Source organism: Phyllobates terribilis, unplaced genomic scaffold (assembly GCF_046119375.1).
Source record: "Phyllobates terribilis strain yellow unplaced genomic scaffold, ASM4611937v1 Scaffold_2__4_contigs__length_985480577, whole genome shotgun sequence".
Taxonomy (NCBI): domain Eukaryota; kingdom Metazoa; phylum Chordata; class Amphibia; order Anura; family Dendrobatidae; genus Phyllobates; species Phyllobates terribilis.
This window is the reverse complement of record NW_027362762.1, coordinates 538,900,340-539,188,697: the sequence shown is the minus strand read 5'-3', so window position 1 is coordinate 539,188,697 and position 288,358 is coordinate 538,900,340. Positions and strand designations below refer to the sequence as shown.

The 288,358-nt window shown below is 44.2% G+C and overlaps 1 protein-coding gene across 1 annotated transcript; it reads right to left on the bottom strand.

Annotated features, from left to right (window-relative positions):
* Nucleotides 1-86,157: 86,157 nt before the first annotated feature.
* Nucleotides 86,158-261,508, bottom strand: LOC141220302 (peptide methionine sulfoxide reductase MsrA-like). Its single transcript, XM_073666259.1, has 6 exons — nt 261,353-261,508; nt 261,121-261,189; nt 260,394-260,513; nt 88,968-89,072; nt 87,980-88,086; nt 86,158-86,368 (listed from the first exon to the last, which is right to left on the bottom strand). Exons 1-6 carry the CDS (start codon nt 261,423-261,425, stop codon nt 86,216-86,218), a joined length of 627 nt encoding a protein of 208 aa, XP_073522360.1. The 5' UTR covers nt 261,426-261,508; the 3' UTR covers nt 86,158-86,215.
* Between the last annotated feature and the right edge of the window lie 26,850 nt (nt 261,509-288,358).

Here is a 288,358-nt window from a genome sequence, read left to right as displayed (position 1 = left end):
AGTGATCACCAGTGACATTATACACAGGAGCCCGGTACATAGTATATAGTGTAAGTGTACATGTAATACACTGACTCACTGGTGACGTCTCTAGGTGAAGTCCTTCAGCTACGCTTTTCTCCTTCATCCAGCACAGACCGCCATTACGTCTTCCAGCCAGGACTCGTCTCTGCATAAAATAACACAGTTATCTAGAGCACATTCCCCAACTTCTACATTACGCAGCTGAATACAGACGTGTATCCACCATCAATATATGGTTAGTTATTATACAACCTACCATTCCAAATATAAATTGTAATCCACCACGGTGCCCCCATTAACTGTAAATAGGCACTTAATATATAATTTAATTAGAACCTCTACTCTTTCCGCCAATTTGTTACCAGTTACACTCCTGCATCCGCAACGCCCCCTACTCTATACTTCCTGCTCCCCGCATTCATTATTTACATGCACCCCCTGCCCCAATTCATTATATCATGTCCTGCTCTCCCCACCCCATCATCATTTACTGTCCCCCACCCCACATTCATTATGTGCAGCTCATTATCCCCCTACTCCCAATTCCCCCATGTGCAGCTCATTTTCTCCCAATTCCCCCATGTGCAGCTCTCACCCCCCCATGTGCACATCTCTCATCCCCCTCCCCCACATGTGCCCCTCTCTCATCCCCCTCCCCCACATGTGCACCTCTCTCATCCCACTCCCCCACATGTGCACCTCTCTCATCCCCCTCCCCCACATGTGCACCTCTCTCATCCCCCTCCCCCACATGTGCACCTCTCTCATCCCCCCCATGTGCACATCTCTCATCCCCCTCCCCCACATGTGCACCTCTCTCATCCCCCTCCCCCACATGTGCACCTCTCTCATCCCACTCCCCCACATGTGCACCTCTCTCATCCCCCTCCCCCACATGTGCACCTCTCTCATCCCCCTCCCCCACATGTGCACCTCTCTCATCCCCCCCATGTGCACATCTCTCATCCCCCTCCCCCACATGTGCACCTCTCTCATCCCCCTCCCCCACATGTGCACCTCTCTCATCCCCCTCCCCCACATGTGCACACCTCTCATCCCCCTCCCCCACATGTGCACCTCTCTCATCCCCCTCCCCCACATGTGCACCTCTCTCATTCCCCTCCCCCACATGTGCACCTCCCATTCCCCCCACTCCTAGTAAATTGTATTTAAAAAAAAAAAAAAACTTGTTATACTTACCCCCATGCGATCCCTGCAGAATCCTCGTCCAAATCGATGACACCAGGTTCTCCTGACTTCCGGTCATGTGACGGTGCCGTCACATGACCGGAAGTCAGAGAAATCATGACAGAGATGTTCCGGCCCCGGCGCTTAGCATGGGGCCGGGGGCCCCATGAGGAGAGAGACACACAAGAGGGGGGCCCCCAAGGGGGCCCCTACCGGCCGGGCCCCATACTGGAGTCAGGGCAGTCATGCCCTGATGGCGGCCCTGCTGGAGGCTGAAGGGGCCCCCTCTCCCTCGGGGCCCCCGTTCAATGAACCGGCTGCACGGGCGGTAGTTCCGCCCCTGTGTGTGAGGAGGAGAGAGTGCAGCGCGCCCGGGTCCCGGCCGGACATTTCAGAGCAGAGAGGGGGCGCCGGCGCCTGAGCACAGAAGAAACGCTGGGCGCTCCCTCTCTGCTCTTCCATAAGAAAAATACCGACGGGGAGGGAGCCAGCGCAGCGCCCCCCTTCACTCTCAAGTTTGAGGCGCCCTGTGCAGTTGCACAGCTGGCACGCCCCAAAGGCCGGCCCTGTCTATATGATTATATAGCCTACATGGAAAGATTCTGCACAGTGGCTCCGTGGTTAGGACTGGTAAAGTGCAGCACTGGGGGCCTGGGCTCAAATCCCACAAAGGTCAACATCTGCAAGGAGTTTGTATGTTTCTGTGGGTTTCCTCCAGGTTCTCCAGCTTCTTCTCATACTCCAAAGACATACTGATAGGGAATCTAGATTGTGAGTGCTAATAATAACTAACCTTTTAAAAAGCTGTAGGAAAGTAATTAGAATTATCTTTAAAAATAGTGAATGATTCCTCTCTGCTGCCATTTAATATGTAATTATATCCAGATTGGAAATAGATTAAAAAAACACCTTCCAGTTTTTCTTTCATACATTTCCTTTATTAAAGGGGGATGTCTACTTTTAAATTTCATTAGCGTATAGGTTTGTTCTGTCTATAAGGATATGTGCCCACGATGCAGAAATGCTCCGGATTTTTTCCTGAGCGTTTCTGCATCTCCTTGGCAGAAAAAAACGCATGCGGATTGTACATGCAGATTGTACATGCGGATTGTACATGCAGATTGTACATGCGGATTGTACATGCAGATTGTACATGCGGATTGTACATGCAGATTGTACATGCGGATTGTACATGCGGATTGTACATGTGGATTGTACATGCGGATTGTACATGCGGATTGTACATGCGGATTGTACATGCGGATTGTACATGCGTTTTCCTGCCAGGGACATGCAGAAGTGAAGCTTTCTTCACATGCATTTCCGCAAGCGGGTTGACAAGCGCTTTCCAAGCGATTTGAGCATCACTTGGAAAGTGCTTGACAACTTGGTCACACTATATAAATCCATGCAAACGGCATGAATTAATATAGTGTGACCGAGAGAATGTCAAAAAATAAATATTATACTTACCTTCTGATGGCCCCCAGTGTCTTTGTCTTGGCTTGCCGGCAGCTCGCGGTACACTAAAGGACCTGCCCACGTCAGCGGTCGTGTGACCGGTCACATGACTAAATGACGTCACCGCAGGTCCTTGAGTCCACCGCGATCTGCCGGCAAGCCAAGACAAAGACACTGGGGGCCATCAGAAGGTAAGTATAATATTTATTTTTTATTCTTTTTGTTACAGGTACTAATGGTACCCGGGTCCGGAGGAGAGTCTCCTCTTCTCCAGACCCGGGTACCATCCACACATTGAAACGCATGGAATCCGCATGTACAGATGCAGTGATGCGGATTCCATGCGTTCCAATGCAAGTCAATGGCGGCGAAAACGCAGCACAAAATAATTGGTAGTGCAATGATATGTTGGGGAACATGGCAGACCTTCTACCATGCGTTTTTTAAGCGTTTCTGCAGTGGAATTGCCGCTGCAGAAACGCTTAAAAAATGCATAGTGGGCACACAGCCTAAATAACATCATCAGTCTTTACCCCATTCAGCGGGCTTGTGCTTTCCACCTCAGCATGGCCTCTGATCCCTGCTGCAGTCACATACTTTAGAAGGGACATTACTTGCGAATTGACAACCTTTTTAGTGATCCACTCCTGTCTACTTTAACAATTGATTAACAGCTGCCCTATGCAGACCTAGGTTTATAGTACTACTGAGGGTGGCTATTGTGAAAACACTGAAATCCATTCATTCATGTTAAAATGATATGTAGTCAGTCCATACTATTGTTGTGATTGTCCATGTAGTTAGTCGCCCACACACTTAGGCTATGTGCCCACAATGCGCATTTAATGCAGTTCCGCCGCGGAAACGCATTACAAACGCTTGTTAAGTTGTCTGCCATGTTTCCCAATGATAATCCGCATGTGCTGTGCACATGCTGCGGAAATTTCCGTTGCGGATTATCATTGCGGAAAAATCCGCAGTACAACCATTAATTGTGCAGAATCGCGGAGAAATCGACGCCATTGACTTGCATTGGACCATATAACATCCGCATGACTACATGTACACATGTGGATATTATGCGAGTCAAGGCGCGGATGGTACCCGGGTCTGGAGAAGAGGGCCCTCCTCCAGACCCGGGTATCATAGTACCTGTAGTTAAAAAAGAATTAAAATAAAAAAAAACATATACTCACCTTCTGATGGCCTGTGGTCTGATCACGGCGGCCCTGCTGGCTGTTTGGCTGCTCGCGGTGGTGTAAAAGGACCTTTCATGACGTCATTTAGTCATGTGACAGATCACGGGACCGCTGACGTCGGCGGTCGCGTGACCTGTCACATGACTAAATGACATCATGGAAGGTCCTGTTTAGAGCACCGCTAGTTGCCGAAGACACTGGACGCACTGTAAAGACCGGGGGCCATCAGAAGGTGAGTATAATGTTTTTTTGTTTTTTTTTCACCATTTTTATTCTTTTTTTTTTTACTATTGATGCTGCATTTGCAGCATCGTAACTTGGTCACACAACATAAATCCATGCCGGTTGTATGGATTTATATAGTGTGACCAAATTGTCGGGCACTTTTCCAAGCGATGCTAAAATCACTTGGAAAAGCTCTTGACAACCCGCATGCGAAAATTGCATGTTAAAAACGCTTCACATCCGCATGTCCCTGGCAGGAAAACGCATGTACAATCCGCATGCACAATCCGCATGTACAATCCACATGTGTTTTTTCTGCCAGAGAGATGTAGAAACGCTCAGGAAAAATCCTGAGCATTTCTGCATCGTGGGCACATAGGGTTTCCACACATAGCTGTGTTGTATGGAGTTAGATCTGAGTGCCTATATGGTACTTGTACATACACCTCTGATTTCAAATCTCTTCATTCAGAAATGATGGCATTTTGCATTGCATGCTGTACAGGGTGGTCCAAAAGTAGGTGGACAGAAAGTGTAATAAGATTATGAAGGGGGAGATTTATCAAACACTAAATTGCAGCCGCCTGTCTGGATCATCCTCCAATAAACCATGAATTAGAGGTGGGCGATAAGCTTTCCACCCAATAGATTTCAGGATTCGCATGATAGAAGCTCGTGAAATTCCCAATTCCAAAGAGGCTCTGGTGGACTTTTTGGACTCTGAACAAATGTTTCAGCAACAAGTTGTTTATTATCTTCTGTACAGACTGCTTTGGGTCGACCAGTTTTTGGAGCATTAAGGATTGAGCCAGTGGCATTGAATTTGTCACGAATGCGGTAAATGGTTTGTCTCTTTGGGGCTTGAGTACCAAATGTTTCAACCCAATTTGCTCTAACGGTTTCAGCATTTTGAGATTTCCAATACTATGTAAAATCCATTTTCTTTGATCTGTATTTAAATTATTTGCCATTATGTGTTATCTGAATTATCTGAAAAGAAAACAGATTTGGGGGAGATCTATCTGTGAAAACTAGATCTGTGAAACTGGCTCAGTTGCCCTTAGCAACCAATCAGATTCCACCTTTCATTTTCCAAAGAGTCTGTGAGGAATGAAAAGTGGAATCTGATTGGTTGCTAAGGGCAACTGAGCCAGTTTCACTTTACACCATGTTTGATAAATCTCCCCCTTCATAACCTTATTACACTTTCTGTCCACCTACTTTTGGACCACCCTGTATTTGATTTGATTTTCCTGTATGGCCTCTTATCTGCGGCTCCTATCAATGTATCAGAGAATCAGTGGGATTCAATAAAGAATTATTATGAATAAGCACTTGACAGTGGTTATTCATAGTAATTCTGTATTGAATCCCACTGATTCTCTGATACATTGATAGGAGCCGCAGATAAGAGGCCATACAGTCTTTATAATATTCCGATTTTATGTCAGATGTATTTTAATCTGTGCACCAGGCTGTATCCTGCAATATATCTGCTATTTGATTATTATAAAGAAGGTATGATTCCGGAGGTGCCAGACATCTTCCCAGCTGTTGCGCCTCTCAATGACCTCAGGCTTCTATAAGGTATTGCAGGTAATGGTAGTTTCATTTGGAAAACTCTGGGACAAGCCCTGTAAATACATGTATCTGATTGTGTTGCACAGCTCTCATGATACTGTGCTTCTTGGTTCACAGAGGGGCATAGGGTTAACTATTGTGATCTTTGCCCTTGGTGCACTAATATCTTTGAATGCCTTGGACTATGCTCTTTTCTATCTCATCTTGGGAGGGACAGATTTAATTGTGCATACTACTGATACTTATCACATCTGTGTCAACACCATGCAGAGGATTGTACCCTGGGTCCCTTCTGTCACCCGCCTGGAGATGGACAGCCTATTTTGATGGTCCCCTTTTATATAAGTTAACCTACAAGTGGCAGCATTCATTTCCCATAGCTCCTATTCTGTGTGGGTTGCTCTGGAAGCAGCAGAACTCATGAAGCATAGCTCATTCTGCTTATGTCAGTATGTCAGGCTGCTTTGCGGGAAGGGGCAGTGACTGGATTGTCTGCAAAGGAGGTGATAATAGAACAATCTGCATAACAATGCCACCAGTTCACACTCCATTTGTACAAGGGCTCAGGGGGTCCACAGCTGCTGCTGTAGAGTGGCACTACATCACTCTCTTGTTAGAACAACCTTTTCATATGGGGCCCTTATGGATGCTAAGCATTTCAGGTCACTTTCTGACAACCCCTGTTCCCAGATCCAACACTAAAGCCACCAGGCCAGCTGTGCTCCTTTACAATGGTTCAATGAATCAGAGTAAATGGAAGAGATACTGACCATTTCCTTGCACTTACAAAAGATCAGAAACGTTCCTGTTCACATGGTGTAATGCAGACATATACAATGGATAAAGTAACGAAAGAGATGAAATATTAAGGAATCAATCATAACAGATGAAGAAAAATAACAGCTTTCCTCCATGACTCCACTGCACATTGAGCTCCTTTAGGTTACAAGTGTCATCAGTGTTTTGGATCCGTGTATCATCAGTGTTTGGTCAGTGTTTTCGATCCGTGTGTCATCAGTGTTTTGGATCCATGTATCATCAGTGTTTGGTCAGTGTTTTCGATCCGTGTGTCATCAGTGTTTGGTCTGTGTGTCATCAGTGTTTTGAATCTGTGTCATGGTCAGTGTGTCATCAGTGTTTGATCAGTGTGTCATGAGTGTTTGGTCAGTGTGTCATCAGTGTTTTGGATCCATGTGTCATGAGTGTTTGGTCTGTGTGTCATCAGTGTTTTGAATCTGTGTCATGGTCAGTGTGTCATCAGTGTTTGATCAGTGTGTCATGAGTGTTTGGTCAGTGTGTCATCAGTGTTTTGGATCCATGTGTCATGAGTGTTTGGTCAGTGTGTCATCAGTGTTTTGAATCCATGTGTCATCAGTGTTTTGAATCTGTGTCATGGTCAGTGTGTCATCAGTGTTTTGGATCCATGTGTCATGAACGTTTGGTCAGTGTGTCATCAGTGTTTTGGATCCATGTGTCATCAGTGTTTGGTCAGTGTGTCATCAGTGTTTTGAATCCATGTGTCATCAGTGTTTTGAATCCATGTGTCATCAGTGTTTTGAATCTGTGTCATGGTCAGTGTGTCATCAGTGTTTTGGATCCATGTGTCATGAACGTTTGGTCAGTGTGTCATCAGTGTTTTGGATCCATGTGTCATCAGTGTTTTGAATCTGTGTCATGGTCAGTGTGTCATCAGTGTTTTGGATCCATGTGTCATGAACGTTTGGTCAGTGTGTCATCAGTGTTTTGGATCCATGTGTCATCAGTGTTTTGTCAGTGTGTCATCAGTGTTTTTCCCATATGGATAAATAAATGACAAATCCCTCACCTTTGCAATGTTAATCAAAGACAGCACACAGGCTGCACACTGATGCCATCCGTGTGCTGTCCATGATTTTCACAGACCCATGTATTGGTACTTTTCATCCAGTAAAAACAAACATGTGAATGATGCCTTTGGGTGCTTTCACACTGCGTTATAGCACTTGTTCGTTGGCCCAATAAGGGCTTATGTCCGAACCCCCCACATAACGGGATTTTGGGGTATGCGCTGACACAGTGAACGTGCGCTCTGTCGTGCAGCATTTTTGGGTGTGTACGCCTGCTGGAGGCAGGCACTCCGATGTAGTAGACCTCGTCTGGGTGTCCGTCTCCAGTAGGCGTACACTCACGAATATGATGGACGACAGAGCACACGGTCAGAGCCTGGGCCAGACCACTGCACCTCCTATATCTACACTAGTGTATGAAGGCATGTCAGTGGGTGCACTAGTTGCAGGGTCTCCTCCCAGTTTTACCTCTTGGCATACAACAGCCATTTAGGTTTCTTCTCTTTAAAGGAGTCAAATATTTCTGACAACTAAAAGGATGATTTGTGTAAAAGCCATTACCTGCTTTAGACCCTTGCTGTTTGTGTACAAGCTTTGCACATCATGCCACATAGAGACTAGCTCATTGCTATCTGTAGGTGATATATACATGGCACTAGGTAAATACTAGAAAACTATTCTCTCAGCATACAGATTAGAATGAAGAAGCGCAAACATTGACACAAGACGGCAGTAATAATTACCCAATAAGAAAGATCAATGAATAATCTGCACGATTGTAAGCTTATTACTCCATGTTAGATCACGTTATATTCAGGGGCGGACATATCATTGGTGCAACCTGTGCAGCCACACAGGGACCCTGGGGGTAGATGGGCCATTCACACCTCCAAAGCAGGTGCAATTTTGCATTTTAGGAGCTCTCATATTACTCTATGTGTCACTCTGTATTATATTACCAGCAGCTTAGCAAGTTTCCAGGTTATCCATGCAAACATCTTACATTAACTTTATTCCGACTTACTCCAGTAATCAGACTTGTAAAAGCAGGCACTAGGGAAATGTATAAATGCTGGTACACAGCCTCTCATCCAGGGCTCATAGCATGCTGTAGAGGAAAACACTACTAAGTCAGACCTGATGTTTCCCAACAGTTTATTATTCCGTTCTTTAGTAAATAAGTAGCACTTAGCGTGACTTCAAAGCCACATTAACTTTTCCAACACATTTGTGTCAGAAAAAGTGGCACAGTGCTTAAGAAATGGAAAGTTTGGAAGAAATGCTTTGGTACACAACAAAGCTCTATAAGCAGATTTCTCCCTGAAGATCTTCTACTTTTACCAGTAAGTCGCAGTATCATTTGTAGAACTTCTGGTAATCTACCTATGACACACTAGGAGTTAAAGGGGATCTCTCACCAGGTTTTTGCTACTACTTCTGAGAGCATGACTTAGGGGAAGAAACCGTGTTTCCAGCGATGTATCACTTACTAGACTGCTTGCTGCATTTTTGATAAAATCAGAGTTTTATCTGCTGCAGATCTACCACTTCTCTGAATGCTGATCTCTGTATAATCACAACCCCACCACTGATCAACAGCTTTCTGTGTACACTGTGCATAGGCAGAAAGCTGCTTATTAGAGAAGGGGCATAACTATAGAGCGCTCATGACTAAGGAGGACTACATTGCAGCAGGCTTACTAGTCCTCTAGTGATAATCTTCTGCTAATAAAACACTGATTTTATCAAAACTACAGCAAGCAACTTAGAAAAGTGGCACAATTCTGAAATCAGGGTATCTGTCTCTACAAAATGCTGCTCTCAGATTAGGTAGCAGAAAGCTGGTGACCAACTCCCTTTAGGCTATGTGCCCACGATGCAGAAATGCTCCGGATTTTTCCTGAGCGTTTCTGCACCTCCCTGGCAGAAAAAACACATGTGGATTGTACATGCGGATTGTACATGTGTTTTTCCTGCCAGGGACATGCGGAAGTGAAGCGTTCTTCACATGCATTTCCGCATGAGGGTTATCAAGCGCTTTCCAAGTGATTTTAGCATCTCTTGGAAAGTGCTTGACAGCTTGGTCACACTATATAAATCCATGCAAACTGCATGGATTTATATAGTGTGACCGTAAAAGAATGGTAAAAAATAAAAAATAAATCTATACTTACCTTCTGATGGCCCCCGGTGTCTTTATCCGATGCGTCTCGGCTTGCCGGCAGCTCACGGTACACTGAAAGGACCTGCCGTCACATGATTAAATGACATCAGCGCAGGTCCTTCAGTCCACCGCGATCTGCTGGCAAGCGAAGACAAGCACATCGCGGGCCATCAGAAGGTAAATATAATATTTATTTTATTCTTTTTTTTACAGTTTCTATGGTACCTGGGTCTGGAGGAGAGTCTCCTCTCCTCCACACCCGGGTACCATCCGCACATTGAAACGAATGGAATCCGCATCTACAGATGCAGTGATGTGTAATCCATGTTTTCCAATGCAAGTCAATGGCGGCAAAAACGCAGTGCATCCGCAAAATAATTGGTTGTGCTGCAGATTTTTCCGCAATGATAACCCGCAGCGGAAATTTCCGCAGCATGTGCACAGCACATGCTGATTATCATTGGGGAACATGGCAGGCCTTCTACCATGCGTTTTTTAAGCGTTTTTGTCGCTGCGGAAAAGCTTAAAAAACGCATAGTGGGCACAAGCCTTAAACAATTTTACATGTATGTGAGCCTCCCCTGACTGTTCCAGAATAGAAGTTGGGGGGGGGGGGGATTGGGAATGCTGAATTTCTATACTTGATCCTTATACTTGATCCTTTTGCTCTCAATGGAGGTAAACTTTGGCTAGTAGCATTTTTTTCAGCACCTTATTACCTGTTCCCCATTGAGAACACACAAGCTCGCTGAGCCTGGCATGAACTTGTGTGGGGAGATCTAGAGGGTCGTCCGAACAGGCTCTAGTGAACAGCTGTTAAAGGTGTATCGGCACCTTTAAGGCTACTAAAAGTGTCTCTTCTAAATTGAAGTTCCCGAAGGGGATTTATCAAGACTTGCTGCAAATCTCAAACATGAGCAATCAATTCAAAGAGCTCTACTAGGTTACGTTTAGGCCGGGGTTACACTAGCGTATAGCATCTGATGCGATGTGCTACTGACACTTAGCACCAGCTCTGCTGTGAGTGTGAGCCAAGTGTCAGTTCTCTGTGCTCCAATCCTCTCGCATGAAAGAACCACAGCACAGTTGCGGAAGAGACGGAGAAAATAAGTTCTCCTTCTCCATTTCCAGCATCCACAATAATCACACTGCACTCGGAAGACATCTGAGTGCACTCCAATGCTTTGCATGCAGCCATAGACTTGTATGGGTGCGCGCCGTCAGATATACGCTTCCCATCGCAGCATGCAGAAAATAAGCGCTAGTCGGCACTGCCCCGTAGTATAACATTGGAGGGAGTGCTATCCGATGAAACATCACATAGCACTCGTCCGAGTTATACGCTGGCTACTCGCCTGTTTGATCAAGCTCTTACGCTGTTTTTGCCGTACAGTTTAGCCTGTAATGAAAAAGTGATCTTCCTTAGAACAAAGCTTTTAAACTTTGACAATTGGATCTATGTCCCTTGGCAAGTGCCTGATAACTGAGGACGGTTAACCCCTTATCTGGAGCTTCCTTTCTCCTACAGAAGTGACACCACAAACGGATATTTTTAGCTTCCTAAGCACTTTTTATCTGTCTTTGCACATTTTTAGCTTTTAGGTTTGGGGGCGGATGCACAGTTATCGCTTGTCTTAAACTCCAATTCTTCCATTTGCGGATAACGCCACATCCTGAGGTCGTGTACAGTGAGTGATGTACCAGCTGTTTTCCTCTCTCCAATGTCCATCTATAGTTGTAGCAGAGCTGAATTTGTCACTAAACGGCTTCTTTTCCGCAGTATATAACTCACTAAATTAAAGGGATAGTCAGATTTATTTACATACAATGCCAGGGTCATGGGTTGGGTGAAAACGTAGTCCTGTGGCAGAAGAATGGTGGGTGACCTCATCGCTTCCAATGCTGCACAGACCACCAAATCAACCTGCGCTGGATCCACAGGGGTGACAGCAGGTGATGTGGCAGATTTTATTTTTACCCTTGAAAGTGTTTTTCATTTAATTTTTTCATTAATAATTATCAATTATATAAGCATTTATTTTTTAAAACAAAATAAAATTTACTGTGTTAACATTTATCTTTCTTATTACCTTTTTCTTCAGCTACTGGGGGTTGTCATTTTTATTTGCTGGAGTGTAAGTGTCCATGCACAACAAATACCGTAGTCACAGGTCCTAGGAGACTAGAGCCGAATGCCAACCCCATCTCCTATGCTTGTGGCTGCCTCAACTGTGAACTGTGCATTCCCCTGGTCTACCCACTTCACAGCTGTGGGGGGAGCCAGGCGCCATCTTATTGTAGCCCATCGCTATGCGCTAAGCTACAATTTCCCCATCACTGCTCTCCGATACTTGCAATGTTCAGCAGCGAGTGGTGACAGTAGATCTGGACACCAGATCAGTGGCAGTGAGAGCAGGTTGGGTAGCCTGGCATTGTACTACTAATGCCAGGCCACCAACCTGTTCTCACCACTGGAAGAAGTTACCTCTTCAGCACTGCTCTCACCGCTCAGAGTAGGTGACTCTCACCGCTCAGAGTTCCTCTAGTAGTGAGAACAGCTCGGTACCTGGGATTAGTACAATGTCAGGCTGTCTGCTATGTTCTCACTGCTGCTAGCACCACTATAGAGTTCAAAGCACAGTAGTAAAATATGCTGCTGTGCTCTAATAATAATAATAATTTTATTTACAGTACAGACCAAAAGTTTGGACACACCTTCTCATTTAAAGATTTTTCTGTATTTTCATGACTATGAAAATTGTACATTCACACTGAAGGCATCAAAACTATGAATTAACACATGTGGAATTATATACTTAACAAAAAAGTGTGAAACAGCTGAAAATATGTCTTATATTCTAGGTTCTTCAAAGTAGCCACCTTTTGCTTTGATGACTGCTTTGCACACTCTTGGCATTCTCTTGATGAGCTTCAAGAGGTAGTCACCGGAAATGGTCTTCCAACAATCTTGAAGGAGTTCCCAGAGATGCTTAGCACTTGTTGGCCCTTTTGCCTTCACTCTGAGGTCCAGCTCACCCCAAACCATCTCGTTTGATTACAGGTCTGGTGACTGTGGAAGCCAGGTCATCTGGCATAGCACCCCATCACTCTCCTTCTTGTTCAAATAGCCCTTACACAGCCTGGAGGTGTGTTTGGGGTCATTGTCCTGTTGAAAAATAAATGATGGTCGAACTAAACGCAAACCGGATGGAATAGCATGCCGCTGCAAGATGCTGTGGTAGCCATGCTGGTTCAGTATGCCTTCAATTTTGAATAAATCCCCAACAGTGTCATTAGCAAAGCACCCCCACACCATCACACCTCCTCCTCCATGCTTCACGGTGGGAACCAGCCATGTAGAGTCCATCCGTTCACCTTTTCTGCGTCGCACAAAGACACGGTGGTTGGAACCAAAGATCTCAAATTTGGACTCATCAGACCAAAGCACAGATTTCCACTGGTCTAATGTCCATTCCTTGTGTTCTTTAGCCCAAACAAGTCTCTTCTGCTTGTTGCCTGTCCTTAGCAGTGGTTTCCTAGCAAATATTTTACCATGAAGGCCTGCTGCACAAAGTCTCCTCTTAACAGTTGTTGTAGAGATGTATCTGCTGCTAGAACTCTGTGTGGCATTGACCTGGTCTCTAATCTGAGTTGCTATTAACCTGCGATTTCTAAGGCTGGTGACTCGGATAAACTTATCCTCAGAAGCAGAGGTGACTCTTGGTCTTCCTTTCCTGGGGTGGTCCTCATGTGAGCCAGTTTCTTTGTAGCGCTTGATGGTTTTTGCAACTACACTTGGGGACACATTCAAAGTTTTCCCAATTTTTCGGACTGACTGACCTTCATTTCTTAAAGTAATGATGGCCACTCATTTTTATTTACTTAGTTGCTTTTTTTCTTGCCATAATACAAAATCTAACAGTCTATTCAGTAGGACTATCAGCTGTGTATCCACCAGACTTCTGCACAACACAAATGATGGTCCCAACCCCATTTATAAGGCAAGAAATCCCACTTATTAAACCTGACAGGGCACACCTGTGAAATGAAAACCATTTCCGGTGACTACCTCTTGAAGCTCATCAAGAGAATGCCAAGAGTGTGCAAAGCAGTCATCAAAGCAAAAGGTGGCTACTTTGAAGAACCTAGAATATAAGACATATTTTCAGCTGTTTCACGCTTTTTTGTTAAGTATATAATTCCACATGTGTTAATTCATAGTTTTGATGCCTTCAGTGTGAATGTACAATTTTCATAGCCATGAAAATACAGAAAAATCTTTAAATGAGAAGGTGTGTCCAAACTTTTGGTATGTACTGTATATAGCACCAACATATTCCGCAGCACTTTACAATTAAGTGCTCTGCACACAGACTGAGCTCTGCTATCTACTATGTCAGTGTAAAGCCTCATTCAGACGTCCGTGGTTCACAAATGTCTGAATGAGGCATTGCTGGTGCTTTTGCAAAGTGCATCAGAAGAGACGACTTTGCCACTTGCTACAGCACTCTGTACATTCAAATTAAATGTACAGAGCATAGTAACCAGATGCAGAAATAAAATCTAAGGCTGTGTGCCCACAATACGTTTTTTAAGTGTTTCCGTAGCGGCAATTCCACTGCAGAAACACTTAAAAAACGCTTGGTAGAAGGTCTGCAAAGTTCCCAGTGATAATCCGCATGTGCTGTGCACATGCTGCGGAAATTTCCGCTGTGGATTATCATTGCGGAAAAATCCGCAGCACTACCAATAATTTTGCGGAAGCGCTGTGTTTTCGCCGCCATTGACTTGCATTGAATCGCTTAATATCCGCATGACTACATGTACACATGCGGATATTAAGCGATTCAATGTGTGGATGATACCCGGGTTTGGAGAAGAGTAGACTCTCATCCAGAGCTGGGTACCATAGTACCTGTAAGAAAAGAGAATTTAAAATAAAAAAATACATTATACAGTGGTGGCCAAAAGTATTGGCACCCCTGCAATTCTGTCAGATAATACTCAGTTTCTTCCTGAAAATGATTGCAATCACAAATTCTTTGGTATTATTATCTTCATTTAATTTGTCTTCAATGAAAAAACACAAAAAGAATTGTCCTAAAGCCAAATTGGATATAATTCCACACCAAACCTAAAAAAGGGGGTGGACAAAAGTATTGGCACTGTTTGAAAAATCATGTGATGCTTCTCTAATTCGTGTAATTAACAGCACCTGTAACTTACCTGTGGCACCTAACAGGTGTTGGCAATAACTAAATCACACTTGCAGCCAGTTAACATGGATTAAAGTTGACTCAACCTCTGTCCTGTGTTCTTGTGTGTACCACATTGAGCATGGAGAAAAGAAAGAAGACCAAAGAACTGTCTGAGGACTTGAGAACCCAAATTGTGAGGAAGCATGAGCAATCTCAAGGCTACAAGTCCATCTCCAAAGACCTGAATGTTCCTGTGTCTTCCGTGCGCAGTGTCATCAAGAAGTTAAAGCCCATGGCACTGTGGCTAACCTCCCTAGATGTGGACGGAAAAGAAAAATTGATGAGAGATTTCAACGCAAGATTGTGCGGATGGTGGATAAAGAACCTCGACTAACATCCAAACAAGTTCAAGCTGCCCTGCAGTCCGAGGGTACAACAGTGTCAACCTGTACTATCCGTCGGCGTCTGAATGAAAAGGAACTGTATGGTAGGATACCCAGGAAGACCCCACTTCTTACCCCGAGACATAAAAAAGCCAGGCTGGAGTTTGCCAAAACTTACCTGAGAAAGCCTAAAACGTTTTGGAAGAATGTTCTCTGGTCAGATGAGAAAAGTAGAGCTTTTTGGGAAAAAGCATCAACATAGAGTGTACAGGAAAAAAAAAGAGGCATTCAAAGAAAAGAACACGGTCCCTACAGTCAAACATGGCGGAGGTTCCCTGATGTTTTGGGGTTGCTTTGCTGCCTCTGGCACTGGACTGCTTGACCGTGTGCATGGCATTATGAAGTCTGAAGACTACCAACAAATTTTGCAGCATAATGTAGGTCCCAGTGTGAGAAAGCTGGGTCTCCCTCAGAGGTCATGGGTCTTCCAGCAGGACAATGACCCAAAACACACTTCCAAAAGCACTATAAAATGGTTTGAGAGAAAGCACTGGAGACTTCTAAGGTGGCCAGCAATGAGTCCAGACCTGAATCCCATAGAACACCTGTGGAGAGATCTCAAAATGGCAGTTTGGAGAAGGCACCCTTCAAATATCAGGGACCTGGAGCAGTTTGCCAAAGAAGAATGGTCTACAATTCCAGCAGAGCATTGTAAGAAACTCATTGATGGAACCGGAAGCGGTTGTTCGCAGTTATTTTGGCTAAAGGTTGTGCAACCAAGTATTAGGCTGAGGGTGCCAATACTTTGATCTGGCCCATTTTTGGAGTTTTGTGTGAAATGATCAATGATTTGATTTTTTCTTCATTCTCTTTTGTGTTTTTTCCTTGCAAGCAAATTAAATGAAGATAATAATACCAAAGAATTTGTGATTGCAATCATTTTCAAGAAGAAACTGAGTATTATCTGACAGAATTGCAGGGGTGCCAATACTTTTGGCCACCACTGTACATACCTTCCGATGGCCCCCGGTCTCCATAGTGATCCGTCCTGGCTTCCCGGCGACTCGCGATGGTCTAAAAGGACCTTCCATGACATCATTTAGTCATTTGACAGGTCACGCGACTGCTGACGTCGGCAGTCACGTGACCTGTCACATGAATAAATGACGTCATGGAAGGTCCTTTTAGACCACCGCGAGCCGCCCAACACACCGGACGCACTGGAGGAGACCGGGGGCCATCGGAAGGTGAGTATAATGTTTATTTTTTATTTTTTTACCATTCTTTTACTATAACTTGGTCACACTATATAAATCCATGCCGGTTGCATGGATTTATATTGTGTGACCAAGTTGACAAGCACTTTCCAAGTGATGCTAAAATCGCTTGGAAAGCGCTTGTCAACCCGCATGCGGAAATGCTTGTGAAGAACGCTTCACATCCGCTTGTCCCTGGCTGGAAAAACGCATGTACAATCCGCATGTACAATCCGCATGTACAATCCGCATGCGTTTTTTTCTGCCAGGGGAGATGCAGAAACGCTCAGGAAAAATCCGGAGCATTTCTGCATCGTGGGCACATAGCCTAATTCGGACATCCACGCTTCACAGATGTCTGAATGAGGCCTTACAATGACATAGCAGAGCTCAGTGTGCAGATGTTTTGAAAAATAAAGAAAAAAAAATATAAAAACGAAATAACATTTGAATGCTCCTTCCCCCGTTATACTAAATAAAAAATGAAGAAATAAAGAAATAAACATACTTTGGTATCCGTAAAGTGAGCAGAGCAGGTTGTGCAGCCTGGCATTAATAATATAATGCCAGGCTGCCAGACCTGTTCTCAATGCTGGATGAATTCCAGTAAAGTGAATTAAAGTATGATGTTCAAGTCCCCCAAGGTGACAAAAAAATAAAGTAAGAGAAGAAAAAGTAAAAAATGTAAAAATAAAATTTGAATCACTCTTTATCCCACATATAAAAAATAAACATGTGTGGTAAAGCCACATCCGAACAAGTCTGGTGTTGTATAATATATAATTTAACATTATATATTATAACATTAACTCTTACAGTAAATACCAAAAACAGAAAAATAATTAAAATGCCATAATTTTGTTTTTTTCGGTCACCCCACCTCCCTAAAAAAATGGCATCATTAAAAACATCTGCTCACAATGCAACAGCAATCCCTAACAAATCTCTAGAAAAATAAAAATGTAATGTCTCGGAAAATGGTGCCACAAACTTTTTTTTTAAACTTCTAATTTTTTTTTCCCTCAACATTAAATAAAAAATAAATCAATACAAGTTTGGTTTTACCGTAATAATGACAGGTCAGTTTTATCATGCAATGAACGCTGTAAATTATACCCCACAAATATGGAGGAATAGTGTTTCTTCACTGCATGTTTATATTGCACTGTAGGAAGGGGCACCATTTCAATTTTCACCTCCGGTAGTCGAAAAGCCAGCAGTGTTTCTCGGTGACACTGTCCACATGTCAGTATCATTGAAGTCACCAACAAAATCCTCTGCCCTGTGATCCTAAAGAAGATGAGGGGAGGATCTTCATGACAAATATCAGCAGCTGCTCCCCTTAGTGTTTAAAATTTGAAAACATCAAAACTTTTTAAAGAATTTTTCATATTTGAAACTTTTTTTTTTTTTTTTAAATTAAAGCACTACATTTTTTCAGTTGTTGAAAGACACATTCCCTTTAAGATAATGCAGTAGGGTTTCGTGGAGCCCATGGGAAAAGTCCTGTTGACATGTTGCTACTAATGATAAACTCAGCATTACCACATCTGAGGGTGTATAAGACATAGTTCAGCTTAATCTCAGTTTTACGCCTCTAGTACATTCTTCCTTTCTCTACACAGCATCTGCATGGCTGCTGTCAGAGATCTCGCTGTATGATATGTGTAAACTGTTGTAGTAAATGCTGTGGGTCTCCCCCTCCTCTCAGCTGCATGGCTGACTGCTTCTGAATTCTGGGAAATCCTTAATAAGGTTTTTAGTGGGAAGAAGGCAGGGAGACGCCATGGTGTCTGAGCCGGACATAAGAGACGCCAGGGAGAGTGGTCTGTGTCCTGATCCCACCCAGTGTTTCCTGAAAGGAGGGAGAGTGTGATGGAGAGAGAAGGCGGGAAGAATCAGATGCAATGAGATTCTGCTAGTAATGTGAAAAAAAAAAAGGAAAAACTTTCCGCCTTGCTTTATGGGTCGGTGACCCTACATGACAGAGCCTATACATCTCCATCATGTTTTGTCTATAGGAAATGTAACCGTATCATGGGCACACATGTGTTCCTATGTATATCTCCAGTCTCCAGGCAGTCTCTGGGAAACACATTTCCATTACACCGCTCTTAGCAGATCCCACATAACCAAATAATGCTGCCTGAAGTACAGTGCTAGAGAATGACATCGGTAGTGCAGTGATAGGCCTAGGCCATCTATATGGGTCCCACAGTTACATGACAAATACGTGAAAAAGCTTGTCACAATGGAAACATAAATTCCCATACACATTAGATGATTGATGATTATGGGACAGCTATCTTTCCCGACTCCCCCATATCCACAATCAGTCGGCTCAGCTGAGAGCTCCTGTTTCCTCCATGAGAAATCCTCTGCCAGACATTTCTCCAAGGAAAATAAGAGAATCTGCTGTTGAAATTCAACAGTCTGTATTCTTGTCTCACCCAACAATATCTGTTGGGGAAAAGTTGGCCAATCCAGTATTGGAATATTGGTGGGAGGTGGGTGGCCAACTTTAGTCTAGTGCAGGGATGTCAAACTCAAACTCACAGAGGACCAAAATACAAACTTGGACACAGTCGCGGGCCAACCAGTATACAGAATAATGCGCCCCACACAGTCCTCCATACAGAATAATGGGCCCCACACAGTCCTCCATACAGAATAATGGGACCCACACAGTCCTCCATACAGAATAATGGACCACACACAGTCCTCCATACAGTATAATGGGCCCCACACAGTCTTCATAAAGTATAATGGGCCCAACACAGTCCTCCATACAGAATAATAGGCCCCACACAGTCCTTCATACAGGATAATGGGCCCACACAGCCTTCCATACAGTATAATGGGCCCCACATAGTCCTCCATACAGAATAATGGGCACCACATAGTCCTCTATACAGAATAATGGGACCCACATAGTCCTCTATACAGAATAATGGGACCCACACAGTCCTCCATACAGAATAATGGACCACACACAGTCCTCCATACAGTATAATGGGCCCCACACAGTCTTCATAAAGTATAATGGGCCCAACACAGTCCTCCATACAGAATAATAGGCCCCACACAGTCCTCCATACAGTATAATGGGCCCACACAGCCTTCCATACAGTATAATGGGCCCCACATAGTCCTCCATACAGAATAATGGGACCCACATAGTCCTCTATACAGAATAATGGGACCCACACAGTCCTCCATATAGTATAATGGGCCCTACACAGTCCTCCATACAGTATAATGGGCCCCACATAGTCCTCCATATAGTATAATGGGCCCCACACAGTCCTCCAAACAGAATAATGGGCCCACACAGCCTTCCATACAGTATAATGGGCCCCACACAGTCCTCCATACAGTATAATGGGCCCCACACAGTCCTCCATACAGTATAATGGGCCCCATACAGTCCTCCATACAGAATAATGGCCCCACATAATCCTCCATACAGAATAATGGGCTCCACACAGTCCTCCATACAGAATAATGGCCCCACATAGTCCTCCATACAGAATAATGGGCCCCACACAGTCCTCCATACAGAATAATGGCCCCACATAGTCCTCCATACAGAATAATGGGCCCCACATAGTCCTCCATACAGAATAATGGGCCCCACACAGCCTTCCATACAGTATAATGGGCCCCACATAGTCCTTCATACAATATAATGGGCCCCACACAGTCCTCCATACAGAATAATGGGACCCACACAGTCCTCCATACAGTATAATGGGACCCACACAGTCCTCCATACAGTATAATGGGCCCCACACAGTCCTCCATACAGTATAATGGGCCCCACACAGTCCTCCATACAGTATAATGGGCCCCACACAGTCCTCCATACAGTATAATGGGCCCCACACAGTCCTCCATATAGTATAATGGGCCCTACACAGTCCTCCATACAGAATAATGGGCCCCACACAGTCCTCCAACAGTATAATAGGCCCCACAAGTCCTCCATACAGAATAATGGGCCCCACACAGCCTTCCATACAGTATAATGGGCCCCACATAGTCCTTCATACAATATAATGGGCCCCACACAGTCCTCCATACAGGATAATGGGACCCACACAGTCCTCCATACAGTATAATGGGAACCACACAGTCCTCCATACAGTATAATGGGCCCCACACAGTCCTCCATACAGTATAATGGGCCCCACACAGTCCTCCATACAGTATAATGGGCCCCACATAGTCCTCCATATAGTATAATGGGCCCCACACAGTCCTCCATACAGAATAATGGGCCCCACACAGTCCTCCATACAGTATAATGGGCCCCACATAGTCCTCCATACAGTATAATGGGCCCCACATAGTCCTCCATACAGTATAATAGGCCCCACAAGTCCTCCATACAGAATAATGGCCCCACATAGTCCTCTATACAGAATAATGGGCCCCACGCAGCTTTCCATAGAGTATAATGGGCCCCACATAGTCCTCCAACAGTATAATGGCCCCACATAGTCCTCCATACAGTATAATGGGCCCCACATAGTCCTTCATACAGAATAATGGCCCAACATAGGGGTGTCTGTTCTGGTGTCGTGGGCCAAATGTAACCACCCTGTGGGCCAGATTTGGCCTGCTGGCCAGAGTTTGATACGTGTGGTCTAGTGTGTATGGTGTACTTTACATTACACTTTCCTGTACAATTGTATGGAAAAGGTTTTCAAATGGTAATAGAATAGTCTAAAATTATAACATAAATGTTAAAGGGGTGATCTTAAACAGATGTCACCACCCTGAAATAAGATGTCATCAGTGAAGTTTGTTTCAGGGGTTTTCCCTGCTCTATCTGCTTGCTCTCTTCTTTTACTGACAGTGCACTCACTTGCTATTTCATTGCTGGTCTTTAGAGATGGCGAGGGAGCGCAATGTCAGGGAGCATTCAAAGGAGTATTGCACAGGGAGCACATACTGAGCATGCATCAGAATTAACAACCGACGCATGTTCATTAGAAGAAAGGCTAGCCCAACTCCTGAAATGGATGTCACTGGAAAAAGAAAAGCATAAGGAAGTTAGACTAGAGAGGGAATGGTAGTGAATTTTTAATTGAAGTACAGTATGTGGAAGTGGAGTCAGACCCCACAGATGTCTTTGATGGCTGTGTCATAGATATCTATGGCTCAGACCCTGTACATAGCAAAAATACTGCCTTGTGCATAAGCCAAAAAGCAAAGCTGTCAGTCAAAGTACCGGGGTGTGCTTACAACCGGTGACTGTATCTGCGCAAACATGGCTGTATGACTGAAAACTGGTGGCTTCCGGATAAAATGTAATTATTTTTCTTACGGGTGCCAAACTTTCAGTACTGTGGCAGTGCACCTTCATAAGCGCTATTAATTTGCAGATTAACCCATTTTCTGCTGGTTAATAGTGTTGTTCGACTTTACAGGTTCCCCAAAGTTACTTAGCGCTTCAGTAGGACCCATACTACTATTAATGTTCGTCTATTAGGCCTTATTCAGACGTCCGTGTTTCACGTAGTGTTCTATACGTATTTCTCATGGATAGGGCATGTACCCATTATAATCTATGCTGTAATTCACATGTGCATGTCTTTTCACGGACCATGTGTCTGTACAAAAATCAAAGAGTTGTTTTTTTCTAGAAGCACGGATGGATAGTGCCAACACAAGTCTATGGGTCTGTGAAAAACACGGACAGCACACAGATGGCATCTGTGCTGTCTAGGTTTAACATCGCAAAGGAAGCTTTGTAATTAACTAATGTATTTATCTATATGTGAAAAACACTGATGACACATTGACCAAGCACTGATGGCACATGGATCCAAAATACCGATGATACTGGCACCATTTTTTTGCCTACGTGAAAAACTTTGGCCTAACATGGATGAGTGCTTGATTTTACTCCCCTACTTTCGCATTGACAGTGTTTTTTTTTGTCTTTTTTATAGTCCATTTGGGTAGTACCTTCTTAAAATTGTACAGATTAGGACAGGTCATGAAGATATTTATTATTACCCAATATTTATCCAGCAGCACCAAATTAGTCCTTATCCTTAATGGGGTTCATAATCTATTTTAACTATTATGCCAAAACAAGCAGAAAATAGATCAATGTCAATTAGAGAGAGATTATATCTGCATTATACATTATAAATCAATAGTTTATACAAACACCCACATAACATGGATTTGTAAAGTAAGTACAGATCTAAGGCTCAGTTCACACACATACAGTGCTCTCTACTGAGTACTACTTTTGTAATTTCCAAAAAAACGGATTCCGACAGAAACCCTGACATCGTCTCAACGAAGTCATTAACTTCAATGAAGCAAACTAGACAGCGTCCAGATTGACTTCACTGAAGTTTATGGCTCTGTTCGGGTTTTCATAGGAATCCTGTTTTTCGACGAGGAGCAATGTATACATCTGAACTCTGAACCTAGCCGAAAAAATCTATGTACACATGTCAGCAGTTTGTATTGTGAAATCTGGTGGCAGATACAACATTGTGTCGCTTTACTGTTAACACAACGATTTCAATATCTCCACGTTATGACATTTCCACTACATGCACAGCCCGACCCCTTTTGTTTCTCTATCTTTCGCTAACCCCATCAGTCCAATATACAGAAAAGAAGTTATGCTTTTTTTTAAATACATCTTTTTTTGTGTAATCATTGGTACTACATCCATTTTTCATCCTACCATGTGACCTTAAAGGGTTTTTTCATTTTTATTTATTTCTTTGTTTTTTTAATCTGTGGCCACAGTAGTGACCAATGTATTAACAACAGTGCCCAGTGATTGGCTGCAGCAGCCACGCAGCATCCTCTCGGGAAGAAGAAGCAAGGCAACAAGCAGGGGACTTGGACAGCGGTATGGAAGAGTCGTGGGAAATCAAACGCTAAATATATAAATATTTTTCTCACTTTAAATCAGACTGGGCCTATATTTTAAAAAGAGAAAAAGAAGTGCTGCAACCCCTTTTAAAATCTCCAGTCATCTATCTTACGCCACAGCCCCACTATCAGTATTTGGTCAGTATCCGGTCAGTATTATTTCTCAGGAATGGGAGCCAAAACCAGGTGAGGAACAATCAGAGAAAAGGTTCAATAGAAACAAATCACCAATTCTGCATTTATCACCCACTCCTGGTTTTGTATTCCACTCCACAGAAAAAATACTGACCGAATAATGATAGTGGGGCCATGGCCTTAGGCTGGTTTCACACATCCGTCATTCACTGTCCAAATATTTAGAGAGATATCCAGAGGAGCATGGGTCTACTGACCCGAAATCAACATCCTTCTAGGCTTATATGAGGGTGCTGAGTTGGGATCAAGTCACCAGCAACTGGTCCAGACATCGAGGTCCAAACTTGAACCGTGAATGTCGGACAGGTGAAACCGGTCTGAGGGGCTTGTTCAGACGAATGAGGACCAATGCGTGTTAATTGGTTCGTTCACATGAACGTTTTAACACACGGATCAATGGTCAGTATGTAAAAAAATCACATCATGCACTGCTTTACTCCATATTTGGGATCAGACTTGCCCATTTTAAGATAATGGGTGTGTAAAAAGCTAATCACATATGAGTTACCATTGGTATGTCACGCGCTTTTCATTACAATTGTGAACATAAAAAAATGTACTCAACATTTATTAAATTGCTCATGTAAAAACCAAGTGCCAATACGGATGGCCAAAGCGGACATACAGATTGCATAGCAACTTAAAAAAAAAACGGACACACTCATGGTATACAGATTACAATAGAGATGAAAAGTTATTTTTTTCTGGATGTAAAACAGGTGATTTTGCATACACTCTGGTGAATGAAGCAAATTGTATTATTACGACACATCTTCTTATTCAAGACATTCATGAGCGATTTCTGCATATGCTTTATGTTCTCTGCCGGCTGAACTCTTGGTTTGCATTGTATGGAGATAAGATTGATTGCAGGATAGAAGACTCCCACACATTGCAGCCTGGAGACACCTGCAGAGCAGTATACAGGTGTGTAACAGGAAACGTGTGGGTGTCACCGCTCCTTCCTCACTCAGCATCTGTGCTTCCTGGAAGCAGGACTCCACTGACAATCTGCACGACTAATCAGCTCGGTGTACCTGGCTTCTATCATCTCACGGCACAATCTCACTACCCCGTTCCATCACCTAATCAGCAGCGGGTGTGGATCTTTCCATTAAGGCCTCGCTCACATCAGTGTATTAAAAATCGCTCCGATGTTCATCCTGAAAAGTTGGACGAGTAGAATCCGTATGGGAGTGTGCAATTTTTCTTCTCACCTAGCATCTGTATGACATGCGTATGCAATCTGTATACAATGTGTTTTTAACACCATCTTTTACATACTATAATACTCTATGTAAACGTAAAAGCTAGTAGCCAAAAAAATAAAACAATCTTACATAAAGATATAAATAGATGATAGAAAGATATTAGATATATAATACATAGATAATAAATAGAAAGATAGATAAAAGAGATAGAAAATACTGATGTGAATCTCATTGATTCATCACATGTGACCATGTTAACCCCTAATCCCCAGTATTACCCCAAAAAATCTTGGGTTCCTGCCTTAGATGCATTTCAATCTTGTTGAAAGAGACTTGAGTAGATTGTTTTCAGACACTGCCAAATCCAAACCGCTATGCGGCAAGCTGAACAATTCTGAAACATTTGCCATAAAAAAACTTGTTGAAAATTCTAATCTAATCATCAACAATTCCGATAAAGGTGGCTGTGTGGCGGTTATGGATGCCTCACCCAGGGTAATTGGGAAGAGCGAAGGTAAAGCGCCAGAATTGGTGCATCTGATGTCATGCACCACTTCTAGGATGGCTGAGGGCTGGTATTGGCCCAATAACCATGGACCTTCCCAGCCTGATAATATCAGCTCACAGCTATGTGCTTTACCTTTGCTGGTTTCATAAAATAGGGGGATCCATCCTCCGTTTTTTTTTAACTAATTTATATATTATGTTAAACAAGCCTAAAAAGCTGTGTAATAAACTCCACATGAAAGGCACTAAAGTCTCCAAGTTTATAATATGTAGGGGACTTGTGACTTTAGATATCTGCAGGATATCTATCTATCGATCTATTCTCGGGGTTCTGGCTGTGAACTTCCTGTGCTTGGCTTATGCAATATCCTGGTTCCTTTGAGATGTGTGCATAAAAATCAGATGGCATAAACATGGTCCGTATGCCATCCTTTTTTGTTCCTCGCACCCACTGACTTGCATTGGTGAGTCTTGTCTGATATATGCGGCATGCTGCAAATTTTTCCTCAGCCCGATTAAGCTAAGCAAAAACTCGCAAATCTGCACTGACTCATTGAATTACATTGGTCAGAGTGCAATGTGATTTTTTTTCTCGCATTATACTCATCCAATTTATACGGTAATGTGAGGGAACCCTTATAGTCGTCCTCTGTATGTTCCACTTCTGATTGTGGCTTACAAATACTGATGAAATATTGACCAAATACTGATATCTAAATGAGGCCTTGGGCCTTATTCAGGCCAGGTTCACACAAGCATATTTCACGGTCTGTATACGGACCACACTGCCTGGACTGACTGCAGATCTCTCTACCCGAATTTACTGTTTTAGGCCATGTGTACACTATAAGGAGATGGACAAGTAAGGCGACATACTCAGTAATGCCTAAACCGAGTGTCTGCAAGTGAACATCGCCATCTGCTGACCAAAGATAATAAAAAAGAGAAAGCGGAGAGAATTACACTAGTAGGAACTGAAGAGCGAAGTACACGTCCCTTAAGGGAAAAGATTAGATGAGACACCGGGTTAGGTTACACCTGTGGTGCACTTAATAGTTACCAAAAGCTTGGGAAGGCAGGGAAAGTGAGAAGTTCATGCCTGGACCTTTAGCAGGATGATATGTAAGCAGTGTAGTTGGCTTATAGCCGCCATTACGAGAGACTGGACCCAAGTGAAGACCCAAGAGAGCAGACCTGAGTGAAGACCCCAGTGAAGACCCGCGAGACAAGTCCCGAGTGAAGACCCGGAGAAGAGAGACCTGAGTTGGGAGATCTGAGTTGTGTGAGCAGGGCCAAAAGTGGGAGAGGCGATTGCCTTCAGAAGGACATTCGTGTGAGCTGCAACCTTCGATGCAAACGTACAGTACAGAGCGGGCAGTTGGGGCCATGCTTTAGGAAACGGGGGCGGTCAGCATGTTGGGTGTGCCAAGTGATTCATAGCTAAAGGACCTGTAGCCTAAAGCCACGGCCCCACTATCACTATTTGGTCAATATTCGGTCAGTATTTTTTCTCAGGAGTGGGAGACAAAACCAGGAGGGGTGATAAATGGAGAATTGGTGACTTGTTTCTATTATACCTTTTCTCTGATTGTTCCTCACTTGGTTTTGGCTCTCACTCCTGAGAAAAAATACTGACTGAATACTGATAGTGGGGCCGTGGCCTAACAGGAAGTAACTTAGACTCCTGTTGGGGTCTTCATATTGCTTAGGAAGTGACGACGGGATCGTTGGTGACAGTGACGCACCCTAGATCAAAGTATTTAGACCAAGACGTTATTGACGGCAATAGTTGCTTAATGGTGATTATAGAACAATAGTGTGTAAATAACATTGTGTGAATACCCTGTTCTAACCGTATTACCGTATTCTTATTGTGCCATAATTTACTGTATTGCCTCTGTTCGCTTCTACCCTTGATATTGTGCCATAGGCACTAAATATATATATTCATTTATGTTAATTAAATAAATAGTTGTTGGTTTAGTACCACTGTCTTCTCATTCGCTGCACTGCTGCATCCACGGACCTTTTAACAACACATTGAGTATTTGGTGAGTGTTTTTTACCTCAGTATTTGTAAGCCAAAACCAGGAGTGGAAAAGTCAGAAGGAAAGTGTAATAGAAACTCGTCACCACTTCTGTATTTATCACCCACTCCTGGTTTTGGCTTACACATACTGATGTAAAAAACTCACCAAATATTCAACGTGTGCACGTGGTCGTGGCCTCATTCAGATGTCCAGTTTTCACGTAGAAGTGCTATCCGTGGTTTTTACAGATAGTCTATGAGGAAATTCACATTCTGTGATTTTTATGAGGACCAATCTGTCTGCGGAAAAGCGTGGCGAAATGTCCGATATGTCCGATATTGATCCAATGGTTGGATCAAAATCAGCAATGCAAGTCTATGGGTCTGTGAAAAAATTGGATCGCACTCTGATGCTATAGGAGGTGGAGAAACTTTTTTTTTTTCTCCACGTACAAGAAAAACAGATGACACTCAGACCTCACTCTGATCAAACTGTAATCAGAGTCAGATCAAAATAATAGGTCCGCTTTTCTGTTACATGAGAAAAACGGATGTCTGAATAAGGTGTGTGTTTTTCTCAAGTTTTACTGTCTTAGAAAAGTGAATGAGATTTCTGCTGCTAATTTTTTCCTTGCAGATTTGAAGCAGTTTCAAATCAGCAACTAGTGTTGAGCGATACCTTCCGATATCGGGAAATATCGGATCGGATTGGATCGGACCGATACCGAAAAAGTATCGGATATCGCCGATTCCGATACCGGAAACCAATGCAAGTCAATGGGACATAAATATCGGAATTAAAATAAACCCTTTCTTTCCTTGTAGGTTATTTCTACATGAAGGAAAACAACTAAGAATAATGTAGAATGTATTGGGGGAGGTGGGGGAGACAATAAAGGCATAGAGGTTTAGCCCAGTCAAATGGAATAGCAGGAATTAATATTTTTTTATTATGTTCTGAGTTACGGAAATATTAACTATGTTAAGTATTTTTATATTTTGTCAGATATTTATGTTTCACTACTTCCATGCTCTTCACCTTCTTTTTTACTTCTCCCACACTTTCTCCTTCATCATCCTCAGCATCTTTTTCATCCACTTCTTCTTCACCTTCTTCTTCTTCACCTTCTTCGTATTATTCTTTTTTTTACATTCTTCATATTCTACTTCTTCATCTTCTTCATATTCTTCTTCTTCATCATATTCTTATTTGTGACAGGCATTCCTGTAGTTGTTATCTATAAAAGGTTGGACATTACACCTTTCGTTCTGCCCGTCACAAAAGATTTACAACAGGATTTGTCCGCGTTCAGTTTGGCCTGCAGCAGCAGGTCTTTTCCAGGGGCACCACGAGGAGGAACGGACTCACCCCCATACACTGCTTAGTCATCTTCTGCTTATAATTTAGATATTATCTTTTGCTCTGATTTTTAGTCTTATGCTTAATGTTCTTCCGCTTTTTGTTCTGCAGCTTCTTGTATTTCTGCTTCTTGGTTTTCTGTCTCTTGTTTTTCTGTATCTTGGTGCTTGTCTTCTCTTCTTTGTCTTCTTGGTCAACTTCTTCAGGGTCATCTTCTTGGTCTTCTTCGGGGTGGTCTTCAGGGTCGTCGTCTTCGGGGGTCCTCGTCTTCGGGGTCCTCGTCTTCTTCGGGTTGGTCTTCTGGGTCCTCGTCTTCGGGGTCCTCGTCTTCTTCGGGGTGGTCTTCAGGGTCCTCGTCTTCTTCGGGGTGGTCTTCAGGGTCCTCGTCTTCAGGGTCATTGTCTTCGGGGTCCTCGTCTTCTTAGGGTTGGTCTTCAGGGTCCTCGTCTTCAGGGTCCTCGTCAGGGAGATCCAGAGTGATTACCAAGAACCATTTCAAAAAGCTTGAACTTGGAAATGTAGCAGAAGGTACAAGAAAGCTGAGGAACTACCGAGGACCAGCTGACGGTACTGGAACCCGGATGGATAGCAGAAGGTACAAGAGCCAATGGAACTACCGAGGACCAGCTGATGTTACTGGAACTCGGTTACTAAGCAGGAGGTACCTGTGCCAGAAAGCACTACCAAGGACCAGCAGACGTTGGTGGAACTTGGATACCGAGAAGGAGGCACCTAATCCAAAGGCACTGCCGAGAACCAGCTGACGGTACTGGAACCCGGATGGGTAGCAGAAGGTACAAGAGCCAATGGAACTACCGAGGACCAGCTGATGTTACTGGAACCCGGATGGGTAGCAGAAGGTACAAGAGCCAATGGAACTACCGAGGACCAGCTGATGTTACTGGAACTCGGTTACTAAGCAGGAGGTACCTGTGCCAGAAAGCACTACCAAGGACCAGCAGACGTTGGTGGAACTTGGATACCGAGAAGGAGGCACCTAATCCAAAGGCACTGCCGAGAACCAGCTGACGGTACTGGAACCCGGATGGGTAGCAGAAGGTACCCATGTAAAAAAAAAGTTCAAGGCCGCGAGCCGGCCGCAGTTACCAAAACCCACAGTCCTACAGAGGGTGCTTGTCCTATTGGCACTATGGAACCAGCCTTCATTGCCAGATCCCGCAGCCCACATAGGAGTCACCTAAACTGCAGGCACCATAGAGTCGGCTAACCCGACCGCAACACGACAGGACAACGCATTGGAGGCAAAGTGACGTTGACACTACCCGGAAACAGCTGGCGTGCTGGAACCAGGCTGGGCAGGAGGGAGTACCCGTGCCAAAGACACTGCCGAGAACCAGCTGACGGTACTGGAACCCGGATGGGTAGCAGAAGATACAAGAGCAAATGGAACTACCGAGGACCAGCTGATGTTACTGGAACCCGGATGGGTAGCAGAAGGTACAAGAGCCAATGGAACTACCGAGGACCAGCTGATGTTACTGGAACTCGGTTACTAAGCAGGAGGTACCTGTGCCAGAAAGCACTACCAAGGACCAGCAGACGTTGGTGGAACTTGGATACCGAGAAGGAGGCACCTAATCCAAAGGCACTGCCGAGAACCAGCTGACGGTACTGGAACCCGGATGGGTAGCAGAAGATACAAGAGCAAATGGAACTACCGAGGACCAGCTGACGGTACTGGAACCCGGATGGGTAGCAGAAGATACAAGAGCAAATGGAACTACCGAGGACCAGCTGACGGTACTGGAACCCGGATGGGTAGCAGAAGGTACAAGAGCCAATGGAACTACCGAGGACCAGCTGATGTTACTGGAACTCGGTTACTAAGCAGGAGGTACCTGTGCCAGAAAGCACTACCAAGGACCAGCAGACGTTGGTGGAACTTGGATACCGAGAAGGAGGCACCTAATCCAAAGGCACTGCCGAGAACCAGCTGACGGTACTGGAACCCGGATGGGTAGCAGAAGGTACCCATGTAAAAAAAAAGTTCAAGGCCGCGAGCCGGCCGCAGTTACCAAAACCCACAGTCCTACAGAGGGTGCTTGTCCTATTGGCACTATGGAACCAGCCTTCATTGCCAGATCCCGCAGCCCACATAGGAGTCACCTAAACTGCAGGCACCATAGAGTCGGCTAACCCGACCGCAACACGACAGGACAACGCATTGGAGGCAAAGTGACGTTGACACTACCCGGAAACAGCTGGCGTGCTGGAACCAGGCTGGGCAGGAGGGAGTACCCGTGCCAAAGACACTGCCGAGAACCAGCTGACGGTACTGGAACCCGGATGGGTAGCAGAAGATACAAGAGCAAATGGAACTACCGAGGACCAGCTGATGTTACTGGAACCCGGATGGGTAGCAGAAGGTACAAGAGCCAATGGAACTACCGAGGACCAGCTGATGTTACTGGAACTCGGTTACTAAGCAGGAGGTACCTGTGCCAGAAAGCACTACCAAGGACCAGCAGACGTTGGTGGAACTTGGATACCGAGAAGGAGGCACCTAATCCAAAGGCACTGCCGAGAACCAGCTGACGGTACTGGAACCCGGATGGGTAGCAGAAGATACAAGAGCAAATGGAACTACCGAGGACCAGCTGACGGTACTGGAACCCGGATGGGTAGCAGAAGATACAAGAGCAAATGGAACTACCGAGGACCAGCTGACGGTACTGGAACCCGGATGGGTAGCAGAAGGTACAAGAGCCAATGGAACTACCGAGGACCAGCTGATGTTACTGGAACTCGGTTACTAAGCAGGAGGTACCTGTGCCAGAAAGCACTACCAAGGACCAGCAGACGTTGGTGGAACTTGGATACCGAGAAGGAGGCACCTAATCCAAAGGCACTGCCGAGAACCAGCTGACGGTACTGGAACCCGGATGGGTAGCAGAAGGTACCCATGTAAAAAAAAAGTTCAAGGCCGCGAGCCGGCCGCAGTTACCAAAACCCACAGTCCTACAGAGGGTGCTTGTCCTATTGGCACTATGGAACCAGCCTTCATTGCCAGATCCCGCAGCCCACATAGGAGTCACCTAAACTGCAGGCACCATAGAGTCGGCTAACCCGACCGCAACACGACAGGACAACGCATTGGAGGCAAAGTGACGTTGACACTACCCGGAAACAGCTGGCGTGCTGGAACCAGGCTGGGCAGGAGGGAGTACCCGTGCCAAAGACACTGCCGAGAACCAGCTGACGGTACTGGAACCCGGATGGGTAGCAGAAGGTACAAGAGCCAATGGAACTGCCGAGAACCAGCTGGCGGTGCTGGAGCCCAGGGTAAATACTAAAAACAGAAGAGCCAGAGGTGTATTTGGAGGAGGTTTTAAATCCGTACTACAGTGGATGTGGACAAAGCAGGAGAATTTGCCGGACACACAGCTGGGGATCAGCTGACGTTACTGAATCCCAATAACACTGGAGCAAGCGTTGACTGTGCAGACGGCACTTCTGAGCAGCAACTAGCGGTATTGGAGCCCAGGGTAAATACTAAAAACGGAGGAGCCAGAGGTGTAATTGGAGCAAGTTTTAAATAAGTAGCACAGTGAATATGGACAGAGCAGGAGAAATTGCCGTGAACACAGCAGGGGAACAGCTGACGTTACCGAACCCCAATAACACCGCAGCAAGTGTTGACTGTGCAGACGGCACTTCCGAGCGCCAACTGGCGGTGCTGGAGCCCAGGGATAAGAATGAAAACAGAGGAGCCAGAGGTGTAATTCGAGCAACTTTAAAATGTGTAGTACAGTGGATGTGGACAAAGCAGGAGAAATTGCCGTCCGCACAGCAGGAGAACAGCTGACGTTACTGAACCCCAATAACACGGCAGCAAGTGTTGACTGTGCAGACAGCACTTCCGAGCGCCAACTGGCGGTGTTGGAGCCCAGGGTAAATACTAAAAACGGAGGAGCCAGAGGTGTAATTGGAGCAAGTTTTAAATAAGTAGCACAGTGAATATGGACAGAGCAGGAGAAATTGCCGTGAACACAGCAGGGGAACAGCTGACGTTACCGAACCCCAATAACACCGCAGCAAGTGTTGACTGTGCAGACGGCACTTCCGAGCGCCAACTGGCGGTGCTGGAGCCCAGGGATAAGAATGAAAACAGAGGAGCCAGAGGTGTAATTGGAGCAACTTTAAAATCTGTAGTAGTGAGAATGTGGACAGAGCAGGAGAAATTGCCGTCCGCACAGCAGGGGAACAGCTGACGTTACTGAACCCCAATAACACGGCAGCAAGTGTTGACTGTGCAGACAGCACTTCCGAGCGCCAACTGGCGGTGTTGGAGCCCAGGGTAAATACTAAAAACGGAGGAGCCAGAGGTGTAATTGGAGCAAGTTTTAAATAAGTAGCACAGTGAATATGGACAGAGCAGGAGAAATTGCCGTGAACACAGCAGGGGAACAGCTGACGTTACCGAACCCCAATAACACCGCAGCAAGTGTTGACTGTGCAGACGGCACTTCCGAGCGCCAACTGGCGGTGCTGGAGCCCAGGGATAAGAATGAAAACGGAGGAGCCAGAGGAGTAATTGGAGCAACTTTAAAATGTGTAGTACAGTGGATGTGGACAAATCAGGAGAAATTGCCGTCCGCACAGCAGGAGAACAGCTGACGTTACTGAACCCCAATAACACGGCAGCAAGTGTTGACTGTGCAGACGGCACTTCCGAGCGCCAACTGGCGGTGTTGGAGCTCAGGGATTACAGTTCAGGTGGTAGAAACATGAACAGAACAGGAGACCTGGATACTGTTGCCAACCAATTATTTATTCTGGAAGAGGACTGGCAAATTCATGAGAGATCCAGGCCTTGTTCATTTTGAGAAAAGTAAGCCGGTCAACGTTATCGGAGGATAGTCGCATGCGACGGTCTGTTAGTACACCACCTGCGGCACTAAAGACGCGTTCCGATAATACACTAGCAGCAGGGCAAGCTAGCACCTCCAGTGCATACTGACTAAGCTCTGGCCATGTATCCAGCTTACAGACCCAAAACTTGAAGGGAGAAGAGCCGTCTGGGAGTACACTAAGAGGGCAAGACATGTAGTCTGTCACCATCTGACGGAAACGTTGCCTCCTGCTGACTGGAGCTGTCTGTGATGGTGTAGACATTTGTGGCGGCGGGGACACAAAACTTTGCCACATTTCGGCCATACTGGTCTTGCCTTGTGCTGAGGCGCTGCTTCTGCTCCCTCTTTGTGCAGAGCTTCCTCCACTGCCTCGACGCACTGAGCTGCTTTGTAAAGCACTAGCAGCACTGCTCTCGGTTGGAATGGAGAACATGATGGAATGCACCAGTGCGTCTTGGTACTCCCGCATTTTACGCTCCCGGTTCAATGGTGTTATGAGGCTTTGTAAGTTGTCCCGGTAGCGAGGATCTAGGAGGGTGGACACCCAATAATCAGCCGTGTTGAGAATGTGGGCGATGCGGCGGTCGTTTCTGAGGCACTGCAGCATGAAATCAACCATGTGCTGCAGACTGCCAACTGGCCAAGAAACGCTGTCCCCTGCTTGAGGCGTGATCTCTGCCTGCTCTGCATCACCCCACCCTCGCTCTAGATACTGACTACTAGAGCATTGTGTACCTCCCTCCTCTGGACAGATGTCTTCCTCATCCATTGACTCCTCCTCATCCTCCTCACAAAGTGTCCCCTGCCTAGGCCTTTGTGAGGAACCACGTTGCGCAGACTGTAGAGAAGCAGATGGCATTTGTGACTCCTCATCCTCCACCTCTTCCAAAACCTCGTCCCTTAGTGCTTGCAGTGTTTTTTCAAGCAGGCAGATAAGGGGGATAGTCATGCTGACTAGTGCATCATCTGCACTCGCCATCCGCGTGGAATAATCGAAGGCACGCAAAACGTGGCAAATGTCCTTCATAGAGGCCCACTCAGTGGTGGTGAAGTGTGAACGGCGCGCACTGCGACTTGTTTGCGCCTGCTGCAGCTGGTACTCCATTACTGCTGCCTGCTGCTCACACAACCTCTCCAACATATGTAACGTTGAATTCCACCTGGTGGGTAGGTCACATATGATGCGATGTTCCGGAAGACATAATCGGCGCTGCAGAGCTGCAATGCGTGATCTTGCATTGCTGGAACGCCGCAAGTGAGCGCACTCTATGCGGACCTTGTGAAGCAGTGCATCAAGATCCGGATAGTCCCTCAAAAAACTCTGCACGACCAAGTTGAGCACATGTGCCAGACATGGGATGTGAGTGAGGTTGCCTAGGCCCAGAGCTGCCACCAGATTTCGGCCATTGTCACACACTACCATGCCTGGCTGGAGATTCGCTGGCACAAACCACACGTCACTCTGCTGCTTGATGGCATTCCAGAGCTCCTGCGCTGTGTGGCTTCGATTCCCCAAAGAAATTAATTTTAATACGGCCTGTTGACGTTTGGCCACGGCTGTGCTCATATCGGTCATCATAACAGGTAACCGTTCACGGGTCGATGTGGAGGTAGACCGTGACGGCTCCTGCAGCGCTGATTCAGAGGAACTGGAGTATGAGGAGGAGTCAATGTGTACAGACTGGATTCCTGCAATCCTTGGAGTTGGCAGAACACGTACAGCGCCACTCTCAAGATCTGTACCCGGCTCCACAACATTTACCCAATGGGCAGTGAGGGAAAGGTATCGTCCCTGTCCATGCTTACTGGTCCACGCATCAGTGGTCAGGTGGACCTTGCTACTGACGGCGTTTTGTAGCGCATGTTTAATTTTTCCCTCCACATGATGTTGCAGGGCAGGGACGGCTTGCCTGCTGAAATAAAAGCGGCTGGGCACGTTGTATTGTGGGACTGCCAATGCCATAAAGTTACGGAATGTGTCAGTCTCCACCAGCCTGAATGATAGCATTTCAAGGGCCAGTAGTTTAGCAATGCCAGCATTCAGAGCCTGTGCTCGGGGGTGGTTTGCCGAGTATGGGCGCCTTTTCTCCCATGCCTGTGCTAACGATGGCTGTAGACTGGCCTGGGAGTGTGAGGATGACTGGGAAAGTGGTGCTGTGGGTGGAATTACACTGTGTCTCTGTACAACAGTGCCAGAGATTCTTCCATGGCGATCCTGTGAGGAAGCCGAACCAGCTGTGTGTGAGCTGGAGGAAGAGGCTACAACACGAGCTGAAGAGGTGGTAGGTGGCGCTGTAGGTTGGCCTAGGTCTTCAGTGTGTTTGTGTAACTCCACCACGTGCTTGGTCCGCACATGTTTCCACATATTTGTGGTATTGAGGTTGCTGACACTTTTCCCTCTTTTCACCTTCTGATTACACAGCTTGCATTTGACAAAGCAAATGTCATCTGCAACTGTGTCAAAAAAGGACCAGGCACTGCAAGTCTTGGGAGCGCCCGCTTTGGATTTTGGAAGAGCCATGCTCCTAATGGGTGCCGAAGTGGAGGCTACAGGCAACCAAGTCTGCCCCCTCCCTCTCCCTCCTTTTTGGGCCGTTCGGGGAATCTCTTCCTCAGAGCTGCTCCCACCACCTTCCTGTCCCTCACGCCATGATGGGTCAAGGACCTCATCATCTACACCACCCTCTTCAAACAACTGCTTCTCCTGGGTAGTCTCGACAGCACAGTACGCACCAGAAAGTGGCACCTGAGTCTCATCATCAGATGCGTACTGAGGTGTGCTGCTGACCATAGGCACTGGCCCACCCGCCTCTTCAGATTCAGAGAGACAAAACGGTTGCGCATCACTGCATACTACCTCTTCTTCAAATTCTCGAATTCTGCTTGGCTGGCCCCCTCTTTCCAAGCCAAGAGATTCAGAGAACAGAAGTAGAGATGGCTCCTGTCCAGGGCTCTCTGACTGCCTGGGCAATTTGGCAGGTGGTGAAGAGACAGATGGGTGCTCTTCAGTGCTCAGGACCTGAGAGGATCTGGAACTAATTGAAGTCGATGCGTTAGCTGCCATCCATCCGACAACGGCTTCAATTTGGTCCTCGCGCAGCAGTGGGGTACGGCTAGCTCCTACAAAGCTGCGCATAAAGGACTGTTCCCTGGTAAAACTGGGGGATGCTGAGTCACTGGTGCCCGCAGCAGGCACAGAATCCCCACGTCCTCTCCCTGCAGGCACAGAATCCTCACGTCCTCTCCCTGCAGAAACTCCACGCCCACGCCCACGACCACGACCACATGCCTTACTCCCTGCCTTCTTCATCTTGGTAGACTGATAAAGATAGGCAGAAAAGTACTAAGGGCTTAGTGTGCTTATTCCTGAACAGCTGCTAACAGGTATAAGAAACACTAATTTTATAAAGTGTGGACTAGACTTTAATATGAGCTAATGTGGCCTACACAACTGTAAAGTGGAGTGTTTGGTGAACTTTATTTAGGTTTTTTTTGTCACAAAAAGACACTGGATGTGCCTAAAGATGTAATAACGATAGTATCACAAACTTTTTGTAGCTATTACAATGTAGGAAGGTAACCTACAATGCAATAGATGAGGCTGCAAAAAATAGGCTAATACTAATCTGGCTGGGGCTGCAGGGCCCAATGCTGCAGAAAGGCTCCTCTATCTACTCCTATATAGTGTGTTTGGAATCAATTTAGCTGAATATGGATGGAACCACCACACTAATAGGAGAAATCAGGAAAAATTATGAATTGGCAATAAAGGACAATGTATGAGGCAGTGACACACACTGAGTGCACTACAACCAGACGGGGTTGAAGCACACACTACAGGGTGAGCTGCACTCACACACCAGACCTTGCAGACAGCGGTGAACAGTACAGATGCAGAGCACTGTGCACTAGTGCTGCAAGACGGAAAAAAATTCTCTATCTACTCCTATATAGTGTGTTTGGAACCAATTTAGCTGAATACAGATGGAACCACCACACTAATAGGAGATATCAGGAAAAATTATGAATTGGCAATAAAGGACAATGTATGAGGCAGTGACACACACTGAGTGCACTACAACCAGACGGGGTTGAAGCACACACTACAGGGTGAGCTGCACTCACACACCAGACCTTGCAGACAGCGGTGAACAGTACAGATGCAGAGCACTGTTCACTAGTGCTGCAAGACGGAAAAAAATTTCTCTATCTACTCCTATATAGTGTGTTTGGAACCAATTTAGCTGAATACAGATGGAACCACCACACTAATAGGAGATATCAGGAAAAATTATGAATTGGCAAAAAAGGACAATGTATGAGGCAGTGACACACACTGAGTGCACTACAACCAGACTTGGCTGAAGCACACACTACAGGGTGAGCTGCACTCACACACACAGACCTTGCAGATAGCGGTGAACAGCACAGGGAACTGTGCACTAGCACTGCAAGGCACAGTGATTTAGAAAGTAGCTTGGGTAAAGCAGTATAGAGCAAATAGGTAGCTAAAACTGTCCCTCAGAACAACAGCGTCCTATCCCTAACTGAATTCACAGCAGAGTGAGCTCAAAATGGCGGCGGTGGCTTTTATAGTGCATCATGACATCATTTCAGCAGCCAATCACAGCCATGCCATTAGTTAAGATGCCTACATGCCTAACAGGATGTGCCCACACTTCTTAGGATCCTCATTGGCTGAATAAAATGAAAATGGCTCATTGCATTATGGGAACTTCCGATTCCGGTATACGATATTGCAATAGTATCGGAATTAAGTATCGGAATTCCGATACCGCGAATATCGGCCGATACCCGATATTTCAGTATCGGAATGCTCAACACTATCAGCAACACATCAATTTTATTAGCATGTTTGCAGCGTTCATTTCAAAGGAATGGGAAAAAAAACGCATCAATGACGTGCTTATTTTACGCAGCATTTTTCCTACTGCAAATAATGAATGTGTACACATACCCTAATAGACACATTAAGCAGTACGTTTTGACCAGAAGGGACATTGTACTCCATATACAGACCATGAAATACGCCTGTTTAATCCCCGTCTCAGACGTCCATTTTTCACAAACATGTTCTATCCGTGTTTTCACCAAATAAAACATCTACCCATTATAATATATGGTGCTGTTCACATGTCCATGTTTATTTATTTTTGCAGTCCACAGAAATGATGGATCAAAATTACCCAAACAAGTCTATGGGTCCATGAAAATCATGGACAGCACACGGATGGCATCAGTGTACAATTTGTGTGTTGTCCATGATTAACATTGTAATGTATAGGAGAAGCTTTGTAATATATTTAGTCACACCAAAAAAATCACTGATGAGACACTGATTGTTAAAAACTGATATACTGACCAAACATTGATGAAAATCGGACTGTTTTCTGCGTACCAGAAAAATTATTGTATTGTGATTGAGGCTTTACATATAATTCTAGCAAATGCTAACAAGTATAGACAATTTTATGTGAGCTAAAGAAACCTGGACTCCAGAATATACATTTCACCTACACAGATACATTGTAGCAAACTATCAGGCCAGCTGACATGCTGAGCTGTCAGACGATTGAATATACTAAATATTGTATATACAGCAGGGGTGGGCAATGAATTTTCCTGAGGGGCCACATGAGAGGCAGTGACTGTTGTGGAGGGCTGAATCAGTAGGCTGAAATTTAATTCTGCTCAATATTAATATCAATATATTAACCCCTTCACGCAGTGGCCCTGTTCCGTTTTTGCGCTTTCGTTTTTTGCTCCTCTTCTTCCCAGAGCCATAACTATTTTATTTTTAAGTCAATATGGCCATGTGAGGCCTTGTTTTTTTGTGGGACGAGTTGTACTTTTGAATGACGCCATTTGTTTTACGATATCTTGTACAGGAAAACGGGAAAGAAATTCCAAGTGCGGTGAAATTGCAAAAAAAAAGTGCAAGTCCACAGTTTTTTGTTTTTCATGATGCTCACTAAACGCTAAAACTGACCTTCCATTATGATTCTCCAGGACATTACAAGTTCGTAGATACAAAACATGTATAGGTTCTTTTTTATTTAAGTGTATGTAAGTGGTAAAAAAAAAAAAAAAGTTGCCATTTTCCGAGACCTGTAGCGTCTCCATTTTTCGTGATCTGGGGCTGGGTGAGGGCTTCGTTTTTGCGTGCCGGGCTGACGTTTTTATTGATACCATTTTGGGGTAGATACGATGTTTTGATCGTTCATTATTGCATTTTATTGTAGACCAAAGAAACGTATTTCTGGCGTTTCGATTTTTTTTCTCGTTACGCCGTTTACCGATTGGATTAATTCTTTTTATATATTGATAGATTGGACAATTCTGAATGCGGAGATACCAAACGTGTATTTTTTATTTGTTTATTTTGAAAGGGGGGTGATTTGAACTTTTATATTTTTTAAAACTTTTAAAAAATAGTCTCCATGGGAGACTTGAAGCTGCGATCATCTGTTCACTTGTGTTACACACAACAGGGCTTCAGCTGTGTGTAGGAAAAATACTCATCTGCTGTGAATGCCGACCGCTGGGCGGCGCTCATAGCAAATCGACTATGACAACCACAGGGGTCTCCTGTAGACCCAGGGTTGTCATGACAACCCATCAGCAGCGCATGATTGTGTGACGTGTGCGTTGATGGGCGTGGCTTGTGACCATGTTCAATGCTGCTGTCGGAGATTGACAGCAGCAATTAACATGTTAACAGCCGCGGCTGGATCGCAGTTCCACCCACAGCTGTTAGTGGCACATGACAGCTGATCAGATGAGCTGTTTTGTGCCTAGAAATAAGCGGGCTCAGCGCCAGAGCCCGCATCAAAGGAGGAGACACGCCTTATTAATAATTATATTAATTGCATCACTTAATATTGAATTAAGTTTGCTGACATCTCCCTATATACTGTTTGAAACTGTATACAGCCCCTTCTACAACCCCTGGCAAAAATTATGGAATCACCGGGCTCGGAGGAGGTTCATTCAGTTGTTTAATGTTGTTGAAAAAGACATCACAGACATGGCAGAAAACTAAAGTAATTTCAAATGGCAACTTTAGGGCTTTAAGAAACACTAAAAGAAATCAAGATTAAAAATGTGGTACTCAGTAAGGGTAATTTTTTTCAGACCAAGCAGAGGGAAAAAATTATGGAATCACTCAATTCTGAGGAAAAAATTATGGAATCATGAAAAACAAACAATCAAAAGAACACTCCAATACATCACTAGTATTTTGTTGCACCACCTCTGGCTTTAATAACAGCTTGCAGTCTTTGAGGCATGGACTTAATGAGTGACAAAGAGTACTCTTCATCAATCTGGCTCCAACTTTCTCTGATTGCTGTTGCCAGATCAGCTTTGCAGGTTGGAGCCTTGTCATGGACCATTTTCTTCAACTTCCACCAAAGATTTTCAATTGGATTGAGATCCGGACTATTTGCAGGCCATGATATTGACCTTATGTGTCTTCTTTCAAGGAATGTTTTCACAGTTTTTGCTCTATGGCAGGATGCATTATTATCTTGAAAAATGATGTCATCATCCCCAAACATCCTTTCAATTGATGGGATAAGAAAACTGTCCAAAATATCAATGTAAACTTGGGCATTTATTGAAGATGTAATGACAGCCATCTCCCCAGTGCCTTTACCTGACATGCAGCCCCATATCATCAATGACTGTGGAAATTTGCATGTTCTCTTCATGCAGTCATCTTTATAAATTTCATTGGAACAGCACCAAACAAAAGTTCCAGCATCATCACCTTGCCCAATGCAGATTCGTGATTCATCACTGAATATGACTTTCATCCAGTCATCCACAGTCCACGATTGCTTTTCCTTAGCCCATTGTAACCTTGTTTTTTTCTGTTTAGGTGTTAATAATGGCTTATGTTTAGCTTTTCTGTATGTAAATCCCATTTCCTTTAGGCAGTTTCTTACAGATTGGTCACAGACATTGACTCCAGTTTCCTCCCATTCGTTCCTCATTTGTTTTGTTGTGCATTTCCTGTTTTGGAGACACATTGCTTTAAGTTTCCGGTCTTGACGCTTTGATGTCTTCCTTGGTCTACCAGTATGTTTGCCTTTAACAACCTTCCCATGTTGTTTGTATTTGGTCCAGATTTTAGACACAGCTGACTGTGAACAACCAACATCTTTTGCAACATTGCATGATGATTTACCTTCTTTTAAGAGTTTGATAATCCTCTCCTTTGTTTCAATTGACATCTCTCGTGTTGGAGCCATGATTCATGTCAGTCCACTTGGTGCAACAGCTCTCCAAGGTGTGATCACTCCTTTTTAGATGCAGACTAACGAGCAGATCTAATTTGATGCAGGTGTTAGTTTTGGAAATGAAAATTTACAGGGTGATTCCATAATTTTTTCCTCAAAATTGAGTGATTCCATAATTTTTTCCCTCTGCTTGGTCTGAAAAAAATTACCCTTACTGAGTACCGCATTTTTAATCTTGAGTTCTTTTAGTGTTTCTTAAAGCCCTAAAGTTGCCATTTGAAATGACTTTAGTTTTGTGCCATGTCTGTGATCTGCTTTTTTTCAACAACATTAAACAACTGAAAGAACATCCTCCGAGCCCGATGATTCCATAATTTTTGCCAGGGGTTGTATATCCTATATACAGCAAGAGCCCCACGCAGCCTCTCCGTGTTCAGCACACGTCCCACGCAGCCTCTCCGTGACCAACTCGGTCGCCCCTGTTGTGCATGGCAGAGCGCGACGAGTCAACAAGGAACCATGGCACAACAAGTTCACTAAACAGCTTCGGGATGCATCCAGGGTTGCGGAGTGGCGTTGGAAGAAAACACATTCGTAAGATGACTTCACTGCATTCAAACAAGCAACACTCGCATTCAAATCAGCCCTCACCTCTGTTAAACAGGCCTATTTCACAACCTTCATATCTTCCTTATCCTAAAACCCCAAACAATTATTCAACACTTTTAACTCTCTCCTCTGCCCTCCGCTGCCCCCTCTGACCTCCGTCATCTGTGCTGAGGAGTTTGCCACACACTTCAAAAACACGATTGACCATACACGGCAAGTCTTTACTGTTCGACCACCACAACCCCTTTGTTTCCCAGACCATTGCCCTTCCCCCGTAACCTCCCTTTCCAACATCACAGAAGGAGACCTCACTCGTCTCCTCTCCAAATCACACCTCACCACTTGTGCACTCGACCCTATCCAATCCCACCTCCTCCCCAACCTCACCCCCACACTCATCCCATCCCTAACCCATCTTTTCAACTTATCACTAACTTCTGGTACCTTTCCCGCTGCCTTCAAATATGCCACAATCACACCCATCCTCAAAAAGCCATCCCTCAACCAAACCGCCTTGTCCAGCTACCTCCCTATATCGCTGCTCCCATTTGCCTCCAAACTCCTTGAGCAACACATTCACGCTGAACTTTCCTCTCTCTTCGACAACCGACAATCTGGCTTCCCCCACCATTCCACCAAAACTGCCCTTACCAATTACTAATGACTTACTTACAGCCAAAGCTAACAGGCAATTCTCTGTACTCCTCCTTCTTGACCTGTCCTCCGCCTTCGACACAGTTGACCACTGCCTCCTACTACAGATCCTCTCTTCCGTTGTCGTCAAAGACCTTGCCTTATCTTGGATCTCCTCATACCTTTCTAACCACACATTTAGCGTCTCCCACTCCCACACTACCTCCTCACCCTGTCCCCTCTCTGTTGGAGCCCCTCAAGGCTCTGTCCTAGGACCCCTACTCTTCTCAATCTACACCCTTGGCCTGGGACAGCTAATAAAATCCGATGGCTGCCAGTACCATCTGTACGCGGATGACACCCAGATCTACCTCTCTGGCCCAGATGTCACCTCTCCCAGCATATCTATCAGCCATTACCTCCTTCTTCTCCTCTTGCCTCCTCAAGCTCAATGTGGACAAAACTGAACTCATCTTTCCCCCATCTCACATATCCTCCCCCATGTTCAGCATGAGAGCCCCACAGCCTCCCCCATGTTCAGCATGAGAGCCCCACAGCCTCCCCCATGTTCAACATGAGAGTCCACTGCCTCCGCCGTGTCCAGCATGAGAGCCCCACAGCCTCCGCCGTGTCCAGCATGAGAGCCCCACAGCCTCCGCCGTGTCCAGCATGAGAGCCCCACAGCCTCCGCCGTGTCCAGCATGAGAGCCCCACAGCCTCCCCCGTGTCCAGCATGAGAGCCCCACAGCCTCCCCCGTGTCCAGCATGAGAGCCCCATAGCCTCCCCCTTGTCCAGCATGAGAGCCCCACAGCCTCCCCCTTGTCCAGCATGAGAGCCCCACAGCCTCCCCCTGGTCCAGCATGAGAGCCCCACAGCCTCCCTCATATCCAGCATAAGAGCCCCACAGCCTCCCCCATGTCCAGCATGAGAGCCCCACAGCCTTTATCATGTCCAGCAGTAGAGCCCCACAGCCTCCCCCATATCCAGCATGAGAGCCCCACAGCTTCCCTCATATCCAGTATAAGAGCCCCACAGCCTCCCCCGTGTCTAGCATGAGAGCCCCACAGCCTCCCCTGTGCCTAGCATGAGAGCCCCACAGCCTCCCCCATATCCAGCATGAGAGCCCCACAGCTTCCCTCATATCCAGTATAAGAGCCCCACAGCCTCCCCCGTGTCTAGCATGAGAGCCCCACAGCCTCCCCTGTGCCTAGCATGAGAGCCCCACAGCCTCCCCCGTGTCCAGCATGAGAGCCCCATAGCCCCCCTCGTGTCCAGCATGAGAGGCCCACAGCCTCCCCATGTGTCCAGCATGAGAGGCTAACAGCCTCCCCCGTGTCCAGCATGAGAGCCCCACAGCCTCCCCCGTGTCCAGCATGAGATCCCCACAGCCTCCCCCTTGTCCAGCATGAGAGCCCCACAGCCTCCCCCTTGTCCAGCATGAGAGCCCCACAGCCTCCCCGGTGTCCAGCATGAGAGCTCCACAGCCTCCCCCATGTCCAGCATGAGAGTCCCACAGCCTCCCCCATGTCCAGCATGAGAGCCCCACAGCCTTCATCTTGTCCAGCAGTAGAGCCCCACAGCCTCCCCCATATCCAGCATGAGAGCCCCACAGCCTCCCTCATATCCAGTATAAGAGCCCCACAGCCTCCCCCATGTCCAGAATGAGAGCTCCATAGCCTCCCCCATGTCCAGCATGACTGCCTCATAGTCTCCCCCATGCACAGCCAAACATCCCATACACATGAAAAAAAAGACCACCACATACTCACCTTGCTTTCCCCGGTGCTTTGCCTCTGCTCCTGTCTCTGGTGCGTTGAATCTCCGCAGTACACCGCTGACGAAATGAAATGACGTCATCGCGTCAGCAGTTTCACATGCTGATTAGCGGAGGAAGGAGCCGGAGGCCCCTCCTCCATCAATACAGTCAGCGTGGATGGAGACAGCAGACGGGGTGGCGGAGGGAGGGCATGGGCCGCACTTTGCCGAGGTCTGACATACAGTATGAATAAAATTTTAAGGTCCTAAGACCGCAAACTTTGACAATGTGTTTGGAAAATCGCAGCAAAGAAAAAAAATCACATCATGTGAATATGGCCTCAAGGTAAGGCCAGCTGCCACAGTTATGACTTGGTAAATGCAGTCAAAAGATGTGCAGTAAAATGCATGCAACTTTTGCATAAACAAACATGCTCATGCCTCCTTCATACATCCGTAGTTCACGTACAAGTTTTATCCATATTTCTCACGGATAGAATATGTATCCATTATAGGCTATGCTGCTATTCACATGTCCCTTTTTTATCTGGCAGCATTGATGAAAAGTACCAATACAAGTCAATGGGTCCTTGTGCCATCCATGTGTTGTCCATGTTTAACATTGCAAAGGATAACAGAAGCTTTGTAATTTTATTTATCTATATGTGAAAAATGATCACTTATAACACACGGATCCAAAACACTGATGAAACCAGTATCATTTCTTTATGTACGTAAAAAACACTTACATCTGAATGAGGCCTTAGACTGTGCAGTTTTGACTGCATGTTATTTAGCAGGGTCACTACTACAGATGTTCAATGTTGGCTAAACTGACTTTATAGAATTTGGGTTATATAGTCAAAAACTACACTGTCTAAGGGCTCATTCAGACTTACGTAATTTTTTTTGCACATAAAAACACGGTCAGGGCCGGCTCCAGGGTTTCATGGGCCCCTTTAACAAATACGACGATTCATGATGCACAGATACCGCAGAGAAATATTATTATTTATTATTATAGCGCCATTTATTCCATGGCGCTTTACATGTGATAGGGATATACATAGCAAAAACATTTACATAATCTTAACAAAACGAGTCAGCGACTGGTACAGGAGGAGAGAGGACCCTGCCCGCGAGGGCTCACAGTCTACAAGGGATGGGTGAGGATACAGTAGGTGGGGGTAGAGGAGGTCATGCAGTAATGTGGTGGGGCGGTGGTTACTGCAGGTTGTAGGCTTGTCAGAAGAGGTAGGTCTTCAGGTTTCTTTTGAAGGCTTCCACGGTAGGCAAGAGTCTGATGTGTTGGGGTAGAGAGTTCCAGAGTAGGGGGGATGCGTAGGAGAAATCTTGTATGCGATTGTGGGAAGAGGAGATAAGAGGGGAGTAGAGAAGGAGATCTTGTGAGGATCGGAGGTTGCGTGCAGGTAAGTACTGGGAGACTAGATCACAGATGTATGGAGGAGACAGGTGGTGGATGGCTTTGTATGCCATGGTTAAGGTTTTGAACTTGAGTCTCTGGGCAATGGGGAGCCAGTGAAGGGATTGACATAGGGGAGAGGCCAGGGAATAGCGGGGAGACAGATGGATTAGTCGAGCAGCAGAGTTTAGGATAGATTGGAGGGGCGCAAGAGTGTTGGAAGGGAGGCCACAGAGCAGGAGTTTGCAGTAGTCAAGGCGGGAGATGATGAGAGCATGCACTAGTGTTTTTGCAGAGTCTTTGCCAGGAATGCACGGATCCGGGAAATATTTTTGAGTTGGAGTCGGCAGGAAGTGGAAAGGGCTTGGATACGTGGTTTAAAGGAGAGATCAGAGTCCAGGGTTACCCCAAGGCAGCAAGCTTGTGGGACTGGGTAGAGTAAACAGCCATTGACGTTGATAGATAGGTCAGATGGGGGATATGAATGTGAGGGTGGAAAGATGATGAACTCTGTTTTATCCATGTTAAGTTTTAGAAATATGGCAGAGAAGAAGGATGAGATGGCGGATAGACATTGTGGGATTTTGGTTAGTAGGGAGGAGATATCGGGTCTAGAGAGGTAGATCTGTGTGTCATCAGCATAGAGGTGGTACTGAAACCCGTGAGACTCTATGAGCTGTCCCAGGCCAAAGGTGTAGATGGAGAAGAGCAGAGGTCCTAGAACTGAACCTTGGGGGACACCAACAGATAGGAGGCGAGATGAGGAGGTGGTGCATGAGTGGGAGATGCTGAATGTCCTGTTAGGTATGAGGAGATCCAAGATAGGGCCAAGTCCGTGATGCCAAGAGATGAGAGAATCTGTAGTAAGAGGGAATGGTCGACTGTGTCGAAGGCAGATGACAGGTCCAGAAGGAGGAGGATGGAGTAGTGTCGCTTTGATTTTTCGGTTAGTAGGTCGTTGGTGACTTTGGTCAGGGCAGTTTCAGTCGAGTGATGCGGTCGGAAGCCAGATTGTAGGCGGTCGAAGAGGGAGCAGGAGGAGAGGTGGGAGGACAGTTCAAGGTGGACATGTTGTTCTAGTAGTTTTGAGGCATAGGGGAGAAGTGATATGGGGCGGTAGCTAGTCAGAGAGGATGGGTCAAGGGAGGGATTTTTGAAGATGGGTGTGATTGAGGCATGTTTGAAACATGAGGGGAAGACACCGGTTGTTAGTGACAGGTTGAAGAGGTGCGTTAGGGTTGGGATGAAGACTGTGGTAAGGTTAGGGATGAGGTGGGATGGGATTGGGTCAAGTTCGCAGGTGGTTAGGTGTGATTTGGAGAGTAAAGCGGAGACTTGACCTTCTGTAATGGTGGAGAAGTGGGGTTTGGAGGAGGAAGGTTGAGTAGATATGAGGAGGGGTTGTGCGGACTTTAGGCAAAAGCTTTGTCTGATGGTGTCAATCTTCTGCTTGAAGAATGAGGCAAAGTCTTCGGCTGAGATGAGAGAAGAGGGAGGAGGCGCTGGGGGATGAAGGAGAGAATTGAAAGTGTTAAATAGCTGTTTAGGGTTGTGGGACAGGGAAGATATGAGAGATGAGAAGTATGTTTGTTTTGCTGCAGTGAGTGTAGACTTAAATAGTGAGGGATTGTTTGAATGCGATGAAGTGCTCGATGGAGTGAGACCTTTTCCATCTCCGCTCCGCAACCCTGGAGGCCTGTCGCAGGTCTTTAGTAAGGTTGGTGTGCCAGGGTTGCCTGTTGATTGTGCGAGCTTTGGTATGTGTGAGAGGGGCGATCGAGTCGAGAGCTGCAGCTATTGTGGTGTTATATAAAGTGGCAGCAACATCTGCATTGTGTAAGGAACTTATGTTTGTAAGAGGGAGGAGGGATTCAGAGAGTGAGTGTAGGTCAAGGTGTTTGAGGTTTCTGTGAGCGTGTATAAGTTTGTGGAATGGGGATTGTGGACCTGGAGATGAGAGGGTAGAGAATGTGAGGAGGTTATAGTCAGAGAGAGGGAGAGGTGAGTTAGAGAGATTAGATAGGGAACAGAGGTGGGTGAAGATGAGGTCCAGTGTGTGGCCATCTTTATGGGTAGCTTCAGAAGACCATTGAGCAAGGTCGAAGGAGGAAGTGAGGGATAGGAACTTAGAGACAGATGAGTGGGAAGTGTCAATGGGGACGTTGAAGTCACCCATTATGATAGTGGGGATGTCAGCGGAAAGGAAGTGAAGCAGCCAGGTGGTGAAGTGGTCTAAGAAAGTGGTGGCTAGCCCTGGGGGTCTGTAAATGACGGTCAGTTGGAGGTCAGATGGGAAATAGATGCGCACACAGTGCACCTCAAAAGAGGGGAGTGTAACGGAGGGTGGCAGTGGGATTTGGGTGAAAGTGCAGGTATCTGACAGGAGAAAACCTACGCCTCCACCATGTTTGCCATTGGGGCAGGGGGATGGGGGAAAGGTGGAATCCGCCATACGAAAGTGCAGCTGGGGAGGCTGTGTCAGAGGGGGTGAGCCAGGTTTCGGTGATGGCGAGGAAGGAAAGTTTGTTAGTAATCAAAAGGTCGTGGATGTAGGAAAGTTTGTTGCAGATGGAGCGAGCGTTCCATAGAGCTCCTGTTAGTGCAACTGAGGAAGTGGGGATTAGTTGGATGAGTATGAGGTTAGAAGGGTTGCGACAGTTTGTGGAAGGTCATGGATAGGAGGTAGAAGTAACTGTGGGGATATGGCGAGGACGACCAGGATTTGGAGAGATATCTCCAGCAGTGAGGAGGAGCAGAGAAAGTGTTAGCAGGTGGGAGCAGGAGAGAGCATGAGATGGCTGTCTGTGTTTGGAGACCCAGGATTGAATGTTGAGGAATAATTCTGAGGAGGAGGTGAGATGAATGGGGAGGATGGAGGGAGAGATGAACAGTTCCTTACTAGGTGTAGGGATTTGAGGGGTTACTAGAAAGTGGAGGACTATAGGGGAAAAAGTGAGAGCTAACAGAAACATAGTTAATAGAGAGTAAGTGGTCAAAGTGTGGGTTATCTGACTCCTGCTCTGACTAACTGCCTCTGAAATAACTGCCACTTATCTCCAAAGCCACTTTGCACAAGAAGACGCGTGTACAACCCAGCATGCGTGCACCCCTTAAGGAGCTTCTAAATATATAGGGCACACTAAACCATCAGGTGAGGGGCATTGTGGGAGCTGCTTGTGGCTTAATTAGCAGCTGCTCACCTCACCAGGAGAAGGCTGGGTGATCAAAGACAGAGCTAGGACTCTGTAGGCTCTGTAGTATATATGTAGTACAAGGACAAAGACTTCACTTCTTACATTACATGAGTGATATCTATTGTAAGTTCTACAAAAGCTCAGAAACCGGCGAATTCACGCAGCGTACCGTGCAGATCGGACAGTATAGTCCTCCATACAGTATTATGGGCCCCATATATTGCTCCATACAGAATAATGACCCCACATAGTCCTCTGTACAGTATAATGGGCACCACATAGTCCTCCATACAGTATTATGGGCTCCATATATTGCTCCATACAGAATACTGGCCCCCATATAACGCTCCATACAGAATACTGGCCCCCACATAATGCCGCCCCATGCAGGATGTCACTCCCCCCCATATAATGCCCCATGCAGGATGTCACCCCCCCATATAATGCCCCATGCAGGATGTCACCTCTCCCCCCCCATATAATGCCCCATGCAGGATGTCACCTCTCCCCCCCATATAATGCCCCATGCAGGATGTCACCTCTCCCCCTCATATAATGCCCCATGCAGGATGTCACTCCCCCCCATATAATGCCCCATGCAGGATGTCACTTCCCCTCATATAATTCCCCAGGCAGGATGTCACCCCCCCCCCGATATAATGCCCCATGCAGGATGTCACCTCCCCCCATATAATGCCCCATGCAGGAGGTCACCTCTCCCCCCCATATAATGCCCCATGTAGGATGTCACCTCCCCCCCGAATAATGCCCCATGCAAGATGTCACCTCTCTCCCCCCCATATAATGCCCCATGCAGGATGTCACCTCTCCCTCTCATACACTGCTCAAAAAAATAAAGGGAACACTCAAATAACACATCCTAGATCTGAATGAATGAAATATTCTCATTGAATACTTTGTTCTGTACAAAGTTGAATGTGCTGACAACAAAATCACACAACAATCATCAATGGAAATCAAATTTATTAACCAATGGAGGCCTGGATTTGGAGTCACCCCCAAAATTAAAGTGGAAAAACACACTACAGCCTGATCCAACTTTGATGTAATGTCCTTAAAACAAGTCAAAATGAGGCTCAGTATTGTGTGTGGCCTCCACGTGCCTGTATGACCTCCTCACAATGCCTGGGCAGATGGTCTCCTGTGGGATCTCCTCCCAGACCTGGACTAAAGCATCGGCCAACTCCTGGACACTCTGTGGTGCTGCAAGTGTTGGTGGATGGAGCGAGACATGATGTCCCAGATGTGCTCAATCGGATTCAAGCCTGGGGAACGGGCAGGCCAGTCCATAGCTTCAATGCCTTCATCTTGCAGCAACTGCTGACACACTCCAGCCACATGAGGTTCGGCATTGTCCTTCATTAGGATGAACCCAGGGCCAACCGCACCAGCATATGGTCTCACAAGGGGCCTGAGGATCTCATCCCGGTACTTAATGGCAGTCAGGCTACCTATGGCGAGCACATGGAGGGCTGTGCGCCCTCCAAAGAAATGCCACCCCACACCATTACTGACCCACTGCCAAACCAGTCATGCTGAAGGATGTTGCAGGCAGCAGATTGCTCTCCACGACGTCTCCAGACTCTGTCACGTCTGACACGTGCTCAGTGTGAGCCTGCTTTCATCTGTGAAGAGCACAGGGCGCCAGTGGCGACTTTTCCAATCTTGGTGTTCGGTGACAAATGGCAAGTGTCCTGCATGGGGTTTGGACTGTGAGCACAACCCCCATCTGTGGACGTCGGGCCCTCATACCACCCTCATGGAGTCGGTTTCTAACAGTTTGTGCAGACACATGCACATTTGTGGCCTGCTGGAGGTCATTTTGCAGGGCTCTGGCAGTCCTCCTCCTGTTCCTCCTTGCACAAAGGAGGAGGTAACGGAACCCTTTGCTTGGTTGTTGCCCTCCTATGGCTCCCTCCACATCTCCTGGTATCTGCTCCATGCTCTGGACACTGTGCTGACAGACACAGCTACCCTTCTTGCCACAGCTCGCACTGATGTGCCATCCAGGATGAACTGCACTACCTGAGCAACTTCTGTGGGTTGTACTGTAGCCACCGCCTCATGCTACTGTACCTTTAGGGGTGAGAGCAATGGCAAAATGAAAAAGTGACCAAAACAACAGCCAAAAAGGATGAGAACAGAGAAATGGTCTGTGGTCACCACCTGCAGAACCCCTCCTTTATAGGGGGTATCTTGCTAATTGCCTATCATTTCTACCAGTTGTCTGTTCCATTTGCATAACAGCAGGAGAAATTGATTCACAATCAGTGTTGCTTAATAACTGGACAGGTAGATTTCACAGAAGTGTTATTGACTTGGAGTTACATTGTGTTGTTTAAGTGTTCCCTTTATTTTTTTGAGCAGTGTATAATGCCCCATGCAGGATGTCACCTCTCGCCCCATATAATGCCCCATGCAGGATGTCACCTCTCCCCCTCATATAATGCCCCATGCAGGATGTCACCCCCCCGATATAATGCCCTATGCAGGATCTCACCTCTCCCCCTCATATAATGCTCCATGCAGGATGTCACCTCTCCCCCCCATATAATGCCCCATGCAGGATGTCACCTCTCCCCCCCATATAATGCCCCATGTAGGATGTCACCTCTCCCCCCCCATATAATGCCCCATGCAGGATGTCACCTCTCCCCCCCATATAATGCCCCATGCAGGATGTCATCTACCCCACCCCCATATAATGCCCCATGCAGGATGTCACCTCTCCCCCCCATATAATGCCCCATGCAGGATGTCACCTCTCCTCCCCATACAATGTCCCATGCAGGATGTCCCTTCCCCCCCCATATAATGCCCTATGCAGGATATCACTTCCCCCCATATAATGCCCCATGCATGATGTCACTCCCCCCCCATATAATGCCCCATGCAGGATGTCACCTCTCCCCCCCATATAATGCCCCATGCAGGATGTCAACTCTCTCCCCCATATAATGCTCCATGCAGGATGTCACCTCTCCCCCCCATATAATGCCCCATGCAGGTTGTCACCCCCTCATATAATGCCCCATGCAGGATGCCACCGCCCATATAATGACCCATGCAGGATGTCACCCCCCTCCCCATATAATGTCCCATGCCTCCATACATATATAAAAAAAGAAAAATCAAATACTCACCTCACTTCTCACATGCTGCCGCTGCTCGGGACTTCAGCGTCGCCGGCGTCTTCCCATTCTGCGCTGTGACGGCTCAGGAGAGAGCGTTGTGTAAAGATGTCACTGTGCCCTCTGACCTGAGACGTCACAGTGCAGCAGCCGCCAAAGAGACTGGACCTGCTGCGGAGGATCGGGGAGAGGTATGTATTGTACCGCCGGCTGCCGGGGCCCTGAGTAAGCGTGTGTGTGTGGGGGGGGGGGTGGCGGGCACTGGCACCGCACCGCTCACGGGTCCTATATCGCGCCGGGGTGGCAGACTGTGAGTGAGCCCCCCCTGCCTGCTCAGCGCCCCGGCACTTGCCCGGGTGCTGACGCCTGGCCTGATCAGTGTGTCAGTTTTTACAATCAGTGTTTCATTAGTGATTTTCACATATGGATAAATAAATGAATAAATTGCAAAGCTTCTTTGTCCATTAAGCTAACTTCAAGTGATTGTATAAAAAATCATCAGTTTCATTCAGAGAACTTGGGCAATTTTTTCTCACTTGTCATCTGTATGCAATCCATTTTTTACAGCAGCTCTTGTTAATAGTTTACAAGCCCATTTACAGTAACCTAGGGTAATGTATTGCAATGTATCTATAAAAAAAATCGGATGCCATACTCTATATGGCGTCTGATTTTTTTTCAAGCACCCATAGACTTAAATGGGTGAGTCTCATCCGATTTACAGAAGAAACTAGTGCATACTGCGATTTTTCTTTTTTCTTTTCACATGCAGACTCAGTTACTGAAAAAAATCGCTCATCTGTACTGCCCCATTGAAGAACATTGATCCGTGTACTGTCCGTTTTTTTCACAGACAGCTTTAGAACTGAAAATACGCTCGTGTGAACCTACCATAAGGGCGCATTCAGACGTCCGTACAAAGCAGTCCGAGATTGGTCTGCAATGCATGGACCAGTGTCCTGACCTGAGCTTGACAGCGTCATAGAAATATATGAAGTTGTCACACTCGGGTCAGAAGACCTGCGACCAGCCTGTGCATTGCGATATGATCTCGGACCAATTTGTACGGACGTCTGAATGTGCCCTTACAATATTAACCATGGACAACACACAGATTAGACACTGATGCCACCAGTGTGCTGTTTGTGATTTTCAATGGCCCATAGACTTATTTTGGTAATTTTACTCTATGCTGTGGATCAAAAACAGATATGTGGATTTTTTTGCGCCATAAAAGACGAACATGTGAACAGCTCCATAGAATAAATACCCATTCTAATAGGTGAAAACCACAAATAGAACACATACGTAAAAAAAGAGGCCTGATGTTTTTATATGCAAAATCTTCATGCAGTCAACCGCATGTTTGTTTTTTTTCCCACATCACCACTCACAATCATGTCTTTTAGCATTACCCTCAGAAGGCTTCCTTCATACAGAGTTTTTGCAGGTTTTTTTTTTTGCTCATAAAAAAACGCATGAATTATATGCATTTTTCACACTTATTTTTGTAGCATATCTTTTTATTCACACATATAATATTTATTCCTATAAAGAGGTCTATGGAAAAATTAATAGTAATAAAAAAAATACCTAGAGCATGCTGCATTTGGACAAAAAAATTCCAAGGTCCAAAAATGGTGAAAAACACCACAAAAGAAATATGCTGTTTGTAGTGCTTAGTAGTGTTGAGCCACCCCCGTAGTGTTCGAGTTCGGTTCGGTTCGTCGAACACCCGTGTGTTCGCGAACTGTTCGTCAAACTGTTCGTCGAACACCTTCGAACACAGTTAAAACCAATGGCAGGCAAACAAAAACACATAGAAACACATAGAAAACACCTTCAAAGGTGTCCAAAAGCTGACAAACTGCTCAGAAGACATAACTAACACATGGAAAAGTGACAAGTACATATAGTCATGCGAAAAGAAAAGAGGTGGAGGAGTAAAAGGAGGGGGAGACACAGATATAGGCATGTCATGCCCTTCTAAAATCCAAAAAGTGCGAAGCCGACACGGCCAGTCCGTTCCTGCCCGTGCCACCTCCGTGTCGCCGGGTTTGTGCCAGAGCCGCGGTGAACCCTGACGGCCAGCCCCCCTCTCCCAATACTGGTGCCTGTCCGCTGGTGGGTCGAGCGAGCCCCCCTGTGGTGGAGGCAGCTCTAAGCTTTTTAATTTAAATTGTCTCTCTAATTTGAATGAATACACTTTAAATCCATTTACAAGGATCTATTGGAGGGCAAGTCTCATGCCAGCAGCCGCGTAATTCCAGCTCCAGTAGCGTCCACTAAAGCTGCTGCAGTTAAAAAGCTTTTATAAGGATCGAGCTCGGCTGTCCACCGCAAGGCATCCTACCGCCAGTCCCAGCCCCTATGCCTTGGGGTGCCTCCTGATGCTCTTCACTGAGTATCCCGTGGTCCCGAAGCATTTCCTTTGAAAAAATTAAGTGTCCAAACTACAGGTGGTGCAGCTTGCTTAACAGCCGGGATAATCCGCTGACTATCAGACACTGCTACTAGGAACAAAGTATTTCCAGGGCTAGATGCAGTTAAAAATTTGTAATTAGATACTCTCGTTGGATGCTGAGAAAGCATTCCATAGAGTCTCCTGGCACGCCATATATTATTCTCTTAAAAAGCTTGGGGTAGGGGTCTAGGGGACCCTTTTATAGCCAAAATCACGGCCCTGTATCGCAATACGTCACCTAGGCTGAAGATAAATGGAACTATAGCACCCTGAGGGCTCGGTTGCTACAGAGGTATTGCACCTCACCCAGAGGTGTGATATCTCACTCTCAGGTAAGGATGGAGTGTGGATCAGGACCCGACACCTGCATGCATTACACCACATTGCCGTGGGGCAGGGCGACCAATATGCCCCTGAGATGGGCATGACAGTCCCTGTCCCTGGCTGGAGTGGGGGGAGGGAACACTGAGGAAGGGGAACCCTGTAGTGCAGGAGCAGGGAGGAAGCAGTTCCTGGGTGCATTGAGAAGGGAGTATAAAAGGTGGGTACCATCTTAGTTCAGTGCAGAGAAGTCTGAGCAGAAGTGACAGGGAGCAGGGGCTCTGCATCAGCTCTGCTCCGGAGGCGGGCCTAGTAACAGAGGCCCAGGCCTGGAAGAGGGAGAAGGAAGGAAGAGGAGAAGAGAAGGCTCCAGGAACGAGGAACTAAGGGATCCTAGGGGTGCGGACGGGCGAGTCGCCACCGCACGCCCGAATCCACCTGCGTGGAGGGGTCAGGCCAAAGGGGGAGACCGGTCCCCAAAACTAGTGGAGGCGGGAAACGACCCTCAGCTAGAAACCGGAGGCTGTGACATTTTATGTGGCGCAGCCCCTCGCTACACCCGCTAGGAAGGCACCACATAGGGTCAGGGAAACTGGCGCCAAGGTTACCAAGAGGAGGCCCGAGGCAGCCGGACAGAAGGGTTGGTAAGAAAGGCCAGACAAAGGACACACAAAGGGGGTCCTGTGAAGCGCTCCAAAGTTATCTGGGAGTTGTCTGAGCCCCTCACCTGGTGAGCACAGTACGACGTGGGCAGCCGTTACCTGCAGAAGTGGTCTGGATAATAAGAACTGTGAGTAAAGGCCCTGGACTGCATCACTTACTCCGTGTCGTTACTGCTGCTGCCCTGCACCATCACCCCCATCCTCCGCATACACTGCCCTGAGGCTATACTCCTCCCGTGGGGAGATATGCTACGCTCTGCTGCACCCACAACACCAGCCTCAGCGGTCTGCCCTGCAGCGGCGGTTCAATCTGACCGCAATCCACGGGTGGCGTAGTCGGACGTTTAAACATCAAAACCACATAAATAGTTCCGCCACTGGTTTGACCGCCCTGAGCCACGGAACCGGGTCGCCGCCACGGAGACTACAACCACCAGCATCCACCAAAAAGGGTCCGGCTCCGGGTGTCCCAAGGCCCAGGGGGCGCGTCAGAACATTTTCATCACCTTTCATAATCACCAATGGGACAAGGCAGGGATGTCCTCTGTCCCCTCTCTTATACATCCTAGTGACGGAGCACCTGCTCTCATCAATTCGCCATAACCCCAATATTAGGTGGATTGAGGTGGGAGGCACAGAGTACAAGTGCTCTCTATTTGCTGATGATGTCCTAGTATATATCACTCAATCACATATATCCATCCCTGCTGTTATGGCTGAAATAGATCACTTTGTTACATGGTCAAATTTTAAAATCAATGCAGCGAAGTCTGAGACCCTCGATGTCTCCCTCCCCAAATCCATACAGGATTCCATCCAGTCCAACTTTCCCTTTGCCTGGCCCTCACAGGGTATCAAATACTTAGGAATTCCTATTCATAGAGACCTCTCCCGTCTATGTTATCTTAATTTTGGGCCCTTTATTGAACTACTCCATACAGACCACGGTTGGTAAATTAGAACTGTAAGATTCACTACGTGAACCACTGGTGTTTTGTGGAAAAGCACATGTACACTGTGTTCCAAATTATTATGCAAAAGTGTTTAGGAGTGATAAGGGAAGAATTTGTTTGTTTGTCAGTTAAACTCATTGATGGTGATGTGTGTCAGCGCTCTTTATATCACTGTAAGCAATTGCAGACACCTGTGCTAATTAGTTTGGCAGGTGTGTCCAATGAAAGGCAAGACTACTTAAGAAGGCTGTCCCACATTATTAAGCAGCCTACATTTTCTGCCAAAATGGGAAAGAAAAAGGATGTGTCGGCTGCTGAGAAGCAACAAATTGTGGAGTGTTTAGGTCAAGGCATGACTACAATCAACATTGTGCGATAATCAGGATGAAGTTTCTTGGCAATCAAGAAGTATGTAGCTGATTCATAGTACACACGTGTGCGTGCTGATAAGGGCAAATTGAAGACTCTTTCCTACAGGCAATTACGTCAGGTTAAAAGAGCAGCGGCAAAAAAGCCTTGTCATAGCAGCAGACAAGTTTTTGAAGCTGCTGGTGCCTCCAACGTCCCCCGAACAACAAGATGCAGGGTCCTTCAGAGGTTTGCAGCTGTGCGTATGCCATCCTGTCGACCTCCTCTATCCACTGCACACAAGCAGAAACGGCTCCAGTGGGCCAAACAATACATGAAGACTGATTTCAAAACTGTTTTGTTCACGGATGAGTGCCGTGCAACGCTCGATGGTCCAGATGGATGGAGTGGAGGATGGCTGGTTGATGGACACCCCACGCAAACACGGCTACAGCGCCAACAAGGAGGAGGTGGAGTAATGTTTTGGGCTGGAATCATGGGGAGAGAGATTGTCAGCCCCTTTAGGATCCCTGAAGGGGTAAAGATGAACTCCATAATGTATGTGGAGTTTCTCAAACAGCACTTCCTGCCATGGTTCAAGAAGAAGAACCGTGTATTCCACAGCAAGATCATTTTCATGCATGATAATGCACCGTCTCATGCTGCACATAACACATCTGCATCTCTGGCTGATATGGGCATAAAAGGGGACAAACTTATGGTGTGACCCCCATGCTCCCCTGACCTCTACCCCATTCAGAACCTCTGGAGCATCATCAAAAGGAGTGTCTATGATGGCGGGAGGCAGTTCACATCTAAGCAACAGCTCTGGGAGGGTATTCTGTCCTCATGCAAAACAATTGAAGCAGAAACTATCCAAAACCTGACAAATTCAATGGACGAGAGAGTTCAGAAGCTCCTTTCGAACAAGGGGTCCTATGTGCAAATGTAACATCACCTAGAATAAAGTTTTGAGTTGAAAACTGTTTGATTTCAGTTTCTAATAACCTGCTAATGCTTATAATTTCAAAAATGACCATTTTTTTGGTCTTTATTAAAATGAAAAGGTTGATCGAAGAGTGTGGGGGATCTAAGAGTGTGGCAACCCAGTAGTCAGGATTACTTCGAATTCTGACAATCTGAGGGTCATGTTGCAGGTAGTGCAGCAAGAAGGCACTTATGTGTCTTGCGCATCTCGGAGCCCCAAAATTATTTTCCGGGCTAGATGCAGCTAAAAATTATTATTAATTTTAAATCTGGTGGAGCTTAGTATAGATGGCCTAATAGGATCAGTGCTGCACACTGCTACAAAGCCCAAATTATTTTCCAGCCAAGATACAGATAAACATGATTAGTAACTTGAAAGCTTACAACGGTTGGTGAGGTGATTTTAACCAATCATCAAGCTTTTACTCTCCCCAGGATGACACAGTGGTAGAAAAGTCGTTTCGGATCCATGATTTGTTCATCTTTATGAACGTGAGTCTGTCTACATTATCAGTGGAAAGCCGCGTGCGCTTATCTGTCAGCACACCACCAGCAGCGCTGAACACACGTTCAGACAGAACGCTGGCTGCGGGGCATGACAAGATCTCCAAGGCGTAAGTGGCTAGCTCCGGCCATTTATCCAGATTGGAAGCCCAAAAAGAGCAAGGGTCCAGTGACACAGTCGTGGCTTCAATGTTTACTTGGAGATACTCCTGTACCATCGTCTCTAGGCGTTGACTATGTGTCAGACTTCTTGTCTCCTGTGGCCTTGCAAAGGATGGGCTAAAAAAGTGGTGAAATGATTCCGCAAAATTGATGTTACCAGCAGATACTGTGTTTCTGTTACGGATTGAGTGCTGAACACTCGACGGTCCCACGGTTGGCAAGTTGGAACTGTGAGATTCACTACGTGCACCACTGGTGTTTTGTGGAAAAGCACGTGTAAGATTCTGCAACAGTCTCTGCTGATACTCCTGCATGCGTGCATCCCTTTCTATGGCAGGAATAATTTCTGCAAATTTACTTTTGTACCGGGGATCTAACAGTGTGGCAACCCAGTAGTCAGGATTATTTCTAATTCTCACAATTCGAGGGTCATGTTGCAGGTAGTGCAGCAAGAAGGCACTCATGTGTCTTGCGCATCCAGGAGCACCAAGTCCCTGTTGTGTTGGTGGCGAGGTAACAATCATGCTTCCTTCCTCTGTCCTCTCCCCCCAACCTCGCTCAACAGAAATGTGATCAAGGTCTCCCTCATTTGATGAATCTTCCATCAGTTCGTCCTCCACTTCTTCCTGGGCTCCTGCACCTTCCTCACTAGTTTGGCTGCTACCATGCGCCCTGGTAAAACCATCTCCCCCACCCTCACATGCCTGCCGCCTTGGTGCTGCCGACCGTCTGGACCTTGCAGATGTTAGCCCTTCCGCATACAACTCCTCCTCCTCTACTTCCTCCACCTCCTCTTGTGCCACCACCTGACTCCGAATTCTGTTTAACATGTGCTCCAGCATGTAAATCACCGGAATAGTCATGCTGATAATGGAATCGTCAGCATTAAACATCTTCGTCGCCATTTCAAAACTGTGCAGAAGGGTGCATAGGTCCCTGATCTGAGACCACTCCTCCAGCGTGATTTGCCCCACCTCTGGATCTCGTTGGCCCAGGCTATACATCAGAACGTATTGCACCAGGGCTTGTCGGTGCTGCCACAGTCGCTGCAACATGTGCAGAGTTGAATTCCACCGGGTAGGCACATCGCATTTTAGCCGGTGAAGTGGCAGGCCCAATGACTTCTGTAGAGATGTAAGTCGCTGAGCTGCGGGATGCGAACAGCGGAAGTGAGCACACAGCGACTGTGCCCTCTGCAGAAGGCCATCTAGTCCGGGATAGTGGGCTAAAAATTGCTGGACAACCAGGTTCAACACGTGAGCCATACAAGGCACGTGTGTGACATTGCCCCGGCGAAGGGCCGCACCCAGGTTTGCAGCATTGTCGCACACAGCCTTCCCTGGTTTCAGGTCCAGTGGAGACAACCATTCATGAAATTGGTTCTCCAGAGCTGACCACAACTCCTCAGCTGTGTGACTCATATTTCCCAGACATTTCAAAGTAAAAACCGCCTGATGACGTTGAGCCCTACTGCCAGCATAGTAAGGAGGTGTGCAGGATCCCTTCTGCGCAGTTAGAAAGCTTGTGGCATGAGGTTGAGGAGGCAGAAGCAGTGGAGGAACTTTGAGATAAAGAGGATTGACGCACAACTCGTGGGGACGGCAAGACTTGGACAGCAGCCCCTTGTCCTGCTGTCACCATAGTTACCCAGTGCCCAGTCAGCGACATGTTACCTTGTCCATGCCTACCTGTCCATGCCTACTCGTCCAAGTGTCTGTGGTGAAATGCACCCTGTCACACACAGAGTTTCTCAAAGAAGCGGTGATGTTGTGTGCGACATGCTGGTGGAGCGCAGGCACACCTTTCTTTGAGAAGTAGTGCCGACTGGGCATCTGGTACTGGGGCACTGCGACGGACATAAGGTCTCGAAAATCCTCTGTGTCCACCAGGCGGAAAGGCAGCATTTCTGTAGCCAAGAGCTTGCAGATGGTGAAATTCAACCTCTTAGCTTTCTCATGGCTAGGAGGAAATGGTCTTTTACTTGTCCACATCTGAGGGACCGAGGGCTGGCTGTTGTGCTTAGATGGGGTTGATAAGGGTGTCCCCGGCAAACTGCCGGTCTGTGAGGAAGATGCAGGCGGACATGTTAGGTTGCCTTGATCCAAAGGTGGTGCTATCGATGTCGGACAGCGCTCAACACCAGCTGGTGTTACCACCTCCAAAGAAAATGATGACCTGCCAATCACGCTGGCTGTTGCGGGTAAAGAGGTGGCAGGTCTGCGTCCCAAAACAGGTGTGACTGCTGTCCCCCCAGTCACAGAGGATGAAGAGGCCGCGGATGCACAAGATGTGGCAGACGGTGGTTGGCCCGGCCGGCTAGGCCGCATTGTAGCACAGTGAGCTTCCCACTGCAACTTATGCTTCATGTCCATGTGCCGGTACATGCATGAAGTACTCAAACTATGTATTTTTTGACCTCTACTTAGCTTTTACTGACAAATGTTACAGATAACACGAGCTGGGTCATCTTTATCGATCTGAAAAAATGCCCAGGCTATGCAAGGCTTAGCACCAATGCGACCTGAAGAGCCACCACGAATTGTGGTGAGAGGCAGAGTTGTGTTTGAGGATGCAGTTGTTGACGTGCTTCCAGTACTACGTCTCTGTCCAGGAAGGCGCAACCTGACCTCGTCGTCACTAGCATTCTCCTCCACCTCCTCTGCTGACCTCATCTCTTGGCTGACTGTGGGTTGACAGTAAGTGGGATCTCCAACCTCATCGTCATCACCCTGTGTGTTATCACACCCGTCGTCCTCAGAGCCAACCTGTTCCTGCCCTGACAAAAAACTAAAGTTGTCGCTCCAATCAGGTATTTGAGTCTCATCATCGTCTTCCTCATTGTCTCCACCAACAGGAGTTACAGTTTGGGAATGAGGGTCTACATTATGGTCAGAACCTTCTGCGTCTGGTCCTGGATCCGACTCATAAGGATTCTGGGCATCAGTGCAGATCATTTCCTCGTCTGGATTCACAGAAGCGCTGGAGCCGACCTCTGATTCCCAGGCTATAGTATGAGTAAACAGCTCTGCAGACTCAACCATCTGTTCTACCTCATACTCAGACGGGCAGCTGGAGATTTGGGAGCTGTGAGGAAGCAAGTGCGATTGGGGTGAGACCTCTGAGGACTGGAGTATTTGTGATGTTGAAGTTGATGTGGAGGAGAGCCCACTTAAAGGAGCACTTGATATCCGTTGAAGCACCTGCTGTTTTTGTGCTTCATCTGGAATTTGTAGCGATTGGCGTGGCCGTAAGAAAGGGATCTTATCACATTGTCCGCTAAAAGAAGTAGACATTTTAGTTTGGCTGGAAGATGGTCTTTCTTCTGCAGATGTTACTGTTGCTTTAACACTTACCCCACGGACACAACCTTTTTTCCCCTTCCCAACACGCCTATTCCCCTTACCACCAGCAGCAGGCCTTTTTCCACTCATTTTGGTGGTTAACTAATTCACAAGTCTGTAGTTGTTTGCACTAAAAAACAATGGATGGGAACCGAGCAGAGCTGAGTGGCCAAACTTTGGTATTAGGCCAAAACTATTGGCTGGGTTAGATGCAGAAAAAAATTATATTCAATTTGCAACCTGATGGAGGTCAGTATAGATGGACTAATAGAACAAGTCCCACACACTGCTAGAAGCCCAAATATTTTTTCAGAGCTAGATGCAGAAAAAAATTATATTCAATTTGCAACCTGATGGAGGTCAGTATAGATGGACTAATAGAATGATGCTATGCCCAAAAGGTTTTACTTCACTAGGTGCAGTAAAAAAATTGGTATTCTATACACAGGTGGTGTAGCTTGCAACACAGATAGGCTACTCCACTGACTAACACACTCTGCAATAGGCCAAAAAGGATTAGCTTTGCTAGATTTAGCCAAATGCTGTGAAAAAAACTTGCACAGCACTGGCACAGACCTGCCTGGCAAAAACTGATAGGGAACTGATGTAACTTAGTCCTGAAAAGGACTGCAATTACAATTAGTCTTTACTCCCAACCTATCTATTTAAGAGCACAGACCTGCCTGATAAAAGTCGTAGGAAATGCTGTAACCTAGTCCTTAAAAGGACTGCAATCACAACTATTCCCTACTCCCAAGCTATCTGTAGATTTGTGCGAAAATTGGCTTGAAATTAACAAGGTAGAGCGCACACAGCAACAGCGGTGCCGTCTAACACGCAGCTGCAGCAGTGAGAAAATGGTGGCGACGGGGAAAATGGCTGGGTCTTATAGGGCAAGGACATGTGACATACACTGCCAATGACACATGCCCTTGCTTGTGTGAAAAAAAGCACTTCGCTCCGTGTGTGCGCTGCTGATAGGCTGACAGATTGCACCTCCCCACTGTAAATGCGGGAAAGAGAAAAAAAAATGGAGATCTTCATTATTCCTGCAGAGATCCATCCCCTGCCCCTCCCCCCGCCCCGCTGTACACTCAAACTGCGTATTAACATTAATTTTCAGCATTACTGAGAAAAAATCCAGTTATGATTTTGGTGCACGAACAGTTATCGAACATAACCTCGAACAGCCGAATTTTTTCAAATCGTTCGTGTTCGCCGAACGGCTCGAACACCGCCCAAAATAGCTTGAATTTGAGATTGGCGAACAGTTCGAGTCGAACAACGCTCATCTCTAGTGCTTAGATGCAAAATGTGTGGTCTTTTTCATCAAACAATTTGTGCCAGAATGCTAGCATAAGACTGTTGCAAATATCCCAAAATGATTACACAACACGCAATTGCGCAGAAATGTTGTGACTTTTGGCATTTTTTCACCAACTATGTCAATTTTTGACAACTGGGCATGGCTTAGCAAGAGTTGGCTTGGAATAACACAGTGTCACAAATTCATTATTAGGGATGAGCGAGCACTAAAATGTTCAGATGCTCTTTACTTGAACCGAGCAATTCCTAATGCTTGGATGCTTGTTTCGAGTAACGAGTATAATGGGAGTCAATGGGAAATCCGAGCATTTTTCCGGCAGACCCTACAAGGAGATCTGGGGGGGCAGTGAAAATGTTGAAATGGATGCAAAAATTGCTGAATGGAAGAAGAACAGCATGGGGGAGACCCATGGAAGCATCTCTGACTCCCACATCTCTGTTGAGAACAATTGTGTCACACTTTTACTCAACTTTAAAGACTGACAATAAAACATTCAAAATCAACGAGAACTTGGAGTTTACAGGGAAAAAAATGTTAAGAAGCACTCTTTCCTGTATAATGACTTGTATATAAGGCAAAATTTAAAAAGGATTTAAAATTTAAGTAAACCAAAAATGTTAATTTATTACATTTTTATTATTTTTTTTATTAAACATATGGAAATTTCAGTGTCATTTATGAAGGAATCAAGAACTGCCAAAAATTAGATGGAAGAGGGACTCAGATACACCCTGTCTTAGACATAAAGGTGGGCACCATACACATTATGTTCAAATAGTCATGTAATTGTACTCCTACACTCATAAAAGCTCTGCACACAGTTCAAAGCCTGCCAAAAATTACAAGCAGGGTCATCCATACACCTTTGAAGGCACCAACGGTGGTGCCTCATTCAAATATTGTGAACAAATTGTAGTTGTGGTACTCCTACACTTATAAAAGCTCTGCACACAGTGTGAAGCTTGCCAAAACTTACAAGCAGGATCATCCATACACCATTAAAGGCACCAACTGTAGTGTCTCATTCAAATATTAAGAACGTGTAGTTGTGGCACTCCTACACTCATAAAGGCTCTGCACACAGTGCAAAGCCAAAAAAAAATGATAAGGAGAGTCATTCATACACCCTTGAAGGAACTAAGTGGATTGCCTCATAAAAAAATTAGTGTAGTTGATGCACTTGTACACTCATAAAGGCTTTGCACATAGTGCAAAGCCAGGAAAAAATAAGGATGGTCATCCATACACCCTTGAAGGCAACAACTAGAGGGCCTCATTCAAATATTGAACTTTTAAAACACTATGTGCTGCTATCATTTGGTGGTGTGGAAAAATGGGGGCTAATCCAGGCTTTGTTCATTTTTATCAGAGTGAGCCTGTCAGCACTGTCTGTTGACAGACGAAAGCGCCTGTCTGTTATGACCCCCGGTGGCACTAAAAACCCGCACAGCCAAGGCGCTTGTGACACGCCCCCTGGGCCGTGTGTGTAGGGGAATACCCGGAGCCGGGTCTCTGTATAATGCTGGGGGTTGTAGTCTCCATGGCGGCGACCCGGTCCCATGGCTCAGGGTGGTCAAACCAGTGGCAGTCTATTTCTGTGGTTTTTATGATTAAATGTCCGACTACGCCACCCGTGGATTGCGGTCACTGAGAACCGCCGCTGCATGGCAGACCGCTGAGGCTGATGTTGTGTGCGCAGCAGAGGGTAGTATAACTCCCCACGGGAGGAGTATAGCCTCAGGGCAGCGTCTGTAGATGGTGAGGGTTGTGGTGCGTGGGTGCAGCAGAAATGACTCAGAGTCCGTGCAGTGCAGTTCAGGGTCTTTACTGTTGGTGATAAAGAAGGCCCTGCCGGGAGTACTGGCTAACATTAGAGGCCTGGTCAGTCTGTGAGCGAACAAGAATCCCCCTGGCCAGGTGGAGGTATAGGCCTTCCCGTCTGACTGCACTCTTCCTGGCTACCCTGTTGTAGTCGTGTAGTAGCCCACGTGCCTGAGTGTACCGTGTGGTGCTCACCCGTATGGCTGGTGACTTGGGGCCTTTGGTGCCTTCCACTCCTCGATGGCGGTGCCGGTCCCTTGCGTGTGACTGAGCCTCCGGGCTTTCTATGGCCAGAGGACCTGAAATCCCCTGACAGGTGGTTTCTGCTGCTGGATGTGAATATCCTCACAGCCTCGGACTCCGTTGTCCGGTTCTCTGCGTCTTTCTGCCAGGACGAGCTCCGCTCCAGTCCCTGGTCTTCAGCTCCTGGCTCCTACAGAGCGCCTTCCTGCTGCTCTGTCCCTTTCTCTGGACTAGACTGGACTCTCTAACCCCACCCCAGATCCAGTTTATAAAGGGCAGGTTCCTCCCCTCCCTGGACTGGGGCAGGAGGTGTGGCATGCAATAATGCTCCTGACCAGGAAAACCCTTGCTCGCTCTCAGACATGGTAATTCTACCACTGTGGCAACCAGACCCCTGGGGTGCCACATTCCCCCCTAGTAAATTTTAGTACTCCGGGACTAAACACATTTTGCAAAAATACAACATAACAGGGTATAAACAATAACACAACAACATATGTACAAGGAGTTCAGTCTTTAGAGGTCACGGCTCTTCCGTGACCAGGTGTCCATGTCACCCAAGATGCAATTTGAGGGACCCGTCCCAAACCCTCCACGTAGGCCCTGGGGTGGCTACAGGGCATTGATGATCCGGCGTTGGACCACGTCTTCAGCCACCTCCACGGGTTTTTGTTCTGTGGTCTGGGACAAAAAGGGGCACTTTACAGGTGCAACTATATACACGGTACAGTTCCGGTTATTCATTATCCATAACCTGTTAGTCCATGAACCCGGTCGGCTAACTAGAAAAACATAATTAGTATGCAGGCAATAAACATTTTAACGTTTCAACAGTTGCAATATACAGGTATATATATTACATTTTAAATTCTCCAGCGAGCGGGCATCTGACCCCTAGTGCTCCTGGTGGACCTTCGTAACACACTATCTGGTGGTGTTCTTTCTGGGTCCCCTGTTTCTACCCCTTGTGTAGTGGGCTCACTAGTATCTGCACTACAGGTATTTGGAGCTGTTACAGGTAGGTTGGGCAGCTTTCTGCGCACTCTTTGGCTTACTACGGGCATGGCAGGCTCACTACTAGCAGAGGGTTGATTCTCCTGGGCTGCTGGTACGGAATCTTCTGCCTCCGTGGCCGGTTGCTCTCCCAACTCTACTTGCTCTTCTGTAGGCCCTTGAGGGGCTGGCTGGAGAAAGGTAAGGACGGGTACCACAATAGCGTTGTTAATTTGTGTCCAGGACCGGGGAAATTCTCAGAGTACTGTACTGACCATTTCTTCCCCTTCCTCTGCGGGTTGAGGGCTATCTTGGTCTTCATCTGCGCTTTTCTGCTGCTCAGGACACTTCTTCAGGTGGTCTCTGGAGACAGTTGCTGTGGTCTCTCCTCCATCCTTGCTGATAATACATACTTTTGGATTTTCATGGCTTGATGGCAGTACTGTGTATGGTTCCTTCTCCCACTGGTCATCCAACTTATGGAGCCGCCTCTTCCTCTTCAAGACCTGCTCTCCAGGTGCCAGGGGAGCAGCGGGAGCATGCTGGTTATAAGTCCTCTCTTGCCTTTCTCTTGCTTGAGACAGACTTCTCTCAACACTCTCCTGAACTTTCCGGTACTGCTGCTGCCGTTCTGTATCCCAGTCTGCCTCTGGTGAGGTGTCCTCAGGTGTCAGGACTCCCATATCCAGGTCAATAGGCAGCTTACCAGGTCTTGCTCTCATTAGGTAAGCCGGGGTGCAGTTGGTGGAATTTACTGGGATGTGGTTATACAAGTCCACCAGATCAGGCAGTTTCTCAGGCCACAGACTGCGTTCTTCCAGGGGCAACGTTTTCAGCAAATCTATCACCACCTGGTTCATCTTCTCGCATAATCAGTCGGTTTGGGGGTGATAGGACGTTGTCCTTATCTTCTTGCAGCCATAGAGATTGCAGAACTCCTGGAAGACCTCCGCTTCGAAGGCTGGACCTTGGTCAGTCAACACTTGCTCCGGATACCCGTGTGGGCGGCAGAAGTGCTGCTGGAAGGCTCTAGCTGCTGTCTGAGCTGTTAAGTCCTTGACAGGGACCACCACCAGGAACCAGGAGTAATGGTCTACGATGGTGAGGGCGTAGACATACCTGGACCTACTTGGAGCCAGCTTCACATGGTCCAAGGCTACCAGTTCTAGTGGCTGCTTGGTGATAATGGACTGCAGGGGAGTCTTCTGGCTGGCACGGTCCTTTCTTCTCAGGTTGCACGGGCAGCAGTCTCTGCACCATCTCTCAATGGCCCCTCTCATGCCTACCCAGAAGAACCGTTCACGCAACAGGAACTCCAACTTCTTCCATCCAAAGTGCCCTGCTCCGTCGTGGTATGCCTCCAGAACCATAGCCGCGTCTCGTCTCGGGACCACTACCTGCCAGGTCAGCTCATGTGTCCGGGAGTTGACAATTCTCCGGCACAGCTTCCCCTTGTAGAGAAATAATTTACTCTTCTCCTTCCAGAGCTGTTTAGTTTCTTCCGGAGCGTCTGGGTCAAGGTGGGCATCAGCCTGTGTCAGCATCTCTTTCACCAGTTGGACGGCTGGGTCACTGTCTTGCGTCTCCGCCCAGCTGTGGTGGGGTAAGGGATTGAACGTGGCAGAGTGCCTGTCCCTTACACGGTGGGAACACTGGGTAATCCCACGACGGTGCAACGCAGGGAGTTCAATCTCTTCCAGTTCTTCTGGATCTTCCCCTCTGTCCGGCAAGTTCGGCATCCTGGACAGGGCGTCTGCGTTGGCATTTGTGCGTCCCGCCCGGTATCTGATGGTGAACTCATAGTTGGATAGGCTCCAGAGCACCAAGTTTTGCAGTGTCCAGGTGTGTCAACGGGTTGTTGTCCGTGTACATGGTGAACTTGGAAGAGGCAAGGTAATGTTTAAAGCGCTCGGTCACTGCCCATACCACCGCGAGGAACTCTAGCTTGAAGGAGCTGTAATTTTCAGGATTCCTTTCTGTGGGCCGGAGCTTCCTGCTGGCATAAGCGATTACCCGTTCTCTGCCCTGTTGGATCTAGGACAGCACCGTCCCTAGCCCGACGTTGCTCGCGTCTGTGTGGAGAATAAAAGGCTGGCCGTAATCAGGGTACGCCAGGATTGCATCCCCTGTGAGGGCCATCTTCAGCCGGCGGAAAGACTCATCCTCCAGCTTGTCCCATTTGAAGGGCGGCTTCTGGTTTTTGGCCTTCCTGGACTGGCCTATCAGGAGGTCCTGCATAGGAGCTGCCATTTTGGTGAAACCGGGAATGAATCTTCAGTAGTAGCCTACCAACTCGAGGAACTGCCGCACTTCCTTTATGCAGGAGGGTCTTGGCCAGTCCTTAATCACTGTGATCTTATCAGGGTCTGGAGCTACTCTGTCAGCACTCACCACGTGTCCCAGGTACTGTACCTTTGGTTTCAGTAGATGACACTTGGAGGGTTTCACCTTTAGGCCGTAGCCTGCCAGGGCGTCAAACACCTCTGCCAGGTGTTTCAGATGGTCCTCGTATGTTTTGGAATACATGATGACATCGTCCAGGTATAGCAGGACCGTCTCGAAATTCCTGTGCCCCAGACAGCACTCCATCAACCGTTGGAAGGTTCCTGGCGCATTGCAGAGCCCGAACGGCATACAGTTGAATTCGCTGAGGCCCATCGGGGTGGTGAACGCGGTCTTCTCCTTGTCGGCCTCCGCTACAGGAACCTGCCAGTACCCACTAGTAAGATCCAAAGTAGAAAAGAAGTTAGCAGTTTTTAATGCAGCTAAGGACTCTTCTATCCTAGGTAATGGGTACGCATCTTTGTGTGTGATACGGTTGACCTTCCTATAGTCTACACACATTCTCATGGAGCCATCTTTCTTTTTCACAAGAACTAGTGGAGCTGCCCAGGGGCTACAGCTGTCCCTGATTACCCCAGCCTCCTTCATTTCTCGTAACATTCCCTTGGCATTCTGATAGTGTGCAGGGGGTACAGGTCGGTATCTTTCCTTTATGGGTGGATGGTCTCCTGTGGGGATGTGGTGTTCTACCCCCTTTACTTGCCCAAAGTCTAGCGGGTGTTTGGTAAAAACTCTTTCGTACTCCTGCACAACCCGGTAGACTCCCTGTTTTTGGTGTGAGGGAGTGGAGTCGGTGCCCACATGCAGTTTCTGACACCAGTCCTCCATTTGTTTCTTGGAGCCGTTACCCTCCTCTGGTTGAGATGGAGGCAAGAGTTCCACGGCCTTTACAGAGTTTTGGTTAACGGTGAACAATCTGGCTAGTGTGGCATACCGGGGCAAGTATACTCCTCTTTCCCCAATGTTTAGGATGCGGACGGGTACCCTCCCATGGCATACATCGACCACCCCCCGTGCTGTCAAAATGGTGGGCCTACTGTCTGAGTAGACGGGTTCTACCATGGCTTGGTAGTCCCTCCCTCTTAACCCGATTGCAGTCCGGCACCAGATCATCATCTCACTTTTTGGGGGCATCGCAATAGGGAACGGGTCACTCATCCTAACGCTACCAATCTCACCACCAGACAGTTCTACCTGTTGCCTTTTCATCAGGGCTCGGATCTCTTTTTGTAGGACATGCTGCTGGCTGGTGCTGGCGTTCATCGCAACCTGCTGTAATATAACAATTATTTCTGCAAGACTATTTTCAATAACATTAGTACCAAAGGTTATTTTAGGGTGGCTTTCACGACGGTCAATGTCCACAATAATCAGTCCTTGCGCTGGCAGTTCAACTTTACCAATTTTTATGGTCACCTCCTTGAATGCCACCTGCGGTACGGGCTGACCATTGCTGGCAATGATGCTCAGATAGTCATCTGGGTAGCGGGTAATATCTGAGTCATTCCAGTACGCTTAAAAAGCACATAGGGGATGGTGGTTACCTGTGACCCGGTGTCCAGTAGTGTACTCATAGGAATGCCATCCAGCACCACAGGCAAGACCGGTCGTCCCCCTACGTACTTATCACACCAGCTCGATGGGCCTGATGATCTTATGCCTGGGGGTCGGCCCTTTGCCCCAGGTTCGGCCCGTTTAAATGACAGTACCTTGCCATATGTCCTGGTTAATTGCAGCGGCGGCAGATGGGTTGTCCGTCCTGGTTGTAGCGGTTGCTGGGTATTCCTCTGGACGATGGGATCCTCCTCTGTCGACTCCAAGGGACGTCCTCCGGACTGGAAGCCAGCTGGATCTTTCCTGGGGAAGACACCTGTAAAGACTGCACAGTTCTGGTTAGCGCGGCAACGCTTTTAGTCAGCTCTTGGACCTGATGGTGGAGGTCTGCAGCCGGGTCTTTGTCCAAAGCCTGTGCATCAGCTCCCACAGGCTCTGCAGACAAGGGCACCACCTCCTGGTGATAGGTGATAGCAGGGCGCCTGTGGGTTACAGCGCCACCTGGTGCCGGTTCTCGGAGCACCCGGATGGCCCTGTCTTTGTACTGCGCAAAGTCCAAATCAGGGTTCTGCAGGGCCATTACACGTAGCTGGGTTCGGTGGGCGCTGGACTGTAGACCCTCAATGAACTATTCAGTCAACAGCTTATCCTCATTCCGCACGCTGTCAGGGTCTGCCTGCTTAATGGCTCTCAGGGCCTCCTGCAAGTTCAAAGCATAGTCCCGTATACTGTCTTGTGCCCGCTGTTTACATCCATAGAATTTTAGTTTGATCTCTGCTGAGGTGCGGGTATCAAAAGTGTGCTTTAGACGGGCCAGTATTTCCTTTACAGTCCCTTTTTCCCTGGCTGACTACGACTTCACTTCTCTTTGGGCTGCCCCGATTAACTGGCCTGTCAGGATGCTCACTTTTTGTTCCTCGGACAGGGGGTATACTTTGAAGAGGCTATACAGTCTTTCTTTAAAGTCGCTCAGGGTATGGGACTCCCCTGAGTACTGGGGTAACTATGCCGCTCCGAGGATATACGGCATCACTGCGGCAGCAGCCGCGCTGGCGGTGGGAGCTCCCTCCATTCCTGGTGTCTTCCTCCCCCCTCGTTAACCGTGGCCTACCTTCCGTTGCTTCTTCTCCGTAGGCCATGGCTCCGCAGTCGATCGTCGGGGTCGAGGACCTTGCGTCGCACGCTGGTGATGTCGGCGTCCGCTCGGCTCCTTCCAGGACCTTGCGCAGCGTCAGTGCATAAGGCGGGGCTTCAGCTCTCGCGCGCTTTTGGCGTCCATGCCCCTCTTCTTCCCGCGCGGTGTCCCAGAAATGGCGCCCAATGGCGGGAAAATGGCGGCGGAAGGCGGGAAAACGGCTGCGGATGGCGGGAAACTTCACCACGGTAATAGCACAGTCTTTCTTTCAGGCACGCAGTACCCGGTGGTTACGGGCACGAAATCCTGCCGACTACGCCAAAGTTGACGCGCCCCCTGGACCGTGTGTGTAGGGGAATACCCGGAGCCGGGTCTCTGTATAATGCTGGGGGTTGTAGTCTCCGTGGCGGCTACCCGGTCCCGTGGCTCAGGGTGGTCAAACCAGTGGCAGTCTATTTCTGTGGTTTTTATGATTAAATGTCCGACTACGCCACCCGTGGATTGCGGTCACTGAGAACCGCCGCTGCGTGGCAGACCGCTGAGGCTGATGTTGTGTGCGCAGCAGAGGGTAGTATAACTCCCCACGGGAGGAGTATAGCCTCAGGGCAGCGTCTGTAGATGGTGAGGGTTGTGGTGCGTGGGTGCAGCAGAAATGACTCAGAGTCCGTGCAGTGCAGTTCATGGTCTTTACTGTTGGTGATAAAGAAGGCCCTGCCCGGAGTACTGGCTAACATTAGAGGCCTGGTCAGTCTGTGAGCGAACAAGAATCCCCCTGGCCAGGTGGAGGTATAGGCCTTCCCGTCTGACTGCACTCTTCCTGGCTACCCTGCTGTAGTCGTGTAGTAGCCCACGTCCCTGAGTGTACCGTGTGGTGCTCACCCGTATGGCTGGTGACTTGGAGCCTTTGGTGCCTTCCGCTCCTCGATGGCTGTGCCGGTCCCTTGTATGTGACTGAGCCTCCGGGCTTTCCATGGCCAGAGGACCTGAAATCCCCTGACAGGTGGTTTCTGCTGCTGGATGTGAATATCCTCACAGCCTCGGACTCCGTTGTCCGGTTCTCTGCGTCTTTCTGCCAGGACGAGCTCCGCTCCAGTCCCTGGTCTTCAGCTCCTGGCTCCTACAGAGCGCCTTGCTGCTGCTCTGTCCCTTTCTCTGGACTAGACTGGACTCTCTAACCCCGCCCCAGATCCAGTTTATAAAGGGCAGGTTCCTCCCCTCCCTGGACTGGGGCAGGAGGTGTGGCATGCAATAATGCTCCTGACCAGGAAAACCCATGCTCGCTCTCAGACATGGTAATTCTACCACTGTGGCAACCAGACCCCTGGGGTGCCACACTTGCGGCAGGGCAGCACAACACCTCCAAGGCATAGAGGGACAGATCATGCCAGGTGTCCAGCCTTGAGACCCAATAGTTGAAGGTCGCAGAGGAATTAGGGAGTGTGCTAGTTTGGTCAGCCAGGTATTGCTTGAACATCTTTAAAAACTTTTCTCTCCTTGTCAAAAATACCCGGTCATCAGGCCCAGGAAGCCGGGATGGTGTCATGAAGTTGGCCCAGGCCTTTGACAGTGTCCCCTGCCTCTGCTGTGTGTCTCCCTCTTCTCTCCTCTTGGTTGGCCAAGGAAGCTTCCCCTTGCCGCAAGCATTGTCTGATGGGAATTTTTTCAACATATTTTCCACAATGGCCTTCTGGTATAGCAACATTTTAGAAGACTTCTCCGCCTCAGGAAGGTGAGGTTCAAAGTTCTCCTTGTAGTGTGGGCATAGCCGGGTGAACAACCAGTACTCTTTTTCGCCCAAGATAAATATAATGCGAGGGTCACGGGAAAGGCAGTGGTACATAAAGTCGACCTTATGTGCCAAGCTCACTACAGCTAATACTTCCCTGTCTCCACCATGATGACGACTCTCCAACTCCTCATCATTCCTCTCCTTAGCCAATTGACGTAGGAGAGATAGGACTACGATTGTGTGGGTACTAATCTCTGTTGCGCTAGCAACTAGCTCCTGCTCGTCCTCCTCATTGTTACCCAATCCACGCTGAGCAGATGAGATGAGGCTGAGCTGGATAATATCTCCATCTCATGTCTTCCTTCATCTCCACCTGGTCCACATGCATAGCTTCATGTTTAATTGTGAGCAGCGACTGTTTAAGTATGCACAGAAGCGGCATCGTTGGGCTGACTATGGCGTCATCATCGCACACCATCTTTGTGGAGACCTCAAAGTCTTGAAGGACCGCACAAATGTCAGACATCCATGCCCACTCTTCAGTTGTTATGTGCAGAGGCTGATCAGAATACCGACGGGCGTGTTGGAGCTGATATTTCACAACTGGCCTCTGCTGCTCACAAAGCCTTGCCAGCATGTGCAGTGTGGAGTTCCAGCGCGTGGTGACATCGCACACCAGTCGGTGAGCTGGCACTTGCTTGCGCTGCTACAGCACTGCCAGAGCGGCGGCAGCTGTAGCAGACTTGCGAATATGGGCCCCGATGTGGCTTACCTTTAACAGAAGCTATGGCAAATCTGGGTATGTTTTCAGAAACTGCTGTACTACCAAGTTGAGCATGTGTGCCAAGCATGGTATATGTGTGAGCTTGCCAAGCTTCACAGCCGCCACCAGGTTACGCCCATTATCACACATGACCATGCCTGGTTGGAGGTTCAGCGGCAAAAAGCACAGATCTGTTTGGTCTGTTATTTCTTTAAGAAACTCTGCTGCGGTGTGTGTTTTGTCTCCTAGACAAATAAGCTTCAGCAGAGCTTGTTGCTGCTTTGCTGAGGCAGTGCTGCAGAGCTTCCAGCTTCCTGCTGAAGTTCACGACATGCTCTGAGATGACACATCGGAGACGGAGGATGAGTAGGAGGGAGGCAGGAACTGATGTAGGAGGTGGAAGAAACTCTCATAGAAGTAGGGCCAACAATCCTTGGTGTTGGGAGCACATGTGCCGTGCTGGAGTGGGACTCAGCCCCAGCCTCCACAAACGTTCACCCAGTGTGCAAATGGGAAATGCAGCGTCCCTGGCCACAAGCGCTTGTCCACGTGTCGGTCGTTAAGTGGACAATCCCAGTAACTGTGTTGGTAAGGGCCCGGGTGATGCTCCTGGACACATGCTGGTACAAGACGGGGACGCCACACAGGGAGAAAAAGTGGCAGCTGGAGACCGAGTACCGAGGAACGGCTGCCACAATGAGATGGCAGAAATCCTCTGTGTCAAGTCAACAAGCCTAAATGGCAACATTTCCACGACAAGCCACCTGGAAATGTGCCTGTTTAGAGTTTGGGCCTGTGGATGGCTGGCTGGACACTTTCTTTCATTCCAAGGCCTGGGGTAGGGACAGCTGAACACTGTGCTGTGACGATTTGGTAGTGCCTGATGATGGTGCATCAGAATGTGTAAGGACAGGTGCAGAGCAGGAGGCATCTGTGCCAGTGTCATGGACAGGGGATTTGGAAGCACCTTGCACAGGGGAAGAGGCAGTGGTGTCACCCACTGGCACCAATCGTGGACCCAGGCGTTCGGCTCACCACGTCGAGTGCTTAGATGACATGCGCCTGATCATGCTGGTGGTGGTCAGGCCCCTGCTAATCTTGGCATGGCACAGGTTGCAAATGCCCATTTTTTTTGTCTCAGAACTCTCTTTAAAAAAGTCTCTGTCTGCAAAACAGTTGCCCGCCTTCTCCCTCTGGTCACTCCACTGCCTTTTCCGATGCTGCTGATCCCTCCTCCTCAGCACTACTGGCCTCGCTCTGCATGCCAGCTTCCTAGGTTGGGTCGGTGACTGTCATCCACCACCTCGTATTCCACCGCCACACCCTAGTCCTCCTGACTTGGTGACTTAACAACTACCTGACTTATCGGCAACTGTGTCTCATCATCACCTTCCTCCTTAGACAAAATTGGCCTTTACGCACCGTCATCTTCTTGTGGCCGTGGCTGAACTAAGTTTTGTGTATCTATAAACAGCATCTCCTCCTTTCCCTCTTGGACCATGCTGGGTGAGAGGCCACAATCAAGAAATTATGTTGTAAAGAGCTCTTCGGAGTGTCCTAGTGTGGGATCACTAGTCTCCTGAGACTCAACATGGTGGGAGAAAGGAGGATCAGGGTGGGGATTAAGTGATCCAGACTCTAGGCTGGTGAGACTGGACCGTGTGGAAGACTGGGTGGTGCTGACAAGCATGCTCGAGGCATTATCGGCTATCCAAGCGACCACCTGTTTGCACTGGTGTGGCTTCAGAAGTGGTATCCCATACCTTGCTGCAAAGTGGGACAGGACCCTATGTGTCATGGATGGGCGTGTTTCTTGTGCTCCAGAAACAGGCGTAGTCGCACCTGCCACACGTTCTCGGCGTCCGCGTGCACCATCATCAGCACTTCCGCTTACCTGTCTCTTGTTGCACGCCTTACGCTTTTTCTAATTGCTACGTGGTTTGAAACAAAGTTTATTTTTAATAAAAAAAAATAAAAAAAGGTCACCTGCAGCAGTCAAAGTGTTTTTTGGAGTGTTATTTATCACCATAATGTAACACAATACACGTAATACTCTATGGATGACAATATAGTCAATTTTTGCACCCCTAAAAAAAAAAAGAAGAATGTGGTCATGTGCAGCAGATATATATTTAGCAACAGACTGCAAAGCCCTAAGCCCTGCATAGAGGCTGCATTCTGCCACTCTCCCTGCTTCTGCAACTGTCCCTCCCTAGGCTAAATGCAGAATGTATCTGATACAAACAACAAAGGACAAGATTAGTCGTTAGAAGGATTGTTAGTATGATGGTTCAGTATCAGCACCAGTATCAACACTAGAGGACTCTGATTTGTTAAACTGTCCACAAAACAGGCCTGGACAACCACGCACTCCCTCCAATAAGAACTGTCCCTGAGCTATGCAATGTGTGCTGACATTTTCCTTTAGAATTCACTGGTATAATTCAGAATTCATTGTTCCATCAATGATAGTAAGTAGTCTTGGCCTAGATGCAGCAAAACAGGCCCAAACTATCATACTACCACCAACAGGTTTCACAGAAGTATGATATTTTTATTTTGTAATGCAATGTTTTTCTTTCTCCAAACAGAACACTTTGGGTTTAAACCAAAAAGCCCTATTTTGATCTCATCCGTCTACAAAATATTGCCCCAATAGACTTCTGGTTTTCCTGGTGCTCTTTAGCAAATGGCAGATGGACAGTAATCTTATTTTTGGAGAGCAGTGGCTTTCACCTTTCATGCACACTATTATTGTTTAGTGTTCATCTGATGGTGGACTCAGGAACATTAACACTAGCAAATGTGAGGCTTTTAGTTGCTTAGAGCTACCTTGGGTTCTTTTGTGACCTAGCGGACTATTATACACCTTGTCGGTTGACCACTCCTTAGGAGGGTAATAATGGTCTTACTGTGGTTTGGTGGCGTTCAAATTCTTTACAGATGGTTTTACAACCTTGTGCAGTCTGATGAGCATCAACAACTCCTTTTCTGTGGTCCCCAGAAATCTCCTTTGTTCGTGCCATGATACACGTTGACCCTGATTCATCAAGAGTGGCATTTTCTATGCTGGTCTTGATGAGGGGGGTGAGGCGCACGATTCATTAAGATGCGCACACCTCTTTATGAATCAGGAGAGGTGTGAAGTGCCATGCTCCTTGGCAAAAAATCTTACTCCAATAGAATTGTAGCATAAAGTATGCCACGACTTGTCATGAATTTGATGAGTGGGGATTACAAAGCACCGTTACGCCCTAGCTCTTCTTACTTTGTTGGATCTGGACAAAAATGACGTGAAAATGCCAAAAGTTGCAAAAATTCTTGTGCAACCTCATGTGGTGCAAACATTTGCAACTTTTCAAAGCTTTCTATACCAGTTTCTGACAAAAAAGTTTTGATGAATCAGGGCCTTAATATATAAACATGAGTTGTGAAGATCACACTTTGATAGAGCTATATTCTTTAAATGTCCAATTTTTGAATACGAGTGCGATCTGTGGTTTTCAAGGATAACACTTCATACCCATGATATTCTATGGGACCATTCACATGTCCTATTTTTTCCTCTGATTAAGTGGTCCACGGGAAATATTGGAGACATGTCCGATTTTGATCCAAGGGTCGGATCAAAAATCGGCATTTCTAGTCAATATGTCCTTGAAAAAAAAAAGGACCATATTCAGATGGCATCTGAGTGCGGTATGATTTTCACTGACTCACAGAATGGAGTATGTGAGGAGAAATTTAGAAACATTTTTTTTTCATTTCTCCACATATAAGAAAATCGTATGACACTCGTACCACACTCTGATCAAACCTTGATCAGAATATAAGGTCCGATATTTTTTGTACCTGAAAAATCCAGACGTGTGAATGAGGCCTAAAACAAGTTGTCCTGTTTGTCATGCCACTGATTGAAAACACTAGACTTTAATTTCACCTTCAAATTATCTGCTAATCTTAAAGGTTCACATACTTCATCTGACAATCTGTTCTGCTTCACCCACAGGTACGACATCTGACCCCATCTGCTAACCCCATGCTGCATATCTGACCGTCTTTTCCAAACTGTATCTATGCAAACCCCATGCTGCATATCTGACTGTCTTTTCCAAACTGTACCCGTCTCCTGGTACGTCATCTGACCCCATCTGCAAACCTGACCGTCTTTTCCAAATTGTATCTGTCTCCCGGTACGTCATCTGACCCCATCTGCAAACCTCATGTTGCATATCTGACCGTCTTTTCCAAACTGTATTTATCTGTCTCCCGGTACGTGATCTGATCCCATCTGTGTTCCTGCGGCTCCTCCCCTCCTGCACACCTGACCCACCTCATGTGCTGGCCAGAGCTCCATAAATCAAGCGAGCCAAGTCTGGCACAGACGGGTCTGGCTTTTAAAGGGTTGCTTTTTAGGGGGCTAAAAATGAAATATGCCAGAAATGGGCCAGAAGTGACCAGAAGGTATGGATAACTATCTACTATTTGTTCTCTTTCTCATTCACACTTAACATTCATTATGCTTACATATGCCCTTACTGTGCTTGCCCCACTAATCCTCACTCTCCTTCGCTATCCCCAAACCCCAGCTTCCTCTAACCAAATCATCTTCTCTCCTTCCCTCTTACATCCGCATCTGACGTCATCTACAGACCTGCTCGTCAACCTCAGATCTATCTTACCAAAACATAACACAAGCCGGACAGTATTCTTCTCCCACCTGCTCTCCCTGCTTCTCCTCACTGCTGGCGACATATCTCCCAATCCTGGACCCCCACAGCTTGCACCTTCCACCAATTCCCCCACCTATCGCATCAAACCAACTGCAAACTACCGCAACCTCTCTTACGCAAAACCGGTCTCCCTGACGCCCACCCCACTGCTCCCTCTCTCTGGAGCACTCTGGAATGCCCACTCTGTCTGCAACAAACTCCATTTTGTCCACGACCTCTTTACCTTTCGTCATCTTTTCTTCCTGGGCATCACAGAGACATGGCTGACACCCTCCGACACTGCGCTGTGTTACGGTGGCTTGCACTTCACCCACACTCCTCGCCCTGGTAACAAACATGGTGGAGGAGTGGGTCTTCTCCTTTCTAACAACTGCACTTTTAGCCCTACTCCTCCTCTACCCTCTCTTATTCTCCCTTCTTTTGAAGTCCAGTCTGTCCGCATCTACTCTCCCTTCAACCTCCAAGTGGCTGTCATATACTGACCTCCAGGCTCGGTCACTGCCTTTATTGACCAATTCTCCACCTGGCTTCTTTACTTTCTCTCTGCTGACATTCCCACAATCATCATGGGCGATTTCAACATCCCCACTGACACTCGCCAGTCAACAGCATCCATACTCCTGTCGCTTACTTCATCCTTTGGACTTACTTAGTGGTCCTCCTCAGCCACCCACACAGACGGACACACACTAGACCTCACCTTCACCCGACTCTGCTCCCTATCTAACCTCACAACCTCCCCCTACCCCTATTTGACCACCATCTCCTCACTTTCTCATCCCTGTTCTCCTCACCTGTCAGCCATGTCCAGCAACTAGCACACCCCCACAGAAACCTTGCACATCTAGACACCCACACACTCTTTGACTCTATCCTACCACCGACATCCATATCTTCACTTCATGACACAGACGGCGCCACTGCTTTCTACAGTGCCACTCTCGCATCAGCTATTGACTCGGTCGCCCCTCTTATGCATGACAGAGCGTGACGAGTCAACAGGAAACCCTGGCACAACAACCTCACTAAACAGCTTCGACAAGTGTCCAGGGTTGCGGAGTGGCGTTGGAAGAAAACACATTGTCAAGATGACTTCACTACATTCAAACAAGCAACACTCGCATTCAAATCAGAACTCACCTCTGCTAAACAGGCCTACTTCACAACCCTCATATCTTCCCTATACTACAACCCAAAGCAGCTGTTCAACACCTAACTCTCTCCTCCGCTCTCCACTGCCACCTCCAACCGCCGTCATCTCTGTTGAGGAGTTTGCCACACACTTCAAAAACAAGATTGACCAAACACGGCAAGTCTTTACTGTCCGACCACCACAACCCATTTGTTTTCCACACCATTGCCCTACCCCCATAACCTTCCTTCCCAACATCACGGAAAGAGACCTTACTCGTCTCCTCTCCAAATCACACTTCACCACTTGTGCACTCGACCCCACCTCCTCCCCAACCTCACCCCCACACTCATCCCATCCCTAACCCATCTCTTCAATTCCATCATTATCTTCTGCTACCTTCCCCGCTGCCTTCAAACATGCCACAATCACGCCCATCCTCAAAAAGCCATCCCTCGATCCAACCGCCTTGTCCAGCTATCGCCCCATATCGCTGCTCCCATTTGCCTCCAAACTCCTTGAGTAACACGTTCACGCTGAACTTTCCTCCCACTTCTCATCATCCCGTCCCCTCTCTGTTGGAGCCCATCAATGCGCTATCCTAGGACCCCTACTCTTCTCAATTTATACCCTTCGCCTGGGTCATAAAATCCCATGGCTTCCACTACCATCTGTATGCTGATGATGACACCCAGATCTACCTCTCTGGCCCAGATGTCACCTCTCTGCTGTCCAGAATCCCAGCATGTCTAGCAGCCATATCTTCCTTCTTCTCCTCCCGCTTCCTCAAGCTCAACGTGGACAAAACTGAACTCATCATCTTTCCCACCTGATCTTTCTATCACAATAAATGACATCACTCTTTCCCCTGTACCGACAATCCGCTGCCTCAGAGTAACCCTTGACTCTACCCTGTCCTTCAAACCCCATACCCAAGCTCTCGGCACCTCCTGTCGCCTGCAGCTCAAAGATATTTCCAGAATCCATCCTTTCCTCAACCCTCAATCTACTAAACTGCTTGTGCATACCCTCATCATCTCCCGTCTCGACTACGGCAATATCCTCCTCTGTGGCCTACCTGCTAACACTTTTGCACCCCTCCAGTCCATCCTTAACGCTGCTGCGCGACTGGTCTATCTCTTGCCTTGCTACTCCTCTGCTACCCCCCTTTGCAAATCCCTTCACTGGCTCCGAATTGCCCAGCGTATCCAGTTCAAACTACTAACACTGACCTAGAAAGCCATCCACAACCTCTCTCCTCCGTACATCTCTGAACTAATCTCCCAATATATTCCCTCACGTAATCTCCGGTCCTCCCAAGACCTCCTTCTCTCCTCCACACTTATTCATTTCTCCCGAATATCCCCTGTCCTATGAAATTCTGTACCTCAACACGTCCGATTATCCGCCACACTTGGATCCTTCAGATGGAACCTGAAAGCTCATCTCTTCAAACAAGCTTACAGCCTGCCAAGACCTTGCTTGCAGCCACCTCAACAACACCGGAACTACTGCAACCCCTCAACTTACTGTCTCCTTCCCCATTCCTGTAGAATGTAAGCCCGCAAGGGCAGGTTCCTCTTCCCTCCGCACCAGTCTATCATTGTTAGTTTGTTTACTGTAAGTGATATCTGTATTTGGTATGTAACCCCTTCTTATGTACAGCACCATGGAATCAATGGCGCTATATAAATAATAATAATAAAATACTTTTGGCACTCACAGAAATGTGATATTGGACCATTTTTCTCTTTATCTAGATCTGATGTAATTTTAGGTCAAATTTATGCAGAAATAGTGGTTAGCACTGCAGCCTTGCAGCCCTGGGTTCAAAGCTCACCAAGGACAACATCTGCAAGGAGTTTGTATGTTCTCCCTGTGTTTGCGTGGGTTTCCTCAGAGTTCTCCGGTTTCCTCCCACACTCTGAAGACATACTGATAGAAAATGTAGATTGTGAGCTCCAATGGGGACAGTGCCCATAATATCTAAAGCGCTGTGGAATTAATGGTGCTATATAAGTGAGTTAAATAAATAAATATAGAAAATTTTGAACCAAAAAAAAAAAAATTGCAAAGCTTTTCCTACCCATTATAATGTTAGAAATGAACACCACACAGGTTGTACACAGATGGTGTCTGTGTTCTGTCCGTGATTGTAACAGAACCAACGATTTGTATGGGTGATTTTGATCTGTACCTTCGATCAAAAATGGACTCGTGTTTGTGATTTTTCTTTTCCGCAGACACGGGCAGCCAAAAAAAAACCCAACACTGTCATGTAAGCAATACCATAAACTAGAATGGGTACATGTTTTATCTGTGAAAAATACACATAGAATACATATGTAAAAAATGGACGTCTTAATGAGGCATTAAGAGCATATACCCTAAAATAAAGAAAAACACACAACGTTTTTCTTATTGTTCATGTATTTCTATGCCTTTTCACTTCCGTAGGCTGCTTTTAGCATTTCCCATTATATACCTACGACAGACGCCACTGTATAGGCTTGCATTGTAAAACATACTTTTTTTCTGGAGGCCCTTGTATGGAATAGCATAGCAAACTGCACTTTTTTTTTCCAATGTAAAACTAGCCTGGGAAAGGCCAAGAGGACACTAATCAGGTGAATGGAGACATATAAATACATTTAAAGGGGTTGCCCACTTATATACCTTTGCCACAGACTCAGTGATGTGTAAAATAAACTGAGGTTTACTTACCTTCATTGGGTCCAGCACAACAGAGGTCAGAAAGTGGCAGATAGACAGCTCTGGACCCCAGGAAGGTAGGTAAAGCTCACTTTGCTATTTAACAGGTCACTGAATCTGCGGGCAAACAATGAGGAGAGAGGCGACAACCCCTTGAAACAGCCAGGTGCTTATGACAAATGGAGTGTGAAAGTGCCCACGTTCTCCCTTGAAGAACAAGTGTATTATTGTATTGTGTAATGTGAATTGTGACATGAGTTAATGGTGTTACGCTGTGTTCTGCCCAACAGTAGGGAGAGTTAGAGTTAATGGTTGGGACTAGCCCAGAGTGGGAGGGTCTAAGTTGAAGAGACAGAGACAGTTTCCTGCCAGGAGGTCAGATAGGGCCCAGTGTGTGTCTGAAGTAGACCTAAGGTATGAACAGTAAGCAGTGCCACATGATGTTGGTGTCCTGAATTGAGGGGATACTAACACGGTGTTTAGCGTGAAACAAAGCAAAGACGAAAGGAGAACTGACAGAAGGACAGAGTGGTTAATCGGGGACAGGTCCCAAGAGAGAACGCCTATTAGTACGGCCCAGAGTTTACAACTCAGAGAAGTAACGGGCCAAGAAGGGACAGTGAAAAAGAGAAGAAGAGAGTGCCCCAGGTGGGAGTTCCAGAGCATTAGTAGCAGAGGAGCTGGAGCTACTTAGCTCCTCTGCTACTAAGAGAGTTCCCTTGAGGGGAAAGAAGACATAGAACCATGAATTGAGAATAGGACTCTTGCTAACTGGACTGTAGTACTGACCTGGGCTGTGGTGAAGTAGAGAGGAACAGTGAAGATTGAGAAAAAGCGAGGAAAGAGGAAGGAATTGGAACTACATGTGAAAAATGCTCCATATTGGGAAGGAAACGTTCATGAGGTGTGTACCTGCTGCCTACTGTATATAATCCCCACGAAGTTATCGTTCAGTAAAAAGTTTATCTTTGACTCGTGGTCTTCCTCGTTGAACTGATTAACATCTGGTCCTGGCCATTCAAAGTCATCGGTAACATGTGGCCTGCAAGGGCGTAGCACCCCCCATAGTACAAGTCCACACACACAGACAGGACCCCTACCTTCATGTAACATGCTGGGGTGTAAAAGACAAGTACCTCGCCCACGGCTACTGCGCCGCACCACGTTACAAAAGGAGCCATATTGGAGGTGGATTACATGGCTCAACTGTGCCAATCTAATCACTACATTTCACAACATATTCTGCAAACATTATTATTAAACAGATCTCTTAGATCTGATGATGATGATGTACTTACTTTTAAAATCTATGTAAGAATGGCTGTATAATCCTTTTTGAAGAGTCTAAACTCTGGGTCTCCGCCCAACTACCCTGATTGCCCACTTCTCAGTGCCCCCGATCAGTATTTGGTGAGTTTTTGATGTTGCAGAGTTTCCGCACCATTTCTGCACCTATTACGTAAATTAGGTTACTTGTGTTTTTTCATTGTGTTATTTAACATGCGTTTTTATCATGTTTTTGACACTGTGTTTTTTGTCTCTGGTGTGCCATTCTTTAAATAAAGCTGCTTTGTTTTTGAAAGTTTCTGGTATTTGACATCTTTAGGTCTGTATTACATGAGTTTCGGATGGTTTCCCCCACAGAAATGCACTGAAAACACAGGTGTGTTTTTTACCTGCTAATTTTCAGCATCTAATGCAAGTCTATGGGAAAATCCTCACATAAAACTCAGCCTTCTCGCAAGAGAAATTGACATGCTGCGAATTGGAAAAACGCACCGCAGGTCAGTTTACACAGCATAAAAAAGAAGCACCGTGTACGTGAGATTTCTATAAATCCCATCCACTTTGCTGGCACTCTAAGACGCTGCGTTTTTGCTGCAGTGGAAATACGCACAGTCAAAAACACAATAAAAGCTCATTGTTGGCACAGCCTTTTTAGTATATAGGTGTAGTACATTAAAGGGAATGTGTCAGCTGCCCTAGCCCCCTATACTGCCACTATCTCTACTCTACCCTTTTTCTACATTAAAAAAAAACTTCTTTTGGCTTTGCAATATCTACACACTTCTAAAATCAAGCATTACATAAATGACTCAGGACGAGTCCGGCAGGATGTGCTTCCCGCAAACTAGTCCTGCCTCCCATCGTGTAAGAATGTCCCTCTGTGTAGGGTTGACATTATTTGCAATAGCAACATCCACATGTTCCTTATAAATCCCCTTCAATGCACAATGGAACCAGGGGTACGCTCTGCAACTTCACCAGTACACTGCGCATGCCAGGGTTGCCTGGACTGTCCATAAAAATAGGGAACCTTTTGCCCGGTCCCTAGAAAAACAATGTAACAGTTGTTTTGAAGCTCCTATACAGAATATTTTGACTGTAGTTATCATCACTTTACAGTGAATGCAGCTAATGTCTTCTTGTCAGAATTATGGGCTGTAGACATATATCACTGATAATCATAATGATCTATTATAGTGTTCCAATGTGTCTTAAAAGATATTGTCCGTCCGTGATTTTTTGGTAAGCCAGCCAGTAAAAATAATAATTGAAGTTGGCAATCATGGCCCATGCCCAGGGAGGCAGAACAGGAGCCAACAGTGACATTGTTCTTACAGGTCATGTCTGCTGCAAAAAGAGGGGCATGCTTGCAAGATGGGGTGGCAGTACTAGTTTGAGGGAATCAACGCCCTGTCAGACATTTATGTAATAATAGTGCAGACTAAAACTTGATTTTAAAAGAGTAAAGATATTACAAAGCCACAAGTAGAGGCATGGTGGCAGTTTAGGGGGCTGACACAGGTTCCCACTTTTCTCTCCCATTGTTTTCACAACTCCTAAATTATTAGGTCAGTGCGCGAACATCACTTAAATGTTGGATGACTGAAACACTGGAGGAAAAAATGAAAAACCTGGAAATGACTGAGACACAGATGTTGCATAGCCTTACAACAAATCCAATTCACACAAGGCAGCAGAGAACCGCACAAGCTGTTATCCTTGCCCATTGTCTTGTGGCGGTTTTACCAGGTTTACTTTACCTGAGAATTATTTAGGCGTGTACATTTTCAGCTAAATATCACGATATGTTAACGCCCAGTTCAGTCGTGCTGAAAATATTGGACCAGTAAGGTGCATGCACCATTAATCCGCTCAGACATTGACACTTTATATACACATGTACGGACGTTCTGTCTATTGGATTTAGCCACGTGATGTGGAATGGACAGTGGTGTTAGATCCATACATGTCACAGTTTAAAGGGAATTAATGTGAAAATTCACAATGTACAGACCTATCTGCAAATGTGTATGAGCTTTATTAACCTCACATGCCTAAAAGAATAGCATCCAGGCGATCACTGCACGCAGGACACTCCAGTTCCCTTCAGCCCACAATAGCCATCTGGGATTTTATGCAGATATTGCTGGTGGTAATCCTCCGCATAATAAAACTCTGGAACGGGGTGGATCTCAGTAGTGATGGCTCCCAAGTTAAAATGTTTAAGCTCCTGTGGACAGAAGATAGGAATCATTGTATGTATATATCTGCACCTGGCTTTCTGTTCCATCATTTGCCCCAATGACTGATATTCCTCACAATTACAACTGCTTGGTCACAATAGTCAGCGACATGCGGCTGAAACCATACCTTCATCTTATGGGCAAGGTTTTCACGTTCATTTGCTGGGCATTTTTACCAGTAAAACCACCATTTTACCTGAAAATATGATTATTAATGACCACACAGTTTTGTGAGGAAAACTACTCTTTGGGACCAATTCACCATCAATCTCATACAGGAATGGTTATGGCTGCATGCAGCTATTGCAATGTGGTAACATAGCCTTAGGGCTCCTTTAGAGTACCTGACCCCGTGAGGGTCATTTCATGGCCTGTTCAGACAGGCAGAGTGCATCTCTTTTGTGCACTGAACGATTAGTAATAGATTATTTTGTGCACATAAACTGGCATTATTCTCGGTAGCACATGTACTGTTTGCACAGGACAATGTGCTGCCGACCACGATTATTTTTTTTAATAACCAAGCTTCAACATAATTTAATCTGACAAACAAGCGTTTAGCTTGTTAGTCGGGGGATTAGCAGCATGCTTACACTGAACGATTATCTATATACAAGCAATCCAAGGAACGATCGCATTGTACCTTTTCATGTGTAAGTTATCATCCTTTATCTGAATGCACCTATTTATTACAATGTGTTAGAAAATCTCAATGAAGAGTCTTTCTTATATTATTTCTGTCTCCTGGATCCTCAAATAATGCACCAAAAATACATTCATGAATCAAGCCTTGGGTTTCTTTTAGACAGTCGTCATTTTTGTGCCTTTATTACAATTGCAACACCTGCACCCCTCCATGTCTCCTCAGAAACAGTAGAAGCGCTCCGGTTTAGATAAAGTATGAGATTTTCAGATTTTGCATACAGTGGGGGAAATAATTATTTGATCCCTTGCTGTTTTGTAAATTTGCCCACGGACTAAGACATGAAGAGTCTATAATTTTAAAGGCAGGTTAATTTTAACATTGAGAGATAGAATATCCCAAAGAAAATCAAGCATGACGTGAACTACAGTATATGCAGCTATAATTTATCATGGTGCCAACATATTCCATAGAGCTGTACACGGTTTGCCTCTGAACCCATTGGGCTTACAATTTAATTTTCCTTTGTAAACTAGAGTGTCAATTTTGCAAAAGATAATGAAGTTCGTAAACTCGAGCATGCCTTCTGAATTAGTGACAACTTTTCTGAGGGTTTTCACAACTAGTGAGTGTGCTGACATCATGAAAATAAAACTGGTTCGGGTGATAGGGTTGAGCACTTCAGGGGGTATTAACGAGACCTTTGTTTGTGGTTTTGTTGCTTTTTTGTGGTAGCCTGTTAAGCATTATTTGACTTATTTACTAAGTAGGGAATTGCCAAGTGTGTAGAGAAATATTGTAAAGTACAAACTAGTTTGACTTCTTTCTTAGGATAATCCTATTCATGGGTGCCCTCTGCTGGTGGCAGGCCAATATGACAATGAAGCAATCCACTGGCATTCTAATTTATGGAATGTTACTTGGGCATTGGAATTTAATTATGTTGAAGGTTTACCTTTTGGTAGCTGTCTATTGACTGAAGAGCTGCTTCCCTCTGTTGATCGCTGTAGGTGAATATCACAGAGCGGTACTGAGTACCCAGATCCTTTCCTTGCTTCATTCCTGCATGAACAGATGGAGTGATACTTTTATGGGAAAGGATTATATTGTCATGGTTATTCTTACTCCTTATCACAGTCTAGTAAGAAATATCTAACCGTAAAATTACGATCACAACATGCTCTTCCAGACAGTAGTGTCAAAACGCTTTAGGATCTATAAATTGCTCTCTTGCTGTCGTCTATATATAGTAAGACAAGGGTCTGTCTAAATCCGATGTTTAATTAAGTATCTCTTTTATATTTCACCTTTATGTTTTTAAACTTCTTCCATGTGATTAGCTATGACATTTTCTGGTAAAATTCAGTTTCACATGGTTAGAATAGATGGTACAGAATCATTAATGTTAATTGGATTGGGTTCAATAGTATGTTCACCATTGAGCAAGCTTTTATATTCAGACATAGGTTATATAAAAATGTGTGAATATGTTGCAATACTTATTTGGTAATTAACCTGTATTGTACTTCAGAGCTGTATTCACAATTCTGCTGGTGTTTATTGGATACGATAAACAAGCTTTTAGGATGAGCACATCCCCGACAGTTTAGCTGAGGAAGGTGAGAGACATTTACTATTTCCTAAATCAGCAGAATTGTGGACACAACACTGAATTTTAACACAGGCTGTAACTCATAGTATAAGTATAGGCATAATACTCTATGTACAATGCTACTCGATTTCTTATGTAGGTTAATTCTTTATGTTTATTAGAAATCGGGGTTTAAGATGATCATCAACTTTGTCAAAATTATATTTGAGATAAAAGCTGCTCCCCAGCTTTAAGGCTCCCACATATTCCAAGTAATTAAAATATAAAATATCTATTTTGTGTAAAATGTTCATCTATGTTTTAGCAAACCACTTATTAATAGGTATCATACCCTCTGTTGGATTGTGATTTTCCCAGAACAATTTCAGCAATGATTTATAACTGATCACTTTTGGGTCATATACAACACGGACGACTTCAATGTGTGCAGTAAGACCTAGAAAAGAGAATACAAATAAAATAAAAAATACAGCTAGCAGTGAAATGGTCTTTTTTGTAGGAAATATTAGGCTAAAATTATATTTGAATTGGAGGCTGCATTGCAAATAACGGTATTTTGCAGAAAAAAAAAAAGGCAGCTTGCTGCGCTTTTCTTCCAGTAAAATAATGGCTTCCCGAATGGAAACTAAACGGGCCCCATAATGGCGGTTGGGGTTTATCTGGCACCATTATTATTTGTCATAGGATGGATGTGTTTTTTACAGGTGTTCCGAATGCTAGTGTGAACCTAGCCTTAGGTTGTTTTTTTTTTTTTAATATATGTGTCGTAATAGATTGGACCTGCAGCCATCTCTGGAAGGAAGGTTACCACTAATCTCTTCTCGCAAACACTTTTACAAGAGTTCCTAAAACTGTTGAGCAAGCCATGAAGAAACATTTACAGTTTTATGATTTGCAGCCATAAAACAAGTCATAAACTTTAGGGAACCTTTAGAAACTGTGGACATTATTTGTAACATGCCACTGTTAAATTTCATGAAAATGTGATTTTATTTGTAGTGTACACCTGCATGGTGGAGAAAGCCTTTGTGAAGGTCCAGTCACAAGGGTATGAATAAATCAAATCCTTCAGAGAGAGCAATGGAAAAGGTGACCTCTCACTGTAATTGAAATCTCATTTAAATATTGTGCCCTTAAAGATGACCTGTCACCAAATTTTTCATGTTGAACTGGTCACACAATATAATAATGGCTGCAGAGCAGAATAATATGTTTTGGCTTTTCATTTATTTGTTTAATTTCGCCTCTTCATTGCGGCGATATGAGCAAGCAAAGTATTTGACACCTAATTAGATAACTTTTTTTTTAAGTCCAAGTGGGGGTTATGATATAGTTTTCACATAGGTGTGTACTTTTTCTACCTCTGTGATACTGACCAATCATAAGCAGGCAGCAACAGAATGAAGAACATGTCACCGTAGCTCACACATTATATCTCACACACTGAGAAACAGGGCTGTGGAGTTGGTAAGCCAAACCTCCGACTCCTCAATTTCCATGACACCGACTCCAACTCCGACTCCACGACTCCCTCATACATGGCTCATGTTTAAGTGATAAATTTACTGTAGCACAGATTCATCTCAGCTAAAAGTCTAGACCCTTAGATCAGGAATAGGACAGACATTTATGGGACATTTCATAACTTTCCCAAATTCTTATGAAAAAATATTCCCCACAAACTGCATTTAACTACTGTACCCAATTTATTATATATTTTAGGAGTTGGAGTCGGTCCATTTTATACAGACTCCGATTCCACAGCCCTGCTGAGAAACATGCTGAGACAGCCTTGCTGTCCTTGTCTCACCTCCTGCATGATTAGAAAGCACAGATGACTAACACCTCTCAGATAAGAGAGCTGAGTTTAGCTGTGTCACATTACAAATCCTTCCATCAGCTCTCGACCTCTCCTAGTTCAGTCACTTCTGCTGTACTGCCCTTCCCTCACACTGTCTGTACGGAGATGTGTCAGTATCACACTTATGTCTGTTATGCTCAACTTGTACTTGCTCTGCAGCGGGATCAGAGCAATCAGAGCAGGATGTCATTCTATCTTACACAGAAGTAAGCCAGAACAGGCAGGTTACTCCTGCGTGAGACATAGTGGCACATTGTCCCGATCTCACTGCAGAGCAATTACAAGTTGGCTGAGCACAACAGATATACACACGTGGTCAAAATTGTTGGTACCCCTCGTTTAATGAAAGAAAAACCGAAAATGGTCACAGAAATAACTTGAATCTGACAAAAGTAATAATAAATTAAAAATCTATGAAAATGAACAAATGAAAGTCAGACATTGCTTTTCCACCCTGCTTCCACTGAATTTTTAAAAAAATGAAACTCATGAAATAGGCCTGGACAGAAATGATGGTTCTTCTTAACTTAATATTTTGTTGAACAACCTTTTGAAGCAATCACTGCAATCAAACGATTCCTGTAACTGTCAATGAGACTTCTGCACCTCTCGACAGGTATTTTGGCCCACTCCTCATGAGCAAACTGCTCCAGTTGTCTCTCGTTTGAAGGTTGCCTTTTCCAGACGGCATGTTTCAGCTCTTTCCAAAGATGCGCAATAGGATTTAGGTCAGGGCTCATAGAAGGCCACTTCAGAATAGTCCAATGTTTTCCTCTTAGCCATTCTTGGGTATTTTTAGCTGTGTGTTTTGGGTCATTATCCTGTTGCAAAACCCATGACCTGCGACTGAGACCAAGCTTTCTGACACTGGGCAGCACATTTCTCTCTAGAATCCCTTCATAGTCTTGAGATTTCATTGTACCCTGCACAGATTCAAGACACCCTGTGCCAGATGCAGCAAAGCAGCCCCAGAACATAACAGAGCCTCCTCCATGTTTCACAGTAGGGAAAGTGTTCTTTTCTTGATATGCTTCATTTTTCCATCTGTGAACATAGAACTGTTGTGCCTTGCCAAAAACTTCCATTTTTGTCTCATCTGTCCATAGGATATTCTCCCAGAAGCTTTGTGGCTTGTCAACATGAAGTTTGGCAAATTCCAGTCTGGCTTTTTTATGATTTTTTTTCAACAATGGTGTTCTCCTTGGTCGTCTCCGATGAAGTCCACTTTGGATCAAACAACGACGGATCTGACACTGCTGTTCCTTGAGCTTGAAGTTCACCTTTAATCTCTTTAGAAGTTATCCTGGGCTCTTTTGTTACCATTCGTATTGTCCGTCTCTGATTTGTCATCAATTTTCCTCCTGCGGCCAAGTCCAGGGAGGTTGGCTACAGTCCCATGGATCTTAAATTTCTGAATAATATGTGCAACTGTAGTCACAGGAACATCAAGCTGCTTGGAGATGGTCTTATAACCTTTACCTTTAACATGCTTGTCTATAATTTTCTTTCTAATCTCCTCAGACAACTCTTTGCTTCCTCTGGCCCATGTTGAGTGTGGTACACAGCATGTCACCAAACATCACAGTGAGTATCTGTAGTCCTATATACAGGCCTACTGACTGATCACAAGATTGTAGACACCTGTGATGCTAATTAGTGGACATAGCTTGATTAAACATGTCCCTTTTGTCACATTATTTTCAGGGGTACCATCATTTCTGTCCAGGCCGATTTCATGAGTTTAATTTGTTTTTAAATTCTGTTGAAGCAGGGTTGAAAAGCAATGTCTGACTTTCATTTGTTTAATTTCATAGATTTTTAATTTATTATTACTTTTGTCAGGTTCAAGTTATTTCTGTGATCATTGTGGGTTTTTCTTTCATTAAAAACTTTTTGTTTTTTAAAAAGTTAACTCCTTAGGTGGCAAATATTTTGCCAATATCTCTGCAAAGGAGAGGCAAAAAAACGATTTTTTCTGTTCTGCAGCCACTATTACATTGTGTGCCTAGTTCAACATAAATCATTTGGTCCTCTTTAATAAACTTACATCAGCCAATGAGAAGACACATAGCTGTCGTTACCCTCTACATTCCATGAACACATTCGCTACCATGTAGCTTCATAACATTACAAAACATAATTTCTTCCCCACATTATTAATTTGTGTTAATGGGCTATAAAGGATAACTTGATCTGATATCTCAAAACACAAAACATTTTCACCATAAAGTATTTGGTGCTTAGCATAAGAAAAAAAGTATAAGATCATTTTCTATGAGGGCTTTGGACATCCCAGAGAGTCCGTCGAGCTGAGTCTGGTATTGCAGACACATTTAAGTTTCTGTGAAAAAAAGAAAAGCAGACTCTTTTTAATAATCGTAGGATGAGTTCACATCTTACTTTTTGTTAATGTTTAGCTTCTGCAAACGTTTTAATATCCAAAATGGTGATATCTAAGCTCTGGCCAAGCAATGTTCCCAAAATTGTCCTGAAAAAAGGGGGCTGCTGGCAAGTACACACCTGTTATCGGCCTGTGTTAAACTTATGTGCTATGAGCTTTACAATTTTCAACAAAGCTTTCTGCCTCTCAGGGCCAGACATTCATCCCTGCCTAGTTGGGCGGACACAGCCTACTTAATGAGCTTCTTCGCTCCTGGTAGGCTGAGCGCAGAGCCGAAACACACAACCTACCCCAGGCTCAGCATAGAGTCAAGACATCCACCCACCTTCCTACCCAGCAGACTGAGAACAGGGCTGTATTTCCCCTCTCCTCTCCATCAGACTGAGTGCAGAGCCAGCATCTGGCTGTACATAGTGACTACATATATGGGTAGTTACATCATTAGAGCTTCCGGGGGAAACCTAATCATGCTGCTCCACACTTCTTACCCTTCTCTCATACCCGTTCTGCTAATCCTGGGAGGGAAGCATGACTTCATCTGCCAGTGGGATGAGTCAGTGGCATAGAGTGGGTTGCTAGCAGTACTGTGCATCCTCCCCGATTGCACCCTTAAAATCCCCTAAGTGACCCTTTAAAAAAATAATGCCCCCTGAATGTTCTTTGAAATGTATTAATGCCAACTTAGTTCTCTGTTAAAAAGTAATGATGCCCCCCTAGTTCCACCCCCCACAAATATATTAAATTTATAGTCACCTAATCCATTCCATTGAGTCCTATTGTCCCTTGCACACAGAGTAAGCTGGCACAGGCGGTGCACCATTGCTCCGCCTGCACCGATTGGGAGAGTGGTTGGGAAGTGAGCCATCTAATGGCGCGAGCCAGTAGTTTTGTGTGAAACATAAAAAAGTCTGTGCACTGCGCACTAGCAGCACCACTTTTTAGGGATGCCATTTTTAAAAAGGAAAAGGTCTTAAATATTTTTTGTCTTTTGAAATTTTGCGCCCATGGCAACTGCCCCAGTGGCCCTCACACACGACACAACTGGGATGTGAGAAGACTGCTGCTTGGTGTTCAAGGATCAGGAGTCCTCATAAATATTGTGAACAGCGCCGTATACTAATACACAGTCAGAACTTGAATAACCTAGAAGTAGTAGAAGTAGTACAGTTTACATAATATGGGACCCATTGAAATCTCTAGTCATATGTAATACCTTTGATTTCATATTCAGATTGCATGTTCAATCAGATGTTGTATTCCCAAAGTATTCTGCCATAGAAATAATACTTTTAAGAGAGTACATCCAATCAGCAGAGAGACCCCTGAAGTGCCTAAGGATTGTGTGTCATCATATACAGTCTTTGCACACAGTTCACAGGAGATTGCCTACAGGGCCAAAGCTTTAGAATGTGACCTGCTAGAATAAATATGCAGATGCAATGACTAACATCAAATGTATGGAAGAGAGGGAGAGAGAGGGAGCTTTTACTTCACCGTGTCCTTCAGAAATGGAACAGTTGCCATAGATTTCTGTTCTGAATCATTGTCATGTTGTAAAAATGCACATCTACCAAGGGCACAGTGATGGTAGCATCTTCTCTTTCAATATAGAGCAGTACATCTGTAAATTCATGATACCATCAATGAAATGTAACTCCCCGACATCAGCAGCACTCATGCAGCCCCACATAAGGACACGGCCACCATCATGTTTCACTGTAGGTAACATGCATTTAAGGCCATGGCGGTCATACAAAATACTAGATGCAGTAGTGTTTGACGTGGGTAGTATTCAATTTTGCATCAACTAATTTGAGTAAAACTGAAGATTTGGTACTGAAAGTTTCATTATTAAGCCCTTTCTGACGTAAGGCATAATAATACGTACCTGTGCTTTAATGACCAGGTACTTATTATTACGCCTCACCAATCGCACCCGCACAGAGGCTGTGCGGGCACGATCACTGGCAGGTGTCAGCTGATTCTAACACTGTTAGAATCAGCTGACACCTGGTACTTTGTGCCAGGAGCGGTCCCTCACCGCTCCCAGCACATTAACCCCCAAAATTCTGTGATCGAAGTCAATCGCAGCATTGTGGGAGCAGGCAGAGGAAAGAGCGCCCCTCTTACCCTGGATCGGAGACCCCACGCTGTGTGCGCGGGGTCCCGATCATTGCCATGGTGACCTGATGTCGCCATGACGACATCCGGGTCACCAGGCATCAGGAAGTTAGATAGATCGTGCGCAGTACACGATCTATCTAACTTGTGCCTGTAAGGCTGACAGCCTGCATAGCACAAGGATGCTGCTGAATCAAGCGATTAGCCTGCAAAAAATGAAAGTCCTATAGTGGGACAAAGTGTAAAAATGAAAAACAGTATCAGAAAGTGAAAAAATAAAAAAATATATATATATTATTATGAAAAAAACAAACAAGAAACAATAAAAGTATGCATATTTGGTATCGCCACGTCCGGAACGAACTGACCTATAAAACAGTTGCGCTAGTTAACCCTTTAGTTAACATGGTAAAAAAGAAAATACAAAACGAAGCAAAAAACAATGCTTTATCATCATACCACCAAACAAAAAATGGAATAAAACGCGATAAAAAAGACGAATGTAAGTAAAAAATGGTACTGCTGAAAACGTCATCTTGTCCTGCAAAAAACAAGCCGCCATACAGCTCCATCAGCCGAAAAATAAAAAAGTTATAGCTCTCAGATTAAAACGATGAAAACAATTTTTATTTTTTCTCTAAAATAGTTTTTATTGTGTAAAATCGCCAAAACATAAAAAAACGAATAAATGTGGTACCAAAGAATAACGCTGCCTTATCAATTTTACCACATGCGGAACGGCATAAAAAAAAATAAATAAATAAAATTCCTGAATGGTTGGTTTTTGTTTATTCTGCCTCCCAAAAATCGGAATAGAAAGCGATCCAAAAATGTCACGTGCCTGAAAATGGTACCAAGAAAAAACGTATGATGGCTGCCAAACATGAAAAGCCCATATGAATCTGGTATCGCTGGAATCGCACCGACCCGAAGAATAAAGTCGTCTAATCACTTATACCGCACGAGGAATGGCGTAAAAGATAAACTCTAGGATTAGATTTACGGTGAGGGGTAGGGTTAGGGTTGTGTTAGCGTTAGGATTGTGTTAGCGTTAGGGTTGTGTTAGCGTTAGGGTTGGGTTATAGCGTTAGGGTTGGGTTATAGCGTTAGGGTTGGGTTAGCGTTAGGGTTGGGTTAGCGTTAGGGTTGCGTTAGCGTTAGGGTTGCGTTAGCGTTAGGGTTGGGATTTTTTTCAAAAGTAAAGAAAAAAAATGATGACGATACGGTGATTAGTGTTGAGAGCAAGTGCTCGCTACTTGAGTTTGCATCAGGTGCTCGGGTATGCACCAAGTATCGTGGGTGCTCGAGTGACATGTTCGAGTCTCCGCCCCATATGTTTTGCGGCTGTTATACAGCCAAAAAAAACACGTGGGGATTGCCTGGCATGCAGAGACAATCCCTGCATGTTTTTTTTTGGGTGTCTAACAACCGTGAAGGGGCGAGGACTCACTCGAGCACCCGTGATACTTGGTGCCAGAGTACCCAATGCAAACTCAAGTAACGAACATTTGCGCTCAAGACAAATGACAACATATTCAATATGATGAACTAATGTTATAAAATTCTGTGTCGTACTACTGGGTTCAAAACTTTCACTATACCCATTGATAAAATCCTTGAGGGGTCTAGTTTACAAAGGGGTCACTTGTGGGGGGGTTTCCACTATTTAGGAGCATCAGGGGCTCACCAAACGTGACATGGCGCCCGCTAATTATTCAAGCAAATTTTACATTCAAAAAGTGAAATGGCGCGCCTTCCTTTCCGGACCCTACTGTGCGCCAAAACAGTCGTGTTCCCCAAATATGGGGTATCGGCTTACTTGGGAGAAATTGCACAACAAATGGTATCGTGCAATTTCTCCTGTTGAATATGCAAAATTGGGGGCTGAAAAACATTTTTGTGGGAAAAATGTGAAAATTTTACTTTTACAGCTCAATGTTATAAACTTCTGTGAAGCACCTGGGGGTTCAAGTTGCTCACCACACATCTAGATAAGTTACCTGAGGGGTCTAGTTTCCAAAATGGGGTCACTTGTGGGCGGTTTCCACTGTTTAGGCACATCAGGGGCTCCCCAAACTCGACACGGTGTCCGCTAATCATTCAAGCAAATTTTACATTCAAAAAGTCAAATGGCGCTCCTTCCCTTCCGAACCCTGCCGTGTGCCCAAACAGTGGTTTTTTCCCCCACATATGGGGTATTGGCGTGCTCAGGAGAAATGGCACAACAAATTTTGGGGTCCATTTTTTCCTGTTACCCTTGCAAAAATAAAAAAAATTGGATTTAAAGTAATTTTTTTGTGAAAAAAAGTTTGTTCATTGTTTTCTTCCACATTCCAAAAATCCTGTGAAGGTGAAGCACCTGAAAGGTTAATAAACTTCTCGAATTTTTCTTGTGTACAGTGAGATATTGATTAAAATCTTAATTTTCAGAGGGGGTGTACTTATTTCTGCAAGTATATATATTTATCTAGACTACATGAAGGTATGATTTACTAACACACATACAGATTGTATCATGGAATTGTACTTCAGCTGCAATGACCTGAACTCAGGTAAGGAGACCGGGGAGTCAGGCCAGGTGTTGCTTTTAATTTTCTAGGGATATGTGAAACCGGCCTAACCTAAGATATATAACTAAATTAATTCATATGAGAAAGATTTTAAATATTTACAAATCTGTGTGTGAAACATTCACTATGGCCTCTTTACAATGGGGAAGCTATGTTGTCTACATCAGAGGTTGCACTATTCATTGCTCTGAAAACTGATGAACATAACAAAGTGCAGGTTTACGTTTAATAAACCTAAACAACTGAACTACATTTCAATTCCTTCTGTAATAGAATCAGAATTATAATTAGGAAATTCCCATTATATTGACGAACCATTGATGAATCTCAGCAGACCAGGTATGTTCCTAGGGTGCCCTCTAGTGGCAGAAGCTATCCATTTGTCATTAATAGAATAGTTTTACTATTTTTCCTTTGTTTTTAATTCATTAGAATATTTTTGTATTTCATGTAATACAACAGCACATTGATATAGTATAAGTATACACATAATAAATGCAAAAATATCTGTTAAACTTGCTGTTGGTAGACCATGTGACAGTATTATCCACCATGACTAAGATCTTGTGTTTCACTCAAAGGCTGGAGTCACACTAGCGTATAGAATCTGATGCGATATGCTAATGACACTCGGCTCCTGCGAGTATGAGCCGAGTGTCAGTGCTCTGTGCTCCGATCCCCTCACATGAGAGAATCGCAGCACAGGTGCAGAGGGGACAGAGAAAATAATTTCCCCATCTCCTCCATTGCCTGTCTCGGCATATATTGGACTGCATTGGGATGACATCCGAGTGCAGTTCGAGGTTTCACACACACCCATAGACTTGTATGGGTGCGTGTGAGCAGAGTCTTGCAGCCACTCGCAGCATGCTGCGATTGTTCGCTCATGCCGGATCGGCATGAGAACATACTTGCAGATCTGCAGTATCCCCATTAGGCTGCGTGCCCACGATGCGTTTTTCATGCGTTTCCACTGCGGAATTTCCGCAGCGGAAACGCATAAAAAACGCTTGGTAATCCGCTCCCCATGGTCCCCAATGGCATTCCGCAATGTCAATGAACAAGCTGCGGATTTTTCCGCAGCGTTTCTGCAGCGTTCATAAATCCGCAGCATGTTCATTAATTTTGCGGAAGCGCAGCAGAAGCGCCGCCATTGACTTGCATTGAGACGCATAGAATCCGCGTCTGTACATTTGTACAAGTGGATTATATGCGATTCAATGTGCGGATGGTACCCAGTTCTGGAGGAGAGAAGACTCTCATCCAGACCTGGGTACCATTGTACCTGTAAAAAAAAGAATAAAAGAATAAATAAAGTTTATATTCACCTGTCCGGCGGCCCCTGCAGCACTTACCTTCCAGGACCTGAGATGACGTCGCGGTCATGTGACCGCAGGCTGTCTTGCGAGATGCCGGCAACCCAGAAGAAGCCAGGACGAGCGCGACAGCACACGCGGCGGGGGATCGGGGGTAAGTATAGCTTTATTTTTACGGTCACACTATATAAATCCATACCGGTTGCATGGATTTATATAGTGTGACCTAGTTGTCAAGCACTTTCCAAGTGATGCTATCGCCTGGAAAGTGCTTGTCAGTCCGCATGCGGAAACACATGCGTTAACGCATGTGGGTACGCATGTGAAGCCGCATGTATTCCGCATGTATTCTGCAGGAAAAACGCATGCACAATCTGCATGTACAATCTGCATGCGTTTTTTCTGCCAGGGAGATGCAGAAATGCTGCAGAAATTTTCTGCTTCATTTCTGCATCGTGGGCACATAGCCTTATGGTGCATCGTGGGCACATAGCCTAATAGAACACTGGGCCAAGTGCTCTCTGATAAAACATCACATAGCACTCAGAGGCCTGTTATACGATGTGAGGGAGGCCTAATACCTTTAGTGTCAGATAATGAAAGCTAGATAACTCCGTTTACCAGTATATAAATTTGTAGATACAATCTCTTGTCTATTTATAAAGGACTTTAGGTCAATGCCCGCCTTTTAAAAGACTTCAGGCTCATTTCATTATTGCATTTATGCCTTTTTTGTTGCTTGTTTTTGCTGTTTTTCACTTGTGCCTCTTTAACCCCTTCTCGACATTTGTCGTACCAGTATGTCCTATTTTGCAGTGAGTTCCCGCAAATGGACATATTGGTACATACTGGCGATCGTACGGGCACTGCTCATGATCGCTGCCAGGACCTCGGCTTAAGTGATAGCCAAGCCCCAGTTGTCACATCCAGGAGCGGTGCCCGCACTTCCTCTGGCTGCTCAACCCACTACATGCAGCGATAGCAATTGCAGCATTTAGAAGGCAAGGAGAGGGAGGGCGCTCCCTCTCCTTTCCGATCAGCATCCCCGCAATGTAACCACAAGCTGCCGATGGTAGTTACGCCAACTGTAGGCCAAATGACGACCTTCTGGTCTGCCAGCTATGGTGGCCTGTTGGAATATCCCAGGGGCATGGTATAAGAGGCTTCTGTCAGGGTAGTACTGACAGGTAAAACATGATCAAAAAGTTGAATGTAAATAAAAATGGTTTAGCTGAAAACATCATCTTATCCTGCAAAAAACAAGCTCTGTCTGTGGAGAAATAAAAAGTTATAGCTCTCAGAATATAGCGATGCAAAAAACAATTATTTTCCCTAAAACGTTATTTTTATTGTGTAAAAGTGACAAAGTATAAAAAATACAATATAAATGTATTATCACTGGTTTTTGTTCACTCTGCCTCACAAAAATCTAAATAGAAAGTGATCAAAAAATGGTACATGCCCGAAAATGGTACCAATAAAAACATCAACTCGTCCTGCAAAAAATATAATGATATAAATCTGGTATCGCTGTAATCTCACCAACCTGAAGAATAAAGTTGTCTAATCACTTATACTGCATGAGGAGCAGAGAAAAAATAAAGACAATTCTTCACCTGATGCTGATTTGCTCATTCTGTTTCCCAAAGATCACAGTAAGGCTCGGCTCACATTTATCCTGTGCTCTGCGCTGAGTGCTTACACCGGGTTTTCTATGTAAATCTCTGAAATACGTGATTCAGACGGAATCCCCGGCAAATGATTACATATAATGAGGCAGATGGAGACACTGTGGATGCCGTTTGACCTATGATACGGCACTGTCCGTCTTTTTAGGCGTGCATAAAAGTGGCACCAGCCACAGTTTTGTAAACCTCTGCAAAGAAGGACACTGCTGAATAGAGGCCAGACGGAGTCCAGAGTAACTCTGCTGCCTCATAGTGATTGGATCCGTTGGGTTTTCATCTGAATCACGTTCTTTGGAGATTTAGATGGAAACCCTGACGTAGACAGTTATAAAATACATTTTGGTGCTGGACGACCCCTTTAAGGATGAAATAAAATTAAAGTTTTTTCCACAAAGAAAATTATCCCGGTGCCACCGCTTTTTTGGAGACTATATGTCTCTATGTCATGTCAAAAGCATTCTAAAATTGAAGTTACTCTTTAACTTGAAATTCTTGTTCTTCTATCAATAAAGAAATAAATGTGTATTTTCAACAGATGCCACCATTGTTTTAGTGCATTTGATAGCTAAAAGCAAAAATTGGCGAAAGTTCATGTAAATGGTGTGTACAGATTTCTGTGTATAAAGATTGCTAAAGTAGGTAACAGGTAGCATGATGAAATTAATTCAAAGCCTCATTCACATGTCAGTGTATAAACATGTACGTGAAAAAATGGTACTGGTGTCATCAGTGTTGCGCATCAGTGAATCATCTGCGTGTCCATTTTTACCATCAGTGAGTTATCTGCGTGTCCATTTTTACCATCAGTGAGTCATCTGCGTGTCCATTTTTACCATCAGTGAGTCATCTGCATGTCCATTTTTACCAACAGTGAGTCATCTGCGTGTCCATTTTTACCATCAGTGTGTCATCTGCATGTCCATTTTTACCATCAGTGAGTCATCTGCGTGTCCATTTTTACCATCAGTGTGTCATCTGCGTGTCCATTTTTACCATCAGTGTGTCATCTGCATGTCCATTTTTACCATCAGTGAGTTATCTGCGTGTCCATTTTTACCATCAGTGAGTCATCTGCGTGTCCATTTTTACCATCAGTGTGTCATCTGCATGTCCATTTTTACCAACAGTGAGTCATCTGCGTGTCCATTTTTACCATCAGTGTGTCATCTGCATGTCCATTTTTACCATCAGTGAGTCATCTGCGTGTCCATTTTTACCATCAGTGTGTCATCTGCGTGTCCATTTTTACCATCAGTGTGTCATCTGCATGTCCATTTTTACCATCAGTGTGTCATCTGCGTGTCCATTTTTACCATCAGTGTGTCATCTGCGTGTCCATTTTTACCAACAGTGAGTCATCTGCGTGTCCATTTTTACCATCAGTGTGTCATCTGCATGTCCATTTTTACCATCAGTGTGTCATCTGCGTGTCCATTTTTACCATCAGTGTGTCATCTGCATGTCCATTTTTACCAACAGTGAGTCATCTGCGTGTCCATTTTTACCATCAGTGTGTCATCTGCATGTCCATTTTTACCATCAGTGTGTCATCTGCGTGTCCATTTTTACCATCAGTGTGTCATCTGCATGTCCATTTTTACCAACAGTGAGTCATCTGCGTGTCCATTTTTACCATCAGTGTGTCATCTGCGTGTCCATTTTTACCATCAGTGTGTCATCTGCATGTCCATTTTTACCATCAGTGTGTGATCAGCGTGTCCATTTTTACCATCAGTGTGTCATCTGCATGTCCATTTTTACCATCAGTGTGTCATCTGCGTGTCCATTTTTACCATCAGTGTGTGATCAGCGTGTCCATTTTTACCATCAGTGTGTGATCAGCGTGTCCATTTTTACCATCAGTGTGTCATCTGCATGTCCATTTTTACCATCAGTGTGTCATCTGCATGTCCATTTTTACCATCAGTGTGTGATCAGCGTGTCCATTTTAGTATAGCCAGGGGATCTGCGTGCCCTGGCTATACTATGTGACTATGGAATCTGTTTTTAAAGAGCTTTTTTCACAATAAAGAAACCTATTTTTTGAACTATTCATGAAGCTGGTAATCCTTTCTCCTTATGCTGTGTCCATTTTTACCATCAGTGTGTCATCTGCATGTCCATTTTTACCATCAGTGAGTCATCTGCGTGTCCATTTTTACCATCAGTGTGTCATCTGCATGTCCGTTTTTACCATCAGTGTGTTGTCCATGTGTCCGTTTTTACCATCAGTGTGTTGTCCATGTGTCCGTTTTTACCATCAGTGTGATGTCCATGTGTCCGTTTTTACCATCAGTGTGATGTCCATGTGTCCGTTTTTACCATCAGTGTGTTGTCCATGTGTCCATTTTTACCATCAGTGTGTCATCTGCATGTCCATTTTTACCATCAGTGTGTGATCAGCGTGTCCATTTTTACCATCAGTGAGTCATCTGCGTGTCCATTTTTACCATCAGTGTGTCATCTGTGTGTCCATTTTTACCATCAGTGTGTCATCTGCGTGTCCATTTTTACCATCAGTGAGTCATCTGCGTGTCCATTTTTACCCTCAGTGTGTCATCTGCGTGTCCATTTTTACCATCAGTGTGTCATCTGCGTGTCCGTTTTTACCATCAGTGTGTTGTCCATGTGTCCGTTTTTACCATCAGTGTGATGTCCATGTGTCCATTTTTACCATCAGTGAGTCATCTGCGTGTCCATTTTTACCATCAGTGTGTCATCTGCGTGTCCGTTTTTACCATCAGTGTGTTGTCCATGTGTCCGTTTTTACCATCAGTGTGATGTCCATGTGTCCATTTTTACCATCAGTGAGTCATCTGCATGTCCATTTTTACCATCAGTGTGTCATCTGCATGTCCATTTTTACCATCAGTGAGTCATCTGCGTGTCCATTTTAACCATCAGTGAGTCATCTGTGTGTCCATTTTTACCATCAGTGTGTCATCTGCGTGTCCATTTTTACCATCAGTGAGTCATCTGCGTGTCCATTTTTACCATCAGTGTGTCATCTGCATGTCCATTTTTACCATCAGTGAGTCATCTGCGTGTCCATTTTTACCATCAGTGTGTCATCTGCATGTCCATTTTTACCATCAGTGAGTCATCTGCATGTCCATTTTTACCATCAGTGAGTCATCTGCGTGTCCATTTTTACCATCAGTGTGTCCTCTGCATGTCCATTTTTACCATCAGTGAGTCATCTGCGTGTCCATTTTTACCATCAGTGTGTCATCTGCGTGTCCATTTTTACCATCAGTGTGTCATCTGCGTGTCCATTTTTACCATCAGTGAGTCATCTGCGTGTCCATTTTTACCATCAGTGAGTCATCTGCGTGTCCATTTTTACCATCAGTATGTCATCTGCGTGTCCATTTTTACCATCAGTGTGTCATCTGCGTGTCCATTTTTACCATCAGTGAGTCATCTGCGTGTCCATTTTTACCATCAGTATGTCATCTGCGTGTCCATTTTTACCATCAGTGAGTCATCTGCATGTCCATTTTTACCATCAGTGTGTCATCTGCGTGTCCATTTTTACCATCAGTGTGTCATCTGCGTGTCCGTTTTTACCAGTGTGTTGTCCATGTGTCCGTTTTTACCATCAGTGAGTCATCTGCATGTCCATTTTTACCATCAGTGTGTCATCTGCGTGTCCATTTTTACCATCAGTGTGTCATCTGCGTGTCCGTTTTTACCAGTGTGTTGTCCATGTGTCCGTTTTTACCATCAGTGTGTCATCTGCATGTCCATTTTTACCATCAGTGTGTCATCTGCGTGTCCATTTTTACCATCAGTGTGTCATCTGCGTGTCCGTTTTTACCATCAGTGTGTGATCAGCGTGTCCATTTTTACCATCAGTGTGTCATCTGCGTTTCCATTTTTACCATCAGTGTGTGATCAGCGTGTCCATTTTTACCATCAGTGTGTCATCTGCGTTTCCATTTTTACCATCAGTGTGTCATCTGCATGTCCATTTTTACCATCAGTGAGTCATATGTGTGTCCATTTTTACCATCAGTGTGTCATCTGCGTGTCCATTTTTACCATCAGTGTGTCATCTGCGTGTCCATTTTTACCATCAGTGTGTCATCTGCGTGTCCATTTTTACCATCAGTGTGTCATCTGCGTGTCCATTTTTACCATCAGTGTGTCATCTGCGTGTCCGTTTTTACCATCAGTGTGTTGTATATGTGTCCGTTTTTACCATCAGTGTGTCGTCCATGTGTCGTTTTTACCATCAGTGAGTCATCTGCATGTCCATTTTTACCATCAGTGAGTCATCTGCATGTCCATTTTTACCATCAGTGAGTCATCTGCATGTCCATTTTTACCATCAGTGTGTCATCTGCATGTCCATTTTTACCATCAGTGTGTCATCTGCGTGTCCATTTTTACCATCAGTGAGTCATCTGCGTGTCCATTTTTACCATCAGTGTGTCATCTGCATGTCCATTTTTACCATCAGTGTGTCATCTGCGTGTCCATTTTTACCATCAGTGTGTCATCTGCATGTCCATTTTTACCATCAGTGTGTCATCTGCATGTCCATTTTTACCATCAGTGTGTCATCTGCATGTCCATTTTTACCATCAGTGTGTCATCTGCATGTCCATTTTTACCATCAGTGTGTCATCTGCATGTCCATTTTTACCATCAGTGTGTCATCTGCATGTCCATTTTTACCATCAGTGAGTCATCTGCATGTCCATTTTTACCATCAGTGTGTCATCTGCGTGTCCATTTTTACCATCAGTGTGTCATCTGCGTGTCCATTTTTACCATCAGTGAGTCATCTGCGTGTCCATTTTTACCATCAGTGAGTCATCTGCGTGTCCATTTTTACCATCAGTGTGTGATCAGCGTGTCCATTTTTACCATCAGTGTGTCATCTGCGTGTCCATTTTTACCATCAGTGAGTCATCTGCATGTCCATTTTTACCATCAGTGTGTCCTCTGCATGTCCATTTTTACCATCAGTGAGTCATCTGCGTGTCCATTTTTACCATCAGTGAGTCATCTGCGTGTCCATTTTTACCATCAGTGTGTCATCTGCATGTCCGTTTTTACCATCAGTGTGTTGTCCATGTGTCCGTTTTTACCATCAGTGTGTTGTCCATGTGTCCGTTTTTACCATCAGTGTGTTGTCCATGTGTCCGTTTTTACCATCAGTGAGTCATCTGCATGTCCATTTTTACCATCAGTGTGTCATCTGCATGTCCATTTTTACCATCAGTGTGTGATCAGCGTGTCCATTTTTACCATCAGTGAGTCATCTGCGTGTCCATTTTTACCATCAGTGTGTCATCTGTGTGTCCATTTTTACCATCAGTGTGTCATCTGCGTGTCCATTTTTACCATCAGTGAGTCATCTGCGTGTCCATTTTTACCCTCAGTGTGTCATCTGCGTGTCCATTTTTACCATCAGTGTGTCATCTGCGTGTCCGTTTTTACCATCAGTGTGTTGTCCATGTGTCCGTTTTTACCATCAGTGTGATGTCCATGTGTCCATTTTTACCATCAGTGAGTCATCTGCATGTCCATTTTTACCATCAGTGTGTCATCTGCATGTCCATTTTTACCATCAGTGAGTCATCTGCGTGTCCATTTTTACCCTCAGTGTGTCATCTGCGTGTCCATTTTTACCATCAGTGTGTCATCTGCGTGTCCGTTTTTACCATCAGTGTGTTGTCCATGTGTCCGTTTTTACCATCAGTGTGATGTCCATGTGTCCATTTTTACCATCAGTGAGTCATCTGCATGTCCATTTTTACCATCAGTGTGTCATCTGCGTGTCCATTTTTACCATCAGTGTGTCATCTGCGTGTCCGTTTTTACCATCAGTGTGTTGTCCATGTGTCCATTTTTACCATCAGTGAGTCATCTGCATGTCCATTTTTACCATCAGTGTGTCATCTGCATGTCCATTTTTACCATCAGTGAGTCATCTGCGTGTCCATTTTAACCATCAGTGAGTCATCTGTGTGTCCATTTTTACCATCAGTGTGTCATCTGCGTGTCCATTTTTACCATCAGTGAGTCATCTGCATGTCCATTTTTACCATCAGTGTGTCATCTGCATGTCCATTTTTACCATCAGTGAGTCATCTGCATGTCCATTTTTACCATCAGTGAGTCATCTGCGTGTCCATTTTTACCATCAGTGTGTCCTCTGCATGTCCATTTTTACCATCAGTGAGTCATCTGCGTGTCCATTTTTACCATCAGTGTGTCATCTGCGTGTCCATTTTTACCATCAGTGTGTCATCTGCGTGTCCATTTTTACCATCAGTGAGTCATCTGCGTGTCCATTTTTACCATCAGTGAGTCATCTGCGTGTCCATTTTTACCATCAGTGTGTCATCTGCGTGTCCATTTTTACCATCAGTGTGTCATCTGCATGTCCATTTTTACCATCAGTGTGTCATCTGCGTGTCCATTTTTACCATCAGTGTGTCATCTGCGTGTCCGTTTTTACCAGTGTGTTGTCCATGTGTCCGTTTTTACCATCAGTGAGTCATCTGCATGTCCATTTTTACCATCAGTGTGTCATCTGCGTGTCCATTTTTACCATCAGTGTGTCATCTGCGTGTCCGTTTTTACCAGTGTGTTGTCCATGTGTCCGTTTTTACCATCAGTGTGTCATCTGCATGTCCATTTTTACCATCAGTGTGTCATCTGCGTGTCCATTTTTACCATCAGTGTGTCATCTGCGTGTCCGTTTTTACCATCAGTGTGTGATCAGCGTGTCCATTTTTACCATCAGTGTGTCATCTGCGTTTCCATTTTTACCATCAGTGTGTGATCAGCGTGTCCATTTTTACCATCAGTGTGTCATCTGCGTTTCCATTTTTACCATCAGTGTGTCATCTGCATGTCCATTTTTACCATCAGTGAGTCATCTGCATGTCCATTTTTACCATCAGTGAGTCATCTGCATGTCCATTTTTACCATCAGTGTGTCATCTGCGTGTCCATTTTTACCATCAGTGTGTGATCAGCGTGTCCATTTTTACCATCAGTGTGTCATCTGCGTGTCCATTTTTACCATCAGTGTGTCATCTGCGTGTCCATTTTTGCCATCAATGTGTGATCAGCGTGTCCATTTTTACCATCAGTGTGTCATCTGCGTGTCCATTTTTACCATCAGTGTGTCATCTGCGTGTCCATTTTTGCCATCAGTGTGTCATCTGCGTGTCCGTTTTTACCATCAGTGAGTCATCTGCGTGTCCATTTTTACCATTAGTGAGTCATCTGCATGTCCATTTTTACCATCAGTGAGTCATCTGCATGTCCATTTTTACCATCAGTGAGTCATCTGCATGTCCATTTTTACCATCAGTGTGTCATCTGCGTGTCCATTTTTACCATCAGTGTGTCATCTGCGTGTCCATTTTTACCATCAGTGAGTCATCTGCATGTCCATTTTTACCATCAGTGAGTCATCTGCATGTCCATTTTTACCATCAGTGAGTCATCTGCGTGTCCATTTTTACCATCAGTGTGTCCTCTGCATGTCCATTTTTACCATCAGTGAGTCATCTGCGTGTCCGTTTTTACCATCAATGTGTCATCTGCGTTTCCATTTTTACCATCAGTGTGTCATCTGCGTGTCCGTTTTTACCATCAGTGAGTCATCTGCGTGTCCGTTTTTACCATCAATGTGTCATCTGCGTTTCCATTTTTACCATCAATGTGTCATCTGCGTTTCCATTTTTACCATCAGTGTGTCATCTGCATGTCCATTTTTACCATCAGTGTGTCATCTGCATGTCCATTTTTACCATCAGTGTGTCATCTGCATGTCCATTTTTACCATCAGTGTGTCATCTGCATGTCCATTTTTACCATCAGTGAGTCATCTGCGTGTCCATTTTTACCATCAGTGTGTCATCTGCATGTCCATTTTTACCATCAGTGTGTCATCTGCGTGTCCATTTTTACCATCAGTGTGTGATCAGCGTGTCCATTTTTACCATCAGTGTGTCATCTGCGTGTCCATTTTTGCCATCAATGTGTGATCAGCGTGTCCATTTTACTATAGCCAGGGGATCTGCGTGCCCTGGCTATACTATGTGACTATGGAATCTGTTTTTAAAGAGCTTTTTTCACAATAAAGAAACCTATTTTTTGAACTATTCATGAAGCTGGTAATCCTTTCTCCTTATGCTGTGTCCATTTTTACCATCAGTGTGTCATCTGCATGTCCGTTTTTACCATCAGTGTGTTGTCCATGTGTCCGTTTTTACCATCAGTGTGTTGTCCATGTGTCCGTTTTTACCATCAGTGTGATGTCCATGTGTCCGTTTTTACCATCAGTGTGTTGTCCATGTGTCCGTTTTTACCATCAGTGAGTCATCGGCATGTCCATTTTTACCATCAGTGTGTCATCTGCATGTCCATTTTTACCATCAGTGTGTGATCAGCGTGTCCATTTTTACCATCAGTGAGTCATCAGCGTGTCCATTTTTACCATCAGTGTGTCATCTGCATGTCCATTTTTACCATCAGTGTGTCATCTGCATGTCCATTTTTACCATCAGTGTGTGATCAGCGTGTCCATTTTTACCATCAGTGAGTCATCAGCGTGTCCATTTTTACCATCAGTGTGTCATCTGCATGTCCATTTTTACCATCAGTGTGTCATCTGCATGTCCATTTTTACCATCAGTGTGTGATCAGCGTGTCCATTTTTACCATCAGTGAGTCATCAGCGTGTCCATTTTTACCATCAGTGTGTCATCTGCATGTCCATTTTTACCATCAGTGAGTCATCTGCATGTCCATTTTTACCATCAGTGTGTCATCTGCATGTCCATTTTTACCATCAGTGTGTGATCAGCGTGTCCATTTTTACCATCAGTGAGTCATCAGCGTGTCCATTTTTACCATCAGTGTGTCATCTGCATGTCCATTTTTACCATCAGTGTGTCATCTGCATGTCCGTTTTTACCATCAGTGTGTTGTCCATGTGTCCGTTTTTACCATCAGTGTGTTGTCCATGTGTCCGTTTTTACCATCAGTGTGATGTCCATGTGTCCGTTTTTACCATCAGTGTGTTGTCCATGTGTCCGTTTTTACCATCAGTGAGTCATCTGCATGTCCATTTTTACCATCAGTGTGTCATCTGCATGTCCATTTTTACCATCAGTGTGTGATCAGCGTGTCCATTTTTACCATCAGTGAGTCATCAGCATGTCCATTTTTACCATCAGTGAGTCATCTGCGTGTCCATTTTTACCATCAGTGTGTCATCTGCATGTCCATTTTTACCATCAGTGTGTCATCTGCGTGTCCATTTTTACCATCAGTGTGTCATCTGCGTGTCCATTTTTACCAACAGTGAGTCATCTGCGTGTCCATTTTTACCATCAGTGTGTCATCTGCATGTCCATTTTTACCATCAGTGTGTCATCTGCGTGTCCATTTTTACCATCAGTGTGTCATCTGCATGTCCATTTTTACCAACAGTGAGTCATCTGCGTGTCCATTTTTACCATCAGTGTGTCATCTGCATGTCCATTTTTACCATCAGTGTGTCATCTGCGTGTCCATTTTTACCATCAGTGTGTCATCTGCATGTCCATTTTTACCAACAGTGAGTCATCTGCGTGTCCATTTTTACCATCAGTGTGTCATCTGCGTGTCCATTTTTACCATCAGTGTGTCATCTGCATGTCCATTTTTACCATCAGTGTGTGATCAGCGTGTCCATTTTTACCATCAGTGTGTCATCTGCATGTCCATTTTTACCATCAGTGTGTCATCTGCGTGTCCATTTTTACCATCAGTGTGTGATCAGCGTGTCCATTTTTACCATCAGTGTGTGATCAGCGTGTCCATTTTTACCATCAGTGTGTCATCTGCATGTCCATTTTTACCATCAGTGTGTCATCTGCATGTCCATTTTTACCATCAGTGTGTGATCAGCGTGTCCATTTTAGTATAGCCAGGGGATCTGCGTGCCCTGGCTATACTATGTGACTATGGAATCTGTTTTTAAAGAGCTTTTTTCACAATAAAGAAACCTATTTTTTGAACTATTCATGAAGCTGGTAATCCTTTCTCCTTATGCTGTGTCCATTTTTACCATCAGTGTGTCATCTGCATGTCCATTTTTACCATCAGTGAGTCATCTGCGTGTCCATTTTTACCATCAGTGTGTCATCTGCATGTCCGTTTTTACCATCAGTGTGTTGTCCATGTGTCCGTTTTTACCATCAGTGTGTTGTCCATGTGTCCGTTTTTACCATCAGTGTGATGTCCATGTGTCCGTTTTTACCATCAGTGTGATGTCCATGTGTCCGTTTTTACCATCAGTGTGTTGTCCATGTGTCCATTTTTACCATCAGTGTGTCATCTGCATGTCCATTTTTACCATCAGTGTGTGATCAGCGTGTCCATTTTTACCATCAGTGAGTCATCTGCGTGTCCATTTTTACCATCAGTGTGTCATCTGTGTGTCCATTTTTACCATCAGTGTGTCATCTGCGTGTCCATTTTTACCATCAGTGAGTCATCTGCGTGTCCATTTTTACCCTCAGTGTGTCATCTGCGTGTCCATTTTTACCATCAGTGTGTCATCTGCGTGTCCGTTTTTACCATCAGTGTGTTGTCCATGTGTCCGTTTTTACCATCAGTGTGATGTCCATGTGTCCGTTTTTACCATCAGTGTGATGTCCATGTGTCCATTTTTACCATCAGTGAGTCATCTGCATGTCCATTTTTACCATCAGTGTGTCATCTGCATGTCCATTTTTACCATCAGTGAGTCATCTGCGTGTCCATTTTAACCATCAGTGAGTCATCTGTGTGTCCATTTTTACCATCAGTGTGTCATCTGCGTGTCCATTTTTACCATCAGTGAGTCATCTGCGTGTCCATTTTTACCATCAGTGTGTCATCTGCATGTCCATTTTTACCATCAGTGAGTCATCTGCGTGTCCATTTTTACCATCAGTGTGTCATCTGCATGTCCATTTTTACCATCAGTGAGTCATCTGCATGTCCATTTTTACCATCAGTGAGTCATCTGCGTGTCCATTTTTACCATCAGTGTGTCCTCTGCATGTCCATTTTTACCATCAGTGAGTCATCTGCGTGTCCATTTTTACCATCAGTGTGTCATCTGCGTGTCCATTTTTACCATCAGTGTGTCATCTGCGTGTCCATTTTTACCATCAGTGAGTCATCTGCGTGTCCATTTTTACCATCAGTGAGTCATCTGCGTGTCCATTTTTACCATCAGTATGTCATCTGCGTGTCCATTTTTACCATCAGTGTGTCATCTGCGTGTCCATTTTTACCATCAGTGAGTCATCTGCGTGTCCATTTTTACCATCAGTATGTCATCTGCGTGTCCATTTTTACCATCAGTGAGTCATCTGCATGTCCATTTTTACCATCAGTGTGTCATCTGCGTGTCCATTTTTACCATCAGTGTGTCATCTGCGTGTCCGTTTTTACCAGTGTGTTGTCCATGTGTCCGTTTTTACCATCAGTGAGTCATCTGCATGTCCATTTTTACCATCAGTGTGTCATCTGCGTGTCCATTTTTACCATCAGTGTGTCATCTGCGTGTCCGTTTTTACCAGTGTGTTGTCCATGTGTCCGTTTTTACCATCAGTGTGTCATCTGCATGTCCATTTTTACCATCAGTGTGTCATCTGCGTGTCCATTTTTACCATCAGTGTGTCATCTGCGTGTCCGTTTTTACCATCAGTGTGTGATCAGCGTGTCCATTTTTACCATCAGTGTGTCATCTGCGTTTCCATTTTTACCATCAGTGTGTGATCAGCGTGTCCATTTTTACCATCAGTGTGTCATCTGCGTTTCCATTTTTACCATCAGTGTGTCATCTGCATGTCCATTTTTACCATCAGTGAGTCATATGTGTGTCCATTTTTACCATCAGTGTGTCATCTGCGTGTCCATTTTTACCATCAGTGTGTCATCTGCGTGTCCATTTTTACCATCAGTGTGTCATCTGCGTGTCCATTTTTACCATCAGTGTGTCATCTGCGTGTCCATTTTTACCATCAGTGTGTCATCTGCGTGTCCGTTTTTACCATCAGTGTGTTGTATATGTGTCCGTTTTTACCATCAGTGTGTCGTCCATGTGTCGTTTTTACCATCAGTGAGTCATCTGCATGTCCATTTTTACCATCAGTGAGTCATCTGCATGTCCATTTTTACCATCAGTGAGTCATCTGCATGTCCATTTTTACCATCAGTGTGTCATCTGCATGTCCATTTTTACCATCAGTGTGTCATCTGCGTGTCCATTTTTACCATCAGTGAGTCATCTGCGTGTCCATTTTTACCATCAGTGTGTCATCTGCATGTCCATTTTTACCATCAGTGTGTCATCTGCGTGTCCATTTTTACCATCAGTGTGTGATCAGCGTGTCCATTTTTACCATCAGTGTGTCATCTGCATGTCCATTTTTACCATCAGTGTGTCATCTGCATGTCCATTTTTACCATCAGTGTGTCATCTGCATGTCCATTTTTACCATCAGTGTGTCATCTGCATGTCCATTTTTACCATCAGTGTGTCATCTGCATGTCCATTTTTACCATCAGTGAGTCATCTGCATGTCCATTTTTACCATCAGTGTGTCATCTGCGTGTCCATTTTTACCATCAGTGTGTCATCTGCGTGTCCATTTTTACCATCAGTGAGTCATCTGCGTGTCCATTTTTACCATCAGTGAGTCATCTGCGTGTCCATTTTTACCATCAGTGTGTGATCAGCGTGTCCATTTTTACCATCAGTGTGTCATCTGCGTGTCCATTTTTACCATCAGTGAGTCATCTGCATGTCCATTTTTACCATCAGTGTGTCCTCTGCATGTCCATTTTTACCATCAGTGAGTCATCTGCGTGTCCATTTTTACCATCAGTGAGTCATCTGCGTGTCCATTTTTACCATCAGTGTGTCATCTGCATGTCCGTTTTTACCATCAGTGTGTTGTCCATGTGTCCGTTTTTACCATCAGTGTGTTGTCCATGTGTCCGTTTTTACCATCAGTGTGTTGTCCATGTGTCCGTTTTTACCATCAGTGAGTCATCTGCATGTCCATTTTTACCATCAGTGTGTCATCTGCATGTCCATTTTTACCATCAGTGTGTGATCAGCGTGTCCATTTTTACCATCAGTGAGTCATCTGCGTGTCCATTTTTACCATCAGTGTGTCATCTGTGTGTCCATTTTTACCATCAGTGTGTCATCTGCGTGTCCATTTTTACCATCAGTGAGTCATCTGCGTGTCCATTTTTACCCTCAGTGTGTCATCTGCGTGTCCATTTTTACCATCAGTGTGTCATCTGCGTGTCCGTTTTTACCATCAGTGTGTTGTCCATGTGTCCGTTTTTACCATCAGTGTGATGTCCATGTGTCCATTTTTACCATCAGTGAGTCATCTGCATGTCCATTTTTACCATCAGTGTGTCATCTGCATGTCCATTTTTACCATCAGTGAGTCATCTGCGTGTCCATTTTTACCCTCAGTGTGTCATCTGCGTGTCCATTTTTACCATCAGTGTGTCATCTGCGTGTCCGTTTTTACCATCAGTGTGTTGTCCATGTGTCCGTTTTTACCATCAGTGTGATGTCCATGTGTCCATTTTTACCATCAGTGAGTCATCTGCATGTCCATTTTTACCATCAGTGTGTCATCTGCGTGTCCATTTTTACCATCAGTGTGTCATCTGCGTGTCCGTTTTTACCATCAGTGTGTTGTCCATGTGTCCATTTTTACCATCAGTGAGTCATCTGCATGTCCATTTTTACCATCAGTGTGTCATCTGCATGTCCATTTTTACCATCAGTGAGTCATCTGCGTGTCCATTTTAACCATCAGTGAGTCATCTGTGTGTCCATTTTTACCATCAGTGTGTCATCTGCGTGTCCATTTTTACCATCAGTGAGTCATCTGCATGTCCATTTTTACCATCAGTGTGTCATCTGCATGTCCATTTTTACCATCAGTGAGTCATCTGCATGTCCATTTTTACCATCAGTGAGTCATCTGCGTGTCCATTTTTACCATCAGTGTGTCCTCTGCATGTCCATTTTTACCATCAGTGAGTCATCTGCGTGTCCATTTTTACCATCAGTGTGTCATCTGCGTGTCCATTTTTACCATCAGTGTGTCATCTGCGTGTCCATTTTTACCATCAGTGAGTCATCTGCGTGTCCATTTTTACCATCAGTGAGTCATCTGCGTGTCCATTTTTACCATCAGTGTGTCATCTGCGTGTCCATTTTTACCATCAGTGTGTCATCTGCATGTCCATTTTTACCATCAGTGTGTCATCTGCGTGTCCATTTTTACCATCAGTGTGTCATCTGCGTGTCCGTTTTTACCAGTGTGTTGTCCATGTGTCCGTTTTTACCATCAGTGAGTCATCTGCATGTCCATTTTTACCATCAGTGTGTCATCTGCGTGTCCATTTTTACCATCAGTGTGTCATCTGCGTGTCCGTTTTTACCAGTGTGTTGTCCATGTGTCCGTTTTTACCATCAGTGTGTCATCTGCATGTCCATTTTTACCATCAGTGTGTCATCTGCGTGTCCATTTTTACCATCAGTGTGTCATCTGCGTGTCCGTTTTTACCATCAGTGTGTGATCAGCGTGTCCATTTTTACCATCAGTGTGTCATCTGCGTTTCCATTTTTACCATCAGTGTGTGATCAGCGTGTCCATTTTTACCATCAGTGTGTCATCTGCGTTTCCATTTTTACCATCAGTGTGTCATCTGCATGTCCATTTTTACCATCAGTGAGTCATCTGCATGTCCATTTTTACCATCAGTGAGTCATCTGCATGTCCATTTTTACCATCAGTGTGTCATCTGCGTGTCCATTTTTACCATCAGTGTGTGATCAGCGTGTCCATTTTTACCATCAGTGTGTCATCTGCGTGTCCATTTTTACCATCAGTGTGTCATCTGCGTGTCCATTTTTGCCATCAATGTGTGATCAGCGTGTCCATTTTTACCATCAGTGTGTCATCTGCGTGTCCATTTTTACCATCAGTGTGTCATCTGCGTGTCCATTTTTGCCATCAGTGTGTCATCTGCGTGTCCGTTTTTACCATCAGTGAGTCATCTGCGTGTCCATTTTTACCATTAGTGAGTCATCTGCATGTCCATTTTTACCATCAGTGAGTCATCTGCATGTCCATTTTTACCATCAGTGAGTCATCTGCATGTCCATTTTTACCATCAGTGTGTCATCTGCGTGTCCATTTTTACCATCAGTGTGTCATCTGCGTGTCCATTTTTACCATCAGTGAGTCATCTGCATGTCCATTTTTACCATCAGTGAGTCATCTGCATGTCCATTTTTACCATCAGTGAGTCATCTGCGTGTCCATTTTTACCATCAGTGTGTCCTCTGCATGTCCATTTTTACCATCAGTGAGTCATCTGCGTGTCCGTTTTTACCATCAATGTGTCATCTGCGTTTCCATTTTTACCATCAGTGTGTCATCTGCGTGTCCGTTTTTACCATCAGTGAGTCATCTGCGTGTCCGTTTTTACCATCAATGTGTCATCTGCGTTTCCATTTTTACCATCAATGTGTCATCTGCGTTTCCATTTTTACCATCAGTGTGTCATCTGCATGTCCATTTTTACCATCAGTGTGTCATCTGCATGTCCATTTTTACCATCAGTGTGTCATCTGCATGTCCATTTTTACCATCAGTGTGTCATCTGCATGTCCATTTTTACCATCAGTGAGTCATCTGCGTGTCCATTTTTACCATCAGTGTGTCATCTGCATGTCCATTTTTACCATCAGTGTGTCATCTGCGTGTCCATTTTTACCATCAGTGTGTGATCAGCGTGTCCATTTTTACCATCAGTGTGTCATCTGCGTGTCCATTTTTGCCATCAATGTGTGATCAGCGTGTCCATTTTACTATAGCCAGGGGATCTGCGTGCCCTGGCTATACTATGTGACTATGGAATCTGTTTTTAAAGAGCTTTTTTCACAATAAAGAAACCTATTTTTTGAACTATTCATGAAGCTGGTAATCCTTTCTCCTTATGCTGTGTCCATTTTTACCATCAGTGTGTCATCTGCATGTCCGTTTTTACCATCAGTGTGTTGTCCATGTGTCCGTTTTTACCATCAGTGTGTTGTCCATGTGTCCGTTTTTACCATCAGTGTGATGTCCATGTGTCCGTTTTTACCATCAGTGTGTTGTCCATGTGTCCGTTTTTACCATCAGTGAGTCATCGGCATGTCCATTTTTACCATCAGTGTGTCATCTGCATGTCCATTTTTACCATCAGTGTGTGATCAGCGTGTCCATTTTTACCATCAGTGAGTCATCAGCGTGTCCATTTTTACCATCAGTGTGTCATCTGCATGTCCATTTTTACCATCAGTGTGTCATCTGCATGTCCATTTTTACCATCAGTGTGTGATCAGCGTGTCCATTTTTACCATCAGTGAGTCATCAGCGTGTCCATTTTTACCATCAGTGTGTCATCTGCATGTCCATTTTTACCATCAGTGTGTCATCTGCATGTCCATTTTTACCATCAGTGTGTGATCAGCGTGTCCATTTTTACCATCAGTGAGTCATCAGCGTGTCCATTTTTACCATCAGTGTGTCATCTGCATGTCCATTTTTACCATCAGTGAGTCATCTGCATGTCCATTTTTACCATCAGTGTGTCATCTGCATGTCCATTTTTACCATCAGTGTGTGATCAGCGTGTCCATTTTTACCATCAGTGAGTCATCAGCGTGTCCATTTTTACCATCAGTGTGTCATCTGCATGTCCATTTTTACCATCAGTGTGTCATCTGCATGTCCGTTTTTACCATCAGTGTGTTGTCCATGTGTCCGTTTTTACCATCAGTGTGTTGTCCATGTGTCCGTTTTTACCATCAGTGTGATGTCCATGTGTCCGTTTTTACCATCAGTGTGTTGTCCATGTGTCCGTTTTTACCATCAGTGAGTCATCTGCATGTCCATTTTTACCATCAGTGTGTCATCTGCATGTCCATTTTTACCATCAGTGTGTGATCAGCGTGTCCATTTTTACCATCAGTGAGTCATCAGCATGTCCATTTTTACCATCAGTGAGTCATCTGCGTGTCCATTTTTACCATCAGTGTGTCATCTGCATGTCCATTTTTACCATCAGTGTGTCATCTGCGTGTCCATTTTTACCATCAGTGTGTCATCTGCGTGTCCATTTTTACCAACAGTGAGTCATCTGCGTGTCCATTTTTACCATCAGTGTGTCATCTGCATGTCCATTTTTACCATCAGTGTGTCATCTGCGTGTCCATTTTTACCATCAGTGTGTCATCTGCATGTCCATTTTTACCAACAGTGAGTCATCTGCGTGTCCATTTTTACCATCAGTGTGTCATCTGCATGTCCATTTTTACCATCAGTGTGTCATCTGCGTGTCCATTTTTACCATCAGTGTGTCATCTGCATGTCCATTTTTACCAACAGTGAGTCATCTGCGTGTCCATTTTTACCATCAGTGTGTCATCTGCGTGTCCATTTTTACCATCAGTGTGTCATCTGCATGTCCATTTTTACCATCAGTGTGTGATCAGCGTGTCCATTTTTACCATCAGTGTGTCATCTGCATGTCCATTTTTACCATCAGTGTGTCATCTGCGTGTCCATTTTTACCATCAGTGTGTGATCAGCGTGTCCATTTTTACCATCAGTGTGTGATCAGCGTGTCCATTTTTACCATCAGTGTGTCATCTGCATGTCCATTTTTACCATCAGTGTGTCATCTGCATGTCCATTTTTACCATCAGTGTGTGATCAGCGTGTCCATTTTAGTATAGCCAGGGGATCTGCGTGCCCTGGCTATACTATGTGACTATGGAATCTGTTTTTAAAGAGCTTTTTTCACAATAAAGAAACCTATTTTTTGAACTATTCATGAAGCTGGTAATCCTTTCTCCTTATGCTGTGTCCATTTTTACCATCAGTGTGTCATCTGCATGTCCATTTTTACCATCAGTGAGTCATCTGCGTGTCCATTTTTACCATCAGTGTGTCATCTGCATGTCCGTTTTTACCATCAGTGTGTTGTCCATGTGTCCGTTTTTACCATCAGTGTGTTGTCCATGTGTCCGTTTTTACCATCAGTGTGATGTCCATGTGTCCGTTTTTACCATCAGTGTGATGTCCATGTGTCCGTTTTTACCATCAGTGTGTTGTCCATGTGTCCATTTTTACCATCAGTGTGTCATCTGCATGTCCATTTTTACCATCAGTGTGTGATCAGCGTGTCCATTTTTACCATCAGTGAGTCATCTGCGTGTCCATTTTTACCATCAGTGTGTCATCTGTGTGTCCATTTTTACCATCAGTGTGTCATCTGCGTGTCCATTTTTACCATCAGTGAGTCATCTGCGTGTCCATTTTTACCCTCAGTGTGTCATCTGCGTGTCCATTTTTACCATCAGTGTGTCATCTGCGTGTCCGTTTTTACCATCAGTGTGTTGTCCATGTGTCCGTTTTTACCATCAGTGTGATGTCCATGTGTCCATTTTTACCATCAGTGAGTCATCTGCGTGTCCATTTTTACCATCAGTGTGTCATCTGCGTGTCCGTTTTTACCATCAGTGTGTTGTCCATGTGTCCGTTTTTACCATCAGTGTGATGTCCATGTGTCCATTTTTACCATCAGTGAGTCATCTGCATGTCCATTTTTACCATCAGTGTGTCATCTGCATGTCCATTTTTACCATCAGTGAGTCATCTGCGTGTCCATTTTAACCATCAGTGAGTCATCTGTGTGTCCATTTTTACCATCAGTGTGTCATCTGCGTGTCCATTTTTACCATCAGTGAGTCATCTGCGTGTCCATTTTTACCATCAGTGTGTCATCTGCATGTCCATTTTTACCATCAGTGAGTCATCTGCGTGTCCATTTTTACCATCAGTGTGTCATCTGCATGTCCATTTTTACCATCAGTGAGTCATCTGCATGTCCATTTTTACCATCAGTGAGTCATCTGCGTGTCCATTTTTACCATCAGTGTGTCCTCTGCATGTCCATTTTTACCATCAGTGAGTCATCTGCGTGTCCATTTTTACCATCAGTGTGTCATCTGCGTGTCCATTTTTACCATCAGTGTGTCATCTGCGTGTCCATTTTTACCATCAGTGAGTCATCTGCGTGTCCATTTTTACCATCAGTGAGTCATCTGCGTGTCCATTTTTACCATCAGTATGTCATCTGCGTGTCCATTTTTACCATCAGTGTGTCATCTGCGTGTCCATTTTTACCATCAGTGAGTCATCTGCGTGTCCATTTTTACCATCAGTATGTCATCTGCGTGTCCATTTTTACCATCAGTGAGTCATCTGCATGTCCATTTTTACCATCAGTGTGTCATCTGCGTGTCCATTTTTACCATCAGTGTGTCATCTGCGTGTCCGTTTTTACCAGTGTGTTGTCCATGTGTCCGTTTTTACCATCAGTGAGTCATCTGCATGTCCATTTTTACCATCAGTGTGTCATCTGCGTGTCCATTTTTACCATCAGTGTGTCATCTGCGTGTCCGTTTTTACCAGTGTGTTGTCCATGTGTCCGTTTTTACCATCAGTGTGTCATCTGCATGTCCATTTTTACCATCAGTGTGTCATCTGCGTGTCCATTTTTACCATCAGTGTGTCATCTGCGTGTCCGTTTTTACCATCAGTGTGTGATCAGCGTGTCCATTTTTACCATCAGTGTGTCATCTGCGTTTCCATTTTTACCATCAGTGTGTGATCAGCGTGTCCATTTTTACCATCAGTGTGTCATCTGCGTTTCCATTTTTACCATCAGTGTGTCATCTGCATGTCCATTTTTACCATCAGTGAGTCATATGTGTGTCCATTTTTACCATCAGTGTGTCATCTGCGTGTCCATTTTTACCATCAGTGTGTCATCTGCGTGTCCATTTTTACCATCAGTGTGTCATCTGCGTGTCCATTTTTACCATCAGTGTGTCATCTGCGTGTCCATTTTTACCATCAGTGTGTCATCTGCGTGTCCGTTTTTACCATCAGTGTGTTGTATATGTGTCCGTTTTTACCATCAGTGTGTCGTCCATGTGTCGTTTTTACCATCAGTGAGTCATCTGCATGTCCATTTTTACCATCAGTGAGTCATCTGCATGTCCATTTTTACCATCAGTGAGTCATCTGCATGTCCATTTTTACCATCAGTGTGTCATCTGCATGTCCATTTTTACCATCAGTGTGTCATCTGCGTGTCCATTTTTACCATCAGTGAGTCATCTGCGTGTCCATTTTTACCATCAGTGTGTCATCTGCATGTCCATTTTTACCATCAGTGTGTCATCTGCGTGTCCATTTTTACCATCAGTGTGTGATCAGCGTGTCCATTTTTACCATCAGTGTGTCATCTGCATGTCCATTTTTACCATCAGTGTGTCATCTGCATGTCCATTTTTACCATCAGTGTGTCATCTGCATGTCCATTTTTACCATCAGTGTGTCATCTGCATGTCCATTTTTACCATCAGTGTGTCATCTGCATGTCCATTTTTACCATCAGTGAGTCATCTGCATGTCCATTTTTACCATCAGTGTGTCATCTGCGTGTCCATTTTTACCATCAGTGTGTCATCTGCGTGTCCATTTTTACCATCAGTGAGTCATCTGCGTGTCCATTTTTACCATCAGTGAGTCATCTGCGTGTCCATTTTTACCATCAGTGTGTGATCAGCGTGTCCATTTTTACCATCAGTGTGTCATCTGCGTGTCCATTTTTACCATCAGTGAGTCATCTGCATGTCCATTTTTACCATCAGTGTGTCCTCTGCATGTCCATTTTTACCATCAGTGAGTCATCTGCGTGTCCATTTTTACCATCAGTGAGTCATCTGCGTGTCCATTTTTACCATCAGTGTGTCATCTGCATTTCCGTTTTTACCATCAGTGTGTTGTCCATGTGTCCGTTTTTACCATCAGTGTGTTGTCCATGTGTCCGTTTTTACCATCAGTGTGTTGTCCATGTGTCCGTTTTTACCATCAGTGAGTCATCTGCATGTCCATTTTTACCATCAGTGTGTCATCTGCATGTCCATTTTTACCATCAGTGTGTGATCAGCGTGTCCATTTTTACCATCAGTGAGTCATCTGCGTGTCCATTTTTACCATCAGTGTGTCATCTGTGTGTCCATTTTTACCATCAGTGTGTCATCTGCGTGTCCATTTTTACCATCAGTGAGTCATCTGCGTGTCCATTTTTACCCTCAGTGTGTCATCTGCGTGTCCATTTTTACCATCAGTGTGTCATCTGCGTGTCCGTTTTTACCATCAGTGTGTTGTCCATGTGTCCGTTTTTACCATCAGTGTGATGTCCATGTGTCCATTTTTACCATCAGTGAGTCATCTGCGTGTCCATTTTTACCATCAGTGTGTCATCTGCGTGTCCGTTTTTACCATCAGTGTGTTGTCCATGTGTCCATTTTTACCATCAGTGAGTCATCTGCATGTCCATTTTTACCATCAGTGTGTCATCTGCATGTCCATTTTTACCATCAGTGAGTCATCTGCGTGTCCATTTTAACCATCAGTGAGTCATCTGTGTGTCCATTTTTACCATCAGTGTGTCATCTGCGTGTCCATTTTTACCATCAGTGAGTCATCTGCATGTCCATTTTTACCATCAGTGTGTCATCTGCATGTCCATTTTTACCATCAGTGAGTCATCTGCATGTCCATTTTTACCATCAGTGAGTCATCTGCGTGTCCATTTTTACCATCAGTGTGTCCTCTGCATGTCCATTTTTACCATCAGTGAGTCATCTGCGTGTCCATTTTTACCATCAGTGTGTCATCTGCGTGTCCATTTTTACCATCAGTGTGTCATCTGCGTGTCCATTTTTACCATCAGTGAGTCATCTGCGTGTCCATTTTTACCATCAGTGAGTCATCTGCGTGTCCATTTTTACCATCAGTGTGTCATCTGCGTGTCCATTTTTACCATCAGTGTGTCATCTGCATGTCCATTTTTACCATCAGTGTGTCATCTGCGTGTCCATTTTTACCATCAGTGTGTCATCTGCGTGTCCGTTTTTACCAGTGTGTTGTCCATGTGTCCGTTTTTACCATCAGTGAGTCATCTGCATGTCCATTTTTACCATCAGTGTGTCATCTGCGTGTCCATTTTTACCATCAGTGTGTCATCTGCGTGTCCGTTTTTACCAGTGTGTTGTCCATGTGTCCGTTTTTACCATCAGTGTGTCATCTGCATGTCCATTTTTACCATCAGTGTGTCATCTGCGTGTCCATTTTTACCATCAGTGTGTCATCTGCGTGTCCGTTTTTACCATCAGTGTGTGATCAGCGTGTCCATTTTTACCATCAGTGTGTCATCTGCGTTTCCATTTTTACCATCAGTGTGTGATCAGCGTGTCCATTTTTACCATCAGTGTGTCATCTGCGTTTCCATTTTTACCATCAGTGTGTCATCTGCATGTCCATTTTTACCATCAGTGAGTCATCTGCATGTCCATTTTTACCATCAGTGAGTCATCTGCATGTCCATTTTTACCATCAGTGTGTCATCTGCGTGTCCATTTTTACCATCAGTGTGTGATCAGCGTGTCCATTTTTACCATCAGTGTGTCATCTGCGTGTCCATTTTTACCATCAGTGTGTCATCTGCGTGTCCATTTTTGCCATCAATGTGTGATCAGCGTGTCCATTTTTACCATCAGTGTGTCATCTGCGTGTCCATTTTTACCATCAGTGTGTCATCTGCGTGTCCATTTTTACCATCAGTGAGTCATCTGCATGTCCATTTTTACCATCAGTGAGTCATCTGCGTGTCCATTTTTACCATCAGTGTGTCATCTGCATGTCCATTTTTACCATCAGTGTGTCATCTGCATGTCCATTTTTACCATCAGTGTGTCATCTGCATGTCCATTTTTACCATCAGTGTGTCATCTGCGTGTCCATTTTTACCATCAGTGTGTCATCTGCATGTCCATTTTTACCATCAGTGTGTCATCTGCGTGTCCATTTTTACCATCAGTGTGTGATCAGCGTGTCCATTTTTACCATCAGTGTGTCATCTGCGTGTCCATTTTTGCCATCAATGTGTGATCAGCGTGTCCATTTTACTATAGCCAGGGGATCTGCGTGCCCTGGCTATACTATGTGACTATGGAATCTGTTTTTAAAGAGCTTTTTTCACAATAAAGAAACCTATTTTTTGAACTATTCATGAAGCTGGTAATCCTTTCTCCTTATGCTGTGTCCATTTTTACCATCAGTGTGTCATCTGCATGTCCGTTTTTACCATCAGTGTGTTGTCCATGTGTCCGTTTTTACCATCAGTGTGTTGTCCATGTGTCCGTTTTTACCATCAGTGTGATGTCCATGTGTCCGTTTTTACCATCAGTGTGTTGTCCATGTGTCCGTTTTTACCATCAGTGAGTCATCGGCATGTCCATTTTTACCATCAGTGTGTCATCTGCATGTCCATTTTTACCATCAGTGTGTGATCAGCGTGTCCATTTTTACCATCAGTGAGTCATCAGCGTGTCCATTTTTACCATCAGTGTGTCATCTGCATGTCCATTTTTACCATCAGTGTGTCATCTGCATGTCCATTTTTACCATCAGTGTGTGATCAGCGTGTCCATTTTTACCATCAGTGAGTCATCAGCGTGTCCATTTTTACCATCAGTGTGTCATCTGCATGTCCATTTTTACCATCAGTGTGTCATCTGCATGTCCATTTTTACCATCAGTGTGTGATCAGCGTGTCCATTTTTACCATCAGTGAGTCATCAGCGTGTCCATTTTTACCATCAGTGTGTCATCTGCATGTCCATTTTTACCATCAGTGAGTCATCTGCATGTCCATTTTTACCATCAGTGTGTCATCTGCATGTCCATTTTTACCATCAGTGTGTGATCAGCGTGTCCATTTTTACCATCAGTGAGTCATCAGCGTGTCCATTTTTACCATCAGTGTGTCATCTGCATGTCCATTTTTACCATCAGTGTGTCATCTGCATGTCCGTTTTTACCATCAGTGTGTTGTCCATGTGTCCGTTTTTACCATCAGTGTGTTGTCCATGTGTCCGTTTTTACCATCAGTGTGATGTCCATGTGTCCGTTTTTACCATCAGTGTGTTGTCCATGTGTCCGTTTTTACCATCAGTGAGTCATCTGCATGTCCATTTTTACCATCAGTGTGTCATCTGCATGTCCATTTTTACCATCAGTGTGTGATCAGCGTGTCCATTTTTACCATCAGTGAGTCATCAGCATGTCCATTTTTACCATCAGTGAGTCATCTGCGTGTCCATTTTTACCATCAGTGTGTCATCTGCATGTCCATTTTTACCATCAGTGTGTCATCTGCATGTCCATTTTTACCATCAGTGTGTCATCTGCATGTCCATTTTTACCATCAGTGTGTCATCTGCGTGTCCATTTTTACCATCAGTGAGTCATCTGCGTGTCCATTTTTACCCTCAGTGTGTCATCTGCGTGTCCATTTTTACCATCAGTGTGTCATCTTTGTGTCCGTTTTTACCATCAGTGTGTTGTCCATGTGTCCGTTTTTACCATCAGTGTGATGTCCATGTGTCCATTTTTACCATCAGTGTGTCATCTGCGTGTCCATTTTTACCATCAGTGAGTCATCTGCGTGTCCATTTTTACCCTCAGTGTGTCATCTGCGTGTCCATTTTTACCATCAGTGTGTCATCTGCGTGTCCGTTTTTACCATCAGTGTGTTGTCCATGTGTCCGTTTTTACCATCAGTGTGATGTCCATGTGTCCATTTTTACCATCAGTGAGTCATCTGCATGTCCATTTTTACCATCAGTGTGTCATCTGCATGTCCATTTTTACCATCAGTGAGTCATCTGCGTGTCCATTTTAACCATCAGTGAGTCATCTGTGTGTCCATTTTTACCATCAGTGTGTCATCTGCGTGTCCATTTTTACCATCAGTGAGTCATCTGCGTGTCCATTTTTACCATCAGTGTGTCATCTGCATGTCCATTTTTACCATCAGTGAGTCATCTGCGTGTCCATTTTTACCATCAGTGTGTCATCTGCATGTCCATTTTTACCATCAGTGAGTCATCTGCATGTCCATTTTTACCATCAGTGAGTCATCTGCGTGTCCATTTTTACCATCAGTGTGTCCTCTGCATGTCCATTTTTACCATCAGTGAGTCATCTGCGTGTCCATTTTTACCATCAGTGTGTCATCTGCGTGTCCATTTTTACCATCAGTGTGTCATCTGCGTGTCCATTTTTACCATCAGTGAGTCATCTGCGTGTCCATTTTTACCATCAGTATGTCATCTGCGTGTCCATTTTTACCATCAGTGTGTCATCTGCATGTCCATTTTTACCATCAGTGTGTCATCTGCGTGTCCATTTTTACCATCAGTGTGTCATCTGCGTGTCCGTTTTTACCAGTGTGTTGTCCATGTGTCCGTTTTTACCATCAGTGAGTCATCTGCATGTCCATTTTTACCATCAGTGTGTCATCTGCGTGTCCATTTTTACCATCAGTGTGTCATCTGCGTGTCCGTTTTTACCAGTGTGTTGTCCATGTGTCCGTTTTTACCATCAGTGTGTCATCTGCATGTCCATTTTTACCATCAGTGTGTCATCTGCGTGTCCATTTTTACCATCAGTGTGTCATCTGCGTGTCCGTTTTTACCATCAGTGTGTGATCAGCGTGTCCATTTTTACCATCAGTGTGTCATCTGCGTTTCCATTTTTACCATCAGTGTGTGATCAGCGTGTCCATTTTTACCATCAGTGTGTCATCTGCGTTTCCATTTTTACCATCAGTGTGTCATCTGCATGTCCATTTTTACCATCAGTGAGTCATATGTGTGTCCATTTTTACCATCAGTGTGTCATCTGCGTGTCCATTTTTACCATCAGTGTGTCATCTGCGTGTCCATTTTTACCATCAGTGTGTCATCTGCGTGTCCATTTTTACCATCAGTGTGTCATCTGCGTGTCCATTTTTACCATCAGTGTGTCATCTGCGTGTCCATTTTTACCATCAGTGTGTCATCTGCGTGTCCGTTTTTACCATCAGTGTGTTGTATATGTGTCCGTTTTTACCATCAGTGTGTCGTCCATGTGTCGTTTTTACCATCAGTGAGTCATCTGCGTGTCCATTTTTACCATCAGTGAGTTATCTGCGTGTCCATTTTTACCATCAGTGAGTCATCTGCGTGTCCATTTTTACCATCAGTGTGTCATCTGCATGTCCATTTTTACCAACAGTGAGTCATCTGCGTGTCCATTTTTACCATCAGTGTGTCATCTGCATGTCCATTTTTACCATCAGTGAGTCATCTGCGTGTCCATTTTTACCATCAGTGTGTCATCTGCGTGTCCATTTTTACCATCAGTGTGTCATCTGCATGTCCATTTTTACCATCAGTGAGTTATCTGCGTGTCCATTTTTACCATCAGTGAGTCATCTGCGTGTCCATTTTTACCATCAGTGTGTCATCTGCATGTCCATTTTTACCAACAGTGAGTCATCTGCGTGTCCATTTTTACCATCAGTGTGTCATCTGCATGTCCATTTTTACCATCAGTGAGTCATCTGCGTGTCCATTTTTACCATCAGTGTGTCATCTGCGTGTCCATTTTTACCATCAGTGTGTCATCTGCATGTCCATTTTTACCAACAGTGAGTCATCTGCGTGTCCATTTTTACCATCAGTGTGTCATCTGCATGTCCATTTTTACCATCAGTGTGTCATCTGCGTGTCCATTTTTACCATCAGTGTGTCATCTGCGTGTCCATTTTTACCAACAGTGAGTCATCTGCGTGTCCATTTTTACCATCAGTGTGTCATCTGCATGTCCATTTTTACCATCAGTGTGTCATCTGCGTGTCCATTTTTACCATCAGTGTGTCATCTGCATGTCCATTTTTACCAACAGTGAGTCATCTGCGTGTCCATTTTTACCATCAGTGTGTCATCTGCATGTCCATTTTTACCATCAGTGTGTCATCTGCGTGTCCATTTTTACCATCAGTGTGTCATCTGCATGTCCATTTTTACCATCAGTGTGTCATCTGCGTGTCCATTTTTACCAACAGTGAGTCATCTGCGTGTCCATTTTTACCATCAGTGTGTCATCTGCGTGTCCATTTTTACCATCAGTGAGTCATCTGCGTGTCCATTTTTACCATCAGTGTGTCATCTGCATGTCCATTTTTACCATCAGTGAGTCATCTGCATGTCCATTTTTACCATCAGTGTGTCATCTGCATGTCCATTTTTACCATCAGTGTGTCATCTGCGTGTCCATTTTTACCATCAGTGTGTCATCTGCATGTCCGTTTTTACCATCAGTGTGTTGTCCATGTGTCCGTTTTTACCATCAGTGTGTTGTCCATGTGTCCGTTTTTACCATCAGTGTGTTGTCCATGTGTCCGTTTTTACCATCAGTGTGATGTCCATGTGTCCGTTTTTACCATCAGTGTGTTGTCCATGTGTCCGTTTTTACCATCAGTGTGATGTCCATGTGTCCGTTTTTACCATCAGTGTGTTGTCCATGTGTCCATTTTTACCATCAGTGTGTCATCTGCATGTCCATTTTTACCATCAGTGAGTCATCTGCGTGTCCATTTTTACCATCAGTGTGTCATCTGCGTGTCCATTTTTACCATCAGTGTGTCATCTGCGTGTCCATTTTTACCATCAGTGTGTGATCAGCGTGTCCATTTTTACCATCAGTGTGTCATCTGCGTGTCCATTTTTACCATCAGTGTGTCATCTGCGTGTCCATTTTTGCCATCAATGTGTGATCAGCGTGTCCATTTTAGTATAGCCAGGGGATCTGCGTGCCCTGGCTATACTATGTGACTATGGAATCTGTTTTTAAAGAGCTTTTTTCACAATAAAGAAACCTATTTTTTGAACTATTCATGAAGCTGGTAATCCTTTCTCCTTATGCTGTGTCCATTTTTACCATCAATGTGTCATCTGCATTTCCATTTTTACCATCAGTGAGTCATCTGCGTGTCCATTTTTACCATCAGTGTGTCATCTGCATGTCCATTTTTACCATCAGTGAGTCATCTGCGTGTCCATTTTTACCATCAGTGTGTCATCTGCATGTCCGTTTTTACCATCAGTGTGTTGTCCATGTGTCCGTTTTTACCATCAGTGTGTTGTCCATGTGTCCGTTTTTACCATCAGTGTGATGTCCATGTGTCCGTTTTTACCATCAGTGTGTTGTCCATGTGTCCGTTTTTACCATCAGTGAGTCATCTGCATGTCCATTTTTACCATCAGTGTGTCATCTGCATGTCCATTTTTACCATCAGTGTGTGATCAGCGTGTCCATTTTTACCATCAGTGAGTCATCTGCGTGTCCATTTTTACCATCAGTGTGTCATCTGTGTGTCCATTTTTACCATCAGTGTGTCATCTGCGTGTCCATTTTTACCATCAGTGAGTCATCTGCGTGTCCATTTTTACCCTCAGTGTGTCATCTGCGTGTCCATTTTTACCATCAGTGTGTCATCTGCGTGTCCGTTTTTACCATCAGTGTGTTGTCCATGTGTCCGTTTTTACCATCAGTGTGATGTCCATGTGTCCATTTTTACCATCAGTGAGTCATCTGCGTGTCCATTTTTACCATCAGTGTGTCATCTGCGTGTCCGTTTTTACCATCAGTGTGTTGTCCATGTGTCCATTTTTACCATCAGTGTGTCATCTGCGTGTCCGTTTTTACCATCAGTGTGTTGTCCATGTGTCCATTTTTACCATCAGTGAGTCATCTACATGTCCATTTTTACCATCAGTGTGTGATCAGCGTGTCCATTTTTACCATCAGTGTGTCATCTGCGTGTCCATTTTTACCATCAGTGTGTCATCTGCATGTCCATTTTTACCATCAGTGAGTCATCTGCGTGTCCATTTTAACCATCAGTGAGTCATCTGTGTGTCCATTTTTACCATCAGTGTGTCATCTGCGTGTCCATTTTTACCATCAGTGAGTCATCTGCGTGTCCATTTTTACCATCAGTGTGTCATCTGCATGTCCATTTTTACCATCAGTGAGTCATCTGCGTGTCCATTTTTACCATCAGTGTGTCATCTGCATGTCCATTTTTACCATCAGTGAGTCATCTGCATGTCCATTTTTACCATCAGTGAGTCATCTGCGTGTCCATTTTTACCATCAGTGTGTCCTCTGCATGTCCATTTTTACCATCAGTGAGTCATCTGCGTGTCCATTTTTACCATCAGTGTGTCATCTGCGTGTCCATTTTTACCATCAGTGTGTCATCTGCGTGTCCATTTTTACCATCAGTGAGTCATCTGCGTGTCCATTTTTACCATCAGTGAGTCATCTGCGTGTCCATTTTTACCATCAGTATGTCATCTGCGTGTCCATTTTTACCATCAGTGTGTCATCTGCATGTCCATTTTTACCATCAGTGTGTCATCTGCGTGTCCATTTTTACCATCAGTGTGTCATCTGCGTGTCCGTTTTTACCAGTGTGTTGTCCATGTGTCCGTTTTTACCATCAGTGAGTCATCTGCATGTCCATTTTTACCATCAGTGTGTCATCTGCGTGTCCATTTTTACCATCAGTGTGTCATCTGCGTGTCCGTTTTTACCAGTGTGTTGTCCATGTGTCCGTTTTTACCATCAGTGTGTCATCTGCATGTCCATTTTTACCATCAGTGTGTCATCTGCGTGTCCATTTTTACCATCAGTGTGTCATCTGCGTGTCCGTTTTTACCATCAGTGTGTGATCAGCGTGTCCATTTTTACCATCAGTGTGTCATCTGCGTTTCCATTTTTACCATCAGTGTGTGATCAGCGTGTCCATTTTTACCATCAGTGTGTCATCTGCGTTTCCATTTTTACCATCAGTGTGTCATCTGCATGTCCATTTTTACCATCAGTGAGTCATATGTGTGTCCATTTTTACCATCAGTGTGTCATCTGCGTGTCCATTTTTACCATCAGTGTGTCATCTGCGTGTCCATTTTTACCATCAGTGTGTCATCTGCGTGTCCATTTTTACCATCAGTGTGTCATCTGCGTGTCCATTTTTACCATCAGTGTGTCATCTGCGTGTCCGTTTTTACCATCAGTGTGTTGTATATGTGTCCGTTTTTACCATCAGTGTGTCGTCCATGTGTCGTTTTTACCATCAGTGAGTCATCTGCATGTCCATTTTTACCATCAGTGAGTCATCTGCATGTCCATTTTTACCATCAGTGAGTCATCTGCATGTCCATTTTTACCATCAGTGTGTCATCTGCATGTCCATTTTTACCATCAGTGTGTCATCTGCGTGTCCATTTTTACCATCAGTGAGTCATCTGCGTGTCCATTTTTACCATCAGTGTGTCATCTGCATGTCCATTTTTACCATCAGTGTGTCATCTGCGTGTCCATTTTTACCATCAGTGTGTGATCAGCGTGTCCATTTTTACCATCAGTGTGTCATCTGCATGTCCATTTTTACCATCAGTGTGTCATCTGCATGTCCATTTTTACCATCAGTGTGTCATCTGCATGTCCATTTTTACCATCAGTGTGTCATCTGCATGTCCATTTTTACCATCAGTGTGTCATCTGCATGTCCATTTTTACCATCAGTGAGTCATCTGCATGTCCATTTTTACCATCAGTGTGTCATCTGCGTGTCCATTTTTACCATCAGTGTGTCATCTGCGTGTCCATTTTTACCATCAGTGAGTCATCTGCGTGTCCATTTTTACCATCAGTGAGTCATCTGCGTGTCCATTTTTACCATCAGTGTGTGATCAGCGTGTCCATTTTTACCATCAGTGTGTCATCTGCGTGTCCATTTTTACCATCAGTGAGTCATCTGCATGTCCATTTTTACCATCAGTGTGTCCTCTGCATGTCCATTTTTACCATCAGTGAGTCATCTGCGTGTCCATTTTTACCATCAGTGAGTCATCTGCGTGTCCATTTTTACCATCAGTGTGTCATCTGCATGTCCGTTTTTACCATCAGTGTGTTGTCCATGTGTCCGTTTTTACCATCAGTGTGTTGTCCATGTGTCCGTTTTTACCATCAGTGTGATGTCCATGTGTCCGTTTTTACCATCAGTGTGTTGTCCATGTGTCCATTTTTACCATCAGTGTGTCATCTGCGTGTCCATTTTTACCATCAGTGAGTCATCTGCGTGTCCATTTTTACCATCAGTGTGTCATCTGTGTGTCCATTTTTACCATCAGTGTGTCATCTGCGTGTCCATTTTTACCATCAGTGAGTCATCTGCGTGTCCATTTTTACCCTCAGTGTGTCATCTGCGTGTCCATTTTTACCATCAGTGTGTCATCTGCGTGTCCGTTTTTACCATCAGTGTGTTGTCCATGTGTCCGTTTTTACCATCAGTGTGATGTCCATGTGTCCATTTTTACCATCAGTGAGTCATCTGCGTGTCCATTTTTACCATCAGTGTGTCATCTGCGTGTCCGTTTTTACCATCAGTGTGTTGTCCATGTGTCCATTTTTACCATCAGTGAGTCATCTGCATGTCCATTTTTACCATCAGTGTGTCATCTGCATGTCCATTTTTACCATCAGTGAGTCATCTGCGTGTCCATTTTTACCATCAGTGTGTCATCTGCGTGTCCGTTTTTACCATCAGTGTGTTGTCCATGTGTCCATTTTTACCATCAGTGAGTCATCTGCATGTCCATTTTTACCATCAGTGAGTCATCTGCATGTCCATTTTTACCATCAGTGTGTCATCTGCGTGTCCGTTTTTACCATCAGTGTGATGTCCATGTGTCCATTTTTACCATCAGTGAGTCATCTGCGTGTCCATTTTTACCATCAGTGTGTCATCTGCGTGTCCGTTTTTACCATCAGTGTGTTGTCCATGTGTCCATTTTTACCATCAGTGAGTCATCTGCATGTCCATTTTTACCATCAGTGTGTCATCTGCATGTCCATTTTTACCATCAGTGTGTCATCTGCATGTCCATTTTAACCATCAGTGAGTCATCTGTGTGTCCATTTTTACCATCAGTGTGTCATCTGCGTGTCCATTTTTACCATCAGTGAGTCATCTGCATGTCCATTTTTACCATCAGTGTGTCATCTGCATGTCCATTTTTACCATCAGTGAGTCATCTGCATGTCCATTTTTACCATCAGTGAGTCATCTGCGTGTCCATTTTTACCATCAGTGTGTCCTCTGCATGTCCATTTTTACCATCAGTGAGTCATCTGCGTGTCCATTTTTACCATCAGTGTGTCATCTGCGTGTCCATTTTTACCATCAGTGTGTCATCTGCGTGTCCATTTTTACCATCAGTGAGTCATCTGCGTGTCCATTTTTACCATCAGTGAGTCATCTGCGTGTCCATTTTTACCATCAGTGTGTCATCTGCGTGTCCATTTTTACCATCAGTGTGTCATCTGCATGTCCATTTTTACCATCAGTGTGTCATCTGCGTGTCCATTTTTACCATCAGTGTGTCATCTGCGTGTCCGTTTTTACCAGTGTGTTGTCCATGTGTCCGTTTTTACCATCAGTGAGTCATCTGCATGTCCATTTTTACCATCAGTGTGTCATCTGCGTGTCCATTTTTACCATCAGTGTGTCATCTGCGTGTCCGTTTTTACCAGTGTGTTGTCCATGTGTCCGTTTTTACCATCAGTGTGTCATCTGCATGTCCATTTTTACCATCAGTGTGTCATCTGCGTGTCCATTTTTACCATCAGTGTGTCATCTGCGTGTCCGTTTTTACCATCAGTGTGTGATCAGCGTGTCCATTTTTACTATCAGTGTGTCATCTGCATGTCCATTTTTACCATCAGTGAGTCATCTGCGTGTCCATTTTTACCATCAGTGAGTCATCTGCATGTCCATTTTTACTATCAGTGTGTCATCTGCATGTCCATTTTTACCATCAGTGAGTCATCTGCGTGTCCATTTTTACCATCAGTGTGTCATCTGCATGTCCATTTTTACTATCAGTGTGTCATCTGCATGTCCATTTTTACCATCAGTGTGTCATCTGCGTGTCCATTTTTACCATCAGTGTGTCATCTGCATTTCCATTTTTACCATCAGTGTGTCATCTGCGTGTCCGTTTTTACCATCAATGTGTCATCTGCATGTCCGTTTTTACCATCAATGTGTCATCTGCGTTTCCATTTTTACCATCAGTGTGTCATCTGCGTGTCCGTTTTTACCATCAGTGAGTCATCTGCGTGTCCGTTTTTACCATCAATGTGTCATCTGCGTTTCCATTTTTACCATCAGTGTGTCATCTGCGTGTCCGTTTTTACCATCAGTGAGTCATCTGCGTGTCCGTTTTTACCATCAATGTGTCATCTGCGTTTCCATTTTTACCATCAATGTGTCATCTGCGTTTTCATTTTTACCATCAGTGTGTCATCTGCATGTCCATTTTTACCATCAGTGTGTCATCTGCATGTCCATTTTTACCATCAGTGTGTCATCTGCATGTCCATTTTTACCATCAGTGTGTCATCTGCATGTCCATTTTTACCATCAGTGAGTCATCTGCGTGTCCATTTTTACCATCAGTGTGTGATCAGCGTGTCCATTTTTACCATCAGTGTGTCATCTGCGTGTCCATTTTTGCCATCAATGTGTGATCAGCGTGTCCATTTTACTATAGCCAGGGGATCTGCGTGCCCTGGCTATACTATGTGACTATGGAATCTGTTTTTAAAGAGCTTTTTTCACAATAAAGAAACCTATTTTTTGAACTATTCATGAAGCTGGTAATCCTTTCTCCTTATGCTGTGTCCATTTTTACCATCAATGTGTCATCTGCATTTCCATTTTTACCATCAGTGTGTCATCTGCATGTCCGTTTTTACCATCAGTGTGTTGTCCATGTGTCCGTTTTTACCATCAGTGTGATGTCCATGTGTCCGTTTTTACCATCAGTGTGTTGTCCATGTGTCCGTTTTTACCATCAGTGAGTCATCTGCATGTCCATTTTTACCATCAGTGTGTCATCTGCATGTCCATTTTTACCATCAGTGTGTGATCAGCGTGTCCATTTTACTATAGCCAGGGGATCTGCGTGCCCTGGCTATACTATGTGACTATGGAATCTGTTTTTAAAGAGCTTTTTTCACAATAAAGAAACCTATTTTTTGAACTATTCATGAAGCTGGTAATCCTTTCTCCTTATGCTGTGTCCATTTTTACCATCAGTGTGTCATCTGCATGTCCATTTTTACCATCAGTGAGTCATCTGCGTGTCCATTTTTACCATCAGTGTGTCATCTGCATGTCCGTTTTTACCATCAGTGTGTTGTCCATGTGTCCGTTTTTACCATCAGTGTGATGTCCATGTGTCCGTTTTTACCATCAGTGTGTTGTCCATGTGTCCGTTTTTACCATCAGTGAGTCATCTGCGTGTCCATTTTTACCATCAGTGTGTCATCTGCGTGTCCATTTTTACCATCAGTGTGTCATCTGCATGTCCATTTTTACCATCAGTGAGTCATCTGCGTGTCCATTTTTACCATCAGTGTGTCATCTGCATGTCCGTTTTTACCATCAGTGTGTTGTCCATGTGTCCGTTTTTACCATCAGTGTGTTGTCCATGTGTCCGTTTTTACCATCAGTGTGATGTCCATGTGTCCGTTTTTACCATCAGTGTGTTGTCCATGTGTCCGTTTTTACCATCAGTGTGATGTCCATGTGTCCGTTTTTACCATCAGTGTGTTGTCCATGTGTCCGTTTTTACCATCAGTGAGTCATCTGCATGTCCATTTTTACCATCAGTGAGTCATCTGCATGTCCATTTTTACCATCAGTGTGTCATCTGCGTGTCCATTTTTACCATCAGTGTGTGATCAGCGTGTCCATTTTTACCATCAGTGTGTCATCTGCGTGTCCATTTTTACCATCAGTGTGTCATCTGCGTGTCCATTTTTGCCATCAATGTGTGATCAGCGTGTCCATTTTTACCATCAGTGTGTCATCTGCGTGTCCATTTTTACCATCAGTGTGTCATCTGCGTGTCCATTTTTGCCATCAGTGTGTCATCTGCGTGTCCGTTTTTACCATCAGTGAGTCATCTGCGTGTCCATTTTTACCATTAGTGAGTCATCTGCATGTCCATTTTTACCATCAGTGAGTCATCTGCATGTCCATTTTTACCATCAGTGAGTCATCTGCATGTCCATTTTTACCATCAGTGTGTCATCTGCGTGTCCATTTTTACCATCAGTGTGTCATCTGCGTGTCCATTTTTACCATCAGTGAGTCATCTGCATGTCCATTTTTACCATCAGTGAGTCATCTGCATGTCCATTTTTACCATCAGTGAGTCATCTGCGTGTCCATTTTTACCATCAGTGTGTCCTCTGCATGTCCATTTTTACCATCAGTGAGTCATCTGCGTGTCCGTTTTTACCATCAATGTGTCATCTGCGTTTCCATTTTTACCATCAGTGAGTCATCTGCGTGTCCGTTTTTACCATCAATGTGTCATCTGCGTTTCCATTTTTACCATCAGTGTGTCATCTGCGTGTCCGTTTTTACCATCAGTGAGTCATCTGCGTGTCCGTTTTTACCATCAATGTGTCATCTGCGTTTCCATTTTTACCATCAATGTGTCATCTGCGTTTCCATTTTTACCATCAGTGTGTCATCTGCATGTCCATTTTTACCATCAGTGTGTCATCTGCATGTCCATTTTTACCATCAGTGAGTCATCTGCGTGTCCATTTTTACCATCAGTGTGTCATCTGCATGTCCATTTTTACCATCAGTGTGTCATCTGCGTGTCCATTTTTACCATCAGTGTGTGATCAGCGTGTCCATTTTTACCATCAGTGTGTCATCTGCGTGTCCATTTTTGCCATCAATGTGTGATCAGCGTGTCCATTTTACTATAGCCAGGGGATCTGCGTGCCCTGGCTATACTATGTGACTATGGAATCTGTTTTTAAAGAGCTTTTTTCACAATAAAGAAACCTATTTTTTGAACTATTCATGAAGCTGGTAATCCTTTCTCCTTATGCTGTGTCCATTTTTACCATCAGTGTGTCATCTGCATGTCCGTTTTTACCATCAGTGTGTTGTCCATGTGTCCGTTTTTACCATCAGTGTGTTGTCCATGTGTCCGTTTTTACCATCAGTGTGATGTCCATGTGTCCGTTTTTACCATCAGTGTGTTGTCCATGTGTCCGTTTTTACCATCAGTGAGTCATCGGCATGTCCATTTTTACCATCAGTGTGTCATCTGCATGTCCATTTTTACCATCAGTGTGTGATCAGCGTGTCCATTTTTACCATCAGTGAGTCATCAGCGTGTCCATTTTTACCATCAGTGTGTCATCTGCATGTCCATTTTTACCATCAGTGAGTCATCTGCGTGTCCATTTTTACCATCAGTGTGTCATCTGCATGTCCGTTTTTACCATCAGTGTGTTGTCCATGTGTCCGTTTTTACCATCAGTGTGTTGTCCATGTGTCCGTTTTTACCATCAGTGTGATGTCCATGTGTCCGTTTTTACCATCAGTGTGTTGTCCATGTGTCCGTTTTTACCATCAGTGAGTCATCTGCGTGTCCATTTTTACCATCAGTGTGTCATCTGCATGTCCATTTTTACCATCAGTGTGTGATCAGCGTGTCCATTTTTACCATCAGTGAGTCATCAGCATGTCCATTTTTACCATCAGTGAGTCATCTGCGTGTCCATTTTTACCATCAGTGTGTCATCTGCATGTCCATTTTTACCATCAGTGTGTCATCTGCATGTCCATTTTTACCATCAGTGTGTCATCTGCATGTCCATTTTTACCATCAGTGTGTCATCTGCGTGTCCATTTTTACCATCAGTGAGTCATCTGCGTGTCCATTTTTACCCTCAGTGTGTCATCTGCGTGTCCATTTTTACCATCAGTGTGTCATCTGCGTGTCCGTTTTTACCATCAGTGTGTTGTCCATGTGTCCGTTTTTACCATCAGTGTGATGTCCATGTGTCCATTTTTACCATCAGTGAGTCATCTGCGTGTCCATTTTTACCATCAGTGTGTCATCTGCGTGTCCGTTTTTACCATCAGTGTGTTGTCCATGTGTCCGTTTTTACCATCAGTGTGATGTCCATGTGTCCATTTTTACCATCAGTGAGTCATCTGCATGTCCATTTTTACCATCAGTGTGTCATCTGCATGTCCATTTTTACCATCAGTGAGTCATCTGCGTGTCCATTTTAACCATCAGTGAGTCATCTGTGTGTCCATTTTTACCATCAGTGTGTCATCTGCGTGTCCATTTTTACCATCAGTGAGTCATCTGCGTGTCCATTTTTACCATCAGTGTGTCATCTGCATGTCCATTTTTACCATCAGTGAGTCATCTGCGTGTCCATTTTTACCATCAGTGTGTCATCTGCATGTCCATTTTTACCATCAGTGAGTCATCTGCATGTCCATTTTTACCATCAGTGAGTCATCTGCGTGTCCATTTTTACCATCAGTGTGTCCTCTGCATGTCCATTTTTACCATCAGTGAGTCATCTGCGTGTCCATTTTTACCATCAGTGTGTCATCTGCGTGTCCATTTTTACCATCAGTGTGTCATCTGCGTGTCCATTTTTACCATCAGTGAGTCATCTGCGTGTCCATTTTTACCATCAGTATGTCATCTGCGTGTCCATTTTTACCATCAGTGTGTCATCTGCATGTCCATTTTTACCATCAGTGTGTCATCTGCGTGTCCATTTTTACCATCAGTGTGTCATCTGCGTGTCCGTTTTTACCAGTGTGTTGTCCATGTGTCCGTTTTTACCATCAGTGAGTCATCTGCATGTCCATTTTTACCATCAGTGTGTCATCTGCGTGTCCATTTTTACCATCAGTGTGTCATCTGCGTGTCCGTTTTTACCAGTGTGTTGTCCATGTGTCCGTTTTTACCATCAGTGTGTCATCTGCATGTCCATTTTTACCATCAGTGTGTCATCTGCGTGTCCATTTTTACCATCAGTGTGTCATCTGCGTGTCCGTTTTTACCATCAGTGTGTGATCAGCGTGTCCATTTTTACCATCAGTGTGTCATCTGCGTTTCCATTTTTACCATCAGTGTGTGATCAGCGTGTCCATTTTTACCATCAGTGTGTCATCTGCGTTTCCATTTTTACCATCAGTGTGTCATCTGCATGTCCATTTTTACCATCAGTGAGTCATATGTGTGTCCATTTTTACCATCAGTGTGTCATCTGCGTGTCCATTTTTACCATCAGTGTGTCATCTGCGTGTCCATTTTTACCATCAGTGTGTCATCTGCGTGTCCGTTTTTACCATCAGTGTGTTGTATATGTGTCCGTTTTTACCATCAGTGTGTCGTCCATGTGTCGTTTTTACCATCAGTGAGTCATCTGCATGTCCATTTTTACCATCAGTGAGTCATCTGCATGTCCATTTTTACCATCAGTGAGTCATCTGCATGTCCATTTTTACCATCAGTGTGTCATCTGCATGTCCATTTTTACCATCAGTGTGTCATCTGCGTGTCCATTTTTACCATCAGTGAGTCATCTGCGTGTCCATTTTTACCATCAGTGTGTCATCTGCATGTCCATTTTTACCATCAGTGTGTCATCTGCGTGTCCATTTTTACCATCAGTGTGTGATCAGCGTGTCCATTTTTACCATCAGTGTGTCATCTGCATGTCCATTTTTACCATCAGTGTGTCATCTGCATGTCCATTTTTACCATCAGTGTGTCATCTGCATGTCCATTTTTACCATCAGTGTGTCATCTGCATGTCCATTTTTACCATCAGTGTGTCATCTGCATGTCCATTTTTACCATCAGTGAGTCATCTGCATGTCCATTTTTACCATCAGTGTGTCATCTGCGTGTCCATTTTTACCATCAGTGTGTCATCTGCGTGTCCATTTTTACCATCAGTGAGTCATCTGCGTGTCCATTTTTACCATCAGTGAGTCATCTGCGTGTCCATTTTTACCATCAGTGTGTGATCAGCGTGTCCATTTTTACCATCAGTGTGTCATCTGCGTGTCCATTTTTACCATCAGTGAGTCATCTGCATGTCCATTTTTACCATCAGTGTGTCCTCTGCATGTCCATTTTTACCATCAGTGAGTCATCTGCGTGTCCATTTTTACCATCAGTGAGTCATCTGCGTGTCCATTTTTACCATCAGTGTGTCATCTGCATGTCCGTTTTTACCATCAGTGTGTTGTCCATGTGTCCGTTTTTACCATCAGTGTGTTGTCCATGTGTCCGTTTTTACCATCAGTGTGTTGTCCATGTGTCCGTTTTTACCATCAGTGAGTCATCTGCATGTCCATTTTTACCATCAGTGTGTCATCTGCATGTCCATTTTTACCATCAGTGTGTGATCAGCGTGTCCATTTTTACCATCAGTGAGTCATCTGCGTGTCCATTTTTACCATCAGTGTGTCATCTGTGTGTCCATTTTTACCATCAGTGTGTCATCTGCGTGTCCATTTTTACCATCAGTGAGTCATCTGCGTGTCCATTTTTACCCTCAGTGTGTCATCTGCGTGTCCATTTTTACCATCAGTGTGTCATCTGCGTGTCCGTTTTTACCATCAGTGTGTTGTCCATGTGTCCGTTTTTACCATCAGTGTGATGTCCATGTGTCCATTTTTACCATCAGTGAGTCATCTGCGTGTCCATTTTTACCATCAGTGTGTCATCTGCGTGTCCGTTTTTACCATCAGTGTGTTGTCCATGTGTCCATTTTTACCATCAGTGAGTCATCTGCATGTCCATTTTTACCATCAGTGTGTCATCTGCATGTCCATTTTTACCATCAGTGAGTCATCTGCGTGTCCATTTTAACCATCAGTGAGTCATCTGTGTGTCCATTTTTACCATCAGTGTGTCATCTGCGTGTCCATTTTTACCATCAGTGAGTCATCTGCATGTCCATTTTTACCATCAGTGTGTCATCTGCATGTCCATTTTTACCATCAGTGAGTCATCTGCATGTCCATTTTTACCATCAGTGAGTCATCTGCGTGTCCATTTTTACCATCAGTGTGTCCTCTGCATGTCCATTTTTACCATCAGTGAGTCATCTGCGTGTCCATTTTTACCATCAGTGTGTCATCTGCGTGTCCATTTTTACCATCAGTGTGTCATCTGCGTGTCCATTTTTACCATCAGTGAGTCATCTGCGTGTCCATTTTTACCATCAGTGAGTCATCTGCGTGTCCATTTTTACCATCAGTGTGTCATCTGCGTGTCCATTTTTACCATCAGTGTGTCATCTGCATGTCCATTTTTACCATCAGTGTGTCATCTGCGTGTCCATTTTTACCATCAGTGTGTCATCTGCGTGTCCGTTTTTACCAGTGTGTTGTCCATGTGTCCGTTTTTACCATCAGTGAGTCATCTGCATGTCCATTTTTACCATCAGTGTGTCATCTGCGTGTCCATTTTTACCATCAGTGTGTCATCTGCGTGTCCGTTTTTACCAGTGTGTTGTCCATGTGTCCGTTTTTACCATCAGTGTGTCATCTGCATGTCCATTTTTACCATCAGTGTGTCATCTGCGTGTCCATTTTTACCATCAGTGTGTCATCTGCGTGTCCGTTTTTACCATCAGTGTGTGATCAGCGTGTCCATTTTTACCATCAGTGTGTCATCTGCGTTTCCATTTTTACCATCAGTGTGTGATCAGCGTGTCCATTTTTACCATCAGTGTGTCATCTGCGTTTCCATTTTTACCATCAGTGTGTCATCTGCATGTCCATTTTTACCATCAGTGAGTCATATGTGTGTCCATTTTTACCATCAGTGTGTCATCTGCGTGTCCATTTTTACCATCAGTGTGTCATCTGCGTGTCCATTTTTACCATCAGTGAGTCATCTGCGTGTCCATTTTTACCATCAGTGTGTCATCTGCGTGTCCATTTTTACCATCAGTGTGTCATCTGCGTGTCCATTTTTACCATCAGTGTGTCATCTGCGTGTCCATTTTTACCATCAGTGTGTCATCTGCGTGTCCGTTTTTACCATCAGTGTGTTGTATATGTGTCCGTTTTTACCATCAGTGTGTCGTCCATGTGTCGTTTTTACCATCAGTGAGTCATCTGCGTGTCCATTTTTACCATCAGTGAGTCATCTGCGTGTCCATTTTTACCATCAGTGTGTCATCTGCATGTCCATTTTTACCATCAGTGTGTCATCTGCGTGTCCATTTTTACCATCAGTGTGTGATCAGCGTGTCCATTTTTACCATCAGTGTGTCATCTGCGTGTCCATTTTTACCATCAGTGTGTCATCTGCGTGTCCATTTTTACCATCAGTGTGTCATCTGCGTGTCCATTTTTGCCATCAATGTGTGATCAGCGTGTCCATTTTAGTATAGCCAGGGGATCTGCGTGCCCTGGCTATACTATGTGACTATGGAATCTGTTTTTAAAGAGCTTTTTTCACAATAAAGAAACCTATTTTTTGAACTATTCATGAAGCTGGTAATCCTTTCTCCTTATGCTGTGTCCATTTTTACCATCAATGTGTCATCTGCATTTCCATTTTTACCATCAGTGTGTCATCTGCGTGTCCGTTTTTACCATCAATGTGTCATCTGCATGTCCGTTTTTACCATCAATGTGTCATCTGCGTTTCCATTTTTACCATCAGTGTGTCATCTGCGTGTCCGTTTTTACCATCAGTGAGTCATCTGCGTGTCCGTTTTTACCATCAATGTGTCATCTGCGTTTCCATTTTTACCATCAGTGTGTCATCTGCGTGTCCGTTTTTACCATCAATGTGTCATCTGCGTTTCCATTTTTACCATCAGTGAGTCATCTGCATGTCCATTTTTACCATCAGTGTGTCATCTGCATGTCCATTTTTACTATCAGTGTGTCATCTGCATGTCCATTTTTACCATCAGTGAGTCATCTGCGTGTCCATTTTTACCATCAGTGTGTGATCTGCATTTCCATTTTTACCATCAGTGTGTCATCTGCATGTCCATTTTTACCATCAGTGTGTCATCTGCGTGTCCATTTTTACCATCAGTGTGTCATCTGCATTTCCATTTTTACCATCAGTGAGTCATCTGCATGTCCATTTTTACCATCAGTGTGTCATCTGCATGTCCATTTTTACTATCAGTGTGTCATCTGCATGTCCATTTTTACCATCAGTGTGTCATCTGCGTGTCCATTTTTACCATCAGTGTGTCATCTGCATGTCCATTTTTACTATCAGTGTGTCATCTGCGTGTCCATTTTTACCATCAGTGTGTCATCTGCATGTCCATTTTTACTATCAGTGTGTCATCTGCATGTCCATTTTTACCATCAGTGTGTCATCTGCATGTTCATTTTTACTATCAGTGTGTCATCTGCATGTCCATTTTTACCATCAGTGAGTCATCTGCGTGTCCATTTTTACCATCAGTGTGTGATCTGCATTTCCATTTTTACCATCAGTGTGTCATCTGCATGTCCATTTTTACCATCAGTGTGTCATCTGCGTGTCCATTTTTACCATCAGTGTGTCATCTGCATTTCCATTTTTACCATCAGTGAGTCATCTGCATGTCCATTTTTACCATCAGTGTGTCATCTGCATGTCCATTTTTACTATCAGTGTGTCATCTGCATGTCCATTTTTACCATCAGTGAGTCATCTGCATGTCCATTTTTACCATCAGTGTGTCATCTGCATGTCCATTTTTACTATCAGTGTGTCATCTGCGTGTCCATTTTTACCATCAGTGTGTCATCTGCATGTCCATTTTTACTATCAGTGTGTCATCTGCATGTCCATTTTTACCATCAGTGTGTCATCTGCGTGTCCATTTTTACCATCAGTGTGTCATCTGCATTTCCATTTTTACCATCAGTGTGTCATCTGCGTGTCCGTTTTTACCATCAATGTGTCATCTGCATGTCCGTTTTTACCATCAATGTGTCATCTGCGTTTCCATTTTTACCATCAGTGTGTCATCTGCGTGTCCGTTTTTACCATCAGTGAGTCATCTGCGTGTCCGTTTTTACCATCAATGTGTCATCTGCGTTTCCATTTTTACCATCAGTGTGTCATCTGCGTGTCCGTTTTTACCATCAGTGAGTCATCTGCGTGTCCGTTTTTACCATCAATGTGTCATCTGCGTTTCCATTTTTACCATCAATGTGTCATCTGCGTTTCCATTTTTACCATCAGTGTGTCATCTGCATGTCCATTTTTACCATCAGTGTGTCATCTGCATGTCCATTTTTACCATCAGTGTGTCATCTGCATGTCCATTTTTACCATCAGTGTGTCATCTGCATGTCCATTTTTACCATCAGTGTGTCATCTGCATGTCCATTTTTACCATCAGTGTGTCATCTGCATGTCCATTTTTACCATCAGTGTGTCATCTGCATGTCCATTTTTACCATCAGTGAGTCATCTGCGTGTCCATTTTTACCATCAGTGTGTGATCAGCGTGTCCATTTTTACCATCAGTGTGTGATCAGCGTGTCCATTTTACTATAGCCAGGGGATCTGCGTGCCCTGGCTATACTATGTGACTATGGAATCTGTTTTTAAAGAGCTTTTTTCACAATAAAGAAACCTATTTTTTGAACTATTCATGAAGCTGGTAATCCTTTCTCCTTATGCTGTGTCCATTTTTACCATCAGTGTGTCATCTGCATGTCCATTTTTACCATCAGTGAGTCATCTGCGTGTCCATTTTTACCATCAGTGTGTCATCTGCATGTCCGTTTTTACCATCAGTGTGTTGTCCATGTGTCCGTTTTTACCATCAGTGTGATGTCCATGTGTCCGTTTTTACCATCAGTGTGTTGTCCATGTGTCCGTTTTTACCATCAGTGAGTCATCTGCATGTCCATTTTTACCATCAGTGTGTCATCTGCATGTCCATTTTTACCATCAGTGTGTCATCTGCGTGTCCATTTTTACCATCAGTGTGTCATCTGCATGTCCATTTTTACCATCAGTGAGTCATCTGCGTGTCCATTTTTACCATCAGTGTGTCATCTGCATGTCCGTTTTTACCATCAGTGTGTTGTCCATGTGTCCGTTTTTACCATCAGTGTGTTGTCCATGTGTCCGTTTTTACCATCAGTGTGATGTCCATGTGTCCGTTTTTACCATCAGTGTGTTGTCCATGTGTCCGTTTTTACCATCAGTGTGATGTCCATGTGTCCGTTTTTACCATCAGTGTGTTGTCCATGTGTCCGTTTTTACCATCAGTGAGTCATCTGCATGTCCATTTTTACCATCAGTGAGTCATCTGCATGTCCATTTTTACCATCAGTGTGTCATCTGCGTGTCCATTTTTACCATCAGTGTGTGATCAGCGTGTCCATTTTTACCATCAGTGTGTCATCTGCGTGTCCATTTTTACCATCAGTGTGTCATCTGCGTGTCCATTTTTGCCATCAATGTGTGATCAGCGTGTCCATTTTTACCATCAGTGTGTCATCTGCGTGTCCGTTTTTACCATCAGTGAGTCATCTGCGTGTCCATTTTTACCATTAGTGAGTCATCTGCATGTCCATTTTTACCATCAGTGAGTCATCTGCATGTCCATTTTTACCATCAGTGAGTCATCTGCATGTCCATTTTTACCATCAGTGTGTCATCTGCATGTCCATTTTTACCATCAGTGAGTCATCTGCGTGTCCATTTTTACCATCAGTGTGTCATCTGCGTGTCCATTTTTACCATCAGTGAGTCATCTGCATGTCCATTTTTACCATCAGTGAGTCATCTGCATGTCCATTTTTACCATCAGTGAGTCATCTGCGTGTCCATTTTTACCATCAGTGAGTCATCTGCGTGTCCGTTTTTACCATCAATGTGTCATCTGCGTTTCCATTTTTACCATCAGTGTGTCATCTGCGTGTCCGTTTTTACCATCAGTGAGTCATCTGCGTGTCCGTTTTTACCATCAATGTGTCATCTGCGTTTCCATTTTTACCATCAATGTGTCATCTGCGTTTCCATTTTTACCATCAGTGTGTCATCTGCATGTCCGTTTTTACCATCAGTGAGTCATCTGCGTGTCCATTTTTACCATCAGTGAGTCATCTGCATGTCCATTTTTACCATCAGTGTGTCATCTGCATGTCCATTTTTACCATCAGTGTGTCATCTGCATGTCCATTTTTACCATCAGTGAGTCATCTGCGTGTCCATTTTTACCATCAGTGTGTCATCTGCATGTCCATTTTTACCATCAGTGTGTCATCTGCGTGTCCATTTTTACCATCAGTGTGTGATCAGCGTGTCCATTTTTACCATCAGTGTGTCATCTGCGTGTCCATTTTTGCCATCAATGTGTGATCAGCGTGTCCATTTTACTATAGCCAGGGGATCTGCGTGCCCTGGCTATACTATGTGACTATGGAATCTGTTTTTAAAGAGCTTTTTTCACAATAAAGAAACCTATTTTTTGAACTATTCATGAAGCTGGTAATCCTTTCTCCTTATGCTGTGTCCATTTTTACCATCAGTGTGTCATCTGCATGTCCGTTTTTACCATCAGTGTGTTGTCCATGTGTCCGTTTTTACCATCAGTGTGTTGTCCATGTGTCCGTTTTTACCATCAGTGTGATGTCCATGTGTCCGTTTTTACCATCAGTGTGTTGTCCATGTGTCCGTTTTTACCATCAGTGAGTCATCGGCATGTCCATTTTTACCATCAGTGTGTCATCTGCATGTCCATTTTTACCATCAGTGTGTGTTCAGCGTGTCCATTTTTACCATCAGTGAGTCATCAGCGTGTCCATTTTTACCATCAGTGTGTCATCTGCATGTCCATTTTTACCATCAGTGAGTCATCTGCGTGTCCATTTTTACCATCAGTGTGTCATCTGCATGTCCGTTTTTACCATCAGTGTGTTGTCCATGTGTCCGTTTTTACCATCAGTGTGTTGTCCATGTGTCCGTTTTTACCATCAGTGTGATGTCCATGTGTCCGTTTTTACCATCAGTGTGTTGTCCATGTGTCCGTTTTTACCATCAGTGAGTCATCTGCATGTCCATTTTTACCATCAGTGTGTCATCTGCATGTCCATTTTTACCATCAGTGTGTGATCAGCGTGTCCATTTTTACCATCAGTGAGTCATCAGCATGTCCATTTTTACCATCAGTGAGTCATCTGCGTGTCCATTTTTACCATCAGTGTGTCATCTGCATGTCCATTTTTACCATCAGTGTGTCATCTGCATGTCCATTTTTACCATCAGTGTGTCATCTGCATGTCCATTTTTACCATCAGTGTGTCATCTGCGTGTCCATTTTTACCATCAGTGAGTCATCTGCGTGTCCATTTTTACCCTCAGTGTGTCATCTGCGTGTCCATTTTTACCATCAGTGTGTCATCTGCGTGTCCGTTTTTACCATCAGTGTGTTGTCCATGTGTCCGTTTTTACCATCAGTGTGATGTCCATGTGTCCATTTTTACCATCAGTGAGTCATCTGCGTGTCCATTTTTACCATCAGTGTGTCATCTGCGTGTCCGTTTTTACCATCAGTGTGTTGTCCATGTGTCCGTTTTTACCATCAGTGTGATGTCCATGTGTCCATTTTTACCATCAGTGAGTCATCTGCGTGTCCATTTTTACCATCAGTGTGTCATCTGCATGTCCATTTTTACCATCAGTGAGTCATCTGCGTGTCCATTTTAACCATCAGTGAGTCATCTGTGTGTCCATTTTTACCATCAGTGTGTCATCTGCGTGTCCATTTTTACCATCAGTGTGTGATCAGCGTGTCCATTTTTACCATCAGTGTGTCATCTGCGTGTCCATTTTTACCATCAGTGTGTCATCTGCATGTCCATTTTTACCATCAGTGAGTCATCTGCGTGTCCATTTTTACCATCAGTGTGTCATCTGCATGTCCATTTTTACCATCAGTGAGTCATCTGCATGTCCATTTTTACCATCAGTGAGTCATCTGCGTGTCCATTTTTACCATCAGTGTGTCCTCTGCATGTCCATTTTTACCATCAGTGAGTCATCTGCGTGTCCATTTTTACCATCAGTGTGTCATCTGCGTGTCCATTTTTACCATCAGTGTGTCATCTGCGTGTCCATTTTTACCATCAGTGAGTCATCTGCGTGTCCATTTTTACCATCAGTATGTCATCTGCGTGTCCATTTTTACCATCAGTGTGTCATCTGCATGTCCATTTTTACCATCAGTGTGTCATCTGCGTGTCCATTTTTACCATCAGTGTGTCATCTGCGTGTCCGTTTTTACCAGTGTGTTGTCCATGTGTCCGTTTTTACCATCAGTGTGTCATCTGCATGTCCATTTTTACCATCAGTGTGTCATCTGCGTGTCCATTTTTACCATCAGTGTGTCATCTGCGTGTCCGTTTTTACCATCAGTGTGTGATCAGCGTGTCCATTTTTACCATCAGTGTGTCATCTGCGTTTCCATTTTTACCATCAGTGTGTGATCAGCGTGTCCATTTTTACCATCAGTGTGTCATCTGCGTTTCCATTTTTACCATCAGTGTGTCATCTGCATGTCCATTTTTACCATCAGTGTGTCATCTGCATGTCCATTTTTACCATCAGTGTGTCATCTGCGTGTCCATTTTTACCATCAGTGTGTGATCAGCGTGTCCATTTTTACCATCAGTGAGTCATCTGCGTGTCCATTTTTACCATCAGTGTGTCATCTGTGTGTCCATTTTTACCATCAGTGTGTCATCTGCGTGTCCATTTTTACCATCAGTGAGTCATCTGCGTGTCCATTTTTACCATCAGTGTGTCATCTGCGTGTCCATTTTTACCATCAGTGAGTCATCTGCGTGTCCATTTTAACCATCAGTGAGTCATCTGTGTGTCCATTTTTACCATCAGTGTGTCATCTGCGTGTCCATTTTTACCATCAGTGAGTCATCTGCGTGTCCATTTTTACCATCAGTGTGTCATCTGCATGTCCATTTTTACCATCAGTGAGTCATCTGCGTGTCCATTTTTACCATCAGTGTGTCATCTGCATGTCCATTTTTACCATCAGTGAGTCATCTGCATGTCCATTTTTACCATCAGTGAGTCATCTGCGTGTCCATTTTTACCATCAGTGTGTCCTCTGCATGTCCATTTTTACCATCAGTGAGTCATCTGCGTGTCCATTTTTACCATCAGTGTGTCATCTGCGTGTCCATTTTTACCATCAGTGTGTCATCTGCGTGTCCATTTTTACCATCAGTGAGTCATCTGCGTGTCCATTTTTACCATCAGTGAGTCATCTGCGTGTCCATTTTTACCATCAGTGTGTCATCTGCATGTCCATTTTTACCATCAGTGTGTCATCTGCGTGTCCATTTTTACCATCAGTGTGTCATCTGCGTGTCCGTTTTTACCAGTGTGTTGTCCATGTGTCCGTTTTTACCATCAGTGAGTCATCTGCATGTCCATTTTTACCATCAGTGTGTCATCTGCGTGTCCATTTTTACCATCAGTGTGTCATCTGCGTGTCCGTTTTTACCAGTGTGTTGTCCATGTGTCCGTTTTTACCATCAGTGTGTCATCTGCATGTCCATTTTTACCATCAGTGTGTCATCTGCGTGTCCATTTTTACCATCAGTGTGTCATCTGCGTGTCCGTTTTTACCATCAGTGTGTGATCAGCGTGTCCATTTTTACCATCAGTGTGTCATCTGCGTTTCCATTTTTACCATCAGTGTGTGATCAGCGTGTCCATTTTTACCATCAGTGTGTCATCTGCGTTTCCATTTTTACCATCAGTGTGTCATCTGCATGTCCATTTTTACCATCAGTGAGTCATATGTGTGTCCATTTTTACCATCAGTGTGTCATCTGCGTGTCCATTTTTACCATCAGTGTGTCATCTGCGTGTCCATTTTTACCATCAGTGTGTCATCTGCGTGTCCATTTTTACCATCAGTGTGTCATCTGCGTGTCCATTTTTACCATCAGTGTGTCATCTGCGTGTCCGTTTTTACCATCAGTGTGTTGTATATGTGTCCGTTTTTACCATCAGTGTGTCGTCCATGTGTCGTTTTTACCATCAGTGAGTCATCTGCATGTCCATTTTTACCATCAGTGAGTCATCTGCATGTCCATTTTTACCATCAGTGAGTCATCTGCATGTCCATTTTTACCATCAGTGTGTCATCTGCATGTCCATTTTTACCATCAGTGTGTCATCTGCGTGTCCATTTTTACCATCAGTGAGTCATCTGCGTGTCCATTTTTACCATCAGTGTGTCATCTGCATGTCCATTTTTACCATCAGTGTGTCATCTGCGTGTCCATTTTTACCATCAGTGTGTGATCAGCGTGTCCATTTTTACCATCAGTGTGTCATCTGCATGTCCATTTTTACCATCAGTGTGTCATCTGCATGTCCATTTTTACCATCAGTGTGTCATCTGCATGTCCATTTTTACCATCAGTGTGTCATCTGCATGTCCATTTTTACCATCAGTGAGTCATCTGCATGTCCATTTTTACCATCAGTGTGTCATCTGCGTGTCCATTTTTACCATCAGTGTGTCATCTGCGTGTCCATTTTTACCATCAGTGAGTCATCTGCGTGTCCATTTTTACCATCAGTGAGTCATCTGCGTGTCCATTTTTACCATCAGTGTGTGATCAGCGTGTCCATTTTTACCATCAGTGTGTCATCTGCGTGTCCATTTTTACCATCAGTGAGTCATCTGCATGTCCATTTTTACCATCAGTGTGTCCTCTGCATGTCCATTTTTACCATCAGTGAGTCATCTGCGTGTCCATTTTTACCATCAGTGAGTCATCTGCGTGTCCATTTTTACCATCAGTGTGTCATCTGCATGTCCGTTTTTACCATCAGTGTGTTGTCCATGTGTCCGTTTTTACCATCAGTGTGTTGTCCATGTGTCCGTTTTTACCATCAGTGTGATGTCCATGTGTCCGTTTTTACCATCAGTGTGTTGTCCATGTGTCCGTTTTTACCATCAGTGAGTCATCTGCATGTCCATTTTTACCATCAGTGTGTCATCTGCATGTCCATTTTTACCATCAGTGTGTGATCAGCGTGTCCATTTTTACCATCAGTGAGTCATCTGCGTGTCCATTTTTACCATCAGTGTGTCATCTGCGTGTCCATTTTTGCCATCAATGTGTGATCAGCGTGTCCATTTTAGTATAGCCAGGGGATCTGCGTGCCCTGGCTATACTATGTGACTATGGAATCTGTTTTTAAAGAGCTTTTTTCACAATAAAGAAACCTATTTTTTGAACTATTCATGAAGCTGGTAATCCTTTCTCCTTATGCTGTGTCCATTTTTACCATCAATGTGTCATCTGCATGTCCATTTTTACCATCAGTGTGTCATCTGCATTTCCATTTTTACCATCAGTGTGTCATCTGCATGTCCGTTTTTACCATCAATGTGTCATCTGCATGTCCGTTTTTACCATCAATGTGTCATCTGCGTTTCCATTTTTACCATCAGTGTGTCATCTGCGTGTCCGTTTTTACCATCAGTGAGTCATCTGCGTGTCCGTTTTTACCATCAATGTGTCATCTGCGTTTCCATTTTTACCATCAGTGTGTCATCTGCGTGTCCGTTTTTACCATCAATGTGTCATCTGCGTTTCCATTTTTACCATCAGTGAGTCATCTGCATGTCCATTTTTACCATCAGTGTGTCATCTGCATGTCCATTTTTACTATCAGTGTGTCATCTGCATGTCCATTTTTACCATCAGTGAGTCATCTGCGTGTCCATTTTTACCATCAGTGTGTGATCTGCATTTCCATTTTTACCATCAGTGTGTCATCTGCGTGTCCATTTTTACCATCAGTGTGTCATCTGCATTTCCATTTTTACCATCAGTGAGTCATCTGCATGTCCATTTTTACCATCAGTGTGTCATCTGCATGTCCATTTTTACTATCAGTGTGTCATCTGCATGTCCATTTTTACCATCAGTGAGTCATCTGCGTGTCCATTTTTACCATCAGTGTGTCATCTGCATGTCCATTTTTACTATCAGTGTGTCATCTGCATGTCCATTTTTACCATCAGTGTGTCATCTGCGTGTCCATTTTTACCATCAGTGTGTCATCTGCATTTCCATTTTTACCATCAGTGTGTCATCTGCGTGTCCGTTTTTACCATCAATGTGTCATCTGCATGTCCGTTTTTACCATCAATGTGTCATCTGCGTTTCCATTTTTACCATCAGTGTGTCATCTGCGTGTCCGTTTTTACCATCAGTGAGTCATCTGCGTGTCCGTTTTTACCATCAATGTGTCATCTGCGTTTCCATTTTTACCATCAGTGTGTCATCTGCGTGTCCGTTTTTACCATCAGTGAGTCATCTGCGTGTCCGTTTTTACCATCAATGTGTCATCTGCGTTTCCATTTTTACCATCAGTGTGTCATCTGCATGTCCATTTTTACCATCAGTGTGTCATCTGCATGTCCATTTTTACCATCAGTGTGTCATCTGCATGTCCATTTTTACCATCAGTGTGTCATCTGCATGTCCATTTTTACCATCAGTGAGTCATCTGCGTGTCCATTTTTACCATCAGTGTGTGATCAGCGTGTCCATTTTTACCATCAGTGTGTTGTCCATGTGTCCGTTTTTACCATCAGTGTGATGTCCATGTGTCCGTTTTTACCATCAGTGTGTTGTCCATGTGTCCGTTTTTACCATCAGTGAGTCATCTGCATGTCCATTTTTACCATCAGTGAGTCATCTGCGTGTCCATTTTTACCATCAGTGTGTCATCTGCATGTCCGTTTTTACCATCAGTGTGTTGTCCATGTGTCCGTTTTTACCATCAGTGTGATGTCCATGTGTCCGTTTTTACCATCAGTGTGTTGTCCATGTGTCCGTTTTTACCATCAGTGAGTCATCTGCATGTCCATTTTTACCATCAGTGTGTCATCTGCATGTCCATTTTTACCATCAGTGTGTCATCTGCGTGTCCATTTTTACCATCAGTGTGTCATCTGCATGTCCATTTTTACCATCAGTGTGTCATCTGCGTGTCCATTTTTACCATCAGTGTGTCATCTGCATGTCCATTTTTACCATCAGTGTGTGATCAGCGTGTCCATTTTTACCATCAGTGTGTCATCTGCATGTCCATTTTTACCATCAGTGTGTCATCTGCGTGTCCATTTTTACCATCAGTGTGTCATCTGCATGTCCATTTTTACCATCAGTGTGTGATCAGCGTGTCCATTTTTACCATCAGTGTGTCATCTGCATGTCCATTTTTACCATCAGTGTGTGATCAGCGTGTCCATTTTAGTATAGCCAGGGGATCTGCGTGCCCTGGCTATACTATGTGACTATGGAATCTGTTTTTAAAGAGCTTTTTTCACAATAAAGAAACCTATTTTTTGAACTATTCATGAAGCTGGTAATCCTTTCTCCTTATGCTGTGTCCATTTTTACCATCAGTGTGTCATCTGCATGTCCATTTTTACCATCAGTGAGTCATCTGCGTGTCCATTTTTACCATCAGTGTGTCATCTGCATGTCCGTTTTTACCATCAGTGTGTTGTCCATGTGTCCGTTTTTACCATCAGTGTGATGTCCATGTGTCCGTTTTTACCATCAGTGTGTTGTCCATGTGTCCGTTTTTACCATCAGTGAGTCATCTGCATGTCCATTTTTACCATCAGTGTGTCATCTGCATGTCCATTTTTACCATCAGTGTGTCATCTGCGTGTCCATTTTTACCATCAGTGTGTCATCTGCATGTCCATTTTTACCATCAGTGAGTCATCTGCGTGTCCATTTTTACCATCAGTGTGTCATCTGCATGTCCGTTTTTACCATCAGTGTGTTGTCCATGTGTCCGTTTTTACCATCAGTGTGTTGTCCATGTGTCCGTTTTTACCATCAGTGTGATGTCCATGTGTCCGTTTTTACCATCAGTGTGTTGTCCATGTGTCCGTTTTTACCATCAGTGTGATGTCCATGTGTCCGTTTTTACCATCAGTGTGTTGTCCATGTGTCCGTTTTTACCATCAGTGAGTCATCTGCGTGTCCATTTTTACCATCAGTGAGTCATCTGCATGTCCATTTTTACCATCAGTGTGTCATCTGCGTGTCCATTTTTACCATCAGTGTGTGATCAGCGTGTCCATTTTTACCATCAGTGTGTCATCTGCGTGTCCATTTTTACCATCAGTGTGTCATCTGCGTGTCCATTTTTGCCATCAATGTGTGATCAGCGTGTCCATTTTTACCATCAGTGTGTCATCTGCGTGTCCATTTTTACCATCAGTGTGTCATCTGCGTGTCCATTTTTACCATCAGTGTGTCATCTGCGTGTCCATTTTTACCATCAGTGAGTCATCTGCATGTCCATTTTTACCATCAGTGAGTCATCTGCATGTCCATTTTTACCATCAGTGTGTCATCTGCGTGTCCATTTTTACCATCAGTGAGTCATCTGCGTGTCCATTTTTACCATCAGTGTGTCCTCTGCATGTCCATTTTTACCATCAGTGAGTCATCTGCGTGTCCGTTTTTACCATCAATGTGTCATCTGCGTTTCCATTTTTACCATCAGTGTGTCATCTGCGTGTCCGTTTTTACCATCAGTGAGTCATCTGCGTGTCCGTTTTTACCATCAATGTGTCATCTGCGTTTCCATTTTTACCATCAATGTGTCATCTGCGTTTCCATTTTTACCATCAGTGTGTCATCTGCATGTCCATTTTTACCATCAGTGTGTCATCTGCATGTCCATTTTTACCATCAGTGTGTCATCTGCATGTCCATTTTTACCATCAGTGTGTCATCTGCATGTCCATTTTTACCATCAGTGAGTCATCTGCGTGTCCATTTTTACCATCAGTGTGTCATCTGCATGTCCATTTTTACCATCAGTGTGTCATCTGCGTGTCCATTTTTACCATCAGTGTGTGATCAGCGTGTCCATTTTTACCATCAGTGAGTCATCAGCGTGTCCATTTTTACCATCAGTGTGTCATCTGCGTGTCCATTTTTACCATCAGTGTGTCATCTGCATGTCCGTTTTTACCATCAGTGTGTTGTCCATGTGTCCGTTTTTACCATCAGTGTGTTGTCCATGTGTCCGTTTTTACCATCAGTGTGATGTCCATGTGTCCGTTTTTACCATCAGTGTGTTGTCCATGTGTCCGTTTTTACCATCAGTGAGTCATCTGCATGTCCATTTTTACCATCAGTGTGTCATCTGCATGTCCATTTTTACCATCAGTGTGTGATCAGCGTGTCCATTTTTACCATCAGTGAGTCATCAGCATGTCCATTTTTACCATCAGTGAGTCATCTGCATGTCCATTTTTACCATCAGTGTGTCATCTGCATGTCCATTTTTACCATCAGTGTGTCATCTGCATGTCCATTTTTACCATCAGTGTGTCATCTGCATGTCCATTTTTACCATCAGTGTGTCATCTGCGTGTCCATTTTTACCATCAGTGAGTCATCTGCGTGTCCATTTTTACCCTCAGTGTGTCATCTGCGTGTCCATTTTTACCATCAGTGTGTCATCTGCGTGTCCGTTTTTACCATCAGTGTGTTGTCCATGTGTCCGTTTTTACCATCAGTGTGATGTCCATGTGTCCATTTTTACCATCAGTGAGTCATCTGCGTGTCCATTTTTACCATCAGTGTGTCATCTGCGTGTCCGTTTTTACCATCAGTGTGTTGTCCATGTGTCCGTTTTTACCATCAGTGTGATGTCCATGTGTCCATTTTTACCATCAGTGAGTCATCTGCATGTCCATTTTTACCATCAGTGTGTCATCTGCATGTCCATTTTTACCATCAGTGAGTCATCTGCGTGTCCATTTTAACCATCAGTGAGTCATCTGTGTGTCCATTTTTACCATCAGTGTGTCATCTGCCTGTCCATTTTTACCATCAGTGAGTCATCTGCGTGTCCATTTTTACCATCAGTGTGTCATCTGCATGTCCATTTTTACCATCAGTGAGTCATCTGCGTGTCCATTTTTACCATCAGTGTGTCATCTGCATGTCCATTTTTACCATCAGTGAGTCATCTGCATGTCCATTTTTACCATCAGTGAGTCATCTGCGTGTCCATTTTTACCATCAGTGTGTCCTCTGCATGTCCATTTTTACCATCAGTGAGTCATCTGCGTGTCCATTTTTACCATCAGTGTGTCATCTGCGTGTCCATTTTTACCATCAGTGTGTCATCTGCGTGTCCATTTTTACCATCAGTGAGTCATCTGCGTGTCCATTTTTACCATCAGTATGTCATCTGCGTGTCCATTTTTACCATCAGTGTGTCATCTGCATGTCCATTTTTACCATCAGTGTGTCATCTGCGTGTCCATTTTTACCATCAGTGTGTCATCTGCGTGTCCGTTTTTACCAGTGTGTTGTCCATGTGTCCGTTTTTACCATCAGTGAGTCATCTGCATGTCCATTTTTACCATCAGTGTGTCATCTGCGTGTCCATTTTTACCATCAGTGTGTCATCTGCGTGTCCGTTTTTACCAGTGTGTTGTCCATGTGTCCGTTTTTACCATCAGTGTGTCATCTGCATGTCCATTTTTACCATCAGTGTGTCATCTGCGTGTCCATTTTTACCATCAGTGTGTCATCTGCGTGTCCGTTTTTACCATCAGTGTGTGATCAGCGTGTCCATTTTTACCATCAGTGTGTCATCTGCGTTTCCATTTTTACCATCAGTGTGTGATCAGCGTGTCCATTTTTACCATCAGTGTGTCATCTGCGTTTCCATTTTTACCATCAGTGTGTCATCTGCATGTCCATTTTTACCATCAGTGAGTCATATGTGTGTCCATTTTTACCATCAGTGTGTCATCTGCGTGTCCATTTTTACCATCAGTGTGTCATCTGCGTGTCCATTTTTACCATCAGTGTGTCATCTGCGTGTCCATTTTTACCATCAGTGTGTCATCTGCGTGTCCATTTTTACCATCAGTGTGTCATCTGCGTGTCCATTTTTACCATCAGTGTGTCATCTGCGTGTCCGTTTTTACCATCAGTGTGTTGTATATGTGTCCGTTTTTACCATCAGTGTGTCGTCCATGTGTCGTTTTTACCATCAGTGAGTCATCTGCGTGTCCATTTTTACCATCAGTGAGTCATCTGCATGTCCATTTTTACCATCAGTGAGTCATCTGCATGTCCATTTTTACCATCAGTGTGTCATCTGCATGTCCATTTTTACCATCAGTGAGTCATCTGCGTGTCCATTTTTACCATCAGTGTGTCATCTGCATGTCCATTTTTACCATCAGTGTGTCATCTGCGTGTCCATTTTTACCATCAGTGTGTGATCAGCGTGTCCATTTTTACCATCAGTGTGTGATCAGCGTGTCCATTTTTACCATCAGTGTGTGATCAGCGTGTCCATTTTTACCATCAGTGTGTCATCTGCATGTCCATTTTTACCATCAGTGAGTCATCTGCGTGTCCATTTTTACCATCAGTGTGTGATCAGCGTGTCCATTTTTACCATCAGTGTGTGATCAGCGTGTCCATTTTTACCATCAGTGTGTCATCTGCATGTCCATTTTTACCATCAGTGTGTCATCTGCGTGTCCATTTTTACCATCAGTGTGTGATCAGCGTGTCCATTTTTACCATCAGTGTGTCATCTGCATGTCCATTTTTACCATCAATGAGTCATCTGCGTGTCCGTTTTAACCATCAGTGTGTCATCTGCGTGTCCATTTTTACCATCAGTGTGTCATCTGCATGTCCATTTTTACTATCAGTGTGTCATCTGCATGTCCATTTTTACCATCAGTGTGTCATCTGCATGTCCATTTTTACCATCAGTGTGTCATCTGCATGTCCATTTTTACCATCAGTGTGTCATCTGCATGTCCATTTTTACCATCAGTGAGTCATCTGCGTGTCCATTTTTACCATCAGTGTGTCATCTGCATGTCCATTTTTACCATCAGTGTGTCATCTGCATGTCCATTTTTACCATCAGTGTGTCATCTGCATGTCCATTTTTACCATCAGTGAGTCATCTGCATGTCCATTTTTACCATCAGTGAGTCATCTGCGTGTCCATTTTTACCATCAGTGTGTCATCTGCGTGTCCATTTTTACCATCAGTGTGTGATCAGCGTGTCCATTTTTACCATCAGTGTGTCATCTGCGTGTCCATTTTTACCATCAGTGTGTCATCTGCATGTCCATTTTTACCATCAGTGAGTCATCTGCGTGTCCATTTTTACCATCAGTGTGTCATCTGCATGTCCATTTTTACCAACAGTGAGTCATCTGCGTGTCCATTTTTACCATCAGTGAGTCATCAGCGTGTCCATTTTTACCATCAGTGAGTCATCTGCGTGTCCGTTTTAACCATCAGTGTGTCATCTGCGTGTCCATTTTTACCATCAGTGAGTCATCTGCATGTCCATTTTTACCATCAGTGAGTCATCTGCGTGTCCATTTTTACCATCAGTGTGTCATCTGCGTGTCCATTTTTACCATCAGTGTGTCATCTGCATGTCCATTTTTACCAACAGTGAGTCATCTGCGTGTCCATTTTTACCATCAGTGTGTCATCTGCATGTCCATTTTTACCATCAGTGTGTCATCTGCATGTCCATTTTTACCATCAGTGTGTCATCTGCATGTCCATTTTTACCATCAGTGTGTCATCTGCGTGTCCATTTTTACCATCAGTGTGTCATCTGCGTGTCCATTTTTACCATCAGTGTGTCATCTGCGTGTCCATTTTTACCATCAGTGTGTCATCTGCGTGTCCATTTTTACCATCAGTGTGTCATCTGCATGTCCATTTTTACCATCAGTGTGTCATCTGCGTGTCCATTTTTACCATCAGTGTGTCATCTGCGTGTCCATTTTTACCATCAGTGTGTCATCTGCATGTCCATTTTTACCATCAGTGTGTCATCTGCGTGTCCATTTTTACCATCAGTGTGTGATCAGCGTGTCCATTTTTACCATCAGTGTGTGATCAGCGTGTCCATTTTTACCATCAGTGTGTGATCAGCGTGTCCATTTTTACCATCAGTGTGTCATCTGCATGTCCATTTTTACCATCAGTGTGTCATCTGCGTGTCCATTTTTACCATCAGTGTGTGATCAGCGTGTCCATTTTTACCATCAGTGTGTCATCTGCATGTCCATTTTTACCATCAATGAGTCATCTGCGTGTCCGTTTTAACCATCAGTGTGTCATCTGCGTGTCCATTTTTACCATCAGTGTGTCATCTGCATGTCCATTTTTACCATCAGTGTGTCATCTGCATGTCCATTTTTACTATCAGTGTGTCATCTGCATGTCCATTTTTACCATCAGTGTGTCATCTGCATGTCCATTTTTACCATCAGTGTGTCATCTGCATGTCCATTTTTACCATCAGTGTGTCATCTGCATGTCCATTTTTACCATCAGTGAGTCATCTGCGTGTCCATTTTTACCATCAGTGTGTCATCTGCATGTCCATTTTTACTATCAGTGTGTCATCTGCATGTCCATTTTTACCATCAGTGTGTCATCTGCATGTCCATTTTTACCATCAGTGTGTCATCTGCATGTCCATTTTTACCATCAGTGTGTCATCTGCATGTCCATTTTTACCATCAGTGAGTCATCTGCGTGTCCATTTTTACCATCAGTGTGTCATCTGCGTGTCCATTTTTACCATCAGTGTGTGATCAGCGTGTCCATTTTTACCATCAGTGTGTCATCTGCGTGTCCATTTTTACCATCAGTGTGTCATCTGCATGTCCATTTTTACCAACAGTGAGTCATCTGCGTGTCCATTTTTACCATCAGTGAGTCATCAGCGTGTCCATTTTTACCATCAGTGAGTCATCTGCGTGTCCGTTTTAACCATCAGTGTGTCATCTGCGTGTCCATTTTTACCATCAGTGAGTCATCTGCATGTCCATTTTTACCATCAGTGAGTCATCTGCGTGTCCATTTTTACCATCAGTGTGTCATCTGCGTGTCCATTTTTACCATCAGTGTGTCATCTGCATGTCCATTTTTACCAACAGTGAGTCATCTGCGTGTCCATTTTTACCATCAGTGTGTCATCTGCATGTCCATTTTTACCATCAGTGTGTCATCTGCGTGTCCATTTTTACCATCAGTGTGTCATCTGCGTGTCCATTTTTACCAACAGTGAGTCATCTGCGTGTCCATTTTTACCATCAGTGTGTCATCTGCATGTCCATTTTTACCATCAGTGTGTCATCTGCGTGTCCATTTTTACCATCAGTGTGTCATCTGCGTGTCCATTTTTACCATCAGTGTGTCATCTGCGTGTCCATTTTTACCATCAGTGAGTCATCTGCGTGTCCATTTTTACCATCAGTGTGTCATCTGCGTGTCCATTTTTACCATCAGTGTGTCATCTGCATGTCCATTTTTACCATCAGTGTGTGATCAGCGTGTCCATTTTTACCATCAGTGTGTCATCTGCATGTCCATTTTTACCATCAGTGTGTCATCTGCGTGTCCATTTTTACCATCAGTGTGTCATCTGCATGTCCATTTTTACCATCAGTGTGTGATCAGCGTGTCCATTTTTACCATCAGTGTGTCATCTGCATGTCCATTTTTACCATCAGTGTGTGATCAGCGTGTCCATTTTAGTATAGCCAGGGGATCTGCGTGCCCTGGCTATACTATGTGACTATGGAATCTGTTTTTAAAGAGCTTTTTTCACAATAAAGAAACCTATTTTTTGAACTATTCATGAAGCTGGTAATCCTTTCTCCTTATGCTGTGTCCATTTTTACCATCAGTGTGTCATCTGCATGTCCATTTTTACCATCAGTGAGTCATCTGCGTGTCCATTTTTACCATCAGTGTGTCATCTGCATGTCCGTTTTTACCATCAGTGTGTTGTCCATGTGTCCGTTTTTACCATCAGTGTGATGTCCATGTGTCCGTTTTTACCATCAGTGTGTTGTCCATGTGTCCGTTTTTACCATCAGTGAGTCATCTGCATGTCCATTTTTACCATCAGTGTGTCATCTGCATGTCCATTTTTACCATCAGTGTGTCATCTGCGTGTCCATTTTTACCATCAGTGTGTCATCTGCATGTCCATTTTTACCATCAGTGAGTCATCTGCGTGTCCATTTTTACCATCAGTGTGTCATCTGCATGTCCGTTTTTACCATCAGTGTGTTGTCCATGTGTCCGTTTTTACCATCAGTGTGTTGTCCATGTGTCCGTTTTTACCATCAGTGTGATGTCCATGTGTCCGTTTTTACCATCAGTGTGTTGTCCATGTGTCCGTTTTTACCATCAGTGAGTCATCTGCATGTCCATTTTTACCATCAGTGTGTCATCTGCATGTCCATTTTTACCATCAGTGTGTGATCAGCGTGTCCATTTTTACCATCAGTGAGTCATCTGCGTGTCCATTTTTACCATCAGTGTGTCATCTGTGTGTCCATTTTTACCATCAGTGTGTCATCTGCGTGTCCATTTTTACCATCAGTGAGTCATCTGCGTGTCCATTTTTACCCTCAGTGTGTCATCTGCGTGTCCATTTTTACCATCAGTGTGTCATCTGCGTGTCCGTTTTTACCATCAGTGTGTTGTCCATGTGTCCGTTTTTACCATCAGTGTGATGTCCATGTGTCCATTTTTACCATCAGTGAGTCATCTGCGTGTCCATTTTTACCATCAGTGTGTCATCTGCGTGTCCGTTTTTACCATCAGTGTGTTGTCCATGTGTCCGTTTTTACCATCAGTGTGATGTCCATGTGTCCGTTTTTACCATCAGTGTGTTGTCCATGTGTCCGTTTTTACCATCAGTGAGTCATCTGCATGTCCATTTTTACCATCAGTGTGTCATCTGCATGTCCATTTTTACCATCAGTGTGTGATCAGCGTGTCCATTTTTACCATCAGTGAGTCATCTGCGTGTCCATTTTTACCATCAGTGTGTCATCTGTGTGTCCATTTTTACCATCAGTGTGTCATCTGCGTGTCCATTTTTACCATCAGTGAGTCATCTGCGTGTCCATTTTTACCCTCAGTGTGTCATCTGCGTGTCCATTTTTACCATCAGTGTGTCATCTGCGTGTCCGTTTTTACCATCAGTGTGTTGTCCATGTGTCCGTTTTTACCATCAGTGTGATGTCCATGTGTCCATTTTTACCATCAGTGAGTCATCTGCGTGTCCATTTTTACCATCAGTGTGTCATCTGCGTGTCCGTTTTTACCATCAGTGTGTTGTCCATGTGTCCGTTTTTACCATCAGTGTGATGTCCATGTGTCCATTTTTACCATCAGTGTGTCATCTGCATGTCCATTTTTACCATCAGTGAGTCATCTGCGTGTCCATTTTAACCATCAGTGAGTCATCTGTGTGTCCATTTTTACCATCAGTGTGTCATCTGCGTGTCCATTTTTACCATCAGTGAGTCATCTGCGTGTCCATTTTTACCATCAGTGTGTCATCTGCATGTCCATTTTTACCATCAGTGAGTCATCTGCGTGTCCATTTTTACCATCAGTGTGTCATCTGCATGTCCATTTTTACCATCAGTGAGTCATCTGCATGTCCATTTTTACCATCAGTGAGTCATCTGCGTGTCCATTTTTACCATCAGTGTGTCCTCTGCATGTCCATTTTTACCATCAGTGAGTCATCTGCGTGTCCATTTTTACCATCAGTGTGTCCTCTGCATGTCCATTTTTACCATCAGTGAGTCATCTGCGTGTCCATTTTTACCATCAGTGTGTCATCTGCGTGTCCATTTTTACCATCAGTGTGTCATCTGCGTGTCCATTTTTACCATCAGTGAGTCATCTGCGTGTCCATTTTTACCATCAGTGAGTCATCTGCGTGTCCATTTTTACCATCAGTATGTCATCTGCGTGTCCATTTTTACCATCAGTGTGTCATCTGCATGTCCATTTTTACCATCAGTGTGTCATCTGCGTGTCCATTTTTACCATCAGTGAGTCATCTGCGTGTCCATTTTTACCATCAGTGTGTCATCTGCGTGTCCGTTTTTACCAGTGTGTTGTCCATGTGTCCGTTTTTACCATCAGTGAGTCATCTGCATGTCCATTTTTACCATCAGTGAGTCATCTGCGTGTCCATTTTTACCATCAGTGTGTCATCTGCGTGTCCATTTTTACCATCAGTGTGTCATCTGCGTGTCCATTTTTACCATCAGTGAGTCATCTGCGTGTCCATTTTTACCATCAGTGAGTCATCTGCGTGTCCATTTTTACCATCAGTATGTCATCTGCGTGTCCATTTTTACCATCAGTGTGTCATCTGCATGTCCATTTTTACCATCAGTGTGTCATCTGCGTGTCCATTTTTACCATCAGTGAGTCATCTGCGTGTCCATTTTTACCATCAGTGTGTCATCTGCGTGTCCGTTTTTACCAGTGTGTTGTCCATGTGTCCGTTTTTACCATCAGTGAGTCATCTGCGTGTCCATTTTTACCATCAGTGTGTCATCTGCGTGTCCGTTTTTACCAGTGTGTTGTCCATGTGTCCGTTTTTACCATCAGTGTGTCATCTGCGTGTCCATTTTTACCATCAGTGTGTCATCTGCGTGTCCGTTTTTACCAGTGTGTTGTCCATGTGTCCGTTTTTACCATCAGTGTGTCATCTGCATGTCCATTTTTACCATCAGTGTGTCATCTGCGTGTCCATTTTTACCATCAGTGTGTCATCTGCGTGTCCGTTTTTACCATCAGTGTGTGATCAGCGTGTCCATTTTTACCATCAGTGTGTCATCTGCGTTTCCATTTTTACCATCAGTGTGTGATCAGCGTGTCCATTTTTACCATCAGTGTGTCATCTGCGTTTCCATTTTTACCATCAGTGTGTCATCTGCATGTCCATTTTTACCATCAGTGAGTCATATGTGTGTCCATTTTTACCATCAGTGTGTCATCTGCGTGTCCATTTTTACCATCAGTGTGTCATCTGCGTGTCCATTTTTACCATCAGTGTGTCATCTGCGTGTCCATTTTTACCATCAGTGTGTCATCTGCGTGTCCATTTTTACCATCAGTGTGTCATCTGCGTGTCCATTTTTACCATCAGTGTGTCATCTGCGTGTCCGTTTTTACCATCAGTGTGTTGTATATGTGTCCGTTTTTACCATCAGTGTGTCGTCCATGTGTCGTTTTTACCATCAGTGAGTCATCTGCGTGTCCATTTTTACCATCAGTGTGTCATCTGCATGTCCATTTTTACCATCAGTGTGTCATCTGCATGTCCATTTTTACCATCAGTGAGTCATCTGCATGTCCATTTTTACCATCAGTGTGTCATCTGCATGTCCATTTTTACCATCAGTGTGTCATCTGCGTGTCCATTTTTACCATCAGTGAGTCATCTGCGTGTCCATTTTTACCATCAGTGTGTCATCTGCATGTCCATTTTTACCATCAGTGTGTCATCTGCGTGTCCATTTTTACCATCAGTGTGTCATCTGCATGTCCATTTTTACCATCAGTGAGTCATCTGCATGTCCATTTTTACCATCAGTGTGTCATCTGCATGTCCATTTTTACCATCAGTGTGTCATCTGCGTGTCCATTTTTACCATCAGTGTGTCATCTGCATGTCCATTTTTACCATCAGTGAGTCATCTGCATGTCCATTTTTACCATCAGTGAGTCATCTGCATGTCCATTTTTACCATCAGTGTGTCATCTGCATGTCCATTTTTACCATCAGTGTGTCATCTGCGTGTCCATTTTTACCATCAGTGAGTCATCTGCATGTCCATTTTTACCATCAGTGTGTCATCTGCGTGTCCATTTTTACCATCAGTGTGTGATCAGCGTGTCCATTTTTACCATCAGTGTGTGATCAGCGTGTCCATTTTTACCATCAGTGTGTGATCAGCGTGTCCATTTTTACCATCAGTGTGTCATCTGCATGTCCATTTTTACCATCAGTGTGTCATCTGCGTGTCCATTTTTACCATCAGTGTGTGATCAGCGTGTCCATTTTTACCATCAATGAGTCATCTGCGTGTCCGTTTTAACCATCAGTGTGTCATCTGCGTGTCCATTTTTACCATCAGTGTGTCATCTGCATGTCCATTTTTACTATCAGTGTGTCATCTGCATGTCCATTTTTACCATCAGTGTGTCATCTGCATGTCCATTTTTACCATCAGTGTGTCATCTGCATGTCCATTTTTACCATCAGTGTGTCATCTGCATGTCCATTTTTACCATCAGTGAGTCATCTGCATGTCCATTTTTACCATCAGTGTGTCATCTGCATGTCCATTTTTACCATCAGTGTGTGATCAGCGTGTCCATTTTTACCATCAGTGTGTCATCTGCATGTCCATTTTTACCATCAGTGTGTGATCAGCGTGTCCATTTTTACCATCAGTGTGTCATCTGCGTGTCCATTTTTACCATCAGTGTGTCATCTGCATGTCCATTTTTACCATCAGTGAGTCATCTGCGTGTCCATTTTTACCATCAGTGTGTCATCTGCATGTCCGTTTTTACCATCAGTGTGTTGTCCATGTGTCCGTTTTTACCATCAGTGTGTTGTCCATGTGTCCGTTTTTACCATCAGTGTGATGTCCATGTGTCCGTTTTTACCATCAGTGTGTTGTCCATGTGTCCGTTTTTACCATCAGTGAGTCATCTGCATGTCCATTTTTACCATCAGTGTGTCATCTGCATGTCCATTTTTACCATCAGTGTGTGATCAGCGTGTCCATTTTTACCATCAGTGAGTCATCTGCGTGTCCATTTTTACCATCAGTGTGTCATCTGTGTGTCCATTTTTACCATCAGTGAGTCATCTGCGTGTCCATTTTTACCCTCAGTGTGTCATCTGCGTGTCCATTTTTACCATCAGTGTGTCATCTGCGTGTCCGTTTTTACCATCAGTGTGTTGTCCATGTGTCCGTTTTTACCATCAGTGTGATGTCCATGTGTCCATTTTTACCATCAGTGAGTCATCTGCGTGTCCATTTTTACCATCAGTGTGTCATCTGCGTGTCCGTTTTTACCATCAGTGTGTTGTCCATGTGTCCGTTTTTACCATCAGTGTGATGTCCATGTGTCCATTTTTACCATCAGTGAGTCATCTGCGTGTCCATTTTTACCATCAGTGTGTCATCTGCGTGTCCGTTTTTACCATCAGTGTGTTGTCCATGTGTCCGTTTTTACCATCAGTGTGATGTCCATGTGTCCATTTTTACCATCAGTGAGTCATCTGCATGTCCATTTTTACCATCAGTGTGTCATCTGCATGTCCATTTTTACCATCAGTGTGTCATCTGCATGTCCATTTTTACCATCAGTGAGTCATCTGCGTTTCCATTTTTACCATCAGTGTGTCATCTGCGTGTCCATTTTTACCATCAGTGAGTCATCTGCGTGTCCATTTTTACCATCAGTGTGTCATCTGCATGTCCATTTTTACCATCAGTGAGTCATCTGCGTTTCCATTTTTACCATCAGTGTGTCATTTGCGTGTCCATTTTTACCATCAGTGTGTCATCTGCGTGTCCGTTTTTACCATCAGTGTGTTGTCCATGTGTCCGTTTTTACCATCAGTGTGTCATCTGCATGTCCATTTTTACCATCAGTGAGTCATCTGCGTTTCCATTTTTACCATCAGTGTGTCATCTGCGTGTCCATTTTTACCATCAGTGTGTCATCTGCATGTCCATTTTTACCATCAGTGAGTCATCTGCGTTTCCATTTTTACCATCAGTGTGTCATCTGCGTGTCCATTTTTACCATCAGTGTGTCATCTGCGTGTCCGTTTTTACCATCAGTGTGTTGTCCATGTGTCCGTAGTTTTACCATCAGTGTGTTGTCCATGTGTCCGTTTTTACCATCAGTGAGTCATCTGCGTGTCCATTTTTACCATCAGTGAGTCATCTGCGTGTCCATTTTTACCATCAGTGTGTCATCTGCATGTCCATTTTTACCATCAGTGAGTCATCAGCATGTCCATTTTTACCATCAGTGAGTCATCTGCGTGTCCATTTTTACCATCAGTGAGTCATCTGCATGTCCATTTTTACCATCAGTGAGTCATCAGCATGTCCATTTTTACCATCAGTGAGTCATCTGCATGTCCATTTTTACCATCAGTGAGTCATCTACATGTCCATTTTTACCATCAGTGTGTCATCTGCATGTCCATTTTTACCATCAGTGTGTCATCTGCATGTCCATTTTTACCATCAGTGTGTCATCTGCGTGTCCATTTTTACCATCAGTGTGTCATCTGCATGTCCATTTTTACCATCAGTGAGTCATCTGCGTTTCCATTTTTACCATCAGTGAGTCATCTGCGTGTCCATTTTTACCATCAGTATGTCATCTGCGTGTCCATTTTTACCATCAGTGTGTCATCTGCATGTCCATTTTTACCATCAGTGAGTCATCTGCGTGTCCATTTTTACCATCAGTGTGTCATCTGCGTGTCCGTTTTTACCATCAGTGTGTCATCCATGTATCTGTTTTTACCATCAGTGTGTCATCTGTGTGTCCATTTTTACCATCAGTGTGTCATCTGCATGTCCATTTTTACCATCAGTGAGTCATCTGCGTGTCCATTTTTACCATCAGTGAGTCATCTGCGTGTCCGTTTTTACCATCAGTGTGTTGTATATGTGTCCGTTTTTACCATCAGTGTGTCGTCCATGTGTCGTTTTTACCATCAGTGAGTCATCTGCGTGTCCATTTTTACCATCAGTGAGTCATCTGCATGTCCATTTTTACCATCAGTGAGTCATCTGCGTGTCCATTTTTACCATCAGTGTGTCATCTGCATGTCCATTTTTACCATCAGTGTGTGATCAGCGTGTCCATTTTTACCATCAGAGTGTCATCTGCGTGTCCATTTTTGCCATCAATGTGTGATCAGCGTGTCCATTTTTACCATCAGTGTGTCATCTGCGTGTCCATTTTTACCATCAGTGAGTCATCTGCATGTCCATTTTTACCATCAATGTGTCATCTGCATGTCCATTTTTACCATCAGTGTGTCATCTGCGTGTCCGTTTTTACCATCAATGTGTCATCTGCATGTCCGTTTTTACCATCAATGTGTCATCTGCGTTTCCATTTTTACCATCAGTGTGTCATCTGCGTGTCCGTTTTTACCATCAGTGAGTCATCTGCATGTCCATTTTTACCATCAGTGTGTGATCAGCGTGTCCATTTTTACCATCAGTGAGTCATCTGCGTGTCCGTTTTTACCATCAATGTGTCATCTGCGTTTCCATTTTTACCATCAGTGTGTCATCTGCGTGTCCGTTTTTACCATCAATGTGTCATCTGCATGTCCATTTTTACCATCAGTGTGTCATCTGCATGTCCATTTTTACTATCAGTGTGTCATCTGCATGTCCATTTTTACCATCAGTGAGTCATCTGCGTGTCCATTTTTACCATCAGTGTGTGATCTGCGTGTCCATTTTTACCATCAGTGTGTCATCTGCGTGTCCATTTTTACCATCAGTGTGTCATCTGCATTTCCATTTTTACCATCAGTGTGTCATCTGCGTGTCCGTTTTTACCATCAATGTGTCATCTGCATGTCCGTTTTTACCATCAATGTGTCATCTGCGTTTCCATTTTTACCATCAGTGTGTCATCTGCGTGTCCGTTTTTACCATCAGTGAGTCATCTGCGTGTCCGTTTTTACCATCAATGTGTCATCTGCGTTTCCATTTTTACCATCAGTGTGTCATCTGCGTGTCCGTTTTTACCATCAATGTGTCATCTGCGTTTCCATTTTTACCATCAGTGAGTCATCTGCGTGTCCATTTTTACCATCAGTGTGTCATCTGCGTGTCCATTTTTACCATCAGTGTGTCATCTGCATGTCCGTTTTTACCATCAGTGAGTCATATGCGTGTCCATTTTTACCATCAGTGTGTCATCTGCGTGTCCATTTTTACCATCAGTGAGTCATCTGCGTGTCCATTTTTACCATCAGTGTGTCATCTGCATGTCCATTTTTACCATCAGTGTGTCATCTGCGTGTCCATTTTTACCATCAGTGTGTCATCTGCATGTCCATTTTTACCATCAGTGAGTCATCTGCGTGTCCATTTTTACCATCAGTGTGTCATCTGCATGTCCATTTTTACCATCAGTGAGTCATATGCGTGTCCATTTTTACCATCAGTGTGTCATCTGCATGTCCATTTTTACCATCAGTGAGTCATATGCGTGTCCATTTTTACCATCAGTGTGTCATCTGCGTGTCCATTTTTACCATCAGTGAGTCATCTGCATGTCCATTTTTACCATCAGTGTGTCATCTGCATGTCCATTTTTACCATCAGTGAGTCATCTGCATGTCCATTTTTACCATCAGTGTGTCATCTGCATGTCCATTTTTACCATCAGTGAGTCATCTGCGTGTCCATTTTTACCATCAGTGTGTGATCTGCGTTTCCATTTTTACCATCAGTGAGTCATCTGCATGTCAATTTTTACCATCAGTGTGTCATCTGCATGTCCATTTTTACCATCAGTGTGTCATCTGCGTGTCCATTTTTACCATCAGTGTGTGATCTGCGTGTCCATTTTTACCATCAGTGTGTGATCTGCGTTTCCATTTTTACCATCAGTGAGTCATCTGCATGTCCATTTTTACCATCAGTGAGTCATCTGCATGTCCATTTTTACCATCAGTGTGTCATCTGCATGTCCATTTTTACCATCAGTGTGTCATCTGCGTGTCCATTTTTACCATCAGTGAGTCATCTGCGTGTCCGTTTTTACCATCAATGTGTCATCTGCGTTTCCATTTTTACCATCAGTGAGTCATCTGCGTGTCCATTTTTACCATCAGTGTGTCATCTGCATGTCCATTTTTACCATCAGTGAGTCATCTGCGTGTCCATTTTTACCAACAGTGTGTGATCAGCGTGTCCATTTTTACCATCAGTGTGTCATCTGCGTGTCCATTTTTACCATCAGTGTGTCATCTGCGTGTCCATTTTTACCATCAGTGAGTCATCTGCGTGTCCATTTTTACCATCAGCGAGTCATCTGCATGTCCATTTTTACCATCAGTGACTCATCTGCGTGTCCATTTTTACCATCAGTGTGTCATCTGCGTGTCCATTTTTACCATCAGTGTGTCATCTGCGTGTCCATTTTTACCATCAGTGAGTCATCTGCGTGTCCATTTTTACCATCAGTGAGTCATCTGCATGTCCATTTTTACCATCAGTGTGTCATCTGCGTGTCCATTTTTACCATCAGTGTGTCATCTGCATGTCCATTTTTACCATCAGTGTGTCATCTGCATGTCCATTTTTACCATCAGTGTGTCATCTGCGTGTCCATTTTTACCATCAGTGTGTCATCTGCATGTCCATTTTTACCATCAGTGTGTCATCTGCATGTCCATTTTTACCATCAGTGTGTCATCTGCGTGTCCATTTTTACCATCAGTGTGTCATCTGCATGTCCATTTTTACCATCAGTGTGTCATCTGCGTGTCCATTTTTACCATCAGTGTGTCATCTGCATGTCCATTTTTACCATCAGTGAGTCATCTGCGTGTCCATTTTTACCATCAGTGTGTCATCTGCATGTCCATTTTTACCATCAGTGTGTCATCTGCATGTCCATTTTTACCATCAGTGTGTCATCTGCATGTCCATTTTTACCATCAGTGAGTCATCTGCGTGTCCATTTTTACCATCAGTGTGTCATCTGCATGTCCGTTTTTACCATCAGTGTGTTGTCTATGTGTCCGTTTTTACCATCAGTGTGTTGTCCATGTGTCCGTTTTTACCATCAGTGTGATGTCCATGTGTCCGTTTTTACCATCAGTGTGTTGTCCATGTGTCCGTTTTTACCATCAGTGAGTCATCTGCATGTCCATTTTTACCATCAGTGTGTCATCTGCATGTCCATTTTTACCATCAGTGAGTCATCTGCGTGTCCATTTTTACCATCAGTGTGTCATCTGCATGTCCATTTTTACCATCAGTGAGTCATCTGCGTGTCCATTTTTACCATCAGTGTGTCATCTGCATGTCCGTTTTTACCATCAGTGTGTTGTCCATGTGTCCGTTTTTACCATCAGTGTGTTGTCCATGTGTCCGTTTTTACCATCAGTGTGATGTCCATGTGTCCGTTTTTACCATCAGTGTGTTGTCCATGTGTCCGTTTTTACCATCAGTGAGTCATCTGCATGTCCATTTTTACCATCAGTGTGTCATCTGCATGTCCATTTTTACCATCAGTGTGTGATCAGCGTGTCCATTTTTACCATCAGTGAGTCATCTGCGTGTCCATTTTTACCATCAGTGTGTCATCTGTGTGTCCATTTTTACCATCAGTGTGTCATCTGCGTGTCCATTTTTACCATCTGTGAGTCATCTGCGTGTCCATTTTTACCCTCAGTGTGTCATCTGCATGTCCATTTTTACCATCAGTGTGTCATCTGCGTGTCCGTTTTTACCATCAGTGTGTTGTCCATGTGTCCGTTTTTACCATCAGTGTGATGTCCATGTGTCCATTTTTACCATCAGTGAGTCATCTGCGTGTCCATTTTTACCATCAGTGTGTCATCTGCGTGTCCGTTTTTACCATCAGTGTGTTGTCCATGTGTCCGTTTTTACCATCAGTGTGATGTCCATGTGTCCATTTTTACCATCAGTGAGTCATCTGCATGTCCATTTTTACCATCAGTGTGTCATCTGCATGTCCATTTTTACCATCAGTGAGTCATCTGCGTGTCCATTTTTACCATCAGTGAGTCATCTGTGTGTCCATTTTTACCATCAGTGAGTCATCTGTGTGTCCATTTTTACCATCAGTGAGTCATCTGCGTGTCCATTTTTACCATCAGTGAGTCATCTGCATGTCCATTTTTACCATCAGTGTGTCATCTGCATGTCCATTTTTACCATCAGTGAGTCATCTGCATGTCCATTTTTACCATCAGTGAGTCATCTGCGTGTCCATTTTTACCATCAGTGTGTCCTCTGCATGTCCATTTTTACCATCAGTGAGTCATCTGCGTGTCCATTTTTACCATCAGTGTGTCATCTGCGTGTCCATTTTTACCATCAGTGAGTCATCTGCGTGTCCATTTTTACCATCAGTGTGTCATCTGCGTGTCCATTTTTACCATCAGTGAGTCATCAGCGTGTCCATTTTTACCATCAGTGAGTCATCTGCGTGTCCATTTTTACCATCAGTGAGTCATCTGCGTGTCCATTTTTACCATCAGTGTGTCATCTGCGTGTCCATTTTTACCATCAGTGAGTCATCTGCGTGTCCATTTTTACCATCAGTGTGTCATCTGCGTGTCCATTTTTACCATCAGTGTGTCATCTGCGTGTCCATTTTTACCATCAGTGTGTCATCTGCGTGTCCATTTTTACCATCAGTGAGTCATCTGCGTGTCCATTTTTACCATCAGTGAGTCATCTGCGTGTCCATTTTTACCATCAGTATGTCATCTGCGTGTCCATTTTTACCATCAGTGTGTCATCTGCGTGTCCATTTTTACCATCAGTGTGTCATCTGCGTGTCCATTTTTACCATCAGTGTGTCATCTGCGTGTCCATTTTTACCATCAGTGAGTCATATGCGTGTCCATTTTTACCATCAGTGAGTCATCTGCATGTCCATTTTTACCATCAGTGAGTCATATGCGTGTCCATTTTTACCATCAGTGTGTCATCTGCGTGTCCATTTTTACCATCAGTGAGTCATCTGCATGTCCATTTTTACCATCAGTGTGTCATCTGCATGTCCATTTTTACCATCAGTGAGTCATCTGCATGTCCATTTTTACCATCAGTGAGTCATCTGCATGTCCATTTTTACCATCAGTGTGTCATCTGCATGTCCATTTTTACCATCAGTGAGTCATCTGCATGTCCATTTTTACCATCAGTGAGTCATCTGCGTGTCCATTTTTACCATCAGTGTGTGATCTGCGTTTCCATTTTTACCATCAGTGAGTCATCTGCATGTCCATTTTTACCATCAGTGAGTCATCTGCATGTCCATTTTTACCATCAGTGTGTCATCTGCATGTCCATTTTTACCATCAGTGAGTCATCTGCATGTCCATTTTTACCATCAGTGAGTCATCTGCGTGTCCATTTTTACCATCAGTGTGTGATCTGCGTTTCCATTTTTACCATCAGTGAGTCATCTGCATGTCAATTTTTACCATCAGTGTGTCATCTGCATGTCCATTTTTACCATCAGTGTGTCATCTGCGTGTCCATTTTTACCATCAGTGTGTGATCTGCGTGTCCATTTTTACCATCAGTGTGTGATCTGCGTTTCCATTTTTACCATCAGTGAGTCATCTGCATGTCCATTTTTACCATCAGTGTGTCATCTGCGTGTCCATTTTTACCATCAGTGTGTCATCTGCATGTCCATTTTTACCATCAGTGTGTCATCTGCGTGTCCATTTTTACCATCAGTGAGTCATCTGCGTGTCCGTTTTTACCATCAATGTGTCATCTGCGTTTCCATTTTTACCATCAGTGAGTCATCTGCGTGTCCATTTTTACCATCAGTGTGTCATCTGCATGTCCATTTTTACCATCAGTGAGTCATCTGCGTGTCCATTTTTACCATCAGTGTGTCATCTGCATGTCCATTTTTACCATCAGTGAGTCATCTGCATGTCCATTTTTACCATCAGTGAGTCATCTGTGTGTCCATTTTTACCATCAGTGAGTCATCTGCATGTCTATTTTTACCATCAGTGTGTCATCTGCGTGTCCATTTTTACCATCAGTGTGTCATCTGCGTGTCCATTTTTACCATCAGTGAGTCATCTGCGTGTCCATTTTTACCATCAGCGAGTCATCTGCATGTCCATTTTTACCATCAGTGAGTCATCTGCGTGTCCATTTTTACCATCAGTGTGTCATCTGCGTGTCCATTTTTACCATCAGTGAGTCATCTGCATGTCCATTTTTACCATCAGTGTGTCATCTGCGTGTCCATTTTTACCATCAGTGTGTCATCTGCATGTCCATTTTTACCATCAGTGTGTCATCTGCATGTCCATTTTTACCATCAGTGTGTCGTCTGCGTGTCCATTTTTACCATCAGTGTGTCATCTGCGTGTCCATTTTTACCATCAGTGTGTCATCTGCATGTCCATTTTTACCATCAGTGTGTCATCTGCATGTCCATTTTTACCATCAGTGTGTCATCTGCATGTCCATTTTTACCATCAGTGTGTCATCTGCGTGTCCATTTTTACCATCAGTGTGTCATCTGCATGTCCATTTTTACCATCAGTGTGTCATCTGCATGTCCATTTTTACCATCAGTGTGTCATCTGCATGTCCATATTTACCATCAGTGTGTCATCTGCATGTCCATTTTTACCATCAGTGTGTCATCTGCATGTCCATTTTTACCATCAGTGTGTCATCTGCATGTCCATTTTTACCATCAGTGTGTCATCTGCATGTCCATTTTTACCATCAGTGTGTCATCTGCATGTCCATTTTTACCATCAGTGTGTCATCTGCATGTCCATTTTTACCATCAGTGTGTCATCTGCGTGTCCATTTTTACCATCAGTGAGTCATCTGCGTGTCCATTTTTACCATCAGTGAGTCATCTGCATGTCCATTTTTACCATCAGTGTGTCATCTGCGTGTCCATTTTTACCATCAGTATGTCATCTGCGTGTCCATTTTTACCATCAGTGTGTCATCTGCATGTCCATTTTTACCATCAGTGAGTCATCTGCGTGTCCATTTTTACCATCAGTGAGTCATCTGCGTGTCCATTTTTACCATCAGTATGTCATCTGCGTGTCCATTTTTACCATCAGTGTGTCATCTGCGTGTCCATTTTTACCATCAGTGTGTCATCTGCGTGTCCATTTTTACCATCAATGTGTCATCTGCGTGTCCATTTTTACCATCAGTGAGTCATCTGCGTGTCCATTTTTACCATCAGTGAGTCATCTGCATGTCCATTTTTACCATCAGTGAGTCATCTGCATGTCCATTTTTACCATCAGTGAGTCATCTGCATGTCCATTTTTACCATCAGTGTGTCATCTGCATGTCCATTTTTACCATCAGTGAGTCATCTGCGTGTCCATTTTTACCATCAGTGTGTCATCTGCATGTCCGTTTTTACCATCAGTGTGTTGTCCATGTGTCCGTTTTTACCATCAGTGTGTTGTCCATGTGTCCGTTTTTACCATCAGTGTGATGTCCATGTGTCCGTTTTTACCATCAGTGTGTTGTCCATGTGTCCGTTTTTACCATCAGTGAGTCATCTGCATGTCCATTTTTACCATCAGTGAGTCATCTGCGTGTCCATTTTTACCATCAGTGAGTCATCTGCGTGTCCATTTTTACCATCAGTGAGTCATCTGCGTGTCCATTTTTACCATCAGTATGTCATCTGCGTGTCCATTTTTACCATCAGTGTGTCATCTACATGTCCATTTTTACCATCAGTGTGTCATCTGCGTGTCCATTTTTACCATCAGTGTGTCATCTGCGTGTCCGTTTTTACCAGTGTGTTGTCCATGTGTCCGTTTTTACCATCAGTGTGTCATCTGCATGTCCATTTTTACCATCAGTGAGTCATCTGCGTGTCCATTTTTACCATCAGTGTGTCATCTGCGTTTCCATTTTTACCATCAGTGTGTCATCTGCATGTCCATTTTTACCATCAGTGAGTCATATGTGTGTCCATTTTTACCATCAGTGTGTCATCTGCGTGTCCATTTTTACCATCAGTGTGTCATCTGCGTGTCCATTTTTACCATCAGTGAGTCATCTGCGTGTCCATTTTTACCATCAGTGAGTCATCTGCGTGTCCATTTTTACCATCAGTGAGTCATCTGCGTGTCCATTTTTACCATCAGTATGTCATCTGCGTGTCCATTTTTACCATCAGTGTGTCATCTACATGTCCATTTTTACCATCAGTGTGTCATCTGCGTGTCCATTTTTACCATCAGTGTGTCATCTGCGTGTCCGTTTTTACCAGTGTGTTGTCCATGTGTCCGTTTTTACCATCAGTGTGTCATCTGCATGTCCATTTTTACCATCAGTGAGTCATCTGCGTGTCCATTTTTACCATCAGTGTGTCATCTGCGTTTCCATTTTTACCATCAGTGTGTCATCTGCATGTCCATTTTTACCATCAGTGAGTCATATGTGTGTCCATTTTTACCATCAGTGTGTCATCTGCGTGTCCATTTTTACCATCAGTGTGTCATCTGCGTGTCCATTTTTACCATCAGTGTGTCATCTGCGTGTCCATTTTTACCATCAGTGTGTCATCTGCGTGTCCATTTTTACCATCAGTGAGTCATCTGCGTGTCCATTTTTACCATCAGTGAGTCATCTGCGTGTCCATTTTTACCATCAGTGTGTCATCTGCGTGTCCATTTTTACCATCAGTGTGTCATCTGCGTGTCCATTTTTACCATCAGTGTGTCATCTGCGTGTCCGTTTTTACCATCAGTGTGTTGTATATGTGTCCGTTTTTACCATCAGTGTGTCGTCCATGTGTCGTTTTTACCATCAGTGAGTCATCTGCGTGTCCATTTTTACCATCAGTGAGTCATCTGCATGTCCATTTTTACCATCAGTGAGTCATCTGCGTGTCCATTTTTACCATCAGTGTGTCATCTGCGTGTCCATTTTTACCATCAGTGTGTGATCAGCGTGTCCATTTTTACCATCAGTGTGTCATCTGCGTGTCCATTTTTACCATCAGTGTGTCATCTGCGTGTCCATTTTTACCATCAGTGTGTCATCTGCGTGTCCATTTTTACCATCAGTGTGTCATCTGCGTGTCCATTTTTACCATCAGTGAGTCATCTGCGTGTCCATTTTTACCATCAGTGTGTCATCTGCATGTCCATTTTTACCATCAGTGTGTCATCTGCGTGTCCATTTTTACCATCAGTGTGTCATCTGCGTGTCCATTTTTACCATCAGTGTGTCATCTGCATGTCCATTTTTACCATCAGTGTGTGATCAGCGTGTCCATTTTAGTATAGCCAGGGGATCTGCGTGCCCTGGCTATACTATGTGACTATGGAATCTGTTTTTAAAGAGCTTTTTTCACAATAAAGAAACCTATTTTTTGAACTATTCATGAAGCTGGTAATCCTTTCTCCTTATGCTGTGTCCATTTTTACCATCAATGTGTCATCTGCATTTCCATTTTTACCATCAGTGTGTCATCTGCGTGTCCGTTTTTACCATCAATGTGTCATCTGCATGTCCATTTTTACCATCAGTGTGTCATCTGCGTGTCCGTTTTTACCATCAGTGAGTCATCTGCGTGTCCGTTTTTACCATCAATGTGTCATCTGCGTTTCCATTTTTACCATCAGTGTGTCATCTGCGTGTCCGTTTTTACCATCAATGTGTCATCTGCGTTTCCATTTTTACCATCAGTGAGTCATCTGCATGTCCATTTTTACCATCAGTGTGTCATCTGCATGTCCATTTTTACTATCAGTGTGTCATCTGCATGTCCATTTTTACCATCAGTGAGTCATCTGCGTGTCCATTTTTACCATCAGTGTGTGATCTGCGTGTCCATTTTTACCATCAGTGTGTCATCTGCGTGTCCATTTTTACCATCAGTGTGTCATCTGCATTTCCATTTTTACCATCAGTGTGTCATCTGCGTGTCCGTTTTTACCATCAATGTGTCATCTGCATGTCCGTTTTTACCATCAATGTGTCATCTGCGTTTCCATTTTTACCATCAGTGTGTCATCTGCGTGTCCGTTTTTACCATCAGTGAGTCATCTGCGTGTCCGTTTTTACCATCAATGTGTCATCTGCGTTTCCATTTTTACCATCAGTGTGTCATCTGCGTGTCCGTTTTTACCATCAATGTGTCATCTGCGTTTCCATTTTTACCATCAGTGAGTCATCTGCATGTCCATTTTTACCATCAGTGTGTCATCTGCATGTCCATTTTTACCATCAGTGTGTCATCTGCATGTCCATTTTTACCATCAGTGTGTCATCTGCGTGTCCATTTTTACCATCAGTGAGTCATCTGCATGTCCATTTTTACCATCAGTGTGTCATCTGCATGTCCATTTTTACCATCAGTGAGTCATCTGCGTGTCCATTTTTACCATCAGTGTGTGATCTGCGTTTCCATTTTTACCATCAGTGAGTCATCTGCATGTCCATTTTTACCATCAGTGTGTCATCTGCATGTCCATTTTTACCATCAGTGTGTCATCTGCGTGTCCATTTTTACCATCAGTGAGTCATCTGCGTGTCCATTTTTACCATCAGTGTGTCATCTGCATGTCCATTTTTACCATCAGTGAGTCATCTGCGTGTCCATTTTTACCATCAGTGTGTGATCTGCGTTTCCATTTTTACCATCAGTGAGTCATGTGCATGTCCATTTTTACCATCAGTGTGTCATCTGCATGTCCATTTTTACCATCAGTGTGTCATCTGCGTGTCCATTTTTACCATCAGTGAGTCATCTGCATGTCCATTTTTACCATCAGTGTGTCATCTGCGTGTCCGTTTTTACCATCAATGTGTCATCTGCGTTTCCATTTTTACCATCAGTGAGTCATCTGCGTGTCCATTTTTACCATCAGTGAGTCATCTGCGTGTCCATTTTTACCAACAGTGTGTGATCAGCGTGTCCATTTTTACCATCAGTGTGTCATCTGCGTGTCCATTTTTACCATCAGTGTGTCATCTGCGTGTCCATTTTTACCATCAGTGAGTCATCTGCGTGTCCATTTTTACCATCAGCGAGTCATCTGCATGTCCATTTTTACCATCAGTGAGTCATCTGCGTGTCCATTTTTACCATCAGTGTGTCATCTGCGTGTCCATTTTTACCATCAGTGTGTCATCTGCATGTCCATTTTTACCATCAGTGTGTCATCTGCGTGTCCATTTTTACCATCAGTGTGTCATCTGCATGTCCATTTTTACCATCAGTGTGTCATCTGCATGTCCATTTTTACCATCAGTGTGTCATCTGCATGTCCATTTTTACCATCAGTGTGTCATCTGCATGTCCATTTTTACCATCAGTGTGTCATCTGCGTGTCCATTTTTACCATCAGTGAGTCATCTGCGTGTCCATTTTTACCATCAGTGTGTCATCTGCATGTCCATTTTTACCATCAGTGTGTCATCTGCGTGTCCATTTTTACCATCAGTGAGTCATCTGCGTGTCCATTTTTACCATCAGTATGTCATCTGCGTGTCCATTTTTACCATCAGTGTGTCATCTGCATGTCCATTTTTACCATCAGTGTGTCATCTGCGTGTCCATTTTTACCATCAGTGTGTCATCTGCGTGTCCGTTTTTACCATCAGTGTGTTGTCCATGTGTCCGTTTTTACCATCAGTGTGATGTCCATGTGTCCGTAGTTTTACCATCAGTGTGTTGTCCATGTGTCCGTTTTTACCATCAGTGTGTCATCTGCATGTCCATTTTTACCATCAGTGTGTCATCTGCATGTCCATTTTTACCATCAGTGAGTCATCTGCGTTTCCATTTTTACCATCAGTGTGTCATCTGCGTGTCCATTTTTACCATCAGTGAGTCATCTGCGTGTCCATTTTTACCATCAGTGTGTCATCTGCATGTCCATTTTTACCATCAGTGAGTCATCTGCGTGTCCATTTTTACCATCAGTGTGTCATCTGCGTGTCCATTTTTACCATCAGTGTGTCATCTGCGTGTCCATTTTTACCATCAGTGAGTCATCTGCGTGTCCATTTTTACCATCAGTGAGTCATCTGCGTGTCCATTTTTACCATCAGTGTGTCATCTGCATGTCCATTTTTACCATCAGTGAGTCATCTGCGTGTCCATTTTTACCATCAGTGTGCCATCTGCGTGTCCATTTTTACCATCAGTGTGTCATCTGCATGTCCATTTTTACCATCAGTGAGTCATCTGCGTTTCCATTTTTACCATCAGTGAGTCATCTGCGTGTCCATTTTTACCATCAGTATGTCATCTGCGTGTCCATTTTTACCATCAGTGTGTCATCTGCATGTCCATTTTTACCATCAGTATGTCATCTGCGTGTCCATTTTTACCATCAGTGAGTCATCTGCGTGTCCATTTTTACCATCAGTGTGTCATCTGCATGTCCATTTTTACCATCAGTGTGTCATCTGCGTGTCCATTTTTACCATCAGTGAGTCATCTGCGTGTCCATTTTTACCATCAGTGTGTCATCTGCATGTCCATTTTTACCATCAGTGAGTCATCTGCGTGTCCATTTTTACCATCAGTGTGTCATCTGCGTGTCCATTTTTACCATCAGTGTGTCATCTGCATGTCCATTTTTACCATCAGTGAGTCATCTGCGTTTCCATTTTTACCATCAGTGAGTCATCTGCGTGTCCATTTTTACCATCAGTATGTCATCTGCGTGTCCATTTTTACCATCAGTGTGTCATCTGCGTGTCCATTTTTACCATCAGTATGTCATCTGCGTGTCCATTTTTACCATCAGTGAGTCATCTGCGTGTCCATTTTTACCATCAGTGTGTCATCTGCGTGTCCATTTTTACCATCAGTGTGTCATCTGCGTGTCCATTTTTACCATCAGTGTGTCATCTGCGTGTCCGTTTTTACCATCAGTGTGTTGTATATGTGTCCATTTTTACCATCAGTGTGTCATCTGCGTGTCCATTTTTACCATCAGTGTGTGATCAGCGTGTCCATTTTTACCATCAGTGTGTCATCTGCGTGTCCATTTTTGCCATCAATGTGTGATCAGCGTGTCCATTTTACTATAGCCAGGGGATCTGCGTGCCCTGGCTATACTATGTGACTATGGAATCTGTTTTTAAAGAGCTTTTTTCACAATAAAGAAACCTATTTTTTGAACTATTCATGAAGCTGGTAATCCTTTCTCCTTATGCTGTGTCCATTTTTACCATCAATGTGTCATCTGCATTTCCATTTTTACCATCAGTGTGTCATCTGCGTGTCCGTTTTTACCATCAATGTGTCATCTGCATGTCCGTTTTTACCATCAATGTGTCATCTGCGTTTCCATTTTTACCATCAGTGAGTCATCTGCGTGTCCGTTTTTACCATCAGTGAGTCATCTGCGTGTCCGTTTTTACCATCAATGTGTCATCTGCGTTTCCATTTTTACCATCAGTGTGTCATCTGCGTGTCCGTTTTTACCATCAGTGAGTCATCTGCGTGTCCGTTTTTACCATCAATGTGTCATCTGCGTTTCCATTTTTACCATCAGTGTGTCATCTGCGTGTCCGTTTTTACCATCAATGTGTCATCTGCGTTTCCATTTTTACCATCAGTGAGTCATCTGCATGTCCATTTTTACCATCAGTGTGTCATCTGCATGTCCATTTTTACTATCAGTGTGTCATCTGCATGTCCATTTTTACCATCAGTGAGTCATCTGCGTGTCCATTTTTACCATCAGTGTGTGATCTGCGTGTCCATTTTTACCATCAGTGTGTCATCTGCGTGTCCATTTTTACCATCAGTGAGTCATCTGCGTGTCCGTTTTTACCATCAGTGAGTCATCTGCGTGTCCATTTTTACCATCAGTGAGTCATCTGCGTGTCCATTTTTACCATCAGTGAGTCATCTGCGTGTCCGTTTTTACCATCAGTGAGTCATCTGCGTGTCCGTTTTTACCATCAATGTGTCATCTGCGTTTCCATTTTTACCATCAGTGTGTCATCTGCGTGTCCGTTTTTACCATCAATGTGTCATCTGCGTTTCCATTTTTACCATCAGTGAGTCATCTGCATGTCCATTTTTACCATCAGTGTGTCATCTGCATGTCCATTTTTACCATCAGTGTGTCATCTGCATGTCCATTTTTACCATCAGTGTGTCATCTGCATGTCCATTTTTACCATCAGTGAGTCATCTGCATGTCCATTTTTACCATCAGTGAGTCATCTGCATGTCCATTTTTACCATCAGTGTGTCATCTGCATGTCCATTTTTACCATCAGTGAGTCATCTGCGTGTCCATTTTTACCATCAGTGTGTGATCTGCGTGTCCATTTTTACCATCAGTGTGTGATCTGCGTTTCCATTTTTACCATCAGTGAGTCATCTGCATGTCCATTTTTACCATCAGTGTGTCATCTGCATGTCCATTTTTACCATCAGTGTGTCATCTGCATGTCCATTTTTACCATCAGTGTGTCATCTGCGTGTCCATTTTTACCATCAGTGTGTGATCTGCGTGTCCATTTTTACCATCAGTGTGTGATCTGCGTTTCCATTTTTACCATCAGTGAGTCATCTGCATGTCCATTTTTACCATCAGTGTGTCATCTGCATGTCCATTTTTACCATCAGTGTGTCATCTGCGTGTCCATTTTTACCATCAGTGAGTCATCTGCGTGTCCGTTTTTACCATCAATGTGTCATCTGCGTTTCCATTTTTACCATCAGTGTGTCATCTGCATGTCCATTTTTACCATCAGTGAGTCATCTGCGTGTCCATTTTTACCAACAGTGTGTGATCAGCGTGTCCATTTTTACCATCAGTGTGACATCTGCGTGTCCATTTTTACCATCAGTGTGTCATCTGCGTGTCCATTTTTACCATCAGTGAGTCATCTGCGTGTCCATTTTTACCATCAGCGAGTCATCTGCGTGTCCATTTTTACCATCAGTGTGTCATCTGCATGTCCATTTTTACCATCAGTGTGTCATCTGCGTGTCCATTTTTACCATCAGTGAGTCATCTGCGTGTCCGTTTTTACCATCAATGTGTCATCTGCGTTTCCATTTTTACCATCAGTGAGTCATCTGCGTGTCCATTTTTACCATCAGTGTGTCATCTGCATGTCCATTTTTACCATCAGTGAGTCATCTGCATGTCCATTTTTACCATCAGTGTGTCATCTGCGTGTCCGTTTTTACCATCAGTGAGTCATCTGCGTGTCCATTTTTACCATCAGTGTGTCATCTGCATGTCCATTTTTACCATCAGTGAGTCATCTGCGTGTCCATTTTTACCATCAGTGTGTCATCTGCGTGTCCATTTTTACCATCAGTGTGTCATCTGCGTGTCCGTTTTTACCATCAATGTGTCATCTGCGTTTCCATTTTTACCATCAGTGTGTCATCTGCGTGTCCATTTTTACCATCAGTGTGTCATCTGCGTGTCCATTTTTACCATCAGTGAGTCATCTGCGTGTCCATTTTTACCATCAGTGTGTCATCTGCGTGTCCATTTTTACCATCAGTGTGTCATCTGCGTGTCCATTTTTACCATCAGTGAGTCATCTGCATGTCCATTTTTACCATCAGTGAGTCATCTGCGTGTCCATTTTTACCATCAGTGTGTCATCTGCGTGTCCATTTTTACCATCAGTGTGTCATCTGCATGTCCATTTTTACCATCAGTGTGTCATCTGCATGTCCATTTTTACCATCAGTGTGTCATCTGCATGTCCATTTTTACCATCAGTGTGTCATCTGCGTGTCCATTTTTACCATCAGTGAGTCATCTGCGTGTCCATTTTTACCATCAGTATGTCATCTGCGTGTCCATTTTTACCATCAGTGTGTCATCTGCATGTCCATTTTTACCATCAGTGTGTGATCAGCGTGTCCATTTTTACCATCAGTGTGTCATCTGCGTGTCCATTTTTACCATCAGTGTGTCATCTGCGTGTCCATTTTTACCATCAGTGAGTCATCTGCGTTTCCACTTTTACCATCAGTGTGTCATCTGCATGTCCATTTTTACCATCAGTGAGTCATCTGCGTTTCCATTTTTACCATCAGTGAGTCATCTGCGTGTCCATTTTTACCATCAGTGTGTCATCTGCGTGTCCATTTTTACCATCAGTGAGTCATCTGCATGTCCATTTTTACCATCAGTGAGTCATCTGCATGTCCATTTTTACCATCAGTGTGTCATCTGCGTGTCCATTTTTACCATCAGTGTGTCATCTGCATGTCCATTTTTACCATCAGTGTGTCATCTGCGTGTCCATTTTTACCATCAGTGTGTGATCTGCGTGTCCATTTTTACCATCAGTGAGTCATCTGCATGTCCATTTTTACCATCAGTGAGTCATATGCCTGTCCATTTTTACCATCAGTGAGTCATCTGCGTGTCAATTTTTACCATAAGTGTGTCATCTGCATGTCCATTTTTACCATCAGTGTGTGATCAGCGTGTCCGTTTTTACCATCAGTGTGTCATCTGCGTGTCCATTTTTACCATCAGTGTGTCATCTGCGTGTCCATTTTTACCATCAGTGTGTGATCAGCGTGTCCATTTTTACCATCAGTGAGTCATCTGCGTGTCCATTTTTACCATCAGTGAGTCATCAGCGTGTCCATTTTTACCATCAGTGTGTCATCTGCGTGTCCATTTTTACCATCAGTGAGTCATCTGCATGTCCATTTTTACCATCAGTGTGTCATCTGCGTGTCCATTTTTACCATCAGTGTGTCATCTGCGTGTCCATTTTTACCATCAATGTGTCATCTGCGTGTCCATTTTTACCATCAGTGTGTCATCTGCATGTCCATTTTTACCATCAGTGTGTCATCTGCATGTCCATTTTTACCATCAGTGAGTCATCTGCGTGTCCATTTTTACCATCAGTGAGTCATCAGCGTGTCCATTTTTACCATCAGTGTGTCATCTGCGTGTCCATTTTTACCATCAGTCTGTCATCTGCGTGTCCATTTTTACCATCAGTGTGTCATCTGCATGTCCATTTTTACCATCAGTGTGTCATCTGCATGTCCATTTTTACCATCAGTGTGTCATGTGCATGTCCATTTTTACCATCAGTGAGTCATCTGCGTGTCCATTTTTACCATCAGTGAGTCATCAGCGTGTCCATTTTTACCATCAGTGAGTCATCTGCATGTCCATTTTTACCATCAGTGTGTCATCTGCATGTCCATTTTTACCATCAGTGTGTCATCTGCGTGTCCATTTTTACCATCAGTGAGTCATCTGCATGTCTATTTTTACCATCAGTGAGTCATCTGCGTGTCCATTTTTACCATCAGTGAGTCATCTGCGTGTCCATTTTTACCATCAGTGTGTCATCTGCGTGTCCATTTTTACCATCAGTGAGTCATCTGCATGTCCATTTTTACCATCAGTGAGTCATCTGCGTGTCCATTTTTACCATCAGTGAGTCATCAGCGTGTCCATTTTTACCATCAGTGTGTCATCTGCGTGTCCATTTTTACCATCAGTGAGTCATCTGCATGTCCATTTTTACCATCAGTGAGTCATCTGCATGTCCATTTTTACCATCAGTGTGTCATCTGCATGTCTATTTTTACCATCAGTGTGTCATCTGCATGTCCGTTTTTACCATCAGTGAGTCATCTGCGTGTCCATTTTTACCATCAGTGAGTCATCTGCGTGTCCATTTTTACCATCAGTGAGTCATCTGCGTGTCCATTTTTACCATCAGTGTGTCATCTGCATGTCCATTTTTACCATCAGTGTGTCATCTGCATGTCCATTTTTACCATCAGTGAGTCATCTGCGTGTCCATTTTTACCATCAGTGTGTCATCTGCGTGTCCATTTTTACCATCAGTGAGTCATCTGCGTGTCCATTTTTACCATCAGTGAGTCATCTGCGTGTCCATTTTTACCATCAGTGAGTCATCTGCATGTCCATTTTTACCATCAGTGTGTCATCTGCATGTCCATTTTTACCATCAGTGAGTCATCTGCGTGTCCATTTTTACCATCAGTGAGTCATCTGCGTGTCCATTTTTACCATCAGTGTGTCCTCTGCATGTCCATTTTTACCATCAGTGTGTCATCTGCATGTCCATTTTTACCATCAGTGTGTCATCTGCGTGTCCATTTTTACCATCAGTGTGTCATCTGCGTGTCCATTTTTACCATCAGTGTGTCATCTGCGTGTCCATTTTTACCATCAGTGAGTCATCTGCATGTCCATTTTTACCATCAGTGAGTCATCTGCGTGTCCATTTTTACCATCAGTGAGTCATCAGCGTGTCCATTTTTACCATCAGTGTGTCATCTGCGTGTCCATTTTTACCATCAGTGAGTCATCTGCATGTCCATTTTTACCATCAGTGAGTCATCTGCATGTCCATTTTTACCATCAGTGTGTCATCTGCATGTCTATTTTTACCATCAGTGTGTCATCTGCATGTCCGTTTTTACCATCAGTGAGTCATCTGCGTGTCCATTTTTACCATCAGTGAGTCATCTGCGTGTCCATTTTTACCATCAGTGAGTCATCTGCGTGTCCATTTTTACCATCAGTGTGTCATCTGCATGTCCATTTTTACCATCAGTGTGTCATCTGCATGTCCATTTTTACCATCAGTGAGTCATCTGCGTGTCCATTTTTACCATCAGTGTGTCATCTGCGTGTCCATTTTTACCATCAGTGAGTCATCTGCGTGTCCATTTTTACCATCAGTGAGTCATCTGCGTGTCCATTTTTACCATCAGTGAGTCATCTGCATGTCCATTTTTACCATCAGTGTGTCATCTGCATGTCCATTTTTACCATCAGTGAGTCATCTGCGTGTCCATTTTTACCATCAGTGAGTCATCTGCGTGTCCATTTTTACCATCAGTGTGTCCTCTGCATGTCCATTTTTACCATCAGTGTGTCATCTGCATGTCCATTTTTACCATCAGTGTGTCATCTGCGTGTCCATTTTTACCATCAGTGTGTCATCTGCGTGTCCATTTTTACCATCAGTGTGTCATCTGCGTGTCCATTTTTACCATCAGTGAGTCATCTGCGTGTCCATTTTTACCATCAGTGTGTCATCTGCATGTCCATTTTTACCATCAGTGTGTCATCTGCGTGTCCATTTTTACCATCAGTGAGTCATCTGCGTGTCCATTTTTACCATCAGTGTGTCATCTGCATGTCCATTTTTACCATCAGTGTGTCATCTGCGTGTCCATTTTTACCATCAGTGAGTCATCTGCATGTCCATTTTTACCATCAGTGTGTCATCTGCATGTCTATTTTTACCATCAGTGTGTCATCTGCATGTCCATTTTTACCATCTGTGAGTCATCTGCGTGTCAATTTTTACCATAAGTGTGTCATCTGCATGTCCGTTTTTACCATCAGTGAGTCATCTGCATGTCCATTTTTACCATCAGTGAGTCATCTGCATGTCCATTTTTACCATCAGTGAGTCATCTGCATGTCCATTTTTACCATCAGTGTGTCATCTGCATGTCCATTTTTACCATCAGTGTGTCATCTGCGTGTCCATTTTTACCATCAGTGAGTCATCTGCATGTCCATTTTTACCATCAGTGAGTCATCTGCGTGTCCATTTTTACCATCAGTGTGTCATCTGCGTGTCCATTTTTACCATCAGTGAGTCATCTGCGTGTCCATTTTTACCATCAGTGTGTGATCAGCGTGTCCATTTTTACCATCAGTGAGTCATCTGCATGTCCATTTTTACCATCAGTGAGTCATCAGCGTGTCCATTTTTACCATCAGTGTGTGATCAGCGTGTCCATTTTTACCATCAGTGAGTCATCAGCGTGTCCATTTTTACCATCAGTGTGTCATCTGCGTGTCCATTTTTACCATCAGTGAGTCATCTGCATGTCCATTTTTACCATCAGTGAGTCATCTGCATGTCCATTTTTACCATCAGTGTGTCATCTGCATGTCTATTTTTACCATCAGTGTGTCATCTGCATGTCCATTTTTACCATCAGTGTGTCATCTGCGTGTCCATTTTTACCATCAGTGTGTCATCTGCATGTCCATTTTTACCATCAGTGAGTCATCAGCGTGTCCATTTTTACCATCAGTGTGTCATCTGCGTGTCCATTTTTACCATCAGTGTGTCATCTGCGTGTCCATTTTTACCATCAGTGAGTCATCTGCGTTTCCATTTTTACCATCAGTGAGTCATCTGCATGTCCATTTTTACCATCAGTGTGTCATCTGCATGTCCATTTTTACCATCAGTGAGTCATCTGCATGTCCATTTTTACCATCAGTGTGTCATCTGCATGTCCATTTTTACCATCAGTGAGTCATCAGCATGTCCATTTTTACCATCAGTGTGTCATCTGCATGTCCATTTTTACCATCAGTGAGTCATCTGCATGTCCATTTTTACCATCAGTGTGTCATCTGCATGTCTATTTTTACCATCAGTGTGTCATCTGCGTGTCCATTTTTACCATCAGTGTGTCATCTGCATGTCTATTTTTACCATCAGTGTGTCATCTGCATGTCCATTTTTACCATCAGTGTGTCATCTGCATGTCCATTTTTACCATCAGTGTGTCATCTGCGTGTCCATTTTTACCATCAGTGTGTCATCTGCATGTCCATTTTTACCATCAGTGTGTCATCTGCATGTCCATTTTTACCATCAGTGTGTCATCTGCATGTCCATTTTTACCATCAGTGTGTCATCTGCATGTCCATTTTTACCATCAGTGTGTCATCTGCATGTCCATTTTTACCATCAGTGAGTCATCTGCGTGTCCATTTTTACCATCAGTGTGTCATCTGCGTGTCCATTTTTACCATCAGTGTGTCATCTGCGTGTCCATTTTTACCATCAGTGTGTCATCTGCATGTCTATTTTTACCATCAGTGAGTCATCTGCATGTCCATTTTTACCATCAGTGTGTCATCTGCATGTCCATTTTTACCATCAGTGAGTCATCTGCGTGTCCATTTTTACCATCAGTGTGTCATCTGCATGTCCATTTTTACCATCAGTGTGTCATCTGCATGTCCATTTTTACCATCAGTGTGTCATCTGCGTGTCCATTTTTACCATCAGTGTGTGATCAGCGTGTCCATTTTTACCATCAGTGAGTCATCTGCATGTCCATTTTTACCATCAGTGAGTCATCAGCGTGTCCATTTTTACCATCAGTGTGTCATCTGCGTGTCCATTTTTACCATCAGTGAGTCATCTGCATGTCCATTTTTACCATCAGTGAGTCATCAGCGTGTCCATTTTTACCATCAGTGTGTCATCTGCGTGTCCATTTTTACCATCAGTGTGTCATCTGCATGTCCATTTTTACCATCAGTGTGTCATCTGCATGTCCATTTTTACCATCAGTGTGTCATCTGCGTGTCCATTTTTACCATCAGTGTGTGATCAGCGTGTCCATTTTTACCATCAGTGTGTCATCTGCATGTCCATTTTTACCATCAGTGTGTCATCTGCGTGTCCATTTTTACCATCAGTGTGTCATCTGCATGTCCATTTTTACCATCAGTGAGTCATCTGCGTGTCCATTTTTACCATAAGTGTGTCATCTGCATGTCCGTTTTTACCATCAGTGAGTCATCTGCGTGTCCATTTTTACCATCAGTGTGTGATCAGCGTGTCCATTTTTACCATCAGTGAGTCATCTGCGTTTCCATTTTTACCATCAGTGTGTCATCTGCATGTCCATTTTTACCATCAGTGTGTCATCTGCGTGTCCATTTTTACCATCAGTGTGTCATCTGCGTGTCTATTTTTATCATCAGTGTGTCATCTGCGTGTCCATTTTTACCATCAGTGTGTCGTCCATGTGTCGTTTTTACCATCAGTGTGTCGTCCATGTGTCCGTTTTTACCATCAGTGTGTCGTCCATGTGTCGTTTTTACCATCAGTGTGTCGTCCATGTGTCCGTTTTTACCATCAGTGTGTCGTCCATGTGTCGTTTTTACCATCAGTGTGTCGTTCATGTGTCGTTTTTACCATCAGTGTGTCGTCCATGTGTCGTTTTTACCATCAGTGTGTCGTTCATGTGTCGTTTTTACCATCAGTGTGATGTCCATGTGTCGTTTTTACCATCAGTGAGTCATCTGCGTGTCCATTTTTGCCATCAGTGTGTCATCTGCGTGTCCATTTTTACCATCAATGTGTCATCTGCGTTTCCATTTTTACCATCAGTGTGTCATCTGCATGTCCTTTTTTACCATCAGTGAGTCATCTGCATGTCCATTTTTACCATCAGTGTGTCATCTGCATGTCCATTTTTACCATCAGTGTGTCATCTGCATGTCCATTTTTACCATCAGTGAGTCATCTGCGTGTCCATTTTTACCATCAGTGTGTCATCTGCATGTCCATTTTTACCATCAGTGAGTCATCTGCGTGTCCATTTTTACCATCAGTGTGTCATCTGCATGTCCATTTTTACCATCAGTGTGTCATCTGCATGTCCATTTTTACCATCAGTGTGTCGTCCATGTGTCCGTTTTTACCATCAGTGTGTTGTCCATGTGTCCGTTTTTACCATCAGTGTGTTGTCCATGTGTCCGTTTTTACCATCAGTGTGTGATCAGCGTGTCCATTTTTACCATCAGTGTGTCATCTGCATGTCCATTTTTACCATCAGTGTGTCATCTGCATGTCCATTTTTACCATCAGTGTGTCATCTGCGTGTCCATTTTTACCATCAGTGTGTGATCAGCGTGTCCATTTTTACCATCAGTGTGTCATCTGCATGTCCATTTTTACCATCAGTGTGTCATCTGCGTGTCCATTTTTACCATCAGTGTGTCATCTGCATGTCCATTTTTACCATCAGTGAGTCATCTGCGTGTCCATTTTTACCATAAGTGTGTCATCTGCATGTCCGTTTTTACCATCAGTGAGTCATCTGCGTGTCCATTTTTACCATCAGTGTGTGATCAGCGTGTCCATTTTTACCATCAGTGAGTCATCTGCGTTTCCATTTTTACCATCAGTGTGTCATCTGCATGTCCATTTTTACCATCAGTGTGTCATCTGCGTGTCCATTTTTACCATCAGTGTGTCATCTGCGTGTCTATTTTTACCATCAGTGTGTCATCTGCATGTCCATTTTTACCATCAGTGTGTCATCTGCGTGTCCATTTTTACCATCAGTGTGTCATCTGCGTGTCCATTTTTACCATCAGTGTGTGATCTGCGTGTCCATTTTTACCATCAGTGAGTCATCTGCGTGTCCATTTTTACCATCAGTGTGTCATCTGCGTGTCCATTTTTACCATCAGTGAGTCATCTGCGTGTCCATTTTTACCATCAGTGAGTCATCTGCGTGTCCATTTTTACCATCAGTGTGTCATCTGCGTGTCCATTTTTACCATCAGTGTGTCATCTGCATGTCCATTTTTACCATCAGTGAGTCATCTGCATGTCCATTTTTACCATCAGTGTGTCATCTGCATGTCCATTTTTACCATCAGTGTGTCATCTGCATGTCCATTTTTACCATCAGTGTGTCATCTGCATGTCCATTTTTACCATCAGTGTGTCATCTGCATGTCCATTTTTACCATCAGTGTGTCATCTGCATGTCCATTTTTACCATCAGTGAGTCATCTGCGTGTCCATTTTTACCATCAGTGTGTCATCTGCGTGTCCATTTTTACCATCAGTGAGTCATCTGCATGTCCATTTTTACCATCAGTGTGTCATCTGCGTGTCCATTTTTACCATCAGTGTGTCATCTGCATGTCCATTTTTACCATCAGTGAGTCATCTGCATGTCCATTTTTACCATCAGTGTGTCATCTGCATGTCCATTTTTACCATCAGTGTGTCATCTGCATGTCCATTTTTACCATCAGTGTGTCATCTGCGTGTCCATTTTTACCATCAGTGAGTCATCTGCATGTCCATTTTTACCATCAGTGAGTCATCTGCGTGTCCATTTTTACCATCAGTGAGTCATCTGCGTGTCCATTTTTACCATCAGTGAGTCATCTGCGTGTCCATTTTTACCATCAGTGAGTCATCTGCATGTCCATTTTTACCATCAGTGAGTCATCTGCGTGTCCATTTTTACCATCAGTGAGTCATCTGCGTGTCCATTTTTACCATCAGTGAGTCATCTGCGTGTCCATTTTTACCATCAGTGAGTCATCTGCGTGTCCATTTTTACCATCAGTGTGTCATCTGCATGTCCATTTTTACCATCAGTGAGTCATCTGCGTGTCCATTTTTACCATCAGTGAGTCATCTGCATGTCCATTTTTACCATCAGTGAGTCATCTGCGTGTCCATTTTTACCATCAGTGAGTCATCTGCGTGTCCATTTTTACCATCAGTGAGTCATCTGCGTGTCCATTTTTACCATCAGTGAGTCATCTGCATGTCCATTTTTACCATCAGTGAGTCATCTGCGTGTCCATTTTTACCATCAGTGAGTCATCTGCGTGTCCATTTTTACCATCAGTGTGTCATCTGCGTGTCCATTTTTACCATCAGTGAGTCATCTGCGTGTCCATTTTTACCATCAGTGAGTCATCTGCGTGTCCATTTTTACCATCAGTGAGTCATCTGCGTGTCCATTTTTACCATCAGTGTGTCATCTGCGTGTCCATTTTTACCATCAGTGTGTCATCTGCGTGTCCATTTTTACCATCAGTGAGTCATCTGCGTGTCCATTTTTACCATCAGTGTGTCATCTGCGTGTCCATTTTTACCATCAGTGAGTCATCTGCGTGTCCATTTTTACCATCAGTGTGTCATCTGCGTGTCCATTTTTACCATCAGTGAGTCATCTGCATGTCCATTTTTACCATCAGTGAGTCATCTGCGTGTCCATTTTTACCATCAGTGTGTCATCTGCGTGTCCATTTTTACCATCAGTGTGTCATCTGCATGTCCATTTTTACCATCAGTGAGTCATCTGCGTGTCCATTTTTACCATCAGTGTGTCATCTGCGTGTCCATTTTTACCATCAGTGTGTCATCTGCATGTCCATTTTTACCATCAGTGAGTCATCTGCGTGTCCATTTTTACCATCAGTGAGTCATCTGCATGTCCATTTTTACCATCAGTGAGTCATCTGCGTGTCCATTTTTACCATCAGTGAGTCATCTGCGTGTCCATTTTTACCATCAGTGTGTCATCTGCGTGTCCATTTTTACCATCAGTGTGTCATCTGCATGTCCATTTTTACCATCAGTGTGTCATCTGCGTGTCCATTTTTACCATCAGTGTGTCATCTGCATGTCCATTTTTACCATCAGTGAGTCATCTGCATGTCCATTTTTACCATCAGTGTGTCATCTGCGTGTCCATTTTTACCATCAGTGAGTCATCTGCGTGTCCATTTTTACCATCAGTGTGTCATCTGCATGTCCATTTTTACCATCAGTGTGTCATCTGCGTGTCCATTTTTACCATCAGTGAGTCATCTGCGTGTCCATTTTTACCATCAGTGAGTCATCTGCGTGTCCATTTTTACCATCAGTGTGTCATCTGCGTGTCCATTTTTACCATCAGTGAGTCATCTGCGTGTCCATTTTTACCATCAGTGAGTCATCTGCGTGTCCATTTTTACCATCAGTGAGTCATCTGCGTGTCCATTTTTACCATCAGTGAGTCATCTGCGTGTCCGTTTTTACCATCAGTGTGTCATCTGCGTGTCCATTTTTACCATCAGTGAGTCATCTGCGTGTCCATTTTTACCATCAGTGTGTGATCAGCGTGTCCATTTTTACCATCAGTGTGTGATCAGCATGTCCATTTTTACCATCAGTGAGTCATCTACATGTCCATTTTTACCATCAGTGTGTGATCAGCGTGTCCATTTTTACCATCAGTGTGTCATCTGCGTGTCCATTTTTACCATCAGTGTGTCATCTGCGTGTCCATTTTTACCATCAGTGAGTCATCTACATGTCCATTTTTACCATCAGTGAGTCATCTGCATGTCCATTTTTACCATCAGTGAGTCATCTGCATGTCCATTTTTACCATCAGTGAGTCATCTACATGTCCATTTTTACCATCAGTGTGTCATCTGCGTGTCCATTTTTACCATCAGTGAGTCATCTGCGTGTCCATTTTTACCATCAGTGAGTCATCTACATGTCCATTTTTACCATCAGTGTGTGATCAGCGTGTCCATTTTTACCATCAGTGTGTCATCTGCGTGTCCATTTTTACCATCAGTGAGTCATCTGCATGTCCATTTTTACCATCAGTGTGTCATCTGCGTGTCCATTTTTACCATCAGTGAGTCATCTACATGTCCATTTTTACCATCAGTGAGTCATCTGCATGTCCATTTTTACCATCAGTGAGTCATCTACATGTCCATTTTTACCATCAGTGTGTCATCTGCATGTCCATTTTTACCATCAGTGTGTCATCTGCATGTCCATTTTTACCATCAGTGAGTCATCTGCATGTCCATTTTTACCATCAGTGTGTCATCTGCGTGTCCATTTTTACCATCAGTGAGTCATCTGCATGTCCATTTTTACCATCAGTGTGTGATCAGCGTGTCCATTTTTACCATCAGTGAGTCATCTGCATGTCCATTTTTACCATCAGTGAGTCATCTGCATGTCCATTTTTACCATCAGTGTGTCATCTGCGTGTCCATTTTTACCATCAGTGTGTGATCAGCGTGTCCATTTTTACCATCAGTGTGTCATCTGCATGTCCATTTTTACCATCAGTGAGTCATCTGCATGTCCATTTTTACCATCAATGAGTCATCTACATGTCCATTTTTACCATCAGTGTGTCATCTGCATGTCCATTTTTACCATCAGTGTGTCATCTGCATGTCCATTTTTACCATCAGTGTGTCATCAGCATGTCCATTTTTAACATCAGTGTGTCATCTGCGTGTCCATTTTTACCATCAGTGTGTCATCTGCGTGTCCATTTTTACCATCAGTGTGTCATCTGCATGTCCATTTTTACCATCAGTGAGTCATCTGCATGTCCATTTTTACCATCAGTGTGTCATCTGCATGTCCATTTTTACCATCAGTGTGTCATCTGCATGTCCATTTTTACCATCAGTGTGTCATCTGCGTGTCAATTTTTACCATCAGTGTGTGATCAGCGTGTCCATTTTTACCATCAGTGAGTCATCTGCGTGTCAATTTTTACCATCAGTGTGTGATCAGCGTGTCCATTTTTACCATCAGTGAGTCATCTGCATGTCCATTTTTACCATCAGTGTGTGATCAGCGTGTCCATTTTTAACATCAGTGTGTCATCTGCGTGTCCATTTTTACCATCAGTGTGTCATCAGCATGTCCATTTTTACCATCAGTGTGTCATCTGCATGTCCATTTTTACCATCAGTGAGTCATCTGCGTGTCCATTTTTACCATCAGTGAGTCATCAGCGTGTCCATTTTTACCAACAGTGTGTCATCTGCATGTCTATTTTTACCATCAGTGTGTCATCTGCGTGTCCATTTTAACCATCAGTGAGTCATCTGCGTGTCCATTTTTACCATCAGTGTGTCATCTGCATGTCCATTTTTACCATCAGTGTGTGATCTGCGTGTCCATTTTTACCATCAGTGAGTCATCTGCGTGTCCATTTTTACCATCAGTGTGTCATCTGCGTGTCCATTTTTACCATCAGTGAGTCATCTGCGTGTCCATTTTTACCATCAGTGAGTCATCTGCGTGTCCATTTTTACCATCAGTGTGTCATCTGCGTGTCCATTTTTACCATCAGTGTGTCATCTGCGTGTCCATTTTTACCATCAGTGTGTCATCTGCATGTCCATTTTTACCATCAGTGAGTCATCTGCATGTCCATTTTTACCATCAGTGTGTCATCTGCATGTCCATTTTTACCATCAGTGTGTCATCTGCATGTCCATTTTTACCATCAGTGTGTCATCTGCGTGTCCATTTTTACCATCAGTGAGTCATCTGCATGTCCATTTTTACCATCAGTGAGTCATCTGCGTGTCCATTTTTACCATCAGTGAGTCATCTGCGTGTCCATTTTTACCATCAGTGAGTCATCTGCGTGTCCATTTTTACCATCAGTGAGTCATCTGCATGTCCATTTTTACCATCAGTGAGTCATCTGCGTGTCCATTTTTACCATCAGTGAGTCATCTGCGTGTCCATTTTTACCATCAGTGAGTCATCTGCGTGTCCATTTTTACCATCAGTGAGTCATCTGCGTGTCCATTTTTACCATCAGTGTGTCATCTGCGTGTCCATTTTTACCATCAGTGAGTCATCTGCGTGTCCATTTTTACCATCAGTGAGTCATCTGCATGTCCATTTTTACCATCAGTGAGTCATCTGCGTGTCCATTTTTACCATCAGTGAGTCATCTGCGTGTCCATTTTTACCATCAGTGAGTCATCTGCGTGTCCATTTTTACCATCAGTGAGTCATCTGCGTGTCCATTTTTACCATCAGTGAGTCATCTGCGTGTCCATTTTTACCATCAGTGAGTCATCTGCGTGTCCATTTTTACCATCAGTGTGTCATCTGCGTGTCCATTTTTACCATCAGTGAGTCATCTGCGTGTCCATTTTTACCATCAGTGAGTCATCTGCGTGTCCATTTTTACCATCAGTGAGTCATCTGCGTGTCCATTTTTACCATCAGTGTGTCATCTGCGTGTCCATTTTTACCATCAGTGTGTCATCTGCGTGTCCATTTTTACCATCAGTGAGTCATCTGCGTGTCCATTTTTACCATCAGTGTGTCATCTGCGTGTCCATTTTTACCATCAGTGAGTCATCTGCGTGTCCATTTTTACCATCAGTGTGTCATCTGCGTGTCCATTTTTACCATCAGTGAGTCATCTGCATGTCCATTTTTACCATCAGTGAGTCATCTGCGTGTCCATTTTTACCATCAGTGTGTCATCTGCGTGTCCATTTTTACCATCAGTGTGTCATCTGCATGTCCATTTTTACCATCAGTGAGTCATCTGCGTGTCCATTTTTACCATCAGTGTGTCATCTGCGTGTCCATTTTTACCATCAGTGTGTCATCTGCATGTCCATTTTTACCATCAGTGAGTCATCTGCGTGTCCATTTTTACCATCAGTGAGTCATCTGCATGTCCATTTTTACCATCAGTGAGTCATCTGCGTGTCCATTTTTACCATCAGTGAGTCATCTGCGTGTCCATTTTTACCATCAGTGTGTCATCTGCGTGTCCATTTTTACCATCAGTGTGTCATCTGCGTGTCCATTTTTACCATCAGTGTGTCATCTGCATGTCCATTTTTACCATCAGTGTGTCATCTGCATGTCCATTTTTACCATCAGTGTGTCATCTGCGTGTCCATTTTTACCATCAGTGAGTCATCTGCGTGTCCATTTTTACCATCAGTGTGTCATCTGCATGTCCATTTTTACCATCAGTGTGTCATCTGCGTGTCCATTTTTACCATCAGTGAGTCATCTGCGTGTCCATTTTTACCATCAGTGAGTCATCTGCGTGTCCATTTTTACCATCAGTGTGTCATCTGCGTGTCCATTTTTACCATCAGTGAGTCATCTGCGTGTCCATTTTTACCATCAGTGTGTCATCTGCGTGTCCATTTTTACCATCAGTGTGTCATCTGCGTGTCCATTTTTACCATCAGTGAGTCATCTACATGTCCATTTTTACCATCAGTGAGTCATCTGCATGTCCATTTTTACCATCAGTGAGTCATCTGCATGTCCATTTTTACCATCAGTGAGTCATCTACATGTCCATTTTTACCATCAGTGTGTCATCTGCGTGTCCATTTTTACCATCAGTGAGTCATCTGCGTGTCCATTTTTACCATCAGTGAGTCATCTACATGTCCATTTTTACCATCAGTGTGTGATCAGCGTGTCCATTTTTACCATCAGTGTGTCATCTGCGTGTCCATTTTTACCATCAGTGAGTCATCTGCATGTCCATTTTTACCATCAGTGTGTCATCTGCGTGTCCATTTTTACCATCAGTGAGTCATCTACATGTCCATTTTTACCATCAGTGAGTCATCTGCATGTCCATTTTTACCATCAGTGAGTCATCTACATGTCCATTTTTACCATCAGTGTGTCATCTGCATGTCCATTTTTACCATCAGTGTGTCATCTGCATGTCCATTTTTACCATCAGTGAGTCATCTGCATGTCCATTTTTACCATCAGTGAGTCATCTGCATGTCCATTTTTACCATCAGTGTGTCATCTGCGTGTCCATTTTTACCATCAGTGTGTGATCAGCGTGTCCATTTTTACCATCAGTGTGTCATCTGCATGTCCATTTTTACCATCAATGAGTCATCTACATGTCCATTTTTACCATCAGTGTGTCATCTGCATGTCCATTTTTACCATCAGTGTGTCATCTGCATGTCCATTTTTACCATCAGTGAGTCATCTGCGTGTCAATTTTTACCATCAGTGTGTGATCAGCGTGTCCATTTTTACCATCAGTGAGTCATCTGCATGTCCATTTTTACCATCAGTGTGTCATCTGCGTGTCCATTTTTACCATCAGTGTGTCATCAGCATGTCCATTTTTACCATCAGTGTGTCATCTGCATGTCCATTTTTACCATCAGTGAGTCATCTGCGTGTCCATTTTTACCATCAGTGAGTCATCAGCGTGTCCATTTTTACCAACAGTGTGTCATCTGCATGTCTATTTTTACCATCAGTGTGTCATCTGCGTGTCCATTTTTACCATCAGTGAGTCATCTGCGTGTCCATTTTTACCATCAGTGTGTCATCTGCGTGTCCGTTTTTACCATCAGTGTGTCATCTGCGTGTCCATTTTTACCATCAATGTGTCATCTGCGTGTCCATTTTTACCATCAGTGTGTCATCTGCGTGTCCGTTTTTACCATCAGTGTGTCATCTGCGTGTCCATTTTTACCATCAATGTGTCATCTGCGTGTCCATTTTTACCATCAGTGTGTCATCTGCATGTCCATTTTTACCATCAGTGAGTCATCTGCGTGTCCGTTTTTACCATCAGTGTGTCATCTGCATGTCCATTTTTACCATCAGTGTGTCATCTGCGTGTCCGTTTTTACCATCAGTGTGTCATCTGCGTGTCCATTTTTACCATCAATGTGTCATCTGCGTGTCCATTTTTACCATCAGTGAGTCATCTGCGTGTCCATTTTTACCATCAGTGAGTCATCTGCATGTCCATTTTTACCATCAGTGAGTCATCTGCATGTCCATTTTTACCATCAGTGTGTGATCAGCGTGTCCATTTTTACCATCAGTGTGTGATCAGCGTGTCCATTTTTACCATCAGTGTGTCATCTGCGTGTCCATTTTTACCATCAGTGTGTCATCTGCATGTCCATTTTTACCATCAGTGAGTCATCTGCATGTCCATTTTTACCATCAGTGTGTGATCAGCGTGTCCATTTTTACCATCAGTGTGTCATCTGCGTGTCCGTTTTTACCATCAGTGTGTGATCAGCGTGTCCATTTTTACCATCAGTGTGTGATCAGCGTGTCCATTTTTACCATCAGTGAGTCATCTGCGTGTCCATTTTTACCATCAGTGAGTCATCTGCGTGTCCATTTTTACCATCAGTGTGTGATCAGCGTGTCCATTTTTACCATCAGTGTGTTGTCCATGTGTCCGTTTTAACCATCAGTGTGTCATCTGCGTGTCCATTTTTACCATCAGTGAGTCATCTGCGTGTCTATTTTTACCATCAGTGAGTCATCTGCGTGTCCATTTTTACCATCAGTGAGTCATCTGCGTGTCCGTTTTTACCATCAGTGTGTCATCTGCATGTCTATTTTTACCATCAGTGAGTCATCTGCGTGTCCATTTTTACCATCAGTGAGTCATCTGCGTGTCCATTTTTACCATCAGTGTGTGATCAGCGTGTCCATTTTTACCATCAGTGTGTGATCAGCGTGTCCATTTTTACCATCAGTGAGTCATCTGCATGTCCATTTTTACCATCAGTGAGTCATCTGCGTGTCCATTTTTACCATCAGTGTGTGATCAGCGTGTCCATTTTTACCATCAGTGTGTGATCAGCGTGTCCATTTTTACCATCAGTGTGTGATCAGCGTGTCCATTTTTACCATCAGTGTGTCATCTGCGTGTCCATTTTTACCATCAGTGTGTCATCTGCATGTCCATTTTTACCATCAGTGAGTCATCTGCGTGTCCATTTTTACCATCAGTGAGTCATCTGCGTGTCCATTTTTACCAACAGTGAGTCATCTGCGTGTCCATTTTTACCATCAGTGAGTCATCTGCTTGTCCGTTTTTACCATCAGTGAGTCATCTGCGTGTCCATTTTTACCATCACTGAGTCATCTGCGTGTCCATTTTTACCATCAGTGAGTCATCTGCATGTCCATTTTTACCATCAGTGAGTCATCTGCATGTCCATTTTTACCATCAGTGTGTGATCAGCGTGTCCATTTTTACCATCAGTGTGTGATCAGCGTGTCCATTTTTACCATCAGTGTGTCATCTGCGTGTCCATTTTTACCATCAGTGTGTCATCTGCATGTCCATTTTTACCATCAGTGAGTCATCTGCATGTCCATTTTTACCATCAGTGTGTGATCAGCGTGTCCATTTTTACCATCAGTGTGTCATCTGCGTGTCCGTTTTTACCATCAGTGTGTGATCAGCGTGTCCATTTTTACCATCAGTGTGTGATCAGCGTGTCCATTTTTACCATCAGTGAGTCATCTGCGTGTCCATTTTTACCATCAGTGAGTCATCTGCGTGTCCATTTTTACCATCAGTGTGTGATCAGCGTGTCCATTTTTACCATCAGTGTGTTGTCCATGTGTCCGTTTTTACCATCAGTGTGTCATCTGCGTGTCTATTTTTATCATCAGTGAGTCATCTGCGTGTCCATTTTTACCATCAGTGAGTCATATGCGTGTCTATTTTTACCATCAGTGAGTCATCTGCGTGTCCATTTTTACCATCAGTGAGTCATCTGCGTGTCCGTTTTTACCATCAGTGTGTCATCTGCATGTCTATTTTTACCATCAGTGAGTCATCTGCGTGTCCATTTTTACCATCAGTGAGTCATCTGCGTGTCCATTTTTACCATCAGTGTGTGATCAGCGTGTCCATTTTTACCATCAGTGTGTGATCAGCGTGTCCATTTTTACCATCAGTGAGTCATCTGCATGTCCATTTTTACCATCAGTGAGTCATCTGCGTGTCCATTTTTACCATCAGTGTGTGATCAGCGTGTCCATTTTTACCATCAGTGTGTGATCAGCGTGTCCATTTTTACCATCAGTGTGTGATCAGCGTGTCCATTTTTACCATCAGTGTGTCATCTGCGTGTCCATTTTTACCATCAGTGTGTCATCTGCATGTCCATTTTTACCATCAGTGAGTCATCTGCGTGTCCATTTTTACCATCAGTGAGTCATCTGCGTGTCCATTTTTACCAACAGTGAGTCATCTGCGTGTCCATTTTTACCATCAGTGAGTCATCTGCTTGTCCGTTTTTACCATCAGTGAGTCATCTGCGTGTCCATTTTTACCATCACTGAGTCATCTGCGTGTCCATTTTTACCATCACTGAGTCATCTGCGTGTCCATTTTTACCATCACTGAGTCATCTGCGTGTCCATTTTTACCATCAGTGTGTCATCTGCATGTCCATTTTTACCATCAGTGAGTCATCTGCGTGTCCGTTTTTACCATCAGTGTGTCATCTGCGTGTCCATTTTTACCATCAGTGAGTCATCTGCGTGTCCGTTTTTACCATCAGTGTGTCATCTGCGTGTCCATTTTTACCATCACTGAGTCATCTGCGTGTCCATTTTTACCATCAGAGTCATCTGCGTGTCCATTTTTACCATCAGTGTGTCATCTGCGTGTCCATTTTTACCATCAGTGAGTCATCTGCGTGTCCGTTTTTACCATCAGTGTGTCATCTGCGTGTCCATTTTTACCATCAATGTGTCATCTGCATGTCCATTTTTACCATCAGTGAGTCATCTGCGTGTCCATTTTTACCATCAGTGTGTCATCTGCGTGTCTATTTTTATCATCAGTGAGTCATCTGCGTGTCCTTTTTTACCATCAGTGAGTCATCTGCGTGTCCATTTTTACCATCAGTGTGTCATCTGCGTGTCTATTTTTATCATCAGTGAGTCATCTGCGTGTCCTTTTTTACCATCAGTGAGTCATCTGCGTGTCCATTTTTACCATCAGTGTGTCATCTGCGTGTCCATTTTTACCATCAGTGTGTGATCTGCGTGTCCGTTTTTACCATCAGTGTGTTGTCCATGTGTCCGTAGTTTTACCATCAGTGTGTCATCTGCGTGTCCATTTTTACCATCAGTGTGTCATCTGCGTGTCCATTTTTACCATCAGTGAGTCATCTGCATGTCCATTTTTACCATCAGTGTGTGATCAGCGTGTCCATTTTTACCATCAGTGTGTCATCTGCATGTCCATTTTTACCATCAGTGTGTGATCAGCGTGTCCATTTTTACCATCAGTGTGTCATCTGCGTGTCCATTTTTACCATCAGTGTGTCATCAGCATGTCCATTTTTACCATCAGTGTGTGATCAGCGTGTCCATTTTTACCATCAGTGAGTCATCTGCGTGTCCGTTTTTACCATCAGTGTGTCATCTGCATGTCCATTTTTACCATCAGTGAGTCATCTGCGTGTCCGTTTTTACCATCAGTGTGTCATCTGCATGTCCATTTTTACCATCAGTGAGTCATCTGCATGTCCATTTTTACCATCAGTGAGTCATCTGCGTGTCCGTTTTTACCATCAGTGTGTCATCTGCATGTCCATTTTTACCATCAGTGTGTCATCTGCATGTCCATTTTTACCATCAGTGTGTCATCTGCATGTCCATTTTTACCATCAGTGTGTCATCTGCGTGTCCGTTTTTACCATCAGTGTGTCATCTGCATGTCCATTTTTACCATCAGTGTGTCATCTGCGTGTCCGTTTTTACCATCAGTGTGTCATCTGCATGTCCATTTTTACCATCAGTGTGTCATCTGCGTGTCCATTTTTACCATCAGTGTGTCATCTGCGTGTCCGTTTTTACCATCAGTGTGTCATCTGCGTGTCCATTTTTACCATCAATGTGTCATCTGCGTGTCCATTTTTACCATCAGTGAGTCATCTGCATGTCCATTTTTACCATCAGTGTGTGATCAGCGTGTCCATTTTTACCATCAGTGTGTCATCTGCGTGTCCATTTTTACCATCAATGTGTCATCTGCGTGTCCATTTTTACCATCAGTGAGTCATCTGCATGTCCATTTTTACCATCAGTGTGTGATCAGCGTGTCCATTTTTACCATCAGTGTGTCATCTGCGTGTCCATTTTTACCATCAGTGTGTCATCTGCATGTCCATTTGTACCATCAGTGAGTCATCTGCATGTCCATTTTTACCATCAGTGTGTGATCAGCGTGTCCATTTTTACCATCAGTGTGTCATCTGCGTGTCCGTTTTTACCATCAGTGTGTGATCAGCGTGTCCATTTTTACCATCAGTGTGTGATCAGCGTGTCCATTTTTACCATCAGTGTGTCATCTGCATGTCCATTTTTACCATCAGTGTGTGATCAGCGTGTCCATTTTTACCATCAGTGTGTCATCTGCGTGTCCATTTTTACCATCAGTGTGTTGTCCATGTGTCCGTTTTTACCATCAGTGTGTCATCTGCGTGTCTATTTTTATCATCAGTGAGTCATCTGCGTGTCCATTTTTACCATCAGTGAGTCATCTGCGTGTCTATTTTTACCATCAGTGAGTCATCTGCGTGTCTATTTTTACCATCAGTGAGTCATCTGCGTGTCCATTTTTACCATCAGTGAGTCATCTGCGTGTCTATTTTTACCATCAGTGTGTGATCAGCGTGTCCATTTTTACCATCAGTGTGTGATCAGCGTGTCCATTTTTACCATCAGTGAGTCATCTGCATGTCCATTTTTACCATCAGTGAGTCATCTGCGTGTCTATTTTTACCATCAGTGAGTCATCTGCGTGTCTATTTTTACCATCAGTGAGTCATCTGCGTGTCCATTTTTACCATCAGTGAGTCATCTGCGTGTCCATTTTTACCATCAGTGTGTGATCAGCGTGTCCATTTTTACCATCAGTGTGTGATCAGCGTGTCCATTTTTACCATCAGTGAGTCATCTGCATGTCCATTTTTACCATCAGTGAGTCATCTGCGTGTCCATTTTTACCATCAGTGTGTGATCAGCGTGTCCATTTTTACCATCAGTGTGTCATCTGCGTGTCCATTTTTACCATCAGTGTGTCATCTGCATGTCCATTTTTACCATCAGTGAGTCATCTGCGTGTCCATTTTTACCATCAGTGAGTCATCTGCGTGTCCATTTTTACCATCAGTGAGTCATCTGCGTGTCCATTTTTACCATCAGTGAGTCATCTGCGTGTCCATTTTTACCATCAGTGTGTCATCTGCTTGTCCGTTTTTACCATCAGTGAGTCACCTGCGTGTCCATTTTTACCATCACTGAGTCATCTGCGTGTCCATTTTTACCATCACTGAGTCATCTGCGTGTCCATTTTTACCATCAGTGTGTCATCTGCGTGTCCATTTTTACCATCAGTGAGTCATCTGCGTGTCCGTTTTTACCATCAGTGTGTCATCTGCGTGTCCATTTTTACCATCAATGTGTCATCTGCGTGTCCATTTTTACCATCAGTGTGTCATCTGCGTGTCTATTTTTATCATCAGTGAGTCATCTGCGTGTCCTTTTTTACCATCAGTGAGTCATCTGCGTGTCCATTTTTACCATCAGTGTGTCATCTGCGTGTCCATTTTTACCATCAGTGAGTCATCTGCTTGTCCATTTTTACCATCAGTGAGTCATCTGCGTGTCCATTTTTACCATCAGTGAGTCATCTGCGTGTCCATTTTTACCATCACTGAGTCATCTGCGTGTCCATTTTTACCATCAGTGTGTCATCTGCGTGTCCATTTTTACCATCAGTGAGTCATCTGCGTGTCCGTTTTTACCATCAGTGTGTCATCTGCGTGTCCATTTTTACCATCAATGTGTCATCTGCATGTCCATTTTTACCATCACTGAGTCATCTGCGTGTCCATTTTTACCATCAGTGTGTCATCTGCGTGTCTATTTTTATCATCAGTGAGTCATCTGCGTGTCCTTTTTTACCATCAGTGAGTCATCTGCGTGTCCATTTTTACCATCAGTGTGTCATCTGCGTGTCTATTTTTATCATCAGTGAGTCATCTGCGTGTCCTTTTTTACCATCAGTGAGTCATCTGCGTGTCCATTTTTACCATCAGTGTGTCATCTGCGTGTCTATTTTTATCATCAGTGAGTCATCTGCGTGTCCTTTTTTACCATCAGTGTGTCATCTGCGTGTCCATTTTTACCATCAGTGTGTCATCTGCGTGTCCATTTTTACCATCAGTGAGTCATCTGCATGTCCATTTTTACCATCAGTGTGTGATCAGCGTGTCCATTTTTACCATCAGTGTGTCATCTGCATGTCCATTTTTACCATCAGTGTGTGATCAGCGTGTCCATTTTTACCATCAGTGTGTCATCTGCGTGTCCATTTTTACCATCAGTGTGTCATCTGCGTGTCCATTTTTACCATCAGTGTGTCATCTGCGTGTCCATTTTTACCATCAGTGTGTCATCTGCATGTCCATTTTTACCATCAGTGAGTCATCTGCATGTCCATTTTTACCATCAGTGAGTCATCTGCATGTCCATTTTTACCATCAGTGAGTCATCTGCGTGTCCATTTTTACCATCAGTGTGTCATCTGCATGTCCATTTTTACCATCAGTGTGTCGTCCATGTGTCCGTTTTTACCATCAGTGTGTTGTCCATGTGTCCGTTTTTACCATCAGTGTGTCATCAGCATGTCCATTTTTACCATCAGTGTGTGATCAGCGTGTCCATTTTTACCATCAGTGAGTCATCTGCGTGTCCATTTTTACCATCAGTGTGTCATCTGCGTGTCCATTTTTACCATCAGTGTGTCATCTGCGTGTCCATTTTTACCATCAGTGAGTCATCTGCATGTCCATTTTTACCATCAATGTGTCATCTGCGTGTCCATTTATACCATCAGTGTGTCATCTGCGTGTTCATTTTTACCATCAATGTGTCATCTGCGTGTCCATTTATACCATCAGTGTGTCATCTGCGTGTCCATTTATACCATCAGTGTGTCATCTGCGTGTCCATTTTTACCATCAGTGAGTCATCTGCATGTCCATTTTTACCATCAATGTGTCATCTGCGTGTCCATTTATACCATCAGTGTGTCATCAGCGTGTCCATTTTTACCATCAGTGAGTCATCTGCGTGTCCATTTTTACCATCAGTGTGTGATCAGCGTGTCCATTTATACCATCAGTGAGTCATCTGCGTGTCCATTTATACCATCAGTGTGTCATCTGCGTGTCCATTTTTACCATCAGTGAGTCATCTGCATGTCCATTTTTACCATCAGTGTGTGATCAGCGTGTCCATTTTTACCAACAGTGAGTCATCTGCGTGTCCATTTTTACCATCAGTGTGTCATCTGCATGTCCATTTTTACCATCAGTGTGTCATCTGCATGTCCATTTTTACCATCAGTGAGTCATCTGCGTGTCCATTTTTACCATCAGTGAGTCATCTGCGTGTCCGTTTTTACCATCAGTGTGTCATCTGCGTGTCCATTTTTACCATCAGTGAGTCATCTGCGTGTCCATTTTTACCATCAGTGAGTCATCTGCGTGTCCATTTTTACCATCAGTGAGTCATCTGCGTGTCCATTTATACCATCAGTGTGTCATCTGCGTGTCCATTTTTACCATCAGTGAGTCATCTGCGTGTCCATTTTTACCATCAGTGAGTCATCTGCGTGTTCATTTTTACCATCAGTGTGTGATCAGCGTGTCCATTTTTACCATCAGTGTGTCATCTGCGTGTCCATTTTTACCATCAGTGTGTCATCTGCGTGTCCATTTTTACCATCAGTGTGTCATCTGCATGTCCATTTTTACCAACAGTGAGTCATCTGCGTGTCCATTTTTACCATCAGTGTGTCATCTGCGTGTCCATTTTTACCATCAGTGAGTCATCTGCGTGTCCATTTTTACCATCAGTGAGTCATCTGCATGTCCATTTTTACCATCAGTGAGTCATCTGCATGTCCATTTTTACCATCAGTGAGTCATCTGCATGTCCATTTTTACCATCAGTGTGTCATCTGCGTGTCCATTTTTACCATCAGTGTGTCATCTGCGTGTCCATTTTTACCATCAGTGAGTCATCTGCATGTCCATTTTTACCATCAGTGTGTCATCTGCGTGTCCATTTTTACCATCAGTGTGTCATCTGCGTGTCCATTTTTACCATCAGTGAGTCATCTGCATGTCCATTTTTACCATTAGTGAGTCATCTGCATGTCCATTTTTACCATCAGTGAGTCATCTGCATGTCCATTTTTACCATCAGTGAGTCATCTGCATGTCCATTTTTACCATCAGTGTGTCATCTGCGTGTCCATTTTTACCATCAGTGTGTCATCTGCGTGTCCATTTTTACCATCAGTGAGTCATCTGCATGTCCATTTTTACCATCAGTGTGTCATCTGCATGTCCATTTTTACCATCAGTGAGTCATCTGCATGTCCATTTTTACCATCAGTGAGTCATCTGCTTGTCCATTTTTACCATCAGTGAGTCATCTGCGTGTTCATTTTTACCATCAGTGTGTCATCTGCATGTCCATTTTTACCATCAGTGTGTCATCTGCATGTCCATTTTTACCATCAGTGTGTGATCAGCGTGTCCATTTTTACCATCAGTGAGTCATCTGCATGTCCATTTTTACCATCAGTGTGTGATCAGCGTGTCCATTTTTACCATCAGTGAGTCATCTGCATGTCCATTTTTACCATCAGTGTGTGATCAGCGTGTCCATTTTTACCATCAGTGTGTCATCTGCGTGTCCATTTTTACCATCAGTGTGTCATCAGCATGTCCATTTTTACCATCAGTGTGTCATCTGCGTGTCCATTTTTACCATCAGTGAGTCATCTGCGTGTCCATTTTTACCATCAGTGTGTCATCTGCGTGTCCATTTTTACCATCAGTGAGTCATCTGCATGTCCATTTTTACCATCAGTGTGTCATCTGCATGTCCATTTTTACCATCAGTGAGTCATCTGCGTGTCCATTTTTACCATCAGTGTGTCATCTGCGTGTCCATTTTAACCATCAGTGTGTGATCTGCGTGTCCATTTTTATCATCAGTGTGTGATCAGCGTGTCCATTTTTACCATCAGTGTGTCATCTGCGTGTCCATTTTTATCATCAGTGAGTCATCTGCGTGTCCATTTTTACCATCAGTGTGTGATCAGCGTCTCCATTTTTACCATCAGTGTGTCATCTGCGTGTCCATTTTTACCATCAGTGTGTCATCTGCGTGTCCATTTTTACCATCAGTGAGTCATCTGCGTGTCCGTTTTTACCATCAGTGTGTCATCTGCGTGTCCATTTTTACCATCAGTGTGTGATCAGCGTGTCCATTTTTACCATCAATGTGTCATCTGCGTGTCCATTTTTACCATCAGTGTGTCATCTGCATGTCCATTTTTACCATCAGTGAGTCATCTGCGTGTCCGTTTTTACCATCAGTGTGTCATCTGCGTGTCCATTTTTACCATCAGTGTGTCATCTGCATGTCCATTTTTACCATCAGTGAGTCATCTGCGTGTCCGTTTTTACCATCAGTGTGTGATCAGCGTGTCCATTTTTACCATCAGTGAGTCATCTGCGTGTCCATTTTTACCATCAGTGTGTGATCAGCGTGTCCATTTTTACCATCAGTGTGTCATCTGCATGTCCATTTTTACCATCAGTGAGTCATCTGCGTGTCCATTTTTACCATCAGTGAGTCATCTGCGTGTCCATTTTTACCATCAATATGTCATCTGCGTGTCCATTTTTACCATCAGTGAGTCATCTGCATGTCCATTTTTACCATCAGTGAGTCATCTGCGTGTCCATTTTTACCATCAGTGAGTCATCTGCGTGTCCATTTTTACCATCAGTGTGTTGTCCATGTGTCCATTTTTACCATCAGTGAGTCATCTGCATGTCCATTTTTACCATCAGTGTGTCATCTGCGTGTCTATTTTTACCATCAGTGTGTCATCTGCGTGTCTATTTTTACCATCAGTGTGTTGTCCATGTGTCCATTTTTACCATCAGTGAGTCATCTGCATGTCCATTTTTACCATCAGTGAGTCATCTGCATGTCCATTTTTACCATCAGTGTGTGATCAGCGTGTCCATTTTTACCATCAGTGAGTCATCTGCATGTCCATTTTTACCATCAGTGTGTCATCTGCATGTCCATTTTTACCATCAGTGTGTCGTCCATGTGTCGTTTTTACCATCAGTGTGATGTCCATGTGTCGTTTTTACCATCAGTGAGTCATCTGCATGTCCATTTTTGCCATCAGTGTGTCATCTGCGTGTCCGTTTTTACCATCAATGTGTCATCTGCGTTTCCATTTTTACCATCAGTGTGTCATCTGCATGTCCATTTTTACCATCAGTGAGTCATCTGCATGTCCATTTTTACCATCAGTGTGTGATCAGCGTGTCCATTTTTACCATCAGTGAGTCATCTGCATGTCCATTTTTACCATCAGTGTGTCATCTGCATGTCCATTTTTACCATCAGTGTGTCATCTGCGTGTCCATTTTTACCATCAGTGAGTCATCTGCATGTCCATTTTTACCATCAGTGAGTCATCTGAATGTCCATTTTTACCATCAGTGAGTCATATGCGTGTCCATTTTTACCATCAGTGTGTGATCAGCGTGTCCATTTTTACCATCAGTGTGTCATCTGCATGTCCATTTTTACCATCAGTGAGTCATATGCGTGTCCATTTTTACCATCAGTGAGTCATCTGCATGTCCATTTTTACCATCAGTGAGTCATATGCGTGTCCATTTTTACCATCAGTGAGTCATCTGCATGTCCATTTTTACCATCAGTGAGTCATCTGCATGTCCATTTTTACCATCAGTGAGTCATCTGCGTGTCCATTTTTACCATCAGTGAGTCATCTGCATGTCCATTTTTACCATCAGTGAGTCATATGCGTGTCCATTTTTACCATCAGTGTGTGATCAGCGTGTCCATTTTTACCATCAGTGAGTCATCTGCATGTCCATTTTTACCATCAGTGAGTCATCTGCGTGTCCATTTTTACCATCAGTGAGTCATCTGCATGTCCATTTTTACCATCAGTGTGTGATCAGCGTGTCCATTTTTACCATCAGTGTGTCATCTGCATGTCCATTTTTACCATCAGTGAGTCATCTGCGTGTCCATTTTTACCATCAGTGAGTCATCTGCATGTTCATTTTTACCATCAGTGTGTGATCAGCGTGTCCATTTTTACCATCAGTGTGTCATCTGCATGTCCATTTTTACCATCAGTGTGTCATCTGCATGTCCATTTTTACCATCAGTGAGTCATCTGCGTGTCCATTTTTACCATCAGTGAGTCATCTGCATGTCCATTTTTACCATCAGTGTGTCATCTGCATGTTCATTTTTACCATCAGTGTGTGATCAGCGTGTCCATTTTTACCATCAGTGTGTCATCTGCATGTCCATTTTTACCATCAGTGTGTCATCTGCATGTCCATTTTTACCATCAGTGTGTCATCTGCATGTCCATTTTTACCATCAGTGTGTCATCTGCATGTCCATTTTTACCATCAGTGTGTCATCTGCGTGTCCATTTTTACCATCAGTGTGTCATCTGCATGTCCATTTTTACCATCAGTGAGTCATCTGCATGTCCATTTTTACCATCAGTGTGTCATCTGCATGTCCATTTTTACCATCAGTGAGTCATCTGCGTGTCAATTTTTACCATAAGTGTGTCATCTGCGTGTCCATTTTTACCATCAGTGTGTGATCAGCGTGTCCGTTTTTACCATCAGTGAGTCATCTGCGTGTCCATTTTTACCATCAGTGTGTGATCAGCGTGTCCATTTTTACCATCAGTGAGTCATCTGCGTTTCCATTTTTACCATCAGTGTGTCATCTGCATGTCCATTTTTACCATCAGTGTGTCATCTGCGTGTCCATTTTTACCATCAGTGAGTCATCTGCGTGTCCGTTTTTACCATCAGTGTGTCATCTGCATGTCCATTTTTACCATCAGTGTGTCATCTGCGTGTCCATTTTTACCATCAGTGAGTCATCTGCGTGTCCATTTTTACCATCAGTGTGTGATCAGCGTGTCCATTTTTACCATCAGTGAGTCATCTGCGTGTCCATTTTTACCATCAGTGAGTCATCTGCGTGTCCGTTTTTACCATCAGTGTATCATCTGCATGTCCATTTTTACCATCAGTGTGTCATCTGCGTGTCCATTTTTACCATCAGTGAGTCATCTGCGTGTCCATTTTTACCATCAGTGTGTGATCAGCGTGTCCGTTTTTACCATCAGTGAGTCATCTGCGTGTCCGTTTTTACCATCAGTGAGTTATCTGCGTGTCCATTTTTACCATCAGTGAGTCATCTGCGTGTCCATTTTTACCATCAGTGTGTCATCTGCATGTCCATTTTTACCATCAGTGTGTCATCTGCATGTCCATTTTTACCATCAGTGTGTCATCTGCATGTCCATTTTTACCATCAGTGTGTCATCTGCATGTCCATTTTTACCATCAGTGTGTCATCTGCGTGTCCATTTTTACCATCAGTGTGTGATCAGCGTGTCCATTTTTACCATCAGTGAGTTATCTGCGTGTCCATTTTTACCATCAGTGAGTCATCTGCATGTCCATTTTTACCATCAGTGAGTCATCTGCATGTCCATTTTTACCATCAGTGTGTCATCTGCATGTCCATTTTTACCATCAGTGAGTCATCTGCGTGTCCATTTTTACCATCAGTGTGTCATCTGCATGTCCATTTTTACCATCAGTGAGTCATCTGCGTGTCCATTTTTACCATCAGTGTGTCATCTGCATGTCCATTTTTACCATCAGTGTGTCATCTGCATGTCCATTTTTACCATCAGTGAGTCATCTGCGTGTCCATTTTTACCATCAGTGAGTCATCTGCGTGTCCATTTTTACCATCAGTGAGTCATCTGCGTGTCCATTTTTACCATCAGTGTGTCATCTGCGTGTCCATTTTTACCATCAGTGAGTCATCTGCATGTCCATTTTTACCATCAGTGTGTGATCAGCGTGTCCATTTTTACCATCAGTGTGTCATCTGCGTGTCCATTTTTACCATCAGTGAGTCATCTGCGTGTCCATTTTTACCATCAGTGTGTCATCTGCGTGTCCATTTTTACCATCAGTGTGTGATCAGCGTGTCCATTTTTACCATCAGTGTGTCATCTGCGTGTCCATTTTTACCATCAGTGTGTGATCAGCGTGTCCATTTTTACCATCAGTGTGTCATCTGCGTGTCCATTTTTACCATCAGTGAGTCATCTGCGTGTCCATTTTTACCATCAGTGAGTCATCTGCGTGTCCATTTTTACCATCAGTGTGTCACCTGCGTGTCCATTTTTACCATCAGTGTGTCATCTGCGTGTCCATTTTTACCATCAGTGTGTCATCTGCATGTCCATTTTTACCATCAGTGTGTCATCTGCGTGTCCATTTTTACCATCAGTGTGTCATCTGCGTGTCCGTTTTTACCATCAGTGTGTGATCAGCGTGTCCATTTTTACCATCAGTGAGTCATCTGCATGTCCATTTTTACCATCAGTGTGTCATCTGCGTGTCCATTTTTACCATCAGTGTGTCATCTGCGTGTCCATTTTTACCATCAGTGAGTCATCTGCATGTCCATTTTTACCATCAGTGAGTCATCTGCATGTCCATTTTTACCATCAGTGAGTCATCTGCGTGTTCATTTTTACCATCAGTGTGTCATCTGCATGTCCATTTTTACCATCAGTGAGTCATCTGCGTGTCCATTTTTACCATCAGTGAGTCATCTGCATGTCCATTTTTACCATCAGTGTGTCATCTGCATGTCCATTTTTACCATCAGTGTGTCATCTGCATGTCCATTTTTACCATCAGTGTGTCATCTGCGTGTCCATTTTTACCATCAGTGAGTCATCTGCATGTCCATTTTTACCATCAGTGAGTCATCTGCGTGTCCATTTTTACCATCAGTGAGTCATCTGCATGTCCATTTTTACCATCAATGTGTCATCTGCGTGTCCATTTTTACCATCAATGTGTCATCTGCGTGTCCATTTTTACCATCAGTGTGTCATCTGCATGTCCATTTTTACCATCAGTGTGTCATCTGCATGTCCATTTTTACCATCAGTGAGTCATCTGTGTGTCCATTTTTACCATCAGTGTGTCATCTGCATGTCCATTTTTACCATCAGTGTGTCATCTGCATGTCCATTTTTACCATCAGTGTGTCATCTGCATGTCCATTTTTACCATCAGTGAGTCATCTGTGTGTCCATTTTTACCATCAGTGTGTCATCTGCATGTCCATTTTTACCATCAGTGTGTCATCTGCATGTCCATTTTTACCATCAGTGTGTCATCTGCATGTCCATTTTTACCATCAGTGTGTCATCTGCATGTCCATTTTTACCATCAGTGAGTCATCTGCATGTCCATTTTTACCATCAGTGTGTCATCTGCATGTCCATTTTTACCATCAGTGTGTCATCTGCATGTCCATTTTTACCATCAGTGAGTCATCTGTGTGTCCATTTTTACCATCAGTGTGTCATCTGCATGTCCATTTTTACCATCAGTGAGTCATCTGCGTGTCCATTTTTACCATCAGTGAGTCATCTGCATGTCCATTTTTACCATCAATGTGTCATCTGCGTGTCCATTTTTACCATCAGTGAGTCATCTGCATGTCCATTTTTACCATCAGTGTGTCATCTGCATGTCCTTATTTACCATCAGTGAGTCATCTGCATGTCCATTTTTACCATCAGTGTGTCATCTGCATGTCCATTTTTACCATCAGTGTGTCATCTGCATGTCCATTTTTACCATCAGTGTGTCATCTGCATGTCCATTTTTACCATCAGTGAGTCATCTGTGTGTCCATTTTTACCATCAGTGTGTCATCTGTGTGTCCATTTTTACCATCAGTGAGTCATCTGCATGTCCATTTTTACCATCAGTGTGTCATCTGCATGTCCATTTTTACCATCAGTGTGTCATCTGTGTGTCCATTTTTACCATCAGTGAGTCATCTGCATGTCCATTTTTACCATCAGTGTGTCATCTGCATGTCCATTTTTACCATCAGTGTGTCATCTGTGTGTCCATTTTTACCATCAGTGAGTCATCTGCATGTCCATTTTTACCATCAGTGAGTCATCTGCGTGTCCATTTTTACCATCAGTGAGTCATCTGCATGTCCATTTTTACCATCAGTGAGTCATCTGCGTGTCCATTTTTACCATCAGTGAGTCATCTGTGTGTCCATTTTTACCATCAGTGAGTCATCTGCATGTCCATTTTTACCATCAGTGAGTCATCTGCGTGTCCATTTTTACCATCAGTGAGTCATCTGCATGTCCATTTTTACCATCAGTGTGTCATCTGTGTGTCCATTTTTACCATCAGTGAGTCATCTGCATGTCCATTTTTACCATCAGTGTGTCATCTGTGTGTCCATTTTTACCATCAGTGAGTCATCTGCATGTCCATTTTTACCATCAGTGAGTCATCTGCATGTCCATTTTTACCATCAGTGTGTCATCTGTGTGTCCATTTTTACCATCAGTGAGTCATCTGCATGTCCATTTTTACCATCAGTGTGTCATCTGCGTGTCTATTTTTATCATCAGTGTGTCATCTGCGTGTTTATTTTTACCATCAGTGTGTCGTCCATGTGTCGTTTTTACCATCAGTGTGTCGTCCATGTGTCGTTTTTACCATCAGTGTGTCGTCCATGTGTCCGTTTTTACCATCAGTGTGTCGTCCATGTGTCGTTTTTACCATCAGTGTGTCGTTCATGTGTCGTTTTTACCATCAGTGTGTCGTTCATGTGTCCGTTTTTACCATCAGTGTGATGTCCATGTGTCGTTTTTACCATCAGTGTGTCATCCATGTGTCGTTTTTACCATCAGTGTGTCGTCCATGTGTCCGTTTTTACCATCAGTGTGTCGTCCATGTGTCGTTTTTACCATCAGTGTGTCGTCCATGTGTCGTTTTTACCATCAGTGAGTCATCTGCGTGTCCATTTTTACCATCAGTGTGTCGTTCATGTGTCCGTTTTTACCATCAGTGTGATGTCCATGTGTCGTTTTTACCATCAGTGTGTCGTCCATGTGTCGTTTTTACCATCAGTGTGTCGTCCATGTGTCCGTTTTTACCATCAGTGTGTCGTTCATGTGTCCGTTTTTACCATCAGTGTGATGTCCATGTGTCGTTTTTACCATCAGTGAGTCATCTGCGTGTCCATTTTTGCCATCAGTGTGTCATCTGCGTGTCCATTTTTACCATCAATGTGTCATCTGCGTTTCCATTTTTACCATCAGTGTGTCATCTGCGTGTCCATTTTTACCATCAGTGTGTCATCTGCATGTCCATTTTTACCATCAGTGTGTCATCTGCATGTCCATTTTTACCATCAGTGTGTCATCTGCGTGTCCATTTTTACCATCAGTGTGTCATCTGCGTGTCCATTTTTACCATCAGTGTGTGATCTGCGTGTCCATTTGTACCATCAGTGAGTCATCTGCGTGTCCATTTTTACCATCAGTGTGTCATCTGCGTGTCCATTTTTACCATCAGTGTGTCATCTGCATGTCCATTTTTACCATCAGTGTGTCATCTGCATGTCCATTTTTACCATCAGTGTGTCATCTGCATGTCCATTTTTACCATCAGTGTGTCATCTGCATGTCCATTATTACCATCAGTGTGTCATCTGCATGTCCATTTTTACCATCAGTGAGTCATCTGCGTGTCCATTTTTACCATCAGTGAGTCATCTGCGTGTCCATTTTTACCATCAGTGTGTGATCTGCGTGTCCAATTGTACCATCAGTGAGTCATCTGCGTGTCCATTTTTACCATCAGTGTGTCATCTGCGTGTCCATTTTTACCATCAGTGTGTCATCTGCATGTCCATTTTTACCATCAGTGTGTCATCTGCGTGTCCATTTTTACCATCAGTGTGTCATCTGCATGTCCATTTTTACCATCAGTGTGTCATCTGCATGTCCATTTTTACCATCAGTGTGTCATCTGCGTGTCCATTTTTACCATCAGTGTGTCATCTGCATGTCCATTTTTACCATCAGTGTGTCATCTGCATGTCCATTTTTACCATCAGTGAGTCATCTGCATGTCCATTTTTACCATCAGTGAGTCATCTGCGTGTCCATTTTTACCATCAGTGTGTCATCTGCATGTCCATTTTTACCATCAGTGTGTCATCTGCGTGTCCATTTTTACCATCAGTGTGTCATCTGCGTGTCCATTTTTACCATCAGTGTGTGATCTGCGTGTCCATTTGTACCATCAGTGAGTCATCTGCGTGTCCATTTTTACCATCAGTGTGTCATCTGCGTGTCCATTTTTACCATCAGTGTGTCATCTGCGTGTCCATTTTTACCATCAGTGAGTCATCTGCATGTCCATTTTTACCATCAGGGAGTCATCTGCGTGTCCATTTTTACCATCAGTGTGTCATCTGCATGTCCATTTTTACCATCAGTGTGTCGTCCATGTGTCCATTTTTACCATCAGTGTGTCATCTGCATGTCCATTTTTACCATCAGTGTGTCATCTGCGTGTCCATTTTTACCATCAGTGAGTCATCTGCGTGTCCATTTTTACCATCAGTGAGCCATCTGCGTGTCCATTTTTACCATCAGTGAGTCATCTGCGTGTCCATTTTTACCATCAGTGAGTCATCTGCATGTCCATTTTTACCATCAGTGTGTCATCTGCGTGTCCATTTTTACCATCAGTGAGTCATCTGCGTGTCCATTTTTACCATCAGTGAGTCATCTGCGTGTCCATTTTTACCATCAGTGAGTCATCTGCATGTCCGTTTTTACCATCAGTGTGTCATCTGCGTGTCCATTTTTACCATCAGTGTGTCATCTGCGTGTCCATTTTTACCATCAGTGTGTCATCTGCATGTCCGTTTTTACCATCAGTGAGTCATCTGCGTGTCCATTTTTACCATCAATGTGTCATCTGCGTGTCCATTTTTATCATCAGTGTGTCATCTGCGTGTCCATTTTTACCATCAGTGTGTCGTTCATGTGTCCGTTTTTACCATCAGTGTGTCGTCCATGTGTCATTTTTACCATCAGTGTGTCATCTGCGTGTCCATTTTTGCCATCAGTGTGTCATCTGCGTGTCCATTTTTACCATCAGTGTGTCATCTGCGTGTCCATTTTTACCATCAGTGTGTCATCTGCATGTCCATTTTTACCATCAGTGAGTCATCTGCGTGTCCATTTTTACCATCAGTGTGTCATCTGCGTGTCCATTTTTACCATCAGTGTGTCATCTGCATGTCCATTTTTACCATCAGTGAGTCATCTGCGTTTCCATTTTTACCATCAGTGTGTCATCTGCGTGTCCATTTTTACCATCAGTGTGTCATCTGCATGTCCATTTTTACCATCAGTGTGTCATCTGCATGTCCATTTTTACCATCAGTGAGTCATCTGCGTGTCCATTTTTACCATCAGTGTGTCATCTGCGTGTCCATTTTTACCATCAGTGAGTCATCTGCATGTCCATTTTTACCATCAGTGTGTCATCTGCGTGTCCATTTTTACCATCAGTGAGTCATCTGCGTGTCCATTTTTACCATCAGTGAGTCATCTGCGTGTCCGTTTTTACCATCAGTGTGTCATCTGCGTGTCCATTTTTACCATCAGTGAGTCATCTGCGTGTCCATTTTTACCATCAGTGTGTCATCTGCGTGTCCATTTTTACCATCAGTGAGTCATCTACATGTCCATTTTTACCATCAGTGTGTCATCTGCATGTCCATTTTTACCATCAGTGAGTCATCTGCATGTCCATTTTTACCATCAGTGAGTCATCTGCGTGTCCATTTTTACCATCAGTGTGTCATCTGCATGTCCATTTTTACCATCAGTGAGTCATCTGCATGTCCATTTTTACCATCAGTGTGTCATCTGCATGTCCATTTTTACCATCAGTGTGTCATCTGCGTGTCCATTTTTACCATCAGTGTGTGATCAGCGTGTCCATTTTTACCATCAGTGTGTCATCTGCATGTCCATTTTTACCATCAGTGAGTCATCTGCGTGTCCATTTTTACCATCAGTGTGTCATCTGCATGTCCATTTTTACCATCAGTGTGTCATCTGCATGTCCATTTTTACCATCAGTGAGTCATCTGCGTGTCCATTTTTACCATCAGTGAGTCATCTGCGTGTCCATTTTTACCATCAGTGAGTCATCTGCGTGTCCATTTTTACCATCAGTGAGTCATCTGCGTGTCCATTTTTACCATCAGTGTGTCATCTGCATGTCCATTTTTACCATCAGTGAGTCATCTGCATGTCCATTTTTACCATCAGTGTGTCATCTGCATGTCCATTTTTACCATCAGTGTGTCATCTGCATGTCCATTTTTACCATCAGTGTGTCATCTGCATGTCCATTTTTACCATCAGTGAGTCATCTGCGTGTCCATTTTTACCATCAGTGTGTCATCTGCATGTCCATTTTTACCATCAGTGTGTCATCTGCATGTCCATTTTTACCATCAGTGTGTCATCTGCATGTCCATTTTTACCATCAGTGTGTCATCTGCGTGTCCATTTTAACCATCAGTGAGTCATCTGCGTGTCCATTTTTACCATCAGTGTGTCATCTCCATGTCCATTTTTACCATCAGTGTGTCATCTCCATGTCCATTTTTACCATCAGTGTGTCGTCCATGTGTCCGTTTTTACCATCAGTGTGTTGTCCATGTGTCCGTTTTTACAATCAGTGTGTTGTCAATGTGTCCGTTTTTACCATCAGTGTGTCATCTGCGTGTCCATTTTTACCATCAGTGTGTCATCTCCATGTCCATTTTTACCATCAGTGTGTCATCTGCATGTCCATTTTTACCATCAGTGTGTCGTCCATGTGTCCGTTTTTACCATCAGTGTGTTGTCCATGTGTCCGTTTTTACAATCAGTGTGTTGTCAATGTGTCCGTTTTTACCATCAGTGTGTGATCAGCGTGTCCATTTTTACCATCAGTGAGTCATCTGCGTGTCCGTTTTTACCATCAGTGTGTCATCTGCATGTCCTTTTTTACCATCAGTGAGTCATCTGCATGTCCATTTTTACCATCAGTGTGTCATCTGCGTGTCCATTTTTACCATCAGTGAGTCATCTGCATGTCCATTTTTACCATCAGTGTGTGATCAGCGTGTCCATTTTTACCATCAGTGAGTCATCTGCATGTCCATTTTTACCATCAGTGTGTGATCAGCGTGTCCATTTTTACCATCAGTGTGTCATCTGCGTGTCCATTTTTACCATCAGTGTGTCATCTGCATGTCCATTTTTACCATCAGTGAGTCATCTGCATGTCCATTTTTACCATCAGTGTGTCATATGCGTGTCCATTTTTACCATCAGTGTGTGATCAGCGTGTCCATTTTTACCATCAGTGAGTCATCTGCGTGTCCATTTTTACCATCAGTGTGTCATATGCGTGTCCATTTTTACCATCAGTGAGTCATCTGCGTGTCCATTTTTACCATCAGTGAGTCATCAGCGTGTCCATTTTTACCATCAGTGTGTCATCTGCGTGTCCGTTTTTACCATCAGTGTGTCATCTGCGTGTCCATTTTTACCATCAGTGTGTGATCTGCGTGTCCATTTTTACCATCAGTGAGTCATCTGCGTGTCCATTTTTACCATCAGTGTGTCATCTGCGTGTCCATTTTTACCATCAGTGTGTCATCTGCGTGTCCATTTTTACCATCAGTGTGTGATCAGCGTGTCCATTTTTACCATCAGTGTGTCATCTGCATGTCCATTTTTACCATCAGTGAGTCATCTGCGTGTCCATTTTTACCATCAGTGAGTCATCTGCGTGTCCATTTTTACCATCAGTGAGTCATCTGCGTGTCCGTTTTTACCATCAGTGTGTCATCTGCATGTCCTTATTTACCATCAGTGAGTCATCTGCATGTCCATTTTTACCATCAGTGTGTCATCTGCATGTCCATTTTTACCATCAGTGTGTCATCTGCATGTCCATTTTTACCATCAGTGTCTCATCTGCATGTCCATTTTTACCATCAGTGTGTCATCTGCATGTCCATTTTTACCATCAGTGAGTCATCTGCATGTCCATTTTTACCATCAGTGTGTCATCTGCGTGTCCATTTTTACCATCAGTGTGTCATCTGTGTGTCCATTTTTACCATCAGTGTGTCATCTGCATGTCCATTTTTACCATCAGTGAGTCATCTGCGTGTCCACTTTTACCATCAGTGAGTCATCTGCGTGTCCATTTTTACCATCAGTGTGTCATCTGCGTGTCCACTTTTACCATCAGTGAGTCATCTGCGTGTCCATTTTTACCATCAGTGTGTCATCTGCATGTCCATTTTTACCATCAGTGTGTCATCTGCGTGTCCACTTTTACCATCAGTGAGTCATCTGCGTGTCCATTTTTACCATCAGTGTGTCATCTGCATGTCCATTTTTACCATCAGTGTGTCATCTGCGTGTCCATTTTTACCATCAGTGAGTCATCTGCGTGTCCATTTTTACCATCAGTGTGTCATCTCCATGTCCATTTTTACCATCAGTGTGTCGTCCATGTGTCCGTTTTTACCATCAGTGTGATGTCCATGTGTCCGTAGTTTTACCATCAGTGTGTGATCAGCGTGTCCATTTTTACCATCAGTGAGTCATCTGCGTGTCCGTTTTTACCATCAGTGTGTCATCTGCATGTCCTTTTTTACCATCAGTGAGTCATCTGCATGTCCATTTTTACCATCAGTGTGTCATCTGCGTGTCCATTTTTACCATCAGTGAGTCATCTGCATGTCCATTTTTACCATCAGTGTGTGATCAGCGTGTCCATTTTTACCATCAGTGAGTCATCTGCATGTCCATTTTTACCATCAGTGTGTGATCAGCGTGTCCATTTTTACCATCAGTGAGTCATCTGCATGTCCATTTTTACCATCAGTGTGTCATCTGCATGTCCATTTTTACCATCAGTGTGTGATCAGCGTGTCCATTTTTACCATCAGTGAGTCATCTGCATGTCCATTTTTACCATCAGTGTGTGATCAGCGTGTCCATTTTTACCATCAATGTGTCATCTGCGTGTCCATTTTTACCATCAGTGAGTCATCTGCATGTCCATTTTTACCATCAGTGTGTCATCTGCATGTCCATTTTTACCATCAGTGTGTGATCAGCGTGTCCATTTTTACCATCAGTGAGTCATCTGCATGTCCATTTTTACCATCAGTGTGTGATCAGCGTGTCCATTTTTACCATCAATGTGTCATCTGCGTGTCCATTTTTACCATCAGTGAGTCATCTGCATGTCCATTTTTACCATCAGTGAGTCATCTGCATGTCCATTTTTACCATCAGTGTGTCATATGCGTGTCCATTTTTACCATCAGTGTGTGATCAGCGTGTCCATTTTTACCATCAGTGAGTCATCTGCGTGTCCATTTTTACCATCAGTGTGTCATCTGCGTGTCCATTTTTACCATCAGTGAGTCATCTGCATGTCCATTTTTACCATCAGTGTGTCATCTGCATGTCCATTTTTACCATCAGTGAGTCATCTGCGTGTCCATTTTTACCATCAGTGAGTCATCTGCGTGTCCGTTTTTACCATCAGTGTGTCATCTGCGTGTCCATTTTTACCATCAGTGAGTCATCTGCGTGTCCATTTTTACCATCAGTGAGTCATCAGCGTGTCCATTTTTACCATCAGTGTGTCATCTGCGTGTCCATTTTTACCATCAGTGTGTCATCTGCGTGTCCATTTTTACCATCAGTGTGTGATCAGCGTGTCCATTTTTACCATCAGTGTGTCATCTGCGTGTCCATTTTTACCATCAGTGAGTCATCTGCGTGTCCATTTTTACCATCAGTGAGTCATCTCCGTGTCCGTTTTTACAATCAGTGTGTCATCTGCGTGTCCATTTTTACCATCAGTGAGTCATCTGCGTGTCCATTTTTACCATCAGTGTGTCATCTGCGTGTCCATTTTTACCATCAGTGTGTCATCTGCGTGTCCATTTTTACCATCAGTGAGTCATCTGCATGTCCATTTTTACCATCAGTGTGTGATCAGCGTGTCCATTTTTACCATCAGTGTGTCATCTGCGTGTCCATTTTTACCATCAGTGAGTCATCTGCGTGTCCATTTTTACCATCAGTGAGTCATCTCCGTGTCCGTTTTTACTATCAGTGTGTCATCTGCGTGTCCATTTTTACCATCAGTGAGTCATCTGCGTGTCCATTTTTACCATCAGTGTGTCATCTGCGTGTCCATTTTTACCATCAGTGTGTCATCTGCGTGTCCATTTTTACCATCAGTGAGTCATCTGCATGTCCATTTTTACCATCAGTGTGTGATCAGCGTGTCCATTTTTACCATCAGTGTGTCATCTGCGTGTCCATTTTTACCATCAGTGTGTGATCAGCGTGTCCATTTTTACCATCAGTGTGTCATCTGCGTGTCCATTTTTACCATCAGTGAGTCATCTGCGTGTCCATTTTTACCATCAGTGTGTGATCAGCGTGTCCATTTTTACCATCAGTGTGTCATCTGCGTGTCCATTTTTACCATCAGTGAGTCATCTGCATGTTCATTTTTACCATCAGTGTGTCATCTGCGTGTCCATTTTTACCATCAGTGTGTCATCTGCGTGTCCATTTTTACCATCAGTGAGTCATCTGCATGTCCATTTTTACCATCAGAGTGTCGTCCATGTGTCCGTTTTTACCATCAGTGTGTCGTCCATGTGTCGTTTTTACCATCAGTGTGTCGTCCATGTGTCGTTTTTACCATCAGTGTGTCGTCCATGTGTCCGTTTTTACCATCAGTGTGTCGTCCATGTGTCGTTTTTACCATCAGTGTGTCGTCCATGTGTCCGTTTTTACCATCAGTGTGTCGTCCATGTGTCGTTTTTACTATCAGTGTGTCATCTGCGTGTCCATTTTTACCATCAGTGAGTCATCTGCGTGTCCATTTTTACCATCAGTGTGTCATCTGCGTGTCCATTTTTACCATCAGTGTGTCATCTGCGTGTCCATTTTTACCATCAGTGAGTCATCTGCATGTCCATTTTTACCATCAGTGTGTGATCAGCGTGTCCATTTTTACCATCAGTGTGTCATCTGCGTGTCCATTTTTACCATCAGTGTGTGATCAGCGTGTCCATTTTTACCATCAGTGTGTCATCTGCGTGTCCATTTTTACCATCAGTGAGTCATCTGCGTGTCCATTTTTACCATCAGTGAGTCATCTGCATGTTCATTTTTACCATCAGTGTGTCATCTGCGTGTCCATTTTTACCATCAGTGTGTCATCTGCGTGTCCATTTTTACCATCAGTGTGTCATCTGCATGTCCATTTTTACCATCAGTGTGTCGTCCATGTGTCCGTTTTTACCATCAGTGTGTCGTCCATGTGTCGTTTTTACCATCAGTGTGTCGTCCATGTGTCCGTTTTTACCATCAGTGTGTCGTCCATGTGTCGTTTTTACCATCAGTGTGTCGTCCATGTGTCCGTTTTTACCATCAGTGTGTCGTCCATGTGTCGTTTTTACCATCAGTGTGTCGTTCATGTGTCGTTTTTACCATCAGTGTGTCGTCCATGTGTCGTTTTTACCATCAGTGTGTCGTCCATGTGTCGTTTTTACCATCAGTGTGTCGTCCATGTGTCGTTTTTACCATCAGTGTGTCGTCCATGTGTCCGTTTTTACCATCAGTGTGTCATCTGCGTGTCCATTTTTACCATCAGTGTGTCGTCCATGTGTCCGTTTTTACCATCAGTGTGTCGTCCATGTGTCGTTTTTACCATCAGTGTGTCGTCCATGTGTCCGTTTTTACCATCAGTGTGTCGTCCATGTGTCGTTTTTACCATCAGTGTGTCGTCCATGTGTCCGTTTTTACCATCAGTGTGTCGTCCATGTGTCGTTTTTACCATCAGTGTGTCGTTCATGTGTCGTTTTTACCATCAGTGTGTCGTCCATGTGTCGTTTTTACCATCAGTGTGTCGTTCATGTGTCGTTTTTACCATCAGTGTGATGTCCATGTGTCGTTTTTACCATCAGTGAGTCATCTGCGTGTCCATTTTTGCCATCAGTGTGTCATCTGCGTGTCCATTTTTACCATCAATGTGTCATCTGCGTTTCCATTTTTACCATCAGTGTGTCATCTGCATGTCCTTTTTTACCATCAGTGAGTCATCTGCATGTCCATTTTTACCATCAGTGTGTCATCTGCATGTCCATTTTTACCATCAGTGAGTCATCTGCGTGTCCATTTTTACCATCAGTGTGTCATCTGCATGTCCATTTTTACCATCAGTGTGTCATCTGCGTGTCCATTTTTACCATCACTGAGTCATCTGCGTGTCCATTTTTACCATCAGTGTGTCATCTGCATGTCCATTTTTACCATCAGTGTGTCATCTGCATGTCCATTTTTACCATCAGTGTGTCGTCCATGTGTCCGTTTTTACCATCAGTGTGTCGTCCATGTGTCCGTTTTTACCATCAGTGTGTTGTCCATGTGTCCGTTTTTACCATCAGTGTGTTGTCCATGTGTCCGTTTTTACCATCAGTGTGATGTCCATGTGTCCGTAGTTTTACCATCAGTGTGTGATCAGCGTGTCCATTTTTACCATCAGTGTGTCATCTGCGTGTCCATTTTTACCATCAGTGTGTCGTCCATGTGTCCGTTTTTACCATCAGTGTGTCGTCCATGTGTCCGTTTTTACCATCAGTGTGTTGTCCATGTGTCCGTTTTTACCATCAGTGTGTTGTCCATGTGTCCGTTTTTACCATCAGTGTGATGTCCATGTGTCCGTAGTTTTACCATCAGTGTGTGATCAGCGTGTCCATTTTTACCATCAGTGAGTCATCTGCGTGTCCATTTTTACCATCAGTGTGTCATCTGCGTGTCCATTTTTACCATCAGTGAGTCATCTGCATGTCCATTTTTACCATCAGTGAGTCATCTGCGTGTCCATTTTTACCATCAGGGTGTCATCTGCATGTCCATTTTTACCATCAGTGAGTCATCTGCGTGTTCATTTTTACCATCAGTGTGTGATCAGCGTGTCCATTTTTACCATCAGTGAGTCATCTGCGTGTCCATTTTTACCATCAGTGTGTCATCTGCGTGTCCATTTTTACCATTAGTGTGTCATCTGCATGTCCATTTTTACCATCAGTGTGTGATCAGCGTGTCCATTTTTACCATCAGTGAGTCATCTGCATGTCCATTTTTACCATCAGTGTGTCATCTGCGTGTCAATTATTACCATCAGTGTGTCATCTGCGTGTCCATTTTTACTATCAGTGTGTCATCTGCATGTCCGTTTTTACCATCAGTGTGTCATCTGCGTGTCAATTATTACCATCAGTGTGTCATCTGCGTGTCCATTTTTACCATCAGTGAGTCATCTGCGTGTCCATTTTTACCATCAGTGAGTCATCTGCATGTCCATTTTTACCATCAGTGAGTCATCTGCGTGTCCATTTTTACCATCAGTGTGTCATCTGCGTGTCCATTTTTACCATCAGTGAGTCATCTGCATGTCCATTTTTACCATCAGTGAGTCATCTGCGTGTCCATTTTTACCATCAGTGAGTCATCTGCGTGTCCATTTTTACCATCAGTGTGTCATCTGCATGTCCATTTTTACCATCAGTGTGTCATCTGCGTGTCCATTTTTACCATCAGTGTGTGATCAGCGTGTCCATTTTTACCATCAGTGTGTCATCTGCGTGTCCATTTTTACCATCAGTGTGTCATCTGCGTGTCCATTTTTACCATCAGTGTGTCATCTGCGTGTCCATTTTTACCATCAGTGAGTCATATGTGTGTCCATTTTTACCATCAGTGAGTCATCTGCGTGTCCATTTTTACCATCAGTGTGTCATCTGCATGTCCATTTTTACCATCAGTGAGTCATCTCCGTGTCCATTTTTACCATCAGTGTTTCATCTGCATGTCCATTTTTACCATCAGTGTGTCATCTGCATGTCCATTTTTACCATCAGTGAGTCATCTGCGTGTCCATTTTTACCATCAGTGTGTCATCTCCATGTCCATTTTTACCATCAGTGTGTCATCTGCATGTCCATTTTTACCATCAGTGAGTCATCTGCGTGTCCATTTTTACCATCAGTGAGTCATCTGCGTGTCCATTTTTACCATCAGTGTGTCATCTGCATGTCCATTTTTACCATCAGTGTGTCATCTGCATGTCCATTTTTACCATCAGTGTGTCATCTGCGTGTCCATTTTTACCATCAGTGAGTCATCTGCGTGTCCATTTTTACCATCAGTGAGTCATCTGCGTGTCCATTTTTACCATCAGTGTGTCATCTGCGTGTCCATTTTTACCATCAGTGAGTCATCTGCGTGTCCATTTTTACCATCAGTGAGTCATCTGCGTGTCCATTTTTACCATCAGTGAGTCATCTGCGTGTCCATTTTTACCATCAGTGAGTCATCTGCGTGTCCATTTTTACCATCAGTGTGTGATCAGCGTGTCCATTTTTACCATCAGTGTGTGATCAGCGTGTCCATTTTTACCATCAGTGAGTCATCTGCATGTCCATTTTTACCATCAGTGTGTCATCTGCGTGTCCATTTTTACCATCAGTGTGTCATCTGCATGTCCATTTTTACCATCAGTGAGTCATCTGCGTGTCCATTTTTACCATCAGTGAGTCATCTGCGTGTATATTTTTACCATCAGTGTGTGATCAGCGTGTCCATTTTTACCATCAGTGTGTGATCAGCGTGTCCATTTTTACCATCAGTGAGTCATCTGCGTGTCCATTTTTACCATCAGTGAGTCATCTGCTTGTCCGTTTTTACCATCAGTGAGTCATCTGCGTGTCCATTTTTACCATCAGTGTGTGATCAGCGTGTCCATTTTTACCATCAGTGTGTGATCAGCGTGTCCATTTTTACCATCAGTGAGTCATCTGCATGTCCATTTTTACCATCAGTGTGTCATCTGCGTGTCCATTTTTACCATCAGTGTGTCATCTGCATGTCCATTTTTACCATCAGTGAGTCATCTGCGTGTCCATTTTTACCATCAGTGAGTCATCTGCGTGTATATTTTTACCATCAGTGTGTGATCAGCGTGTCCATTTTTACCATCAGTGAGTCATCTGCGTGTCCATTTTTACCATCAGTGTGTCATCTGCATGTCCATTTTTACCATCAGTGAGTCATCTCCGTGTCCATTTTTACCATCAGTGTGTCATCTGCATGTCCATTTTTACCATCAGTGTGTCATCTGCATGTCCATTTTTACCATCAGTGAGTCATCTGCGTGTCCATTTTTACCATCAGTGTGTCATCTGCATGTCCATTTTTACCATCAGTGTGTCATCTGCATGTCCATTTTTACCATCAGTGAGTCATCTGCGTGTCCATTTTTACCATCAGTGAGTCATCTGCGTGTCCATTTTTACCATCAGTGTGTCATCTGCATGTCCATTTTTACCATCAGTGTGTCATCTGCATGTCCATTTTTACCATCAGTGTGTCATCTGCGTGTCCATTTTTACCATCAGTGAGTCATCTGCGTGTCCATTTTTACCATCAGTGAGTCATCTGCGTGTATATTTTTACCATCAGTGTGTGATCAGCGTGTCCATTTTTACCATCAGTGAGTCATCTGCGTGTCCATTTTTACCATCAGTGTGTCATCTGCATGTCCATTTTTACCATCAGTGAGTCATCTCCGTGTCCATTTTTACCATCAGTGTGTCATCTGCATGTCCATTTTTACCATCAGTGTGTCATCTGCATGTCCATTTTTACCATCAGTGAGTCATCTGCGTGTCCATTTTTACCATCAGTGTGTCATCTGCATGTCCATTTTTACCATCAGTGTGTCATCTGCGTGTCCATTTTTACCATCAGTGAGTCATCTGCGTGTCCATTTTTACCATCAGTGAGTCATCTGCGTGTCCATTTTTACCATCAGTGAGTCATCTGCTTGTCCGTTTTTACCATCAGTGTGTCATCTGCATGTCCATTTTTACCATCAGTGAGTCATCTGCGTGTCCATTTTTACCATCAGTGAGTCATCTGCGTGTCCATTTTTACCATCAGTGAGTCATCTGCGTGTCCATTTTTACCATCAGTGTGTGATCAGCGTGTCCATTTTTACCATCAGTGTGTGATCAGCGTGTCCATTTTTACCATCAGTGAGTCATCTGTATGTCCATTTTTACCATCAGTGTGTCATCTGCATGTCCATTTTTACCATCAGTGAGTCATCTGCGTGTCCATTTTTACCATCAGTGAGTCATCTGCGTGTATATTTTTACCATCAGTGTGTGATCAGCGTGTCCATTTTTACCATCAGTGTGTGATCATCGTGTCCATTTTTACCATCAGTGTGTGATCAGCGTGTATATTTTTACCATCAATGTGTCATCTGCATGTCCATTTTTACCATCAGTGTGTCATCTGTATATCCATTTTTACCATCAATGTGTCATCTGCGTGTCCATTTTTACCATCAGTGAGTCATCTGCGTGTCCATTTTTACCATCAATGTGTCATCTGCGTGTCCATTTTTACCATCAGTGTGTCATCTGCGTGTCCATTTTTACCATCAGTGTGTCATCTGCATGTCCATTTTTACCATCAATGTGTCATCTGCGTGTCCATTTTTACCATCAGTGTGTCATCTGCGTGTCCATTTTTACCATCAGTGAGTCATCTGCATGTCCATTTTTACCATCAGTGAGTCATCTGCATGTCCGTTTTTACCATCAGTGTGTCATCTGCGTGTCCATTTTTACCATCAATGTGTCATCTGCGTGTCCATTTTTACCATCAGTGTGTGATCAGCGTGTCCATTTTTACCATCAGTGTGTCATCTGCGTGTCCATTTTTACCATCAGTGAGTCATCTGCGTGTCCATTTTTACCATCAGTGAGTCATCTCCGTGTCCGTTTTTACCATCAGTGTGTCATCTGCGTGTCCATTTTTACCATCAGTGAGTCATCTCCGTGTCTATTTTTATCATCAGTGAGTCATCTGCGTGTCCTTTTTTACCATCAGTGAGTCATCTGCGTGTCTATTTTTATCATCAGTGAGTCATCTGCGTGTCCATTTTTACCATCAGTGTGTGATCAGCGTGTCCATTTTTACCATCAGTGAATCATCTGCGTGTCCATTTTTACCATCAGTGTGTCATCTGCGTGTCCATTTTTACCATCAGTGTGTGATCAGCGTGTCCATTTTTACCATCAGTGTGTGGTCAGCATGTCCATTTTTACCATCAGTGTGTCATCTGCGTGTCCATTTTTACCATCAGTGTGTGATCAGCGTGTCCATTTTTACCATCAGTGAGTCATCTGCGTGTCCATTTTTACCATCAGTGTGTGATCAGCGTGTCCATTTTTACCATCAGTATGTCATCTGCATGTCCATTTTTACCATCAGTGTGTCATCTGCATGTCCATTTTTACCATCAGTGTGTCATCTGCATGTCCATTTTTACCATCAGTGTGTCATCTGCATGTCCATTTTTACCATCAGTGAGTCATCTGCGTGTCCATTTTTACCATCAGTGAGTCATCTGCGTGTCCGTTTTTACCATCAGTGTGTCATCTGCATGTCCATTTTTACCATCAGTGTGTCATCTGCATGTCCATTTTTACCATCAATGTGTCATCTGCGTGTCCATTTTTACCATCAGTGTGTCATCTGCGTGTCCATTTTTACCATCAATGTGTCATCTGCATGTCCATTTTTACCATCAGTGAGTCATCTGCGTGTCCATTTTTACCATCAGTGAGTCATCTGCATGTCCATTTTTACCATCAGTGTGTCATCTGCATGTCCATTTTTACCATCAATGTGTCATCTGCGTGTCCATTTTTACCATCAGTGTGTCATCTGCATGTCCATTTTTACCATCAATGTGTCATCTGCATGTCCATTTTTACCATCAATGTGTCATCTGCGTGTCCATTTTTACCATCAATGTGTCATCTGCGTGTCCATTTTTACCATCAGTGAGTCATCTGCGTGTCCGTTTTTACCATCAGTGTGTCATCTGTGTGTCCATTTTTACCATCAATGTGTCATCTGCGTGTCCATTTTTACCATCAGTGAGTCATCTGCGTGTCCATTTTTACCATCAGTGTGTCATCTGCGTGTCCATTTTTACCATCAGTGAGTCATCTGCGTGTCCGTTTTTACCATCAGTGTGTCATCTGCGTGTCCATTTTTACCATCAATGTGTCATCTGCGTGTCCATTTTTACCATCAGTGTGTCATCTGCGTGTCCATTTTTACCATCAGTGTGTCGTCCATGTGTCCGTTTTTACCATCAGTGTGTCGTCCATGTGTCGTTTTTACCATCAGTGTGTCGTCCATGTGTCGTTTTTACCATCAGTGTGTCGTTCATGTGTCCGTTTTTACCATCAGTGTGTCGTCCATGTGTCGTTTTTACCATCAGTGTGTCGTCCATGTGTCCGTTTTTACCATCAGTGTGTCGTCCATGTGTCGTTTTTACCATCAGTGTGTCGTTCATGTGTCGTTTTTACCATCAGTGTGTCGTTCATGTGTCCGTTTTTACCATCAGTGTGATGTCCATGTGTCGTTTTTACCATCAGTGTGATGTCCATGTGTCGTTTTTACCATCAGTGTGTCGTCCATGTGAAAATTTTTACCATCAGTGAGTCATCTGCGTGTCCATTTTTGCCATCAGTGTGTCATCTGCGTGTCCATTTTTACCATCAATGTGTCATCTGCGTTTCCATTTTTACCATGAGTGTGTCATCTGCATGTCCTTTTTTACCATCAGTGAGTCATCTGCGTGTCCTTTTTTACCATCAGTGAGTCATCTGCGTTTCCTTTTTTACCATCAGTGTGTGATCAGCGTGTCCATTTTTACCATCAGTGTGTCATCTGCATGTCCATTTTTACCATCAGTGAGTCATCTGCGTGTCCTTTTTTACCATCAGTGAGTCATCTGCATGTCCATTTTTACCATCAGTGTGTCATCTGCATGTCCATTTTTACCATCAGTGTGTCATCTGCGTGTCCATTTTTACCATCAGTGTGTCATCCATGTGTCCGTTTTTACCATCAGTGTGTTGTCCATGTGTCCGTTTTTACCATCAGTGTGTGATCAGCGTGTCCATTTTTACCATCAGTGAGTCATCTGCATGTCCATTTTTACCATCAGTGAGTCATCTGCATGTCCATTTTTACCATCAGTGTGTCATCTGCATGTCCATTTTTACCATCAGTGTGTCATCTGCATGTCCATTTTTACCATCAGTGTGTCATCTGCATGTCCATTTTTACCATCAGTGTGTCATCTGCATGTCCATTTTTACCATCAGTGAGTCATCTGCATGTCCATTTTTACCATCAGTGTGTGATCAGCGTGTCCATTTTTACCATCAGTGTGTGGTCAGCGTGTCCATTTTTACCATCAGTGAGTCATCTGCGTGTCCATTTTTACCATCAGTGTGTGATCAGCGTGTCCATTTTTACCATCAGTGTGTCATCTGCATGTCCATTTTTACCATCAGTGAGTCATCTGCGTGTCCATTTTTACCATCAGTGTGTGATCAGCGTGTCCATTTTTACCATCAGTGAGTCATCTGCATGTCCATTTTTACCATCAGTGTGTCATCTGCATGTCCATTTTTACCATCAGTGTGTCATCTGCATGTCCATTTTTACCATCAGTGTGTCATCTGCATGTCCATTTTTACCATCAGTGTGTCATCTGCATGTCCATTTTTACCATCAGTGTGTCATCTGCATGTCCATTTTTACCATCAGTGTGTCATCTGCATGTCCATTTTTACCATCAGTGAGTCATCTGCATGTCCATTTTTACCATCAGTGTGTCATCTGCGTGTCCATTTTTACCATCAGTGTGTGATCAGCGTGTCCATTTTTACCATCAGTGTGTGGTCAGCGTGTCCATTTTTACCATCAGTGAGTCATCTGCGTGTCCATTTTTACCATCAGTGTGTGATCAGCGTGTCCATTTTTACCATCAGTGTGTCATCTGCATGTCCATTTTTACCATCAGTGAGTCATCTGCGTGTCCATTTTTACCATCAGTGTGTGATCAGCGTGTCCATTTTTACCATCAGTGTGTCATCTGCGTGTCCATTTTTACCATCAGTGTGTGATCTGCGTTTCCATTTTAACCATCAGTGTGTCATCTGCGTGTCCTTTTTTACCATCAATGTGTCATCTGCGTTTCCATTTTTACCATCAGTGTGTCATCTGCGTTTCCATTTTTACCATCAGTGTGTCATCTGCATGTCCATTTTTACCATCAGTGTGTGATCGTGTCCATTTTTACCATCAGTGTGTCATCTGCGTGTCCGTTTTTACCATCAGTGTGTCATCTGCGTGTCCATTTTTGCCATCAATGTGTGATCAGCGTGTCCATTTTTACCATCAGTGTGTCATCTGCGTGTCCGTTTTTACCATCAGTGTGTCGTCCATGTGTCCGTTTTTACCATCAGTGTGTCGTCCATGTGTCCGTTTTTACCATCAGTGTGTGATCTGCGTGTCCGTTTTTACCATCAGTGTGTCGTCCATGTGTCCGTTTTTACCATCAGTGTGTGATCTGCGTGTCCGTTTTTACCATCAGTGTGTCGTCCATGTATCCGTTTTTACCATCAGTGTGTCGTCCATGTGTCGTTTTTACCATCAGTGTGTCGTTCATGTGTCGTTTTTACCATCAGTGTGTCGTCCATGTATCCGTTTTTACCATCAGTGTGTCGTCCATGTGTCGTTTTTACCATCAGTGTGTCGTTCATGTGTCGTTTTTACCATCAGTGTGTGATCTGCGTGTCCGTTTTTACCATCAGTGTGTCGTCCATGTATCCGTTTTTACCATCAGTGTGTCGTCCATGTGTCGTTTTTACCATCAGTGTGTCGTTCATGTGTCGTTTTTACCATCAGTGTGTTGTCCATGTGAAAGTTTTTACCATCAGTGTGTTGTCCATGTGAAAGTTTTTACCATCAGTGTGTCGTCCATGTGTCCGTTTTTACCATCAGTGTGTCGTCCATGTGTCCGTTTTTACCATCAGTGTGTCGTCCGTGTGTCGTTTTTACCATCAGTGTGTCGTCCATGTGTCTGTTTTTACCATCAGGGTGTCGTCCATGTGTCGTTTTTACCATCAGGGTGTCGTTCATGTGTCGTTTTTACCATCAGTGTGTCGTCCATGTGTCGTTTTTACCATCAGTGTGTCGTTCATGTGTCGTTTTTACCATCAGTGTGTCGTCCATGTGTCGTTTTTACCATCAGTGTGTCATCCATGTGTCCGTTTTTAACATCAGTGTGTCGTCCATGTGTCTGTTTTTACCATCAGTGTGTCGTCCATGTGTCTGTTTTTACCATCAGTGTGTCGTCCATGTGTCTGTTTTTACCATCAGTGTGTCGTCCATGTGTCCGTTTTTACCATCAGTGTGTCATCTGCGTGTCTATTTTTATCATCAGTGTGTCATCTGCGTGTCCATTTTTACCATCAGTGTGTCATATGCGTGTCCATTTTTACCATCAGTGAGTCATCTGCGTGTCCATTTTTACCATCAGTGAGTCATCAGCGTGTCCATTTTTACCATCAGTGTGTCATCTGCGTGTCCGTTTTTACCATCAGTGTGTCATCTGCGTGTCCATTTTTACCATCAGTGTGTGATCTGCGTGTCCATTTTTACCATCAGTGAGTCATCTGCGTGTCCATTTTTACCATCAGTGTGTCATCTGCGTGTCCATTTTTACCATCAGTGTGTCATCTGCGTGTCCATTTTTACCATCAGTGTGTGATCAGCGTGTCCATTTTTACCATCAGTGTGTCATCTGCATGTCCATTTTTACCATCAGTGAGTCATCTGCGTGTCCATTTTTACCATCAGTGAGTCATCTGCGTGTCCATTTTTACCATCAGTGAGTCATCTGCGTGTCCGTTTTTACCATCAGTGTGTCATCTGCATGTCCTTATTTACCATCAGTGAGTCATCTGCATGTCCATTTTTACCATCAGTGTGTCATCTGCATGTCCATTTTTACCATCAGTGTGTCATCTGCATGTCCATTTTTACCATCAGTGTCTCATCTGCATGTCCATTTTTACCATCAGTGTGTCATCTGCATGTCCATTTTTACCATCAGTGAGTCATCTGCATGTCCATTTTTACCATCAGTGTGTCATCTGCGTGTCCATTTTTACCATCAGTGTGTCATCTGTGTGTCCATTTTTACCATCAGTGTGTCATCTGCATGTCCATTTTTACCATCAGTGAGTCATCTGCGTGTCCACTTTTACCATCAGTGAGTCATCTGCGTGTCCATTTTTACCATCAGTGTGTCATCTGCGTGTCCACTTTTACCATCAGTGAGTCATCTGCGTGTCCATTTTTACCATCAGTGTGTCATCTGCATGTCCATTTTTACCATCAGTGTGTCATCTGCGTGTCCACTTTTACCATCAGTGAGTCATCTGCGTGTCCATTTTTACCATCAGTGTGTCATCTGCATGTCCATTTTTACCATCAGTGTGTCATCTGCGTGTCCATTTTTACCATCAGTGAGTCATCTGCGTGTCCATTTTTACCATCAGTGTGTCATCTCCATGTCCATTTTTACCATCAGTGTGTCGTCCATGTGTCCGTTTTTACCATCAGTGTGATGTCCATGTGTCCGTAGTTTTACCATCAGTGTGTGATCAGCGTGTCCATTTTTACCATCAGTGAGTCATCTGCGTGTCCGTTTTTACCATCAGTGTGTCATCTGCATGTCCTTTTTTACCATCAGTGAGTCATCTGCATGTCCATTTTTACCATCAGTGTGTCATCTGCGTGTCCATTTTTACCATCAGTGAGTCATCTGCATGTCCATTTTTACCATCAGTGTGTGATCAGCGTGTCCATTTTTACCATCAGTGAGTCATCTGCATGTCCATTTTTACCATCAGTGTGTGATCAGCGTGTCCATTTTTACCATCAGTGAGTCATCTGCATGTCCATTTTTACCATCAGTGTGTCATCTGCATGTCCATTTTTACCATCAGTGTGTGATCAGCGTGTCCATTTTTACCATCAGTGAGTCATCTGCATGTCCATTTTTACCATCAGTGTGTGATCAGCGTGTCCATTTTTACCATCAATGTGTCATCTGCGTGTCCATTTTTACCATCAGTGAGTCATCTGCATGTCCATTTTTACCATCAGTGTGTCATCTGCATGTCCATTTTTACCATCAGTGTGTGATCAGCGTGTCCATTTTTACCATCAGTGAGTCATCTGCATGTCCATTTTTACCATCAGTGTGTGATCAGCGTGTCCATTTTTACCATCAATGTGTCATCTGCGTGTCCATTTTTACCATCAGTGAGTCATCTGCATGTCCATTTTTACCATCAGTGAGTCATCTGCATGTCCATTTTTACCATCAGTGTGTCATATGCGTGTCCATTTTTACCATCAGTGTGTGATCAGCGTGTCCATTTTTACCATCAGTGAGTCATCTGCGTGTCCATTTTTACCATCAGTGTGTCATCTGCGTGTCCATTTTTACCATCAGTGAGTCATCTGCATGTCCATTTTTACCATCAGTGTGTCATCTGCATGTCCATTTTTACCATCAGTGAGTCATCTGCGTGTCCATTTTTACCATCAGTGAGTCATCTGCGTGTCCGTTTTTACCATCAGTGTGTCATCTGCGTGTCCATTTTTACCATCAGTGAGTCATCTGCGTGTCCATTTTTACCATCAGTGAGTCATCAGCGTGTCCATTTTTACCATCAGTGTGTCATCTGCGTGTCCATTTTTACCATCAGTGTGTCATCTGCGTGTCCATTTTTACCATCAGTGTGTGATCAGCGTGTCCATTTTTACCATCAGTGTGTCATCTGCGTGTCCATTTTTACCATCAGTGAGTCATCTGCGTGTCCATTTTTACCATCAGTGAGTCATCTCCGTGTCCGTTTTTACAATCAGTGTGTCATCTGCGTGTCCATTTTTACCATCAGTGAGTCATCTGCGTGTCCATTTTTACCATCAGTGTGTCATCTGCGTGTCCATTTTTACCATCAGTGTGTCATCTGCGTGTCCATTTTTACCATCAGTGAGTCATCTGCATGTCCATTTTTACCATCAGTGTGTGATCAGCGTGTCCATTTTTACCATCAGTGTGTCATCTGCGTGTCCATTTTTACCATCAGTGAGTCATCTGCGTGTCCATTTTTACCATCAGTGAGTCATCTCCGTGTCCGTTTTTACTATCAGTGTGTCATCTGCGTGTCCATTTTTACCATCAGTGAGTCATCTGCGTGTCCATTTTTACCATCAGTGTGTCATCTGCGTGTCCATTTTTACCATCAGTGTGTCATCTGCGTGTCCATTTTTACCATCAGTGAGTCATCTGCATGTCCATTTTTACCATCAGTGTGTGATCAGCGTGTCCATTTTTACCATCAGTGTGTCATCTGCGTGTCCATTTTTACCATCAGTGTGTGATCAGCGTGTCCATTTTTACCATCAGTGTGTCATCTGCGTGTCCATTTTTACCATCAGTGAGTCATCTGCGTGTCCATTTTTACCATCAGTGTGTGATCAGCGTGTCCATTTTTACCATCAGTGTGTCATCTGCGTGTCCATTTTTACCATCAGTGAGTCATCTGCATGTTCATTTTTACCATCAGTGTGTCATCTGCGTGTCCATTTTTACCATCAGTGTGTCATCTGCGTGTCCATTTTTACCATCAGTGAGTCATCTGCATGTCCATTTTTACCATCAGAGTGTCGTCCATGTGTCCGTTTTTACCATCAGTGTGTCGTCCATGTGTCGTTTTTACCATCAGTGTGTCGTCCATGTGTCGTTTTTACCATCAGTGTGTCGTCCATGTGTCCGTTTTTACCATCAGTGTGTCGTCCATGTGTCGTTTTTACCATCAGTGTGTCGTCCATGTGTCCGTTTTTACCATCAGTGTGTCGTCCATGTGTCGTTTTTACTATCAGTGTGTCATCTGCGTGTCCATTTTTACCATCAGTGAGTCATCTGCGTGTCCATTTTTACCATCAGTGTGTCATCTGCGTGTCCATTTTTACCATCAGTGTGTCATCTGCGTGTCCATTTTTACCATCAGTGAGTCATCTGCATGTCCATTTTTACCATCAGTGTGTGATCAGCGTGTCCATTTTTACCATCAGTGTGTCATCTGCGTGTGCATTTTTACCATCAGTGTGTGATCAGCGTGTCCATTTTTACCATCAGTGTGTCATCTGCGTGTCCATTTTTACCATCAGTGAGTCATCTGCGTGTCCATTTTTACCATCAGTGAGTCATCTGCATGTTCATTTTTACCATCAGTGTGTCATCTGCGTGTCCATTTTTACCATCAGTGTGTCATCTGCGTGTCCATTTTTACCATCAGTGTGTCATCTGCATGTCCATTTTTACCATCAGTGTGTCGTCCATGTGTCCGTTTTTACCATCAGTGTGTCGTCCATGTGTCGTTTTTACCATCAGTGTGTCGTCCATGTGTCCGTTTTTACCATCAGTGTGTCGTCCATGTGTCGTTTTTACCATCAGTGTGTCGTCCATGTGTCCGTTTTTACCATCAGTGTGTCGTCCATGTGTCGTTTTTACCATCAGTGTGTCGTTCATGTGTCGTTTTTACCATCAGTGTGTCGTCCATGTGTCGTTTTTACCATCAGTGTGTCGTCCATGTGTCGTTTTTACCATCAGTGTGTCGTCCATGTGTCGTTTTTACCATCAGTGTGTCGTCCATGTGTCCGTTTTTACCATCAGTGTGTCATCTGCGTGTCCATTTTTACCATCAGTGTGTCGTCCATGTGTCCGTTTTTACCATCAGTGTGTCGTCCATGTGTCGTTTTTACCATCAGTGTGTCGTCCATGTGTCCGTTTTTACCATCAGTGTGTCGTCCATGTGTCGTTTTTACCATCAGTGTGTCGTCCATGTGTCCGTTTTTACCATCAGTGTGTCGTCCATGTGTCGTTTTTACCATCAGTGTGTCGTTCATGTGTCGTTTTTACCATCAGTGTGTCGTCCATGTGTCGTTTTTACCATCAGTGTGTCGTTCATGTGTCGTTTTTACCATCAGTGTGATGTCCATGTGTCGTTTTTACCATCAGTGAGTCATCTGCGTGTCCATTTTTGCCATCAGTGTGTCATCTGCGTGTCCATTTTTACCATCAATGTGTCATCTGCGTTTCCATTTTTACCATCAGTGTGTCATCTGCATGTCCTTTTTTACCATCAGTGAGTCATCTGCATGTCCATTTTTACCATCAGTGTGTCATCTGCATGTCCATTTTTACCATCAGTGAGTCATCTGCGTGTCCATTTTTACCATCAGTGTGTCATCTGCATGTCCATTTTTACCATCAGTGTGTCATCTGCGTGTCCATTTTTACCATCACTGAGTCATCTGCGTGTCCATTTTTACCATCAGTGTGTCATCTGCATGTCCATTTTTACCATCAGTGTGTCATCTGCATGTCCATTTTTACCATCAGTGTGTCGTCCATGTGTCCGTTTTTACCATCAGTGTGTCGTCCATGTGTCCGTTTTTACCATCAGTGTGTTGTCCATGTGTCCGTTTTTACCATCAGTGTGTTGTCCATGTGTCCGTTTTTACCATCAGTGTGATGTCCATGTGTCCGTAGTTTTACCATCAGTGTGTGATCAGCGTGTCCATTTTTACCATCAGTGTGTCATCTGCGTGTCCATTTTTACCATCAGTGTGTCGTCCATGTGTCCGTTTTTACCATCAGTGTGTCGTCCATGTGTCCGTTTTTACCATCAGTGTGTTGTCCATGTGTCCGTTTTTACCATCAGTGTGTTGTCCATGTGTCCGTTTTTACCATCAGTGTGATGTCCATGTGTCCGTAGTTTTACCATCAGTGTGTGATCAGCGTGTCCATTTTTACCATCAGTGAGTCATCTGCGTGTCCATTTTTACCATCAGTGTGTCATCTGCGTGTCCATTTTTACCATCAGTGAGTCATCTGCATGTCCATTTTTACCATCAGTGAGTCATCTGCGTGTCCATTTTTACCATCAGGGTGTCATCTGCATGTCCATTTTTACCATCAGTGAGTCATCTGCGTGTTCATTTTTACCATCAGTGTGTGATCAGCGTGTCCATTTTTACCATCAGTGAGTCATCTGCGTGTCCATTTTTACCATCAGTGTGTCATCTGCGTGTCCATTTTTACCATTAGTGTGTCATCTGCATGTCCATTTTTACCATCAGTGTGTGATCAGCGTGTCCATTTTTACCATCAGTGAGTCATCTGCATGTCCATTTTTACCATCAGTGTGTCATCTGCGTGTCAATTATTACCATCAGTGTGTCATCTGCGTGTCCATTTTTACTATCAGTGTGTCATCTGCATGTCCGTTTTTACCATCAGTGTGTCATCTGCGTGTCAATTATTACCATCAGTGTGTCATCTGCGTGTCCATTTTTACCATCAGTGAGTCATCTGCGTGTCCATTTTTACCATCAGTGAGTCATCTGCATGTCCATTTTTACCATCAGTGAGTCATCTGCGTGTCCATTTTTACCATCAGTGTGTCATCTGCGTGTCCATTTTTACCATCAGTGAGTCATCTGCATGTCCATTTTTACCATCAGTGAGTCATCTGCGTGTCCATTTTTACCATCAGTGAGTCATCTGCGTGTCCATTTTTACCATCAGTGTGTCATCTGCATGTCCATTTTTACCATCAGTGTGTCATCTGCGTGTCCATTTTTACCATCAGTGTGTGATCAGCGTGTCCATTTTTACCATCAGTGTGTCATCTGCGTGTCCATTTTTACCATCAGTGTGTCATCTGCGTGTCCATTTTTACCATCAGTGTGTCATCTGCGTGTCCATTTTTACCATCAGTGAGTCATATGTGTGTCCATTTTTACCATCAGTGAGTCATCTGCGTGTCCATTTTTACCATCAGTGTGTCATCTGCATGTCCATTTTTACCATCAGTGAGTCATCTCCGTGTCCATTTTTACCATCAGTGTTTCATCTGCATGTCCATTTTTACCATCAGTGTGTCATCTGCATGTCCATTTTTACCATCAGTGAGTCATCTGCGTGTCCATTTTTACCATCAGTGTGTCATCTGCATGTCCATTTTTACCATCAGTGTGTCATCTGCATGTCCATTTTTACCATCAGTGAGTCATCTGCGTGTCCATTTTTACCATCAGTGAGTCATCTGCGTGTCCATTTTTACCATCAGTGTGTCATCTGCATGTCCATTTTTACCATCAGTGTGTCATCTGCATGTCCATTTTTACCATCAGTGTGTCATCTGCGTGTCCATTTTTACCATCAGTGAGTCATCTGCGTGTCCATTTTTACCATCAGTGAGTCATCTGCGTGTCCATTTTTACCATCAGTGAGTCATCTGCTTGTCCGTTTTTACCATCAGTGTGTCATCTGCATGTCCATTTTTACCATCAGTGAGTCATCTGCGTGTCCATTTTTACCATCAGTGAGTCATCTGCGTGTCCATTTTTACCATCAGTGAGTCATCTGCGTGTCCATTTTTACCATCAGTGTGTGATCAGCGTGTCCATTTTTACCATCAGTGTGTGATCAGCGTGTCCATTTTTACCATCAGTGAGTCATCTGCATGTCCATTTTTACCATCAGTGTGTCATCTGCGTGTCCATTTTTACCATCAGTGTGTCATCTGCATGTCCATTTTTACCATCAGTGAGTCATCTGCGTGTCCATTTTTACCATCAGTGAGTCATCTGCGTGTATATTTTTACCATCAGTGTGTGATCAGCGTGTCCATTTTTACCATCAGTGTGTGATCAGCGTGTCCATTTTTACCATCAGTGAGTCATCTGCGTGTCCATTTTTACCATCAGTGAGTCATCTGCTTGTCCGTTTTTACCATCAGTGAGTCATCTGCGTGTCCATTTTTACCATCAGTGTGTGATCAGCGTGTCCATTTTTACCATCAGTGTGTGATCAGCGTGTCCATTTTTACCATCAGTGAGTCATCTGCATGTCCATTTTTACCATCAGTGTGTCATCTGCGTGTCCATTTTTACCATCAGTGTGTCATCTGCATGTCCATTTTTACCATCAGTGAGTCATCTGCGTGTCCATTTTTACCATCAGTGAGTCATCTGCGTGTATATTTTTACCATCAGTGTGTCATCTGCGTGTCCATTTTTACCATCAGTGTGTCATCTGCATGTCCATTTTTACCATCAGTGAGTCATCTGCGTGTCCATTTTTACCATCAGTGAGTCATCTGCGTGTCCATTTTTACCATCAGTGTGTCATCTGCATGTCCATTTTTACCATCAGTGAGTCATCTCCGTGTCCATTTTTACCATCAGTGTGTCATCTGCATGTCCATTTTTACCATCAGTGTGTCATCTGCATGTCCATTTTTACCATCAGTGAGTCATCTGCGTGTCCATTTTTACCATCAGTGTGTCATCTGCATGTCCATTTTTACCATCAGTGTGTCATCTGCATGTCCATTTTTACCATCAGTGAGTCATCTGCGTGTCCATTTTTACCATCAGTGAGTCATCTGCGTGTCCATTTTTACCATCAGTGTGTCATCTGCATGTCCATTTTTACCATCAGTGTGTCATCTGCATGTCCATTTTTACCATCAGTGTGTCATCTGCGTGTCCATTTTTACCATCAGTGAGTCATCTGCGTGTCCATTTTTACCATCAGTGAGTCATCTGCGTGTATATTTTTACCATCAGTGTGTGATCAGCGTGTCCATTTTTACCATCAGTGAGTCATCTGCGTGTCCATTTTTACCATCAGTGTGTCATCTGCATGTCCATTTTTACCATCAGTGAGTCATCTCCGTGTCCATTTTTACCATCAGTGTGTCATCTGCATGTCCATTTTTACCATCAGTGTGTCATCTGCATGTCCATTTTTACCATCAGTGAGTCATCTGCGTGTCCATTTTTACCATCAGTGTGTCATCTGCATGTCCATTTTTACCATCAGTGTGTCATCTGCGTGTCCATTTTTACCATCAGTGAGTCATCTGCGTGTCCATTTTTACCATCAGTGAGTCATCTGCGTGTCCATTTTTACCATCAGTGAGTCATCTGCTTGTCCGTTTTTACCATCAGTGTGTCATCTGCATGTCCATTTTTACCATCAGTGAGTCATCTGCGTGTCCATTTTTACCATCAGTGAGTCATCTGCGTGTCCATTTTTACCATCAGTGAGTCATCTGCGTGTCCATTTTTACCATCAGTGTGTGATCAGCGTGTCCATTTTTACCATCAGTGTGTGATCAGCGTGTCCATTTTTACCATCAGTGAGTCATCTGCATGTCCATTTTTACCATCAGTGTGTCATCTGCATGTCCATTTTTACCATCAGTGAGTCATCTGCGTGTCCATTTTTACCATCAGTGAGTCATCTGCGTGTATATTTTTACCATCAGTGTGTGATCAGCGTGTCCATTTTTACCATCAGTGTGTGATCATCGTGTCCATTTTTACCATCAGTGTGTGATCAGCGTGTATATTTTTACCATCAATGTGTCATCTGCATGTCCATTTTTACCATCAGTGTGTCATCTGTATATCCATTTTTACCATCAATGTGTCATCTGCGTGTCCATTTTTACCATCAGTGAGTCATCTGCGTGTCCATTTTTACCATCAATGTGTCATCTGCGTGTCCATTTTTACCATCAGTGTGTCATCTGCGTGTCCATTTTTACCATCAGTGTGTCATCTGCATGTCCATTTTTACCATCAATGTGTCATCTGCGTGTCCATTTTTACCATCAGTGTGTCATCTGCGTGTCCATTTTTACCATCAGTGAGTCATCTGCATGTCCATTTTTACCATCAGTGTGTCATCTGCGTGTCCATTTTTACCATCAGTGTGTGATCAGCGTGTCCATTTTTACCATCAGTGTGTCATCTGCGTGTCCATTTTTACCATCAGTGAGTCATCTGCGTGTCCATTTTTACCATCAGTGAGTCATCTCCGTGTCCGTTTTTACCATCAGTGTGTCATCTGCGTGTCCATTTTTACCATCAGTGAGTCATCTCCGTGTCTATTTTTATCATCAGTGAGTCATCTGCGTGTCCTTTTTTACCATCAGTGAGTCATCTGCGTGTCTATTTTTATCATCAGTGAGTCATCTGCGTGTCCATTTTTACCATCAGTGTGTGATCAGCGTGTCCATTTTTACCATCAGTGAATCATCTGCGTGTCCATTTTTACCATCAGTGTGTCATCTGCGTGTCCATTTTTACCATCAGTGTGTGATCAGCGTGTCCATTTTTACCATCAGTGTGTGGTCAGCATGTCCATTTTTACCATCAGTGTGTCATCTGCGTGTCCATTTTTACCATCAGTGTGTGATCAGCGTGTCCATTTTTACCATCAGTGTGTGATCAGCGTGTCCATTTTTACCATCAGTGTGTCATCTGCGTGTCCATTTTTACCATCAGTGAGTCATCTGCGTGTCCATTTTTACCATCAGTGTGTGATCAGCGTGTCCATTTTTACCATCAGTATGTCATCTGCATGTCCATTTTTACCATCAGTGTGTCATCTGCATGTCCATTTTTACCATCAGTGTGTCATCTGCATGTCCATTTTTACCATCAGTGTGTCATCTGCATGTCCATTTTTACCATCAGTGAGTCATCTGCGTGTCCATTTTTACCATCAGTGAGTCATCTGCGTGTCCGTTTTTACCATCAGTGTGTCATCTGCATGTCCATTTTTACCATCAGTGTGTCATCTGCATGTCCATTTTTACCATCAATGTGTCATCTGCGTGTCCATTTTTACCATCAGTGTGTCATCTGCGTGTCCATTTTTACCATCAATGTGTCATCTGCATGTCCATTTTTACCATCAGTGAGTCATCTGCGTGTCCATTTTTACCATCAGTGAGTCATCTGCATGTCCATTTTTACCATCAGTGTGTCATCTGCATGTCCATTTTTACCATCAATGTGTCATCTGCGTGTCCATTTTTACCATCAGTGTGTCATCTGCATGTCCATTTTTACCATCAATGTGTCATCTGCGTGTCCATTTTTACCATCAGTGTGTCATCTGCGTGTCCATTTTTACCATCAATGTGTCATCTGCGTGTCCATTTTTACCATCAGTGAGTCATCTGCGTGTCCGTTTTTACCATCAGTGTGTCATCTGTGTGTCCATTTTTACCATCAATGTGTCATCTGCGTGTCCATTTTTACCATCAGTGAGTCATCTGCGTGTCCATTTTTACCATCAGTGTGTCATCTGCGTGTCCATTTTTACCATCAGTGAGTCATCTGCGTGTCCGTTTTTACCATCAGTGTGTCATCTGCGTGTCCATTTTTACCATCAATGTGTCATCTGCGTGTCCATTTTTACCATCAGTGTGTCATCTGCGTGTCCATTTTTACCATCAGTGTGTCGTCCATGTGTCCGTTTTTACCATCAGTGTGTCGTCCATGTGTCGTTTTTACCATCAGTGTGTCGTCCATGTGTCGTTTTTACCATCAGTGTGTCGTTCATGTGTCCGTTTTTACCATCAGTGTGTCGTCCATGTGTCGTTTTTACCATCAGTGTGTCGTCCATGTGTCCGTTTTTACCATCAGTGTGTCGTCCATGTGTCGTTTTTACCATCAGTGTGTCGTTCATGTGTCGTTTTTACCATCAGTGTGTCGTTCATGTGTCCGTTTTTACCATCAGTGTGATGTCCATGTGTCGTTTTTACCATCAGTGTGATGTCCATGTGTCGTTTTTACCATCAGTGTGTCGTCCATGTGAAAATTTTTACCATCAGTGTGTCATCTGCGTGTCCATTTTTACCATCAATGTGTCATCTGCGTTTCCATTTTTACCATGAGTGTGTCATCTGCATGTCCTTTTTTACCATCAGTGAGTCATCTGCGTGTCCTTTTTTACCATCAGTGAGTCATCTGCGTTTCCTTTTTTACCATCAGTGTGTGATCAGCGTGTCCATTTTTACCATCAGTGTGTCATCTGCATGTCCATTTTTACCATCAGTGAGTCATCTGCGTGTCCTTTTTTACCATCAGTGAGTCATCTGCATGTCCATTTTTACCATCAGTGTGTCATCTGCATGTCCATTTTTACCATCAGTGTGTCATCTGCGTGTCCATTTTTACCATCAGTGTGTCATCCATGTGTCCGTTTTTACCATCAGTGTGTTGTCCATGTGTCCGTTTTTACCATCAGTGTGTGATCAGCGTGTCCATTTTTACCATCAGTGAGTCATCTGCATGTCCATTTTTACCATCAGTGAGTCATCTGCATGTCCATTTTTACCATCAGTGTGTCATCTGCATGTCCATTTTTACCATCAGTGTGTCATCTGCATGTCCATTTTTACCATCAGTGTGTCATCTGCATGTCCATTTTTACCATCAGTGTGTCATCTGCATGTCCATTTTTACCATCAGTGAGTCATCTGCATGTCCATTTTTACCATCAGTGTGTGATCAGCGTGTCCATTTTTACCATCAGTGTGTGGTCAGCGTGTCCATTTTTACCATCAGTGAGTCATCTGCGTGTCCATTTTTACCATCAGTGTGTGATCAGCGTGTCCATTTTTACCATCAGTGTGTCATCTGCATGTCCATTTTTACCATCAGTGAGTCATCTGCGTGTCCATTTTTACCATCAGTGTGTGATCAGCGTGTCCATTTTTACCATCAGTGAGTCATCTGCATGTCCATTTTTACCATCAGTGTGTCATCTGCATGTCCATTTTTACCATCAGTGTGTCATCTGCATGTCCATTTTTACCATCAGTGTGTCATCTGCATGTCCATTTTTACCATCAGTGTGTCATCTGCATGTCCATTTTTACCATCAGTGAGTCATCTGCATGTCCATTTTTACCATCAGTGTGTCATCTGCGTGTCCATTTTTACCATCAGTGTGTGATCAGCGTGTCCATTTTTACCATCAGTGTGTGGTCAGCGTGTCCATTTTTACCATCAGTGAGTCATCTGCGTGTCCATTTTTACCATCACTGTGTGATCAGCGTGTCCATTTTTACCATCAGTGTGTCATCTGCATGTCCATTTTTACCATCAGTGAGTCATCTGCGTGTCCATTTTTACCATCAGTGTGTGATCAGCGTGTCCATTTTTACCATCAGTGTGTCATCTGCGTGTCCATTTTTACCATCAGTGTGTGATCTGCGTTTCCATTTTAACCATCAGTGTGTCATCTGCGTGTCCTTTTTTACCATCAATGTGTCATCTGCGTTTCCATTTTTACCATCAGTGTGTCATCTGCGTTTCCATTTTTACCATCAGTGTGTCATCTGCATGTCCATTTTTACCATCAGTGTGTGATCGTGTCCATTTTTACCATCAGTGTGTCATCTGCGTGTCCGTTTTTACCATCAGTGTGTCATCTGCGTGTCCATTTTTGCCATCAATGTGTGATCAGCGTGTCCATTTTTACCATCAGTGTGTCATCTGCGTGTCCGTTTTTACCATCAGTGTGTCGTCCATGTGTCCGTTTTTACCATCAGTGTGTCGTCCATGTGTCCGTTTTTACCATCAGTGTGTGATCTGCGTGTCCGTTTTTACCATCAGTGTGTCGTCCATGTGTCCGTTTTTACCATCAGTGTGTGATCTGCGTGTCCGTTTTTACCATCAGTGTGTCGTCCATGTATCCGTTTTTACCATCAGTGTGTCGTCCATGTGTCGTTTTTACCATCAGTGTGTCGTTCATGTGTCGTTTTTACCATCAGTGTGTCGTCCATGTATCCGTTTTTACCATCAGTGTGTCGTCCATGTGTCGTTTTTACCATCAGTGTGTCGTTCATGTGTCGTTTTTACCATCAGTGTGTGATCTGCGTGTCCGTTTTTACCATCAGTGTGTCGTCCATGTATCCGTTTTTACCATCAGTGTGTCGTCCATGTGTCGTTTTTACCATCAGTGTGTCGTTCATGTGTCGTTTTTACCATCAGTGTGTTGTCCATGTGAAAGTTTTTACCATCAGTGTGTTGTCCATGTGAAAGTTTTTACCATCAGTGTGTCGTCCATGTGTCCGTTTTTACCATCAGTGTGTCGTCCATGTGTCCGTTTTTACCATCAGTGTGTCGTCCGTGTGTCGTTTTTACCATCAGTGTGTCGTCCATGTGTCTGTTTTTACCATCAGGGTGTCGTCCATGTGTCGTTTTTACCATCAGGGTGTCGTTCATGTGTCGTTTTTACCATCAGTGTGTCGTCCATGTGTCGTTTTTACCATCAGTGTGTCGTTCATGTGTCGTTTTTACCATCAGTGTGTCGTCCATGTGTCGTTTTTACCATCAGTGTGTCATCCATGTGTCCGTTTTTAACATCAGTGTGTCGTCCATGTGTCTGTTTTTACCATCAGTGTGTCGTCCATGTGTCTGTTTTTACCATCAGTGTGTCGTCCATGTGTCTGTTTTTACCATCAGTGTGTCGTCCATGTGTCCGTTTTTACCATCAGTGTGTCATCTGCGTGTCTATTTTTATCATCAGTGTGTCATCTGCGTGTCCATTTTTACCATCAGTGTGTCATCTGCGTGTCCGTTTTTACCATCAGTGTGTCGTCCATGTGTCCGTTTTTACCATCAGTGTGTTGTCCATGTGTCCGTTTTTACCATCAGTGTGATGTCCATGTGTCGTTTTTACCATCAGTGTGTCGTCCATGTGTCCGTTTTTACCATCAGTGTGTCGTCCATGTGTCCGTTTTTACCATCAGTGTGTCGTCCATGTGTCTGTTTTTACCATCAGTGTGTCGTCCATGTATCGTTTTTACCATCAGTGTGTCGTTCATGTGTCCGCTTTTACCATCAGTCTGTCGTCCATGTGTCCGTTTTTACCATCAGTGTGTCGTCCATGTGTCCGCTTTTACCATCAGTCTGTCGTCCATGTGTCCGCTTTTACCATCAGTCTGTCGTCCATGTATCGTTTTTACCATCAGTGTGTCGTCCATGTGTCCGTTTTTACCATCAGTGTGTCGTCCATGTGTCCGTTTTTACCATCAGTCTGTCGTCCATGTGTCCGTTTTTACCATCAGTGTGTCGTCCATGTATCGTTTTTACCATCAGTCTGTCGTCCATGTGTCCGTTTTTACCATCAGTGTGTCGTCCATGTGTCCGTTTTTACCATCAGTGTGTCGTCCATGTGTCCGTTTTTACCATCAGTGTGTCGTCCATGTGTCCGTTTTTACCATCAGTGTGTCGTCCATGTGTCTGTTTTTACCATCAGTGTGTCGTCCATGTGTCTGTTTTTACCATCAGTGTGTCGTCCATGTGTCTGTTTTTACCATCAGTGTGTCGTCCATGTGTCCGTTTTTACCATCAGTGTGTCGTCCATGTGTCCGTTTTTACCATCAGTGTGATGTCCATGTGTCGTTTTTACCATCAGTGTGTCGTTCATGTGTCGTTTTTGCCATCAGTGTGTCGTCCATGTATCGTTTTTACCATCAGTGTGTCGTCCATGTGTCCGTTTTTACCATCAGTGTGTCGTCCATGTGTCCGTTTTTACCATCAGTGTGTCGTCCATGTGTCTGTTTTTACCATCAGTGTGTCGTCCATGTATCGTTTTTACCATCAGTGTGTCGTTCATGTGTCCGCTTTTACCATCAGTCTGTCGTCCATGTGTCCGTTTTTACCATCAGTGTGTCGTCCATGTGTCCGCTTTTACCATCAGTCTGTCGTCCATGTGTCCGCTTTTACCATCAGACTGTCGTCCATGTATCGTTTTTACCATCAGTGTGTCGTCCATGTGTCCGTTTTTACCATCAGTGTGTCGTCCATGTGTCCGTTTTTACCATCAGTCTGTCGTCCATGTGTCCGTTTTTACCATCAGTGTGTCGTCCATGTATCGTTTTTACCATCAGTGTGTCGTCCATGTGTCCGTTTTTACCATCAGTGTGTCGTCCATGTGTCGTTTTTACCATCAGTGTGTTGTCCATGTGTCGTTTTTACCATCAGTGTGTCGTCCATGTGTCGTTTTTACCATCAGTGTGTCGTCCATGTGTCCGGTTTTACCATCAGTGTGTCGTCCATGTGTCCATTTTTACCATCAGTGTGTCATCTGCGTGTCCGTTTTTACCATCAGTGTGTTGTCCATGTGTCCGTTTTTACCATCAGTGTGTCGTCCATGTGTCCGTTTTTACCATCAGTGTGTCGTCCATGTGTCCATTTTTACCATCAGTGTGTCGTCCATGTGTCCGTTTTTACCATCAGTGTGTTGTCCATGTGTCCGTTTTTACCATCAGTGTGTCGTCCATGTGTCGTTTTTACCATCAGTGTGTCGTCCATGTGTCCGTTTTTACCATCAGTGTGTCGTCCATGTGTCCGTTTTTACCATCAGTGTGTCGTCCATGTGTCCATTTTTACCATCAGTGTGTCATCTGCGTGTCCGTTTTTACCATCAGTGTGTTGTCCATGTGTCCGTTTTTACCATCAGTGTGTCGTCCATGTGTCCGTTTTTACCATCAGTGTGTCGTCCATGTGTCCGTTTTTACCATCAGTGTGTCGTCCATGTGTCCGTTTTTACCATCAGTGTGTCGTCCATGTGTCCGTTTTTACCATCAGTGTGTCGTCCATGTGTCGTTTTTACCATCAGTGTGTCGTCCATGTGTCCGTTTTTACCATCAGTGTGTCGTCCATGTGTCCGTTTTTACCATCAGTGTGTCGTCCATGTGTCGTTTTTACCATCAGTGTGTCGTCCATGTGTCGTTTTTACCATCAGTGTGTCGTCCATGTGTCTGTTTTTACCATCAGTGTGTCGTCCATGTGTCTGTTTTTACCATCAGTGTGTCGTCCATGTGTCTGTTTTTACCATCAGTGTGTCGTCCATGTGTCCGTTTTTACCATCAGTGTGTCGTCCATGTGTCCGTTTTTACCATCAGTGTGATGTCCATGTGTCGTTTTTACCATCAGTGTGTCGTTCATGTGTCGTTTTTGCCATCAGTGTGTCGTCCATGTATCGTTTTTACCATCAGTGTGTCGTCCATGTGTCCGTTTTTACCATCAGTGTGTCGTCCATGTGTCCGTTTTTACCATCAGTGTGCCGTCCATGTGTCTGTTTTTACCATCAGTGTGTCGTCCATGTATCGTTTTTACCATCAGTGTGTCGTTCATGTGTCCGCTTTTACCATCAGTGTGTCGTCCATGTATCGTTTTTACCATCAGTGTGTCGTCCATGTGTCCGCTTTTACCATCAGTCTGTCGTCCATGTGTCCGCTTTTACCATCAGTCTGTCGCCCATGTATCGTTTTTACCATCAGTGTGTCGTCCATGTGTCCGTTTTTACCATCAGTGTGTCGTCCATGTGTCCGTTTTTACCATCAGTCTGTCGTCCATGTGTCCGTTTTTACCATCAGTGTGTCGTCCATGTATCGTTTTTACCATCAGTGTGTCGTCCATGTGTCCGTTTTTACCATCAGTGTGTCGTCCATGTGTCCGTTTTTACCATCAGTGTGTCGTCCATGTGTCCGTTTTTACCATCAGTGTGTCGTCCATGTGTCCGTTTTTACCATCAGTGTGTCGTCCATGTGTCCATTTTTACCATCAGTGTGTCATCTGCGTGTCCGTTTTTACCATCAGTGTGTCGTCCATGTGTCCGTTTTTACCATCAGTGTGTCGTCCATGTGTCCGTTTTTACCATCAGTGTGTCGTCCATGTGTCCGTTTTTACCATCAGTGTGTCGTCCATGTGTCCGTTTTTACCATCAGTGTGTCGTCCATGTGTCGTTTTTACCATCAGTGTGTCGTCCTTGTGTCGTTTTTACCATCAGTGTGTCGTCCATGTGTCGTTTTTACCATCAGTGTGTCGTCCATGTGTCGTTTTTACCATCAGTGTGTCGTCCATGTGTCCGTTTTTACCATCAGTGTGTCGTCCATGTGTCCATTTTTACCATCAGTGTGTCATCTGCGTGTCCGTTTTTACCATCAGTGTGTTGTCCATGTGTCCGTTTTTACCATCAGTGTCGTCCATGTGTCCGTTTTTACCATCAGTGTGTCGTCCATGTGTCGTTTTTACCATCAGTGTGTCGTCCATGTGTCGTTTTTACCATCAGTGTGTCGTCCATGTGTCGTTTTTACCATCAGTGTGTCGTCCATGTGTCTGTTTTTACCATCAGTGTGTCGTCCATGTGTCCGTTTTTACCATCAGTGTGTCGTCCATGTGTCCGTTTTTACCATCAGTGTGTCGTCCATGTGTCCGTTTTTACCATCAGTGTGTCGTCCATGTGTCCGTTTTTACCATCAGTGTGTCGTCCATGTGTCAGTTTTTACCATCAGTGTGTCGTCCATGTGTCGTTTTTACCATCAGTGTGTCGTCCATGTGTCGTTTTTACCATCAGTGTGTCGTCCATGTGTCCGTTTTTACCATCAGTGTGTCGTCCATGTGTCCGTTTTTACCATCAGTGTGTCGTCCATGTGTCCGTTTTTACCATCAGTGTGTCGTCCATGTGTCCGTTTTTACCATCAGTGTGTCGTCCATGTGTCCGTTTTTACCATCAGTGTGTCGTCCATGTGTCCGTTTTTACCATCAGTGTGTCGTCCATGTGTCAGTTTTTACCATCAGTGTGTTGTCCATGTGTCCGTTTTTACCATCAGTGTGTCGTCCATGTGTCGTTTTTACCATCAGTGTGTCGTCCATGTATCCGTTTTTACCATCAGTGTGTCGTCCATGTGTCCGTTTTTACCATCAGTGTGTCGTCCATGTGTCGTTTTTACCATCAGTGTGTCGTCCTTGTGTCGTTTTTACCATCAGTGTGTCGTCCATGTGTCGTTTTTACCATCAGTGTGTCGTCCATGTGTCGTTTTTACCATCAGTGTGTCGTCCATGTGTCCGTTTTTACCATCAGTGTGTCGTCCATGTGTCCATTTTTACCATCAGTGTGTCATCTGCGTGTCCGTTTTTACCATCAGTGTGTTGTCCATGTGTCCGTTTTTACCATCAGTGTGTCGTCCATGTGTCCGTTTTTACCATCAGTGTGTCGTCCATGTGTCCGTTTTTACCATCAGTGTGTCATCTGCGTGTCCGTTTTTACCATCAGTGTGTTGTCCATGTGTCCGTTTTTACCATCAGTGTCGTCCATGTGTCCGTTTTTACCATCAGTGTGTCGTCCATGTGTCGTTTTTACCATCAGTGTGTCGTCCATGTGTCGTTTTTACCATCAGTGTGTCGTCCATGTGTCGTTTTTACCATCAGTGTGTCGTCCATGTGTCTGTTTTTACCATCAGTGTGTCGTCCATGTGTCCGTTTTTACCATCAGTGTGTCGTCCATGTGTCCGTTTTTACCATCAGTGTGTCGTCCATGTGTCCGTTTTTACCATCAGTGTGTCGTCCATGTGTCCGTTTTTACCATCAGTGTGTCGTCCATGTGTCAGTTTTTACCATCAGTGTGTCGTCCATGTGTCGTTTTTACCATCAGTGTGTCGTCCATGTGTCGTTTTTACCATCAGTGTGTCGTCCATGTGTCCGTTTTTACCATCAGTGTGTCGTCCATGTGTCCGTTTTTACCATCAGTGTGTCGTCCATGTGTCCGTTTTTACCATCAGTGTGTCGTCCATGTGTCCGTTTTTACCATCAGTGTGTCGTCCATGTGTCCGTTTTTACCATCAGTGTGTCGTCCATGTGTCCGTTTTTACCATCAGTGTGTCGTCCATGTGTCAGTTTTTACCATCAGTGTGTTGTCCATGTGTCCGTTTTTACCATCAGTGTGTCGTCCATGTGTCGTTTTTACCATCAGTGTGTCGTCCATGTATCCGTTTTTACCATCAGTGTGTCGTCCATGTGTCCGTTTTTACCATCAGTGTGTCGTCCATGTGTCGTTTTTACCATCAGTGTGTCGTCCTTGTGTCGTTTTTACCATCAGTGTGTCGTCCATGTGTCGTTTTTACCATCAGTGTGTCGTCCATGTGTCGTTTTTACCATCAGTGTGTCGTCCATGTGTCCGTTTTTACCATCAGTGTGTCGTCCATGTGTCCATTTTTACCATCAGTGTGTCATCTGCGTGTCCGTTTTTACCATCAGTGTGTTGTCCATGTGTCCGTTTTTACCATCAGTGTCGTCCATGTGTCCGTTTTTACCATCAGTGTGTCGTCCATGTGTCCGTTTTTACCATCAGTGTGTCGTCCATGTGTCAGTTTTTACCATCAGTGTGTTGTCCATGTGTCGTTTTTACCATCAGTGTGTCGTCCATGTGTCGTTTTTACCATCAGTGTGTCGTCCATGTGTCGTTTTTACCATCAGTGTGTCGTCCATGTGTCTGTTTTTACCATCAGTGTGTCGTCCATGTGTCCGTTTTTACCATCAGTGTGTCGTCCATGTGTCCGTTTTTACCATCAGTGTGTCGTCCATGTGTCCGTTTTTACCATCAGTGTGTCGTCCATGTGTCCGTTTTTACCATCAGTGTGTCGTCCATGTGTCAGTTTTTACCATCAGTGTGTCGTCCATGTGTCGTTTTTACCATCAGTGTGTCGTCCATGTGTCGTTTTTACCATCAGTGTGTCGTCCATGTGTCCGTTTTTACCATCAGTGTGTCGTCCATGTGTCCGTTTTTACCATCAGTGTGTCGTCCATGTGTCCGTTTTTACCATCAGTGTGTCGTCCATGTGTCCGTTTTTACCATCAGTGTGTCGTCCATGTGTCCGTTTTTACCATCAGTGTGTCGTCCATGTGTCAGTTTTTACCATCAGTGTGTGATCTGCGTGTCCGTTTTTACCATCAGTGTGTGATCTGCGTGTCCGTTTTTACCATCAGTGTGTCGTCCATGTATCCGTTTTTACCATCAGTGTGTCGTCCATGTGTCGTTTTTACCATCAGTGTGTCGTTCATGTGTCGTTTTTACCATCAGTGTGTCGTCCATGTATCCGTTTTTACCATCAGTGTGTCGTCCATGTGTCGTTTTTACCATCAGTGTGTCGTTCATGTGTCGTTTTTACCATCAGTGTGTGATCTGCGTGTCCGTTTTTACCATCAGTGTGTCGTCCATGTATCCGTTTTTACCATCAGTGTGTCGTCCATGTGTCGTTTTTACCATCAGTGTGTCGTTCATGTGTCGTTTTTACCATCAGTGTGTTGTCCATGTGAAAGTTTTTACCATCAGTGTGTTGTCCATGTGAAAGTTTTTACCATCAGTGTGTCGTCCATGTGTCCGTTTTTACCATCAGTGTGTCGTCCATGTGTCCGTTTTTACCATCAGTGTGTCGTCCGTGTGTCGTTTTTACCATCAGTGTGTCGTCCATGTGTCTGTTTTTACCATCAGGGTGTCGTCCATGTGTCGTTTTTACCATCAGGGTGTCGTTCATGTGTCGTTTTTACCATCAGTGTGTCGTCCATGTGTCGTTTTTACCATCAGTGTGTTGTCCATGTGAAAGTTTTTACCATCAGTGTGTCGTCCATGTGTCCGTTTTTACCATCAGTGTGTCGTCCATGTGTCCGTTTTTACCATCAGTTGTCGTCCATGTGTCCGTTTTTACCATCAGTGTGTCGTCCGTGTGTCGTTTTTACCATCAGTGTGTCGTCCATGTGTCTGTTTTTACCATCAGTGTGTCGTCCATGTGTCGTTTTTACCATCAGTGTGTCGTTCATGTGTCGTTTTTACCATCAGTGTGTCGTCCATGTGTCGTTTTTACCATCAGTGTGTCATCCATGTGTCCGTTTTTAACATCAGTGTGTCGTCCATGTGTCTGTTTTTACCATCAGTGTGTCGTCCATGTGTCTGTTTTTACCATCAGTGTGTCGTCCATGTGTCCGTTTTTACCATCAGTGTGTCGTCCATGTGTCCGTTTTTACCATCAGTGTGTCATCTGCGTGTCTATTTTTATCATCAGTGTGTCATCTGCGTGTCCATTTTTACCATCAGTGTGTCATCTGCGTGTCCGTTTTTACCATCAGTGTGTCGTCCATGTGTCCGTTTTTACCATCAGTGTGTTGTCCATGTGTCGTTTTTACCATCAGTGTGTCGTCCATGTGTCCGTTTTTACCATCAGTGTGTCGTCCATGTGTCCGTTTTTACCATCAGTGTGTCGTCCATGTGTCTGTTTTTACCATCAGTGTGTCGTCCATGTATCGTTTTTACCATCAGTGTGTCGTTCATGTGTCCGCTTTTACCATCAGTCTGTCGTCCATGTGTCCGTTTTTACCATCAGTGTGTCGTCCATGTGTCCGCTTTTACCATCAGTCTGTCGTCCATGTGTCCGCTTTTACCATCAGTCTGTCGTCCATGTATCGTTTTTACCATCAGTGTGTCGTCCATGTGTCCGTTTTTACCATCAGTGTGTCGTCCATGTGTCCGTTTTTACCATCAGTCTGTCGTCCATGTGTCCGTTTTTACCATCAGTGTGTCGTCCATGTATCGTTTTTACCATCAGTCTGTCGTCCATGTGTCCGTTTTTACCATCAGTGTGTCGTCCATGTGTCCGTTTTTACCATCAGTGTGTCGTCCATGTGTCCGTTTTTACCATCAGTGTGTCGTCCATGTGTCCGTTTTTACCATCAGTGTGTCGTCCATGTGTCTGTTTTTACCATCAGTGTGTCGTCCATGTGTCTGTTTTTACCATCAGTGTGTCGTCCATGTGTCTGTTTTTACCATCAGTGTGTCGTCCATGTGTCCGTTTTTACCATCAGTGTGTCGTCCATGTGTCCGTTTTTACCATCAGTGTGATGTCCATGTGTCGTTTTTACCATCAGTGTGTCGTTCATGTGTCGTTTTTGCCATCAGTGTGTCGTCCATGTATCGTTTTTACCATCAGTGTGTCGTCCATGTGTCCGTTTTTACCATCAGTGTGTCGTCCATGTGTCCGTTTTTACCATCAGTGTGTCGTCCATGTGTCTGTTTTTACCATCAGTGTGTCGTCCATGTATCGTTTTTACCATCAGTGTGTCGTTCATGTGTCCGCTTTTACCATCAGTCTGTCGTCCATGTGTCCGTTTTTACCATCAGTGTGTCGTCCATGTGTCCGCTTTTACCATCAGTCTGTCGTCCATGTGTCCGCTTTTACCATCAGACTGTCGTCCATGTATCGTTTTTACCATCAGTGTGTCGTCCATGTGTCCGTTTTTACCATCAGTGTGTCGTCCATGTGTCCGTTTTTACCATCAGTCTGTCGTCCATGTGTCCGTTTTTACCATCAGTGTGTCGTCCATGTATCGTTTTTACCATCAGTGTGTCGTCCATGTGTCCGTTTTTACCATCAGTGTGTCGTCCATGTGTCGTTTTTACCATCAGTGTGTTGTCCATGTGTCGTTTTTACCATCAGTGTGTCGTCCATGTGTCGTTTTTACCATCAGTGTGTCGTCCATGTGTCCGGTTTTACCATCAGTGTGTCGTCCATGTGTCCATTTTTACCATCAGTGTGTCATCTGCGTGTCCGTTTTTACCATCAGTGTGTTGTCCATGTGTCCGTTTTTACCATCAGTGTGTCGTCCATGTGTCCGTTTTTACCATCAGTGTGTCGTCCATGTGTCCATTTTTACCATCAGTGTGTCGTCCATGTGTCCGTTTTTACCATCAGTGTGTTGTCCATGTGTCCGTTTTTACCATCAGTGTGTCGTCCATGTGTCGTTTTTACCATCAGTGTGTCGTCCATGTGTCGTTTTTACCATCAGTGTGTCGTCCATGTGTCCGTTTTTACCATCAGTGTGTCGTCCATGTGTCCGTTTTTACCATCAGTGTGTCGTCCATGTGTCCATTTTTACCATCAGTGTGTCATCTGCGTGTCCGTTTTTACCATCAGTGTGTTGTCCATGTGTCCGTTTTTACCATCAGTGTGTCGTCCATGTGTCCGTTTTTACCATCAGTGTGTCGTCCATGTGTCCGTTTTTACCATCAGTGTGTCGTCCATGTGTCCGTTTTTACCATCAGTGTGTCGTCCATGTGTCCGTTTTTACCATCAGTGTGTCGTCCATGTGTCGTTTTTACCATCAGTGTGTCGTCCATGTGTCCGTTTTTACCATCAGTGTGTCGTCCATGTGTCCGTTTTTACCATCAGTGTGTCGTCCATGTGTCGTTTTTACCATCAGTGTGTCGTCCATGTGTCGTTTTTACCATCAGTGTGTCGTCCATGTGTCTGTTTTTACCATCAGTGTGTCGTCCATGTGTCTGTTTTTACCATCAGTGTGTCGTCCATGTGTCTGTTTTTACCATCAGTGTGTCGTCCATGTGTCCGTTTTTACCATCAGTGTGTCGTCCATGTGTCCGTTTTTACCATCAGTGTGATGTCCATGTGTCGTTTTTACCATCAGTGTGTCGTTCATGTGTCGTTTTTGCCATCAGTGTGTCGTCCATGTGTCTGTTTTTACCATCAGTGTGTCGTCCATGTGTCTGTTTTTACCATCAGTGTGTCGTCCATGTGTCTGTTTTTACCATCAGTGTGTCGTCCATGTGTCCGTTTTTACCATCAGTGTGTCGTCCATGTGTCCGTTTTTACCATCAGTGTGATGTCCATGTGTCGTTTTTACCATCAGTGTGTCGTTCATGTGTCGTTTTTGCCATCAGTGTGTCGTCCATGTATCGTTTTTACCATCAGTGTGTCGTCCATGTGTCCGTTTTTACCATCAGTGTGTCGTCCATGTGTCCGTTTTTACCATCAGTGTGTCGTCCATGTGTCTGTTTTTACCATCAGTGTGTCGTCCATGTATCGTTTTTACCATCAGTGTGTCGTCCATGTGTCCGTTTTTACCATCAGTGTGTCGTCCATGTGTCCGTTTTTACCATCAGTGTGTCGTCCATGTATCGTTTTTACCATCAGTGTGTCGTCCATGTGTCCGCTTTTACCATCAGTCTGTCGTCCATGTGTCCGCTTTTACCATCAGTCTGTCGCCCATGTATCGTTTTTACCATCAGTGTGTCGTCCATGTGTCCGTTTTTACCATCAGTGTGTCGTCCATGTGTCCGTTTTTACCATCAGTCTGTCGTCCATGTGTCCGTTTTTACCATCAGTGTGTCGTCCATGTATCGTTTTTACCATCAGTGTGTCGTCCATGTGTCCGTTTTTACCATCAGTGTGTCGTCCATGTGTCCGTTTTTACCATCAGTGTGTCGTCCATGTGTCCGTTTTTACCATCAGTGTGTCGTCCATGTGTCCATTTTTACCATCAGTGTGTCATCTGCGTGTCCGTTTTTACCATCAGTGTGTTGTCCATGTGTCCGTTTTTACCATCAGTGTGTCGTCCATGTGTCCGTTTTTACCATCAGTGTGTCGTCCATGTGTCCGTTTTTACCATCAGTGTGTCGTCCATGTGTCCGTTTTTACCATCAGTGTGTCGTCCATGTGTCGTTTTTACCATCAGTGTGTCATCTGCGTGTCCGTTTTTACCATCAGTGTGTTGTCCATGTGTCCGTTTTTACCATCAGTGTGTCGTCCATGTGTCCGTTTTTACCATCAGTGTGTCGTCCATGTGTCCGTTTTTACCATCAGTGTGTCGTCCATGTGTCCGTTTTTACCATCAGTGTGTTGTCCATGTGTCGTTTTTACCATCAGTGTGTCGTCCTTGTGTCGTTTTTACCATCAGTGTGTCGTCCATGTGTCGTTTTTACCATCAGTGTGTCGTCCATGTGTCGTTTTTACCATCAGTGTGTCGTCCATGTGTCCGTTTTTACCATCAGTGTGTCGTCCATGTGTCCATTTTTACCATCAGTGTGTCATCTGCGTGTCCGTTTTTACCATCAGTGTGTTGTCCATGTGTCCGTTTTTACCATCAGTGTCGTCCATGTGTCCGTTTTTACCATCAGTGTGTCGTCCATGTGTCGTTTTTACCATCAGTGTGTCGTCCATGTGTCGTTTTTACCATCAGTGTGTCGTCCATGTGTCGTTTTTACCATCAGTGTGTCGTCCATGTGTCTGTTTTTACCATCAGTGTGTCGTCCATGTGTCCGTTTTTACCATCAGTGTGTCGTCCATGTGTCCGTTTTTACCATCAGTGTGTCGTCCATGTGTCCGTTTTTACCATCAGTGTGTCGTCCATGTGTCCGTTTTTACCATCAGTGTGTCGTCCATGTGTCAGTTTTTACCATCAGTGTGTCGTCCATGTGTCGTTTTTACCATCAGTGTGTCGTCCATGTGTCGTTTTTACCATCAGTGTGTCGTCCATGTGTCCGTTTTTACCATCAGTGTGTCGTCCATGTGTCCGTTTTTACCATCAGTGTGTCGTCCATGTGTCCGTTTTTACCATCAGTGTGTCGTCCATGTGTCCGTTTTTACCATCAGTGTGTCGTCCATGTGTCCGTTTTTACCATCAGTGTGTCGTCCATGTGTCAGTTTTTACCATCAGTGTGTTGTCCATGTGTCCGTTTTTACCATCAGTGTGTCGTCCATGTGTCGTTTTTACCATCAGTGTGTCGTCCATGTGTCCGTTTTTACCATCAGTGTGTCGTCCATGTGTCCGTTTTTACCATCAGTGTGTCGTCCATGTGTCATTTTTACCATCAGTGTGTCGTCCTTGTGTCGTTTTTACCATCAGTGTGTCGTCCATGTGTCGTTTTTACCATCAGTGTGTCGTCCATGTGTCGTTTTTACCATCAGTGTGTCGTCCATGTGTCCGTTTTTACCATCAGTGTGTCGTCCATGTGTCCATTTTTACCATCAGTGTGTCATCTGCGTGTCCGTTTTTACCATCAGTGTGTTGTCCATGTGTCCGTTTTTACCATCAGTGTCGTCCATGTGTCCGTTTTTACCATCAGTGTGTCGTCCATGTGTCCGTTTTTACCATCAGTGTGTCGTCCATGTGTCAGTTTTTACCATCAGTGTGTTGTCCATGTGTCGTTTTTACCATCAGTGTGTCGTCCATGTGTCGTTTTTACCATCAGTGTGTCGTCCATGTGTCCGTTTTTACCATCAGTGTGTCGTCCATGTGTCCGTTTTTACCATCAGTGTGTCGTCCATGTGTCCGTTTTTACCATCAGTGTGTCGTCCATGTGTCCGTTTTTACCATCAGTGTGTCGTCCATGTGTCCGTTTTTACCATCAGTGTGTCGTCCATGTGTCCGTTTTTACCATCAGTGTGTCGTCCATGTGTCAGTTTTTACCATCAGTGTGTTGTCCATGTGTCCGTTTTTACCATCAGTGTGTCGTCCATGTGTCGTTTTTACCATCAGTGTGTCGTCCATGTGTCCGTTTTTACCATCAGTGTGTCGTCCATGTGTCCGTTTTTACCATCAGTGTGTCGTCCATGTGTCGTTTTTACCATCAGTGTGTCGTTCATGTGTCGTTTTTACCATCAGTGTGTCGTCCATGTGTCGTTTTTACCATCAGTGTGTCATCTGCGTGTCCGTTTTTACCATCAGTGTGTCATCTGCGTGTCCGTTTTTACCATCAGTGTGTCGTCCATGTGTCGTTTTTACCATCAGTGTGTCGTTCATGTGTCGTTTTTACCATCAGTGTGTCGTCCATGTGTCCGTTTTTACCATCAGTGTGTCATCAGTGGTTTTCACAGATGGATAAAGAAATAAACAAAGCTTCTCCTATACTTTGCAATGTTAAACACGGACAGTACACAGATGACACACTGATGCCACACATATGCCATCCGTGTGCTCTACGTGTTTTTCACAGACATAGACTTGTATTGGCCCTTGTTATCTGTGTTGCCAGAAAAAAACTGACATGTCTCCGTGTGTTTTGCATGGACACACGGTCCATGAAGAACACGGACATTTGAGCAGCACCATAGATTAAAAAGGGTATGTGTTATATCCGTGAAAAAAACAGATACAACATGTACGTACAACACGGACGTCTAAATGAGGCATAAGAGAAAATATTTACCAGTGCACACTTCTTCATATGTGGGATTCTTTGTGAAACCTCCTGCATAACCCACTTGTGTAGAGAAGACCCCTTTCTGTCTCCAGAACAGTCGTTCAACGCCCCAGAAACAGCCCATGCCTGTAAAAGGAGACAGTCAGGACAGGACATCCATGTAACACTGCTCTTTAAAATTTGGTACTATTTGGAACTTAAAGGGGGTTGTCCACTAAATAACCTAAATAAAATAAACATATACTCACCTCCCAAACCAGCGCCATTCCCTTTGTGCTGTGTGAGCGTGATAAAATGTCGGAGCCACAGCGCTGGTCCGGAAGGCGGGTATGTGGGTTTTTTTTAACCGCCATTTAACAATGGGGCTTTCCAGTAGTGGACAACCACTTTAATATTATATTATAAATAATAATCTATATTTATATAACATATTCTGCAACATGTAAGAATTCATAGGGGACATGTACAAACAAAATAACACTTTACATAGTAACAAACTAATTAACAATGCAAGGAAGAGGAGTGCGGGGCCTGTTCTCAAAAGCTTCTAATATAAGAGGAAATAAAGGTGTCACAAAAGGTAAATGTGCTTGTTTTTTAGGATCCAGCCATTGTTTATACTAAATAAGATAGCACTGATAAATCTGCTTGTACTATTAAAGGGGGTTTTACACTACAATGATATTGATGACATATCAGGAGAGGTCATAAATATGACATCGGTAAGACTTACCAAACATTGCCAACTCAAATCCTGCCGGGTATGGCTCCAATGTTAAGTTTCCATTTACAGCATGCTTGGCTGAGGAGGAGAAGGATAGATAATAAAATGCATGCAAAGACTGGAGAAATACTCTGCAGTGCTGTGACTCTCGGCAATCCTATGTTACTTAATTACCTTGCATGCTCTCTGTTAGAAGAGTGTTATCTTCATTTAAATAGTGTTTATGAATTGACATTCTTACCTGCCACCTTGAGAGCGTCAGCCCTCCCTGGTAGGGCTTCTTCAGCAGTAGGAAGAACAGTCTTGCTAGGCATTGCTGTGACAAATGACTGTAGGAGGCATAGTCAACCCCAGGTATTTATAGGGTATAATTACGAGAAGTGGGCAGAGGTCAGCAGAATTTTTCTAATAAGTAACTAATGAGATCTGCTTGTTAAAGAGACACGAAAATCAATATTACTTAAAAACTTGTCCTGTCCAAATGTACTACTTGTAGCCATCTGCAAAAATTGTGTATGGCGCAGAAACAGGTCACATGTGCATGTTAGACCCTTTGTATGATTTGTATCTCATTACAGCTCTGTAGGCAATGTTATGCACACAGGTGGTACATGTGGTTCATGAACCCACTGTGCTGCGCTTACCTAGGAGGGGCGTAGCTAAGTGGCTACCTGGTGTTCCCTGGAGCTCCTGATGGTGGAGTCAGGCTTGAGCAGCAGGTAGCCGCCAGGTACCATTCCTAGGTAGTCCACAGTACTGCAGCTACTGACACTAAGGATCAGGTATGCAGACATGGATAGGACTCAGACTCTGTGCAGACTACTAGTTTCTGGATCCTCTGCAGAACGGTTACTGACACGGACTCGGGCTCCGTTCAGACTACCAGTTTCAGAATCCATGGTTACTGACCCAGAGTCTTTGACAGGGACAATTCAGAGTTTGATAGGACAGTCCGGATACACGGAATACTCAGATAGGCACACAGGTATCAGACACTGATTCAGGTACTGCCCCTTTACACAGACCAGGGGACGAAGTTCAGGCACTGGGACCAAGGGTTCAGGTTTCACGCACTGGCCAAACTAGGACCAGGGACTACAGGTTAAGGATTGGACCAGGGAACCTAACAACTCACTAGTTGCACCACTAACACACAAATGAAACTCGTTGCTTTGGCACCTTCCTATTGGGGAGAGTGCCTTTTAAACAAGATGCCTCCCAGCTATTGGCTCGGGGAATCTTAGCAGGTGTGCACGCTGGCCCTTTAAGAACAAGACTAGGCACATCACCGGAAAAAGTGCACAGGGGCAAGAAGCTGGACGCACGCTGTGCTGAGCGATGGGTCAGAAGCTACAGTATGTCACAAGAGCGCAATGCAAGTCTACGGGAGCCAGAACGAGGCTCTCATATACTTGTATTGTAAAGTGACCTCCATGCAGCTCCATGAAACACTGGAGCTGCATGCAGGTCACTTTTTGCTGGAGACAGACAGGAACGGTGGTGAAAACGGATGAAAACGCCGGAAGTTGAGTATTAGACAGGGGGCAGGGAACTTACATTGAAAGCTCCACTCCAGCGGTGCAAAAAAAACCCCGCTGGAGTGGTGATTTAACTAAACTTTCTATTCACTATATGCACATATTAATAATAGATGTATGCCCCCTAGAACTATTTCAGCCATCAACACAAGTTCTTTGTTCAATAAAGTAACTAGCCAGTAGTTTTGCGGTAAGTAATTATTATTCAAATTGGAGTACAAAATCTTTATAAATTATCTATTAACTAAAGGCTCAGATAAATAGACTAAATGTTGTTATGACCCCATACATCAGGTCTCAAAGGCAGAAGTTGGCAAAGTTGTTGGACTGCTTCCTAGTGTCCTGAGATACTGTTTAAACAGCTATTGGTGATCCAATACTGATGTTTAAAAGGGACGCTGCAAGCTTTCTCACTCGAACACTCATTTACCACCCATGTGTCACAGGTTGGCTGCGGTTCCCCAAACTCAACAGCCTCATGGGCATATATCAGGTTGTCAAGTTCAGGTTGGGGACCCATTGTGAATCCAGCCTCAAAGTCATCCAACCCCGCCATTTTTGGCAAGACTGGCTCTAATGTGTTGCTTGAATGATGATGTTTTTTCTTAAAGGAAACCTGTCAACTGATTCATGCTGCCTGTTGAAACACAGGCAGCAGGAATAGGACACTGAATAATGGCAGTTGTGTATATTTTACTCTGCAACAGTGTAGCCGGTGTCTGATTCCTACTACCCATGTTTGGCAGCATGAATCCGCTGGTAGGTTGCCTTTAAATTATTGTAGTCAATTTGTTTCTGCTTTTTATTCAGTTCCATAACATTTACTTTTATATATTGTTTGTGTGAAGATGAAATATTGATAGGTCCAAGTTTGTATTTTGTGTGTATCCTGCTGGCACACTTATGTATTTAAAGCGTACCTGTGAGCAGGATTGTGCTCAGTAAACCACATACACAGTCAAGTGGGTGACATTACACTAATTAATATGATACCTTGGCTGATGAAATCCGTCCTGTGGTTCTTTTATAATCTTTATTTTCAGTTTTGAGGTAATGATATTCTCCTGCTTCGGGGCAGCCTGTAGGGTGGGCTCTATCTTGTTGCTCTGCTTATTTATTCATATCTCTGCCTTCTGACAGGTCACTGTGCTTTCAGTGACCTGCCTCCTATTTTAAATACGCAGTAGCATATATCATTTTCCGAGAGATGCTACTACGCAAGCACGGCCGGCGGTGCCATATTGCTGCAGGCAATTTTTTTTTTTCCTCCAGCAAAATGGCATCTATCGCTTGCAGATTTCATCAACCCAGGGTATCATATTAATCAGTGTAACGGCGCCCACCTGACAGTGTATGTGGTTTACTGAGTACAATTCTGCTGACAGGTGCTTTAAACTCTAGCTGTGTGAAGCAAATACTGTAATATAAAGATTTTGAGAAAAAAAATATTGAAAAAATACAAGAACTTCGGGTCATGGAAATGAGAAGTAGGGTTTCAGCAAAGTTTTTTTTATTGTATGCTAAAAAAAAAACAACATTTTTTAATGTACTATTTGTATCAATTCTTCATGAGTGTTAAGATCTTAGTTATGCAGTAAAATCATTTATTGTTTATTTCAAACGGATACAAATCTCTTGTTGATATTTGATCGATGCAGAATACCAGGAAATCTCCGAGTTACAGGAGAAAGCATTACTTGGAGCTAGTTTGAGCGATGCAATCGTCACATATAGGATAGAATCCCCACCCAGAAATAAGCAATGAAAGTTTCTATAATGGAAAATTGTATAGTCTTTATTTGCAACCCTATGAGGGGATATTCACATGGAGCAGATCTTTTGTTGAAATTTCTGTAACTAAATTGGGTTGTATTGGTAGCATGAATATGGAATTATCTGGCTTTTACAACAAATGCACAGAACCTTTTTGTCTAGATCGCTAGAAAAGCAATTAACCCCTTCACCACCCAAGCCTATTTTCACCTTCATGACCAGGCCAAATTTTACAATTACAATTTTTACAATTCTAACCAGTCATTTTATGTGGTAATAAATCTGGAACACTTCAACGTATCCCAGTGACTCTGAGACTGTTTCCTCGTGACATATTGAACTTCATGATGGTGGTAAAATTTGTTCGATATGACTTGCATTTATTTGTGAAAAAAATTGGAAATTAGGCGAAGATTTTTACATTTACAAACTCTTAATTTTTATGCCCTTACACCAGAGAGTTATGTCACACAAAATAATTAATAAAATAGCAATTAGTTCTACCGGTAATTGTATTTCCAGAAGTCCATCATGACAGCACAACAGAAGGGTGTCCTTCTCATCCTCTAGAGACAGGAAACACAGGAGAGGTCAAATGCCGCCCTTCCTCCACCACACCCTCAGTGTTTTACCAATCACAACACCAGAATGGATGCAACTCTAATTTATTGAATACTTTCACAAAAATGTTATATAGGTCATGATGGACTCCTGGAAATAGGAATTAGTCCTACCGGTAATTGTATTTTCCCAGGACGTCCCTCATGACAGGAGAAATACCAAATCAATGGAATATTAGGGTGGGATTACTGCTTGAAGGACTTTCCTTCCATAGACTAAATGCTGAGCTGATATGGTTGCACTAGACCAGGTTGCGTCCCTACAAATCTGGTCCACAGAGGCTCCTGCCCTTTCAGCCCAGGAGACAGAAATTGCCCTAGTAGAATGTGCCTTGATGTCAAGCGGAGGATCTCTTCCTTCCGATTCATACGCCATTGATCTGATTGAGGTAATCCATCTGGCTAAAGTCACTCTTGAGGCTTTCTTGACCCTGTTTTTTCTCGAATGCTGGATAAAAAGATTTGAGTCCCGTCTCCAGGCTTCCACGTGTTACGGGTCCGGGTGGTGGAACCTCTGTGCCGCGGTGCAAGGAGGGACCCAGAGGGGCGTGACTAAGTATCAACCCAAACCGACCCTGGTCCGACGGCGGCTAACGACTCCGTGACCAGGGAGGATCCGGGCAGAGGGACCAGGTGCTACTCTGGGGACGACCTTGTAAGAGAGCAGGTGGCTCCCACAGGTCAGATGGTTGGGACTGACCGGTATGACGGATGGACACAGCAAGCAGGCAGAAGTCTCTGGTTAGCTGACAGGTGGTCATGGTACGTGACAGCAGAGCAAGTTGTAGTCTCTAAGTTTACCAGGCAGGTGGTCACAGCAAGTGACGGCGGAGCCTCCAGATAGGCAAGCAGGTAACAGACGAGTGCTCCCAGGTGAGCGGGCTGACGGACACAGCAGGTAACAGACGAGTGCTCCCAGGTGAGCGGGCTGACGGACACAGCAGGTAACAGGCGGGTGCTCCCAGGTGAGCGGGCTGACAGGCCAGGTAGGTAACAGGCAGGTGACAGGTGAGCGCTCAAGGCGAGCAGGCTGGCAGGCTCGGCAGGTAACGGGCAGATAACAGGCTGGCAGGCAGGACGAGGAGTCAGGCTAGCAGCGGGACCTGAGGGCTGAAGCAGAGAAAAGTAACTGTGCAACAACTTTGCTCGGGCACCTCCATTTTGGAGGAGGTGCCTTAAATATGGGAGGTCCTCCGGCTATTGGCCGGGGACTCCTTAGGGCGACACGCGCGGCCCCTTTAAGAGAGAGGGATCGCGCGCGCGCACCCTAAGCACAGTGCCCGGGAAAGAACGCGCGCCGGCCGCTGCAGGAAGAGGAGCGCAGGAGGACGCCGCGCGGGGAGCGGGGAGGTGAGAGGGACGGCGTCTCCGCCTGGCAGGAGGCAGAGACGCCGATGCTACACCACGTAACGCATCACTGATCTTCTTACATTTAGTGCGTGGAATAACTTTTCTTTTCCGTTTTTCAGGTGCTGACAGAAGGAAGGCAGAATGATTTGATTTACATTTGCTGTGGACACTACCTTTGGGAGGAAGGATGGGTCAAGCTTGAATATTATCTGGTCATCCAGAATACGTAAATAAGGGTCCCTTATTGATAGTGCCTGAATCTCACCTACTCACTTTGCTGACATGACTGCTATCAGGAATGATGTTTTCATGGAGAGTAACTTGATATTGGTCCCCTCTTGCGGTTCAAAGGGAGATTTACATAAACCTGGTACTAGGAGCTTTAGGTCCCATGGTGGCACTGTTTTCCTAATTGTAGGCCTTAATCTAGTGACTGCTCTCGCAAACCTAGCAATCCATGGATGGTCCGCTAGTGCGTAGTTTAAAAAGGTGCTAAGAGCTGAGATCTGTACTTTCAGAGTGCTAGGTCTCAAGCACTTTTCAAAGCCTAGTTGGAGGAATTCTAGAATTTTTGGAATATCAGGTTGGGAAGAGTTTCCTATGGATTCTCCAACGTGAGTACAGCATTTTTTCCATACTTTGGAATAGACAGAAAAAGTGACCAGTTTTCTACTCGCCTGCATGGTGGTTATCAATCTATCCGACAGACCCTTAGAACTTAGGATTTACCTCTCAGGATCCAAGCTGTTAGGCGTAGGAAGTTTATATTCTGATGTATTAGAGGGTCCTGGAACAGAAGGTCATGTTTCTCCGGAAGGGCTATGTGGCTTAACAAAGGGAACCAAATTCTTTTGTGCCACCAGGGGGCGACCAGTATTACCGTTCTCCTGCTGAAAAAATCTGCCACTTGGTTCTCGGAGCCCCTGAGGTAGACCACGGAAATAGAGAGAATGGTCTTCTCGGCCCAGTGGAATATTTGCCCCGCTAGGTACTACAGTAGCTGGCTCCTTGGACCTCCCTGGTGTTCAATAAACGAGACATTTGTGATATTGTCTGAGAAGATTTTCACATGTTGTCCTCGGAGAACGTGCTGGTATTGCTGAAGCATTTCCCATACTGCTCTTAACTCTCCTGTGTCTGTCCTGCCAGGGACAAAAATACACTGAGGGTGTAGTGGAGGGGGTGGGTCTTTTAACCTCTCCTGTGTTTGTGGTCCCTAGAGGATGAGAAGGACAACCAGCTGTCGCGCTGTCACGAGGGATGTCCTGGGAAATAACATTTCCCACATGTCTACTTTACATCAGCACAATTTTTGAAACATAATTTTTTATGTTAGGAAGATAGAAGGGTTAAAAGTTGACCAACGATTTCTCATTTTTCCAACAAAATGTACAAAACCATTTATTTTATGGACCACATCACATTTTAAGTGATCTTAAGGGGCATAGATGACAGAAAATACCCAAAAGTGACACCATTCTAAAAAGGGCACCCCTGAAGGTGCTCAAAACCACATTTAAGAAGTTTATTAACCCTTCAGGGGCTTCATAGGAATTAATGGAATGTGGAAGGAAAAAATGAACATTTAACTTTTTTTTCACAAAAATTTTACTTTAGACCCAATTTTTTTTATTTTCACATGGGTAACAGGAAAAAATTGACCACAATTTTTCCTGAGCACGTTGATACCCCATATGTGGGGGAAAACTACTGTTTGGGCCATAGCAGGGCTCGGAAGGGAAGATGCACAGTTTGACTTTTTGAACACAAAATTAGCTGGAATCAAGAATGGACGCCATGTCTCGTTTGGAGAGCACCTGATGTGTCTAAACAGTGGAAACCACCTACAAGTGACCTCATTTTGGAAACTAGACCCCTCAAGGTACTTATCTAGATGTGTTGTGAGTACCTTGAATCCCCAAGGAGCTTCACAGAAATTTATAAAATTAAAAACAATATATAACATTTTTTCCACAAAAATATTTTTTTTAGCCACAAATTTTTTATTTTCACAAGGGTGATGTAACGGGAATATTGGTGAAACCACTGTGCCGTGGACTAAGCAGAGCCTGGAGGGGCCCCTGATGGTGAGGTTAGATGGATGCCAGGTGCTACTCCAGGACAGACCATGGACACATGGCAGCAGACCCCCAAAGGGGCAGGTAGGTGGAACAGCCAGGAATGGGTAGATTTGACAAGTACAGGCAGGCACAGCAGGAATACTGGAAAGCTGGAAGACAAGACAGGTGTAGACGGGTACAGCTGGTATACATCCTGGCACGGCAGGTACTGGAAGATAAACTAGGATAGGGTACCTGAGCATGCAAACAGGCAGAGTATACACGATGCTCAGGCACCTCGCAACAGGTGGAGGTGCTATAAATAATAAGTGTCTCTAGCCATAGGCTGGGGACGCTTTAGGACAGTGCGTGCTGTCTCTTTAAGAGACCCGAAGCATGTGTGCCCTAAGCGCAGCACCCGGGGATCTGCCTGGCATGCGCAGATCCCGGGAAGCATCAGGAGGGGGAGGAAGTGTGGGACGAGGGCCGTGGCAGTGAGTGAGTCGGCGTCCCTGCCGAGGGAGGGAAGGAAGGATGGGGAGCGTGCAGGGACACCAGCGCTACAGTAACCCCTGCCCCACCTCTCCTCAGGACCGAACCCCCTCCAAGCCTCCAGAAAAAATATGGAATATTGGGTTGTTGACCATACACCACGAAAAATAGAGAGTTAGCTGAGGACTCATTCACATGGTTATCATAGGAGAATTTGGGCCAAGGTAGGAGACCGGCCCAGTTACCCTAGTGATCACTGACGAAATGCCATAAGAAGTTGGTTAGAATCTGATTGACCCTCTCTACCTGACAATTGGATTGTGGATAGAAGACTGAAAAGAAGCCCAGGGTGACATTTAGTAGTTTGCAAGTAGCCCTCCAGAAGCTAGATGTGAACTGGACACCTTTTGAAAACTATATGGAGAGGTAACCCATGAAGGTGGAAGATATTTTGGATGAACCTCTCGACAAGCCCTGGAGGAGACGGAAGCCCGAACAATGGAGTAAAATGGGCCATCTTAGAGAAGCGATCCACAACCACCCAAAGAACGGTACACCTGGCTGACACTGGAAGATCGGTAATGTAGTCCATCACAATGTACTGCCAGGGAGCTGATGGTACTTGTTCTGGGCACAGGAGGGACAGGCAGAGACCAAATCCACAATATATTTGCGAACGGATGACCACCAGTAATGCTGAGGTAATGAGAAGAGCTGTCTTCTTCTGTCCAGCATGACCAGCCAATTTAGATGAGTGATCCCACTGAAAGACCCACTTCCTGTCTGGTTCAGCAACAAAGATCTTTCTGGATGGGACCAGGAACAAATCCACAGGAGCGACAGTAACCATTTTGATAGACTCAATGATGTGTTGAGGCTCCTCCTCCTGGTCAGAAGACAGGCAAGACGTAGAAAGCACATCTGCCTTGCCATTCTTGCACGCCGGCCTGAAATGAAGAATAAAGTCAAAGCTGGCGAAGAACAGAGACCACCTGGCTTGATGTGGATTTAGCCACTGTGTGGACTGCAGATTGAATACAAGAACTTAGCCTGTGTAAAGAATTACTGGATGCATCGCTCCTTCAAGCAAAAAGCGCCACTTCTGCAGAGCCAGTTTAATTGCCAACAGTTCTCGATCGCCTATCTAAACCGCAAGTCACCATACGGCTGGAAGCAGACTTCTGGGTGAGGACGGCTTTGGCCCCTGAGGAAGGAGCATCCACCTCCAAAAAGAGCTGCTTATTATGGTCATTTTGGTGCAGCACTGGAGCGGAGGAAAAGGCCCGTTTCAAGGAGACAAATGCGTTTTCAGCCTCTGGAGTCATACCCTGGGGTTTGCTATTTTTTGGATCAGGGCAGAAATTGGGGTGGTCTGAGAAGAGAAATGTGGTAATTAGAGAAACCGCTGGATTGCTTCAGGCCGTCTGGAAGGGGCCACTTCAGGATGGCGGACACCTTCTCTGGATCCATCCTCAACCTGGTCTCAGAGATGATGTACCCTAGGAAAGGAAAAGAGGTTTGCTCGAAGACACTTCTCAAATGGTTCTTCCTCAATCTCTGTAGAACCTGGCGGACATCCCTCCTATGTGTGGGTAGATCGGGCGAGAACACCAATATGTCGTCCAGGTAGACGACCACGCACAAGTAGAGAAGATCCCAGAAGTTATCGTTCACCAGTTTTTGGAAGACTGCTGGGGCATTACAGAGCCCAAACGGCATTACGCTATACTCATAACGACCATCCCAGGTGTTAAAGGGAGTCTTCCACTCGTCCCCCTGGCGTATTCGGATCAGGTTATACGCGCCCCCGGCAGGTCAGCAGGTCAAGTTTAGAAAAAAAACTCTGGAACCTTTGAGACGATCAAACAACTCTGATAAAAGGGGCAGAGAATATTTATTCTTGATCATTATTTGGTTGAGACCCCTATGGTCAATACATTGATGAAGTGAGAAGTCCTTTTTCTTTACAAAGAAGAATCCTGCTCCAGCCGGGGAGGATGACTTCCAGATAAATCCCCTGGCTAGGTTCTCTTTGATATATTAGGACACGGCTCGGGTCTCAGCTTTGGACAGAGGGAAGATAAGGCCTCGTGGAGGAGAAGAGCCAGGGATAAGGTCAATAGGGCAGTCATATGGCCTGTGTGGTGGTAGCATCTCCGCCTCCTTCTTATTGAAGTTATCCGCATAAGTCCAAAAAGCGGGAGGCAAGCCAGGTAAATTTAATGGAGTAGCCGGAGGTCGAGCAAGATGAATGGGGACAAGACATCTCTCGGGACAGGCCTGACCCCAGCGAAGTACTTTTCTAGATTTCTAATTCAAGACATGCTCATGTTTTTGTAGCCATGGCAGGTCCTGGAGCAGAGGTTGGGACAGACCTGAAAGTACATAAAGAGGGATCTTCTCCAAGTGCAACATTCCTACCCGAAGTTCTACAGGCTCGCACATGAAAAGAACGGCCTTGGATAGAGGTTTCCCATCGACAAACAAAACCATCAATGGACTCTGTAGACGTTGAATGGGGATTTGATACCACTCCCCAACGGCCTGTTGAATGAAAATTCAAGTCCAAATAGGCCGATTCAAAGAAACGGATGTTACCACAGGAAATGGATACTGACAGAGTCAGGGGAGGAAAGGAGTAGTTTTCGCCCAGGGTAGCCTCTACTACTGACCCTAGGCTTTGGAGTTTTTGAGGACGGTTGCGAATTAAATGTTCTGAAGGTACAGGCATAAGACCTCCTGGTACAGGTCGGAGATAGAGGAAGATTGAGAGCCAGCAGATTCCATGGCCTGAACAAATTGTAACGGGAATAGTGGTGTAACCACTGTGCCGTGGACCGAGCAGACCCTGAGGGGCGTGACTAGGTGAACACCTGACTCTTTTCTAGAGCCCCTGATGGTGGGGTTAGACTTGGCTCTAGATGGACGCCAGGTGCTACTCCAGGACAGACCATGGACACATGTCAACAGACCCCCAAAGGTGCAGGTAGTTGGAGCAGCCAGGAATGGGTAGACTTGGCAAGTACAGGCAGGCACGGCAGGAATACTGGAAGATAAGGCAGGTGTAGACAGGTACGACTGGTATACAGACTGGTAAGGCAGATGCATGCAGGTATGGCTGGCATACAGGTGGGCAAGGCAAGTGCAGGCAGGTATGGCTGGTATACAGGCAGGTACTGGAAGATAAACTAGGACAGGGGACCTGAGAACTAGCAAGCATGCAAACAAGCAGAGTGTATATGATGCTTAGGCACCTCCCAACAGGTGGAGGTGCCTTAAATAATGTCTCCCAGCCGTAAGCTGGGGACACTTTAGGATGGTGTGCGCTGTCCCTTTAAGAGACTGGGAGCGTTCTGCTCACGCGCCCTTAGCACAGTGCCCGGGTATCAGCCGGTCGTGCGCAGACCCCAGGATGCAGGAAAGGGTGGAAGTGCGGGACAAGGGCCGTGGCAGTGAGTGATTCAGTGTCCCTGCCAAGGGATGGGAGGATGGGGAGCGTGCAGGGATGCCAAAGCTACATTACCACCCTTGAAAAGCTCCTTTACGCTACAGATAACAGGAGAAAATGGACCCCAAAATTTGTTGTGTAATTTCCCTTGAGAATGTATCTAGATGTGCGGTGCTTCACAAAAGTTTATAACATTGAACTTTGAAAAAACACCAACAAAAGTGTTCTTTTAGCCCCATTTTTTATTTTCACAAGGGTAATAGGAGAAATTGAACCATACAATTTCACCTAAGTACGCCGATACCCCATATGTGGGGGAAAACTACTGTTTGGGCGCACGGCAGAGCTCGTGCCATTTGACTTTTGGAGCACGAAATTGGCTGGAATCATTAGCCATGTCGCGTTTGGAGCGCCACTGATGTGCCTAAACAGCGGAAACCCCAAACAAATGACCCCATTTTGGTAACTACACCACTCAAGGAATGTATCTAGATGTGTGGTGAGCACCTTGAACCCCCAGGTGCTTCACAGAAGTTTATAACTTAGAGTCGTGAAAATAAAAAAAATCAAATTTTTACCACAAAAATGTTCTTTTAGCCCCAAATTTTTTATTTTCACAAGGGTAACATTAGTAAATGGAACCCAAAATGTATTGTGCAATTTCTCCTGAGTATGCAGATACCCAATATGTGGGGGAAAAAACTACTGTTTAGGCATACAGCAGGGTTCAGAAAGGAAGGAGTGACGTTTTGGAATGCAGACTTTGATTGAATGGTCTGCGGGTGTCATGTCGCGTTTGGAGAGCTCCTGATATGCCTAAACAGTGGAAACCCCCACACAAGTGACAATATTTTGGAAACTAGACCCCTCAAGGAATTTATCTAGATGTGTGGTGAGCACCTTGAACCCACAGGTGCTTCACAGAATTTTACAACGTTGATCTGTGAAAATTAAAAAAAAATTTTTTTCCCACAAAAATGTTGTTTTAGCCCCAAATTTTCTCATTTTCACAAGGATAGCAGGAGAAAATAGACCCCCAAATTTGTTGTGCAATTTTTCCTGAGTACACAGATACCCCATATGTGGTTGAAAACTACTTTTGAGGCACAGTGCAAAGCTCAGAAGGGAAGAATCATCATATTAGAGCTCAGATTTTGCATGACTGGTTTAAGGGTTCCATGTCACATTGGCATAGTCCCTGAGGTGCCAGAACAACAGAAACCCCCCATAAATGACCTAATTTTACAAACTACACCTCCCAATGAATTCATCTAGGGGTGCAGTGATCATATTGACATCACATGTGCCTCACAGAATTTTATACCATTGGGCGGTAAAGAAAAAATAATTTCATTTTTACCACTAAAATGTTGTCTTAGCCCCAAGTTTTTATTTTTCTAAGGGCTAGTAGGAAAAAATGGTCTTCAGTTTGTTGTAAAAATTTCTCCTGAGTGCGCTAATCGCCTACATGTAATCATAAAATACTTTTCAGGTACAGTGCTTAGCACCATTATAGTGCAGATTTTACTGTTATGGTTTGATGGTGCCATGACCCACTGTTAGAGCCCCTGAGATAACAAAACAGCAAACACCGCCCATAAGTAACCCCATTTTAAAAACTACACCTCTCAATTAATTCATCTAGGGGTGCAGTGATCATATTGACACCACAGGTGTGTCACAGAATTTTATACCATTGAGCAGTGAAGAAAAAATGATTATATTTTTACCACCAAAATTTTGTTTTCACCCCAGATTTTACATTTTCACACTGGGAAATGGGTAAAAATGGCACCAAAATTTGTCACACAATTTCTGCTGAATGTGGAAATACCCCATATCTGGCTGTACAGAACTGCTTAGCCATATGGCAAGACTCGGGAGGGACGGAGTGCTATTTGCCTCCAAGAGCGCAGATTTTCCTAGACTAGTTAGCAGACTGCAAATACAGAGCCCCTAACTGCTAGAAGAGCAGAACCCTCCACCCCTCAATTGACCCCATTTTGGAAATTATACCCCTTTGGGAATTTATCTACAGGTGTAGTGATGATTTTGACTCCATGAGTATTTTCCAGAAACAAGAAGCAGTGTATGTTGCTGAGTGAAAATTGCAAACTGCCAATGTATTGCCCAGCATGTTGTAGTCACCAGTATGATGGGGTGCCCAGCTCGTGCTTCTGGAGACTCGCACCCATAAACTAGGCGGGCTCTCATTGCTACAGAAATGCCAAACATGTGGACGCTAAATGTGGTTTAGGCACATACTGAGGCTCAGAAGGGAGGAGTCATTTGGATTTGGGAGCGCAGTATTTGCTGAATTTGTTTTGGGCAATGAAACTCCTTGTGGATACATCTATAATATAACCGGGGATGCGTGTCTCTGTCTGAAGCCTTTATAGACTGCGCATGCGTGACGCGCAGTCTGGCTCCAGACAGAAGCACGCATCCAGCCGTTACAGGTAAGAGGAGTGTATGGTGCCAGAGACCGCAGTATGCGTAGACACTGAACGCATACCGTGATCTCCGGCGCCATACTTAGATACTTACCTGACCGGGAGGAGCGTTGCCGCGGCACCTCTCTTCGCCGGAGACCGGGGGCGGAGTGAAGGTGTCGGACTGGCGCATGCGCATAGCGCTATCCGGCGCCATTTTACTGAAGACACATTTGCAGTGTGTCTTCAGCAAAATGGCGCCAGAAAGTGCGGTGCTCCAGCCTCCGGCAGAACAGGACACCGCAGTGCTGGAGCACAGGGAAGAAAGGTGAGTATAAAGTGTTTATTTTTTTGTATGTGTGTACAGCATGAAAGGGATGAGGGGGCCACACATACCAGGATTGTGGTATGAGGAGTACCACGCATACCAGGATTGGGGGGGGGTGAGGGGACCATGCATGCCAGGATAGGGATCTGGGGGGACCATGCATACCAGGATTGGGGGGTGAGGGGACCATGCATACCAGGATTGGGGGGTGAGGGGACCATGCATACCAGGATTGGGGGGTGAGTGGACCATGCATAACAGGATTGGGGGGTGAGGGGTGGCATGCATACCGCGATTGGGGATGAGGGGTGCCATGCATACCGGGATTGGGGGTGAAGGGTGCCATGCATACCGGGATTGGGGGTGAGGGGTGCCATGCATACCGGGATGAGGGATACCATACATACCAGGATAGCAATGAGGGATGGGGTGCCATGCATACCAGGATAGGGGTGAGGGGTGTCATGCATACCAAGATAGGATGGTGGGGACAGGATGGGGCAACACAAATACCAGAAGGGGGGCAGCACATACCAGCATGGGAGACCATATACCAATAAAAATGCTCGCCATCCGGGCGTAGAACGGGTTCAATAGCTAGTTCACTATAATGAGGCAGCAGAGTTACTCTGTACTCCATCTGGCCACTGTTCAGCAGAGCGCAAGATAAATGTGCGCTGAACCTTACTGCGATCTTTGGGAGACAGAATGAAAAAAATCAGCAGCAGGTGAAGAATTAGTTTTATTTATTTTTTACACCGTTCCTCGTGCGGAATAAGTGATTACATGACTTTATTCTTTGGGTCGGTGCGATTACAGCGATACCAGATTTATATTGGTTTTTGATATTTTGCTGCAGTCACACACTAAGACGCTTTTTATTGCTTCTTGTATGTCCATATTGTAATAGCTATATTTTTTCCATATTTCGGCCGACAGAGTCATGTGAGGGCTTGTTTTTTTGAGGGACGAGTTGACGTTTTTATTGGTATCAGTTTCGGGCACATGACATTTTTTGATCGCTTTCTATTCTGATTTTTGGGAGGCAGAATGAACAAAAAACAACAATTCAGGAACTGTTTTTTTTATGCCAACATACAAGCTTGATACACCATGCTCTGAGCATTGTGTAACAAGCTTGCTAGCTCTGGTGACCCGGATGTCGTCATGACGTCATCGGGTCACCATTGCAACACCCCTCTGCCTTCTAAATGCTGCGAACGCTATCGATCGCAGCATTTAGCGGGTTACAATGTCGGGAGCGGTGTCAGGCACCGCTCCTGGCAGTGAGTACCGGGTGTCGGCTGTCATATCAGCTTCACACCCGGCGGCAATCGCACGTGCAGGGCTCCTGTGCACACAAAATCGCCATGACGTGTCCATAAGTCCAAGGTCGGTAAGTACTTGCCTACCTGGACGTATGGATACGTCCAAGGTCGTGAAGGGGTTAAATATTATTCCTAAGATCACGTTCACACGTTTAGTATTTGGTCAGTATTTGAGAGCCAAAATCAGGAGTGGAACAGTCAGAGGAAAAGTATAATAAAAACACGTCACCACTTCTGTATCTTTCACCCACTCCTGGTTTTGGCATGGAAATACTGATGTAAAAAACTGAATATTTAACATGTGAATGTGGCCTAACACTCATACCCAAGGTCCAGTTATAGCTACCTGAAAATATAATGTAGTTTAATTCACATGATCAATCAATAGAAGTTATGTTTTAACTTCATTATCTGGTTGCATATTTGAGGATCATGACCACTAACAACTCTCCCTACTATTGCATAAATGAGATGTGTCAATTCCTGTCAAAAGGTTATCTGACACTTGTGATAGGACAAGTCTTTGACTGAAAGGAGATAAATCCTAATAAATAAAAGTTCATTTCTCTGCACTTGTTATGATGAAATGCTTTCTGATTTCAATTTAGTGCACAGACTTTGGTCAGTTGCATTGCACACAGCTGTATTTATTTATTTTACTCACTTATGTAGCGCCATTAATTCCACAGCGCTTTACAGACTATATACACACGTGGTCAAAATTGTTGGTACTCCTTGTTTAATGAACGTAAAACCCACAATGGTCACAGAAAGAACTTGAATCTGACAAAAGTAATAATAAATTAAAAATCTTTGAAAATGAACAAATGAAAGTCAGACATTGCTTTTCTGCTTCCACAGAATTTAAAAAAAAATTAAACTCATGAAATCGGCCTGGATAGAAATGATGGTTCTTCTTAACTTAATATTTAGTTGAACAACCTTTTGAGGCAATCACTGCAATCAAACAATTCCTGTAACTGTCAATGAGACTTCTGCACCTCTCGACAGGTATTTTGGTCCACTCCTCATGAGCAAACTTCTCCAGTTGTCTCGTGTTTGAAGGTTGCCTTTTCCAGACTATGTTTCAGCTCTTTCCAAAGATGCTTAATAGGATTTAGGTCAGGGCTCATAGAAGGCCACTTCAGAATAGTCCAATGTTTTCCTCTTAGCCATTCTTGGGTGTTTTTAACTGTGTGTTTTGGGTCATTATCCTGTTGCAAGACCCATGATCTGTGACTGATACCAAGCTGTCTGACAGTGGGCAGCACATTTCTCTCTAGAATCCCTTCATAGTCTTGAGATTTCATTGTACCCTGCACAGATTCAAGACACCCTGTGCCAGATGCAACAGAGCAACCCCAGAACATAACAGAGCCTCCTCCATGTTTCACACTAGGGACAGTGTTCTTTTCTTGATATGCTTCATTTTTCCATCTGTGAACATAGAGCTGATGTGCCTTGCCAAAAACTTCTATTTTTGTCTTATCTGTCCATAGGACATTCTCCCAGAAGATTTGTGGCTTGTCAACATGTAGTTTGGCAAATTCCAGTCTGGCTATTTTATGATTTTTTTCAACAATGGTGTTCTCCTTGGTCGTCTCTCATGAAGTCCACTTTGGATCAAACAACAATGGATGGTGCGATCTGACACTGCTGTTCCTTGAGCTTGAAGTTCACCTTTAATCTCTTTAGAAGTTATCCTGGGCTCTTTTGTTACCATTCGTATTATCCGTCTCTGATTTGTCATCAATTTTCCTCCTGTGCCCACATCCAGGGAGGTTGGCTACAGTCCCATGGATCTTAAATTTCTGAATAATAAGTGCAACTGTAGTCACAGAAACATCAAGCTGCTTGGAGATGGTCTTATAACCTTTACCTTTAACATGCTTGTCTATCATTTTTTTTCTAATCTCTTGAGACAACTCTTTCCTTTGCTTCCTCTGGCCCATGTTGAGTGTGGTACACACCATGTCACCAAACATCACAGTGAGCATCTGTAGCCCTATATACAGGCCCACTGACTGATTACAAGATTGTAGACACCTGTGATGCTAATTAGAGGACACAACTTGATTTAACATGTCCCTTTTGTCACATTATTTTCAGGGGTACCATCATTTCTGTCCAGGCCTGTTTCATGAGTTTAATTTTTATTTAAATTTGGTGGAAGCAGGGTTGAAAAGCAATGACTGACTTTCATTTGTTCATTTTCATAGGTTTTTAATTTATTATTACTTTTGTCAAATTCAAGGTATTTCTGTGACCATTGTGGGTTTTTCTTTCATTAAACGAGGGGTACCAACAATTTTGACCACATGTGTACAACAAATATATAACTTTATTAGAGACTACCATCTCAAGCAGATTTTTGTTGCATATATTTCGCTACACATTGAAATCATTCTTCAGGAATATTGACCCATGTGACCAGGATAACTTCTTGCGGTTGCCCCAAATTAGAGAGAGGTGCTGACACGCTCATCCAAAAATCATAGGTTGATCTAATGCCACTAAGCAAACATTTCCAAAACTGTACATGAGGTTCTTAGTTTAACATTCTGATCAGACTGTATGAAGCCCACCGCCATGTCATGGCAAACCTCTCAGTGGGGCTCTAGCCTTAGAGATGCGGCGCCATGCTCTAACTACTGCCGCAGCAACAATGCACTAGCAGGGTGGACGACCTGGTGCCTCACAGCGCCCATGCTGCAAGTTTGAGTCCCCATGAATCCAGGCCACACCAGCCCACAAGCACAGCACAACAGCAACAATGGCCGCCACACAGCACCCACACCAAGTGAAATGAGCTGAAAAGTCCTAAGTTGTTTACCGGTAACAGCATTTCTCGGAGAACATGACAGCACCACAGGAGAGGGTCCCCCCACCAAGGACAGGAAACCTACAGGCTTAAAAAGGGTGGCACCCCTCTCCGCCTCAGTTGGATTACAGAGCATGAGAAGACTGCCAGGCTAATAAACACAACAAACAACCACAATTTTTACCATACCACACGACACCTATTAAGCGTGAGACTATAATTTAATAAAATGGGAGTGCTTCCACAATCATGAAGGGAGGGAATATTAGGGTGGTGTCATGGTCTCCGAGAAATCCCGTTACCGGTAAGTAACTTAGGACTTTATCGGTGGGCCATGACAGCACCACGAGAGAATTACAGAGATGCAAGTAATCTAGGGAGGGACCACCGCCTGGAGCACTCTTCTCCCAAAAGTGAGGTCAGCCGATGCACCCATATCTAACCTATAGTGTCTATAGAATGTAGAGGGAGAGGACCAGGTAGCAGCTTTACATATGTCTTCTATCGAGACACCTGTCTTCTCGGCCCAGGAGGTCTCCACATCCTGAGTGGAATGCGCCTTCAACCTTTCTGGCACATCCTCACTGCTAGATGTATACGCTAGAGGAATGGCCTCCCTAATCCATCTAGCTATGGTGGACTTTGTGACTTTAGACCCTTTCCTAGAGCCTTGATAACATATAAACAAAGAGCTATCCTTCCTAAAGTCTTTGGTAACTAAAAGGTATCTAACCACACATCTTCTCACATCTAATATATGTAATTCCGCCTCCTTCTGATTACTTGGATTGGGACAAAAAAAGGGGAGGATGACTTCCTGAAATCTGTGGAAGCGAGTGGCTACTTTAGAGAGATAGAGTGATTTTTAGGCCAGATCCTGCCTGTAATCCATGATTTGTGTGAATTGCGAGGTTATAGACAGGGCATGAATGTCTTTAATCCTCCTGGCCGAGGTTAAAGCTATCAGCAAAGCTGTCTTAAAGGAGAGGGTCTTAAGAATCTTAAGAGTCGCAGACTCTATTGGCTCAAACGACGAGCTAGTCAAGGCCATTAGAACTAAATTTAGATCCCAAGGGACCAAGCTGTTTTTAACAATGGGTCTGGACCTAAAAGCTGCCTTAATAAATCAAGAAACCCAGTAGTTACCCGCGAGAACGCAGCTATACAGGGCGCCCAGGGCAGATACCTGAACTTTTAGGGTGCTGGTGGATAACCCTAGCTCAAGACCCATTTGTAGAAACTCCAGGATTTTTCCTATTGGTGGCCTCTCGTCAACCCTAGACCCTGAGAAGGGTAAAAAAAATTTCTAGGTTCTGGGTTGTAACCGGCTTTCGGCTATGCATCAGGGTGGTTTACTAGATTTTGGGAAAAAACTCTTTTTTTTTAGTAGCGTCCTTTCAAGTTCCATGCCGTCAAGTGGAGGCCCGCTGCTTGAGGATGGAATATCGGACCCTGGAAGAGGAGATCCGGAATCTCGGGAAGGACCCAAGGGTCGGAGATAGACATGCTCCTCAGGCATGAGAACCAGGGTCTCTTGTGCCAGTAGGGTGCGATCAACAGCACCCTCGCCTTGTCTTCCCTGATTTTTCTTATGACCCTGGGAAGAAGTGACAACGGGAGGAAGGCACGTGCCAGGCTGAAGTTCCAAGGTACCAGGAGAGCATCCACCGCTAAGGGATTTTCCCTTGGATTTAGAGAACAGAAGATTCTTGTCTTCCTACTCTGTTTCGTGGCAAATAGGTCTACAACCGGGGATCCCCATCTTTGGCCTATTTGGGTAAAGATCTCCTGATTTAGTTCCCATTCCCCTTGAAACAGAGGATAGCGGCTTAGGTAATCTGCTCTGGAGTTTTCGCTTCCCCTTATATGGAGGGCAGTCAAGAAAAGGAGATGACTTTCTGCAATCTGAAAGAGATGATCTGTCACTCTCATGAGTGATCTTGACCCCCCTGGTAGTTCACATAGGCTACGGTAGCTTGATTATCTGAGAGAATCTTTTCAATTTAACCTTGGAGGTAAGGTTAGAAATTATTCAGTGCCTTATCCACTGCCAGAAGTTCTTTTGCATTGGAGCAAAGATGCTTCTCATTATCTGACCAGGTCCCCTGAACTACCATATACCCCAGGTGGGCATCCCATCCTCTGGGACTGGCGTCTGTGGTAATTGTTCTAGTAATCTTAGGTACCCAGGGAAACCCCCGGGATAGGTTTGTCTCATCCTGCCACCACTGTAAGGATCTTACTGACTGAGCTGATAAAGACAACTTTCCTTCTAAGTGCCCTTTAAGAAAAACTTCATTATGCAACATATCCCACTGCAGAACCCTGGAATGGTATTGTGCCCATAAAACCCCTGGGAAGCACGACATCAGGGTACCTAACAGGGACATTGCTCCCCTAAGGGACATGACCGGATTGGTTATGGATTTCTTCACCTGGCTCTTAAGGCTGCGTGCCCACTATGCATTTTTCAAGCGTTTTTGCCGCAGAATTTCCGCAGCGAAAACGCTTAAAAAACACTTGGTAATTCGTGCCCCATGGTCCCCAATGATAATCCACATGTGCTGTGCACATGCAGCGGATTATCATTGCGGAAAAATACGCAGCATGTCCATTAATTTTGCGGACACGCAGCGTAATTGCCGCCATTGACTTGCATTGAAACGCTTAATATCCGTATGAGCACATTTGCACAAGCGGATATTATGCGATTTAATGTGCGGATGGTACCCGGGTCTGGAGAAGAGGAGACTCTCATCCAGACTCGGGTACCATTGAACCTGTTAAAAAAAGAATTTAAAATAAAAAATAAAGATTATACTCACCTTCCGATGGCCCCAGGTGTTTTCTCCGCTGCGTTCGGTCTGTTGTATGAGTCGGGGTGGTGTGAAAGGACCTGCCATGACATCATTTAGTCATGTGACAGGTCAAGCGACCGCTGACATCAGCGGTCGCGTGATCTGTTACATGACTAAATGACGTCATGGCAGGTCCTTTCACACCACCACGACTCATACAACAGACCGGACACAGCGGAGAAAACACCAGGGGCCATCGGAAGGTGAGTATAATCTTTATTTTTTACCATTCTTTTTTTTTTTTTTTTTTTTAACTATTACTTGGTCACACTATATAAATAGATGCCGGTTGCATGAATTTATATAGTGTGACCAAGTTGTCAAGCACTTTTCCAAGTGATGCTAAAATCGCTTGGAAAAGCGCTTGATAACCCGCATGTAGAAATGCATGCAAAAACGCTTGACAAACGCTTCTACCTGGCAGGAAAAACGCATGTAAAATCCGCATGCGTTTTTTTCCTGCCAGGGAGAAGCGGAAAAAATATGCAGCATTTCTGCATCGTGGGCACTTACCCTAATTCTTTGTATTTTAGCTCCCGGGAGGTAACATTTTTGAGTTATTGAACCAAGGTTAATCCCTAAAAATTGCTGAACTCTCGAGTGCACTAATCTGGATTTTTCTAAATTCAGAACCCAGCTCAGATTACTAAGGATGAGCATTACCTTCTTTAGGTGATTTTCACATTGGTAGGCTGAATTTCCTACCACTAAAAAATCATCCAAATAAGGGATCATGTTCCCAGATATGAGCCATGACTTCCGCCACTACTTTAGTAAACACCCGAGGGGCTATGGCAAGACCAAATGGCAGGGCCCTAAACTGGAAAGGTTTTATTTCTCTGTCCATAACTATGGCCACCCCCTCGGGTATCCCTGATATTCATGTATAGGTACATGATAATATGCATCTTTCAAATCCAATACTACCATGTAACATCCAGAAAAAAGCTATTTTATTGTTGAACTAATGGACTCCATTTAAATGTGCAAACATTTAAGAACCTATTCAGGGATTTTAGGCTAATGAGAGCTCTAAAGCAACCGTCAGGTTTAGAAACCAGGAAGAGGGGAGAGTAGAACCCCAACCTTCTTTCTGATTCTGGCACCTCTACTAGGACAGCCTTCTGGACTAAATCCCACACGTCCTTTTGTAGGGCTAGTTATTCTTTCTTGGAGGAACAGATCGAGGTCAAGATTAAGCTCTCGTGAGGGATCGTCTGGAACTCGAACCTCAGACCCAGACCTATCAGATCAAGGACCCAGTTACTGGCTGAAATATTTGTCCAGGCAGGTAAAAAGCCCAACAGCCTCCCCCCTACCTGTGCTACGGAGTCATTGACTCGGCTTCTGGGGTCCCTGGAAAGAAGAACTGAACAGAAGCCCTCTACCTTTCGGCCTACCATCCTCCCATTCGTCCTGATCTTTTTGTGGTCTTTTATGGACAAATCTTCTTTTGTGAAATGAACGTTTATAGGTAGACATGGATAGGTTAGGAAATTCCTTTTTCACATTGCTTGCTTTGTCCAAAATTTCATCCAGAGCCAGCCCAAAGAGATGTTCTCCCTCACACGGAATAGAGCACAGTCTCGTTCTGGCCTTGATATCACCCGGCCGTCACTTAAGCCATAAAGCTCTGCGGACCGCATTGGACAGGGCGGCTGATCTTGATGCCAACATGACAGAATCTGCAGAGGCATCCGCTAGGAAAGCTGCAGCTCCCTGCATGAGTGGGATGCTGGATAATACTTCTTTTCTGGGCATTTTATCTTTCAGATGGGACTCAAGCTGTTTCAGCCATATCATCAGAGACCTGACCGTACAAGTTGCTGCGATCGCCGGCTTTAAGGCTCCAGTTGTTGTTTCCCAGGTCCCTTTAAGAAAGGTATCAGATTTTCTGTCCAAAGGGTCCTTAAGGGCTCCCATATCATCAAAAGGAAGAGATGATTTTCTAGATGCTTTCGTTATTGCCACATCAAGTCTTGGGGCTTTCTCCCAAGAGGATGAGTCCTCAAAGGGGTATTTCCTCTTGAAGGGAGGGGGAAGAGAGCCCTTTCTCTCCAGTCTTTCCCATTCCTTACATATTAGTCCCTGAACCTTATCATGAACCGGAAAACATCTTCTCTTCCTTTGTTCTAGGCCCCTAAACATGACATCCTGGACAGATTTCTCTGGTCTTGTGTCCATAATACCCATAGTTGAGCACACTGCTTTAACTAGACCATCAATTTTGTTTAATAGGAAACAATGTCGCACAGCCCCACTATCTGAGGACGATGTTGAGGAAGAAGAGCCGTCAGATTCCTCCTCAGAGTCTGATGGGAGGTAGACATCAGACTGGGGAGACCTCACAATCAGTAACCTCCCTCTCCTCTTTCCTTTTTTAGAGAGGGCCTTGCTGATCACTGACTTGACCAAGGTTTTTAACTGATGCAAAACTAGGGGTCTCATCTGCCAAAGTCTGGACTGACACAGCCTTTTTTTGGTATGCGTATGGTAATTGGGCCTTACACAATGCACATTCCTTGTGCCTAGTTTTGGTAATGCACTTCTTCCCCTAGTAAATAATAGACAAGAAGAATTACCAAGTGACCTTTCACAAAGATCACTTACTCATACGATGCAAAGGGCTGGTACCGGTTTGGTGGGAGGAGCTCTCTCAGCCGGGGGACCGTCCCTGGAGGCTGCAGATTCGTCCATATTGCTGGAGCTGCAATGACTGGACCTGCTCGCAGATCCTCGCCTTTCTGAGGTTCGGTTACCTCCGCTCACCCGAAGGCGTCGTTTCTCCTGGGGTGTGATGGTGATGGTGGCTGCTGTTGCAGCTCACTCTCTGTCTCTATTTGGGATATGGTTCAGAAGTAGCTGGGAAGCTCAGAGCCACGGAGCCAGAAGAACTTTATAGTTGCACCAGCCTCTTTTTTTTTTTAATAATTGCCTCTGGGTGATTCCCCCCCCCTGTTTGAGAACAGGTGCGCTGCCCACCGGGCGCGTCACCTGATGTGGCAAATGGGCAAAATTCGCGCATCCCCAGGTCCGGTCACATAACCGCTGGGAGCGCTCACTGCATCATCATGCCGCGCATTCGACTCTCCGCAGAGTCCAGAGGCGCTCAGCAGCCTAGCCACGGACCCAGAAGCCGCATGCCATGAGGCCGGAGCTGCCGAACCCCAGACAGGGGCGCCGCTCAACGGCTCGTCCACAGACTGCGGTACCAGCCCCCTTGGGTGCAAAGTATTCAGAATTCTAAGACAGCCAGGATGGCCAGCAGGAATCTTCGATCTTCGACAAGTAAGCCTGCCACAGGTTCCCAAACTAGGGACCTGTCCTTGGTGGGCGGAACCTCTCTCATGGTGCTGTCACAATCGACTGATAAAACTTATCTTCCACATGTTCTCAAACTATGAATTGAGAGCAAAAATAGGTGCAACTCCTCTTGTAGTCTCCTGCTAATAAAAAATGCATGTGCCAAAAGGGAGAAGTGCTGGTCCAAGTAAACCAGAGTGGACAAACCACACAATATACCATAGCTATAAAGACATGGACCACACATCCAAAAATCATACATTGATCTAATACCACAAGCTCTTAACAGCCAGTTTGACCTTGTCCCAGAGCCAAGCAGGGTTTACACTACCCAACCGGCAGTCATTTAATCCCTTCCCTATGTTGGACATACTGGTTTGTCTTTTGTCAGGTTCCCATATTTAATGCAAGCTCAGGAGAAAAGCATGCATCATACTTGGGAAATGCTGGCTATTTTACACAGCCAGAATTTGCACCTAACAGCAACAAGCTGACCTGAACTCTGCTTGCTGCTGCTATCCCTTTAAATGTAGGACCCATAGATCTGTGAAACATGGATGCAAATCAGAAGGCTTCCGATTAGCTTGCTTTTTCCATTTGTCTCTGAGCGATCTATTGCTTAAAGGGTGTCTATCACCCCCGGAATTCTTTTCACTGCTGTAATTAGTTTGAAAACTCTTTATATAACATATGGAAATGAGGGGACTTGGTGCACTGTTGGCATGGCCAAGAGCTTGGTACACCGGTACGCCTCCCTTAATTTGCATACTGAGCAGTTCCCTTACTCTGACAGAGCTCACTTGCCCAGAGCGAGTGCTTCCTGAACCCTAACCACAGTGGTTTTCTTGTCTTCAGTGCGTCATAGAGCAGGTGTGGACAGTAGACAGGAGAAGCACTAATTTCTCCTCCCTTCTTGAGCAGCTCATTACACTTCTGGGTGTAGAAGTGGCAGTGCCATGACAAGAGCCAATGATGAAAGGGGGACCCGCCCCCGTACTGTGTGCGTCCTTGGCTCTCGCATAGTCATTAAGCACGCGCAGCAGCGTGGTTAGAATTGGCAGTGCTTGCTCTGGCCATGTGAGCTCTTCTCAATCAGAATTAGACAACTGCTCAGTAGGTGTAATAAATTGAGGGATGCGTAATCCTGCTCCAAGCTCTTGGCCACGTCAAGGGTGTTCCAAAGCTCCCTCATTTGCATATTCTATAAAGATTTTTCAAACTAATTATAACAGTTAAATGTATACTGCTAATATTTTTAGATGGTCTAAGTCCTCTACATCAGTGGTCCCCAACCTTTTTTGCACCAGGGACCGGCTTGAAGCAAGATCATTTTTCCATGGCCCAGCAAGGAGGGGGTGGGGTGGGCGGGGCTTTGGTCATATGGGGGCGGGGTAATGGAGGGATTTGGAGTTTAGTGCATACTTATCATATAGTGTAGACCAGGTCCCCGCCAGGAGCCCCACATAATGTGCTGTGCCAGGAGCCGCATCACTGAGGCCCCATCACGCCCTGCAGCAGGACAGGGCAGCTGTCCTGACAGCTGCTGTTCAGCTGCATTTACTTCATCCCAGGGGCGGACACAGACTGTAGTGGGCCCCTGTGCAAGAAATTTTTGGGGGCCCCCCCCCGCCCTTCATAAGGCAACAAAGTTATGTAAACATAACCCCCCCATGTGCATCTCTCACCCCCCCATGTGCAGCTCACCCCCGTGCATCTCTCATCCACCCCCCGTGCATCTCTCATCCCCCTCCGTGCATCTCTCATCCCCCTCCGTGCATCTCTCATCCACCCCCCGTGCATCTCTCATCCACCCCCCGTGCATCTCTCATCCCCTCCGTGCATCTCTCATCCCCCCGTGCATCTCTCACCCCCCCGTGCATCTCTCATCCACCCCCCGTGCATCTCTCATCCACCCCCCGTGCATCTCTCACCCCCCCGTGCATCTCTCATCCCCCTCCGTGCATCTCTCATCCACCCCCCGTGCATCTCTCATCCACCCTCCGTGCATCTCTCATCCCCTCCGTGCATCTCTCATCCCCTCCGTGCATCTCTCATCCCCTCCGTGCATCTCTCATCCCCCCCGTGCATCTCTCACCCCCCCGTGCATCTCTCATCCACCCCCGTGCATCTCTCATCCCCCCCCGTGCATCTCTCACCCCCCCGTGCATCTCTCATCCACCCCCCGTGCATCTCTCACCCCCCCGTGCATCTCTCACCCCCCCGTGCATCTCTCATCCACCCCCCGTGCATCTCTCATCCACCCCCCGTGCATCTCTCACCCCCCCGTGCATCTCTCATCCACCCCCCGTGCATCTCTCATCCCCCCCGTGCATCTCTCACCCCCCGTGCATCTCTCATCCACCCCCCGTGCATCTCTCACCCCCCCGTGCATCTCTCATCCACCCCCCGTGCATCTCTCACCCCCCCGTGCATCTCTAATCCACCCCCCGTGCATCTCTCATCCCCCCCGTGCATCTCTCATCCCCCCCGTGCATCTCTCATCCCCCCGTGCATCTCTCACCCCCCCGTGCATCTCTCATCCACCCCCCGTGCATCTCTCATCCACCCCCCGTGCATCTCTCATCCACCCCCCGTGCATCTCTCATCCACCCCCCGTGCATCTCTCATCCACCCCCCGTGCATCTCTCATCCACCCCCCGTGCATCTCTCATCCACCCCCCGTGCATCTCTCATCCACCCCCCGTGCATCTCTCACCCACCCCCCGTGCATCTCTCATCCACCCCCCGTGCATCTCTCACCCCCCGTGCATCTCTCATGCACCCCCCGTGCATCTCTCACCCCCCCGTGCATCTCTCACCCCCCCGTGCATCTCTCACCCCCCCGTGCATCTCTCATCCACCCCCCGTGCATCTCTCACCCCCCCGTGCATCTCTC

What these genes read in the sequence shown, in the direction of transcription:
- LOC141220302 (XM_073666259.1), bottom strand. Translation starts at nt 261,425, where the DNA reads ATGCCTAGCAAGACTGTTCTTCCTACTGCTGAAGAAGCCCTACCAGGG. An exon ending in ATATGAAGAAGTGTGCACTG is followed by an intron (nt 89,073 to 260,393) that starts GTAAATATTTTC and finishes TCTCTTTTCTAG; the next exon opens with GTCTTACTGCACACATTGAA. An exon ending in CAATAGACAGCTACCAAAAG is followed by an intron (nt 86,369 to 87,979) that starts GTAAACCTTCAA and finishes TTCTGTCCACAG; the next exon opens with GAGCTTAAACATTTTAACTT.